This window comes from Macaca mulatta, chromosome 1 (genome assembly GCF_049350105.2).
Source record: "Macaca mulatta isolate MMU2019108-1 chromosome 1, T2T-MMU8v2.0, whole genome shotgun sequence".
NCBI lineage: Eukaryota > Metazoa > Chordata > Mammalia > Primates > Cercopithecidae > Macaca > Macaca mulatta.
The window spans coordinates 147916694-148141364 of NC_133406.1; the positions used below are offsets into that span (position 1 = coordinate 147916694).

The 224671-nt window shown below is 38.9% G+C and overlaps 3 protein-coding genes across 7 annotated transcripts; 1 reads left to right on the top strand and 2 right to left on the bottom strand.

Moving 5' to 3' along the window:
- Window positions 1-17124: 17124 nt before the first annotated feature.
- Window positions 17125-105251, bottom strand: RPAP2 (RNA polymerase II associated protein 2). Of its 2 annotated transcripts, NM_001257890.1 has the most exon segments (13): window positions 17125-17987; window positions 21974-22123; window positions 57862-57930; window positions 67682-67762; window positions 70652-70734; window positions 79734-80664; window positions 83454-83489; window positions 96744-96832; window positions 99709-99774; window positions 99959-100057; window positions 102411-102525; window positions 104049-104094; window positions 105143-105251. In NM_001257890.1, coding segments are annotated over 13 exon segments (1839 nt in total). In that variant the 5' UTR covers window positions 105216-105251; the 3' UTR covers window positions 17125-17986.
- A 70-nt stretch (window positions 105252-105321) lies between these two features.
- On the top strand, window positions 105322-165014 carry GLMN (glomulin, FKBP associated protein). Of its 4 annotated transcripts, XR_013400626.1 has the most exons (20): window positions 105322-105384; window positions 106269-106337; window positions 106769-106894; window positions 118667-118786; window positions 119899-120007; window positions 121044-121281; window positions 123608-123710; window positions 138463-138650; window positions 140334-140387; window positions 141968-141998; window positions 142101-142190; window positions 143374-143415; window positions 143625-143698; window positions 145478-145562; window positions 146377-146486; window positions 147194-147257; window positions 159607-159658; window positions 162800-162911; window positions 163633-163715; window positions 164121-165014. XR_013400626.1 is itself a non-coding variant. In XM_001099081.5 (19 exons), exons 2-19 carry the CDS (start codon window positions 106299-106301, stop codon window positions 164235-164237), a joined length of 1785 nt encoding a protein of 594 aa, XP_001099081.2. In that variant the 5' UTR covers window positions 105322-105384; window positions 106269-106298; the 3' UTR covers window positions 164238-165014. The 4 variants fall into 4 exon arrangements, 2 of the variants coding, with proteins under 2 accessions (XP_001099081.2, XP_077809180.1); XR_013400625.1 differs by lacking the exon at window positions 159607-159658 and having other exon boundaries at window positions 147194-147283; XM_001099081.5 differs by lacking the exon at window positions 159607-159658.
- Window positions 165015-165032: 18 nt separating this feature from the next.
- C1H1orf146 (chromosome 1 C1orf146 homolog) lies at window positions 165033-166701 on the bottom strand. Its single transcript, XM_015144865.3, has 3 exons — window positions 166408-166701; window positions 165937-166015; window positions 165033-165252 (listed from the first exon to the last, which is right to left on the bottom strand). Exons 1-3 carry the CDS (start codon window positions 166557-166559, stop codon window positions 165118-165120), a joined length of 366 nt encoding a protein of 121 aa, XP_015000351.3. The 5' UTR covers window positions 166560-166701; the 3' UTR covers window positions 165033-165117.
- Between the last annotated feature and the right edge of the window lie 57970 nt (window positions 166702-224671).

Genomic DNA, 224671 nt, shown 5'->3' on the forward strand with positions numbered 1-224671 from the left:
ACCAATTCTTGTGCCTCAGTCTCCTGAATAGCTGGGACCACAGACACATGCCACCAGGCCCAGCTAATTTTTGTATTTTTAGTAGAGTTGAGGTTTTGCCATGTTGGCCAGGCTGGTCTTGAATTCCTGACCTCAAGTGATCCACCCACCTCAGCCTGCCAAAGTAAATAAGTTTTTAAAAAGCATAAATGACTTTTGTCTTTAATCCATGATGAAGTATTAGGGACAATATTTATCCTGTCAATGTAAACAAGAAGAAACTGGGCAAGATGTATGAAACAGCTGTTTTCTGATATTGAATTAGAGGTAGCACAGGATTGTGATTCTTGAGAAAGGAGAAACAAATCAAGTGAGCTCTATTATCATCTAGGTTTTTACCTGGAGGCACATTTCAGACCATGGAGCAAGGAGAGAGATCCTAAGCAGAGCAAAATCCTCTCACTGAGTTGAAGAGAGAGACTGAGAGAGAGAGAGAGGCAGAGAGAGAGAGACAGAGATATTGGAATAGTTCAGGGAGGGTGAGGCAGCTGAAAGTTGGGAAGAAATTCAGCTAAGGGGGTGTTATGCAGAAGTGCTCCAGAAATCTGCACTGGGGTCTCATTAAAATTTTTTTTTTTTTTTTTTGAGATGGAGTCTCACTCTGTCACCCAGACTGATGTGCAGTGGTGTCATCTCAGCTCACTGCAATCTCTGCCCCCCTGGTTCAAGCAATTCTCCTGCCTCAGCCTCCCAAGTAGCTGGGATTACAGGTGCCCACCACCATGCCTAGACAACTTTTGTATTTTTAGCAGAGATGGCATTTCACTATGCTGGCCAGGCTGGTCTAGAACTCCTGACCTTGTGATCTGCCCACCTCAGCCCCACAAAGTGCTAGGATTAGAGTTGTGAGCCACCATGCTCAACCTTGTTAAGCATTTTCTGAATGTTAAGAAATAATACTGGCTGGGCATGGTGGCTCATGCCTGTAATCCCAGCACTTTGGGAGGCTGAGGTAGGTGACTCACTGGATCCCAGGAGTTCAAGACCAGCCTGGGCAACATAGCAAGACCCCATCTCTCCAAAAACTACAAAAAATAACTCAGAGATGGTGGCACACACCTGTAGTCCCAGCTACTTGGGAGGCTGAAGTGGGAGGATCACCTGAACCCAGGAGGCAGATGTTGCAGTAAGCCAAGATCATGCCACTGCACTCTACCCTGGGCAACAGGGTAAAACCCTGTCTCAAAAAAAGAAAAAGAAAAAAAATAATACTAAGACATGCTGGTGAAAAATTTTCTAAATTTGATGAGAATGCTAATGCAAAAATTCAAGAAACTCAATGAACCCCACGCAGGATAAACCTACACACATACAAACTCACACCAAAGCATATAATCAATTTGCTGAAAAACAACTGATAAAGAGAAAAATTTTAAAAGCAGCCAGAGGAAGAAAAGATACAATATATACAGAGAAACCAAGATAAGAATTACTGCACACTCATTGTCTAAAGCTATGCAAGCCAGAAGACAATGGAATGGTATCTTTGAAGTGCCAAAAGGATAAAAAAAAAAAAAAAAAAAAAAAAAAGGACAATTTGAAAACAAGTGAAAATATCCTTCAAAAATGAAGGCAAAATAAAGTCTTTTTTTTCTTTTTTTTTTTTTAGACGGAATCTGTTGCCCAGGCTGGAGTGCAATGGCATGATCTTGGCTCACTGCAACCTCTGCCTCCCAGGTTCAAGCAATTATCCTGCCTTAGCCTCCCGAGTAGCTGGGATCACAGGCACCCACCACCATGCCTGGCTAATTTTTGTATTTTTAGTAGAGATGGGATTTCACCACGGCCAGACTGGTCTTGAACTCAACCTCAAGTGATCCACCCATCTTGGCCCCCCAAAGTGCTGGGATTACAGGCATTAGCTACCACACCTGGCTCTTTTCTTTTGAGACTGATCAAGAGAAAAGAAGACGTGAATTACCAGTATCTGGGAAAAAAGATAACACTGCCAGATGCGGTGGTGCATGCCTATAGTCCCAGCTATCCAGGAGGCTGAGGTGGGAGCACTGCTTAGCCCAGGAGTTCTTGGCTGTAATATGCATGCCAGTCAGGTGTCTGCACTATGTTTGGCATCAGTATAGTGACCTCCTGGGAGCGTGGGACCACCAGGTTGCCTAAGGAGGGGTGAACTATCCCAGGCTGGAAATGAAGCAGGTAAAAACTCCTGTGCTAGCTAGCAGTGGGATTGTGCCTGTGAATAGTCACTGCACTCCAACCTGGGCAACACAGTGAGACCCCGTCTCTTAAAAAAAAAAAAAAAGAGAAAACACTACTAAGATTCTACATTAATTAAGGGGATAGCAAGAGGATATTATGAATGACTATGCAAATACATTTGAAAACATAGATGAAATGGAAGAATTCATTGGAAGAAACATGTTTCCAACAATGACTCAAGAAAAAAATATTCCTAAATATACATATTTTAATGAAAATATTTAAAGTCATAATTACAATTTGCTCATAAGGGGAATTCACAGGCCAAGATGATGTCACTGGTGAATTGTATCAAACATCTAAGGAAGAAATAATAGAATCCTTCATCCATGCAGAAGTTTCAGAAAATATAATTGGGCAGTACACTTTCCAACTCATTTTATTAGGCCAGTATTACTTTAATTTCAAAACCAGACAAAGACATTACAGGATAAATTACAAACCAATATCCTTCAAACATAGGCAAAATCCTGAACAGACTAAACATAAATAACAGCAATTTACAAAGAGGAAAATCCATCATGATCAGTGGGTCTTATCCCAGGAATGCAAGGTTAATTTAACATTTAAAATACCAATGAGTATAATTATACAACCTTAGCAGAAATAAGGAGGAAAAAACACTTGGATCATCTCTATAGATGCATTAGAAGCCTTTGGCAAAATTCAACACTCATTTATGATTTAAAATGACAAAAACCTTTTAGCAAACTATGAATACCAGGGAACATCTTCAACCTGAGAAAGGGTCTCTAGGAAAACTTAGAGCTGACATTGTACCTAATGGCGAAAGACTGAGTACTTTCCCTCTAAAATTAGGAACAAGGGGAGGATGTGTGCTTTCACCACTTATATCCAATATTGTTCTGAAGGTCCTAACCAGGGCAGTAAGGCAAGATATTTAGGTTGGCAAAGAACAAGTACAATAATCTTTATTTGCTGATGACATGATCGTGTATATAGAAAGTCCTAAGAATTCTACAAAAAAGGTACTAGAACTTTGTAGGGAAAGTATTGTCTTTCTAAAAATGGTCCTTATTCCATAGATATTTTTACCTTTATTGCCAACATGAGTAGCTGGCTTTCTTGGGGTGTTACTTTCCACAAAAAAGTTAAGGTGTTAATCACAAGGAGAGCAAAGTATGCGTGTTTGCTGGTTTTATTGAATTGATCTTTACAGAAGTGAGTTAGAAAGGTCTTCAGTAATAGCTTTCTCTCTGATATGGTCTGGTTCTGTGTCCCCACCCAAATCTCATCTTGAATTGTAATCCGAATTGTGATCCCCACGTGTTGGGGGAGGGACCTCGTGGGAGGTGACTGGATCATGGGGGTGGTTCTCCCATGCTGTTCTCGTGATAGTGAGTTCTCATGAGACCTGTTAGCTTTATAGGGACTTTGCCCCACTTTGCTCTGCACTTCTCCTTCCTGCCGCCCTGTGAAGAAGGTGCCTTTCTTTCCTTTGCCTCCTGCTATGATTGTAAGTTTCCTGAGGCTTTCCCAGCCATGTGGAACTGTGAGTCAATTAAAACTCTTTCCTTTATAAATTACCCAGTCTGGGGTATTTCCTTATAGCAATGTAAGAACAGACTAATACACTCTCCCATTTGGTAAATTTTCCTTCTCTGCCCTAGAGGATTTCCCAGAGAAACTCCTAAAGCAACAGAGTTCTTTTTCCAAACGCTGAGCTAAAGGGCTGCTTGGTGGGTTCATGGTCTCTCAAACTAAAACTAAGTGTGAAGGCTCCAAACAAAAAAAATTCTGGACCTTAAAACCAACTTGTGGCTGGCCACAGTGGTAAGCTCAGCACTTTGGGAGGCAAAGGTGAGAGGACTGCTTGAGGCAAGGAGTAACATAGTGCTTGAGACCTGGGTAACTGAGTGAGACCCTGTCTCTACAAAATATAAAATTAAAAAAAAAAATTAGCTGGGTATGGTGGTGCGTGCCTATAGTCCCAGATACTCTGGAGGTTGAGGTGGGAGGATTGCTTGAGGCCAAGAGTTTGAGGCTATAGTGAGCTATGACTGCCGCCATGCTCCAGCCTGGGTGACAGTGAGACCCTGTCTCAAAAAACGCCACAAAACAAAACCAAGGTGTACTCTGACGCCAACCAGGATCCCCTCCGCAAACTCAGCTCTCCCTCTGGCGGTGACCCTTGTTCTTCAAAGGAAGCCGGGGTGAAGGGGAGGGAATCTCAGTTTATCTCACTCACACAGGGTGGCCTCCCTAATCCCAAGTGGGTTTTGATTGAGTCCTGTTTTAGCTCCCTCTCTCCAGAGCTCACTGGGCTTTTTGTTGCTTAGATTAGCCATAGACAAGGAGTTTGAGACCTGGGTTTTAGCAACTGCTCTGCTAAAACTGGCTGATCTTGTGGAAGATAAGCCTTATTGAGTCTTAGTTTGTGCTTTTTTTAAAGTGAGAGATTTAGACAGACTAGTGATTTTCAAACTCTTTTTCCTAGTAGCAAGACTCTTTGTACGAAGAAAATCTTATCTGGATGCCCAACCCAGACAAGAGAGGTTACAGCCATTCTGGGTGACTTTGAAGGTGGACTGTCTTTTCTCCCATTGTGGCCATAGTGAAAGTGACTCTGTCTAAAATTTGGTGTCTTTATTTTTTTCCCCCAAAGATGGATAATGTGTTAATGGGACGATGTGAGAAGGATAAGAGGTAAGGATTTGGGAGTGAGCAAGGTGACAGATCATAGGCTATGAAAAAATGAAGATGGGTATTACAGAAGATATTACTAAATTGCTTCTCTGAAAAGTCTTATAAATTAATGACATGAAATTACATTAAATTATATGTGTGTCAACTTCCAAAACATTACAGTACCTGAAGTGGACACTGCCTTGGCTGTATGACCCCAGTAAGGTAGGGGTCAGGTGGGCATCCAGGGGACTGGCTTTTCCTGCTCATCTAAATGAGAAGTTTTCACTGTTGCTAAAACTTATTGCTATCTTATTTCTGTCACAAGTCCTTATGAGCTTGGTTGGGTGAAGGGTCACCCAGAAAATAACCAGCTTCCACTTTCTTTAATTATGCAAACTAGAGCTAGGTGACTGAGAACTTGCTTTTGGTCTGTAAGACATAGGGAGTTTTGCAGGCCCCAAGGGAGTTCAGAATTTCCTGAACATGTTGCAGGGCGGCTGGATGGCTTTCTTCTGAAGTCATGCAATATTGTCCTTCACTTTGGTTATGACTACAGAGGTGCTGGGAAGCAAAATGAAAACTATCACCTTGAAGCAGGCTTTTCTTCATAGGCCCCAGAGGTGAGGCCAGCTCATTTAAAGGGAATGGCTGTGCTGCTGCTTTCATCTAAAGGTATTTTGATCCAATTCCACCTCCCAGCTCCTTTACTGGTAATGTTTTCCAAAACATAGTATTTTTGCTGAGGGAAGGACAGGCAAAGGCCTGAAAATTTAGAGAGTAGAAAACTAGCTGGCTTTTTACAAAATGACATTTTACAAAAGTTCATATTTTGCTAGTTTAATTTGGAAAAGGACACATGGATTCTCACAGAAAATGAGCTTTATTGGGGAACAATAAATTTCATCAAGGCATTTCTTCATCAGGAATCACACAGGCAGCCCCACACAGTCACTGCCCCACACCTTATCCTCCAGCTTGTGCTGCACAGGAGAGGAGTGGCTGGGATTCCTGACTAGGGCTGTGATGAGAGTGCATGCACACTGGAGCATGCTTCTTGGCCTGGATGGCGAAGTCCCAGGAGCCAGTCTCAACTCAGACTCTGCCTCTCTAGGTACATTTCAGATGAAAGTCACCCCTGCTCCTTGCCCCACCCTCAGTCCAACAAAAATGCGCTTCTAGAAATGCTTACTTTTCTTTTTCTACGAAGGGCTTATAATGTGAGGCTACTAGAGATTTTCAAAGTTCAGAATAGTACCACTTACCTTGGGCTAGGTTAATTTTTTAGAGATTTGATCTTGTCCCCTAATGAGTAGGAAGATCAGCTGGTTTTTGGACATGACTATAAGCAGAAGATGCTAAATAATACCTTAAAAAGACTCCACTGGCCAGGTGCGGTGGTTCACTCCTGTAAACATTTTTTAATTTTTGTGGGTACATAGTAGATGTATATTATTTATGGGTTACATGAAATATTTTGGTACAGGCATGCAATGTATAATAATCACATCAGGGTAAATAGGGTTTCCATCACCTCAAGCACTTACCCTTTGTGTTACAAACAATCCACTTACACTCTTCAGTTATTTAGCAATTTTATTTATTTATTTTTTGAGACAGTCTCACTCCGTTGCCTACGCTGGAGTGCAGTGCCACAATCTTGGCTCACTGAAGCCGTGACTGCCCAGGCTCAAGTGATCGTCACCCTCCTGAGTAGCTGGGACTATAGGTGTGTGCCACCATGCCTGGCTAATTGTTTACTTTTTGGTAGAGAGGGGGTCTCCCTATGTTGTCCAGGCTGGTCTCAAACTCCTGGGCTCAAGTGATCCTCCCACCTCAGTCTCCCAAAGTGCTGGCATTACAGGCATGAGCCACCATGCCCGGCCAGGGAGCTCTTTCAGATTGGCTCCTGTGTCTGTCTGACATGCTTCTATCCTTTTGTTTTTGAGCACCTGCTTACTTTCTGGTACTACAAGATGCTCCAGGCTTATCTTGCATTTTCTTGGCTCTAGTCTTAGAACCTAGCCATTCTCCCAAGAAGCCTGGGTTCTTTTTTATTGGAAAATATTTAGAAACCAAAATCCAGCAAAGTACTTTGAACTGAATTCTGCTTCAGTCCTCCCAAAGTAACATAAACTTGGCAGGAGTGTGTGGGAGGCAGATGCAGCACCCACCCAAAGCAGCTGGCCCTGTGGTGACTTGGTGGCAGTTGTCCACTTGGATCCTTCGTTTCTATACTGAGCTACTGGCTCCTCACCTAAGGTCTCTAGACCTGTAGGGCATGGGAGATAACTGAAGAGGTATCTCTGGGCACAGAGAGGGAAGAAGTGGAGATACAGCAGCTTCCCTCATTTTTTAATTTTTAATTTTTGAGACAGTGTCTTGCTCTGTCACCCAGGCTGGAGTGCAGTGGTGTAATGTTGGCTCCCTACAACCTCTGCCTCCTGGGCTCAAGAGATCCTCCCCCCTCTGACTCCTGAGTAGCTGGGACTACAGGCATATGCCACCATGCCTGGCTAACTTTTTATTTTTGGTGGAGACAGGGTTTTGCTATGTTGCCCAGGTTGGTCTCAAACTCCTGGACTCAAGCAATCAGCCCATCTTGGCCTCCCAAAGTATTGGGATTACAGGTGTGAGTCCCTGTGCCTGGCCAGCTTCTCTTTCTCTTTACCCTGGTGGGTGTCACTAGGTCAGAGAGAGAGAGGCCCTGTCATCATCTTTGATTTTTAATAGCTTTATTAGGGTATAATTTATACACATAAACTTTACCTGTTTTAAGTGCACAAATCAATTATTTTTAAAGTTTATAAAGTTGTGCAAAAATGGCCGGGCGTAGTGGCTCATGCCTGTAATCCCAGCACTTTGGGAGGCCAAGGTACGCGGATCACCTGAGGTCGGGAGTTTGAGACCAGCCTGACCAACTTGGAGAAAACCTGTCTCTACTAAAAATACAAAGCCAGGCATAGTGGCGCATGCCTGTAATCCCAGCTACTCAGGAGGTTGAGGCAGGAGAAATGCTTGAACTCAGGAGGCGGAGGTTGTGGTGAGCCGAGATCGTGCCATTGCACTCCAGCCTGGGCAACAAGAGGGAAACTCCATCACAAACACACACACACACACACACACACACACACACACACACAAAGTTATGCAAAAATTACAGCTTAGTTTTGGAACATTTTGTCACCCCAAAAAGATCCCTTGTGCCCATCTGTAGGCAATCCATGTTTTCACATCAGACCCATGCAACTGCTAATTTAGTATATGCCTTTTCTGGACTGTAAATGGAAACGTACCATATGTGGGATATTGCATCAGAGTTCTTTCGCTAAGCATACCGTTTTTGAGATGCATCCATATTGTAGCATATATCACTACTCCATTGTATAGATATGTCATTTAAAGAAATCCACCAGTAAAAAAAAAAAGAAAAAGAAAAAGAAATAAGCTGGGTATGTTGGTGCCTGCCTGCAGTCCCAGTTACTGAGGAGGTTGAGGCAGCATTGTTTGAGCCCAGAAGTTTGACTTCACAGTAAGCAACATAGTGAGGCCTCATCTCTTAAAAAACAAAAACAAAAAAATTCCAGTAGTTGATGGTCATTTGGTTTCTACTTTTTGAATAATATGAATGACAATGCTATGAACATTTGCCTACAAGTGTTGATGTGAACACATTTCCACTTCTCTTCTCATGGAATAGCTGGATCATATGGTAAACTTATGTTTATCTTTTTAAGAAACTGCCAAACTGTTTTCCAAAGTGGCTGCACCATTTTACATTCCCGCCAGCAATGCATTAGGGCTCCAGTTTCTCCACATCATCACCAACAATTATCTTTGTCTGTCTTTTTTATTATAGTCATTTTAGTGGGTCCAAAATGGTATCTCATTTTGGTTTTAACTTGTATTTTCCTAGTGACTAGTGATAGTACACAGCTCTTCATATGCTAAGCAATTTGTATATCTTCTTTGCTGAAATATCTACTCAAACATTTTGTCCATTTTTAAGTTGTCTGCCTTATTTTTGAGTTTTAAGAATTCTTTACATAGTCTAGATGCAAGTCCTCTATCAGATACTTTTTATGATTTGAAAATATTTTCTCCCAGTCTGTGATTTTTCAATTATTTTTTTCTTTTCTTTTCTTTCTTTTTTTTTTTAAAAACAGGGTCTCACTCTGTCATCCAGGCTGGAGTGCAGTGGTGTGATCTCGGCTCACTGCATGCAACTTCTGCCTCCCAGGGTCAAGAGATCCTCCCACCTCAGCCTTCTGAGTAGCCAGGACTACAGGAGCACGCCATCATGCCTAGTTAATTTTTGTATTTTTTGTGGAGATGGCATTTTGCTCTGTTGTACAAGCTGGTCTCAAACTCCTGACTTCAAGTGGTCCACCCTCCTTGGCCTCCCAAAGTGCAGGAGTTTCAGATGTGAACCACCTCCCCAGGCCAATTAATTTTCTTAATAGTGTTCTTTGAAACAAAATTTTACATTTTAATGAAGTCCAATTTATTAATATTTTCTTTTATGAATTGTGCTTAGTGTCTTAAGAATTCTTCCTAAACCAAGGTCATCTAGGTTTTCTCCCATGTTTTCTTCTACATGTTTTATAGTTTTAGCTCTCACATGTAGGTCTGTGATCAATTCTGAGTTTATTTTTGCATCTGGTAGGAAGTAAGAATCTACATTAATTTATTTTGCATTTGATATCCAAATATCCTAGCACCATCTGTTGAAAAGACCATCTTTTCTACATAATTTCATTGGGATTTTTGTCAAAACTCAACTGATCATAAATGTGAAGGTTTATTCCTGGACTCTGTTCCACTGATCTGTACTTTATATCAGTACCACACTGTCTTGATTAATGTAGCTTTGTAGTAAGTTCTGGATCAGAATTATTTCTTCATTTTCAGAATTATTTTGGCTGTTCTGAATCCTTTATGTTTTCATACAAATTTTAAGATTGGCTTGTCAATTTTTCAAAAAAGCCTGCTGTGATTTTGATAGGGATTGCATTGTAGATTAATTTGGAGAGAACTGCTATCTTAACATTTGATCTTCCAATTCATGAACATGGATTGTATCTACATTTCTTGATACCTTCTTTAATCTCTCTGAAGTTTTCTTTTTTTGGGACAGGGTCTTGCTCTGTTGCTCAGGGTGGAGTACACTGGCATAGTCACAGCTCACTGCAGCCTCAACCTCCCAAGCTCAGGTAATCCTCCCAATTTAGCCTCTCAAGTAGCTGGGACTACAGGTGTGCAGCATCATGCCTGGTTAATGTTTTTAAAATTTATTATTTTTTATTATACTTTAAGTTCTGGGTTACATGTGCAGAACATGCAGTTTTGTTACATAGGTATACATGTACCATGGTGGTTTGCTGCACCCATCAACCTGTCATCTACATTAGGTATTTCTCCTAATGTTATCCCTCCCCTAGCCCCCCACCCCACACAGGCCCTGGTGTGTGATGTTCCCTTCCCTGTGTCCATGTGTTCTCATTGTTCAGCTCCCACTTATGAGCAAGAACATGTGTTGTTTGGTTTTCTAATCTTGTGATCGTTTGCTGAGAATGATGGTTTCCAGCTTCATCCATGTCCCTGCAAAGGACATGAACTCATCCTTTTTATGGTTGCATAGTATTCCATGGTGTATATGTACCACCTTTTCTTTTTTTTTTTTTTGAGACGGAGTCTCACGCTGTTTCCCAGGCTGGAGTGCAGTGGCGCGGTCTCGGCTCACTGCAAGCTCCGCCTCCCGGGTTCCCGCCATTCTCCTGCCTCAGCCTCCTGAGTAGCTGGGACTACAGGCGCCCACCACTGCGCCCAGCTAATTTTTTGTATTTTTAGTAGAGACGGGGTTTCACTGTGGTCTCGATCTCCTGACCTTGTGATCCGCCCGCCTCGGCCTCCCAAAGTGCTGGGATTACAGGCTTGAGCCACCGCGCCCGGCCCACCTTTTCTTAATCCAATCTATCACTGATGGGCATTTGGGTTGGTTCCAAGTCTTTGCTATTGTGAACAGTGCCACAATAAACATACGTGTGCATGAGTCTTTATTGTAGAATGATTTATAATCCTTTGGGTATATGCCCAGTAATGGGATTGCTGGATCAAATGGCATTTCCAGTTCTAGATCCTTGAGGAATCACCACACTGACTTCCACAATGGTTGAACTAATTTACACTCCCACCAACAGTGTAAAAGCATTCCCATTTTTCTACAACCTCTCCAGCATCTATTGTTTCCTGATTTTTAATGATGGCCATTATAACTGGTGTGAGATGGTATCTCATTGTGGTTTTGATTTTCATTTCTCTAATGACTAGTGATGATGAGCATTTTTTCATGTCTGTTGGCTGCATAAATGTCTTCTTTTGAGAAGTGTCTGTTCATATCCTTTGCCCATTTTTGGATGGGGTTGTTTGCTTTTTTCTTGTGAATTTGTTTAAATTCTATGTAGATTCTGGAGATTAGCCCTTTGTCAGATGGATAGATTGCACAAATTTTCTCCCATTCTGTAGGTTGCCTGTTCGCTCTGATGATAGTTTATTTCGCTGTGCAGAAGCTCTTTAGTTTAATTAGGACCCGTTTGTCAATTTCAGCTTTTGTTGCCATTGCTTTTGGTCTTTTAGACATGAAGTCTTTGCCCATGCCTATGTCTTGAATGGTATTGCCCAGGTTTTCTTCTAGGATTTTTATGGTCCTAGGTCTTAAGTTTAAGTCTTTGTTCCATCTTGAGTTGATTTCTGTATAAGGTGTAAGGAAAGGGTCAAGTTTGTTTTCTGCATATGGCTAGCCAGTTTTCCCAACATCATTTATTAAATAGGGAATCTTTTCCCCATTCCTTGTGTGTGTCAGGCTTGTCAAAGATCAGATGGTGGTAGATGTGTGGTTATTTCTGAGGCCTCCATTCTGTTCCATTCATCTATATATCTGTTTTTGTACCAGTGCCATGCTGTTTTGGTTACTGTAGGCTTGTAGTAAAGTTTGAAGTCAGGTAGCGTGATGCCTCCAGCTTTGTTCTTCTTGCCCAGGATTGTCTTGGCTATGCAGTCTCTTTTTTGGTCCCATATAAACTTTAGTTTTTTCCAATTCGTGAAGAAAGTTAGTGGTAGCTTGATGGGGATAGCATTTAATCTATAAATTAGTTTGGGCAGTAAGGCCATTGTCATGATATTGATTCTTCCTATCCATAAGCATGGAATGTTTTTCCATTTGTTTGTGTCCTCTCTTATTTCCTTGAGCAGTGGTTTGTAGCTCTCCTTGAAGAGGTCCTTCACATCCCTTGTAAGTTGGACTCCTAGGTATTTTATTCTCTTAGTAGCAATTGTGAATGGGAGTTCACTCATGATTTGGCTGTTTATCTATTATTGGTGTATAGGAATACTTGTGATTTTTGCACATTGATTTTTGTATCCTAAGACTTTGCTGAATGAAGTTGCTTATCAGCTTAAGGATATTTTGGGCTGAGACAATGGGGTTTTCTAAATATACAATCATGTAATCTGCAAACAGAGACAATTTGACTTCCTCTCTTCCTATCTGAATACCCTTTATTGCTTTCTCTTGCCTGACTGCCCTGGCCAGAACTTCCAAAACTATGTTGAATAGAAGTGGTGAGAGAGGGCATCCTTGTCTTGTGCTGGTTTTCAAAGGAAATGCTTCCAATTTTTGCCCATTCAGTATGCTATTGGCTGTGGGTTTGTCATAAGTAGCCCTTATTATGTTGAGATATGTTCCATCAATACCTAGTTTACTGAAGGTTTTTAGCATGAAAGGCTGTTGAATTTTCTTGAAGGCCTTTTTTGTTTCTATTGAGATAATCATGTGGTTTTTGTTGCTGGTTCTGTTTATGTGATGGACTATGTTTATTGATTTGCGTATGTTGAACCAGCCTTGCATCCCAGGGAAGAAGCCAACTTGATCATGGTGGATAAGCTTTTTGATGTGCTGTTGGACTTGGTTTGCCAGTATTTTATTGAGGATTTTCTCATTGATGTTCATCAGGGATATTGTCCTAAAATTCTTTTTGTTGTGTCTCTGCCAGCATCAGGATGATGCTGGCCTCATAAAATGAGTTAGGGAGGATTCCCTCTTTTTCTATTGACTGGAATAGTTTCAGAAGGAATGATACCAGCTTGTCTTTGTACCTCTGGTAGAATTCGGCTGTGAATTCGTCTGGTCCTGGACTTTTTTTGGTTGGTAGGCTATTAATTATTGGCTCAATTTCAGAATCTGTTATTGGTTAATTCAGAGATTCAACTTCTTCCTGGTTTAGTCTTGGGAGGGTGTATGTGTCCAGGAATTTATCCATTTCTTGTAGATTTTCTAGTTTATTTGTGTAGAGGTGTTTATAGTACTCTCCGATGGTAGTTTGTATTTCTGTGGGATTGGTGGTGATAATCCCTTTATCATTTTTTATTGCCTCTATTTGATTCTTCTCTCTCTTCTTCATTAGCCTTGCTAATGGTCTATCATTTTTGCTGATCTTTTCAAACAAACACCTCCTGGATTCACTGATTTTTTGAAGGGTGTTTTGAGTCTCCGTCTCCTTTAGTTCTGCTCTGATCTTAGTTATTTCTTGCCTTCTGCTAGCTTTTGAATGTGTTTGGTCTTGCTTCTCTAGTTCTTTTAATTGTGATGTTACGGTGTTGATTTTAGATCTCTCCAGCTTTCACTTGTGGGCATTTAGTGCTATAATTTTCCCTCTACATATTGCTTTAAATATGTCCCAGATATTCTGGTACATTGTATTTTTGTTTTCATTGGTTTCAAAAAACATCTTTATTTCTGCCTTCATTTCGTTATTTACCCAGCCGTCATTCAGGACCAGGTTGTTCAGTTTCATGTAGTTGTGCGGTTTTGAGTGAGATTCTTAATCCTGAGTTCTAATTTGATTGCACTGTGGTCTGAGAGACAGTTTTTTGTGATTTCTGTTCTTTTACATTTGCTGAGGAGTGCTTTACTTCCAGTTATGTGGTCAATTTTGGAATAAGTGTGATGTGGCACTGAGAAGAATGTATATTCTGTTGATTTGGGGTGGAGAGTTCTGTAGATGTCTATTAGGTCTGCTTGGTCCACAGCTGAGTTCAAGTCCTGGATATCTTTTTTAATTTTCTGTCTTGTTGATCTAATATTGACAATGGAGTGTTAAAGTCCCCCATTAATATCGTGTGGGAATCTAAGTCTCTTTGTGGGTGTCTAAGAACCTGCTTTATGAATCTGGGTGCTCCTGTATTGGGTGCATATATATTTAGGATAGTTAGCTCTTCTTGTTGAATTGATCCCTTTACCATTATGTAACGGCCTTTTTTGTCTCTTTTGATCTTTGTTGGTTTAAACTGTTTTATCAGAGACTAGGATTGCAACCCCTGCTTTTTTTTTGCTTTCCATTTGCTTGGTAGATCTTCCTACATCCTTTGAGCCTATGTGTGTCTTTGCACGTAAGATGAGTCTCCTGAATATAGCACACCGATGGGTCTTGACTCTTTATCCAATTTGCCAGTCTGTGTCTTTTAATTGGGGCGTTTATCCCATTTACATTTAAGGTTAATATTGTTATGTGTGAATTTGATCCTGTCATTATGATGCTAGCTGGTTATTTCATCCGTTAATTGATGCAGCTTCTTCCTAGCATTGATGATCTTTACAATTTGGCATGTTTTTACAGTGGCTGGTACTGGTTGCTCCTTTCCATGTTTAGTGCTTCCTTCAGGAGCTCTTGTAAGGCAGGCCTGGTGGTGACAAAATCTCTCAGCATTTGCTTGTCTGTAAAGGATTTTATTTCTCCCTCACTTATGAAGCTTAGTTTGGCTGGATATGAAATTCTGGGTTGAAAATTCTTTTCTTTAAGAATGTTGAATATTGGCCCCCATTCTCTTCTGACTTGTAGGGTTTCTGCCGAGAGGTCCTCTGTTAATCTGATAGGCTTCCCTTTGTGGGTAACCTGACCTTTCTCTCTGGCTGCCCTTAACATTTTTTCCTTCATTTCAACCTTGGTGAATCTGACAATTGTGCGTCTTGGGGTTGCTCTTCTCGAGGAGTATCTTTGTGGTGTTCTCTGTATTTTCTGAATTTGAATGTTGGCCTGCCTTGCTAGGTTGGGGAAGCTTTCCTGGATAATATCCTGAAGAGTGTTTTCTAACTTGGTTCCATTCTCCCCATCACTTTCGGGTACACCAATCAAACATAGATTTGGTCTTTTCATATAGTCCCATATTTCTTGGAGGCTTTGTTTGTTTCTTTTCACTCTTTTTTTCTCTAATCTTGTCCTCTCACTTTATTTCATTAATTTCATCTTCAATCACTGATATCCTTTCTTCTGCTTGATCGAATTGGCTACTGACGCTTGTGTATATTTCACGAAGTTCTCGTACTGTGGTTTTCAGTTCCATCAGGTCATTTAAGCTCTTCTCTACACTGGTTATTCTAGTTAGCCATTCGTCTAACCTTTTTTCAAGGTTTTTAGCTTCCTTGCAATGCATTAGAACACGCTCCTTTAGCTCAGAGAAGTTTGTTATTACCGACCTTCTGAAGCCTACTTCTGTCAACTCATCAAACTCATTCTCTGTCCACTTTTGTTCCCTTGCTAGCAAGGAGTTGTGTTCCTTTGGAGGAGAAGAGGCGTTCTGGTTTTTGGAATTTTCAGCCTTTCTGCTCTGGTTTCTCCCCATCTTTGTTGTTTTATCTACCTTTGGTCTTTGATGTTGGTGTCCTACGGATGGGGTTTTGGTGTGGATGTCATTTTTGTTGATGTTGATGCTATTCCTTTCTGTTAGTTTTCCTTCTAACAGAGAGGCCCCTTAGCTGCAGGTCTGTTGGAGTTTGCTGGAGGTCCACTCCAGACCATTTGCCTGGGTATCACCAGCGGAGGCTGCAGAACAGCAAATAATACTGCCTGATTCTTCCTGTGAAGCTTTGTCCCAGAGGGGCATCCACCTGTATGAGGTGACTGTTGGCCCCTACTGGGAGATGTCTCCCAGTCAGGCTATATGGGGGTCAGGGACCCACTTTAGGTCTGTTCATTATTGGAGCTCGAACACCATGCTGGGAGAACCACTGCTTTCTTCAGAGCTTTCAGGCAGGGATGTTTTAAGTCTGGAGAAGCTGTCTGCTGCCTTTTGTTCAGATATGCCCTGCCCCCAGAGGTGGAATCTAGAGAGGCTATAGGCCTTGCTGAGCTGTGGTGGCCTCCACACAGTTTGAGCTTCCCTGCCACTTTGTTTATACCGTGAGCATAGAACCGCCTACTCAAGTGTCAGCAATGGGGGACGCCCCACCCCGCCAAGCTCCCATGTCGCAGATCGATCTCAGAGTGCTGGCGCTAGTAGCGAGCAAGGCTCTGTGGGCATGGGACCCACTGAACCAGGCATGAGAGGGATCTCCTGGTCTGCCAGTTGCGAAGACCATGGGAAAAGAGCAGTATTTGGGCAGCAGTGTACCCCTCCTCCAGGTATAGTCACTTAGAGCTTCCCTTGGCTAGGAAAGGGAAATCCCCTGACCCCTTGGTGCTTCCCAGGTGAGGCGATGCCCCACCTTGCTTCAGCTCACCCTCTGTGGGCTGCACCCACTGTCCAACCAGTCCCAGTGAGATGAACTAGGTACTTCAGTTGGAAATGCAGAAATCACCCATCTTTTGTGTCCATCCTGCTGGGAGCTGTAGACTAGAGCTGTTCCTGTTCAGCCATCTTCAATTTTTTTTTTTAATTTTTATTTTTTGTGGAGACAGGGTCTCACTTTGTTGCCCAGTCTGGTCTTGAATTCCTGGGCTCAAGCAGTCCTCCTGCCACTGCCTCCAAAGTGCCAGAACTAAAGGCATGAGCCACCATGCCCAGCCCTCTCGAATGTTTTATAGTTTTCATTATACAAGTCTTGTACTTCTTTTGTTAAATTTATTCCTAAGTATTTAATTCTCTTCGGTGCTATTGTGAAGACAATTTTCTTTATTTCATTTTTGGAGTTTTCTGAATAGAAAACACAATTGATCTTCTGTATATTGATTATTGTAGCCTGTGACCTTGCTGAACTTGATTAATTCTATTATACTATGATTTTTTGTTGTGGTTAGACCCTTACACAATCAAATGAGCTTAAAAAAAATTGTCAAAGTGACCCCAGAGCAACAACAGGATGACAGTAGCCTTTGTCCACACAGAGATAAAGTTTAGTTTTTGCAGTCCTTCTCCATAAAGATTATATGCCAATTATATGGCCGACTGCCAGTTCTCTGGCCTACTGCCATACAACCTGAACTGAAGTCCAGAAGGTTTAGGTGACTGGGCCACAGAGCTAATTACTGGTGGAGCCAAGAAGAGAAATTATATCCCTACTTCCTTGCCCACTAAGCTCCCCATTCCAGTGGGCTGCTTTCTGGTCCTTTTCCATGATTGGGCTTCAGCAGCTGTCATTTCCTCCAGTGTCCAAGAGTATTTCCTTGGCCTTCCAGTAAAGCTCCCCAAGTTGTCTGCGGCCCCCCTCAACTATTAACTTGCCTACTTGATACACATTTTGAAAAGCAATCTAAATTCTAGAAATTGTCTCTCCTGCAAACAAACTACAGATTCCATTTAAAACATTTCCGTGAGTCCAGAAAGTTCTGGGATTTTCCTGTTTTGGACTAGACTTCCAAATGGCTTCATCTTAAATTGTATTTATTGACCTAATTGTTTACTGATCTTTAGAATTTAGAATTTAGATTGGGAGGTCAAAATCATAATTTTCTCAATTTTTTTGGCAAACTGATATGATGGCTGGAATCATCCAGAAAAAGTAGACATCATTATATTTTCTTGAATATTCATTCAAGTTTCAATTTAATACTTAAACATTCATTTTCAAATAAAAATACTATGCCTTGTAGCTAGGGATGAAAGACTTGGTTATCCTTGTTGGAGTAATGACTCTCCTCTATCTGGGGAGGCCATCCTCTGCAGTTGGAGACTGAGGGACTGAGAGATGGGAGGTTGAAACTTAAAGAGGTAAAGGTCTGTCTTGGAATAAAGCTCTAGTTATCAGTCACCACCAGACCATCATGGTGGCTAGAATTCCAGTTCATCTTCTATTTTGTCTTCATGGAATATATCTGTGAAGCAAAAAAAGGACACTTTGAATAAAACATGTATTGGGAGGCCAAGGCAAGCAGATCACGAGGTCAGGAGTTTGAGACCAACCTGGCCAGCATGGTGAAACCCCCATCTCTACTAAAAATTTAAAAAAAAAAAAAAAAAATTTAGCCAGGCACGGTGGCATGCACCTGTAGTCCCATCTACTTGGGGGGCTGAGGCAGGAGAATTGCTTGAACCCGGGAGGCAGAGATTGCAGTAAGCCGAGATTGCACCATTGCACTCCAGTCCAGGTGACAGAGCAAGACTCCATCTCAAAAAAAACCCAAAAAACAAAACGACAAAAAATATGTAAAGTATTTTACTAGCTGTTGTAGACACTGTATGTCTTGTCAATATTCATTCCATTTTTTCCCCATTATGTATATTCTACCCAACAACAGTTTGGGTGGAATAGACTGAGCTTCATATTCAACTTGAGGGCTAAGTTTTGACTGATCTAGGTCAACTGGAAAAGCCCTTCTCTTTCCTTCATCCTTGACCAGAATGATTTCATTAGCTCCTTCCCTCATCCTTTGCCAGAATGATTTCGTCACAGCATTCCCATGACCCCATGAATTGGTTCAGGGGTGTCCTCAATCAGCATGAAGTTCAAGATTCTCACCAAGACAGTGTGGTATGCTGTATATAAAACTGGAGCCTACTGAACATTTTTGCCCCTCTGGTAGACAGCTTCTAAGATATCCCCCAATGGCTGCTGTCTCCTGGTATTCATGCCCTTGTATAATCCTCTCACCTTGAGTATGGGCTAGACCTACTGACTAGTTTCTAACAGAACACAGCAAAAGTGATGGGATGTCACTTCTGAGATTAGTTATTAATACAAAAAGACTGTGGCTTCCATCATGGGTATCCTCTCTCACTGGCTCACTCCGAGGGAAGCCACATGCCATGCTGTGAGGTGCACTCTAGAGAGGCCTATGGGCAAGGGATTAGGGGAGGTTTCTAGACAACAGTGAGAAACTGAGACCCTGAGTTCAACAGTCTATAAGGAGCGCGATCCTGCCAACAATTCCTGCCAACAACCACCTGAATGAGCCTGAAAGGAGATCTTCCATTCTAGCCTTCAGGTGACATCATAGCGCTGGCTGATAGCTTAACTGTAACATCAGGAAAGACCCTGAACCAGAGGCTCCCAGTTCAACTGCACCTAGATTCCTGACTCATAGAAACTGTGACATAAAAAATGTTTGTTGCTTTAAGCCACAAACATCTTTTTTTTTTTTTTTTTTTTTTTTTTGGAAAAATTTGTTAGTAGCAAAAGTTAACTAATATACCACATTAACAAAAGGTAGTTGGAAATGGATTTTTTTTCCTGTTATTCACAGCTGAAAGCATATTAATATACTAGGTAGTAATCTTGAAAAGGTTACTAGATATTAAAATCTCTAGACTCAAATGAATTTACCATGGCATACCAAAATCATGCAAACAAAAAAACCTTCTATCCTTCCACTCACAACCATCTTCATTTCTCATATGGAAAATTATGTAATAAGGGTTATTCATTCATAATCCTTTATAATACTGACAAAGTAATCTGGGCCAAGATTTACCTTTGATTACTTAAGCAAATGAACAATGTAAATAAATAATGATCATAGGGGAACTATTAAGTCCACTTAAAACATCTACTGTTGAAAGTCCTTAAAACTACTTTAACACCATCTGTTTATGTACAAGTTTAAAATATGCTAGTTAAAATGATTTTTAATTGATATCTATTCATTACAGCAGGTTTAGAAGGACTTCTGGCTAGGCACTGTTTGCTCTCAGTCTGAAATAGAAACCTCTTTTTTTTTTTTTTTTGAGACAGGGTCTTGCTCTGGTGCCCAGGCTGGATTGCAGTGGTGTGATCATGGCTCACTGCAGCCTCAAACTCCTGGGCTCAAGAAATCCTCCTGCCTCAGCCTCTCGAGTAGCTGGCAGGTGCCACCTGTAGGCAACCATATCTGCTAATTTTTTTATTTTTTGTAGAGACAGGATCTCTACAAAACTGGGCAACTTTGTTGCTCAGACTGGTCTTGAACTTCTGGGCTCAAGTGATCCTCCCACCTTGGCCTCCCAAAGTGCTGGAATTTTAGGCATGAGCTACTGCACCCAGCCAAGAAACCTTTCAACCAATGTACAAAAGATGTCATGGACTGAGGAGTATGATTGGTTTAACCTCCAACCTCTCTGTATTCTTTAAGGGCCTTTGAATGCTATGCTTATACAAACCAACCCAAGTTCACGCCTTCAGTAAAAGCCTTTGCTATATAGTGTCCTCAGAGTAGCAGGATCACTTGAAAAGACCATTGGGTATAAGTTGAGGGGCAATTACAGTGCTAACTCCTTTTTTTTTTTTTTTTTGAGATGGAGTTTTGCACCGTCAGCCAGGCTGGAGTGCAGTGGCACAATCTTGGCTCACTGCGACCTCCACCTCCTGAGTTCAAGTGGTTCTCCTGCCTCAGCCTCCCAAGTAGCTGGGATTACAGGCACCTGCCACCACGCCCAGCTAATTTTTGTATTTTTAGCAGAGACAGGGTTTCACCATGTTGGCCAGGCTGGTCTTGAAATCCTGACCTCAGGTGATCCGCCTGCCTCAGCCTCCCAAAGTGCTGGGATTACAGGCATTAGCCACTGCGCACCCGGTCCGGTATTCTTTCTTAATCACCAAAATCACCTCTTTCAAATATCCTTCCTGTATATTTAGAGATTTGGTTAAAGATTGTTTTATAGGCTGGGTGCGGTGGCTCACACTTGTAATCCCAGCACTTTGGGAGGCCAGTGCAGGTAGATCATGAGGTCAAGAGATCAAGACCATCCTGGCCAACATGGTGAAACCCCATCTCTACTAAAAATACAAAAATTAGCTAGGCATGGTGGTGCACACCTGTAGTCCTAGTTACTAGGGAGGCTGAGGCAGGAGAATCGCTTGAACCGGGAGGCAGGTGTTGCAGTGAGCTGAGATGGCGCCACTGCACTCCAGCCTGGTGACAAAGTGAGACTCTGTCTCAAAAAAAAAAAGATTGTTTTATAAAAATTCAAAAAATAAAAAAATATTGAATGACAGACATCAAGTATGCTTCTGGGAAAGAGATGGGATTAGAGGCAGAGGTGGAGGGGGAATGTTCCTTTTAATGCAATCTGTATTGCTTAATTTTTATTTTACAACATTTTGTATTGCTTTTATAATTTAAAAAATGTTTAAAAAAAAAAAAGAAGAAGAAGAAAAAAGAAAATGCTCCCTGAGAGAATCTCATTGGTAGTTTAGGATGAATTCCCTCAATTATAACATTAAATCAGTACCTATCTGAGCATGCACTTTGGAATTGTGTGAAATGAGAAGGAAGGAAGGAATAGATGGAAAGTTATGATTAAGCCAGGACATGGAAGGGAATATTCCGATTGGCAGTTCTGAAAGAGGAAAGGGTTTGGGATAGTAGGAGAGGGCTGTGTATCTCAGAACAGAGTTAGGATTCAACAGAGTCAGACTTGTAAATTCACCTGCTTATCTGTACATGAAATGACTAAGGTATTGGCTGGGTAGGGGGTGATTTCACTGAAAGGGGCAGTAGGATGAGGATGTTCCCAATGGATCACTGCAGTAGCTGGGTTGAAGTAAACTGCTACTTCCTGGGAAGAAACTTATCAGATGGGACATGTGGGATAGCCTATGCTTGAGTATGAAACTGATAATGCGGCGTTTCCTGGACTGCAAAAAACAGAACTGTTGTAGCCTACAAGAGAGGAATGCAACAAATATGGGGCACAAAGTAAGTAGACAGGAAGTGACTGAGGCAGCTGAGAACTAAGGGATACCATGTCCTTCCTTAGCAAACTGAGGGCATCTTGAGGTCTGTACTTGGTTTTTACAATTTCCAATTTAAAAAAAAAAAAAAAGCCAATCCACGTAGGCAACAAATGAAGAATAAAAAACAGAATAAAACACAATCCAACTTACCACTCTGGTAAACAGCTGGTTCTAAATATGATGGTTAAACTTTCAAGGTCTTCATTCTTTAGATGTAATTCTTCAAGCAGGGTGTCTAGAAACCGTGTAAACACCATACCTTCCTGAGAATGTTTCTGAATGCCAAGAATTGGGGTCAGTCTGAAACAACAAAAAATACTAAATGCATATCCATGAAATGATAAGGGCAAAGGGACTCCTATCTTCAACATGGCAGATAAAATTTTATGAGAATAATAAGGTATCTTTGATTTAACAAAACTCCCAGAGAGAAGGCTTTACTAACAAAGGCAGAAGTGAAGTCTCAGGAAAAGACTGAAAGATCAAACATTAAGTATGAAAGAGGTATAAAAGCCTAAATCTATAATATGTTTGTTGTTCTTCATTCCAGCAAAAACTACTAAAATTCTGCTCAGAAAATGAACTCTTTCCATTTGGGAAAGGGAGGTTACAAAAGGAGTTTAGAGCTGAGAACTGCTTGAAAAACATACTTATATTAGATGTTTGGATTATATCACCTAAAAAGACAATAATAAACAAAACAAGATTATCTTTTGAATGAAATTTTATTTTATTTTATTTTTTTTTTTTTGAGGCAGAGTCTCGCTTCTGTCGTCCAGGCTGGAGTGCAGTGGCACAATCTCGGCTCACTGCAACCTCCACCTCCTGGGTTCAAGCGATTCTCCTGCTTCAGCCTCCCGAGTAGTTGGGATTACAGGTGCTCGACACCATGCCCGGCTAATTTTTGTTTCTTTGGTAGAGACATGGTTTCACCATGTTGGCCAGGCTGGTTTTGAACTCCTGGCCTCAGGCGATCCACCAGCCTCAGCCTCCCAAAGTGTTAGGATTACAGGCGTGAGCCACCGTGCCTGGTCGACATTTTTATATTTATTTATTATTATTATTATTTATTTTTTATTTTTTGAGAGAGAGTCTTGCTCTGTCACCCAGGCTGGAATGCAGTGGTGCAATCTCAGCTCACAGCAACCTCCCGGGTTCAAGCAATTCTCCTGCCTCAGCCTCCTGAGTAGCTGGGACTACAAGTGTGTGCCACCACGCCTGGCTAATTTTTGTATTTTTAGTAGAGATGGGGTTTCACCATGTTGGCCAGGCTGGTCTTGAACTCCTGACCTGAAGCAATATACCCGCCTTGGCCTCCCAAAGTGCTGGGATTACAAGTGTGAGCCACCGCACCTGGCTAACATTTTTCTTTTTAAAACACTAAATAAATGAATTACGTCTCGTAAGGCACTTCATACTAATTCTGTAAGAAACTATGCTTTTTTTCTCTAACCATTTGCAGTAAGTACTCCTAAAGATTGACTCTGCACAATGGAATTTTAAAAGTAATTTAAACTGAAATGTGATCAGTACATGATTTTTAAAAACTGAGAAATATCTATTCTAATTACAAAGATTAAAGACCTTGACTTCTCATAAATATATATATTTTTTTCTCTAGAGAGTATGCGTCTCAGAGTTCTTACAAGTTACATTCCTAGAAAGCTTTTTGGGAGAAAATTCTTTTCTCCCCAAATAGTTTTATACTTCTCACAAAGCTCTTTCAGATATTTATTTAACCTTGGTTATTTGCCTGGGCATATTTAATAAAAATAAAATAACTCTCAAATTTAAATCAATAAAGCTCAAGAAATCAGAGCAGATCAGTTCCACAGTAGTCAGTGTGGAATATAAGTGTTTTCTGAGAGGCAGATTTTCTTCCTTGCTTAGCCATCCTATACTGGAAGTAGAAGTAAAAGGGAAAATTTGTCAGAATTGTCTAAAGATGGCCAGGACTTCCAGAGGAGGTGGGAAATTCTCTATATCCCTGAAGTATTTTCGCAAGAACTGGAGATGAGATGACTGCAATGGTCCAATGAAATCCATAGAATTATAACTGGGAAAATTGCTATTGTGCATTCCTTTACCATCTCTCCTGTATTTCTTTGCAGCTAGGGGATGGAGTACCAAGTTCTCAGACTTCATGAGCTTTGTCTGCACATATTCCCCAAAGGTAGTTCATACTGAGAAATAGGACTACCCAAGTATTCCAATGCCAAGCCCGAGCTGGGTATAGAGATAAACGTAGAGTTGTGGCCAGCTTTTTTTCTGAGGCATTTTCCCGTAGAGAAGGTGGAACCCAGAAGCTAACTCTAGCTTTTCTAGTACTTAAGTGATGTCAACATTTAAAATATAAGTTGCTACTTCCCCATAATAAGACCAAGAATAAGGGATGGGATAACACTGGCTAAAATAAAACCAGGAAGTCCAAGTTGGGTGAATCAAATATGCCAACTCCATAGAAACCTAGTTTTTGTGTATATTTAAAGTGGTACTGGCCGGGTGTGATGGCTCATGCCTGTAATCCCAGCACTTTGGGAGGCCGAGGTGTGCAGGTCATTTGAGGTCAGGAGTTCAAAACCAGCCTGGCCAACATGGTGAAACCCCATCTCTACTAAAAAGTACAAAAAAAAAAAAAAAATAGCCCGGCGTGGTGGTGGGCACCTCTAATCCCAGCTACTTGGGAGGCTGAGGCAGGAGAATCGCTTGAACCCAGGAGGCAGAGGTTGCAGTGAGCAGAGATCACACTGCTGCATTCCAGCCTGGGCAACAGAGTGAGACTCCATCTCAAAAATAAATGAATGGATGGATGAATAAATAAATAATGTGATATTTATTTGACATATCCAAAACAACTTCTCTGACTTTCATGGAGATTAGTATTTGGCTCATATGTGAAAATAAGGTTTTCTCAATTCTTTCTCAAACTGCAATTAGTACTTAAAACAAGTGTCCAAACTTAATTTAGAAATAAATGGTGACTACTAGATTTCTCAATCTGTGTGCCTATATGAGAATAGCAAATGTGAAGAGTTATTACAGAGAAACAGCTTGTAAGAGCTGCCCCTCTATCAACTGCCTTAGTTACAAACTATTTTAGAAATAATAACAATTCTCTAGACAACCTGTAAGGCTAAAATGATTCTATAAATTACTAAAATCAAAAATTACTAAAATTTCTGTTTATAAAGAAATCCTTGAATTAACGAGAAATTTTAGCTAGGAGAAAACATACAAACACAAAAGGAAAGCAAGGACACAATCCCACTACATGTTTCTGAGCCCATGGCAAATACTGCTCATCCATCAGGCATTCTTTCCTTAATGAGCTAGGACCTGCTTTGAGAATTCTCAAAACAGGACTCCGAACAACCATTTCAACTGTTTAGGGCTGGCTTTTGAGATGAAAGCTATTCCCTCCCAGTCTAACTACAAGCCCTAGAGGAACTATGTACACAACCCAATTATTATTTTTTGAGACAAAGTCTCGCTCTGTCATCAGGCTGGAGTGCAGTGGCATGATCTTGGCTCACTGCAACCTTTGCCTCCCGGGTTCAAGAGATTCTCCTGCCTCAGTCTCCTGAGTAGCTGGACTACAGGCATGTGCCACCACGCCCAGCTAATGTTTGTATTTTTAGTACAGAAGGGGTTTCATCATATTGGCCAGGATGGAATCGATCTCTCGACCTCTTGATCCACCCGCCTCAGCCTCCCAAAGTGCTGAGATTACAGGCATGAGCCACCTCGCCTGGCCTACACAACCCAATTCTAATCCTAGCCCTGCCAGGAATGCTTGTATGACTTGGGGCAAGTTGCATCTCAAAGCCTTAGGGTCGATCTATAAAATGGGGCTGATAATACTAAAATACCTTAAAAGATGATTGAAAAATTCAAATGGGATACTGTAGAGGAATAGCTCTTTTTATCAAGTATAGTATTGGTTATATTATCAACTAACATTTACCATGTGCTACTTATGAGTACTTACCATGTACTATGTTCTAAACATGGATTATCTCCTTTAACTGTATAGAGATCCTAAGGGATGTAGTTATCACCTCCATTTAACAGACAAGGAAATAAAGGCCTAAAAAATAGAAGTATCTTCCCCAAGGTCACAAAGATAGTAAGTAGCAGGTTGGGGCTTTGAACCTAAACAATTTATCTCAAAAAGCCCAAACTCTTAGCTAATATGCTAGCTTTCATTCTTTGTAGACTATAAAGTGCTATAAATTGTTACTTGCCTGACTTATGTGTACTGAGCCCTCAATGAACATGCAGAAGGAACAGAATGATTTAAATTTGCTTTAGAGAACTACAGAACTACAGATATAAAAATGGCAAGTAGTTGGGAGGCAGAAGGAAGTGCTGATAGAGAAATCACACAAAGTCTGGTGTCTGGTGGAGACAAGAATATCAACTTGGGGCCTAGAGATTTCTACAGCAAGTCATCAAACAGATAGATAGCAATCCTCAGGCATCTGGAGACAGGATTTCCTGACTATTCTTAACACGTGAGCCCTAACTGTTGCTGCATAATTATACTCTTGGAAAGTTTAGCCAGTAAGGAAATAAGATTTCCTTTAATCTTATTTATTCCCTTGTATTTCCCTTTTAATCTTTAACTGAAAAGACTCCTCCTCCATCAGTCCCTAATGGAATATAAATGATTATAGATCTATATAATATAGTCATCTCTCAGTATCTGTTGGGGATTGGCTCCAGGACCTCCCATGGAAATCAAATTCTGAGGGTGTTCATTCAGGTCCTTGATATAAAATAGCATAGTATTTGCATATAACCTATGCACACCCTCCCATATACTTTAAATCATTTCTACATTACTTATAACATCTAATACTATGTAAGTGTTATGTAAATAGTTATACTGTATTTTTAAGGGGAAAATGACAAGAACAAATGTCCATATGTATTCAAAGCAGATGCAGTTTTTTCTTTCCCTGAATATTTTAATTTTTTTTTTTTTTGAGATAGAGTCTCACTCTGTCACCCACGGTGGAGTGCAATGGTGCTATCTTGGCTCACTGCAACCTCCGCCTCCTGGGTTCAAGTGATTTTCAGGCCTCTGCCTCCTGAGTAGCTGGGACTACAGGTGCACGCCACCACACCCATCCAATTATTTATTTATTTATTTATTTATTTATTTATTTATTTATTTGAGACAGAGTCTCACCCTGTTGCCAGGCTGGAGTGCAGTGGCTCTATCTTGGCTCACTGCAACCTCTGCCTCTTGGGTTCAAGTGATTCTCCTGCCTCAGCCTCCTGAGTAGCTGGGATTGTAGGTGTCCACCACCACACCCAGCTAATTTTTGTATTTTTACTAGAGACGGGATTTCACCATGTTGGCCAGACTGGTCTTCAACTCCTGACCTCAAATGATCCGCCCGCCTAGGCCTCCCAAAGTGCTGGGATTACGGGCTTGAGCCACCACGCCTGTCCAATTTTTTGTATTTTTAGTAGAGAAAGGCTTTCACCATGTTGCCCAGGCTGGTCTTAAACTCCTGAGCTCAGGCAATCCACCTGCCTCAGCCTCCCAAAGTGCTAAGATTACAGGCGTGAGCCACTGCACTGGCCCTTTCCCTGAATATTTCTGATCTGTGGTTCACCGAATCCACAGTTGCAGAACCCCTGTGTACAAAGAACCAACTGTATTAGCTTTCTAAGAGTTATAAGTTGACAAATTATTTTTGGAATTAGGTGATGTATAAGTGAATAAATACTATAATAGTTCCTGTGTATCTCTAAATATTAATCCAGTTGGAACAGTTCCTGTGTATCTCTAAATATTAATCCAGTTGGACTACTTCTGGAGTCATGTAAAACTTGTATTATTTTTAAGATGCTGAACCCTGAACATCTAATGTATAATTTTATGAATGATTCATTCAAGAGTATTATGATTTGCTTTTATTTCCAAAGTAATTTACATTCAAAATTGAATGCTTTATTACTTAATAGCACAGATTCCTTGCCCCATCTATTTTAATTTATTTATTAAATTTTATTTTATTTCAGTGGTTTTGGGGGAGCAGGTGGTTTTTGCTCACATAGATAAGATCTTTAGAGGTGATTTCTGAGATTCTGGTGCACCCGTCACCCGAGCAGTATACACTGTATCCAATGTGCAGATTTTTTAATCCCTCACCCCCTCTCACCCATCAACTTTAATGTTTTATCACTTAATAGCAATTAACTACCTGCAAGCTTTTCCAGTCTGGCTGCTTACTGGGCATTTTCTGAATTCCATGTTATCTCTGTAGCAAGAGGCTCCGTGTCTCCTTGCATAGATGAATCAGAAGCGAGATCATAACATTTTATCCGCCTACTGTGGTTTTGATCAACTATAAGAATTGGTTGTAGCTATTGCCAAAGATGCTACTAACTACTGGGATTCTTTTTAGGGCACATACTGCCCTAATGATAGGTATCATTGGACTAACTCGAGTTTGAGGACCTATCTGATGTAGAGGTCCAAGCACTGAGCTTGGAGACAAGGTTCTATTCGGAGTGTGCTTTTGTTAGTAGTGACCATGCAAGAGGACTTTGTAAACCACAAAGCACCGAGCAACGCAGTCCCTATATGTGCATAGAAACAGGCCCAGTGAAAAATGAACAGACCTAATACGGGAACTGTTCTTTTCATGGTCAGTAATGGTCTCCTAACTTCCACTTCTGAAAGCCTCTTCTGTGTTCTCTTCCTAGTTAACTGAAGTATTGGATGTTTCTGATCACTTCCTCCCTTCCTAGAATTCTCCTCCTCTTAGTCATGGTTCTTCTCCTACTCCTGATTCTTTATAATCTCTCTTGTTGGCTTCTCAATGTAATATAATAGGTCCATGGACAACCCATGGTCCACAGGCCAAATTGGGCTTCCCATTTATTTCAAATATGGCCATAACCATTTATTTACATATTCTATAGTTGCTTTCATGCTGCAACAGCAGAATCAAGTAGTTGCAACTGTAGTGCCAGCAAAGACAAACACATTTACGATCTAGACCTTTACCAAAGTTTGCCAACCCCTATACTAATTATATACAGCTTTAAGTATTATTTTTTGAGACCAAGTTTCGCTCTTGTCGCCCAGACTGGAGTGCAATGGCATGATCTCCGCTCACTGCAACCTCCGCCTCCTGGGTTCAAGCAATTCTTCAGCCCTCAGAGTCCCGAGTAGCTGGGATTACAGGTGCGCCACCAGCATGCCCAGCTACTTTTTTTTTTTTTTTTTTTTTTTTTGTATTTTTAGTAGAGATGAGGTTTCACCATGTTGGCCAGGCTGCTCTCGAACTCCTGACATCAGGTGATCTGCCCACCTTGGCTTCCCAAAGTGCTGGGATTACAGGTGTAAGCCACCGCACCCGGCCTTACAGTTTTAATTTAAAATGAATAACTCAGTCATTAATGTAATGCTTTATATACTATCACTCTGATGATTAGAGCAATTACAACAGGAGATGAGAAATCTAAAGGAACCATTTGGCTCTAGGATATTCAGGGGCTGGTCTATGAAAAATCTCTCGCATACTGGACCACTTGTGGATAGAGGATGCTTAGTAACCAAAACTATCTCATAAAGTTTCCAGCTGGAGAGAGTATTTTCCCTGGCTCATTCCATTCCAATCATACTGGCCAACCATATCTCAATTTGTGCTGAGGTTAAGTTCTCCCCACTTTAGACGCTTGCTTGGGGATATTCCCCCTCAGTTCTCTGCATGGTAGGATCCTTCATGTGATTCAGTTTTGTTTAATGTCACCTTTCCCTCTAAAATCCAACCTCAGTCTCACCTCTCTCCTTCCTTTCTTTGCTTTTTCTCCATCATCCTTAATAATTGTCTATTTGTTTGCTTGTCTATCTCCATCCAAAAATATGTGAATGTCATGAGGACAATGACTTCATCTATTGTGTTCACTGTATCCTTCGTGCCTGTTACACTGTAGATCATCAATAATTACTTGTTGAAGGAAGAACTAGTTTAAGAGGACAACTATTTATTGTGATTACTGAAATGTTTTTCTTCTTCACAAAATTTTCCTCCTCTCATTTGATTGAGAGGAGACAAGGCCTTGCAGTGTCGCTCAGGCTGTACTGCAGTGGTGCAATCATAGCTCACCGAAGCCTCGAACTCCTGGGCTCAAGTAATCCTCCTGCCTCAGCCTCCAAAGTATTAACAGCTGGGACTACAGGCATGTGCCACCATACCCAGCTACTTTAAAAAAAATTTTTTTTACTGTCTTGCTATATTGCCCAGGCTGGTCTTGAACTCCTGGCATCAAGCAATCCTCCTACCTCATCCTCCTGAGAGACTGGGATTATAGGTGTGAGCCACTGTGCTGGGCTCCCCTCCTTTCATTTTTAGAAGAATGGAGGAAACATTTTCTTCATTCCCCCTCCCCCAGGCCACACATTCTGCATCTTCCTGCCAGAATATTTCAGAACATCCATCAGTGAGGTGTGAGATGAGCTTCAAATTCATCAGGCATTAAATCATGACCTACCACTTGTTACTGAAATTCTCTTCCTCGCTTCCATTTGTCCTGGAATTCAGTGTTATCTGGGAAGCACTAAGACTGGCTAAGCGTGAATAGTGCAATGTGCCACTGAGCAGGCTTGGGCGTTAGCTTTAATTCACTTCCAGAACTACAGAGGAAACTGTGGAGCAAGGGGCTGGGCCTAGAGGGGTTGCTTGGTCCCTTTCTCAGGAACAAAAGTACTTAATTAAGCCTTACAGGTGAAATATGAAAGGAGAGGAAATTCTTTTCATTCTAAATGACATAGATTTACTTGGCCAAGGGAAGAAGCAATTTAGGATATCTACGTAAAGTTATTTTTAATTGGCAAATAAAAATTGCATATATTTATGGAGTACAATATGACATTTTGAAATACGTGTACATTGTGGAATGACTGCATCGAGCTAATTAACATATGCATTACCTCATATACTTATTTTTATGTGGTAAGAACACTTAAATCTGTTTTGATGATGATAATAATGACTAATATTTATTGCTTTCTAGGTGTCAGATACTTCTTTTTGTTTTGTTTTGTTTTTCTGTTTTTTTTTTTTTTTTTTTTTTTTTGAGACAGGGTCTCACTCTGTCACCCAGGGTGGAGTGCAGTGGTGCAATCAGAGCTCACTGCAGCCCCAATCTCCTGGCCTCAAGCAATCCTTCCAACTCAGCCTCCTAAAGTGCTGGGATTACAGGCATGAACCACTGCACCTGGCCCAAGTTTTTTTTAAGATTCCACATATAAGTGAGATTGTATGGTATTTGTATTTGTGCCTGGCTTATTTCACTTAACCTAATGTCCTCCAGATTCACCCATGTTGTCACAAATAACAGGATTTCCGTCTTTTTAAAGCTGAATATATGCCACTGTTTATATATATATATAAAATATATATACCATATTTTCTTTATTCATGTATCTGTTGATGGACACTTTGGCTGATTCCGTATCTTGGCTATTGTGAACAATGCTGCAATGAAAATGGGAGTGCAGATGTTTCTCTGACATACTGATTTCATTTCCTGTGGATCTATCTTATCTATCGTTCTGTCTTATTTATCTACCTACCTACCCACCCACCCACCCTTCAGTGGGATTGCTGGATTATACTGTAGGGCTATTTTGGTTTTTTTTTTTTGAGACAGAGACTCACTCTATTGCCCAGGCTGGAGTGCAGTGGCACGATCTCAGCTCACTGCAACCTCTGCCTTCCAGGTTCAAGCGATTCTCCTGCCTCAGCCTCCTGAGTAGCTGGGATTATAGGTACACACCACCATACCTGGCTAATTTTTCTATTTTTAATAGAGATGGGGTTTCACCACGTTGGCCAGGCTGGAACTCCTGACCTCGTGATCCACCCACCTCAGCCTCCCAAAGTGCTGGGATTACAGGTGTGAGCCACGGTGCCTGGCCTATTTTTAATGTCTTGAGGAACCTCCACATTGTTCTCCATAATGGCTGAACTAATTTACAGTCCCACTGACAATGTGCAAGAGTTCCCTATCCCAGGTATCTTCACCAATGCTTGTTATCTATAGGTCTTTATTTCTGTGTAATTCTGGCTATCACTCTTCTTGCATGGGGTATATTTTTATTTTTTTTAGGTAAATGAGAATAGCAGAAACTATAAGCAAAATGAAGACTCAACTGTTTTGGGGAATTTATACTCCCTTTCAGTCTCCTTCTATTAAGAATTAAATGAGGCCGGGCACGGTGGCTCAAGCCTGTAATCCCAGCACTTTGGGAGGCTGAGACGAGCGGATCACGAGGTCAGGAGATCGAGACCATCCTGGCTAACAAGGTGAAAGCCCGTCTCTATTAAAAAATACAAAAAACTAACTGGGTGAGGTGGTGGGCGCCTGTAGTCCCAGCTACACGGGAGGCTGAGGCAGGAGAATGGCGTGAACCTGGGAGGCGGAGCTTGCAGTGAGCTGAGATCCGGCCACTGCACTCCAGCCTGGGCGACAGAGCGAGACCCCGTTTCAAAAAAAAAAAAAAATTAAATGAGACCCAAAGGCCCCATCCCTGTGTTTTTTTGTAAAGTCTCACCAAAGTAAGCAGAATAGACCCTTTTCTTAATATAATGATTTGGTCTCTTTTCACAAAACTGCTAATAAACTACCTTCATGATTCTGAAGGATGGAGATTCTACACTTCTACATGTAGCATGCTGCAATGGTTAATAAACCTTAAATTCTAGACATTGTTTCTCATATATAATCTAAATGTCTCTTGCAGAATTTTATTTTCTTCTTCATTGAACTTTTGTGGGTGTTTTTGGTCGGGGGGTATGTAAGCTCTTAAAGTTATTCCTTCATATTCTTGAAAATGGTTCTCAGTTAATTCCAAGTCTTTTTAATCTTTCCTTATAGATGCCATCTGACTACTCCCTATTGGGATTGGTGTTTGCAGTGGTGTTCTTTCCTATACTCACTTCTAGCTTATCATTTTTCTAAAATGTAGTACCACATAATATAAATATTGTCCAAACTGTCCAAATTCAGTACTTCAAAATATAAAACAAAACATGTCAAACCCCACAGAAATATATCATAAAATAGACTGGGCACAGTGGCTCATGCCTGTAATCTCAGTACTTTGGGAGGAATGACCTGGGCGGATCACTTGTGGCCAGGAGTTCAAGACAAGCCTGGCCAACATGGTGAAACCCCATCTCTACTAAAAATACAAAAATTAGCTGGGCATAGTGGCACATGCCTGTAGTCCCAGCTACTTGGGAGGCTGAGGCACAAGAATCACTTGAACCCTGGAGGCAGGGGTTGCAGTAAGCCGAGATTGTGCCACTGCACTCCAGCCTGGGTGACAGAGCGAGACTCTTGTCTCACAAAAAGATAAACATATAAAATAAAAATGTTTACTTTCGGGTTATCTTTGAAGTACAATTGCAAGATCTTACCAGACACCTGCTTCCTCTCTTTTTTTTTTTGTTAAATTGACTCCCCAGGCTCCTCTTTTCTCCTTATTCTTTATTCCTTTTTCTGTGCAGTATAAATTATGATATGCTAATTACTTACCTGTTTAATTTTTTCATTAATGAACAACTCCTACCCCATTATACACTGAAAGGGACTCAAGCCTCTATTCCAATCTTGCAACTTCTAATAGTGAATATCAAATAAAACCAGCATGGGAGTGGTGACTTATACCTGCATTCCCAGTGCATTGGGAGGCTGAGGTGGGAAGATTGTTTGAGGCCTGGAACTTGAGACCAGTCTGGGCAACAGAGCAAGATCCCATCTCTACCAAAAATAAAAAAATTAGCTGAGTGTGGAGGTGCACGCCTGAAGTCCCAGCAAGAGGCTGAGGCGGGAGGATCGGTTCCCACAACTTGTAAACTCGACCCCAGGAGTTCAAGTTTACAGTGAGCTATGATCATGTCACTGTACTCCAACCTGGGTGAAACAGTAAGACAGACTTTGTCTCTAAAACAAAACAAAACAAAGAAACAAAACCCCATAATAACATGGTGGGCCCAAATAACTTCTACATAAATAAAAAACAGTAATGTATACTATAGCTGATATTTAATGTGGTTTATGCAGGAAATACTTTAAAAATAACCAGCAGAGAATGTGATTGGCTATAAGTAAAAACAAAAGATTTCTGCTGAAAGTTATTCAAGTGATTTAAGTATGAATAAAAACCTCAAAAGGTGACACTTAAGATGGCTTAACACAGGCTATCTGCTGGTGAATATAATTTGAAAACAACTTACATAATAAAAACTTGCAATGTATAAATCATAAACAAGAGGAAACTGCTCATGAAACCTCCACCGATTCAAACCTCACTTCTGAAAAGACAGATATCCTTCTGTAACAATTCTTTACCATATGGTAAGTGACGTAACAACAAAAGCAAAAAGCCAAGTGTCAAACTGCATCTTATTGATAAGACCTTTATTTAGCTGACTGCTCCACATATGCTACACATCAAAAGGAAAGAACGTAAATCAGGTTAGGACAAGTACCCTCCATTTGTTATTACTGAGCTATCAAACAACATCTGGTTAACAGGAATTATTATATACAGTAGTAAGAAGAGTTTCAAAGTTTGGGCAAGATAACTGAATCAAGAGAGGGATTTTTAATTAAAAGTTGGCATTTTTATTAAAACCTTCTATCCAAGGATTTAGAGCTGTACAAACTCTTGACTAAGCCTCAGAAGTTATTCATAATTTTGGAAGTCACCAGTTTGTATTCTGTCAACAGAAAAATACATATAAAGAGTTAAAGTTGTGGTTTATTGAGCAAGTGGAGCTAAACTGATGAATCTCTATGCTATTTATTTCGTGGAGTACAATAAAAGTCAGTAATGAACTTGGATTTTTTCTTTTTCTGAGACGGAGTCTTGCGCTGTCGCCCAGGCTAGAGCGCAGTGGCACGATCTCGGCTCACTGCAACCTCTACCTCCCAGGTTCAAGCGGTTCTCCTGCCTCAGCCTCCCAAGTAGCTGGCATTACAGGTGCCCACCACTGCGCCTGGCTAATTTTTGTATTTTTATTAGAGATGGGGTTTCAGCATGTTGGTCAGGCTGGTCTTGAACTCCTGACCTTGTGATCCACCCACCTCAGCCTCCCAAAGTGCTGGGATTACAGATGTGAGCCACTGTAGCCAGCCATGAACTTGGATTTTTAAGTGGCCTTCCCCATTCTGGTCCCTACTGTCTTGCTTACTACACTCATACTGAACCACTGGAAACTCCATACTGTAGCTCCACAATCTGAATTATCCTTTCCTGAATAATCCTAGGTGATATGTGTGAAGATCACATCAGGCACCTGCCTAATATGATATAGCACAGGTATCTCCAAACCTGACTTTCAAAACTGGGCAGAAGTAATAACTCTTTCATAGAAAGATTTTCCTAAGTGTTCATAATTTATTTCCAAATTTGCAAAATCAAACGAGTAGGCTGTTGTAAAATGACACGGGACAACACTCCTCATACTCAACATAATCTTACAGAATAAAGAGCTGTGAGAATGTCTATGTGAATAAAATGTCACCAGAAAGCATGCTTCTCTATGGTTTGGGGTTGGAGGAAGGGACAGGAAGTGAAAGGCCACACACTTTTCTGTACCTAACAGATTTGAGAAATTACTGGGTTCATGCAGAGTTCTGCTGCAGTAGGGAAGCCTGTTCTGCTGATTACCATGCATATAGGTGATGAAGATGTAAAGACTGCTAAAAGATAACACTGGGCTTAAAATAATTTTTTTTAAACACTCACTCTTTCACCCTTCAAGAAGTTAGGGCTGGGAAGGAGAAGGTAGGAAGACTATTTCTGTCAAACTGCCATACCTTCAATGTGTACATGCACAGGCACTATGTTTATCACTTTAACCAATTAAAACAAATGGGTATTATAATACCTGATACTTTGAAGGCTTACAATCAAACAAAAGCAAAAGCCTTCTGGGAAAGACGAGGCACTAATTAATAATGGGTTGGGTAAGTAAAGAATCTAAAAGATGAGGTTTAACAGCATAGTTTTATTTTAGGAGGCTATATGGTTATATTTGAGGAAATCACACTTAATTTTCACAAATGTGTTTTAGGTGCAACCTATCCAGTCAGTTTCCTTTTGAAAGCTGAAGTACCTGAGGCTTTGGAGAGGGTAAAGGAATTATCCAGGGTCATACTGGCTAAGAAGAGTGCGAAAAGTGGAGACCTTTATCACAAAGGTATTTTGTCTATTTGCTTATCTATCAGGCCCCAATACTTTCTTCCTGCATGGCAGTAACAACTGTCACTTTACCCATGTTTTATCTTCTTCTAACACTTGAGATTTTTCCCTTTTCTACGTGAACAAGTGGTAAATGATAAAGGATTAAACCAAAATACCTGTTTGCACACCCATACAATCAAAACTGAAATGAAGAGCTGTGACCGGCAACACAAAGGGTCAAAATGTCATCTATTTTCAGAAATTGCAGGGCTCCATACAAACCCCAGACATTTTGCAAAATGCCTCTCTCAGATATTGAAAAAAAATTCTGATATATACTTTCAAAAGGAATTTTATCTGTATGTTAGATAAAATATACAATATACACTGCATGCTTCTTAGCATGAAAGTAATTACAATTTCATGTTTAATATTAACTCTTTATCTACCTTGCTTGTTTCTTATTGAGGAAAAGGCAGAAGATTCAACTCCATTAGTGAGACTCTGAACACATCTGTCTCATCTGTGGCCCTTGGCTTCTTCCCCAAAGTAACACAATAGCTACTAGGGCACACAGAAAGAACCTGTCACCCTGTTGAAGAGTTCTTCTTTTTCCATAAAATAACATGGACTGGGCCACATGCATAGGTAACTACTTCGTGGTACTTTGCTAAACTGCTGTTATTGATATGTTTTGCAGTAAACATGGTTTTATAACTGACAAGGAAATAAATGCCAGGAGGTCAGGGCTAAATTTAAAATTCCCTTTTCTAAGGGACATGGCCTGGCTCTGTCACCCAGGCTGAGATGCAGTGGTGCGATCACAGCTCACTGCAGCCTTGAACTCCTAGGCTCAAACAATCCTCCTACCTCAGCCTCCCAAATAGCTGAGACTACAGGCAAGCACCACCACGTCCAGCTACAACATTCAGATACTTTAAAATGGATGGTGGGAAACTTTCTAAATTGGAGATAGAGTTTTTCCTGAATGCCAGTTCTTTCCTAGTTGTTCCCTTTGTGGCAGGAAAGATTTCAACAACTCAGTCAAACCTAAGAAGCTATCGTGATTTCCAAGTTTGTTAATTTTTTTTTTTTTTTATAAGATTGACTTGTTGGTCTTCAACCTTCCTGTGAAGTTGCAGGAAGTGTTGGGGCTCAAGTGACTTTCTTAAGGTCATGTAAGTCAGTAAAAGATGAACAAATAACCCCAGAAGTACTCCCACTAGTCTACACTTCTAACCGCTAGACCACACTAGTTCACATGTCTGATTCATTTTAAGAAATGAGTAGATCTTACAATTTTCAAAGACCCACTTGGATATACTCTTCAAATAATTTTTGAAATCTGTCATAACCAAATAAAGCATGCAAATGAAAACCAACAATTCTGCTGTTTCTAATCATCCTTCCTTTGTGATAGTCAAGAGGAACCTTTCAACACTATTAATGATTTTAGAAGAAAGCTAAGTACCTCTAACCAAGCAAACCCTGGTATACACAGCTAAGTCAACTGATTTAGCACTTCTCTACTTAGCACACCAATGTGCACTAGAATTAAGACAGTGGTTCTCAATTCTGCCTGCACAAATTAGCATCACTTGGGGAACTTAAAAAATTCTTATGCCCATGCCCCACCCAAGACCAATGAATCAAAATCTTTGAATCAATCATTAGTATTTTTTTAAAGCCTCCCCATGTAATTCTAATATATAGCCAGTGCTGAAAACCATGGATGTGAAGCTCTGTTAAATTTCCAAATTGAATAAGTTTGTGTAGTTCTGTTTATTTGTTACACTTATTCACTACACTTTTGGAAGAAATTGGATAGTAAAGAAAATGAGATTTTTATATAAGTGTGTAACAAAGCAGAAGGTCCCAATGAGAGGTCTTACTCAAGGAGGTTTATACAAGGGAGGTATTATTTCTGCCTGTGGGGTGTTAAGGAAGGCTTCTAAGGAATTGGTAACATTGGAACTGGATCTTGAAGGCTACAATAGGCAGATATGAAAAGAAAATAAATTTCAAGCATAGGTCAAGTCCTATTAAAGATGGTTGTGGGGGAAACAGTCAGTGGACATAATGTAAAGACATAAAAGAGAAATAAGATGAATAGGTAAGTTGGAGCCACTTGTGAAGGGCCTTGAAATCATGCAAAATTATGTGGCAGGAGCTGGGAAGTCACTAAGTTTCTGAACAAAGGCCTGCCTTGATCAGAGTTAAGCTTCAGTGATACGATTTTTTTTTTTTTTTTTGAGACAGAGTCTTGCTCTGTGGCCCAGGCTGGAGTGCAGTGGCAGGATCTCAGCTCACTGCAAGCTCTGCTTCCCGGGTTTACGCCATTCTCCTGCCTCAGTCTCCCGAGTAGCTGGGACTACAGGCACCTGCCACCGCGCCTGGTTAGTTTTTTGTATTTTTTAGTAGAGACGGGGTTTCACCGTGTTAGCCAGGATAGTCTCGATCTCCTGACCTCGTGATCCGCCCGTCTCGGCCTCCCAAAGTGCTGGGATTACAGGCTTAAGCCACCGCGCCCGGCCAGTGATATGATTTTTAAAGCTAGAGGGAAGGATGGACTAGTTGAATGAAGAGACACACGGCAAGGAGACCTGCTTGGGAGGGCTATAATTGCAGCAGTCTAGGCAAGTAATGAAGGCCTGATGTGGGTTAGTAGCAGTGGGAATGGAGAAAGACAACTGTATATGGAACTAAAAGGACTTAGCAATTGATTAGCTATGAGAAATAAAGAGAAGCACAGTTCTGGGTAATTAGGAGGATACCAATACCACCAAAAGAAACAGGGGCCATCTGAAAGGCAAAATGACTTCATCTCAAATTTGAGAGTTTGAAATGCTTGGGAGATATCTAAATGAAGGTGCCCAGCAAAAAAGAAAAAAATTTTGGTCTACAATTTAGGAGAGATGTCAGAGCTGAAGATACCATTTTGTGGGGAGAAACACAAGAATTATTTGATTAGGATGACCAATTTTCTTTCTGAGGTAACTCTACTTTTCTTCCTTATGATATTTGCCTTGATTTTTTGAACTAATATCTCATTAGTACTCTTCCAAACCTCTTGCATCCTTGCCTTAGCTTTTTTACCTAGCAAAACCTACACCCTGAGATAAATGTTGCAATCTGCTTTCTCCACACCTATAATAGATGGCTGGAAACTACTGGTGGCATGGGGATATGGGGAAGAAGGGAACCCTGAAGGTCGGTACCAGTACAAATCCATGATCTGTAGCCTCATCTGGATACTTAATGTCACTTGTCAATTTTCTCTCACCCTGAATTAGCTCCTTTTCTGAATCCTCTCAATGACTACTCCACTATCATTACAGTTGACCCCTGAGCAATGCAGGCATTAGGGACACTGACCCCCTCCCCCATGCAGTTGAAAATCTGTATATAACTTTTGACTCCTCAAAACTTAACTATAAATAGCTCACTGTTGACCAGAAGCCTTACAGACAACATAAAGTCGATTAACACATATTTTATGCTATATGCTTATAATAAATATTACATTAATGCATTATATAAGGATATGTATTAGATCCTTACAATAAAGTAAGCTAGAGGAAAGAAAATGTTAAGAAAATAATGTGGCACATATACACCATGGAATACTATGTGGCCATAAAAAAGGATGAGTTCATGTCCTTTGTAGGGACATGGATGCAGCTGGAAACCATCATTCTCCGCAAACTATCGCAAGAACAGAAAACCAAACACCATATGTTCTCACTCATAGGTGGGAACTGAACAATGAGATCACTTGGACACAGGAAGGGGAACATCACACACCGGGGCCTATTGTGGGGAGAGGGGAGGGGAGAGGGATAGCATTAGGAGATATACCTAATGTAAACGACGAGTTAATGGGTGCAGCAAACCAACATGGCACATGTATACATATGTAACAAACCTGCACGTTGTGCACATGTACCCTAGAACTTAAAGTATAACAATAAAAAAAGGAAGGAAAAAAAGAAAATCATAAAGAAGAGAAAATATATTTACTATTCATTAAGTGGAAGTAGATCATCATAAAGGTTTTTATCCTTGTATTCACACTGAGTAGGCTGAGGAGGAGGAGGAGGAAGGGAAGTGGGGTTGGTCTTGCTATCTTAAGTGTGGCAGAGGCAGAACAATATCCACATATAAGTGGACTTGCACAATTAAAACCCATAAACCCATGTTGTTCAAGGGTCAATTGTGTTTTCACTCTTTATACAACCGTAACTTCTTTACTCTTAGAAGAGAACCTCATACCCTACTTCATTGAAAAATGAAGTTGTTAGGCATGATATAAAAATCTCTCCCTTCTACCTATAAACGTATCTGCAGTCATGCTGCTCTTCACTTATTTTCTCCCTGTCTCAGAAGATGTAGTATTTCTCTCCCGTTCACACTATTCCATCTGCCTGTGCCATGATCACATTTCCTTTTGCCTCCTGAGACATGCCCTGTTCCATCATGTGTATCTACCTTGCCCGCAACTTCAAATTATTTTTCTTTATTGGCTCCTTCTCCATATTGTATGGTTAAGTCTGTTTCTATCCAAAACAAATGGTTACTGTTCAATCTCTTTCCTACCCTTATCATCAGGTTCCTCAAAAGAGAAGCCAACATTTATGGACTCCACTTTCTTATCTTAACTTGAGATGCAGGGGTTCATATACTTCTTCAAATTATAAAAAGGGCTTCTATTTTTTCAAATGTGCCTTTTTTTCCCCCTGAGGAAGGAGTATAGATTTTATTCCTACTTTCAATATATAACCTTCTGTCTCAATGTATAACCTTGGCTGCAAAGAATTGGCTAGTGGCACTTAATTTTATATGTTTGGGAACTTGATTTTGGAGCATATAAAAGTTGTGTAAGTCTTAGTGTTTTAGAGCAACATTTTTCTCTGCACTGATACCAGAATAATACTAGTTATAACCTGGCAGTTGCTTTATTCTCATGAAACATTTTTGCAGTGCAGCAGATTTGTCACTCCTTGCAATGAAAAATCTCTGAGTGACAAAAAACATTATAATGTGGGGCTTCAAAACTCACTGAAAAGAAAATCAGTAAATAAATAAAATGGAAATAGTCCTGGAGATTCAATTACTGTAATGTCTTTTCACCACCACAGAAACTGCAGGTGTTCACCAAGCAGTTTGGAACAGTTTCTGAAGTGCTTTTGCTGCACTCAGAATTTTCAATGTTAAGCCTTGTGTATTGTGATATGTTCCCGTCTTTTAAGGCAGATTATACTTGAGTTGTACTAAAATAACAAACAGCCAAATCCCAAACTCATTCAAAGTGAATGGTGGGACAACACAAACAGCCAATAGTGAGAACCAGAAAATTCCAGGCTCTTTTTCACCATTTTGGCTCATAAAATCTGCTTTACAACTTTGTAAAAATATTTAAACAAGGAATAAATAAAATGGAAGCATTTGAATTTTGCTTCCAGACACCACATGACTTTATTTGTTAACTGGAATTATCAGAATGAGAAAAGTCAGAGGCAGGAAGAATATTTAAAAGCTGTTGAGTCTCTATAATACATAATCTAAATGGAAGTGTTTAACAACAGAGAAGAAAATACAATCGGTGACCGGGATCTTGAATTTCACGAGCACTCTTAATACACTTGGGAATACTTTGTTTCTCCTTGTAACTTTCATTCAAGTTTGCAAGGCTATTTTTTAAAATACATTCAGTAAAACTAGTTAAAGGAAGAGTTTGCCTCTTGAGTAAAAAATTTCCATTAGGACCCATTAATATTTGATAAATGCTTCCAATTCAACGAACAAATACCAACCTGTAAAACATTTAAAGAATTCTTCAGAATTGTGTCTGTGATGCATCAGATAAATAACTACAAGACATAGTGCCACCTCTATTGACCTGGTAACTAACTGCTCTATAACCAATTCTTCTATTTTGTCAGTCCACAGAAGAGAAAACAGTTAAATCCATGGAAGATAAAAGCAATATTTGGAATAAAGTTTTGAATCAAAGAAACATTTTAAAAAAGTTAAAGTGTACTAATTTTATAACTAATGAATTACAAGATAATCTCACATTTATATCTAACTTTGTTTTTTGTTAATTTTATTAAAGATTTTATAAAAATTGTATTTGCAAAAAGGCAATGCTGGATTTGGTTAAAATTAGCAATTCTTTTAAGGCTAAATAGTCACATCTTTATCAGACTGTATTCATGTGGGAAAATATGAATCATTATAGAGATTATATCTCTATAATGAAAGTCTTTTCTTCAGTCACAATAGTAAGCAACTCTTTCTGTTTTTTCACGTGCAATGCAATTTTACCACTGTTACCAAATCTATGCCGTAAGTCCATAATATCAACAATAATTTATCCAACTTTTTCCCATCCCATTCATTCTTTTGATGTATCAACAAATATTCACTGAATGCTTACTAAGTGCTAGAGTAAGTGCTTGGCACTAGGAAGACAAAAGTAATCCCGACAATGTCTTTGACTGTATGGAGATTATGTTTTGGTAAGAAAACTGCTTCAAATTCACCTCACTTACTACAGATATCTTTCCTGGCTTAGCACTGTTTACATATTGTCCAAACACAATACTGGATAAATAAAAATTCTCTTATTCTCATGTAGAAACTTACATGTGTGCGCATATGTATATATGTACATATATATACATATATATATGCTTTTTTTTTTGGTAAATTATATGTTTATGTTCCCAAAACCAACTTGTGGGTCATGGAACGTGAGAAGGCAGGGGAAGGTAAAAGTCATGAATATGAGAAAATAAAGGTTAGTCACCATAATTAAACATAGTGGCTGTATAACTCAAGCTCAGAAATGCCTAAATTAATTCTCCTAGGGGTATCATTGACCTGTGGAGAAAGGAGGGTAACAATCAATCAGAGCCAGAATGAAACTAATAATACAGTAATGAATGTAACAGTAATGAAAATTAATAATATGGGTTTTTGGGAGCTGAAATATACAAGGTTTGGTTCCTGCGCTTTTGAAATTAAGAGCAGGAGGCAAAATGTTACCAAATAACACTGACATTTAAAGCAAGGAGAGAGAAATATGTGGCAGATAAGTAGGAAAGTGGGTGAAAGGAGTTAGGAAAGAAAAAGAGGCAAATACACCTTTGATGTCATTCCCAGTCTCTTCATGGGCCACATTCCAGCAGTTACCCTCTAGTTCTTCCAGCCTTGCCTGTCTAATGTCTCCTTCCCCTCTGCTACCAAAACGCTCAAACTTCCACTATCTTGAGAATCTTCTGATGATTTATCATATCATATTGGATGATAAACCCCTTCTCCTTTCTGCTTTTGCCAACCATATGAAAAGAGTAGCTGGCATTTGCTCCGTCTAGTGCCTCAACACCACATGTAATACTATAGCAGCCTTTACAATCTGGTCTCCACTCATCATTCTGTAGAAACTGCTTTCTTGAAGGTTACCCACACCACCTAATTGCCAGGACCACAGCCCTTAGTACTTATTCTCATTCTCATTCAGCACAGAGCAACTACTTCATCTCTAGAAAGGTAGTTACTACATTTTTCTTGAAACTTAAACTTAAGTAAGACTCTTTAACAGTGTTCTGGTTGATTACATACCTGTCTGAGGCACACTGCAGGGCAAAGTACATGTTTTGAAGTCAGATAGGGTCTGAGTCTGAATCTCAGCTCTGACCTTGGGCAAAGTGTATGTCTTTACAAAGCCTATTTCTTCCATTGGTGAGTGGAACACCACTGACCAGACTGAATTGTGAGAATCAAACGAAAATGTAGAGTCTAGCACGGTGTTTGCATTTAGTTGGTGCTCAAAGTGTCTGTTTCCCCTCTCTCCCCTTTTCTGCTTTCTCTGTATTCTTCAGGCATTCTTGGCCTCGATCCAGCTGTCCCACAAAGTTTTGTCCCATCTTGACTGTGCATTTAACATCCTCTACCTCTGCCATCTCATCCATCCCAATGCTGACACCAAAATCTAGGTCTCTGATTTTCATCACCATTCTTCAGCTCTAGTTCCACATTTTCAACTCCTGTCAGGGAGCCATCTAACTAATAATCTGCCTAAATCTTAAATTGAACAGGAAGTCTCAGCACTTGCAAAACAGGTATAAAACCAAGTGCATCGCTAGGCATGATGGCTCATGCCTGTAATCCCAGCACTTTGGGAGGCCAAGGCGGGTGAGTCATCTGAGGTCAGGAGTCAAGACCAGTGTGGCCAAAATGGTAAAATCCTATCTCTACTAAAAATACAAAAATTAGCTGGGCATGGTGGCGCACACCTGTAATCCCAGCTACTTGGGAGGCTGAGGCCGGAGAATTGCTTGAACCTGGGAGGTGGGGGTTGCGGTGAGCCGAGATTGTGCCATTGCACTCCAGCTTGGGCAACAAGAGCATAACTCCATCTCATAAATAAATAAATAAAAATATAAATAAAATAAAAATAAATGCATCACCTCTTTCAATTAGTTCTTCCTACCTACTTCTCAGAAGGCACCAGTATCTTCACAGCCACCTGTCTTAATATCTTAATATTATGTTTGACTTTCCCCAACTTTGCAAAATCCTATAGATTCCAGAGCTATAGTGTTTCTCATAATTTGTCTCTTCCTTTACATTTCATTGCCTCACTGCTCTTCGTTTAACTAGGCTGTTACTAGTAGAGGCTTTGAGAAAATCAATTCCATAAAAGGTGGGGGCAAGATCCAGAATGCAAAGGATTAATGAGAAGCACTGGAATCACTGAGAGCAGACAAGCTCTTCAAGACATTTGATAGCCTGAGGTCAAGAAAAAAGGATAGGTGTATTTGTCTTTCCTGTTTTCTTTTTTTAAAATTTAAAGATGAATAGGCTGGGCATAGTGGCTCACGCCTGTAATCCCAGCACTTTGGGAGACCGAGGTGGAGGATCACTTGAGTTTAGGAGTTCGAGACCAGCCTGGGCAACAAAGTGAGACCCATGTCTACAAAAAAAAAATTTTTTTTTAAAGCTGAGCATGGTGATGCATGCCTATGGTCCCAGCTACATGGGAGGCTGAGGCAGGAGATCACTTGAACTCAGGAGGTTAAGGCTTTAGTGAGCTGTGACTGTGCCACTGCACTTTAGCCTGGGTGACAGAGTGAGACCATGTCTCAAAGGAAAAAAAAGAAAGATGAGCCAGCCCCTAAAAATTTTAAGTACAGTGAGACAAGCATACATTAATCAAGTAATCATACAATTAAATGTAAAACTGAAAATAGGGTAAGTGCTAAGAAAGAAAAGTATATAGTGTTGTGAGGGCCTGTGTATAGACATATTTGATCTAGCCAGGGAGGTCAGGGAAAACTTCTTGAGGAGGAAACACTTCCTCAAGTTCTGAAAGAAGAAGAGGAATTAACCAAGGGAAGAGGGGAGAGAACATTTCGGACCTGTGTCCTACAGTGGTAAAGATTATGATGAGAAAGATATGAAAGGTCAGAGTGACAGGAATGGGAGAACAAGGCAGGATGGTGTGAGATGAGGCTGGAGAAGAAAGAAAGGCTAGATCACAGGGGTACGTAGGCCGCAATAAAAAGTTTTTCTTTAACAGCAATTGAAAGTCTTTGAAAGGCTGACGCAAGGTGGAAGATAGGATCAGATCTGACTCCAGATCTCTGCAAGACTAACCTTCCTAAAACACAGATTTTATGATATTATTCTACTCAAAACTTAAATGAAGGGAGGATCACTTGAACCCAGGAGTCTGAGGTTACAGTAGGCTATGATCACGCCATTGACTGCAGCCTGGGCAACAGGGCAAGATCCTGTGTCTAAAACAAACAAGCAAACAAACAAAACTCCACAAAAAACAAAAACAAAAAATTTAAATGACTTTCATTACCCACTGAATTAAGTTTGTCTGCCATTAAAGGATTTATCTCAGGGGCAGGGTATGGTGGCTTACGCCTGTAATCCCAACACTTTGGGAGGCCAAGGCAGGCAGATCACTTGAGGCCAAGAGTTTGAGACCAGCCTGGCCAACATGGCAAAACCCTGTCTCTATTAAAAATACAAAAATTTGTGGTGCACACCTGTAGTCCCAGCTACTCGTGAGGATGAGGCACAAGAATCACTTGAACCCGGGAGGCAGAGGTTGCAGTGAGCCAAGACCATGTCACTGCACTCCAGCCTGGGCAACAGAGACTCTATCTCAAAACAACAACAACAAAAATCTATCTCTACAATAGACCCAACCTTTCCTTCTAGTTATCAGCCTTATCTTGCTTTTTTCATGCTATACATAGGTACTTCCTAGAATCCTCTCATCTGTTCTATTTCTTGAAATCCTTTCTGTCTTTTGAACCCATCACCTTTGTATGCTCCCCCAAACAGATCTTTTACTTCTATTATAACCTCCCAATTGAAGTCTTTTACTTCTTTGAATCCCAACAATATTTTGTGCCTTTTTTTTTTCCTGGCATTTAACACATTCAATTTTTTATTGTAGCTACTTGTGCAGCACATTATTGATTTCTCCCTTTCCTCAACCTCCAGTAGGCTGTAAAGTGTTTGAGTGAAAGGGATTTGTTTAATCTTTGTATTCCCTACAGGGTCTAAGACATAGTCTTACTCATAGCGTTGCTCAATAAACATCTGTTGTGTGTGTGTGTGTGTGTTATATATGCAATTCTATTTTTTTTTTCTTTTTGAGATGGAGTCTTGCTCTGTCACCCAGGCTGGAGTGCAGTGGCGCAATCTCAGCTCACTGAAACCTCTGCTTCAAGGGTTCAAGCGATTCTCCTGTCTCAGCATCCCAAGTAGCTGAGATTACAGGAGGTTCCCACCATCACGCCAGGCTAATTTTTGTATTTTTAGGAGAGACGTAGTTTCACCATGTTGGCCAGGTTGGTCTTGAACTCCTGACCTCAGGTGATCCACCTGTCTTGGCCTCCCAAAGTGCTGGGATTATAGGTGTGAGCCACTGCGCCTGGCCCATTTTTTAATGAGAGAAAAAAAGTAGAGAATAAAAAAGGACAATGGGCCAGGTGTGGTGGCTCATGCCTGTAACCCCAGCACTTTGGGAGGCTGAGGTGGGCAGATCACTTGAGGCCAGGAGTTCGAGACCAGCCTGGCCAACATGGCAAAACCCCATCTCTACTAAAAATCCAAAAAAAAAAAAAAAAAATTAGCCCGGAGTGGTGACACACACCTGTAATCCTAGCTACTTGGGAGCCTGAGGGAGGAGGATTGCTTGAACCCAGGAGGCGAAGGTTGCAGTAAGCTGAGATCAGGTCACCTGTACTGCAGCCTGGGTGACAGAGAGAGATTCTGTCTCAAAAAATAAAAGTTAAAAAAAGGAAAATGTTATTCCAGAGCTATTTTTTAAAAAAGTCCTTAAATGTGATTTGAAAAATCAGAAACACTCACATAAAATAACTTTCTAAACTTTTCTATTCATTGATGATACTTATTCCCAGAATAAAATATAAAGAATAGGCTGGGCATGGTGGCTCACACCTGTAATCCCATCACTTTGGGAGGCTGAGGCAGGTGGATCACTTGAAACCAGGAGTTCGAGACCAGCCTGGCCAACATAGTGAAACCTCATCTCTACTAAAAAAATTTAAAAAATAAATAAATAAAACAAAATGTAAAGAATAAATTGGATGAGGAAAAAAAGGCCCACAGTTGGAGTGAGGATTCTGTAAGTAAAACAGTTTTAAAACATATTTTAACATTCACAAAATTAATTTACATGTTTCATTTTGCTCTTTACCACCCTTATCATAATGTGCAGGTGCTAAACCACTCCACGTTCTCCTTTTGCATTTGAGGAAAAGTTCCACATCTTTGATATGAAGAGCAATATAGTTTGAGTATCCCTTATCTAAAATGCTTGGGACCAGAACTGTTTTGGAGTTCGGATATTTTAGAATTTTGGAATACTTGCATTATACTTACTGGTTGAACATCCCTAATCCAAAAATCCGAAATCTGAAACACTCCAACGAGTATTTCCTTTGAGCATCATGTTGGTGCTGAAAAAGTTTCAGATTTTGGAGCATTTTGGATTTTGGATTTCTAATACTTAACCTGTATAATGTCAACTAAAGTCTGCACTAGAAAGAGAAGGCCTCTTCGGGGTGTTCCTCTCATTTACTTAAATGAGTACTCTGAAATCTTTCCATAGAAAGAGTGACTGACTAGTATTTCCCTGCCAAGCTTATGATGGAGATATGTAACAAAGTATAACACTTGGACAGTGTCACCACGGAACTCCACCTGCAAAATTAAATTGTTTCCTATGCTAAATATACTCATCTTTATCTCTTTCAGAAGCCTTTGATACACTGCATGAAAACAGTTTCTTACACTTTATACCTCATACTTGAATTAGCACTACCAAGTTGATTTAACCTGGGTTTAGTCCAATCCTTCATCCTGCCAACAATAATAGTCAATGAAGTTAAGTAACTTGTACAAGGCTACCCTGCTAGTTAGGAACAAAAATAGGATATAATCCAGAATGAGACTGAGTTTAGGGTTTTGAGAGACCCTTGTATAGTTAAAGGTAGTCTATGGGGTAGAATAATTATATTTAAAAAACATAATGTTAAATAAAATTAATGACATAAGGACAAGGTAGGAGGATTGCTTGAGCTCAAGACCAGCCTAGGCAATGTGGTCAAACCCTATCTCTACAAAAAAAAATTAGCTGGGCATGGTAGCATGCACCCATAGTCCCAGCTACTTGGGAGGTTGAGTTAGGAGGATTGCTTGAGCCTGGGAGGCAGAGATTGCAGTGAGCCGAGATCATGCCACTGCACTCCAGCCTGGGTTACAGAGAACCTGTCTCAAAATAATAATAATAAGAATTAATTATATAAATTAAAATTGCATTTAATCTTAGGCACAAAGCTAATGTCCCCAAATTTGAAAAACCAGGAGGCATGTGAGGTTAGTACCATTAAAGGACTTCTGAGAGAAACAAAAAAAGTAGGCAAGAAGAATATGCTATTAAGAAGTATGTCACTATGAACTTTCCATTTCAGAACTACTATCTAGAAAACAGAGATAAAAACTCTGATTATAAGAAGCTATGATAGCCAAATAAAATAAAATGTTTTTCTTATAACAGATGGTTTATGTCCTGTTAATGTTTGCATTTAATGCTTCAGGTTTACCCATTAATAAGGAAGCAGGGATGCTTTCCACTGATATTTCTAATTCAAAAGAAAAAAGTTCTTTGTAACTCACTTTGTGGTGATATATTACACATAGGTTTGTTTAAAGGGCTGGGTTACAGTGACTTTACAACTTTATATCTAATTCCTGTTTGTGACAGATCTACAGAACAACTTGGCAGATGAATACTGGAAAAGCTTTTCTTCATCATTGTCACCATGTAACAATTCTCTCAGAATAGTGTCTCCAACTTTTTTTCAATACTCTAAGATTGAAATGTAGTCAACTATGGCTTCCACACACAATGATTATCACACCCTTATAGTGGCAGACCCTGATGCTGGGGGTAACAATTCCCTCAAGCTTCATGCTTCCTAGCTCTCAGGGAGCTCAGTCAGGATGTGATGATGGCACTAGCAGATAGAGGGACTGGCTCCTAAAATCAAGGCTGTGATTTGCAAGGGCCAACTGCTGCTAACTGCTGTCATCACCACCACTGCTGCTGCTTGGGACAGGGCAGCTGGAGTGCACATCTTTTTGCTCAGGATCCTTGATGACTTTTAATGTGGAATATGGCCTGAAGTTGAAGATACTCAACTACTTATGAATAAAAAAAAAGAGTAGCATTATAAAACTGCCAAAGATATAGGGAATTCTGTGGGGGGAATTATTGTAGAAAGTCGGCTTTGATTAAAAATTTAAACAAGTATTATTTCTTTAGGAACTATCTAGATTCCCATATAGCTCTGTTGGCTGAGGGTAAAGTTATTTCAGTTTAAAAACATGTTTTTCTTACATAAACTCTCAGCAATAAGTATGGGAATGTATAGAAATAATTATTGTTCAATCCTCAGTAAACAGGTAAATATTTAAACTTCACAATGACAAAGGTGATAGGATAGTAAATATCATAAGATAAACAAATTCAAGATTTATATAAGGAAGAAACAAAAACTGAATTTTATGGATACTGAGGAATCCAAAAGAATACCAGTAGCTACTGTTCAGACATTTATATGGTTTCAAATTGAACACTATGAACAACGTAACCTTTGTTTTTAGCTTGAAAGTACTCATTTTGCGTTTATAGTAGAAATTCCTAAAACATAAGAAATTGATGTTACATGTCCATGAAAGCCTAAAATCAATTAGATTAGGCATATTTAAGTTTTGGGGAAACTGCATATATAAGCCTTTAAAATGACTACTGGGTGTGAAGCAAGATGAGATAATTTGTAAAGTTCAATCTTTGCAGCCCTCATACATTGCTAGTGGAAATGTAAAATGATACAACCACTGTAGAAAACACTTTGGCAGTTCTTTAAAAGGTTAAACAGAGTTATCATATGACCCAGCAATTCTACTCCTAGGTATATACCTAAGAGAACATAAAACATATGCTCACACAAAACATCTGTACATGAATGTTTATAGCACTGTTATCCATCAAATAGCAAAAAATGGAAATAACCCAAATGTTTGTCAACTGATGAATAAACAAATGTGGTATATCCATACAATAGAATATTATTTGGCCATAAAAAGGAATGAAGTACTGTTACATGCTACAAAATGGATGAATCTTGAAAACACATTAAGTGAAAGAAGCCAGACATAAAAGGTCATATATGATTCCATTTATATGAAAAGTTCAGAAATAGATAAATCCGTCAAATAGAGAATGGGTTTATGGTTGCCAGAGGACTGGAGGAAGGGAAATTGGGACTGAACTAATAGGAGGTTTCTTTTTTGGGTGACAGAAATGTTCCGGAATTAGATAGTGGTGACGGTTGTACAACATAGTGAATATACTAAAAACCAGTGAACTGTGTATTTTGTATATTTTAAAATATACAAATGGTGAATTGTATATGAATTTTATTTCAACTTTAAACAGCTCAGTTAAATATAAAAATTCCATAATTGTAAGGAAATATAAAAAAGTAATTTCAATGATCTTCAAATATGGTCTCAAATACCTAAAACTAAATTTGGACTGCTAAGGGAAAGAGCTGGGAATACTTGTTACCAATAGATTTCTAAGGAACCATCTCTTTGTTTTTCCTGGTATGTTCACAGATTTTTCTGAGGAAATTATTGATAGGCAGGCTTTAAAAAAACAGCCTGCTGAGGCAAAAGCCTTAGTCACATCTTTCCATTCAGGCCTGGTAGCCCTAGGGAAGTGACTCTCCAGAGTATCTATCTGTATGATGGTTACCTAAAGTGGCTGCCCATGTCCAGTGATGGCTTTTGTTTAGCGATCATGGTCAAGTTGAGCTGTTTAAATACCATTTCCCAGGACTTACATGCTACTCCCTGAACGACAGGAATACTCAAAGCTTTTAGAGAGAATAAACTATTGTATGGTCTTTGCCTAGGAAGCGGGCCACAGTTCACTGGAAACAGCCAGTTCAGATAAATAAAATGAAAGCAGACATTTTTGGAGATGGTCTTGAAAGCTTTCCATTAGAGAACATCAAGGGCATAGAACTAGGAAGAGCATGTATCCATGTTAGACTACTACACGTCACTTTATCCTCTATCCTTTCTGAGTAATACAAAATATTCATCTCCTTCATTGGATAACCAAATAATTCACACAGAACACAACACACACCTCTCTCCCTGGTCACCAAGAGACATTTGACTCCTATGATACAATTAACCATAGACCATCAGAAAACTAAGTAGTGGCTTATTTACAAAGTTTTTATATTAAACTTGGGTGGAAAAGTTACATTTTAAGTATAAGCACTCTTGAAGAAACCTAATTCCCATTTCTGCACATAGGCTGCACATAAAGGAACTCAGGCCAGTTAAGCTGCTTCTCGATAGCCTTCTATATGTCTTCTCTTTGGTGCCAGTTTTGGTCTGGACGTTTCCCTGTATTTCTCAGTTTTAGGTCACCATCAGCACAGTCTGCTCTTGTGTTACATGCTCAAGTATACTGACAGAGGTCACAGAAGACTGGGGAAGACCAAGAGCAAAGGGAAGAGGGAAGGAGTAAATGGGACAGAAGCTGAGCGATGTGTCCTATGGCTAGAAAATCTTCTCAAAATACCAGTTAAATCTTTTCAAAAAAGCTATTCTGAATACTGTGACCATGATTAAAAGCGATTCTTTACTTTCTGGTTTCTTGTATTGTGGGTAACATGGAATTATGAGGAATATAAAAACAAATATGATATACCTAAATCATATCAAAATACCACATCATAAAACATAATTTTATGCAATTCATTATGGTTCTTTTTTCTTTGAGACAGAGTCTCGCTCTATCACCAGGCTGGAGTACAGTGGCGCAATCTTGGTTTACTGCAACCTCTGACTCTCTGGTTCAAGTGGTTTTCCTGCCTCAGCCTCCCAAGTACCTAGGATTACAGGCATGCCACGCCCAGCTAATTTTTATATTTTTAGTAGAGATGGGGTTTCACCATGTTGGCCAGGATGGTCTCAATCTCCTGACTTTGTGATCTACCCGCCTTAGCTTCCCAAAGTGCTCACAGGCATGAGACACTGTACCCGGCCTACTGTCCTTTCTAACTTCAAAATATATAAATACATTAATAAGCTTTACACAGTAGAGTATATAGGTACTAAATATTTACGGAAGACTATCTTTTATTTTGAGACAGTCTCACTCTGTCGCCCAGGCTGGAGTGCAGTGGCGCCATCTCAGCTCACTGTAACCTTTGTCTCCTGGGTTCAAGTGATTCTCCTGCCTCAGCCTCCGGAGTAGCTGGAACTACAGGCATGCCCCACCATGCCCGGCTAATTTTTGTATATTTAGTAGAGATGAGGTTTCACCATGTTGGCCAGGCTGGTCACAAACTCCTGACCTCAACTGATCTGCCTGCCTTGGCCTCCCAAAGTGCTGGGATTACAGGCGTGAGCCACTGCACCTGGCCTATACAAGACTATCTATATATATTTACATACATTTTTATTAAAAGTCATGCATCAAAGATTGTGGAGAAAGCCTAACATCTCAATAGTGCATATTTAGTTAAGAAAATCAGGTTCAACTCTATATTATTTCACTATATAGTACCTTTTACAGGAACAAAATCAGATCTAAGAGTAAAGTCTGATAAACTTCAACTAAGATGCAAAATTACAACCAAGTACTTAAGCAATAAATCTGAGCAATTATCAGGTTATTTTATTGCATTTCTAATGAGTTCTTTAAAAAAAAAAAGTCAATTATCACTATTATATATGTTCTTCTTTGTATAAGGAGTGCTTCAGCGTCTTTATAACATTTATTAAATAAGAACGAGAGGACATTTTTAAAGGAATTAAAGAAACATTAATTCCTTCATAAATGAATAGTGCTTAAGCTCTGCTTTAAAAGGTCTTTCCATGTGCTCTTGGGTAACCACGTAGGGTCTGAATTCATAGTATAAATATCAATAAATGTTGCAATCACAATAGTAATTCAAGTTCCATGGAATCAGTGAGAAACCAAAATGAAGTAGGAATAGGTCATGATGTATTTTCATATGGGATGCATTTCATTGAGTGTGCAATGATCAACTGTACCAACTCTGTTTGATCAGATTTTTTTCTGAGATACGCAAATACAATTTCCATCAGTATACACTGATAAATTACATGTTATGGTCCAAATTATTATTCTTATTTGAGATAGGGTATTGCTCTGTTACCCATGCTTGAGTGCAGTGGTACGATTATGGCTCACTGCAGCCTTATCTCCTGGGCTGAAGCGATCCTCCCACCACAGCTTCTCTAGTCGCTAGGACTACAGACATATATGCTACCATGCCTGGCTAATGTTTTTATTTTTTGTAGAGACAGAGTCTCACTATGTTGCTCAGGCTGGTCTTCAACTCCTAGGCTCAAGCAATCCTTCTGCCTCAGCCTCCCAAAATGCCGGGATTATAGGCATGAACCACTGCACCTGGCACAGATTTTAAAAATGTTAATACATCTGTGAAAGAGCAATGAAAGTCACCAGGAGAAGATGGCTTGCTACCAAAACTCCTTATTTCCTTTAAGAATAAAGGTGTGAAAATTCAAGACTCAGTTTTATTTATGTTGTCCTGGACTATCACGTTTTGGTCAAAATGTTGATTTTTTCCCCCTTTAACAAGAGTTACACTTGTGGCATTATAGCAACATATTAATACAATTATATATAGGTGTATGTATGTATCCTCTTCTAAGAGTTCACATGAGGAATTCTGAAAACAGCTTTCATGGATTAAACAAATGCTATTATAGTAATAATAAAACTTAGCAATGTTCATATATAAAGAACAGTACTACTGAACATATTATCTTATATTCATCTTAAGTAACAATTGCCATTTAGAATCTTTTGCCTAGCTATAAAGACTTATAAGCAGTTTGCTTTAAAACATGAATTCCAGAAATGTCTACAAGTTGTGACTTAAAAATTCCATTGGAAATTTGAGAGTAGATGTGAAAATTTTCTGAATTATAGGATAATTATTTTTTAAAAAGATATACTCCCATGTATGCCTACAGTCAATGTTACTGGCAATAAGCTAAAAGGCTGAAAGGTAGGGTTACTTCTCCACAAATATGTGTGCGTGTGTTTCCTCCTTTCTCTTTATATGTGCATGTCTCTGGGTGTCTAAAGTCTCCATATTTTTCACTGTAAGGGCATTTATCCACTGCTGGCCCCCATGCCTGCTTTTGCTTTCCCCAATGACAAAATGCCTTCTCTAAAAAGTAATTGTGAAACTCTAAAGGGGAGAAAAGGGGTGGATATACACATTAAAGTATAATTATACTTTATAGAAGTCAATGGAGTTTTCACATGATGAATATGTATTTTATTTTATCCCTAACTTGTACAGTAGTAATTGCAATAAAAAGGTGACAAATGGACAGAGCCAGAGATAAAAAAAAGTCTATCAGTTGAGCCACAGATTTCCAGTGGGGGCAGAAATATGAAAAGCTAAAGGGGAATTTCTGAGAAAAGAGGAAATAAGAAAATAATACAGCGCAGGAGACAGAAGTCTTAGAAGCTGATAATCAAAAGAATAGGGAGATTCAGCTAGTGAAGATACAGAATGTGAAAATGTAGAATGAAAAGAATCTGCAAGGAAGGCCAAGAGCAAAAGTTAGAATTAACAGAAAACAAGATTTCAAAGGCAAAAACCTAGGAAACACCACCTGTCTTGGTGTCTATAGTGACCAAAGATTTTTAAAGAAGCCAAAAGGGTTTCCCCTAACTGGGGAAGATTTTAGTTGTCCAGTTGACCAATGACTAGGAGAAGGAAGGTTAGATCTAGCGGTAGGGAATAGGGCATAACGAAAGAGAGGAGGGATGCAAGGTGAATGACAAAAGCAAATAGTGTTTACTGCTACAATTTCAAGATTGATTGCACTAGGCCGGATGCAGTGGCTCATCATGCCTGTAATCACAGCACTTTGGGAGGCCAAGGCAGGTGGATCACAAGGTCAAGAGTTCGAGACCAGCCTGACCAACATGGTGAAACCCCAACTCTACTGGGCATGGTGGCAGGTGCCTGTAATCCCAGCTACTCAGGAGGCTGAGGCAGGAGAATCACTTGAACCCGGGAGGCAGAGGTTGCAGTGAGCCGAGATTGCGCCATTGCACTCCAGCCTGGGCAACAGAGCGAGACTCCATCTCAAAAAAAAAGATTGATTGTCCAATATGAAACACGCGATACACTACACTAAAATGTGTGCAATTTGTTCCGTGAATTCAATTAAGGCACTATTTTTATGGGTCACTGACTCTTGAAATAAGAGGTTCCCTACATTATATCCAAAGTTAAAGAAGTCAAACAGTGCATAAAAGGACTAGCAAAGCTTTCAGTGTTTTGTGCCACATGGATGCCTCTATTAAAATCAAACACTAGAGAGGTTTACTTTTGTATGGAATAATCATATGAAATTTTAATGGTAGCCTTTATTATTTCATTTTCCATACTTTTTGAGTTCTTTGCTATATATTTTAGATAAGATACGGCAAAAATTTAATCCAAAAACAGTAGGACTTAATGTGTCTTCAGTAAGCAGTGCTCATGATGATAATACCTTCAGTAAGTGGCTGAGAAAGCAAGATTCTGAGATTAGTGCTGAGCCTAGGCCTCTGACTTGTCAACCAAAAAAGTTACTTCTCCCTTTAGTATAATGAATTGCAGAAGTACAGTTAAACAGTTGTCTATAAGGGTTTATTAGCAGGCATATGATCTGGTGGGTGAACAGAGATACTGATATTTCCTTTGCCAGTGACCAAAATATTTACAAATTTCATAAAATGGAAAAAACTTTCTAAAAAATTCATAAGATCAGTTCACAAATTACCAATTCAGCTGGAACACTGAATAGTAGAAATGACAAAAGATTTGTTCTTATGGTTGATAAAAAATTTATATCAGGGCATTCAAGTAAAGTTATTTTCTATGTTCTGATTTAATGAATCATGTGAGTTGTATCTGGTTGGGTGACACAGATTCTGGCTCACTGAAGCCTACTCTAATGCTTCTCAGCACAGCCTTCCTAGGGACAGTAAAGCCAGAATAACATGTCAGACTGAAGTAATATCAAAGAAAAAGAAAGCAGGGCTGGAGAGGCTATGAGATTGATTCATAACACTTTTTGACCTGTGAGTGTCTGGTAAGTTTTCCATGTCCTATGGGCTTCAATGACCTCTAACAAGCACCAAGCAGCAACAGTAATGCAATAATGAATGATCCTCAAAAGAAGAATTTTACAATTCAAGCTGAAAAACACTACACTTATTAAATAGTTGTAACCCTACTGATAAATAGCCTTAGAAACCACTAGTGGTTTCTTAAAAGTTGAATGAGTATTAAATGTTTTATATATGCTTTTGTAGTAAGCATCTGGTTTAGTTCCTTTAAACCTGTCAGATTTTAAAATTGTACATTAATTTAAAAAACTTTTTTGATGCTAATAAAGTATGTTGAAAAACAAAATAATATTAGATACGTAAAAATACAGATGTAAAATAATGAAGCCCAGTCAATGTTAATACAATGGACTACTAAAAATGAAACTAAAAGACTATTCTGCATATGCTCCACATGAGGATGTTTGTCTCTTTCAAAGATGATAACAGGCTGGCTGTGGTAGCTCATGCCTATAATCCTAGCACTTTGGAAGGTAGAGGCAGGTGGATCTCTTGAGTACAGGAGTTCGAGACCAGTCTGGGCAATATAGCAAGACACTGTCTCTACAAAAAATATAAAAACTAGTCAGGCATGGTGGTGCGTGGCTGTACTCCCAGCCACTAGAGAGGCTGAGGTGGGAGAATTGCTTGAGCCTGGGAGGCAGAGGTGGCAGTAAGCCGAGATCACGCCAATGTATTCCAGCCTGGGCGACAGAGCAAGACCCTGTCTCAAAAAAAAAAAAAAAAAAAGAGATGATAACAAATAGTATTTGTAAAGAATAAGGTATACAGAAGAAAAGATGGTAAAAAAATATAGAGAATAATTACATATCACTTTATATAAAAGTTGTTTTATTACATAGGAAAGGAAAACAAGGCACAAAATAGAGGTATGGTATTTTCCAAGGCAGTTTACAAAATCAGTGGATCACTTTGTTTTCCCCTAATTAATATGCTTCACACTTAGTATTTAGAGTTAAAATCTGAGAGAGTACTTACAATGACAGCAACACCATAGCAATTAAAGTCCATTCCGCAGGTTTGTGTATAATATTTCTATTTGTTAACCTGAAAGACAGATAAAATTTATCCAAGGAGTGTTACCTTTAAGTAAACTTTCTATTTCTTTCTAGAGAACATCAGATTTATAATAATGTGCCACAGAAGCACTATTTTTTTTAAAAATACTTGTTATATTTGACAGGACAGAGTCAATAGTATAATAATGCGGCTCAATAGTCACTATCTGCTAATGGCCATCTCAAAAGGAAGTGTTCCAGCCCCACTTTTTAATGTTTTTAATAGTATTACTACTAGACAAGATAAACATATCGGAACAATGTGGGAAACTAAATCGCTTGATTAAAACACACACACCCCCAACACACATACTCATAATATTCTCTATGCTTTCCCCTAACCAAGCAATTCCTCTCCTCCCTTCCCCTCATCTCCCCTCCCCTCCTCTCTCTTCTCTTCCTCTTCCTCCTCCTCTTCTCTTCTCTCTTTCTTTCTTCTCTCTCCTTCTTCTTTTCTTTTCTTTTTTTTTTTTTAAAGAAATGGGATCTTGCTATGTTGCCTGGGCTGCGGTGCAGTGGCTCTTCACAGACATGATCATGGTACACTGTAGCCTTGAATTCCTGGGCTCAAGAGATCCTCCTGACTCAGCCTCTTGAGTAGCTGGGATGACAGGTACATGCTACTGTGTCTGGCTTAAGGTAAGCAATTTCTGATTGTAATTTTACTTCATCTTCTGTACTTTCCATCTGGTGCTAGGTTGGTAGCAGGCAATTAAGGGATGTTATAATCCATAATTTACAGAAATAAGAGTGGCTTAATAAATTATAAGAATAGGTCTTTATTAAAGAAAACTTAAGTTTTTAAAAAAATCAGAAGTAAATTTTATCACTAAGCCATTAATGGCAACAAAAAACTCTGTAGTCATCTTAGTTTCTCAGAAAACATTTAGAAAGATCATTCTAAATTTAAAAATGATATAAATCAATAAGAAAATATCAGCCAATAAATAAATGGTAAAGGATATGAACAGGGAATTTATAAAGGAATTTGAAATGGACAATAAAAATTTGAAAAGGAGCTCAATCTCACTAATAATTTGAGAAATTAATATAAAGACAATAATTCACTCCATCCACCTGGAAAAATGAAAGACTGGCAATACCAAGGTTGGTGAGGATGGGAAGAAATAGTGCAACACACTGTTGATGTGAGCAATTGAATGACAATCTGGCAATATCTAATAAAGTTGAAAATGCATATAAACAGCCCAGCTATTTACATACTTCTAGATATAAAGCCTAAAAATACTCTCACTTACACATAAAAAAATGTGTGTGAAGGTTGTTAATGTAACTCTGCTTGTAATAGAGAGAAAAATAAACTGTGGCATATTTATAAAATATTAAATAGCGGTTAAAATAAATAAACCAGATTTACATATTTTGCTCATCATAATTTTGAATGAAAGAAAGCAAACATGGCATGGCATTTTTTTTTTTTTTTTTTAGACAGAGTCTTGCTCTGTTACCCAGGCTGGAGTGCAGTGCCATGCTCTCGGCTCACTGCAACCTCCACCTCCCGAGTTTAAGCAATTCTTCTGTCTCAGCCTCCCAAGTAGCTGGGATTACAGGCATGTGCCACCACGCCTAATTTTTGTATTTTTGTAGAGGTGGGGTTTCACTATGTTGCCCAGGCTGGTCTCTAACTCCTGGCCTCAAGTGATCCACCTGCCTCAGCCTCCCAAAGTGCTGGGATTACAGGAATGAGCTACAGTGCCCGGCTGGTATAGCATTATTTATATAAATCAAGAACAGACTAAATACTAAATATTGTTTATGGCAGTAAACATAAAAACAAAGACTAGAAGGATATACATCTACTTCACGGTACCAGTTGCTTCTGGGGAGGAACAAAGAATGGATTGGGAAAGGGAACAAAGGGGACTGACTTCATGCCCTCCTCCTTTGCACCAGCTATTCCGTCCATCTGAAACTATCTTCTTCCAGGTAAGTTTCCTTATGTCATCTTTGCAATAAGGCCTATCCGGACCACAGTATTAAAAAGTACAACTTGCCCTCTACCTCCCAAACCCAATACTCCTGACCTCCTTATTCTGCTATGTTTTTCTTTTTTTTCCATACAACTTATTGCCTTCTAATATATAATTGTTGTTTATTTTCTGTTTTTTCTTCTCAGAGGGCAAGAGTCTTTGTGTACTTCACTATTTATTCTAAGTTTCCAGAACAAGTGGCTGGCAGTCAGTAGGCATTCAATTAATATTTTTTGAATAATTATAACATTTTATTTAAAATATATATCTGAATCAAATTTTAGAAAATATTAAAATCTATTAATTCTGAGTGGAGGATATATTTTGTTACATTAATCTGAATTTTCCCATCATTTTCCAAAATTTAAAAAAGCCTACATGATAGAAAAAGGAAGTACAGTATATAATGGTTAGAGTCTGAAAGATAAGGGTTTAATACCCAGATATGTCCTCAGTAGTGTTTTATTTTGGACACATTGTTTGATGGCTGTGAAACTTAATTTGGTAAAATAAGGACAATAATATCAACCACCTCATAGGGTTCTTGTGAGGATTAACTGTACAAGAGACAGCCATACTGCCAAATCCAACAGACATTTCACAACTCTCATCTTAATCTGTCCAGCACTTGACAATCACTCCCTTCTCCAGGAAACATTTTCTTCACCAAGTTTTCACTTGCCTGGTTCCCCTACCTCTCATGAGCACCCTCCTTGAACATTTTAATACTGGAGTGTCCCAGGGCCTCTGGCCTTAGGTCTCTTCTCTCCTGTATAAACAAACACTCTTTCCCTTGGTGATGTCATCCAATCTTATGACTTTAAATATTAGAAACTATATGCTGACAACTCCCAAATGTATTACCTCTAGCCTGGACCTCCTCCTTGAATTCCAGATTTCTATATCTAATGGTCCACTTGACACTTCTACTTGGATGTCTAACAGGCATCTCAAAATTTGGTAGCGCCAAAACTGGGCTCTTCATCCTGCCCCCAAAACTAAGGATGGTGTGACACTCCTATCTCAGTAAATGGCTTACCCTATCCTTCCAGAATCCAGTTGCTCAGGCCACAAATCTTATGGTTAAACTTGACTCTCTCACATCCCATGTCCAGCCAGTCACCAATTCTAATGATTCCACCTTCAAAATAGGATCTAATCACTTCTTATTACCTCCACCACTTTCTCTTCAGCCATACCATTTCTTACCTAGATTACCAAAATAGCCCTGGCTATTTCTAGCTGTATTGGTCTCTCTGCCTCTGCTCATCTGTTGTAATTATCAACTTGGGAGCCAAAATGATGCTGTTAAAAAACATATGTTAGATCATGTCATTCCTCTGTTCAGGACCTACCAATTACCCTCCATCTCACTCAGAGTGAAGGTCAAAGAATGATCATAGCTACAAAGCCTATACAATCTGTACTACACCCAACCCCAATCCCATACTTCTCTGACCACGTATCTCTCTACTCTTGCCTCTGCTCATTTCTCTAACCTCATCAGCAACCTAAATATTCTGTGAATACACCAGGCCTGTTCCTGCTTTAGAGTCTTTGCACCTGCTCTTCCCTGTCTGCTATAGTTTCACAGACAGCAACACAGCTTGCTCCCTTACCTCCTTTCGGGTCTTTACACAAACAGTGTCTTCTCAATGAGGTCTTCCCTAATCAGCCTATTAAAAAGTACAACTTTCTCCCTCCTAAGTACTATCTGATTTCCCTGCTTCTGGGGTGAGAAGGAGAAGAATGGACAAAGAAAAGGAAAAGGGCATATTTTTGTACTCCATCTATTAGAAGTAAGTTCCATGAGTGAAGGGATTTGTCTGTTTTGTTCACTGATGTACTTGTAGCAAATCAAACAATATCTAGCATATAGCCAAAGGAGCTAGCTCAAATAAGGATAAGCATATAGGAATAAAATGACAGAACAGAATTTCCTTTCCTGGCCAGGTGTGGTGGCTCATGTCTGTAATCCCAGCACTTTGGGAGGCCGAGGCAGGCAGATCATGAGGTCATGAGTTCAAGACCAGCTTGGCCAACATCATGAAACCCCGTCTCTACTAACAATACAAAAATTAGCTGGGTGTGTTGGTGCATGCCTGTAATCCCAGATACTTGGGAGCCTGAGGCGGGAGAATCGTTGGAACCTGGGAGGTGGAGGTTGCAGTGAGCCAAGATTGCGTCACTGTACTCCAGCCTGGGCGACAGAGCAAGACTACAACTCAAAAAAGTATTTCCTTTTCTATTATACTCAAATCTTGTAGAGTTAAGACAGATTTAAGATTTCATAATTCACTTATACATTCACCAAAAACGTATTTAGAGTGTCTGCTGTATTACCACTGTTCCAGGCACTGGAGAGAACACAAATAAGAGGTTTTGCTTTCATTTCAAAGTACTTCTAGTAGCAAACTAGCGAAATTTCACCTGTTTTCATATTTTTCCTATTGTTGAGCCAAAATAATTTCCAGCACAGATGCTAAACGAATGTATTTACTATTGTTTGAGTGACAATTTAAAAGGGAAACAGTAATATTTGACAGAAAACATTTAAAAAGCAGATTTTTCAGGCCAGGTATGGTGGCTCATGCCTGTAATACCAGCACTTTGGGAGGCAGGCAGATTGCTTGAGCTCAGGAGTTCGAGACCAGCCTGGGCAACATGGTGAAACCTCCTCTCTACAAAAAATACAAAAATTGGCAGGGCATGGTGGTGTGTGCCTGTAATCCCAGCTACTCAGGAGGTTAAGGTGGGAGGATTGCTTGAGCCTGGGAGGCAGAGGTTGCAGTGAGTTGAGATCACAGCACTGCAGTCCAGCCTGGGTGACAGAGTAAGACTCTGTCTCAAAAATAAAAATAAACAAAAAGCAGGCCAGGCGCGGTGGCTCAAGCCTGTAATCCCAGCACTTTGGGAGGCTGAGACGGGCGGATCACAAGGTCAGGAGATCGAGACCATCCTGGCTAACACGGTGAAACCCTGTCTCTACTAAAAAAATACAAAAAGCTAGCCAGGCGAGGTGGTGGGTGCCTGTAGTCCCAGCTACTCGGGAGGCTGAGGTAGGAGAATGGTGTAAACCCGGGAGGCGGAGCTTGCAGTGAGCTGAGATCCGGCCACTGCACTCCAGCCCGGGCAACAGAGCGAGACTCCGTCTCAAAAAAAAAAAAAAAAAAAAAAGCAGATTTTCAAAACATAATTTGAAATTCATACAGATTGAAATACCTTGATTCATCACTGATTAAATTTAAAATGGACTTTTGTGTCAAAATATAATTTTAATTCAAATCTAATTTAGAAAAATACCTAGATTCAACACTGATGACAGTGAATCATTATCAAGCAGATTCTGATGGAACCTGCTTTACGCTATGACAGGTAAACCAATGTAACATTCTAGATAGCAGATTTGTAATGCAATTCAGTGGAAAGGACAGTTCTATTCACTGGGGAAATTCTCATAGAGCCGAAAAAGCTGCTTTATGTTTAGGTCCCAAAATAGGCTCTCAACCCTGGCTACATATTAGAATTATCTAGGGGGGGCGCTTTTAGAAAATACTAATGACTGAGGCCAACCCTAGCCGAATGAAACTCAATCTCTAGGGTGGAAGCCGGACATCTATAGTTGTTAAAAGCTCCCCAGGTAATTCTGATGCACAACTGGCTTGAGAATCACTGTTCTACAAGTTCCTATTATTGATTGCCATTTCAGAGAGAAGGATGTGGTTATTTATGTCAACTCTTTCCCATTATCAGTATTGATTGAAAGGACTTCTCAACAATAGTTACTGTCATCAATATGGCATTTTTCCAGAAGCTTCGCCTGGCAGCCCTAGCCTACAAACTGTCACAGACCTGCCAACGTTGTCCAGAATCTGGAATCTGAAGACTTCAAATCAGCTATCTTATCAGAGGTCATTCTGTATTCTAAGCAACTGACACTTTTCTGAAGGACAGTGAAGCCAATTTAAGCAATTTTTATCAAAGCTACAGACTTTGACTTATAGTTATTAAAGAGTAAAGATTTTCAAAAATAATTAACACCAAGGTTTTTGGAACAGAATTTTATAACACCTCCTACCAAAATAAAGCGTATGTTTTTGGGCTTATTTTCCCAATGCTTTTTATTAAATTTCAACATATATAAAAGTAGAGATAATATAAAATAAATTCCTATATACACATCACAACTTTGACAATTACCAACTCCCAGCTAATCACGTTTCTTCTATAACAACCCCATATTCAACACTACTGCTAATCTAGATAATTTTGAAGCAAATCTCAGATGTCATATAATCAAATCTTTAAATAATGCAGAAAGTAACTAGAAGGGACTTAGAGCCAGAAAATAGGAATGACAGAAAAAAATGATAATAGTTTATAAGAGGAAAAGGGCATTTGAATGTCTCCTCATATCTGCAGTGCTGGGATTACAGACTTGAGCCACTGTGCCTGGCTATATTTTTCATTAATAATAATAATATTTTAAAAAACACAAATTAGTCACTACTTAACAATTCTATGGTGGAAAAATAAAGAGGTCCTTAGACGTAGGAGAAAAAAAACAACTGTGAAGAATCACTACAATAAAAATGTCACTATTACCAGTCTCCATTCAGTAAGTTCTAAAATTATTGACTGGCTGCCAGAAGGGAGCAGGCAGGAAAACCAAGGGACTGGGAAGGTCAGTGAGGTATTAGTCCCAAAATTATTATTATTATTTTTTGCATTATGCCCTAGAGCAGTAGGTTCTCAGCTTTGACTATCCATTAAAATCACCTGGAGAGCATTAAAATCCTGTCCCTTGAATGCCATATGCCAAACCAGTTAAATCAGAATCCTTGGGGGAGTGGGGGTTGGAGGGGGGAGTAGGACACAGGTGGTAATTTTTTAAGGCTCCCTAGGTGATTCCAATAAGCTTCCAAATTTGAGCAAATCTCACTGATTAGAAATATCTGGGGTAGCCTAACTTTTTTTTCCCTAAAGTTTCTAGTAACTTTTGAGAACCTCAGAATAGTTTTTTTAAAAAGAGACACCAAATTAGATCTATAGAAAAATATTGTTCTAAAAAATATAAACAAAGTAAATTAAATTGCTAGTTAATCTATTCTACATAAGCCAGATAAAAAATGTGTAGTTGGAGACCATAGGGTTTATTCTAATGTTTTCTGATATGTACAGCATAACTTTTATCAGTTTGCTCAGAATGGTGATTAAATATGTGTTGTCTGCAGGAAGGTGAATGGCAAGTCCTTTGAAAATCAATGAAATGATCAGGAACTGTGGCTCCTGCCTGTGCCTCTAATCCCAGCACTTTGAGAGAGAGCAGGATCTTTTAAGGGCAGGAGTTCAAGACCAGCCTCGGCAACATAGTGAGACTGCCCCCTATCTCTACAGAAAACTTAAAAAAAAATTAGCCAGGCTGATGCTTGAGCCCAGAAGTTAAGGCTGCAGTGAACCATGATCGCATCACTGAACTCCAGCCTGGGCAACTGAGCAAGACCCTGTCTTTAAAAAAAAAAAAAAAAAATCAGTGATCAGCCTCTGCCTGATTTGACCTTCATCTTCCCTCACTCGACTTTATGTTAGTATGATGATATTCATTCCCTGATAAATCCTGAACAAATCCTAAACTTCAGTGTTTCCATACTGTGTACATATATTTAAACTTTATCATCAGTGTAGACAGTTTTTAAATACTTTTTATCTCCTTTTGGATGCATGGTTCTGTGATAGGTATAAGACAGGATACCTAAAAAATGTCTCTCATCATTATTAACAGGGCACACAGCATGCAGACAAGTTCAGCTTTGGACTTGTTATTTTGCTCAAACCCTCTTTTGGCAAAGTCCAAGGTCAATCTGAGGATTGACATCCCTGAACTTGTGAGTAATCAATAATCTTCAAATTGCATAGTTTTCATGACACCTAGTGAGGGTAAAAATCTTAGTAATTAGAACAATCATATCATTCAGTTTATCATTACCTAAACATTCAGCTTCAAATATAAACATCCTAGATAAAATGAAGTGAAAGTCTTTATGTGCTTGTTTTATCAGCCAACTGAAGAGTAAAATACCACAATAATTAATGATGTCTGTGAAACTTAATTTTAAGTACAAAACAATCAGTAACAACTTTCAATTATTTAGGAAAATAAGATTGATAGTTAATACAAATATTGAATACACTAGATTACTTTCTCAAGAATGTATCTTGGGAATAGGTTAATAAAAATTTAAACAATCTAAAACAGAGTAATAGACATTAGATTTTACAATAACTCAAACTTTGCAGAAATGTATTACCTACTAGTAGTCACAACATTAAAGAAAATAACCTTGAAGACCTGTATTTAAATTTCTGTTGGGGAATTGATGATGAATGAAAATCAATGTCCCCTCAAACTATCATGAGTTGGAAAAATTCCTAAATTATATAAACAACAGATATATAATAATCCAAATATAATATCTAATCATGATATAACAAAGTGTTAAGATAAAACTTAGAGAAAACTGAGATATCCCAAGCACATTTTGTTTAGTCAAAGTTCACTATAGAAAACTCTAGAATAATGTTTTAAGACATCTATAGTTTTGAATCTATGAAGGTTTGATAGTTTAATGTAAATTATTACAAATTATCCTTTTCAGCAGCTGAAGACAAGTCTTTGAAGACAAATAATTTTTGAGGTTTGCCTTAAACTTTGAATTCTAGATACAAAACTCTTTCTAGTAAAATCCTTACCGAAAAACCTTTTCCTGAATTACTTTTGGCACACAAAAAGGTTAGTGATGTTTTTAAATGTGCCAGTTTAAAATGATTGTCTATTAGGTGTTACTGATGTACAGTATGTTACTGCAAGAGAAATCTAACAGCTGACAGTGCCAAGAAATTGTTCCTGTACTGTAATTTTACACTTCTAAAATCTGACTGCTATTGTTGACAATAATGAACTACAATAATAAATACATATGATAAATGTCTTGGATAAATTAATTCTTCTACCCTAGAAGTTTATTCTGTGTCAGTGCAACATTAGCCACAGGCAAATGTTAATTTTAACATTTGGTCACTGGCATTTGGCTGAAATGTGCATTTGGTACAATTCTATTAATAAGGCATTTAGAGGCTTATTGCTATGCTTCTTGGTAGAGAGAACCTAGTCTTAGCCTGATTGAATACTTTTATCTTGATAGTTTTAGGAAAAATCACAACAGTTTCACTCACAATTGATATCAATTCTCTATCCTCCCTTCCTTTAAAGTTCTTAGCACTTTAGTCTGTTCTGTGTAATTCAATATTAAATTACCCACTGTCTTGTACTGCTCACTGTACTCACATGATCTTCACACAGGAGAGTTCTTCCTTTAGGGTGGCATTATGTTTCTTTTACATTACCCATAGTGCCTGGCACAGTGTGGGTCATCCAATATATATTTACTATTTCACTTAAACCCATAGTATTACTGGCTTTGTGTCAGACATACAATTTTCCTTCTCAATTTTAGGCTATTCCATAAATAAACTATCCAAAGTGAACTATATAATGGCTTGAGCAAATAAAGGTTGCATTAAAAAGAAGAGAAAAATAACGTTGTTTAGTGGAGGAGAAAAATAGAATACCGTATTTAGATCTGTGGCATTGAAAGGTAAGTTACTTACTTTCTCTGTGCCTTTGGATTCTGCAAGGCAATAAATAAAGTCAAAATAATTGAGAAGGATAATTGTAATATAAATACTAACCTGAAAGTTCGAACAAGATTTTTAAGTTGTGTGTAAATATCTCCCAATGTAATCTGAAGAGGACAGAGAAGCCCAGGCAATCTGAAAATTAAAAAATTACATTTATTTTAAAACAACCTTAATTATATGGAAACTTTTTTTGGGTCATGCCTAGATCTGAATTTTCCATAGGTAATAATGGCATTTAGGTAGAAGCAGTCATGATTTAAAGGTTAACTTAGGTTATGACTGGTGAGAACTCATAAGGAAACATTACCCCACACTCCACTTTGTAGTCTGTTACTGAGTGTGAAGCACTGAAATGCAAAATCATTTTGGCAGCTATTTACATTCTTGTCCCTAGTTTTACTTACCTGTTTATTTTCAAATATTAGACCAAGATGGAAAGAACACAACTGCCCCCAAAATGGTCCAATCTGAGAGTGCGGTATATTTTTCCTTACTAAATCCTCATGGTGGGAGTAAAAATTAGTACCCTTTTATGAAGCAATCTGACAATATATATTAACAGTTTAAATGTGTTTGACCCAACAGTTTTACTATGAAAAAAATTTAATCTAAGGAAATAATCAGATAAACATAAAAAATATGCTTGTTGCGGAAATAGTTTTAGTAGTGAAAAATTGGAAACAAATGTGTATCAATAGGTGATTGGTTAGATAAATTATGATACACCAATTTCATAGAATAAGACATTTAAAATAATGTGAATCTATTTTTTAATATAAAAAGATATTCATGATAGATGTGAAGTGAAAAATGTACATAGTATCATCCTATTTTTATAAAAACATATTATATAATACCATTGTACTTCATATATATTACATATCAAGCATATTTCATCCCTTCTAGGTTTATCCATAGAGAGAACCAAATAGAATGAATATACATATGCCATATACATGTCGGGGATACACATCAAAATATTAATAGTAGTTAGTGTTGAGTGGTGGGATTACGGGTAATTTTTACTTCCTTCTTTAAACCATTCTGTATTGCCTCATTTGCTAAAGTATGTGTTACTTTATTTTTTTAAAGCTTCTTTTTAAGACCAGTGTGATAATACAAAAAGCTTCTTACTATGGAAGTTTCACACATATTCCAAAATAGAAAGAACAGTAATAATCCCATATATCTATTTCCAGATTCAATTTCTTAATTTTTGTTACATTTGCTTCATTTCTCATTCCCTTCAGCACCCAGGCTGGAGTGCAGTGGCATAATCCAAACGTCAGGCAATAACAAACGCTGGTGAGAAATGTGGAGACAAGGGAACCCTCATACAGTGTTGGTGGCAATGGAAATTAGTACACCCACTATGGAGAACAGTTTAATCACGAGCATAATCATAGCTCGCTGCAGACTCAAACTCTTGGGCTCAAGCAATCCTCCACTTCAGCCTCCTGAGTAGTAACCCCACAACACCCGATTAATTTTTATTTTTATTTATTTTATTTTTTTGAGATGAAGTCTCACTCTGTCCCCCAGGCTGGAGTGCAGTGATGGGATCTCGGCTCACTGCAAGCTCCGCCTCCCAGGTTCGGGCCATTCTCCTGCCTCAGCCTCCTGAGTAGCTGGGACTACAGGCGCCTGCCACCACGCCCGGCTAATTTTTTTTTTTGTATTTTTAGTAGAGACAGGGTTTCACCGTGTTAGACAAGATGATGTCGATCTCTTGACCTCGTGATCTGCCTGCCTCAGTCTCCCAAAGTGCTGGGATTACAGGCGTGAGCCACCGCACCCGGCCTAATTTTTATTTTTATTTTTGTAGAGATGGGGTCTTACATGTTGCCCAGGCTGGTCTTGAACTCCTGGCTTCAGGTGATCCCCCTGCCTCAGCCTCCCAAAGTTCTGGTATTGCAGGCATGAGCCACCACACCTGGCCATTTTTTTCTTATTTTGTAGTAATATTTTAAAGTAAATACCTGTCGTCATGTCATTTGACCTGTTTCCATTTTTATCTCTAAATACAAAGGCACTTTCTTATATAATCACAATAAAATGATCATAACCATCCAAATTAACAATTCCTGAGTGTCATCTAATATCCAACATATTTAATTTCCTCTGATACTCTGAAGTAAAAACTTTTTACAATTGGTTGGTTCAAATAAAAAACCAAAAAAGGTCTAACTTTGATAATGAGAAGAAAACTCTTTCATAAACAAACAACAAAAAATTCCTATAACATAATTAGTTTTGTCTTCACTCTTCTTTATGCCTTGGTTAATGTGAAATGTTTTCCGTATTTTCAAACTGCTACAAAATAAAACTTCATATTCACAACCTTTAAATAATGACTGACACACTTTTCCATGTTTTCTGCTAAAATAAGAAAATGCAGATTGAAAAGTTCAACACAGCCCTCACACCTCAGGAAAAAAAATCTTCAAGTTCTTTTTGAAAGAAAAACCAAGATAGCAATTTTTAAATGTCATTTATGACTGGGCTAATTACAAGAACAATACTTTCCACCACGGGAAGTTTAAAGCTAAAAGTGCAACGTTGAGCTGAACAAAAACTCAAGTTGCTGAATGTGAAATGGTTCTAAGGATATACATGCAGAGTGAGTTAACAGACCCTTAAAACTTTATAATAACATCTTATTCACATCTGAAACTGCTGTGACACATTTACCACAAATCAGTATTTAAATGGGTCTAGCTGTGAGATTTTTTTTCCCTGACTTCACTGATTAGGTGGGAGTAACGTAGTTTGGTCTTCTAAATCCACAATCTCAACCTTCCTCTTTATGATGTGCCTCTGTGTCCTCTACACAAAAATTTGTATTTCTTGGATAAAATATCTTAAAAATCCAAATTTCTCAACTGAAGAAATCCATGGAAACTTTTCACATTATTTTTCAAAATGTTCAAAATTTGAGGATAATACTTACACATTATGAGCTCATAAATGTCAAGCTAATTTAAAACTACTACAAAGCTGGAATGGCAATTATATACTTACACTTTACTCAACTTTTCAAGTACGATGCGTTTTCTAATCTGGTTCTGGGAACTTGAGTCTATCAGTGGAAAGGTGGAATCATGCTGAATCACATTTTTAAACAAAGCAAAACAGAATCATAAGTTTACATTCTTTCTTTGATAAGTAGAATAATAAACATTAAAACACAAAAGTTTATATCTGTGGCATAGTAGGAAAATAACTAGACTTGAGAATTAGATTTAAATTTGAGTATCAACTCAGTTGTTAGGCTGTTGTGAACTTGCTTGAGTCATTTGCCCTCTTTGGATAGTTAGTTTTCTCATCTTTGTAAGTGAGATATTAATACCTCCTTTATTAAATGATAAAATGTATACAAAAAGATTTTGTAAACTGCTAAGTGCTGTACAAATGTAGTGGATTAAAATATTAAAATTAGCAAATACTATAAATATATTATGAGGAGTTCTGTCATTATGTCATTTGACCCCTAATCATTCTAGAAATGGCACACAAGATAATTCAAACCAACTCTCTTTCTGAGAACTGAAAAAAGTTGGAGGAAAAAAATCCACATTTGTTTGAAACACATTTGTTAGCATCAGAGAGCTAACGAGGCTATAAAGAATTACAGTCTGAGATCCTGGAGAAGGTAATTACAGATAGAGCACTAATTTTCCATTTAGATATTGAGAAACGGAGCAGTTTTTCTAATAAAAACAGTTTAGGGTATCCTTCAAGAAGGGAGGGGTATGGGCAACCCTCCCCAAATATAAGACCAGGACTTGGAAAGACCGTACTCTAGGAATAAGAAAAAGAATAGGAAATAGACTAGTTCTTTCAGGAGGTGAATCCCACCTTGAAATCATCTTAATCTCTGATTACATTACAGTGATATGGAACAGCTACAAATCATGTCAGAAGCAAATATAAATCTATTCTAGAGGAAGATAACATCATCCTGAGTCTCCAGTTATCTCTCTAAATTTTAATATACAATGTTTGGCATGTAATAAAATAAGACAATATGATAACAATCTGAAACAGCCTACAGAGATCAATCCTGAGGGAATCTAAATAATGAAGTTATCAGCATTATTTAAATAAATGTTTAATGTATTCAAAGAAAAATGACAAGGTTGAAAATTTTTGACAGAGAACTGGAAACTACATAAGGTAACAAAATGAAGACCCTAGAACACAAAAATACAGTATTTAAAAGTAAGAACTAATGGGTAGACATAAGAGCATCGTAGAAATGACTGAAGAGAGAATGCTGAATAGGAAAATATCCAGAATGAAGCACAGTCACCACTCCCCAAACACATAATGTAAAGCACAAAGGAGATTAAGAGACCTACAAGATACAGTAAAAAAAAAAAGACTAAAGAGGCAGAATGGAATAGAAGCAATATCTAGGAGATAACTGGGAACATTCCAAAACTTACAAAAAAAGTCTTAAAAGAAGCTAGAGGAAGAAGACACAATACTTTCAAAGGAGTAGCAATAAGAGATACAAATGGAAGCCAAAAGACAAGGGAATGATATTTTCAATGGGCTGAAATAAAATAACTGCTCATCTAAAATTCAATACAGAAAAATATCTTTCAAAAGTAAAAGTAAAATAAAGAATTTTCTGACAAAGAAAAACTGAGAAAATTCATTATCAACTGATACTAAGAGAAGTATATTCTTCAGGCACAAGGCAAATAATCCCAGATGGGAGAATGGGGATAGAAGGAGGAATGAAAAACAATGAAAGAGTAATTAATTGGATAAATCCAGCTGAGTGTTGGCTATAAATAATCTTGCAATATATTTGAAATTTAGAGAAAATAAAAATATCCAATAATAGAACATAAGTCGAGAGGGATCAAGAGGGATACATGGAGTTAAATCATTCTAAGGTGCTAATTGTCCAGGAAGCAATGAAAATATTAACTTACATTAGACTTTAATAAGACAAAGATTCAGGTTTTAACACTTAGGGTAACCATTTAATGATCAATAAAACAGTATATAAAAACAATTTAACAGAGGCTAAAAAATGGAATAATGATTCAATGCAAAAGAAAGCAAGAGAGAAAAGGAAGACAGAATAAGTGGGACACACAGAAAGAGGAGTGAGATGGTAGATTTAAACCCAAATACTGTATACCAATTGTGACATGAAATGCAAATAAATTCTCCACATAAAGGACAAAGATGATCAATCTAGACAGATTGTCCTTGACCACATTAATACAAGAATGTTAATGTCAGCAAAGTAGACTGTAAAGAAAAAAAAACAGAAAGATTGCTCCATAGTGATAGGAGTTTCAATTTACCAGGAAGACGTAACAATTTTACATTTATATCCAATAACATGGTCTCAAAAAGTAAAATTTGCAGAACTAAAAGGAGAAATAATCAATCCACAATTAAGGTGAGAGATTTTAACTCATCTTTCTCAGTGACTGATGGAATGAGCAGACCAAAACCAAAACCCAAACCACCACACCCCAACAGTGCTTCTCAAATGTTAATGTGCATGCCCATCTTCTGGGGATCTTGTTAAAAAGTAATTCTCATTCAGTAGATATGGGGTGGGGATGACAGTCTGAATTTCTAACAAGCTTCTAGATGATGCTGATGCTGCTGGTTCCATGGACCACACATTGTATAGTAAGCACTGTATTTACTCTATCTTTGTGTTTCTGAAAATTTCCCTAACAAAAAGTTTTTAAAAATTGACTACCCACAGGCCAGGTGTGGTGGCTCACACCTATAATCCCAGCACTTTGGGAGGCTGAGGTGGGCAGATCACTTGAGGTCACAAGTTCGAGACCAACCTAGCCTGGCCAACATGGTGAAACCCCGTTTCTACTGAAAATACAAAAGTTAGCCAGGCATGGCAATGGATGCCTGTAATCCCAGCTACTTGGGAGGCTGAGGCAGGAAAATAGCTCAAACCCAGGAGGTGGAGGTTGCAGTGGGCCAAGATGGCACCATTGCACTGCAGACTGGGCGACAGAGGAGACTCCATCTCAAAAAAAAAAAAAAAAAAAATTGACAACCCACAAAGAAAATCAGAGGAAAAGATAGCTCAATGGGTGATATTCTAAGCATTTAAAGAACTAACATTAATTTTAGACAGATTCTTCCAGAAATGGAGGAAACATTTCCCAATTTGTTTTACCAAATGATTACAACCAAAACCTGATAAAGATATTACAAGAAAGGAAAATTATAGGCAGTGCCAGGTATCACCATTCTGAACAATTTTCACCCTTTTCCACTGTCTTTGTATTTCAGAAGGCTGATCTGTACAGGCTGCATCAATGGGCTTCCTCAGTTTCTGGCTTTTATCTCAGTTTTGCCAATGAAGAATAAGAAACTGGATGGTGCAGAAGAGTCATTCCTGCTTGGTCCACTACATGCTGCACTTCCTTGTATAAAACCTCATGGTCCACTCCTACCTTTTCCCTTGAGGTCTGGGGGTGGTGAGGGCTCTCAAACTACGATTAGTGTATTATTCCTTTAGTTTCCTTCACTCTGACCACATTTGCACACTTTGGAAAACAGTCCCATAATTAAACTTTCCTCAGATTACTCAATTTGTACCATGTGATTTATGATGAGACCATGAGCAATTCATACGCTAATGTCACTCATTCTGAAAATATGTGCAAAAATTCTAAGGCAAATATTAGGAGGACCAAATTCAGTATTATATAAAAAGGCTACTATAGCTCAATCAAATTGAGTTTATTATAAGAATGCAAAGTTGGTTTAATATTAAAAATAAATGTTAGGTCTGGGAAAAAATGGCAGATAGAAGGCAGGACTAACTTGCAGTTCCCACTTGGTTGGACAGAGCGGCATGTGGAGACTCACATCATGAACTTTTGCTCCAAGAACTACCGCAGAAGCATACCAGAAAAGGCGAGGAACTATGAGTCAGCTTGCTTTCTCAGCTGTGAGGCCTGTAGCCTGGGGCAAGTTCTCAGCCCTGCTCATCAGCTGCCTGGAAATAAACTTGGTGCTTTTGTGGGGGCACGGTGGGAGTGAGTCTGGCCTTTTAGGCTACAGGCTGTGTGGAAGCTGGGTGAGGCTTGTGGTTGCCAGCTTTCTCCCACTTCCCTAGTGACCTGTGTGACGCAGCAGTCAGCTATAATCTCCCTGGGAATTGGCCTGGGACTTACACAATGGTACCCTCACCTGATGGTCTTTCTCTACTGACCCTGGTAGCCGAAGACAAAGGACTTAATCTCTTGGGAGCTCTATGGCCCTGCCTACTGCCTGACCCCAGAGCAAGCTTGTATCCTCCCTATACTACTGCAGCTGATACACTCTTGAAAGCGCCACCTCCTGGCTGGAGGCCAACCAACACAAAACCAGTGCACTTAAAAAAATACAATTAAGGACCCTCACAGAGTCCACTTCACTCCCCTGTTACCTCCACCAGAGCAGGTGCTAGTATCCACAGCTGAAGATGGATCACATCACAGGACCCTTTGCAGACACTCCCTAGTACCAGCCAGAAGCCTGGTAGCTCTGCTGGGTGGCTAGACCCAGAAGAGCAATAACAATCACTGCAGTTTGGCTCTCAGGAAGCCCCATCCCTAGGGGAAGGAGGAGAGCACCAAATCAAGGGAGCACCCCGTGAGACAAAAGAATCTGAACAGCAGCCCTTGAGTCCCAGATCTTCCTTCTCACAGTCTACCCAAATGAGAAGGAACCAAAAAAACAATTCTAGTAATATGACAAAACAAGGTTCTTTAGCAACCCCAAAACATCACACTAGCTCACCAGCAATGGATCCAAACCAAGACAAAATCTCAGAATTGCCAGAAAAAGAATTCAGAAGGTTGATTATTAAGCTAACCAAGAAGGCACCAGAGAAAGGTGAGGCCCAACTTAAAGAAATAAAAAAAAAGATACAGGATATGAATGGAAAAATCTCCAGTGACATAGATAGCATAAATAAAAAACTATCACAACTTTGGGAAATGAAGGACACACTTAGAGAAATGCAAATGCACTGGAAAGTCTCAGCAATAGAATTGAGCAAGTAGAAGAAACAACTTCAGAGCTTCAAGACAAGGCTTTTGAATTAACCCAGTCCAACAAAGACAAAGAAAAAAAATTTTTTAAATGAACAAAGGCTCCAAGAAGTTTGGGATTATGTTAAACAAACAAATATAAGAATAATTGCTGTTCATGAGAAAGAAGAGAAATCTAAAAGTCTGGAAAACATATTTGAGGGAATAATCAAAGAAAACTTCTCTGGCCTTGCTAGAGACCTACACATCCAAATACAAGAAGCTCAAAGAACACCTGGGAAATTCATCATAAAAAGATCATTGCCCAGCACATAGTCATCAGGTTATCAAAAGTCAAGATGAAGGAAAGAATCTTAAGAGCAGTGAGGCAAAAGCATCAGATAACTTATAAAGGAAAGCCTATCAGATTAACAGCAGATTTCTCAGCAGAAACCCTATAAGCTAGAAGACATTGGAGTCCTATCTTTAGCCTCTTTAAACAAAACAACTATCAGCCAAGAATTTTGTATCCAGCAAAACTAAGGTTTATAAATAAAGGAAAGATAGCCTTTTTCAGACAAACAAATTCTGAGAGAATTCACCACTACCAAGTCAGCACTACAAGAACTGCTAAAGGAGTGATAAATCTTGAAATAAATTCTGGAAATAACACCAAAATAGAATCTCTTTAAAGCATAAATCTCACAGGACTTATAAAACAATACAACAATGAAAAAAAATAAAAAGCTGTCCAGGCAACAAACAGCACGATGAATAGAATAGTACCTCACATCTCAATACTAACATTGAATGTAAATGGCCTAAAGGCTCCACTTAAAAGATACAGAATGGCAAAATTAATAAGAATTCACCAACCAAGTATCTGCTGTCTTCAAGGGACTCACCTGACACATAAGGATTCACATAAACTTAAGGTAACGGGTGGAAAAACATATTCCATGCAAATGGACACCAAAAGTGAGCAGAAGTAGCTATTCTTATATCAGACAAAACAAACTTTAAAGCAACAGCAGTTTAAAAAGACAAAGAGGGACATTATACAATGATAAAAGGACTAGTCCAATAGGAAAATATCACAATTCTAAATATATATGCACCTAAACCTGGAGTTCCCAAATTTATAAAACAGTTACTATGAGACCTAAGAAATGAGATAGAAAGCAACACAATAATAGTGGTGGATTTCAGTACTCCACTGACAGCACTAGACAGGTCATCAAGACTTGTTCCTGAATGATCATTCGGTCAACAATGAAATCAAAGTAGAAATTAAAAAATTCCACGGTGGCGTGAGAGAATATTTGATATAATTTTGATTATACCCTAGAACAAATGGATTTAACAGGTATTTACAGAACATCCTACCCAACAATAGCAGAAAATACATTCTATTCATCAGCACATGGAACAGTCTCCAAGACAGACCATATGATAGGTCAGCTGAATTTTTTAACAATTCCAACTGAACAGGAAGTCTCCTGGCCAGAACTCAAGGGAGGGTGTGAATCTGGTGTGCAGACTCCACAGGCTGGGAGATGTGAAAGTCCTACTTGTTCTCACAGGTGGGAGGCTGGTAGCCTGGGGCAAGTTCTCAGCCATTCCCACCCCCTGCCAAGTAAACAAACTTGGTGCTGTTTGGAGGGGCATGGTGGGAGTGAGACTGGTCATCTGGGTTGCATGGGAGCTGGGTGAGGCCTGTAACTGCTGGCTTTCCCCCACTTCCCTGACAACCTGCATGACACAGTAGAGGCAGCCATAATCTTCCTGGAACAGCTCCACTGACCTGGGAACCACACTCCCATCCGCCACAGCAGCCACAGCAAGCCCTGCCCAAGGAGTCTTGAGCTCAGACACATATAGCCCTGTCCCCATGATGGTCCTTCCCTACCCACTCTGATAGCTGAAGACAAAGGGCATATACTCTTGGAAGTTCTAGTGCCCTACCCACAGCCTGATTCTCCCTATACTACCAAAACTGATGCTCTCTCAAAAGTGCCACCTTCTGGCAGGAGGCTAACCAGCACAAAAATAGTGCATTAAACAACCAAAACTAAGGATCCTCACAGAATCCATTTCACCCCCTGCCATCTCCACCAGAGCAGGTGCTGGTATCCACGGCTGAGAGATCTGCAGACCTGACCTAAGAGATTATCCAAGTGATCAATAAGCAAATAAAATAGTGCTGAATTTATTAATCATCACATAAATATAATCATAAAGCAATACTACCAGAATGGCTAAAACTAACAATATCAAGTACTAGGGAGGATGTGGAGTCAAGGAAACTCCCATATAGTAGTAGTGGAACTGTAAACTGGTACAACCACTTTGGAAAACTGTTTGGCATTATCTAGTATAGTTGCATACATGCATATATGATAACCCAGCATTCCCAGTCCTAGATACTTCAGAAATACATATGCATATTAGCACAGAGATAAATACAAGAAAATTCATAAGAATATTGTTCATAATAGCCCCAAATTGGAAATAGTTTAAATGTCCATTAGCATAAATAAATGGTATATTTATATAATGGAATATTATGCAGCAATAAGAACTACAGCTATATGCAACAACACAAATGATTCAAAAGTATAATACTGCATGAAATAAATTGGACACCAAGAATATATACTGTAAAAAAAAAATGACAGAACTAATCTGTGCTAATATAATATTAATTTTGGAAAGAGGTGCTGATTAGGAGGGTATACATATGGGGCTTCTAGTTTACTTATAATGATCTATTTCCTGGCTTGGGTAGTGATTACATCAGGACATTAACATGTGAATACTCAAGAAATCATATAATTACTATTTATGTTGTACTTCAATGGAAATGTTTTAATGTGTTATGTAACATTTTTGGAAAATGTTACAAATTTTAAATAATCAAATTTCAGGGATTATTAAGGCTAAAAAGCACAAAATGATAAAATAAGTGATGTTCTATGGTAGGTTTATGCAGCTTAGTGACACAAATCAATGTTTCTCCCAGCTTAATATAAGTTTTGGATGATGTCTAATAACATACTTGAAATGATTTGAAGTAGGGTGCTGGGCCAAGCAACACTCTATAGAAATATATTTCTAAATTTTTTACATTTCTGCTTCTACCCTCTTTCCAAATCTCCAATGTGCTTTTAAATTTAGAGCCACATTTACTTGGGAATATTCGAGAACAAAGTTTTGTGGTAAAAACAAGGTTATTACCCATTCCTCTTCATGTTAAATGACTTCATTTTCCAGGGAGTACACATGAATCAAAGATGGGTCATAGAAATATTAAAAGATGCTCTCTAAATCTCAGTGGCACATTTTCAATCTCTACTTATGGGTACTATTTACTGAGTACCAATTACATGTCATGTACTGTGATAAATGCTTTACACACATTATCTTTAAAACGAATAACAATTGAGCAAGAGAAGCTATTAATAGTCCCATTTACAGATGAGCAAACAGACCAGGAAACTAATTTTTCATACGGCTAGTAAATGACAAAACAGATGTTCAAATCTAGGTCTATCTGAATGTGCTTTCCATTCTCTTTGTCCATTATTTCCCAATAAGTCTCTTTTACAAATTATTTTCATCTATAATATTTTAAATTGACATGCTTGCTAAATATTTTTCAATGTAACTAGCAAGTCTATTCCATGGCATATACTTCCATTAAACACACACACACAGACCCCATGTATAAATCTGAAAGAATACATGCCGAAGAAGAAAAAGCAAGCCTCTTCAGAGGCTTCATTTATTATATGAAGAATTAGGGAAAATTTTGTCCCACCATTTTAGGCTATTTTTACATTAGAAAAAAATATTGCACACTGATGAAAATTTACTGGGGATAAATGTCAACTTATTTGTAAAATAGTAATGCCAACAGTGGAGATGGCACTGTAAACCAAAAGGCAGAATGACTAAAGAAACTATTTGAAAACTTAACAATTATCTATCTCTTCAATACCCTTCCTGCTCCAAGATTTGCTGTGGTGAGTTTTCCAAATGTTAACGACCTGGAAAAACTCAATGTCTGTAAGACATACCTCTTCTGAGTCTTGTGATTTGGTGGTTTCTTCATCCAAAACATATCGTCCTCTATAAAACTCCCTGATCCTCAGATTTAACTTTTCAGTTTCTTTTTTCAAATTCTCGTAACTCGGCAGTGGTTTAATGGCTGTATCTGAGCCCCTAAAAGGTAAAGACTCATCCAAGCTGTTCTGAGATTCCCTCCAGGCAGGGGAATGACTATCTGGATCTGAGATTATGTCATCTTCATCAAGTTCTTCTTTAACCAGACAGGCTTCAGGTTTCAGACACACAGAAGCATAATTCTGGCCATACAAAAACCTCAAAGTTTCTTCTGTCTTCCACTCAATCAAAGTCTCCTTCAAAACTTTAAGTAAGTTCCTCTTTCCAACTTCAGGACACACCTGCACTGAACTAGAGACTGACCTAGACACTTGGTTTGATTTGGCAAATTTTCTCTTAAAATGCTCTGCACTTTTCTTACTTATGCCTACCAAAGTTATTTCCGACCTACTGTATTCACTTTCAGAATTTTCTGAAGCTTTTAATCTTTGAGGCAAAGTGCTATTTGAAGAACTCTGAGTATTTACTTTCTGTAAAGGAAGTTCACATGTAGCATCTTTGTCCTGACTATCTAATTTGCAATTGCCTAACTGCTCAGTGACATCTACTACTGTCTGTTCTTTGTCTTTGTGTTTGGAGTCAGCTTTGTGACCAGCTTTCTTTTTCATTATGCTTTTTTGGTGCAGCTGTGGTCTAATACTTGTTGAATTTGGTCTGTTTCCTGGTAGAATAGAGGAAACAAAGTCTTGCTCATTGTCACTGCTACTACCACTGTGAGTGCTAGAAGAACAAGATTCATATTGCTTTTCAAAGTGGCTAGGATTGTCGATATCTGATGTTTTAATGGCTTTACTGCATAACTGTACTTCTTCTCCAGAATGGCCACTGTAGAATGAAAGAGAAATAAAATAACTAAATAACAAATAGCAATAAAACCCGAAACAATAGGAAAGTACCTCATAGTGTTTATACATTGTAACTTTCAAGGTAGAAATTTTTATTCCCTAGGCAAAACCTTATATCTAGGCTCTGATATATTAGTTTCAGAAGAAGCCTATAATTTCAGTACACCTATTAATAATATATTTTTTGATACAGTTCTTCTGTCTTCTTCCTTCATCTTTTTCCTCCAATTATTTTAAAATTGTTACAGGAGTACAGCAAAACTTTTTTAAAAACTTGATAATGCTGTCCCACTGCACTATTTGGATTTGCCTGTTGTTGCAAACATATGTATATATAAATATATATAAAGTACCTATATAAATATAAAGTGTATATAATATATAAATATATAAAATATAAAGTATATATTTATATTTACATATGTAACATACACTTATATATTACATAATGTATACTATATATAATATATAAAATAGATATGTAGTTTAAAAAATATATAATATGAAAAATAATATAAAAATAAATATATATTTTTAAGATAGAGTCTCACTGTGTTGCCCAGGCTGGATTGCAATGGTGTAAAGTAAGCTCACTGCAACCTCTGCCTCCTGGGTTCAAGCAATTCTCCCACCTCAGCCTCCCGAGTAGCTGGGATTACAGGTGGGCACCACCAAGCCTGGCTAATTTTTGTATTTTTTTAGTAGAGATGGCATTTTGCCATGTTGGCCAGGCTGGTCACAAACTCTTGGCCTCAAGTGATTTGCCCACCTTGGCCTCCCAAAGTGCTGGGATTACAGGCATGAGCCACCATGCCCGGCTGACCTTTTTATTTTTTATTTTTGTATTTTATTTTATTTTTATTTATTTGAGATGGAGTCTTGCTCTGTCAGCCAGGCTGGAGCACAGTGGCAAGATCTTGGTTCACTGCAACCTCCGCTTCCTGGGTTCAAGTGATTCTCCTGCCTCAGCCTCCCAAGTAGCTGGGATTACAGATGCACACCACCATGCCCCTCTGATTTTTGTATTTTAGTAGAGATGAGGTTTCATCATGTTGGCCAGGCTGGTCTCAAACTCCTGACCTCAAGTGATCCACCTGCCTTGGCCTCCCAAAGTGCTGAGATTACTGGCTGACCTTTTTTAAAAAAGTTTTTCTTTTGAAAATTTTGGCTAAGTGTGGTGACTCATATCTGTAATCCCAGCACTTTGGGAGGCCAAGGCAGGTGGGTCACCTGAGGTCAGGAGTTCGAGACCAGCCTGGCCAACATAGTGAAACCCTGTCTCTACTAAAAATACAAAAATTAGCCAGGAGCGGTGGTGCATGCCTGCAGTTCCAGTTACTCAGGAGGCTGAGGCAGGAGAATTGCTTGAACCCAGGTGGCGGAGGTTGCAGTGAGCCGAGATGGCGCCACTGTACTCCAGCCTGGGTGATTTAGAGTGAGACTCTGTCTCGAAAAAAAAAAAAGAAAGAAAATGTCATTATCGGTTTCTTAAATAAAAAAAAATTACAGGAATTGTGTTTAGGTTTGAAAAGATAAAATGATAAAAATAAATGGGTAAACATTTTCTAATTCTGGTTGACTGTTGTACAGAAAATTCTACAGAATGAAAATCACAGGAAAGGCATAGCAGAACAAGTTAGCAAATCAACATTTTTCAATAAAAGATATTTAAATTTTAAAATCCAGAGTTACAACAGCATGCTAACAATAAAAGACAAAAGTTGTCCCTGACAATGTTCTTCAATTTTCAGATTAGATTTGAATAAGATAAAGAATTATGAAAGAGAGAAGGCAAGAGTAGCTTTGCCAATACAAACTTGAAACAAAGAAGGACGCTCTCAAGCACAGACACATATCAAAACTTTAAAAGATCAGGATGAAAAAGACTCTGGGTCAAGAAGTAAGCTGTGGGAAAATGTAAAGGAAAAAATATATATATACATAAAAGTTGAAAGCAAGGTCATAGATGGGAATGAAGAAAAAAGACGAAAAGTTAGTTTAGTCTTAGATACCATCTTTTAGTTAGAATCTAGCCAATATAGCCATGGGGCTGTCTCTTGCATCAGAAGTAAAAATAGGTGTAAGCTCAAAAAATTAGAACAATTTAACTTTCAGGTATTTCATACTTTCTCTTGGAGTTTTAAGGCAATTATATGTTTTTATACTACTCTGAAGCTATAAAGAATATACATCAACAAATAAATATCTCTTATTTGTGCTCAATGCCCTGGTGACTAAGGTAGTGACTATTAACCAGGAACATTTATTCTGAGAGTTAAGGGATGTGTTTTGAGAGATGGCCATACCAGGCAAACAATACCATGAGGAAAGTTTAGAAAGAAAATCACAACTTGGAATTTATATTAATGCTTTAGATGTTCTTTCAAATAATTAAGTAACTGGTAAATTATTGGTTTTGAAATCCTATAGGACTATAAAAACCTTTCAACAAATGTAATAGGCACAATCTAGTTGACAAAGAAGCACGGTATCTGAGATGGAGGCTGTGTTTATGTCCTATTTCAACAGGTTAAATTAGATTTCCTCGGGAGGAACAGCTGTACAATAAATCATACAGATCAAACACATCATCTTACCATCACAAAAGAAAAAGCTGAACAGGTCAAATATTTCTTTGTGTGGGCTAGAATGGGACATTTACATAATGCATCAGCACAGGAAGTCCAAGAGCTCCTATCACCTGGTTCACTCCTAATGTTTCTATTAACATAAATATATAAATGGTAAATGATACTGATTCAACCATACCTCTGTTCTTCCTTTAGCAGTTGAAAATCGGGATGCCTGTAACAAGAACACAGAAATAAAAATTAGGCTGGGTGCGGTGGCTCATGCCTGTAACCCCAGTGCTTTGGGAGGCTGGGCAGGCAGATCACGAGGTCAGGAGATCGAGACCATCCTGGCCAACATGATGAAACCCCATCTCTACTAAAAATACAAAAATTAGCTGGACATGGTGGTGTGCGCCTGTAGTCCCAGCTGCTCAGGAGGCCGAGGCAGAAGAATCGCTTGAACCGGGGAGGCAGAGGTTGCAGTGAGCCAAGATTGTGCCACTGCACTCCAGCCTGGCAACAGAGCGAGACTCCCATCTTAAAAAAAAAAAAAAAAAAAAAAAATTAAAGGACAAAGTACTCTCAAACTCATCAACAAGAAATCTGGATTAGTCTCTCTCTTACTCAAACTTTACTCACTTTTCAGGGTTAAGTTCAAATTCCACTAGCCCAATAAAGTTTTCCTTGACTAACTTGGACTAAAGTAAATCCCTTCCCTAAATTCCAGAGTCATCATTGTCTGTACAATTAACACAATTAATCATGAACTCCTTTATGGCCTACTACTAGAACCATTACCTAAATGTTTAACTTTTCTTTTTCTTTTTCTTTTTTTTTGAGACGGAGTTTTGTTCTTGTTGCCCAGGCTAGAGTGCAATGGTGTGATCTCAGCTCACTGCAACCTCCACCTCCCAGGTTCAAGTGATTCTCCTGCCTCAGCCTCCCCAGTAGCTGGGATGACAGGCATGCACCACCAAGCCTGGCTAGTTTTGTATTTTTAGTAGAGATGGGGTTTCTCCATGTTGGTCAGGCTGGTCTCGAACTCCTGACCTCAGGTGATCCGCCCACCTTGGCCTCCCAAAGTGCTGTGAATACAGCCATGAGCCACTGTGCCTGGCCAATGTTTAACTTTTCGTATGTTTAAGTCTGGTTTCTTAACTAGACTTACAAGCTCCTTAAAGGCAGAGACTGTTTATAATTCTGTTGGATTTCCTTTACGTGGTCAGTAAGACTTTTTGCCTTAATTTCTTAGAAAGCAGTTACACTGGAGTAGTAGCAACCCCCCTGCCCTCACCTCAGCCTTCCACAGTGCTGGGATTACCAAGTGTGAGCCACCACATCCAGCCAGACCTTACAATTCAGTAGAAGAAAAATGCATGTTCTAAGAGCTTTACAGATATTGATCCTCATAACAATGGTGTAGCTACTAATATTATCCCCTTGTTATAGATAAGGAAACTGAGTACAGAGAGAATACGCAATTTGCCCAAAATCACACAGCTAGTAAGTGGTGAAGCCAGGAATCAAACCCAGACAGTAAAGCTCATAATAACTACACTGTTATTCAAGACAGTTATGTGTTAAATGCCATGAGAGATGTAGAAGCTGCTACAGGAAATCAGAGAAGAAACACTTCCTCCTGAGTCAATCAAAAGGAGTTTCAGAGAGGTGTCATTTCAGCAGGGCTTATAAAGATGGATACAGCCTATATATAAAGGCATTTGAGGCTAATCCCATGAATCTCACTCTGGGGTATTTACTCTACAAACCTCTCCCTTTTTCTCTTTTTTAAAAGCATGTAATCATGTTTAACTCTACCCAATCTCTTTTAAAAAAAAAAGTCCTTCGATCACACAGCCCCTCCTCATTTCGTCGTAAGCCTTTATTAAAGAAGTCTGCCCTTGTCATTTTCAACTTCCATATTTCCTACTCAGTTATCAACGTTCTGCCTTCTGGAATCTGTACTCATTACTCCCCTGAAATGGCTCTTGCTGGATCACCAATTACTGTAAGACGGCTAATAGATATTTTTCAGGTTTTTTTAAGGTAGAGGGAAAATAATCAATATGAAAGGATATCTCAAAGGAGGCAGAATACAAATAAATCATAAAGCAAGGCCCAGGATAGAAAGTGGAATCAGCAAGATAAAGGAGGGTACTTTATCAGCAATGAGGCAGAGAAATGAGAGCCCATACGAAGAAAATGATGTTGAAGGAGATTCTGCTGGATGCCCTCAATTGGTTCAGTAAAGTGGGTTAAACTATCTACTACGGTTGGCTCAAAGTTTGAGAGTAGAAAAGGTCTATTCTAAAGTCAGTAAGAAAGAAAAAAAAAGGTGGGAAAAATATAGTAGAGAGAACAGGGCCAAAGGAATACAAAGAATGTAGACTTGGCTATCAGACAGACCTGGGTTTAAATCCCAAATCTATATATAATTAAGTGTCCTTGGGTGCATCACCATACCACTCTGAGCCTCAGTTCCACCATTCATAAAGTGAGTAACATAATATTTCCCCAGGGATGCTAAGAGGACTGAATTAAATGAGATAGCTTATCTAAAGTGCTAATGGTCTTATTTGAGAACTTTCCCCAAAATGTTCAGCAGCTAAATAGGAAAAAAGTATGACTGGAGGTTGGGAAGGTGGACATGGCAGAAGGTTAAGGGAGAAAGAATCTACAATTGTTTAAGAGGACACTGTAATCGCTGACTGTAGAGTTCAAGAAAACAAAAGTAAGAGGGTCTGCTAACTCAGAAGAATAGAGCTAGGCTAGAGATAGGAGGTCAAAATGAGGTCACAAAGCAGACTTGGGAGTGATAGCTGCAGATTGAGATAGAGGTTGTGGTCAGAGACGGGAAGCTCTTATTTCAAGATCTTGAAGGCAGAATAGTTCCAAACAAGAATGAGGTCCAAGTGTAGCTGAATCAAATGGTAATCAAAATGTATAAACATTACTGTAAATTATGAATGCAATTTAAGACAGCTTTATGCAACATCTCCTGCTATATACAACCTGTTATTTTTTGAGAATTAAAAGAAAATTACATCTTTAAAGAAGGCAAAGGAAAAAATCAGCATTACTTACCATATGCGAGGTGTATTTTTTAAATTGTGGTAAAATTTACTGTTTAATACATTTTTAGGTACACAGTTCAGTAGCATGAAGAACATTTACGCTGTTGTGCAACTGTCACCACCATGCATCTCCAGCACTTTTTCATCTTCCCAAACTGCTAGGTGGTTTTATACATTATTTCATTTAATCCTCACACAATTTACAACTCTATTTTTATTTTTATTTTTATTTTGAGACAGAGTCTCACTCTGTTGCCTGGGCTGGAGTGCAGTGGCGCAATCTTGGCTCACTACAACCTCCGCCTCCCAGGTTCAAGCAATTCTCCTGCCTCAGCCTCTGAGTAGCTGGGATTACAGGTGCCCGCCACTATGCCCAGCTAATTTTTTGTATTTTTAGTAGAGACAGGGTTTCGCCATGTTGGCAGGCTGGTCTCAAACTCCTGACCTCATGATTCGCCCGCCTCGGCCTCCCAAAATGCTGGGATTACAGGTGTGAGCCACCGTACCCAGCCTTCAACTCTATTTTTACAGATGAGGAAACAAGTTTTGAGGGGTTAAATGACTTCCTGAGATCGCATAGCTAACAAGTAGTAAATCTAGGATTCAAATTAGGCCAAGCTCTTTCTATATCCTGTTGCCTCTATTTAGTGTTAGAAAAAGACCCAAAAAAAAGTTGTAAGGATACCACCTTTGCTTAATCCCTTTCACAGGAACTCAATATACTTTACAAACTATTTTCTTCTCCTTTGTGTAATTCTTCTGAGAACTAAACTCAACATTGTTTCTAGATGTTAACTATCTTAAAGGAACCTTAAATACCTTCCCTGATCCCCAGTTTATAAAGAATGGTACCTGACACTGAAATAAACTAAACAGTCAATATAAAATTCCAGTTTGTTTTTGTTATGTGTTGTTTTAGAAAGAATGAAGCACCAAGTTACATTGCTCTTTCTTTTCTATCCTTTCTTAGATGAAATCCAAATTCCTTTTGTTTGAAGAGAAAGTGCCATTTCTCTTCCAGCTAAGTATTTTCTATTCTCTTTCCACAATTTTTGTTGTCCTGAAGACAGTTATGAAAGCTCAGTTTAAAAAACAAAAATATGTAACCATTCTAGTTAAAGAACGCTTGTAAGCTGTTTCTTCATAAACATTTTCATCTTACTTTCACTAAGGTATAAATTAGATGACTGGTTTTCATTTTAGCAAAGTAAATCTAAAACTAGAAATAACTTATGCCAAAGAACTTAGTGGATATACATACATATTTATATATATGTGCATATATATCACTTAGAGTATGTATGTTATATATAAACCAGCAGAAGCAGCAGGTATGGTGAGAACTTGTCAAATCTATTTTGAGACATGTTAAACCCTGTTTCAGAAAGCTTTTATTCTGCATATCAAGCAACAGAGGTGGCTGTTCAGGAAGAGGTTGTAGTTGTTCTGCAGAGGTTTTTGGCTTCCGCACCTCTGAGATTCTACTGTTTACTGCCAAGAAGCAATGTGTGAAATCCCCTACTCTGGACCAGATGATGGCGCTTTTAGCTCTGTCAGCATTAACCATTCACCCCAATTTGATCTTTAAAATCATAATTTGATTTTCAATATTTGTCCTCCTTTCCTTAAAGATTTTAGGTTACAATTCAGGAGACTTCTCACCTTCAAAGGCTTATCAGAGCCTACATTTAGCCAAACAGGATTTATAACTGCAACTATATAATTACCTATATGAGCACACTGTCTCAGAGGATCAAAACTCAGTGTGGTCTGTTTCTGGCCACCAAGTGGGTAAAAAATTTCTAACTCACAAGATGAGAAGGATCATAGTGCGTCACGACCCAGACCATTCTAGGTCAATGTTTTGTCTCTAACAGGGTATCAAGAGACATTTTGTGAGTACCACTGTTAGTCTCCATGACATTACGGATATACTCCAGATATTTTACATACCTTAAAGATGAGGAGCTAGAAAACCTCCAAGGCCCTTTCTGACTCCAAAACCTTGATAAAAGTATGGAGGTGGAATTTGTGAATTTGTCTAAATCTTAAATTTATTTAAATATCTGTACCAATGAGGTAGTGAGCTTACTGTGATATAAAGATACTATTCTTATAAATGTTAAGGGATATTGTTTGGTTTTGGTATTATAAAATCTGGTAAATAAATTTATACAAGCATACCTTGTTTAACTGTGCTTTCCTTTATTGCGCTTTGCAGATATTGCATTTTTTTACAAATTGAATGTTTGTGGTAACTGTGTCTGCCAGGCTATCAGCACCATTTTTTCAACAAAATGTGTTCTCTGTGTCACATTTTGGTAATCATCATATTTCAAACTTCATTATTATCTGTTATAGCAATATATGGTAATTTTTGATGTTACTGTTGTAATTGCTTTGGGGTACCATGAATCAAGCCCACATAAAATGTCAAACTTAATTGATAAATATGTGTGTTCTGACTGATCCACCAACCAGCTGTTCACCCATCTCTCTTCCTCTTCTCAGGCCTCCCTATTCCTTGAGACACAACAATATTGAAATCAGGCCAATTAGTAACTTTACAATGGAAGACTCACTGACATTGAATACTGCTTTTCCTTAAATTTTTTTTTTTTGAGATTGCAACAAGATAAGACCTCTGTCTCTCTGAAAAGCTAATTTTTATTTATTTATCTATGTATTATTTTGAGATGGAGTTTCGCTCTTCACCCAGGCTGGAGTGCAGTGGCACCGATCTCGGTTCACTGCAACCTCCACATTCCGAGTTCAAGAGATTCTCGCACCTCAGCCTCCCGAGTAGCTGGGATTACAGGCGTGAGCCACCATGCCCAGCTAATTTTTGTATTTTTAGTAGAGACGGGGTTTTGCCATGTTGGCCAGGCTGGTCTCAAACTCCTGACCTCGGGTGATCCACCTGCCTTGGCCTCCCAAATGGCTGGGATTACAGGTGTGAGCCACCACACCCAGCCCCCCCCCCCACTTTTTTTTTTTTTTAATTTATTGAGATGGAATCTCACTCTGTTGCTCAGGCTATAGTGCAGTGGTACCATCTCGGCTCACTGCAACCTCTACCTCCTGGACTCAAGCGATTCTCCTGCCTTAGCCTCCCAAGTAGCTGGGATTACAGGTGCATGCCACCACCTAATTTTTGTATTTTTAGTAGAGACGGGGTTTCACCATGTTGGCCAGGCTGGTCTTGAACTCCTGACCTCAAGTGGTCCACCGGCCTTGGCTTCCCAAAGTGCTGGATTACTGGTGTGAGCCTCTGCGTCCAGCTGTAATCTAAGATTCTAACAGTTGTGAGATCCATTTCAATAGCACAGGTGTTAAAAATGTAAAAATATATGCAACCTAGAATAAATAAAACGCATTACTAAATGCAAAAAAAAAAAAAAACCTCAAAAAACAGCAGCAGCAACAACAACAAAACCCTTACAATGGCCTCTGAGTGTTCAAGTAAAAGGAAGAGTCACACATCTCTCACTTTAAATCAAAAGCTAGAAATGATTAAGCTTAGTGAGGAAGGCATGTCAAAAGCTGAGACTGGCCAAAAGCTAGGCCTATTTTGCCAGTACACAAGTTGTGAATGCGAAAGAAAAGTTCTTAAAGGAAATTTAAAATGCTAGTCCAGTGAACACAAAAAAGCATAACAGCCTTATTGCTGGTATAGAGAAAGTTTTAGTGGTCTGGATAAGTTAAACCAGCTACAACATTCCCTTAAGCAAAAGCCTAATCCAGAGCAAGGTTCTAACTCTCCTCAATTCTGTGAAGGCTGAGAGAGGTGAGGAAGCTGCAGAAGAAAAGGTAGAATATAGCAAAGTTTGGTTCATGAGATTCAAGGAAAGAAGCCATCTCCATAACATAAAAGTGCAAGGTGAAGCCACAAGTGCTGATGTAGAAGGTACAGCAAGTTATCCAGCAGATCTAGCTAGGAGCACTGATGAAGATAGCTACACTAAGCAAATTTTCATTGTAGACAAATCAGCCTTATATTGGAGGAAGATGCCATCTAGGGATTTCATAACTATAGAGAAGTAAATATGTGGCATCAATGCTTCAAAGGACAGGATGACTCTCTTGTTAGGGGCTAATGTACCTGGTAACTTTGAGTTGAAGCCAAGGCTTATTTATTATTCTGAAAATCCTAGGGCCCCTAAGACTTATGCTAAATCTACTCTGCTTGTGCTCCATAAATGGAAAAGCAAAGCCTAAATGACAGTACATCTGTTTACAGCATGGCTTACTGAATATTTTAAGCCAACTGTTGAAACCTACTGCTCAAAAAAAAAAAAAAATTCCTTTCCAAATATTACTGATTATTAACAATGTACCTAGTCACCCAAGAACTCTGATGCAAACGTACAAGATTAGTGTTTTCATGCCTGCTAACATAATATTCATTCTGTAGCCCACCGGTCAAAGAGTAATTTCAAGTCTTAAGACATACGTTTCCTAAGGCTATAGTTGCCATAGTGATTCCTCTGATGGATTCGGGCAAAGTAAATAGAAATCCTTCGGGGAAAGGATTCACCATTCTAGATGTCATTAAGAACATTTGGGGCTGGGCGCAGTGGCTCATGCCCGTAATCCCAACACTTTGGGAAGCCGAGGTGGGTGGATTACTTGAGGCCAGGAGTTTGAGACCAGCTTGGCCAACATGGTGAAACCCCATCTCTACTAAAAATGCAAAAATAAGTCGGGTGTGGTGGCGCATGCCTGTGGTCTCAGCTACTTGGGAGGCTGAGGCACGAGAATCGTTTGAGCCTGGGAGGTAGAGGTTGCAGTGAGCTGAGATTTCGCCACTGAACCGGGGAGGCAGAGGTTGTAGTTAGCCAAGATTGCGCCACTGCACTCCAGCCTGGGTGACAGAGTGAGACTCTGTCTGAAAAAAAAGAAAAAGAAAAAAAAAAGAACATTTGGGATTCATGGGAGGAGGCCAAAATATCAACATTAACAGGTGTTTGGAAGAAGCTGATACTAACCCTAATGGATGACTTTGAGTGGTTCAAGACTTCAGTAGAGGTAGTCACTATGGATATGGTGGAAATAGCAAGATAAGAATTAGAAGTGGAGCCTGAAGATGTGACTGAATTGCATCAATATCATAATCCAACTTGAATGGATATGCTTCTTATGGATGGGCAAAGAAAGTGGTTTCTTGAGATGGAATCTACTCCTGATGAAGGTGATGTCAACATCGTTGAAATGGTAACACAAGATTTAGAATATTCCATAAACTTAGTTGATAAGCAGCAATAAAGTTTGAGAGGACTGACTTCAACTTTTTTTCTTGTTTTTTGTTTTTGAGACAGCGTCTTGCTCTGTTGCCAAGGCTGGAGTGCAGTGGTTTGATCTAACTCACTGCAACCATGAATTCCTATGCTCAAGTGATCTTCTAGTCTCAGCATCCCAAGTAGCTACAAGGACTACAGTTGTGTGCCACCACACCCAGCTAATTTTTTATTTTTTAAACATTTTGTAGAGATGGGTCCCGCTGTGTTGCCCAGGCTGGTCTCAAATGTCTTGCTTCAAGTGGATCCTCCTGCCTTGCCCCCAAACCATGTTGGGATTACAGGCATGAGTCACCGCTCTTGGCCTGACTCCAATTTTGAAAGATGTTCTACTGTGGGCAAAATGCTATCAGACAGCATCTAATGCTACAGAGAAATCTTTAGTGAAAGGAAGTCGATCAATGCAGCAAACTTCATTGGTGTCTTATTTCAACAAATTGCCACAGCTACCCCAACCTATAGGCACCACCACCCTGATCAGTCAGTGGCCATCCACATCAAAACAGGACCCTCATCAGCAAAAAGACTAATACTCGCTGAAGGCTCGGATGATCAGTAGCATCTTTAAGCAATAAAATATTTTAAAATTAAGGTATGTACATTATTTTTTAAACATATAATGCTACTGCACATTTAAAAGACTACAGTATAGTGGAAACATAACTTTTGCAGACACTGGGAAACAAAATTCACAATTGCTTTATTGCTTTAGTATAGTGGTGGTCTGGAACCAAACCTGCAATATCTCCAAGATATGCCTGTACTTACTGGCTTTCACAATAATGTAAGAAAGACCAAATTAGGTCAAATTCAATATTCTGTTTCCAAACGGTGTGTAAGGTCATGGCATCCTCAGTGATGCCAAGTTCAAATTGTTCAGGACATGCTCTAAAACATCCCTGGTTTTTCTTCATAATTTAAAAGCTTTGATCTGTATTTTATCAGCCTTCACTTTTACAGACTAAAGAGATCAAATTATTAAAGTCAGTAACTTTATTCAAAATTCTTAAGACAGACCTTTCTACAAGGTAGTATGTTTCTCTAGTCTTAAGCAGATAATTTTAATTTTCATCATTTTAATAAATATTTCCTTATGTAGAAAACTTTCTTTACAGTAGCAGTGACTAATGACACAATTGGCTTAGAACTGTAAATCATTAGAACCAAAGGGAACTTGGAAGTTAAATGCAACCTTTCCCTTTTACAAATGAGGAAACTGAGACTCAGTGTTGAGAAGCGGGTTTCCTACGGTAAAACAACCAAAAACCTGAGCTACATCCAACAAAACAGTGCTCTTCAAACTGCAGATCAGGACCAATCAATTAAGTAGGTTGCTGCTAATGTTTTAAAAAAGCAACAGAGTAGAAAATATCAGAGGCATTTCATGTAGTAAGGATAATATTGTTTCACAGAAGTTTTGTTTTAGTTTTAGTTATATGCATATATGAGATCATAATGTAAAATGCATTTATTATAGTGGTCGAAAGTTTGGAAGTCATTGCAGTAAGATATCTAATCTTTTGGGTGAATTTAACAATTTATTCTTAGTCTCATTCTGTCGCCCAGGCTAGAGTGCAATGGTGTGATCTTGGCTCAATGCAACCTCTGCCTCCTGGGTTCAAGCGATTCTCCTTACTCAGCCTCCCAAGTAGCTGGGGCTACAGGCGTGTTCCAGCACTCCTGTCTAATTTTTGTATTTTTAGTAGAGATGGGGTTTTGTCATGTTGGCCAGGCTGATCTTGAACTCCTGACCTCAGGTGATCCACCAGTCTCGGCCTCCCAAAGTGCTAGAATTACGGGCTTGAGTCACCACACCTGGCCATAAAAATTTATTATTATTTTAAAATTATGATTATTAAAATTACTATTATGATGCAATTTATTATTTATCATGACTCACTGTAAGCTAATAAAAATATCTCTGCATTAAATATTATATGCCACCATTTACAAGAAGCAATTTTTTCCTCCCTAAAGGAAGACTGGCTCAGGATGTTGTATCCCATACCACATGTGAACAGACTTTCTTTAAAATATCACATTTCTGTAGAGCTTAAATGTGCAATAGCCAGACAAGCTTTTAAAAATATCAAATTCTAGAATTCTGATCCTTAGCACGGGTAAAAAGATGTCTCTGAAAAAACAGTGACCTCTAGTGGATTAATTAAATAGCATGGACATAATCCCTGCCCCTAAGAATTTGGAAATTAAGGTAACACAAATGCACCCATATATAAAAGATACTGATACGGTTATACACTGACAAGTGTTATATGTAATTAAGAGCTATAGTTATGCTATACAATGAGGCAGATGCATATATATAGATTATTCATTGTTTCCTTCTAATCAAGTGGAATATAACAAATAGAATCCTGGTCTCATACAGATCACTAGTTTAAGAAATACACTTAATGAACGGGTTGGATTAAATCTCTCTAAGAACCCTTTTAGCTCTTTAATTATGATTCCTTCTTCTTTAATTCATTTTGTACACCAATATCAGATTAAATTCTGCTCAAAAACATTTGATGGCTCCCCAGTACTTGAGGGTTTACCACACTCAGTCTGGCCCTTTGTTATTTATCTATTGTTATCTTCTCGTTTCACGAATTTCAAGTCAGCCAATGTTCAATATCCCAACCCATTCCCACAAGTTTATTTTCTCACTTTTGCTCACAGTTTCTCATTATGCAACGTCCTAACCCTGCTCATTTATAGGCCAGGTCCCCATTAAAGTCAACACAAATGTGTTTAATTCATGTTCTGCCATCCAGTGATTGTTAAATTCACAGGCTGGGTTTTATACTTGTATATGTGTATGTGTATGTGTGTAGCTTGCCAGGTACTAAGCACTTACTGCACAATTTGAATGTAAATTAAGTTGATTCATTTAGATTAGGGAAACAAAGGCTTTTTTGTTTGTTTGTTTTTGTTTTTTGAGACAGAGTCTGGCTCTGTCACCAGGCTGGAGTGCAGTGGCAGGATCTCGGCTCACTGCAACCTCTGCCTCCCAGGTTCAAGCAATTCTCCTACCTCAACCTCCTGAGTAGCTGGGACTACCGGCACGTGTCACCAAGCCCAGCTAATTTTTGTATTTTTAGTAGAGACAGGTTTCACCATGTTGGCCAGGATGGTTTCAATCTCTTGACCTCGTGATCTGCTCGCCTCAGCCTCCCAAAGTGCTGGGATTACAGGCATGAGCCACCGTGCCTGGCACAAAGGACATTTTCATCTTTCTTTTTTAGTGAGGTAGTGAAGGGTATATAGCTAAGGTAGAATTTCAAGAACTGCAAATATAAAGTGAAAGGGCTTCAAGTTTTGGGGAAAAGTGAGCATTCTGAATATAGGACGGTAAGATTTTAGGAAAAGGTTAGAGGAAGACCTGTTTTACTTCATTTTATTTATTTATTTAATTTTTGAGAGTCTCACTCTGTGGCCCAGGCTAGAGTTCAGCAATATGATCTTGGCTTACTGCAACCTCCGCCTCCCAGGTTCAAGTGATTCTCCTGCCTCAGCCTCCCGAGTAGCTGGGATTACAAATGCCCGCCACCACACCCAATTAAATTTTGTATTTTTAGTAGAGACAGGGTATCACCATATTGGCCAGGCTGGTCTCAAACTCCTAAGCTCAAGTGATCCGCCCACCTTGGCCTCCCAAAGTGTTGAGATTACAGGCATGAACCACTACACCAGGCTAGAAGACTTGTTTTAAATTAGCTAAAGGAAGTACCAATACCTATGCTTGAAGAAAACAGAGATGGCAGGAAAGGTAGTTTGGTAAATGGTTTTGAAACAGTTGAGGTAGATAATGAGGATGGCACAAAGGGTTAAATTTAAGATGTAGAGAAAATCTCTTTGGAAGCAAAGTTAAGGATAACTTGAGGAAACACTGGTTTCAGTGGGGAATAAAATATGTTGCTCTCAGAGGACTGGGGAAGTAATGGGCAGCTCTAGTGACAGAAATATTAAGAAAGGAGAAAAAGAGTAAGTAAAAAATACTCTTAGCTTCCCAGTCATGTTGAACAATGCCAATCTTTTATTTTCCCAACAAGAAGGCTGACAGGCTGGTGGTGAAATGATGAACAATTTAGTCTTCATTACGTTTAACCCAATTATCAAGGGCGCCACAGTGTCACATTTTCCATATCCTAAACCACACAGGATTGGATTGGCAGGCAGAGGTGTCTGCCATCACACGTGCTGTCATCAGCATAAATGATGTTATTTGAATTGAGAGTGGTGTTATCTCGCCTTACGCATCAGAAAAGACTTCAAGGTTTTCGGCTTTTTTTTTTTTTTGAGTCAGAGCTTTTTAGTTAACCTGCATCTCATTATGTTTAGGCCATTAGTTTATTTAGCATAGTTCCTATCTTACGACAAGTAACACTGCCTTGTGTTGTTATGATACACTCTTTCAAACATGAATTTATTTTGGGCATTATCTCATTAAGCCTTTGATTGGAATTTCTAGGCAATGCAGTCGTAACAATAACTTGTTACCTTTATATTATCATGCCATTTCACCCTCAATAATAAAATTTTCTTGACTTTAGCACCTGGTAAAACATTGCAAGTATTTAAATCATTTCCCAAGAGGCTAAACTCCAGCATTGCTCATAAACTTTTTGTACAAAAAAAAAAAAAAAAAAAATTACTTTTTAATTGTCTGTCTTTAAATTGATAAAATAGTGTATTGATTTTTATAAAGAGTAAATGAACCTGAACTTTTTAACCTTCCTCACAGCAGCGTTCACTTGGATCCTAAGACCCAGTAACTTCTGAAAAAATGTAACATTCTTCCTCCAGGATTATCATATTAACAGGATTCACAGACATAACTAGCATCACAGGGCACCGGAGTTAAAGTTCTGATTTAGCAATTAAAGCTAAAACAACAAACAAATAATATTTGTATGTATGCATTTTCTGATTTTAAGTGTAAAATCCTTAATAGCTATGCTTAAAATATAACCATTTCCCCATAATTAAAGTGTATAAAATGGTCACTTTTTACAGAAAACTAGACCTACTCTCAGCTAATCTCAAAAAGCAGAAACAAATTATTAGAATAGAATATATGAACAAATGTGTATACACAATGACTTAAATTACCTCTCTTCTTCTCGAACCCATACTGGAGTTTTGGGAATTTGTGCTTCAAAAAACTTAGATGCTTGATAACAAAAATTGCTGCAAAAAGACTGAAAAGAACATTATAAATCCAGTTTTTTTCTTATTGTGAAACATTACCTACATACAGTTGAGAGTATAAAACATAAATGTATAGTTCAAAGAATAAAATGGAAACCTATAGATCTACCACCCAAAGTAAGACATAACATACTGAACCTTTGAAGGCCTCTATGTGCCTTCCCAACTGCATTGCCCTCCACGTTCCCCAGAAGTAAGCACTATCATATATTTGATGTTAATCATTTCCTCATTTCCCTTCAGTTTTAGCACTGTGTACATAACCCTATTAAAAATATTCAGTTTTTCCTATTTTTAAACATTTTTTTGAATGGAATAATACTGTTATACATTCTTATCTTACTTCATTCACTTATTAAATTTTTTTTTTTTTTTAGGGACAGGGTCTGATTCACTGTAGCCTCAAACTCGTGGGCTCAAACAATCCTCCAGTCTCAGCCTCTTGAGTAGCTTGGACTACAGGCATGCCACCACACTCGGCTGTTTTATTTTTTTGTGGAGATGGGGTCTCGATTTGTTGCCCAGGCTGGTCTCAATCTTCTCTCCCTGGCCTCCCAAAGTGCTAGAATTATAGGTGTGAGCCACCGTACCTTGCTACTTCTTTTGTTTAAAATTATGTTTTTAAGATTCATTCAAGTAGTTGTAGCTTATAAATTTTCACTGTGTACTACATTCCATTGTATTAGTGTATTACACTTTACCATTTATAGACAATTGAGTTGTTTTCAATTTTTTTGCTATCACTACAATGTTACTATAAACCTTTTTTGCAATTAAAAAATGTTTAAAATTGTGGTAAAATATACATCATATAAAATTTATCATCATAACCATTTTTAAGTCAGCACAGTGGCATTAAGTGCCTTCACACTGTTGTGTAACTATTACCACCATTCATCTTTAGAACTCTTTTTATCTTACAAAACTGAAACCCTATACACTAACTTCCCATTCCCACCTCTCTTAATGATCATTCTACTTTCTGTCTCTAGTAATTTGACTTCTCTAGGTACCTCATGTAAGTGAAAGCATATAGTATTTGTCCTTTTGTGCTGGCTTATTTCACTTAGCATATTATTTTCAAGGTTCATCCACCTTGTAGCATGTGTCAGAATTTCTTTCCTTTTTTTAAGGCTAATATTCCATTGTGTGTATATACCACATTGTTTATCCAGCTATAAACATTTTTATATATACATGCTGGTGCACATGTGTAATAATTTTATTAGGGTTTATACCAAGGAATAGAAAGGCTTAATTACAAAGAATGTGCAAAGACTTCACCAGACAAGTGCCAAACCATTTCTCAAAAAGGTTGCACCAATTTTGATTCCCACTAGTTGCAAAAAGATTTCCTAATATTGGCCATTTTGTGGGCTGTGAAAACATAACTCAATGTGCTTTTATTTGCTATTTCTCTGATTACTGATAATATTGAGCATCTTTTCATATGTTTATTAGCCATTCAAGTTCCTTGTGTAAATTTTTCTATTAGTTTGTGTGTCTTTTTCTTATAGATCATATATTCTAGATATGATTCTATGGTCAGTTACATGAAATAACAACATTCTGCTTTGTGGCTTCTCTTTTCATTCTTTTTTTTGAAACTTCTGATGAACAAAAATTTAACATTTTAATATAGAAATGTTTATCAGTTTCTCCTCTTTGGCCTAAAATTTTCCATCTTATTTTATAAAGTCTCTCTACCCCAAGTTTATATCTTCCCATATTTTTTTTCTTTCTTCTTTTTTTTTTTGAGATGAAGTCTCGCTCTGTCGCCCAGGCCGGAGTGCAGTGGTGCGATCTCGGCTCACTGCAAGCTCTGCCTCCCAGGCTCATGCCATTCTCCTGCCTCAGCCTCCGGAGTAGCTGGGACTACAGGAGCCCACCACCACGCCTGGCTAATTTTTTGTATTTTTTAGTACAGATGGGGTTTCACCATGTTACCCAGGATGGTCTCGATCTCCTGACCTCATGATCCGCCCGCCTCAGCCTCCCAAAGTGCTGGGATTACAGGCTTGAGCCACGGCACCGGCCTATTGTCTTTTTTTTTTTTGAAGACAGTGCCTCGCTCTGTTGCCCAGGCTGGAGCGCAGTGGCATGATCTTGGCTCACTGTAACCTCTGCCTCCCAGGTTCAAGCGATTCATGTGTCTCAGCTTCCTAAGTAGCTGGGACTACAGATGCGTACCACCACATTTGGCTGATTTTTGTACTTTACTTTGTAGAGACAGGGTTTCGCCATTGCCCAGGCTGGCCTCCAACTCCTTGAGCTCAGGTAATCTGCCCACCTTGGCCTCCCAAAGTGCTAGGATTACAGGTGTGAGCCACCATGCCCGGCCTCTCCCATAGTGTCTTCAAAAAGAATCTACCTTTTACATTTATGTCTTTAATCTACCTAAAATTGATCTGTGTGTACAGACTGAGATAGGCATCAATTTTCATTTTTTTTCTATTTGCATAACTAATTGTGCCAGTATAATTTATTGAAAAATCCATCCTTTCTCTACTGATCTACAATACTCCTGCTGTCATATATCAAGTGTCTACATATGTGTTTAGTCTGTTACTGACTCTCTATTCTGTTCCATGATTTATTTGCCTAGATTTGTGCCACTATGCACTTTTAACTTTTAAATGTTAAAGTCTTAATTGAAGCTTAAGCAAAACAATTTTTAATACCTTGACTGAAATATTTACAAATAAAACCAAACTTTTAACACCACTATTTTCTAACCAGTAAGATTTTAAACAGTTTCTTTTAGAATCCTATTTAATATCATCAAAAATTAATTGCCATTCCTTGTTAGGATAGTGGTTAGTAAAGAAAAACAATTAATTGCGACGATGAAAGCCTTTAAACTCACCTTTCTTTCAGTAATATCATAGACTTTATTGGTCTTGGTAGAAATTTTATATTTCTGTTTTGGTACCTAAAGAAAAGAAAGTACAGCTTACAAAAGAATCCAAATAATAAACATGAAACTTATGTTACAAATCTACATATCATATCATTGGCCAATCCATGCCTTTAGTTCATGACCTTAGGTTTCATTTCTTATTCTTACAACAAAGTATTTTGCTAACTGAAAATAAGAAAAAAAATGAGTTACTTACAATTCCCAGCTTCTTCTGACATAAAGGATAACCACAGAGTTTGACAATAGAACGTTCATCCACGACATCGCTGTAGTGAGCAGGTGTAATGAACTTCCCCTAAAATGAAATGAGAGGGTTATTTCCTCCTAGTTTAATAGAAAAGTTCATTTATCAGCTCTGTAAGCCTCATCGATCTTACCTGAAAACACAGGGATAGCAATAGTACCTCCCTCATAAGTTAGATAAGTTAGAGGTTAGAATTAGAGGAGAAAATAAAGCAAAATCACTTAGAGAAGTGCTCAACATATAGTAAGCATTCGAAAAAAAGTTATTAAAAAAAAGTCTGCCACAGTAGTCTCTGCATCTTTGTAGATTATATAGTTAAGTGAAATAATTCTGAGGCATGAGGAAGAAGTGATGCTATAGCTATACACAAGCTAAATGACAACAGTATCTTTTATTTTTAAAAAAACATTTAAAAAATTAAATAACAAAGTAATAAAATATAATTTTACCTATTTTTTAAAGCATAATCTTTAACAACAATGTATTTCAAAAGTGTCATTGTGACTCCTGAACAGTCTGTGCAAAATTTTCCCACTTCTGAAAAATCTGTACAGTGGTGAGGTGATGGTTATAAGCTAACATCAAATAGTTTCCTTTGACATCTTCATGTTCAAATAATCTTGATTCTTGTTCTTAACTTTGAGATCTTTTAACAAATTTTTCTGTTTTCACAGGGACTGAAATACTTTTTATTGAGAGTGATATAAGTTTTATGTTTCAAATGAAGCATATTTGCTTTTGTCTTTTCTGGTGTCATCATATATGCAGATACTGATGCAGTTACCTGTGTCAATAAAAATATGACTTGTCATGTTCATATTCCTGTTGTAGAAAAAGATCTATGGACTATACTAAGAAGTGTTTTTGTAATAGAAGCTTTGAGTTTTCATTTGCTCTCTTAAGGATTACGAGAATATAAAAGAAATTTCCATTCAAAATTTTAATGTAGTGAAGCTGTTTAAAAATTTTTTTATTCTCAAATTTTTATTTAGACAGGGTCTCACTGTGTTTTCCAGACTGGTCTCAAACTCCTGGGCTCAAGCAATCCTACTGCCTTGGCTTCCCAAAGTGCTGGGATTACAGGTATGAGCCATCCTGCTTGGCCTAAAAAAATTTAATGTGCGCCGGGTGTGGTGGCTCACGCCTGTAAGCCCAGCACTCTGGGAGGCCGAGGCGGACGGATCACGAGATCAGGAGATCGAGACCATCCTGGCTAACACGGTGAAACTCCATCTCTACCAAAAATACAAAAAAATTAGCCGGGCCTGATGGTGGGTTCCTGTAGGTCCAGCTACTCGGGAGGCTGAAGTAGGAGAACGGCATGAACCTGGGAGGCAGAGCTTGCAGAGCCGAGACTGCACCACTGCACTCCAGACTGGGCAACAGATTCCATCTCAAAAAAAAAAAAAAAATTAATGTGGAACTTAATTCTCCTGTTTTATAGTCATAAATGATCTGTATTTCAGGTTTTTGAAATATGAAAATTGATGAAATTACATTGACAAAAATAATATTCTTCTGTTACTTAAAATAATACAACACAGAATATAGAAAACTGGAATTGCAATCATAGAACAAACTGAAGAAAATCAAGTGATATTAGCAGACTGGTTAAAAGAACTACGACTAAGGGCAAAATATACTTGCTTTTTCTTTTTTTTTTTCTCCCTCATCCTCATTTTTCTTTTTTTCCATTTATTATTTATTTGTTTTGAGACAGGTTCTAGCTCTTGTTGCCCAGGCTGGAGTGCAGTGGCGTGATCTCAGCTCACTGCAACCTCTGCCTCCTGAGTTCAGGTGATTCTCATGCCTCAGCCTCCCGAGCAGCTGGGATTACAGGCATGAGCCACACCTGCCTAATTTTGTATTTTTAGTAGAAACAGGGTTCCACCATGTTGGCTAGGCTGGTCCCAAACTCCTGACCTCAAGTGATCCAACCACCTTGGCCTCCCAAAGTGCTGGGATTACAGGCATGAACCATTGTGCCTGGCCTCTTTTTGCTTTTTAATTGACAATAATAATTGTATATATTTGTGGGGTAGTATGTGATGTTTTAACACATGTATATGTTGACCAAATCAGGCTAATTAACATATCCATCACCTCACATATTTATCCTTTATGGTGAGAATATTTGAAATCCACTCTTATTAATTTTGAAATATACATTACCTGTCATCACCTTGTTATGTACTTGTTATTTTTCATTAGTGCATTTTAAAGTCATTATACAAGGAATGCATGATAGTTGTTTATTTTAAAATGCATGAATTATATAGATTGTTATCTGCATCTAATGACTGAGAACAAATTCAAAGATTTTAATAATGCAAAGAAGTTTCATGTTGCACAGATTTAAAGATGTTATACTACAAAACTAATAATTTGTCAACTTAACACATACACACTCCATTAGGAACTCTTCTGTAATATTCTCTTCTAAAAGCTGTTCAACAATATGTAGAGCTTTTCTTTCAAATTCAATCTTCTTTCTCACAGCTGCTTCTAGTTCTGCTTTCCTAAAATTTGAAAGAGAAAGTTAATCTACTTATAAGCTTCATGTCCAATATTCCATTTTTTAAAATACAACACTAACCTAACTCACTATTTTGCCACTTAAATTTAAACATATTTAAAAATTTTTTTGAATAAAAATATTTATTTATTTTTAGTTGTAAAGACAAGGTCTCACTATGCTGCTTAGACGGGTCTCAAGCTCCTGGCTTCAAGTAATACTCCCACCTCAGCCTCCCAAAGTGCTGGGATCACCAGCATAAGCCACCATATCCGGCCAAATTTCTATTTTCTAATGCTGTTACTTTTGATCCAATACTTTTCAAAAAGGAAACAAGCTACTTTTTGCACTGCACATACAGAAATCTTTATATACTCTTTGTCTGGTTAATGTCTACTTAGCATGCAGGTCTCAGCATAAGGCTTTCCCTGAAAACTCACAACTAACCTCCTTGCCACCCACTTCCAACTAAATTAGACTTGATTATTCTTTCTCGTAACATCACAGCCTTTTCCTTCATAGTGCTTATCACAATTTGTAATTATGTGTTTATGTTAATTAACTATTATTTATTCCTCTGTTCCACTAGACAAGAATTGTGTCTATTCTGTTCACCATATCTTCAGAGCCTAACACAGGTCTGGTATATCTTATACTCAGTAAATAATTTTTGAAAGAATGAGTAAATTAAGACCAAAGTCAATATAAGATTAATAAGTCTTCACAAAATGAAAATCATAGCTACATATACTTTTAATACCCTTCACATTCTATTCCTCTTCTAAAACTTTGTGTGATATGTGGTAATATCTTGCCTTTTGAGAACCAGAACTAGTACAAGACAGCTTTTTTCTTTTTTTGAGACAGAGTCTCACTCTGTTGCCCAGGCTGGAGTGCAGTGGCGCGATCTCAGCTCACCGCAAGCTCCACCTCCCGGGTTCACGCCATTCTCCTGCCTCAGCCTACCGAGTAGCTGGGACCACAGACGCCCGCCACCATGCCCGGCTAATTTTTTGTATTTTTAGTAGAGATGGGGTTTCATCGTGTTAGCCAGGATGGTCTCGATCTCCTGACCTCGTAATCCACCCGCCTCGGCCTCCCAAAGTGCTGGGATTACAGATGTGAGCCACCATGCCCGGCCAGGACAGCTTTTTGATGAAAATCTGGACTTGATGTAACAAAGAACAGAAAAGGTTTCTTGGAGTGACAGAGAAACTTGGAGAGTGAGTCTCTGGCATATAAAGCAATAAAAGGGGAGTGTACCTGAAGTGGTGAAAAACAAACACCTTCTACAGACACTCACGCCTTCACTAGCAGTCTGAGTGCTTAGTTTGGTTTTCTTAAAGCCTGGAGTAGAGGAATGTTAACAGTCTATGTGAGAATTTATAGGCCTTCCCAGATCTTTCCCTTCCCTCTCATGATAATTTTCTCTAAAAATAAAAAAAGGTAACTATTAGTTTTAAAATTGGTACAAGTAATATGAGATAAGTAGATATGCCATTGTAGTTGTCCATGTAGCTGTCATACCTTTTAGAAGCATCTTCTTGTTTCAAAGTAGTTGTCTGTTTAGTACCTACAACAAAAATACAGTCATGTGCCACATAATGACATTTCGTAAACGACGGACAGCATACAGACAGCGGTCTCATAAGACTAAAATACTGTATTTTTACCGTACCTTTTCTATGTTTAGATATACAATTGCCTACAGTACTTAGTACAGTAACATGCTGTGCAGGTTTGCAGCCTGGGAACAATAGGCTGTACCATATAGCCTAGTGTGTAAGTAGGCTATACCATCTAAGTTTGTGTAAGTGCACTCTATGATGGTCACATAAGGATGAAATCGCTTAACAACGCATTTCTCAAAATGCATCCCCGCAGTTAAGCTACACATGGTGGCAGTAGGTCAGGCCTACACAAACACATTAGGTACAAGATAGATTCCTACACAAATAACAAACTAGACGAATTTTTCTTCTTTTCCACCTATTTTATGTCCAATCGTGTGTAAATCAAAATGAAATAGGTAAAGGGCAAGCAATTTGTTTTTGCAAATTGATTACTGTCTAATTTTTCTTGGTTAAAATGTATCTCTTTGGGGATTGAATTTTCTTCTGTATCATAGTTGCTTAATTAATCATTCCTGAAAATCTGAGATCTGGGTACTTTTTAGGGAAACCTCTCTCTCCGTCTGCCAAACGTCCTCTTTGGGAGAAGAGGGGAGTCCGGCACCTCAAAGAACCAGGCACCCAAGCAATCTGGAAAGGAGGACCGGTCCTAGGTTCAAGACCAGCTGCCAACGCTGCCCTAGTCACTTGCCCCGAACCCCGGGGACCCTAGGCCTGGGTTCCCGGCGCCTCCACTGTACTTTCTCTCAGAGGCTGGGGCCATGGCCCGCGTGAGGGAAATCTTGCAACACTGGCGTAAAGGGGTGAGGGCCGGCCAGGAGATCTTTCCCAGGGGGAGCGGACGGCGGTGGGAAGCTTTCGGCCTTCTCTACCTGGGAGAACCCCTCCCCTGAAGCAGCCTTTCAGGATCGCCCGTGCGCTTCGGTTTAGAACTCGAGATCGGGGTCCAGCTTTCAGGGTCCCAAAGTGAGAAGACATCCTTGCTCCTACCTGTGGCTTTTCGAGAGCGGCGAGGAGCCCCGGCCTTGCGGCCGGCAGAACCCGGCCCAGTACAGTCCGCCATCGGGGAGAGTAGTCTGCGGAACCCGGACTAGCTCCGGCGTCTCGCCCCGAAGCCCCGCCTTCCTACGCGTAGCGCGAGGCGGACCCCGCTGGCGTGGGGCGGGGCCAGAAGAGCGGGCTAAGTGGCCGGAGGAGGTGGCGGCGGCTGGGAGAGGCGAGAGATCTGGCTGGTAAGTGGAGTAGTGGAGAGGTTCGGGGTGGCCAGGGCTCGCGGTTGGCCGTGAGCCGCGGCGGACTTGGTGCCGCGGGCCGACTAGGCCACGCGAGGTGGTGGAGCCTGCACACCTAGGCGAGCAGGAATCGGAAGACATGGCTTCCTCTGATGCCGCCAGCACGCGCGCTGGGGTGTTATTCGGCTTATAGCGCGCTGCGCTGAGAACCGGGCTGACCCGCGTCACTACTGAGGGTTTGGGGCTGAGCCTTGCCTCCGGGAGAAGCGATGGTCTCCTCCTGAAGGCCGCCGTTGCCTTGCCTCCGTGTGATACAGTGATTTCACTAGCTGGATTGATCACTTTGGGTACTGCAACTCCTAGAGAGAAATGGGATGGAGGGCATCTGAATCTTCACCCCCTATAGATAAACTTGTGTTGCACCCCAATTTTTGTGAGGTGAGACATTAAAAAATCCCCTAATGATTAGAATTTTGATTTCAGGTCCACCTTTTGGAATTTTTTTTTCATAAAAGAAGTACTTTGCTTTTTAAAAAGCCCTTTAGTTCGTATTTGCCTCGCCTCTTGGGAGTACTCGGGAGTTTTTTCTTTTTTTCCTTCAAAATAGCTTTCAAAACTATGCTCCTAGAAAACTTAAAAGATGCAATAAGGGCTTCTTAAAAAACACTTTATTTTCTTAGACAAACATACTAAGATTCAGTAATAACATTTCAACCTTAGAACTTTACATTTTCTCCTAGCATGCTATTGGACCAAAAAACACAACAACAAAAACTTTCCATTTTCTTTATTGTATTTACTAGTAATTTATCACACTGAAACATAACTTTTGAATACTTAAATGTAATATCACGGATATTTAACAGTGTGTTTTGTATTTGTAGATTTTAGCGTCGAAACTGGGAGAAATAGGAATGGCTGTAGAGGAACTTCAGTCTATAATAAAGAGATGTGTAAGTATTTTTTTAATTTTTGTAAAATTAAATACCTTTCAAAATATGGGAAGGGCACAGATGGTTTTTAATTATATTTGTGGTCACTCAAATTGTTTATCTTCTTTAATCCTTGCTTTTTTTGACCTGTAAAGAACGTGAGTGGGGGAGGCAGATTGGATTATTTCTCCAGGTGACATACTTATCTAAATAACCTTTTACATTTTAATCCTGATCCTTTTCATAGGTTTCACTGGTACAGTAGATTTCAAGGTCATTTATTAAAGTATTTATTAGGGTAATCCTAATTTTGATACATGTGTTATTTACGTTACATTTACCTAGAATTTAAACAGATTTCCTTTTTTCATAGATAAGTCAAGAAGTTACTGTATTTAATTTTTATTTACATATACATTTGTTCTTTTGTTTTTGGGGGGCTTTTTTGCCAGCAAATCCTAGAAGAGCAAGACTTTAAAGAAGAGGATTTTGGCCTATTTCAGTTAGCTGGGCAAAGATGCATAGAAGAAGGGCACATAGACCAGCTATTAGAAATTATTCAAAATGAAAAGAATAAGGTACGTACAATCTTGGTGTTTACTTTTCAGTCTTGGGAAGAGAATAATCACATGATGCTATTCATCCAGTCATTTATCCATCAAACATTTAAGAATCTACTTAAATTTTCACAGTAGGGAACTGAAGACAAAAAAAGAATTAGAAATATTCAGGTGGGGCGTAGTGGCTCACGCTTGTAATCCCAGCACTGTGGGAGGCCGAGGCAGGCAGATCACTTGAGCCCAGGAGTTTGAGACTAGCCCGGGCAACAGAGTAAGGCCCTGTCTCAGAAAAAAAGAAAAGAAAAGAAACAGTCATATACTTGAAGGTACTTACAATCTGGTCAAACAGATAAACATGTAAACAACTAACAATAATGAGGCAAAATAAATAAAATAAGTGCTATAGTTGAAGTAAAGAGTTTTTAGAAGAAACAGAATTACTTCTGGTTTAGGGAGTCCAAAAATAGTGTTTGGGTTATTAATTTACATTGAAAAATATACATATCAAGCAGGCTAAATATTCATTTTGGGTGATCAGCCCATTCTCCAGCCAAATGTGTATGGAAAACCAAATTTTAATTAAAACAGTATTTTATGTGCTTAGAATCAGAACAGGAGGAAAGCTATATGTCATTATGCTAGCCAGTATCATCCAGTTACAATAGTTTGAGAAGTCCTCTACAATAGAAAAGGATCTTATTTGTGAATCAGGAATAACTTTTTCCTGGGACACTGTCTTGGCAACACCCTGCCAAATTTTGTGTCTTTGGATACTCCTTATAAGGAAGACTGCTATGGTTTGGTTCTGTGTCCCCACCCAGATCTCACCTTGAATTGTAATAATCCCTGTGTGTCAAGGGTGGGACCAGGTGGAGGTGATTGAATCAAGGGGGTGGTTTCCCACATGCTTCTCATCATAGTGAGTGAGTTCTCACGAGGTCTGATGGTTTTATAACCATCTGGCATTTCCCCTGTTGGCACTCAGCCCCTCTCCTGCTGCCCTGTGAAGAGGTGCCTTCCGCCATGGTTGTAAGTTTCCTGAGGCCTCCCTAGCCATGTGGAACTGCATGTCAATTAAACCTCTTTTCTTTCTAAATTACCCAGGCTTAGGTATTTTTTCATAGAAGCAGCGTGAGAACAGACTAATACAAAGACCATCTTCTTTCTAGGTACACAGTCTTTCTTCATTTGCAGTGCTACTTATTTATTAGAAGTTTCTTTCTCGATATCACAGTGTAGTCGTGTTGACCTGTGTTTCTCTCCAGGGCATCTTGATTGGATTTGGGGGATTCCTAAAACTTTTTAATCATACATTATTATAGCATCTCTTAGTTCAAATGGCTTATACCCTTCTTATTTTTTATTAAAATAATTAGGAGATTTTATTGTTTTTAATATATATTTATGATAACTGTGTAACCCTCAATATAATAAATTTTATGTTTTTTAAACTCTTCTTGATTTTTTTCTAATTGCGTTCTCAGAGGATAACCTTCGAAAGTACTTAGCTTTTAGCTAATAATAAAAAAATTAATAACAACTAATATTTATTGAGTATTTACATGTACCAGATGCTGTCTTTAGTCCTTTACATTTATTAACTTAGTCTCTCCAAAATCTCAGAAAGTAGGTATTCATTTTGACTGAAAGGTTAAATGACTTGCCCAAAAGTAAGTCAGCTTTTATGTAACATCCAAGATTCAGACCTGTGTAGCATGGTTTTGGAGCTCCTAACTACTCTGCTCTACCGCTGGTTAGTGCTATATGGCATATGGTTTTAGGGTAGAATACAGGGGATTGATTGAGAGGGTGAGGCATCAAAAATGACGGGGTTTCTAGCCTCTAAAAGGATAATATATGGTATCAAACAGAAAAAGGCAGCCTAAGTAGAGGGAAAAGTTTACTGAAGGAACAAGTGATTTGACTTTTAGAAATTTTGAATTTAAGTACAGCAGTCAATTGGAAAATAGGGTTTTGAGCTCAGTAGATACAGGAATTAAGATGTAGATCTCTGAGACACATATCTGTGAGACTTTAATTATGTAAAGATTGGGTAATTGAAGCATTGAGGGGTGAAAAAAAAACAAGAATTTACCTGAGTTCACAGAAAAGAGGCTGAAGAGAAGAGGCCCAAGATCCCATCTTGAGGAATTTAAGAAACAGATAGAGAGAAGAGGCCTGCCAAGGAGATGAGGATCAGCACCACATCTATGAGGCAGAAGGAAAAGGGAAGTATAAACAAAGTATTTTTCAGGCATTGCATGCCTCAGTGTTTTATTTTTAGCATGCTTCTGAATAGCTAATGGGATAGATTTAAACATTGTGAGGCTTAGTCTTAATAGTTTGAGAATCACCTTTGCAATATGTGATCAGCTAAATGCAAAGGTTTAGATACTGATAAGACAATGTTCAAAACTGACTACAGGCCAGGCATAGTGGTTCACGCCTATAATTCCAGCACTTTGGGAGGCCGAGGTGGGTGGATCACCTGAGGTCAGGAGTTTGAGACCAGCGAGGTCAGGAGTTTGAGACCAGCCTGGCCAACATGGTGAAACCCTGTCTCCACTAAAAATGCAAGAATTAGTCGGGTGTGATGGCGTGCCCCTGTAATCCCAGCCACTCAGGAGACTGAGATAGGAGAATTGCTTGAACCTGGGAGGCGGAGGCTGCAGTAAGCCAAGATTGTACCACTGCACTCCGGCCCGGGAAACAGAGTGAGACCCATCTCAACAACAACAACAACAAAAACCGACTACAATTTAATTTTCTTGCTAGGTGAGACTATCAAAATTGACCAAGATTTACTATTATTTTCAACTGTAAGAGTGAATTGGGTGCAGCACACCAACATGGCACATATATGTAACAAACCTGCACGTTGTGCACATGTACCCTAGAACTTAAAGTATAATAAGTCCACTAAATATTTTTTTAAAAAGTGAATTAAAGAAAAAATAAAAATAGTTGCTATTTACTGCTTTGTAAGAGACTATTCACATACTATTTATTACAGTATATTGTAATTGTTATTGTTAATCTCAATTTATAAATTAAACTTTGTTACAGATATGCATGTATAGTATATATATATAGCGTTTGGTACTATTCATGGTTTCAGGCATCCACTGGGGGTCTTGGAATGTACTCTCTGCAGATAAGTGGGGAGACTACTGTATCCTAAGCTCTATTTTTATTATCTTACAAGACTGGGGTCAATATGAGGTATTACAGGTGTCATTTTGTCTTCCTAGATCAGCTTTTTTAAAAAAAATTCTAATTTTTGTGGGTACATAGAAGGCATATATATTGATGGGTACATGAGATGTTTTGATACAGACATATAATGTGTAATAAGCACATCATGGAGAATGGGGTATCCATCCCCTCAAGCATTTATCCTTTGTGTTACAAATAATTCAATTATACTCATTTAGTTACTTTAAACTGTACAGTTAGTTATTAACTATAGTCACCCTGTTGTGCTCTCAAATAGTAGGTCTTATTCATTACTTATAACTATTTTTTTTTTTTGGTACTCATTAGCCATCTTCCCTGCCTCCCACTACTCTTTTCAGCCTCTAGTAACCATCCTTCTACTCTCTGTGTCCGTGTGTTCAGTTGTATGGTTTTTTCACATCCCACAAAAAGGTGAGAACATTCATTGTTTTTCTGTGCCTGACTTCTTTCACTTAACATAATGGTCTACAGTCCCATCCATGTTATTGCAAATGACAAGTTGTCATTCTTTTTTATGGCCGAATAGTACTCCGTTGTGTATACGTACCACATTTTCTTTATCCATTCATTTGTTGATGGACACTTCGGTTGCTTCCAAATCTGAGATAAACAGTGCTGCAATGAACATGGGAGTGCAAATGTCTCTTCAATATAGTGATTTCCTTTCTTTTGGGTATATACCCAGCAGTGGGATTGCTGGATCATATGGTAGCTCTATTTTTGTATTTTTTGAGGAACTGCCAAACTGTTCTCATTAATGGTTGTACTAATTCACATTCCCACCAACAATATATGAAGGTTTCCTTTTCTCCACATCCTTGCCAGCATTTGTTATTGACTGTCTTTTGGATATAAGCCATTTTAACTGGGGTGAGATGATATCCCGTTGTAGTTTTGATTTGCATTTCTCTGATGATCATGATGCACAACTTTTCATATGCTTGTTTGCAATTTGTATGCCTTCTTTTGGGAAATGTCCATTCAAATCTTTTGCCAATTTTTTTATTGGATTATTAGATTTTTTCCCTTAGTGGTGTTTGAGCTCCTTTTCTATTCTGGTTATTCATCCGTTGTCAGATGGGTTAAATCTGCTTTTTCTTTATTTATATATTGTTTTGAGATAGGGTCTGTCTCTTGTCACCCAGGCAGGTTTGCAGAGGTGTGATCACAGCTCACTGCTACCTCTGCCTCCCAGGCTCAGGCCATCCTACCACTCATCCTCCCAAGTAGTTGGGACTTCAAACGTGTGCCACCAGGCCCAGCTAATTTTTGTATTTTGTAGACACAGGGTTTGGCCATGTTGCCCAGGCTGCTCAAGTGATCCGCCCACCTCAGCCTCCCAAAATGTTGGGATTACAGGCATGAGCCACCATGCTTTAAAAAAAAAAACCAAAAAACAAAGACTGGGCGCAGTGGCTCACGCCTGTAATCCCAGCACTTTGGGAGGCCGAGGGAGGTGGACACGCAGTCAGGAGATCCAGACCATCCTGGCTAGCACGGTGAAACCCCATCTCTACTGAAAAAAAAAAAATACAAAAAATTAGCTGGGCCTGGTGGTGGGCACCTGTAGTCCCAGCTACTCAGGAGGCTGAGGCAGGAGAATGATGTGAACCCAGGAGGCAGAGCTTGCAGTGAGCTGAGATAGTGCCACTGCACTCCAGCCTGGGCAATAGAGCAAGACTCAGTCTCAAAATAATTAACTTTAAAAAATAGAGACAGGGTCTCACTAGGTTGCCCAGGCTGGTCTCAAACTCCTGGGCTCAAGTGATCCTCCTGCCTCAGCCTCCCAAGGTGCTGGGATTAGCAGCATGAGCCACTGCACCCAGCCAGCCACCGTTTTTTTAAAGGACTCCAGAATGTAAACTCTAGGAGTGATCTTATCCAGTGTGTTCCTCACTTTATTTCTAATCCCTAGAATATTATAGTGTAGGCTTGGTAAATACTGATGAGTTAAAGTACAAAGCAGGCCAGAGAAGTGGAATACATTGTTGATGTCACTCACGTCCGTGTGAAGAGACCACCAAACAGGCTTTGTGTGAGCAATAAAGCTTTTTAATCACCTGGGTGCAGGCGGGCTGAGTCCGAAAAGAGAGTCAGCGAAGGGAGATAAAGGTGGGGCCGTTTTATAGGATTTGAGTAGGTAAAGGAAAATTACAGTCAAAGGGGGTTGTTCTCTGGCAGGCAGGGGTGGGGGTCACAAGGTGCTCAGTGGGGGAGCTTTTGAGGCAGGATGTGCCAGGAAAAGGAATTTCACAAGGTAATGTCATCAGTTAAGGCAGGAACAGGCCATTTTCACTTCGTTTGTGGTGGAATGTCTTCAGTTAATGCAGGAACCAGCTATCTGGATGTGTACGTGGTGGCTTAGCTTTGGCTCAGAGGCCTGACATTCCTGTCTTCTTATATTAATAAGAAAAATAAAATAGTGTTGAAGTGTTGGAGCGGTGAAAATTTTTGTGGGGTGGTATGGAGAGATAATGGGTGATGTTTCTCAGGGCTGCTTCAAGTGGGATTGGGGCGGCATGGGAACCTAGAGTGGCAGAGATTAAGCTGAAGGAAGATTTTGTGGTAAGAGGCAATATTGTGGGGTTGTTAGAAGGAGGATTTGTTGTATGGAATGATTGGTGATGGCCTGGATGCGGTTTTGTATGAATTGAAAAACTAAACAAGACAAAAGGTCCGAATAAGAGAAGGAGAAAAACAGGTATTAAAGGACTAAGAATTGGGAGGACCCAGGACATCCAATTAGAGAGTGCCCAAGGAGGTTCAGCATAGCCCTGCCAGCAAAGATTATTTATTTACTTTAAGAGGCAGTTAAGAGTGGGGGATAGCAGCAGGAGATACCAGCTGTGATGGCTTGGAGAAACAGTGTAAATGGGCAATGTAAACAAGAGCCGGGCATTTAGGAGTAGTTGAGAACGGTGGATAGGAGTATGACTAGACAGAAGATAGTAGGGATGACAAGTTTTTTGGGGCACAGTGCAAGTTGGTCTGGTGTCTGGAATGAGACTGGAGCCTAATAAAAAGGAGCATCTATACAGGAGCTTCAATGGGCTGTACCCGGTAGCATTCCAAGGACAGGCCTGAATTCTGAGAAGGCAAGTGGTAAAAGTATTGTCCAGTCCTTTTTAAGTTGGTGGCTGAGCTTGGTGAGGTGTGTTTTTACCGTTAGTCCGTTCTACCTTTCTTGAAGATTGAAGACTGTGAGGGGTATGAAGATCTCACTGAATACCAAGAGCCTGAGAAACTGCTTGGGTGATTTGACTAGTAAAGGCCGGTCCATTATCAGACTGTATAGAGGTTTGAAGGCTAAACCGAGGAATTATGTCTGACAGAAGGGAAGAAATGACCACGGTGGCCTTTTCAGACCCTGTGGGAAAGGCCTCTACCTATCCAGTGAAAGTGTCTACTCAGACCAAGAGCTATTTTAATTTCCTGACTCCAGGCATGTGAGTAAAGTCAATTTGCCAGTCCTGGGTGGGGGCAAATCCCTAAGCTTGATGTGTAGGAAAGGGAGGGGGCATGAACAATCCCTGAAGGGTAGTAGAATAGCAGATGGATCACTGAGAAGTGATGTCCTTGAGGATAGATTTCCATGATGGAAAGGAAATGAGAGGTTCTAAGAGGCAGGCTAGCGGCTTGTAACCTACATGGAAGAGGTTAGGAAATGATGACAGAATAGAATGGGCCTGTCAGGCTGGAAGGAGATATTTTCCTTGGTCTAAGAACCATTTGCCTTGTGTGGGAAGAGATTGATAGGTGGAAGTTTCAGCGGGGGAGTAGGTGGGAGTGACCAATGTGAAGGAGAAAAACTGACCGTGAGGGACAGAAGTTGGAACACTAACTGCTTTTTTAGCTAACTTATCAACATAAGCATTGTCTTGAGCAATGGGATCTGATGCCTTTTGATGGCCCTTGCAGTGAATGACTCCAGCTTCCTTTGGAAGTAAAGTGGCTTTGAGAAGCGTTTTCATTAAAGAGGCATTAATGATGGAGGACCCTTACTCAGTGAGGAAACCTCTTTCAGCCCGTATAACAGCATGGTGGTGCAGGATATGGAAGGCGTATTTAGAGTCAGTATAAATATTGACACGTAGTCCTTTTGCAAGAGTGAGGGCCTGAGTTAAGGCAACTAGTTCGGCTTGCTGAGAGGTAGTGGAGGGAGGCAGAGTGGTAGCCTCAATGATAGATGTGGAAGATACTATAGCATAGCCTGCCTTTGCTGGTGAGTGGCGATTAGGCCTGGTGGAACTGCCATCAATAAACCAAGTATGTTAAGGGTGAGGAACAGGAAAGAATATGGGGAAATGGGGTAAATGTCAGATGGATCAGAGAGATACAGTCATGGGGGTCAGGTGTGGTATCAGGAATAATGTGGGAGGCCGGATTGAAGTCCAGGCCAGAAACAATCGTAATTGTGGGAGACTCAACAAAGAGTGAGTATAGCTGAAGGAGCCAGGGAGCAGAAAGTATGTGTGTCAAGTGGGAGGAAGAAAATAGATTTTGGAAGTTATGAGAACTGTAGAGAGTGAGTTGAGCACAGTTTGTGATTTTTAGGGCCTCTAAAAGTATTAAAGCAGTGGCAGCCACTGCACGCAGACATGAGACCTAGGCTAAAACAGTAAGGTCAAGTTGTTTGGACAGAAAGGCTACAGGACACAGTCCTGGCTCTTGTGTAAGAATTCTGAGCACACTAACCATGCCTGGGAAGGAAAGGAGTTGTTTTGTAGAAGGGATTGGGGTTTGGGAGATTAGCCAGACATGATCAGCGGAGAGAGCACGTGTGTTTTTATGAGAATTATGCCGAGATAGGTAACAGATGAGGAAGAAATTTAGGCTTGACTGAAGTAATGGGGGCTGTCTGTGAAGCCTTGCAGCAGTACAGCCCAGGTAATTTGCTGAGCCTGATGGGTGTCAGGGTCAGTCCAGGTGAAAGTGAAGAGAGGCTGGGATGAAGGGTACAAAGGAATATAAAGAAAGCATGTTTGAGATCCAGAACAGAATACTGGGTTGTGGAGGGAGGTATTGAGGATAGGAGAGTATATGGGTTTTGCACTATGGGGTGGACAGGCAAGACAATTTGGTTGATAAGGTGCAGATCCTGAACTAACCTGTAAGTCTTATCTGGGTCTAGGACAGGTAAAATGGGGGAATTGTAAGAAGAGTTTATAGGCTTTAAAAGGCCATGCTCTAACAGTTCAGTGATAACAGGCTTTAATTCTTTTAAAGCGTACTGTGGGATGGGATATTGGCATTGAGCGGGGTAAGGGTGATTAGGTTTTAATGAGATGATGAGGGGTGCATGATCAGTCGCCAAGGAGGGAGTAGAGGCATCCTATACTTGTGGGTTAAGGTGGGGGGATACGAGAGGAGGATGCAAAGGAGGCTTTGGACTGGGGAAAACAGCGTCGCTGAGGTGTGGCTGTAGTCCAGGAACAGTCAGGGAAGCAGATAATTTAGTTAAAATGTCTCGACCTAATAAGGGAGCTGGGCAGGTGGGGATAACTAAAAAGGAGTGCATAAAAGAATGTTGTCTAAGTTGGCACCAGAGTTGGGGAGTTTTAAGAGGTTTAGAAACCTGGCCGTCAATACCCACAACAGTTATGGAGGCAAAGGAAACAGGCCTTTGAAAAGAAGGTAATGTGGAGTGGGTAGCCTTCATATTGATTAAGAAGGGGACGGACTTACCCTCCACTGTGAGAGTTACCTAAAGCGTCTGTGATGGTCCAGGAGGCTTCCGAGGTGATTGGGCAGCGTCAGTCTTTAGCCGCTAAGCCAAGAAGATCTGGGAAGGAGTCAGAGAGCCTTGGGCCAGAGTTCTAGGGGCTCTGGCAGTGGCTCCCAGGCGAGTCGAACACTCCAATTTTCTGTGGGTTCCCATAGATGGGACACGGCTTAGGAATCCTGGGCTGCGGACATTGCTTGGCCCAGTGGCCAGATTTCCAGCACTTGTAGCAAGCTTCTGGGGGAGGCGGTCCTGGAGGAATGACTGGCTGCTGCAATTCAGGCATTTGGAAGTTCTTGTGTGCTGGAGATGTGGCTGGGGTTTGTCTCACAGTGGAGGCAAGGAATTGCAACTCAGAAATACGTTGCTACTTGGCTGCCTTTATTATTATACACCTTGAAGGCGAATTAAGTCCTGTTTTGGGGTTTGAGGGCCAGAATCTAATTTTTGGAGTTTTATTTAATGTCGGGAGCGGATTGGATAATAAAATGTATATTGAGAATAAGACAGCCTTTTGACATTTTAGGGTCTAGGGCTGTAAAGCATCTCAGGGTTGCTGCCAAACAAGCCATGAACTGGGCTGGGTTTTTCATATTTGATGAAAAAGAGCCTAAACGCTAACTGATTTGGGAGAGGTTGGATAAAGAAAAAGGAACATTAACCTTGACTATGTCTTTAGCTCCAGTCACCTTTTTAAGAGGAAATAGCTGGGCAGGTGAGGAGGGCTAGTCGTGGAACAAAACTAAGCCAGACCGGGTGTGAGGAGGGGAGGTGATAAAAGGATTATAAGGTGGGGAGTGGAGGCTGAGGAAAATTTGGGACCTAGCTCGGCCTGGTGAGGAGGGGAGAAGTCAGATGGGTCTGTAGAAAAGGAAGATTAAAAAGACTCAGCGATGCTTGGGGTTGGGACTGAGGGAAGAGGCGGGAGGGAAAGATGGAAGATTTGGGACGAGTTGCATTGGGAACAGAGACTAGGGAGGGACCGATGTGTAAAAGAATGCCTGGACGTCAGGCACCTCAGACTGTTTGCCCATTTTACGACAAGAATTATATAGATCTTGTAGGATGGAAAAATCGAAAGTGCCATTTTCTGGCTATTGGGAACCACTGTCGAGTTTGTATTGGGGTCGGGTGGCATTGTAGAAGAAAATAAGGTGTTTAGGTTTAGGTCAGGTGTGAGTTGAAGAGGTTTTAAGTTCTTGAGAACACAGGCTAAGGGAGAAGGAGGAATGGAGGGTGGAAGGTTGCCCATAGTGAAAGAGGCAAGCCCAGAGAAAAGAGAGTAGAGACATGGAGAGAAGGAGTGGGGGGCGCTTGCCCCCCAGAAAAGTGGAGGAGTAGAGACACGGAGAGAAGGGGTCGGGGGGTTCTTGCCCCCCAGAAAAGCAGTAGTTGCTGCTAAGGGTGAAGGACCAAGGCAGGCGTCCCGTGTGGTCAGACATCTCTGAAATGTGGGTGAATAATCAGGCAGCCATCCCCGGGTGAGTAAACACCAAGGGAAGACTGTCTTCCCGAGTCCGTGACCAGTGCCGGAGTTTTGGATCCACAGATAAAACGCGTCTCCTCTGTCTCTACCAGAAATGGAAAGGAACTGAAATTAAGAGAAGGGAGAGATTGAAGTGTGGCGCCAAGATTGAAAGGAGAAAGAGGTTGAGGGATAGTGAGAGAGATTGGAGAAGAGAGTAAAAAGAGGCCACTTACCAGATTTAAAATTGGTGAGCTGTTCCTTGGGCTGGTCTGTCTGAGGACCTGAGGTTGTAGGTGGATCTTTCTCACAGAGCAAAGAGCAAGAGGACAGGGGATTGATCTCCCGAAGGAGGTCCCCCAATCCGAGTCATGGCACCAAAATGTCACTGGCATCCGTGTGAAGAGACCACCAAACAGGCTTTGTGTGAGCAATAAAGCTTTTTAATCACCTGGGTGCAGGCGGGCTGAGTCCGAAAAGAGTCAGCGAAGGGAGATAGGGGTGGGGCCGTTTTATAGGATTTGGGTAGGTAGAAGAAAAAATTACAGTCAAAGGGGGTTGTTCTCTGGCAGGCAGGGGTGGGGGTCACAAGGTGCTCAGTGGGGGAGCTTTTGAGGCAGGATGTGCCAGGAAAAGGAATTTCACAAGATAATATCATCGCCTAAGGCAAGGACTGGCCATTTTCACTTCTTTTGTGGTGGAATGTCATCGGTTAAGGCAGGAACCGGCCATCTGGATGTGTACGTGCAGGTCACAGGGGATATGATGGCTTAGCTTTGGCTCAGAGGCCTGACAGTTGATACTTTTGAAAATCAGTGGTTTTGATAATGAATGTGAATTAGTAATTATAAAGATAAACTTTCACTTGTGTGGTAAGCATTCTGAAATATCTTTGAACATAGAAGCCACTTGTATGTAGGAGAGATAGTTAATGAAGTCGTATTCCTTCTTTTTATATAAATTACAATGATTAGAGACTCCAAGGAACTTTAAAAGGTACAGGAGCATTGGCTGGATTTCTTTATGAATAAGGGGAGAAAAATTCTCTGTGGAAGTACCTGTATTCAGCAAATTAACTCTTTTTGGAAATAGAGGCACTATTTAAATCTTGGGAAACATCAGCTTGCCTGATAAAAAGTAAAGACCCTTTTGCCTTTCCTCAGTGAACATATTAAAAACTATCTATTTAAAAATGTTGATATCTGTCAGCAGCCCACGCTGGAAAGTCTGTGGTGAAATGTCATAGGCCTCACTTCTCCCATCTTCCTGTTTCAGAGACAATTCTGAGCTCTTCCAAGATAGGAAAGCACACTGCGAGAGTCCTATAGGTGGCAGTGTTTGCTTTACTCTGAAAATGTCTTTACAGGTCATCATCAAGAATATGGGCTGGAATCTCATTGGTCCTGTTGTTCGATGCCTTTTGTGTAAAGATAAAGAGGATGCTAAAAGAAAAGTTTGCTTTTTGATCTTTGATTTATTAGTAAAGGTAAGTTAACAAGGTTCTCTTTGTCATAATACACAGCAGTATTTTATAATTCCCTTTAATGTTTATTGTTTGGTAAGAAAGCTTTCAGTTCATGAAAGTACATGCAGAAAGGAACTTGTTGGAGAAAAGACCCAGTCTTATTGATTGGATAGGCAGTTCCATTTCAGGATTTCCCAAATTCTCTGGATAAAAGAATTTTCTAACCTCATTAACTTCATATCAGACCCATTGATTCAGCATCTCCAGGGGGAGACCTAGGAAGCTATATTTTAACAAGTAACTTTTTGTATAGATGTGGAATACAAGGTTTAGAGAGGTAGTTCAAGGTCACATTTATCTTTTGGCAACATTAGAACTAGAATTAAAATCTCAGTCCTCTTTCTTTGTGGTACGTTCCTTAAAAGAGAATCGAAAGCCTACAATACAAGTGATTAAAATGAAAGTAGGAATGGGGTAGAACACAGATCAGTTGTGACTAACAACCTTAGAAAGAGACCATTGGTAAAAGGCTAGTAGAGTTTAAAGGCAATATTTGATGGCTAAGAAAGAAAAATTCTGAGAAGAAGGATGTTATAAGAAACTGCTTAGTGATCAGTGTAAATATACCCAAATATATATTTGGAAGGAGAGCTCCGTCTGTATGAGTTATTGACTAAGGGAGCTGGGAGCTTTTAAAAAAAAAACAGTCAAGTGAGATGATAAAATATTGCCAGTCAGAAAGCAATGCAAAGTTTCACCTGTTTAAAAAATACAGAAGCGATTCCGGACTAGCCTAAATAGGCTTGCAGCGTGGGATTGAAAGGTCCCACCTGCTGGAGCCCCTGGGAATTTATTAAGGCAATTTCAGAGTAGACAGGTGAAGCACAAAGGAAACCTGAGCTTAAAGATCCATTGACTTCTTGCTGCTTTTTAGTTTTATAGTTACTTGACCATCACAGATTCTGTGTTTTGCTAGTGCATATTTTTTTAACAATTGTATAAATAATTTTAATGTTAAGCAAAAACATAATTGTATAATATTTTTTGTCAATATATGTCTTCTTAAAAATAGTAATAATGTGGCTTTAAATACAACTTGTATTAAACAGGTTCAATTGTGAATATTTTTATAGTTATGCAATCCAAAGGAATTATTGTTGGGTTTGCTTGAACTGATTGAAGAGCCCTCTGGAAAACAGATATCCCAAAGTATTCTTCTTTTGCTTCAGCCATTACAAACAGGTAATGAGAATTTTGATATCAGAGTACTTCTTGTATCTTTAAGTGCCTTGATGGTTACCCCAAAATGTCAATACTACACCAAAGTTTACAGCTAATTAGTGAGTACTCTGCTTAAACGAATAATAGCAATGCCAATGTGAATTCTGCTGCTCATGGAAAGATTATAGTATCTGGCCAGAGTGGGTACCCAGTAAATATTCTGTTGAATGTCATACTATTTTTCATGTGCTGTATTGAAACCTATACCTTTTTGCCTAACCTTCCTATCTGCTGCTTAAATCTAGAATTTTCTCCCGAAACATATTTCAAGGATTACCTCTGTGGTGTCTGCAGTACTAAATCTGATAGCATTATAGTAGTCCAGAAGAGTATCAGGCAGGGCGTTGCTCAGCCTCTGCTTTGGGAGGTGGATTGGGCATAGCAAAGGTACTACTGAAGAATGAAACGAGGAGATATGGCATGATAAGGCTCCATGGCTGAGTGCAGTAACAATATTGGTAGGTAATGGGTCTTGGCAACCGAGGCAGACAGTATCCATGGGAAGAGGTTATTTTTCATTTTAGGAAATTCATTTATCTCACAGTCTGATAGAGGGACCTGGAATCAGAAATTATATTTGTTTTAAATATGAATGCCTACCAGCTTCATACCACCTATAATATTCTGTCTTCTAGGGGAAAAAAATCTAATAATACCACCTCCTATTTGTATAGTGCTTTGCAGTTTACAATACACTCTCATATTTTGTGCTTATAACACAAAAAACATGGAAAGAACATGTTTGTCTTAAGTACATAGCCTGTTACACATAGTTGGTTATAAACATAACCTAAACAGCATTTCATGGCAAGATGCTGTGTTATTTTATGCACAACTAAGAAGAAAAAAACACTGCCAGTTAGACTGTGATGTGTCATCTTGATTTCAAGAGCTGTTAAAATATGGAAGGAGGAGGTATCTTGTAATTCCACATTTGCCGAATTTCTTGTCCCATGTTTAGCATACTTGATGAGCGACAACTTGATCTTTGTTCTAGTGATTCAGAAACTTCATAACAAGGCATATTCAATTGGATTAGCATTGTCTACCCTTTGGAATCAGCTATCTCTTCTTCCTGTTCCATACTCAAAAGAACAAATACAAATGGATGACTATGGCCTTTGTCAGTGTTGCAAGGCCTTAATAGAGTTCACTAAGCCTTTTGTGGAAGAAGTCATTGATAACAAAGAAAACTCACTGGAAAATGAAAAGTTAAAGGATGAATTACTGAAATTGTAAGTATAATTTTAAGAACATCTCACAATGGACTTAAGTAATTGATAGTTCAGTTATTTTATGTTTCTTCACCTTGTTTGACATGTAAATAGAAATCTAGTTTCACGTTTTGAATTTCAGAAGAATGTAGGGTTCAACTCATACAGCATGGGGACTTGAGACATTTATATTTAAAAAAATTATAGGCCGGGTGTAGTGGCTCACACATGTAATCCCATCACTTTGGGAGACTGACATGAGAGGATTGTTTGGGGCCAGGAGTTTGAGACCAGCCTTGGCAACATAGCGAGACCCCCATCTCTACAAAAAAAAATTTAAAAATTAGCTGGATATAGTGGCATATACCTTAGTGCTACTACTTGGGAGGCTAAGGCTAGAGGATGGGTTGAATCCAGGAGTGTGAGGCTACAGTGAATGATGATCGGCCACTGTACTCCAGCCTGGGCAACAGAGCAAGACCCTGTCTTTAAAAAACTAATTAATAAAATAATTATAAAACCAAAATCCATTCATTTACTTTATATTCTTCTTTGTATTGCCTTTATTCATCATAGTAAGTGAATAATGAAAGTGGGGGAAATAGATACATGTAGCTCAGGGTGAGTATGGGAAATAGATATATGTAGCTCTGTGGAGAAATTGTGTTTTACTCTTTCAAAGAAAGCAGCAGAAGGACCACCAGACAGAACATCCAACTTGACTACAAAAATAGTAGTAGAGTATCCACCCAACAGCATTCCCTCCATGGGTGCTATAGACTAAACATGTACTGTTCAATATGGCTGTAGCATGTGACATATGGCTGGTCAAAATTCAGATGTACTTTAAGTATAAAATATTCCCTGGATTTTGAAGACTTGTTATTAAAAAAAAAAAAAAAACAAAAAAAAAACAGTAAAATACCTCAATAATTTTTATATTGATAACATGTTGAAATGACAATATTTCAGATATATTGGGTTAAGATAAATTATTAAAATCATCTCTCCCATTCTTACTACTTTTTTCATATGTCTACTAAAAGATCTTAAATGTAGGGCTATGTTATATTTCTATTGGACAGTGATAGACTAGATTATTTAATTACATGGACCAGTAATTTTTAAATTTTGGCTACTTGGAGGCTGAGGCAGGAGGATCACTTGAGGCCAGGAGTTCAAGACCAACTTAGGCAACACAGCAAGACCTCATCTCTAAAAAATAGAATATAAAATAATATTTTAATTTTGTAGACATACTATTTTTAGCTTCCTACTTGTCAGGACATTTAAAAAAAATTAACAGCCAGATGTGGTGGCTCACACCTGTAATCCTAACACTTTGGGAGGCCAAGGTGGGAGATTGCTTGAGGTCAGGAGTTTGAGACCAGCCTGGGCAACATAGTGAGACCCTGTCTCTACAAAAAATAAAAAAGTTAGCTGGGCACAGTGTTGTGTGCCTGTAGTCCAAGCTACTTGGCAGGCTGCAGCAGGAGGATCCTTTGGGCCCAGGAGTTTGAGGTTACAGTGTGCTATTATTGTGCCACTGCATTCCAGCCTGGGTGACAGAGACCCTGTCTCAAAAAAAAGTTTTTTACCATTTATAAAATCCATTATCTCATAAAAGAAAAGGTATTTTAACTAAAGAAATAGGAAAGGCTTAATCACAGAATAAAGTTTCATTTTCTAAATAAAACAAATAGAGCTGTGTGAAAAAATGACTATTTCCTGAGTTTTTCTTTGAACTAATGAAAACAACATCGTAGACTAGCACTGGCCCTCAAACATTCAGAATTCAATGGAATAGTTCAGATGTAGAAGTCAGTCTTAGCATGTTGAGTCTCCCAAGGTGTTCTCATGTTCTCCCTATTACTAGTACGAACGACGTTACATCAACAGTTTTATAGAACATTAAGTTATTGATGCTTGTCTTAATCCACTTGTGCTGATATAACAGACTACCTAAGACTGGGTGATTTATAATGAACGAAATTCATTGGTTCACAGTTCTGGAGGCTGGGAAGTCTACAGTTAAGGCGCTGGCATCTGGCAAGGGCCTTCTAGCTGTGTCATAATGTGGCTGAAGGTAAAAGGGCAAACGGCAAAAGTGGGCTGAACTTGCCCTTTTACAAGAGCATTAATCTCATGCATGAGAGTGGAGCCCCCTTGGCCTAATTCCCACCTCTTTATGGCAGTTAAATTTCAACATGAGTTTTGGAGAGGAGAGTCATTCAAACCATAGCAGTGCTTATGTTATTTTTCAAGTAAAATTAACTTAGATTTGAAGAACTAGGGATTTTATACTTGGAAGTGTTGATTTCATAGTTACCTATTTCTTATGCCTTAGTTGTTTCAAAAGCTTGAAATGCCCTTTGCTGACAGCACAATTCCTTGAACAGTCTGAAGAAGGTGGAAATGATCCTTTCAGGTATTTTGCATCAGAAATAATAGTAAGTACAGCTAATTTAATCTGCTATAATCTCAAATGTTATCCCACTATATTCTCAGTACTGCACATGTAAATTGATACATTCATTAATAAAGAAATATGTATTTTTTGTAGAACACATAAAAGATGGAAAATAAAACAGCAATAATTTTATTATCCAAAGATAAATATTGATATCCTCCAGGCTTTTTTCTTATATACTTATTTATAATAATACATATATATAAAATTTTCAAAGATTATATATGTATTCTTATAATCTAAGTTTTTCCTCTTCAACAGTATATTATGAATATTTTTCCATTGGCTTAATAGCGTCCTATGGTATGGACTTAGCATAATGTATTTCACCTATGCCATATAGTTCAACATTTGGATTGTTACTAATTTTTCATTATTGTAGGACAACTCCAACTTTTTTTTTAACTGTTAAGTCTATTATAAGTAACCTAGTAACTAAATTTTTGTATACTTCTAAAATTATTTCCTTAAAATTCCTAGAGTGGAAGTTCCATGCCCCATGATAAATATTTTCAAAAAGCTCCATATATAAGTAAATTTTATTTTAAAAGCAATTTGGCTGTATGCATCAATAGTATTTTAAAATGTACTCAGATTCTGTATTAGAGAAATAATCTGAAATATTAAAAAATGTATTTTAAGTTGATGTTTATGAATTTCAAAAGAGCAGTCCATGTGGCCGTGTAGTTTTCTTCAGCCATGTTCAGCTACATGAGTGCAGGTACAGCATAGGAGTAACATTTGGTTTAATTAGGGTGAGGTTTTGAGAACCTCACCCCTCTTATAGAGAGCAAGAGGGGGGCAAGGGATTGAGCATGTATGTAAGGTGATTTTTTTTTTCAATTATATAAGTTCTAAGTTACATGTGCACAACGTGCAGGTTTGTTACATAGGTATACATGTGCCATGTTTGTTTGCTGTACCCATGAACTCATCGTTTACGTTAGGTATTTCTCCTAATACTATCCCTCCCCCAGGCCCCCATGTCCCGACTGGCCCTGGTGTGTGATGTTCCCCACCCTGTGTCCATGTGTTCTGTCCTACCTATGAGTAAGAACATGCGGTGTTTGGTTTTCTGTTCTTGTGATAGTTTGCTTAGAATGATGGTTTCCAGCTTCATCCATGTCCCTGCAAAGGACATGAACTCATCCTTTTTTATGGCTGCATAGTATTTCATTGTGTGTATGTGCCACATTTTCTTAATCCAGTCTATCATTGATGGACATTTGGGTTGGTTCCAAGTCTTTGCTATTGTGAATAGTGCCACAAGAAACACATGTGCATGTGTCTTTATCGTAGAATGATTTATAATCCTTTGGGTATATGCCCAGTATTGGGATCGCTGGGTCAAATGGTATTTCTAGTTCTGGATCCTTGAGGAATCGCCACACTGTCTTCCACAATGGTTGAACTAATTTACACTCCCACCAACAGTGTAAAAGCATTCCTATTTCTCCACATCCTCTCCAGCACCTGTTGTTTCGTGACTTTTTAATGATTGCCATTCTAACTGGCATGAGATGGTATCTCATTATGGTTTTCATTTGTGTTTCTTCAATGACCAGTGATGATGAGCATTTTTTTATGTCTGTTGGCTGCATAAATGTCTTCTTTTGAGAAGTGTCTATTCATATCCTTTGCCCACTTTTTGATGGGGGCTGTTTGTTTTTTTCTTATAAATTTAAGTTCCTTGTAGATTCTGGATATTAGCCCTTTGTCAGATGGATAGATTGCACAAATTTTCTCCCATTTTGTACGTTGCCTGTTCACTCTGATGATAGTTTCTTTTGCTGTGCAGAAGCTCTTTAGTTTAATTAGATACCATTTGTCTATTTTGGCTTTTGTTGCCATTGCTTTTGGTGTTTTAGTCATGAAGTCTTTGCCCATGCCTATGTTCTGAATGGTATTACCTAGGTTTTCTTTTAGGGTTTTTATGGTGTTAGGTCTTACATTTAAGTCTTTAATCCATCTCGAGTTAATTTTTGTATAAGGTGTAAGGAAGGCATCCAGTTTCAGCTTTCTACATATGGCTAGCCAGTTTTCCCAGCACCGTTTATTAAATAGGGAATCCTTTCCCCATTGCTTGTTTTTGTCAGGTTTGTCAAAGATCAGATGGTTGTAGATGTGTAGTGTTATTTCAGAGGCCTCTGTTCTGTTCCATTGGTCTGTGTATCTGTTTTGGTACCAGTACCATACTGTTTTGGTTACTGTAGCCTTGTAGTGTAGTTTGAAGTCAGGTAGCATGATGCCTCCAGCTTTGTTCTTTTTGCTTAGGATTGTCTTGGCTGTACGGGCTCTTTTTTGGTTCCATATGAACTTTAGTTTTTTCTAACTCTGTGAAGAAAGTCAGTGGTAGCTTGATGGGGATAGCATTGAATCTGTAAATTACTTTGGGCAGTATGGCCATTTTCACGATACTGATTCTTCCTATCCATGAGCATGGAATGTTCTTCCATTTGTTTGTGTCTTCTTTTATTTCGTTGAGCAGTGGTTTGTAGTTCTCCTTGAAGAGGTCCTTCACATCTCTGGTATATTGGATTCCTAGCTATTTTATTCTCTTTGTAGTAGTTGTGAATGGGAGTTCACTCATGATTTGGCTCTCTGTTTGTCTATTATTGGTGTATAGGAACACTTGTGATTTTTGCACATTGATTTTGTATTCTGAGACTTTGCTGAAGTTGCTTATCAGCTTAAAGAGATTTTGGTCTGAGACAATGGGGTTTTCTAAATATACAATCATGTCATCTGCAAACAGAGACAATTTGACTTCCTCTTTTCTTAATCAAATACCTTTATTGCTTTCTCTTGCCTGATTGCCCTAGCCAGAACTCCAACACTTTGTTGAACAGGAGTGGTGAGAGAGGGCATCCTTGTCTTGTGCTGGCTTTCAAAGGGAATGCTTCCAATTTTTTGCCCATTCAGGCTGTGGGTTTGTCAAAAAAGCGCTTTATTATTTTGAGATACGTTCCATCAGTACCTAGTTTATTGAGAGTTTTTAGCATGAAGGACTGTTGAATTTTGTCAAAGGCCTTTTCTGCATCTATTGAGATAATCATGTGGTTTTTTGTCATTGGTTCTGTTTATGTGGTGGATTACATTTATTGATTGGCATATGTTGAACCAGCCTTGCATCCCAGGGATGAAGCCGACTTGATTGTGGCAGAAGAGATTTTTGATGTGCTGCTGGATTCAGTATTTTATTGAGGACTTTCACATCGATGTTTATCAGGGATATTGCCCTAAAATTCTCTTTTTTTGTTGTGTCTCTACCAGGCTTTGGTATCAGGATGATCCTGGCCTCATAAAATGAGTTAGGGAGGATTCCCTCTTTTTCTATTGATTGGAATAGTTTCAGAAGGAATGGTACCATCTCCTTTTTGTACCTGTGGTAGAATTCAGCTGTGAATCTGTCTGGTTCTGAACTTTTTTTGGTTGGTAGGCTATTATTGCCTCAATTTCAGAACCTGTTATTGGTCTATTCAGAGATTCAACTTCTTTTTGATTTAGTCTTGGGAGGGTGTATGTGTCCAGGAATTTATCCATTTCTTCTAGATTTTCTAGTTTATTTGCATAGAGGTGTTTATACTATTCTCTGATGGTAGTTTGTATTTCTGTGAGATCAGTGGTGATATCACCTTTATCATTTTTTATTGTGTCTATTTGATTCTTCTCTCTTTTCTTCTTTATTAATCTTGCTAGAGGTCTATGTATTTTGCTGATCTTTTCAAAAAACCAGCTCCTGGATTCACTGATTTTTTTTTTGAAGGGTTTTTTGTGTCTCTATCTTCTTCAGTTCTACTCTCATCTTAGTTATTTCTTGCCTTCTGCTGGCTTTTGAATTTGTTTGCTCTTGCTTCTCTAGTTCTTTTCATTGTGATGTTAGGATGTCATTTTAGCTCCTTCCTGCTTTCTTTTGTGGTCATTTAGTGCTACAAATTTCCCTCTACTTACTGCTTTAAAAGTGTCCCAGAGATTCTGAAACGTGTCTTTGTTCTCATTGTTTTCAAAGAACATCTTTATTTCTGCCTTCATTTCGTTATTTACCCAGTAGTCATTCAGGAGCAGGTTGTTCAGTTTCCATGTAGTTGTGCTGTTTTGAGTGAGTTTATTAATCCTGAGTTCTAATTTGATTGCACTGTGGTCTGAGAGACAGTTTGTTGTGATTTCTGTTCTTTTACATTTGCTGAGTAGTATTTTACTACCAATTATGTGGTCAGTTTTAGAATAAGTATGATATGGTGCTGAGAAGAATGTATATTCTGTTGATTTGGGGTGGAGGGTTCTGTAGATGTCTATTAGGTCTGCTTGGTCCAGAGCTGAGTTCAAGTTCTGGATATCCTTGTTAACCTTCTGTCTCATTGATCTGTGTAATATTGACAGTGGGGTGTTAAAATCTCCCATCATTATTGTGTGGGAGTCTAAGTCTCTTTGTAGGTCTCTGAGGACTTGCTTTATGAATCTGGGTGCTCCTGTATTGGATGCATATATATTTAGGATAGTTAGCTCTTGTTAAAGTTATCCCTTTACCATTATGTAATGGCCTTCTTTGTCTCTTTTGGTCTTTGTTGGTTTAAAGTCTGTTTTATCAGAGACTAGGATTGCAACCCTTGCTTTTTTGTTTTGTTTTGTTTTCCATTCGCTTGGTAGATCTTCCTCCATCCCTTTATTTTGAGTCTATGTGCATCTTTGCACGTGAGATGGGTCTCCTGAATACAGCAAACTGATGGGTCTTGACTCTATCCAATTTGCCAGTCTATATTTTTTATTTGGGGCATTTAGCCCATTTACATTTAAGGTTAGTATTGTTATGATTGAATTTGATCCTGTCATTATGATGTTAGTTGGTTATTTTTCCCATTAATTGATGTGGTTTCTTCATAGCGTTACTGGTTTTTACCATTTTGCATGTTTTTGCAGCGGCTGGTACCGGTCGATCCTATTCATGTTTAGTGCTTCCTTCAGAAGCTCTTGTAGGGCAGGCCTGGTAGTGACAGAATCTCTCAGCATTTGCTTGTCTGTAAAGGATTTTATTTCTCCTTCACTTACGCACCTTAGTTTGGCTGGATATGAAATTCTGGGTTGAAAATTCTTTTCTTTAAGAATGTTGAATACTGGCCCCCACTCTCTTCTGACTTGTAGGGTTTCTGCCGAGAGATTCACTTAGTGTGATGGGCTTCCCTTTGTGGGTAACCCAACCTTTCTCTCTGGCTGCCCTTAAAAGTTTTCCGTTCACTTCCACCTTGGTGAATCTGACAATTATGTGTCTTGGAGTTGCTCTTCTCGAGGAGTATCTTTGTGGTGGTCTCTGTATTTTCTGAATTTGAATGTTGGCCTGCCTTGCTAGGTTATGGAAGTTTTCCTGGATAATATCCTGAAGAGAGTTTTCTAACTTTGTTCCATTCTCCGTGTCACTTTCCGGTACACCAGTCAAATGTAGATTTGTTCTTTTCACATAGTCCCATATTTCTTGGAGGCTTTATTCGTTTCTTTTCACTCTTTTTTCTCTAATCTTGTCCTCTCACTTTATTTCATTAATTTGATCTTCAGTCACTGATACCCTTTCTTCCACTTGATCGAATCAGCTACTGAAGCTTGTGCATGCATCACGTAGTTCTCGTGCCATGGTTTTCAGCTCCATCAGGTCACTTAAGGTCTTCTCTACATTGTTTATTCTAGTTAGCCATTCGTCTAATCTTTTTTCAAGGTTTTTAGCTTCCTTGTGACAGGTTAGAACATGCTCCTTTAGCTCGGAGAAGTTTGTTATTACTGACCTTCTGAAGCCTACTTCTATCAACTACTTGTGAAACTCATTCTCTGTCCAGTTTTGTTCCCTTGTTGGCCAAGAGCTGTGATCCTTTGGAGGAGCAGAGGCGCTCTATTTTTTGGAAATTTCAGGTTTTTTGCTCTGGTTTCTCCCCATCTTTGTGGTTTTATCTACCTTTGATCTTTGATGATGGTGACTTACAGATGGGGTTTTGGTGTAGATGTCCTTTTTATTGATGATGATGCTATTCCTTTCTGTTTGTTAGTTTTCCTTCTAACAGTCAGACCCCTCAGCTGCAGGTCTGTTGGAGTTTGCTAGAGGTCCACTCCAGACTCTGTTTGCCTGGGTATCACCAGTGGAGACTGCAGAACAGCAAATATTCCTGCCTGAACCCTCCTCTGGAAGCTTTGTCCCAGAGGGGCACCCGCCTGTTTGAGGTGTCTGTCGGCCCCCTACTGGAAGGTGTCTCCCAGTCAGGCTACATGGGGGTCAGGGACCTACTTGAGGAGGCAGTCTGTCCATTATCGGAGCTCAACTGCCATACTGAGAGAACCACTGCTCTCTTCAGAGCTGTCAGACAGGGACGTTTAAGTCTGCAGAAGCTGTCTGCCACCTTTTGCCCTGTCCCCAGAGGTGGAATCTATAGAGGCAGTAGGCCTTGCTGAGTTGTGATGGGCTCCGCCCAGTTCGTGCTTCCAGGCCTCTGTTTACACTGTGAGCTACTCAAACCTCAGCAGTGGCGGACGCCCCTTCCCTTCTCCAGCTGCAGCCTCACAGGTCAATCTCAGACTGCTGTGTTAGCAGTGAGCAAGGCTCCGTGGGTGTGGGATCCACCAAGCCAGGCACGGGAGGGTATCTCCTGGTCTGCCAGTTACTAAGACTGTGGGAATAGCACAATATTTGGTCAGGTGTATACTGTTGCTCCAGATACAGTCTGTCATGGCTTCCCTTGGCTAGGAAAGGGAAATGCGCTGACCCCTCGTGCTTCCCGGGTGAGGCGATGCCCCACCCTGCTTCAACTTGCCCTCCGTGGGCTGCACCCACTGTCCAGCGAGTCCCAATGAGATGAACCAGGTACCTCAGTTGGAAATGCAGAAATCAGCCATCTTCTGCGTCAATCTCGCTGGGAGCTGCAGACCGGAGCTGTTCTATTCAGCCATCTTGGAAGTGACTCCTTTTTTTTTTTTTTTTGAGACAGAGTCTTGCTCTGTCACCCAGGCTGTGGTTCAATGGCACAATCTCAGTTCTCTGCAATCTCCACCTCCTAGGTTCAAGCAATTCTCCTGCCTTAGCCTCCCAAGTAGCTGGGATTACAGGCACCCGCCACCACGCCTGGCTAATTTTTTGTATTTTTAGTAGAGATGGAGTTTCGCCATGTTGGCCAAGCTGGTCTCAAACTCCTGACCTCAGGTGATCCACCCGCCTCAGCCTCCCAAAGTCAGGAATTACAGGTGTGAGCCACTGCACCCTGCCACAAGGTGATTTTAATGTACAAAGTGACTTTAATGATGGACATAGAATTTAAGCTGGGTAAGGAGTGAAGTTAGGACATACTAAATGCAAGAGACAGTGAAAAGGTGATTGGATCATTAGGTTGTAGAACCTGATGTGGGTGACAAATGTTTGGAGTTAGGTTACTAAAAGGGGTGAACTGAAAAAATAGGTGTAAAGAATAGGATGCTTGAAAATAGTATTATGGAAAGATTATAGTTACTAGCATCAATGTCTGGGGTGTGAACATGAGAGGGTGTTCTAAAGGAGAGGGTAGAGGCCAAGGTCATTGTACTAGAGAAAATAGATTTCTGAGATTTCTTTGGTTGTATGTTTTAAATCCCACAGAATTATAATGTTGGAAAGCCACGTGATGGGGTGACCTTGGGGTCTACTAACTGCAACAAGGAGGGGTAGAAATGGTAAAGTCATAAAAAATGAGTTTCAGAGTTGAGGGAGTTTTAGAGAGGATGGGGAGAGAATGGTGTAGAAGCAGCAAGGAGAACAGATGTATTCCCAGGCTCAGTGGTACAATGGGTATAGATGAAAAATATAGCAGTCTTTTGAAGGGTTGCAGAGAAAGCAGTTGTTTTCAGATGAGAGCCAATTTTCATTTAGGAGAGATGGAAAAAGGGGTAATATGAAGGGATGCTAGAAGTTTATGGGAATAAATTCTGAAGATGAGAGATGACTTGGTGACTGATATAATTAGGAATACATAATTTAATAAGGTTCATGCTGATGGTCACGATAATAGTGAAGAGGCTGTGAGGGATGAAGAAGGAGAGGTGAAGGGTTTTCTCTGGAGCACACAAAAGTCTGGGGGCTCTTCATTGTTGCCAGTGCTAGAGTACAGTGTCATCTCCTGGAGGTGGTATAAGCACCATCACCTGTGATGCGTATTTTGAGAAGACAACTATGAAAGTTGGAAACTATTAGAGGAAATCTGGTGATGCAGAAAAACCAAACTCAGTTTCTCCTACTATAGTCATAACAAGTTTCTGACACCAGATGTATGGAGTTCCCCTGCCCTGCCCCCTGCACTTCACAGCAAGCAAGCAAGCAGTTCTACCGTGGACACCAGTTGGGTGTCCTCTAATTCAATTCCAACATTACCTACCTGGAGACAGTGTCAGATTTCACAGGTTGAGGACTGAATCCCTCAAGACTGCCCCCACTTCCAATGCCAGTCTCAAGCCGCAGGATGTTTTACCTGTGCTCTGACTGACTGGCTATAAATCAAGATTCCCAGGACCCCTTCTTGGGTTTGATTAATTTGCTAGATAGGCTTACAGAACTCAGGGAACTGCTTACTTACATTTAGTGGTTTACTGTAAAGAATATTACCAAGGATACAGATGAAGAGATGCATAGGGCTTAGGTATAGGGGAGGAGGTACCAAGTTTCCATACCCTTCCTGGATGCACCACCCTACTGGAAACTTCGTGTGTTCAGCTTCCAGAAGCTTTCTGAATCCGATCATTTTGGGTTTTTATGGAGGCTTCATTATGTAGGAATGATTAATTACATCATTGACCATTGGTAATCAACTGAATCTTCAGCCCCTCTCCTTTACTGAGGTGGGATGGAGGTGGGGCTGTGGGACTGAAAGGTCCAACCTTCTAATCACAGGGTTGGTTCCCTTGGCAACCAGCTCCCATCCTGAGGCTATCCAGGAGACCCAGCCATCAGTCAACTCAACAGCATAAAGACACTTATCACTTTGGAGATTCCAAGGATTTTAGGAGTTATATCCCAGGAAGTGGGAACAAAGAGCAAATATATATTTCACAGTATCACAGATGTTAAATCTGGGAGTGATGTAATCAAACTGTGTTTAGGATTCATCACTTTAAAGGAAGATGACTAACGGGGATAAAATTGGAAGTAGGGAAGCCTTAGGAGTTAAGTAAGAAATGATGGGACAAGAGTATAGATGTATGGATATAGTTTTTGTTTGTTTCCTTTTTTTAATTGACTAAATTTAGGGTGCATTCTGTTATTAAGTTAAAGATGAAGAAAGGGCAGATTTGAGAACTTCATAGTAGGTAAAACTGGCAAAATTTGGTCATTGATTGGATTTTGAATAGAACATGGATGAGGGTTTTTGCTTGCATAACTGGGCAGATGAAGGTGCCAATACTTGAGATAGAGAATACAGAGCAAGAATCTGGGGGTCTTGAGCTTTTAAATAAAATGTATTATAAAAATTTAAAAACATTCAGAAAAGTACTAAAAATAATATAGCACATGCCCATGTACCCATCACCCAGCTTCAATAATTATGAACATTTTGCCAGTTTTGTTTTATCTATCCTCCTCCTTTTCTTGCTGTGGTATAACAAGTCCTAAACATAATTCATCTGTAAGTCTTTAAGGATGCTTCCCTAATGATAAGGGCTTTTTTTAAAAAACAAATAACCACCATGTTATCATGACACCTAACAAGATTTTATACCTTTTGTTAAAATTTTTTGAGACAGGGTTTCACTCCCATTGCCTAAGCTGAAGGAAGTGGCATGATCTCGGCTCACTGAAACCTCTGCCTCCCGGGCTCAAGCAATTCTCCTGCCTCAGCCTCACTGCAGGCACACATAGTCCCACCTGGCCAATTTTTGTATTTTTGGTAGAGACGGGGTTTTACCGTGTTACCCAGGCTGGTCTCGAACTCCTGGGCTCAAGCGATCTGGCTGCCTTTGGCTTCCCAAAGTGCTGGGATTACAGGCGAGAGCCACTATTCCCGGCCTAATACCTAACAAGATTAGCAATAATTTTTTAATGTGTATCTAATAACCAGAGAGAGAGTAGGTTTTTAAGGAATTTAAAATATAATATTTTAATATGTAAAATATATGTATATTTAATATAGAATTATATGTAACTGTGTGTATATATACTTTTTGAGTTAGGGTCTCGCTCTGTGGCCTAGGCTGGAGTGCAATGGCACAACCATAGCTCACTGCAGCCTCAACCTCCCAGGCTCAATTGATCCTTCCACCTCAGTCTCCTGAGTAGCTGGGACTTACAGGCATGCACTAGCATGCCTGGCTAATTTAAAATTTTGTTTTGTAGAGGTGAAGTCTTACTATGCTGTACAGACTGGTCTTGAACTCCTGGGCTCAAGTGATCCTCCCACCTTGGCTTCCCAAAGTGCTGGAATTACAGGTCTGAGCCACCTGTACCTGGCCAGGAGATACTTTGAATAAGATGGGTTGAGATTACCTAAAGAGGTGGCAAGAGAAAAGGGCTCAGGAGTGAACTCTAGAGAGTACCGGCACTTAAAATGAGCCCAAGAAAGAAGTCAGAAGTGGTAGAAATACACAGAAACTGGTGTAGTAGAGTTTCAGAAGGATAGAGGTGATCAGTATTGTTACATGCAACATAGAGGTACGCTGAAAAGCATCCATTGGATTTAGGAAGTAAGATGGCATTGTTATTCTTAGCAAGAAAAGTTTAAGTATAGTGCTGGAGACAAATCAGAATGGAGTTGATAGAAGAATGAATGACAGATGAGAAAAAGGTGATGACTAGTGTAAGCTATTCTTTGAAAGAGTTAGGTGAATAAGGAAGGAGGTAATAGCTAGAAGACATGAGCTAAGGGTAGGAAGGTAATGGAGATCGGAAGACTTGAGCATGTTTATAGCTGTTGGGGTGCAAACTGTTGAGAGAAAAATACAAGTGTTTATGAGATAACTGAAATAATGTGGCTTATGAGCAGATGGCTGGACATAGTATCAAGGAAGTAAGGAAGGTCCTAGAGAGGAAGAACTAATGAGTATCAAGGTAAGAAAACATGTTGAGAAATATGTAGCAGGAATGGGAACTTACAATTGAGAGGAATCAAACCCACTGGCCTTGAATTTCTAGGTGAAGGAGAGATGATGTCTTAATGAGGAGGTAGAAATGGGCATTGAGTAAAAGGGCTTAAGGAAACTGGTAAAGGTTTGGAATACTGAGGGGAAAGGAAAGAGATGGTGGAAGGCCATGGAAGCATGAGTCAGCAGTACTGAGCACTCAGTGGTGCTTGGAGACCACAACTGTAGTGGTAACAGTCTGTATTTTTTTATCCAGCAATACTCAGCTCCCTGTGTGTAGAAGTAGAGAAGGTAGACTGTAGTTATTTTTCCAAGGCTGGCATTTTACTGGGTAGATACTGCTGAAGGAAATACAGGGTGCAGATAGTTCAACTGGTCAATAATCCATGATCCAGGTTGGATAGGTAAAGAAGGGGTTAGGAGGGGATGCCTAGGTAGGTCAAAATGAAGGAATCACAGGACTGGAGAAGTCAGAAGTAGAAAAGCAGATTGCTAGGAGAGAGAGGGTGAGAGATTTTGGTCAGAAAATGGGGTATTGGAGTTTAAAGTATCAAATGCAGAATAGTTCCAGATGTTCAGAGATCTGGCATGGGATTAGGTACTAAAATGGATTAGAACTAAAGGTCACTAGAATTTAGAAATTGAGAACCATGAGAGTAGATGCAGTGACTTGCTGCTTGATTGAAAAATAATAATAATAAAGGACCATGAGACTAGCCTGTTACAGGGTTTATCTGCATGAACATTCAATTTTCCCAGGATCATAGCAGGAGTTGGGTAGAGAAAAAGATTATGAGAGGGTGCCAGAGTCTTCGGTGAATGTCAGGAAATTACCAGGAAGTCAGCATATGACAGAGAAAAGGACAGTATGTTATCTGCATCAAAGGAAAATGTGCTTTTGTTGAAAAGTACAGAAAAAGCCAATACTACAAAACTATGCTAAGCCCCTACCTGTACTCCCCAGCCAACAGCTGCCTTCCGGACCCTGTGGTATAAAAGGTGTGAGAATGAGCATCTCCCACCAGAAATCAGACAGGTTTAGTTAAGGCAGTGAGGCAGAACAAGCATCCTATGAAGAGACTGAGGATGTAGGTGAGTGGTTCTAAAATCTCAGTAGAAGGAACATTGCAAGTACAAAGAGCCAGCAGTGAGGATGCACAGAGCAGTCTAGAAGTAGAGGTGAGACCAGCTAGGAGATGAAATGAGGAGATGTCTTCTGTTCTGTGCTGGAGAAGTACTGGTAAGCGTGGTGTGGTTGGGATTCACTGGCCTCAGCCATCCTTACTTTGGTACAAGTTATTTTGGTACAGAACCACTAGAATGTCCCAAAGGCTGTAGTACAGGAACATTCCTGAAAGGACAAAAGCTTCCATGAATTTTGAGAAATTGTATGGTGGCAGGTACAGCCTGGGTCTGAGCAAGACTGCTGGATGGTGTGTGGGTAGATAGTGAAGGCCCAGATTTGGGAACAGATTGGACCTCAGATATCCAGAGCAGCTCTGTAGAATCTAGTTGCATATAATGATGTTTTTAAAAGGGTATCCTAGGCTGGGCACGGTAGCTCACGCCTGTAGGCCCAGGCCTTTGGGAGGCCAAGGCGGCAGATCACTTAAGCCCAGGAGTTCAAGACCAGCGTGGGCTACATGGCGAAACCCCATCTCTATAAAAAAATTAAAAATAAAAGTAAAATAAAATAGTGGGCGTGGTGGCATGTACCTGTAGTCCCAGCTACTCAGGAGACTGAGGAAGGTGGATTGCTTGAGCCTGGGGAAGTCAAGGCTGCAGTGAGCCATGATCATGCCACTACACTCCAGCCTGAGTGACAGAGTGAGACCTTGTCGCCAAAAAAACAAACAAACAAACAAAAAAACAGGGCTACCTTACTCTGGAAGAAACACATGTAGCATTGGCTGAATAAAGAAATGAAGCTTCATGATGAAGGACATTTGGAATCAGAGTGCAATAAACTTTTTGTCTTGTAGCTATAACAAGAATGCATGGCTTTGAAAATCACTGCAGCAGTATATATTTAGCATCTGGTTGCTGAATAGCAGTCTCTTGTGACTGAGGATGATTTTCCATGGTTCCTTTTTGTATTCTGAAATGACTAATGGAACCATCTGGGATCAGCAGATTTTAACTCCCTGAAGGCTGGAAAAGACTTACTTGGCTTTATGATTCCCCATAAAGTCAGGCCCGGCGCTTTGCACTTAAGTGTTTATTGAATAAAAGAGTGACTTGTGTGGAAGTTATTCATTCTGCTTTAGCTGTTTTTGTCATTCATTCCCTTTTAACTCCTATGTGGTAGTTTGTTGTGACTTTAACTTTCTTACGCTTTTTTTGTGGAGCTGCTCAATAAATATTTGACATAGGTATTATGCCGTTTTATGGCTCATCCAGTGTCACACAGCTAGTGAGTGGCAGAGCCAAAGCTCAAAATCAGTTTCAGTGGATTCTGAAGGTCAGGCGCTTTGCGGTACACTAGAATTAGTGCCAGTGTAAGAGGCATAGGGGTGATCCTGTTTCCTGAGCATAAAGCTTTATTTAGCCCTGTGGTCCTACCCACTCATGCAAGGATGCTTCTTTCTCATCTGACATGAGAACCCAGATGACTTGAGAGATCAACAGTGTCTCCTCAACGCTGCCCTGCCCAGCGTTCCTGCAGCCCGCTCTCTACAGACAGACAGTGTCAGTGGAACGTTGTTCCTGGAGTATTCTTCGTTTTAGTTGCTTTACCCTTGCTTCATATATTTGTGTCTCACATTTTAGATTGCGTTGAAATATCCCTGAAGCACTTTTTAAAAAAAAAAAAATGTGGTAAAATATACATAAAATTCATCATTTTAAACTTTTTTTAAACTATGATTCTGAATTTAGAATACTTCTGATGTATAAAATGCTATGTAAAATATGATTTTGCTGTTGGCTTCTGTATTAGTTTTTCACTGCTATATAACAAATTCCTATAAACTTAGCAGTTTAAAACAGCGTACCTTTGTTATCTCACAGTTTCTATGGATCAGGAGTCCAGCCACAGCTTAATTGGGTCCTCTGCTCAGGGTCTTATTGGGCTACAGGCCAGTTGTTGACTGGGCCTGTGGTCTTTATCAGAAGCTTAACTGGGAAAGATCCACTTCCAGGTTTCCGCTGTTGGCAGAATTCATTTCCTCCAAGCTGTAGGACTGAGGTGCCCATTTTCTTGCTGGCTGTCAGCCAGGGACCACATTTAGCTTCTAGGATCTGCCTGTAGTTGGTCCCTTGCCATGTAGTTCTGTCCGTGAGCCTCCTCATAACATGGCAGCTTAGTTCTTTAAAGCCAGCAAGGGAGAGTTTCTGAGTCTCAGGGAAGGCCTGGACCCCCTTTAAAAATCTACCTGATTAAGTTAGGGCCACCCAGGATGGTTTCCTTTCTGAATAACTCAAAATCAACTGATTTGGGACCTTAATTACTTCTGTAGAAACCCCTTCACTTTTGTCTTATAATCTAATCATGGGAGTGACATCTTGGCATATTCTGTTGGTTGAAAGCAAGTCTCGTAGGTCCCACTTATGCTCAAAGGGAGTGATTACACTCCCCTTGGTGAGAATATGGAGTCTGAAAACGGGGCAGGGGGCGTCTTAGAGCCTGTGTGCTACGGTTTCCTTTTTTATCCATTTCATAGGGTTTTTTATCAGCAATTGGACACCCTTTCCCCAAAATGATTTTTAATCATGGAAGGAAAAAGAGAACTTGGAATTACCTTGAATTTGAAGAAGAAGAAGATAAACAGTTAGCAGACTCAATGGCTTCTCTGGCATATCTAGTATTTGTACAGGGCATCCGTATTGATCAGCTTCCAATGGTCTTAAGGTAAGAGTTAGTGTTTGGTTTATTCATGTATTCCAAAAGGAGTTTCATAAAATTCTCATCTATCTAATGTCCAATATATGCATATTAACACACTAATACATTTTAAATAAATAATAAAGGCTATTTTTAATAAGAATGGTCCCAGCTATAATCTGTTAAAGATAGCAGTAGACAAGTAATGAAAGTGGGGGGTGTTGAAATAGGTGTAAGGGAATGGTGGGGACAAGAATCAGAAGATGGTAAACTGGGCTTGGTTTTGAAGCTTTTGAGGCCACCCTGGAACTAGCCAGGTACCCAGGGTATCATCATCTTTTCACTGGATTACGGCTGTAATCCTAAGTGGATACTAATATATCCACTTCGACTGCCTTTTAATTTAACACATTCTCAACATACCAGAAAGTGAAGCCTTAAAAGAAGTCCCTTACTGAAAACCCTCCAGTGGCTTCGTATTGCTTTAAGAATAGTGTCTTAATGCCTTTGCATAACTTCTGAGACAAACTTATGCTTGGTCTGTTCCCTGCTCGATTGGCCTGATTCATCTCCTACCACCTTTCCTCTTGTTTGCTATGCGCCAGTGACACAGACCTTCTTTTGTTTCTTGTTTAAATGTTATGCGTTTTCCAGCTATTTGGCCTTTGTATATGCTTAAAATTATCTTTATCCTTAAATGTCACTTTCTGAGCAAAGCCTTCACTTACCACCCAATTTAGGTTGAATCCTTCCATTATAATTACCTTGACCTTGTCTTCTTTTCCCACAATGTTCGTTAAAATTATTTTTAAAAGATATAATTTTATAATGTAATATCTTCTGGACTTTGAGTTCTGTGATAATAAGGATTGTGTTTTTGTCTCTAAGCATTGGGTGTTTGTGTGAGTTTGTATATTTATGAATATACCTAGGAGTATATTTGTATGTAAATGTTGCGATAATGGCTATCATTTGCATGTGCACCATGTATGAAACATTATGCTAATAACTTTATATGCATTATCTCATCCTTATAATAAGCCTGTGAAATAGAGCATTCTTTCATTTTACAGATGAAAATAACAGGCTTAGACAGGTTAATATACCACCGAAGATCTAACTACTTTGTGGCATAGGTGGGATTCAGACAGCTCTGTCTGACCCCAGATCCTGTACTCGTAAGCATCACAGTCTATCACCAAAATAACTTATACAGCATATGTGTATTGATTTGCTAGGGCTCCTGTAAAAAAGTGCTACCAACTGGATGGTTAAAATAACAAATAGTTTGTCTCATAGTTCTGGAGGCTCCTTCTAAGGGTTGTGAAGGAGAATCTTCTCCATGCCTCTCCCCTGGCTTCTGGTGATTTGCTCGCAATCTTTGATGGTCTTTGGCTTGTAGATGCATTATCCTGTTCTCTGCCTTCATGTTCATATGCTGTTCTCCCTGTGTGCTTGTGTCTGTCTCCAAACTTTCCTTTTTTATAAGGACAACAGTCATATTGGATTAGGGCCCACCCTAATAATCTCACTTTAAATTGATTACCTCCATAAAAACCCCTATCTCCAAATAAGGTCAGATTCTGAGGTACTGGAGGTATGGACTCTAACATATGTTTTTTGGGGGAGATACAATCCAACCCATAACAGTATGTATGTGCGTACATCTCTGTGTGTGTATTATATATATTTGTTTTGTTTCTATTTTAGCCCATTGTACCTTTTGCAGTTTAATATGGGGCATATTGAAGTCTTTTTGCAAAGGTAAGATTATTTAGATGGTATCTCAAAATGAAATAGTGTTAAAATAGTCCTTGTTAAGATCAGCAGAGACTGCCTTCTCTTTGCTAGGCTCTAATTAATTAATTGGTTATTTTACAGAACAGCTTGGCAAATAATTCACGAGAGAGACAGAAATGAGTCAAAGAGGTTTTACACCAAAGTCTCTTTTATTTTAAACCTAAGACAGTATTAAGATTTTTGTCTTAAGGGCTTTTCCAGTCATCTCTTTCTAAGGTTTCTTCCCTTATTCCAAAAGTTGGTAATTAAAACACCCCTACCCTACTGCATCCTCCTCCATCCTAAGGAAGGGCAGTCAATAAAAGATATTCATCCGTATTTTTCCTTCATGGACACAGTCTGTGAATTGCATCAAAAGGAAGGAGGTGTCTTGACTTCCACTTTTTATAATTGAGATTATTGACAGTGATATCATTTAATTACAACTTTTCTCGTTTGAGGTGCTAAGCAGCAGGACTTTCTATTTAAAAAAAAAAAAAAAAAAAAGGCCAGGCATGGTGGCTCACGCCTGTAATCCCAGCACCTTGGGAGACCAAGGCAAGAGGATTGCTTTACCCCAGGAGTTCGAGGCCAGTCTCTCTCTACAAAAAATCTGAAAAGTTAGCCAGGTGTGGTGGCGCATGCCCGTTGTCCCAGCTACTTGGGAGGCTGAGGTGAAAGAATTGCCTGTACCGGGGAGGTCTAGGCTGCAGTGAGCAGAGATCACACCACTGCAGTCCAGCCTGGGCAACAGAATAAGACCCTGTCTCAAAAGAGAAAAAAAAGGAAATTACAGAGTAACAAGTATACATAATTTCTAGACAGAAATTAAAGAATTTCGCAAAACTGTATGCTTTGTTTTCTTTCACTATAACATGTAACATGTTTAAATTATCCCCTGAGATCAGTTAGGGCTTTGCAATTATCCTCCTGGAACACTAGTGACAGTTTATCAATCCCATCTCTTACCAGGTGAAGGAAGATTTGTAACATGGCAATGTGCAAATCTTCAGCATACAAGGCAGGAATTTCCAAGGATCTCCTGGCACAAGTAGTTACTAACTCTGTAAATTTGCTGTATTTTGTATGTGTTAATGATTTTATATTCATTACATTTAGTTTCTGTTATTCATACAGTGATAGTATGTATTGTTTTGAATCTAAGTCCTATATTCTTGAGATTTCCAAACTGCATAGTCATTGAATCTTTTTTTGAATAAAAAGAATTGGAAAGATTTTACAGAACAATCAACTGGAATATATAGCATTGGTTATATCAGGTATAGTTAGTTTCTTAGCGCTTGCTGTTGGAGATCTATTGTTTTGAAGTTAGGAAATAATCCCTGAATAGATTTATTTTGGTCAGATTTAGCGGTCTTAGCCAAACCAAAAGACAGATCAAAGATGGATTAAAACTTTTGATCAAGTTCTTCAACAGAATTTCTCCTTAATGATACACATTTTAAAAGTGTTAAAATTTCAATTTTTGCTGTATTTTTCATCAGATGAAGTATCCTTCTAAAATAGTTTACAAATTCATGATAAATTGTAATATTATTTTTCAGAACAGAAGAGTCTGTTATCTCCAAAGGATTGGTAAGATGTTTGTTCCCATTATAACTTAAATACATAGTCTTGTCAACAAATAACAGCTGTTGACTTCACTATATATGTATCTGCATATATTTTAATCTGTAGGAGCTGCTGGAGAATAGTTTATTGAGAATAGAAGACAGTAGTCTACTTTACCAGTACTTAGAAATCAAGAGTTTTCTTACTGTACCTCAGGTAAATAAAATATGTATTCTAATATTGAAAATAGCCCTTTGCCTGTTCTGAACTTAAAATAAGGTCTTTTCTGATTCCTTTCCCACTCTCTTCTCTGCAACCTTTGAAAACTCTGGTGTAATGCTGTCCAGTAGAACTTTGACAATATGAAAGCCACTAACCAAACTGAACACTTGGAATGTGACTAAGGAACTAAGTTGTTTTGTGTGTGTGTGTATTTTTTTTTTTTTTGAGACGGAGTCTTGCTCTGTCACCCAGGCTGGAGTGCGGTGGCACTATCTCGGCTCACTGCAACCTCCACCTCCCGGGTTCACACCATTCTCCTGCCTCAGCCTCCCGAGTAGCTGGGACTGCAGGTGCCCGCCACCACGCCCAGCTAATATTTTTGTATTTATAGTAGAGATTGAGTTTCACCGTGTTAGCCAGGATGGTCTTGATCTCCTGACCTTGTGATCCGCCCGCCTCCCAAAGTGCTGGGATTACAGGCGTGAGCCACTGCGCCCAGCTGGAACTGAGTTTTAAATTTAAATTTTAATTTGTTTAAACATGGATAGCTATTAGAGGCCACCATTATAGATAGCACAGCGTCCAGTAGAAAAGCATAACTTTCTTCTTTCAGTACTTTATTTCTGTAGGGATCTTGGAAAATGAAGCTCCTTTATGTTTCTCATAACTCAAGTTCTCAGGACTCCATCCAAGGCATCCACAGACTCATTACCATAAAGACTAATATACATTTTGTTTTTCCCTCCTATGGTTTATTTTGCCCAGTACTCTTTGTTATGATATCCAAGGACATCCTTAGATTTCAGTGTGGGAACTGGTTTTCCTGATATTTAAATAGAAAAACATGGTTTTTGTTAACATATTGTTTGATTGTTTTTAATTAATAAATTATATTTCCGTGGGTTTGATTTCATTTTCTTGCCACTGTAGACATAATTGAAAATTATCATTTGCTTTTAAAAGTACGCTTTGTGACACTCTACTCAATATCACTTAAAAAACCAATTGTAGTTAGCTTTCTGGAATGGAAGGCTTAGGGAAAAATTAATTTACTTCACTTTTAAATCTGCTACCCTCACTTCTCTGAATTTTTAGTAACCTATTGATGTATTGTAGTTGTTTGTTTGCAGTCAGTATAATCTGTTTACATCTGAATTTTACATTTTTTTATTTCCAGGGCTTAGTGAAAGTAATGACACTTTGTCCCATTGAGACACTGGTATGTAAATGTTTGGAGACTAAAGAATAATGAGTTACAATGAGAAAATTTGACAAATAATTTAATCTTCTTTTTAAAATTTTTAATTTGTAAAATTTTTATATATTTAGGAGGTACAAGTGTGGATTTATTACATGCATGAAATGGATAGTGATGAAGTCTGGGCAATCTATTCATTTGATATAATAATATTGTTTGTTCCATTTTAGAGGAAAAAGAGTTTAGCTATGCTTCAGCTGTATATTAACAAGTTGGATTTACAAGGCAAATATACATTATTTAGGTATGTATCAAGCATGGCTAATTGCTAAGTGTGTGGCTGATTAAAAATGATGTTAATGCCATGTAATTGTTTTAGGGCGTAGTGTGTCGGTATGTTTTACATGTAATTCAACTCTGGTTAGAAGCCATATTATACATTCTCAGTGATGGCTAGAGAAAGGGTTAATCAAATATTTCAGATACATACTATATATGTCTATATTTTGTATGACTAATAGTATATATTGCAGTTCAATCAATTGGAATACTCTAAATTTGAAATAGACCTAAAAATAATTAAACTGGGATGATGCTCCTGCTAGAACTTTGTGTATGTCACTAATCTCCATTACTCACAGTTGAAATTGATGGCTTTGGAATTACAACTTTGATAGGCTATGCACTATGTTAATAGTAAGAGCTTACTAATAGTGCTCTTTGAGGTGGATAAGATTCTAGCAACTCTCTAAAGATTGGTAAACTTGCTAATTTTCTGTGAAGAGCCAAATGGTAAATATAGGTTTTATGGGCTATACAGTCTCTGTTGCAACTGCTCAATGTTGACTTTGTATTGGGGATGGGTGTGTTCCAGTAAAACTTTATTGATAAAATTGGGCAGCAGGCTGGATTTGCTAAAATGTCTTACTTGGGATTGGCCAGTATTAGCACTGTTGTTTTTGTGGGGGTGCAGCAGTGTGATCATGGCTCACTGCAGCCTTGACCCTTGACCTCCCAGCTTCAGGTGATCCTCCCACCTCAGCCTCCCAGGTAGCTGGGACTACAGGTGCATGCCATCATGCCCAACTAATTTTTTTGTGGAGACAAGATTTTTCCATGTTACCCAGGCTGGTCTCAAACTCCTGGGCTCAAGCGATTCACACCTAACTCAGCCTCTCAAAGTGTTGAGATGACATGCGTGAGCCACCATGCCCAGCCAACACTCTTGATCCTATCTTTTCTTGTTGTTCTATTGGCAGTAAGAGCAAGTTTATGAAATCTCAATTCTTAGGTATTATACTAGCTTTCCTATTCTATTCTATCTGTAGCTCTACCAATAAATCCCCTTTTTTTCTTAAGCTAGTCATACCTAGTTTTTGTGGGGTTTTTTTTGTTTTTTTGTTTTTTTTTTGCAATTAAGCTACTCTAGCACTAGACTACTTTCACAGGAAAGAATTTGGGGATTTTTTAGACTATTATGTTAGTGTCCTTTCTTGCCATGTTAAATTATTGTAACTATGGGCATAAAAATACTCAAATTTGGTTTGATAGAAATGGCTTGTTGGAAGATGCAGTTATAAATAATTTATGGGCCAGGTGCGGTGGCTCATACCTGTAATCCCGGGACTTTGGGAGGCTGAGGCGGGCAGATCACGAGGTCAGGAGTTTGAGACAAGCCTGGCCAACGTGGTGAAACCCCGTTCTACTAAAAATATAAAAAATTAGCCAGACATGGTGACTGGCACCTGTAATCCCAGCTACTTGGGAGGCTGAGGCAGGAGAATCACTTGAACCGGGAGGCAGGGGTTATAGTGAGCCGAAATCGTGCCATTGCGCTCCAGCCTGGGCAACAGGGTGAGACTCTGTCTAAAAAAAATAAAAAAATAAGTTACCATTTAGTGAGAACAATAACTATTACAGGTGGCTTTGTAATTGGTTGATCACCTTGCTAATTGCCATTACTGTGGGGTTTTTATTCCTAGAAGTAACACATGGCCTCTTTGCATTTGTAAGACTTTTATCACCATTTAATTCTAATGCCATCCAGGATAATTTCACATGTATTGTAATTTTTGCTTTCAAGGTGCTTATTGAATACAAGTAATCACTCAGGTGTGGAGGCTTTTATTATTCAAAATATCAAAAATCAAATTGACATGTCATTAAAGGTAAGAACATAGCCAAAGTGTCAATTGCCAATTTATTTTGTAGGGTATATTTATTCATATGTAGAATACATTTAATGTGAGTTATTGCTCTATCTCTAGTATTAATTACTATTACTTAAATATTAAGGCATATTTTTTTCCCCTATTTCTACTATGTTTTAAAAACTCTGAATTTGGAAATTTTGTTAACTGTAAGTTTAAATTGTATTCTTTGAGCTTTTTTTTTTTTTTTGGATACAGGGTTTCACTCCTGTCACCCAGGTTGGGTGCAGTGGCACGATCTCGGCTCACTGCAACCTCCACCTCCTGAGCTCAAGCAGTCCTCCCAAATCAGCCTCCCGAGTAATTGGGACTGCAGGTGCCCACCACTGCACCTGGCTGAATTTTGACTTTGTAGAGATGGAGTTTCACCGTGTTGCCCAGGCTTGTCTTGAACTCCTGAGCTCAAGTGATTCACCTGCCTTGGCCTCCCAAAATGCTGGGATTACAGGTGTGAGTCATCACTCTGGGCCTCTTTTAGCTGATATTGTGGCTTCTTTTTGTTTTGTTATATGCTTCTGAAAAATGAATGGAAACTTAAGTCTCTTCTGTTTGTGAGTACTCAGTAATTCTAAATGGAAAACAGAGTGACCAGTGTTCTCAAACTGGCAGGGTTTGTTCCTGGTGTCTGGGAAGTGAATGAAAGTATGGAAATTAAAGTTAAAAAATATATTTTAAATGTGCAATTCTTTATTTTCGTAGTGTCAAGGTATTAGAAAAACACATGAATTATCAAGCTATTTAAAGCCTTTCTCAATTTTTCGTTGTTTTTCAGAGAACACATAACAACAAGTGGTTTACAGGACCACAGTTGGTTTCCCTTCTTGATTTGGTACTTTTTCTTCCAGAGGGTGCAGAAACAGATTTACTGCAAAACTCAGATAGGTGAGGTGACCATTACTGAAGTTCACATAGTGAATTCAGAATAAAATGGGAAACATCTGCTTAGGGAACCTAAAGTCATAAAATGTCTTTTCCTGTGATTTTATGATTTATGGCTAATTCATTAAGTTACATAAAGATTTTTCATATATAAGTGATTTGATAATGTGTAGAAACAAAATAAAAAGCTCCTCTTTCTAGGTGAATGACCAAAAACCAGGATTTGATAGCTTTTATGTACCCAGCGTTCCACAGAAATTTGCAATGACAGCATTTGTGACTTAAAACTAAAAATCTGTGTATGTATGTAATTTATGTGTTTAGATTTTGTTGTTTTATTGTTTTCCAGGTCATTTTTTTTTCCATATAGAACATATAATTTCAGTTTCAGTATACTGGAATGGATATTGAGAAATAGTTAAAAGCATTTAAAAAGGAATCTTAAAATTCAGAAAGCAAGAGATGATGCTCTCAAATACTAAAGATAACACTTTTTTAAAACAAGGATAATAATTTTCACAATTGTATTATTTGAACTTCAATGGAAAACAAGAGTGATAAGTTATTACTACTCAAAAAGATATTAATGGAAATAGTTTCTATTGGCAAACCTAATTATAAAAATATGCCCAAAGTTTTAGCTTATTAATTGAGATTTCTGTTGACTATATAAAACCATACTGTAAGTAACATGTATTTTCAATTAACAGGATTATGGCTTCATTAAATTTATTGAGGTATTTGGTTATCAAAGATAATGAAAATGACAATCAAGTAAGTGGAGTATTTGAAAAGAAACTGTGAGTATATTCAAAAGGCATAAAGAATGTTTCAGATATTCAGTACCTAAAGCCAATATTTAATGTCTTACCCAGCTATAAAGGCCAGGAAGAGTTCCAACAATTATTCTGAAACCTGAAGTTAATTCCCAGGAGCATTTACCACCCCACATCCAGCTTTCCTTTCCCTTTCCATTTCCTATTGTATGTCTGTTTTCTTGCTGAAAGCACTTCGTTCTGTTGGGTAGATAAGTTGCAGGTCCTAAGTCAACTAACCTTGTGGAGCTCAATGTACATATGGGTGTCTTGTTCAGTTTCCTCCACCTCTAGCTCATGAGCTATATAAAATCATCTGATATTTTAATATTGCCTCATCAGACATGACAAATTGAGGCATTTTCAGCACTAAAACAGAATTTAATAGCACTTTTTAAATAATGTTTAGGAAGTTGGATTTTTTAAAAATAGCAGATCATTAGAAGTATTCAATAAATAGAAAACTATTTGAGGGAGATTTGTCATACAGTAAAATTATATTTGCTTTTTATCTTCTCTTTCTACCCTGTTCTGATAATTGCTTTCCCTATATGTGTCACCTCTATTAGCTAGAACTGCCTGAATCATGTGTTGTTAATTGGTTTTTTTTTTTTTTTAGTAATTGATTTTTATATAAAGATGCCAGAGAAAAAAATTTTTTTAAATTAGGTAAATTGTGATTTGGGATGAAAGTTTATGGGAAAAGTAGCAGTCTCTTTCCTTCCTGACAGATCTACAGTAGATTCAGTGATTTGACCCCCTGTTCATCCCTCTGCAGCTGAAAATAGCTATTTGCCATCACTGACTAGTGCTTACTCTGTGTCAGGTGCTATTTTTTTTTTTTAACATTTTGTTGTGAAAACTTTCAAATGTACAGCAAAGTTGAAAGAATTTTATAGTGGTCATTGGTTTACCCACCACCTAGAGTCTATGATTCTACTGTACTGACTTCATCATGTATCTATCACTCCACCCTCTATCACTCCATCCGTCTATCTTATCTTTTGATGTATTTCACAGTAAACTGCAGACATCAGCATACTTTCTCCTAAATATTTCAGCTGCATTTCATTAAATTAAGTATTTGTCTGTAGTTTTTCTTTGAGGTAAAATTTACATAATGAAATGTTCAAATTTTAAGTGTATATTCACTGAATTTCAACTAATGCATAGATCTATATTACTAAAACCCATATCAATATAGAACATTTCCAACATCACAAGAGGTTCCTCATGCCCCTTCCCAGTTAATTCTGACTTCATTGCACCACTCACCCCTGTCAGGGACAACCACTATTCTGCCCAAGTGCTACATATCATTTATTCTTCAGAGAGGGTCTCGTTCTCTTGCCCAGGCTGGATTACAGTAGTATAATCATGGCTCACTGCAGCTTTGACCTCCTGGGATCAAGAGATCCTCCCACCTCGGTCTCCCAAAGTGCTGGGGTAACTTCCAGGCATGAGCCACCATGGACAGCCAAGAAAAGGACTCTTTATTTTTTACTTTTCATAGATAACGTAGGTGAAAAAAGATCATTAACTTGCACAAGGGCAAACATCTGGAAAGTGGTAGAAATAGCTATGACCCCAGGCAGTGGCCAGAACTTTCTAAATCACAAACTAAATCCTGATTCCTGAAGGAGCTTGTGATAAAAATTGAAAAGCTACAATATAAAATTCAGCAGCAGTAGAGGCCCTGAGACTTCAGGAAGGTGGCCTTAGGGTAGGGTATAAGTTTTTATTTTTTTAGTAATCAAGAAAGGCTATACATACTTGAGAGATTATCTGACTTGCCTGACAAAAACAAAAGGAATCTTGTTGATTAGGATTGATAGATGTGTTAGATATGGAACACAGAGTCATACAAAGGCCGCAGATTGGTCTCTGCCTAGAGAGGGAAGACTTGAGAGCAGTTTAGCATTGTGCAGTGTCTGCTGTACTATCCATAGATGATTCCTCACTTTTGTTGGGCATGTACATTTTCTGGTAAGGAAAAGGATACAGCCAGCCTGTAGGACTGCTTTTTTTTTTTTCTCAAAGAGACAGTGTGTCAATGTAATGCCCAGGCTGGAGTACAGTGGCACAGTCACGGCTCACTGCAGCCTCAAACTCCCCAGCTTAAACAATCCTCCCACGTCAGCCTCCCAAAGTGCTGGGATTACAGGCACTTCTTTTTTTTCTTTTTTGAGACGGCGTCTCACTCCGTCGCCCAGGCTGGAGTGCAGTGGCACGATCTCTGCTCACTGCAATGTCCACCTCCTGGGTTCAAACGATTCTCCTGCCTCAGCCTCCTGAGTAGGTAGGACTACAGCCAGGCACCACCACACCAGCTGATTTTTGTATTTTTACTAGAGATTGGGTTTCATCATGTTGCCCAGGCTGGTCTCAAACTTTTGACCTCAAGTGATTCTCCCTCCTCAGCCTCCCAAAGTGCTGGCATTACAGGTGTGCGCCACCACGCCCAGCCAACAGGCATCTCTTATTTAATGGCTTTTAACAATTTTTCTAAGGGATCAAATATTCCAAATTATTGCTTTATAAGTTACCATAAGAATTATACCAGGGAAATTAGCAAAAATCCAGTCTAAGCTGGCAACCTGACATCTTTTAGGCTCTTAAGAGCCTGTCTATCTTGGAAACATTTCTCCTGAGTGTAATGACAATAGGTCATGTGTATAATTGAGAGGCAAATATGTCTACTGTGGTTAATAAAAAATGAATGACAGTTTCTGAGTTTTTGGAAGATTTGGTTAAAGAAAAAACAAAATGGGCAGGGCGTAGTGGCTCACGCCTGTAATCCCAGCACTTTGAGAAGCCGAGATGGGCAGATCACGAGGTCAGGAGATCGAGACCATCCTGGCTGACACGGTGAAACCCCTTCTCAACTAAAAATACAAAAAAAACTCAGCCGGGAGGCTAAAGCAGGAGAATGGCATGAACCGGGAGGTGGAGCTTGCAGTGAACCGAGATCACGCCACCCCACTCCCCCCAGGCGACAGAGCAAGATTCCGTCTCAAAAAAAAAAAAGAAAGAAAAAACAAAATGATGGTCTGGTGATGCTGAAATATGGGGCATTTTATTCAAAAGGACTCCTACCAGTACCTATTTTTGAGCACTTAAGTGTGCTAAGAGGGTAATTAGATGAAAAGCAGACACACAGAAATATGAACAGGAAGATTTGAGAGAATCACATTCAAATACAAAGACAACAAAGTGATTCATAATTGAATAATAATCCATTTCTTTTCTTGCTATTTTGGGTTACTGTCAACTGACTTACTCTCTTCAGAAGCCATCCCTTCTCACCCTACTATTTCATGCCTCTTGTATCTCCTTGCTCAAGTTTCAGGCACCTTCTCTTACTCTTGAATTTCACATAACTTTTCTTGAATATTGTAGTACAAACATGCTCCCATCTTTACTAGTAAAACCAACTTAGTTTTTATACCAAATATTATCTATTTGGTGAGTATCTTTAAATAATTATTAGTTGTTTTGAATTACAATAATTTATTCTAATACATATCTCATAATCATGTTATCCCTTACCTTCTGTCCTATGTACTCATATCCTTTCCCATCCATCTGTTCACTCATCTTTTTTTCTAAAAAGTTTGTAATTATAGTATGTAGAATGAAAGCTGGGACAAGGGAAACAATGAGATGGCAAAGTCCACAGGTAAGTATCAGGAATTTTAAAATTGAACTGTTTAATGTGTGTGTGTGTGCTTTTCATTTAGGAAAAAAAACTATATCTTGTATAATAAATACACATACATAAAATTCTGTATAATCCATATTTTGGGTGGTCATTTAAGTTTGTTTTTTTTTTAAATACTTTAAGTTCTGGGATACATGTGCAGAACGTGCAGGTTTGTTACATAGGTATACACGTGCCATGGTGGTTTGCTGCACCCATCAACTCGTCATCTATGTTAGGTGTTTCTCCTAATGCTATCCCTCCCCTATCCCCCGAGCCCCAACAGGCCCCAGTGTGTGATGTTCCCCACCCTGTGTTCTCATTGTTCAACTCCCACTTATGAGTGAGAACATGTGGTGGTTGATTTTCTGTTCCTGTGTTAGTTTGCTGAGAATGATGGTTTCTAGCTTCATCTGTGTCCCTGCAAAGGACATGAACTCATCCTTTTTTATGGCTGCATAGTATTCCATGATGTATATGTGCCACATTTTCTTTATCCAGTCTATCACTGATGGGCATTTGGGTTGGTTCCAAGTCTTTGCTATTGTGAATAGTGCTACAGTAAACATACATGTGCATGTGTCTTTATAGTAGAATGATTTATAATTCTTTGGGTATATACCCAGTAATGGGATTGCTGGGTCAAATGGTACTTCTGGTTCTAGATCCTTGAGGAATCGCCACACTGACTTCCACAATGGTTGAACTAGTTTACAGTCCCACCAACAGTGTAAAAGCGCTCCTGTTTCTCCATATCCTCTCCAGCAGCTGTTGTTTCCTGACTTTTTAATGATCGCCATTCTAACTAGTGTGAGATGGTATCTCATTGTGCTTTTGATTTGCATTTCTCTAATGAGCAGTGATAATGAGCTTTTTTTCATGTTTGTTGGCCACATAAATATCTTCTTTTGAGAAGTGTCTGTTCATATCCTTTGCCCACTTTTTGATGGTTTTTTTTTTTTCTTATAAATTTGTTTACGTTCCTTGTAGATTCTGGATATTAGCCCTTTGTCTGATGGATAGATTGCAAAAATTTTCTCCCATTCTGTAGTTTGCCTGTTCACTCTGATGATAGTTTCTTTTGCTGTGCAGAAGCTGTTTAGTTTAATTAGATCCCATTTGTCTGTTTTGGCTTTTGTTGCCATTTCTTTTGGTGTTTTAGTCATGAAGTCTTTGCCCATGTCTATGTCCTGAATGGTAGTACCTGGGTTTTCTTCTAGGGTTTTTATGGTTTTAGGTTTTACATTTAAGTCTTTAATCCATCTCAAGTTAAATTTTGTATAGGGTGTAAGGAAGGGGTCCAGTTTCAGTTTTCTGCATATGGCTAGCCAGTTTTCCCAACACCATTTATTAAATAGGGAATCCTTTCCCCATTGCTTGTTTTTGTCAGATTTGTCTAAGTCTCTGTAGGTCTCTAAGAACTTGCTTTATGAATCTGGGTGTTCCTGTATTGGGTGCATATATATTTAGGATAGTTAGCTCTTCTTGTTGCATTGATCCCTTTAACATTATGTAATGCCCTTCTTTGTCTTTTTTGATCTTTGATGAATCTAGATCTTTAAATGTTAAAACTTTAGCTGTTTTCAATGGCAACAGCCCATAATCATAAAACTTCGGGTAATAAAAACACATGCCAAAAGTAGACTAAAGAAATTTTTTACATATTCTGTTTGGCATAATTCCACAAATTTTTCAGATGATAAACTGTAATATTTTTAGAAGCATGTAGGAGTGAAGAAGCTGTGAGAATATTTTTTCTCTTTCTCATGTTAAGGTTACCAGATCTTTTTTAAAGAAATAATAAATACTACAAAGAAATCACATTTTAAGATTTCTTAAAATCTTTCAGTGTCTAGAAAAAGTAAATTAAGAGTTTTTAAATAGTTGTAATAATTAAGCATTTATAATGTTCACAAATACCTGCTTTTAATTTCATACTCAAGGAGGCTCACTGATGTAACAGTTCTGAAATATTTCCAGTTCTAAGGCTTAAAACTATACATTTCAAAATTCACTGTAGCATATCTCACAAAAGGAAGACTAGGCAGTTCTACGCTAAAGTGAAATTTACTGCCAGAACAGTTAGGAACCCTGCAAAGAATACAGTCAATGATGGTAATGAAGAAATAAAAAGACACGAACAAGACCCAGGTTTCTTCTTTCTTCTAATTCGTATAGAAGTCATCCGGCTCTGCAAATATTTCATGGATATGTTTTATCTTAGAGAAACGAACAACTTATGCAATATGCCCCTGTAACAAACCTGCATCCCTGAATCTTAAATAGAAATGGAAATTGAAAAAAAACTTAAGCTCTAGATTCCTTACCAATGAATGATTATAAAACTTTACCATTGTAATCCCAGCACTTTGGGAGGCCGAGGCAGGCAGATCACCTGAGGTTAGGAGTTTGAGACCAGCCAGTCCAACATGGTGAAACCCCATCTCTACTAAAAATAGAAAAAAATTAGCTGGGCAGGGTGACAAGTGCTTGTAATCCCAGCTACTCTGGAGGCTGAGGCAGGAGAATTGCTTGAACCCGGGAGGTGGAGGTTGCAATGAGCTCAGATCGTGCCTCTACACTCCAGCCTGGGCAACAGAGCAAGACACCTTCTTCAAAAAAAAAAAAAAAAAAAAAAACCATCATTTTGGGAATCAGATTTAAAAGAATTTCCATTACTAAGTAAAACTGAAAGGATGAAAGAAAATAATTTTCAACTTAGAACAACTTTTATAAAAGGAAAGTTTTTCATGAATACAAATTCATTGGTTATATTTTTGCAAATATTCCAGTCTGTGGCTTGTGTTTTAATAGTATTTTTCAAAGAACAGAAATTTTAATATTTACAGAGTCCAGCTTATCAATTTTATTCTTTTATGATTCATTATTTATGGGTTCTAAGAAATCTTTAACCTGGATCACAAAGATAATTTCTTTTTTTTTTATTTTTTTATTTTTTTTAATTATACTTTAAGTTCTAGGGTATATGTGTACAACGTGCAGGTTCGTTACATATGTATACATGAGCCATGTTGGTGTGCTGCACCCATTAACTCATCATTTACATTAGGTATATCTCCTAATGCTATCCCTCCCCCCGCTACAATAGGACCCAGTGTATGATATTCCCCTTCCTGTGTCCAAGTGATCTCATTGTTCAATTCCCACCTATGAGTGAGAACATGCGGTATTTGGTTTTCTGTTCTTGTGATAGTTTGCTGAGAATGATGGTTTCCAGCTGCATCCATGTCCCTACAAAGGACACAAACTCATCCTTTTTTATGGCTGTATAGTATTCCCTGGTGTATATGTGCCACATTTTCTTAATCCAGTCTGTCACTGATGGACATTTGGGTTGATTCCAAGTCTTTGCTATTGTGAATAGTGCCGCAATAAACATATGTGTGCATGTGTCTTTATAGCAGTATGACTTACAATCCTTTGGGTATATACCCAGTAATGGGATGGCTGGGTCGAATGGTATTTCTAGTTCTAGATCCTTGAGGAATCGCCACACTGACTTCCACAATGGTTGAACTAGTTTACAGTCCCACCAACAGTGTAAAAGTGTTCCTATTTCTCCACATCCTCTCCAGCACCTGTTGTTTCCTAATTTTTTAATTATTGCCATTCTAACTGGTGTGAGATGGTATCTCATTGTGGTTTTGATTTGCATTTCTCTGATGGCAAGTAATGATGAGCATTTTTTCATGTGTCTGTTGGCCGTATGAATGTCTTCTTTTGAGAAGTGTCTGTTCATATCCTTTGCCCACTTTTTGATGGGGTTGTTTTTTTCTTGTAAATTTGATTGAGTTCTTTATAGGTTCTGGATATTAGCCCTTTGTCAGATGAGTAGATTGCAAAAATTTTCTCCCATTCTGTAGGTTGCCTGTTCACTCTGATGGTAGTTTCTTTGCTGTGCAGAAGCTATTTAGTTTAATTAGATCTCATTTGTCAATTTTGGCTTTTGTGGCCATTGCTTTTGGTGTTTTAGACATGAAGTCCTTGCCCATGCCTATGTCCTGAATGGTATTACCTAGATTTTCTTCTAGGTTTTTATGGTTTTAGGTCTGACATTTAAGTCTCTAACCCATCTTAAATTAATTTTCGTATAAGGAGTAAGGAAAGGATCCAGTTTCGGCTTTCTACTTATGGCTAGCCAGTTTTCCCAGCACCATTTATTAAATAGGAAATCCTTTACCCATTTCTTGTTTTTGTCAGGTTTGTCAAAGATCAGATGGCTGTAGATGTGTGGTATTATTTCTGAGGGCTCTGTTCTGTTCCATTGGTCTATATCTCTGTTTTGGTACCAGTACCATGCTGTTTTGGTTACTGTAGCCTTGTAGTATAGTTTGAAGTCAGGTAGTGTGATGCCTCCAGCTTTGTTCTTTTGGCTGTCTTTGTTCTTTGTTCTTTATCTTGGCAATGTGGGGTCTTTTTTGGTTCCATATGAACTTTAAAGCAGTTTTTTCCAATTCTGTGAAGAAAGTCATTGGTAGCTTGATGGGGATGGCATTGAATCTATAAATTACCTTGGGCAGTATGGCCATTTTCACAATATTGATTCTTCCTATCCATGAGCATGATATGTTCTTCCATTTGTTTGTGTCTTCTTTTATTTCACTGAGCAGTGGTTTGTAGTTCTCCTTGAAGAGGTCCTTTACATCCCTTGTAAGTTGGATTCCTAGGTATTTTATTCTCTTTGAAGCTATTGTGAATGGGAGTTCATTCATGATTTGGCTCTCTGTTTGTCTGTTACTGGTGTATAAGAATGCTTGTGATTTTTGCCCATTGATTTTGTATCTTGAGACTTTGCTGAAGTTGCTTATCAGCTTAAGGAGATTTTGGGCTAAGACAGTGGGGTTTTCTAAATATATAATCATGTCATCTGCAAACAGGGACAATTTGACTTCTTCTTTTCCTAACTGAATACCCTTGATTTCTTTCTCTTGCCCGATTGCCTGGCCAGAACTTCCAACACTGTGTTGAATAGGAGTGGTGAGAGAGGGCATCCCTGTCTTGTGCCAGTTTTCAAAGGGAATGCTTCCAGTTTTTTCCCATTCAGTATGATACTGGCTGTGGATTTGTCATAAATAGCTCTTATGATTTTGAGATACGTTCCATCAATACCGAATTTATTGAGAGTTTTTAGCATGAAGGGCTGTTGAATTTTGTCAAAGGCCTTTTCTGCATCTACTGAGATAATCATGTGGTTTTTGTCTTTGGTTCTGTTTATATGCTGGATTAGATTTATTGATTTGTGTATGTTGAACCAGCCTTGCATCCCAGGGATGAAGCCCACTTGATCATGGTGGATAAGCTTTTTGATGTGCTGCTGGATTCGGTTTGCCAGTATTTTATTGAGGATTTTTGCATCGATGTTCATTAGGGATATTGGTCTAAAATTCTCTTTTTTTGTTGTATCTGTGTCAGGCTTTGGTATCAGGATGATGTTGGCCTCGTAAAATGAGTTAGGGAGGATTCCCTCTTTTTCTATTGATCGGAATAGTTTCAGAAGGAATGGTACCAACTCCTCCTTGTACCTCGGGTAGAATTCGGCTGTGAATCTGTCTGGTCCTGGACTTTTTTTGGTTGGTAGGCTATTAATTTATTGCCTCAATTTTAGAGCCTGCTATTGGTCTATTCAGGGATTCAGCTTCTTCCTGGTTTAGTCTTGGGAGAGTGTAAGCGTCCAGGAAATTATCCATTTCTTCTAGGTTTTCTAGTTTATTTGCGTAGAGGTGTTTATAGTATTCTCTGATGGTAGTTTGTATTTCTGTGGGGTCGGTGGTGATATCCCCTTTATCATTTTTTATTGCATGTATTTGATTCGTCTCTCTTTTCTTCTTCTTTAGTCTTGCTAGCGGTCTATCAATTTTGTTGATCTTTTCAAAAAACCAGCTCCTGGATTCATTGATTTTTTTGGAGGGTTTTTTGTGTGTCTATCTCCTTCAGTTCTGCTCTGATCTTAGTTATTTCTTGCCTTGTGCTAGCTTTTGAATGTGTTTGCTCTTGCTCCTCTAGTTCTTTTAATTGTGATGCTAGGGTGTCAATTTTAGATCTTTCCTGCTTTCTCTTGTGGGCATTTAGTGCTATAAATTTCCCTCTACACACTGCTTTAAATGTGTCCCAGAGATTCTGGTATGTTGTATCTTTGTTCTCATTGGTTTCAAATAACATCTTTATTTCTGCCTTCATTTCATTATGTACCCAGTAGTCATTCAGGAGCAGGTTGTTCAGTTTCCACGTAGTTGAGCGGTTTTGATTGAGTTTCTTAGTCCTGAGTTCTAGTTTGATGGCACTGTGGTCTGAGAGACAGTTTGTTATAATTTCTGTTCTTTTACATTTGGTGAGGAGAGCTTTACTTCCAACTATGTGGTCAATTTTGGAATAAGTGCAGTGTGGTGCTGAGAAGAATGTATATTCTGTTGATTTGGGGTGGAGAGTTCTGTAGATATCTATTAGGTCCGCTTGGTGCAGAGTTGAGTTCAATTCTTGGATATCCTTGTTGACTTTCTGTCTCGTTGATCTGTCTAATGTTGACAGTGGGGTGTTAAAGTCACCCATTATTATTGTATGGGAGTCTAAGTCTCTTTGTAAGTCTCTTAAAGACTTACTTTATGAATCTGCGTGCTCCTGTATTGGGTGCATATATATTTAGGATAGTTAGCTCTTCCTGATGAATTGATACCTTTACTATTATGTAATGCCTTCTTTGTCTCTTTTGATCTTTGATGGTTTAAAGTCTGTTTTATGAGAGACTAGGATTGCAACCCCTGCTTTTTTTTGTTTTCCATTTGCTTGGTAGATCTTCCTCCATCCTTTTATTTTGAGCCTATGTGTATCTGCATGTGAGATGGGTCTTGACTCTTTATCCAATTTGCCAGTGTGTGTCTTTTAGTTGGACCACTTAGTCCATTTACATTTAAGATTAATATTGTTATGTGTGAACTTGATCCTGTCATTGTGCTATTAGCTGGTTATTTTGCTTGCTAGTTGATGCAGTTTCTTCCTAGCATCGATAGACTTTACATTTTGACATGTTTTTGCAATGGCTGGTACCTGTTGTTCCTTTCCATGTTTAGTGCTTCCTTCAGGATCTCTTGTAGGGCAGGCCTGGTGGTGACAAAATCTCTAAGCATTTGCTTGTCTGTAAAGGATTTTATTTCTCCTTCACTTACGAAACTTAGTTTGCCTGGATATGAAATTCTGGGTTGAAAATTCTTTTCTTTAAGAATGTTGAATATTGGCCCCCACTCTCTTCTGGCTTGGAGAGTTTCTGCCGAGAGAGCTGCTGTTAGTCTGATGGGCTTCCCTTTGTGTGTAACCTGACCTTTCTCTCTGGCTGCCCTTAACATTTTTTCCTTCATTTCAGCTTTGGTGAATCTGACAATTATGTGTCTTGGAGTTGTTCTTCTCGAGGAGTATCTTTGTGGCGTTCTCTGTATTTCCTAAATTTGAATGTTGGCCTGCCTTCCTAGATTGGGGAAGTTCTCCTGGGTGATATCCTGCAGAGTGTTTTACAACTTGGTTCCATTTTCCCCATCACTTTCAGGCACACTAATCAGACGTAGATTTGGTCTTTTCACGTAATCCCATATTTCTTGGAGGCTTTGTTCATTTCTTTTTACTCTTATTTCTCTACACTTCTCTTCTCGCTTCATTTCATTCATTTGATCTTCTATCGCTGATACTCTTTCTTCCAGATGATCGAGTTGGTTACTGAAGCTTGTGCATTTGTCATGTAGTTCTCGTGTTATGGTTTTCATCTCTATCAGTTCTTTTAAGAACTTCTCTACATTGGTTATTCTAGTTAGCCATTCGTCAAATCTTTTTTCAATGTTTTTAGTTTATTTGTGCTGGTTATGTAGTTCCTCCTTTAGCTCTGAGAAGTTTGATCGACTGAAGCCTTCTTCTCTCAACTCGTCAAAGTCATTCTCGGTCTAGCTTTGTTCCGTTGGCTGGCGATGAGCTGCGTTCCTTTGCAGGGGGAGATGTGCTCTGATGTTTCGAATTTCCAGCTTTTCTGCACTGCTTTTTCCCCATCTTTGTGGTTTTATCTGCCTTTGGTCTTTGATGATGGTGACGTACTGATGGGGTTTTGGTGTGGGTGTCCTTTCTGTTAGTTTTCCTTCTAACAGTCAGGACCCTCAACTGTAGGTCTGTTGGAGTTTGCTTGAGGTCCACTCCAGACCCTGTTTGGCTGGGTATCAGCAGTGGAGGCTCAGTTGAAAATGTGGAAATCACCCATCTTCTGTGTTGCTCACACTGGGAGCTGGAGGCTGGAGCTGTTCCTATTCAGGCATCTTGGGCACGCCCCCCACAAAGATAATTTCTTGTAGCAATTGTATAGTTTTAGGTTTTACACTTAGGTCAATGACCCATTTCAAGTAAACTTTTTATGTGATGTGAGATATGGGTTGAGAGATTTTTCTTCTTTTATTTTGACCTCAACACTATTTGTAGAAAAGGTTATCCTTAATTTACTGAATTATCTTGGCAACTTTGTCAAAAATCATTTTATAAGTATGGGTCTATTTTTGGACTCTATTCCATTTACCTATATATATTCTTTTACCAATACCACATTGTTTTGATTCCTTTATAGGAAGAAATTATTCTGTTTTATTCCTTTTTAGGAAGTCTTGAACTCAAGTAATGTGAGTCTGCCAACTTTGTTCTTCTTTTTCAAAATTGTATTGGCTATTTTTAAATCCTTTACCTTTTCTGTATAAATTTTAGAATTTTGTCAATTTCTGCCACGAAGGGTTTTAATTCCACTTATGGCATTCTGGAAAAGGCAAAAATTGCATTAACAAAAATCATTGCTGGTTGCTGGAGGTGGGAGGAGACTGACTACAAAGGGGCACAAAAATTTCTGGGTCATGGGAATGTCTTTACAGCAGCAGTGGTTACTTGACTTTATATTACTATATATCTTTGTCAAAGCTCAGAACTGTATAGCTAGAAGGTTATATTTTACTGTATATAATCAATACCACAACAGACCTGACTTTGAAAAATAAACAAAAAGAACCAGGCTCAATAGTGAATTAGACTGAAATTACATCATGAGCAATCAAGCACACTCATTTATTATATAAAAATCTTTCTGATGTTTATTTTTGAATCGCTTATTCTCCATTTTTCTACGTTAAAGTATTAAGATTAAATGTGTTATGTGGAAAGGATTTGAGGGAAAACTTTTATTTCAACTATATAAATAAATGTGTGTTGAGTTGTGATGTAAAACCTATTTTTTACTGAGAGTCATGGTAAAAATAATTTGAAAAACAGTATCCTAGAAACACTTTTACCCTGTGTGAATAGGAAAACATACAGCAGTGTAAATGCTGCATTATTTTGAAATACTAAAAACTTAGTAACAGGATAAATTCCATATAATGGAATGTGTATGCAGCAATTAAAATGAAATTAGAGCTACAACATAAATAACTCTCAAAAACTTAAGATTGACAAAGAAAAAGGAAGCTGAAGCAGGTTATATACAGTATGATATCATTTATATGCTTTTAAACATGAAAAATTAAGTGATACATTAGGAATGCAAAACATTCAAGTTTTAGCTAATGGCTGCCTCTTGAACAAAGGGGATTCCAGCCATATCTAGTATTTTATTTATTTTTTAAAAGTGAATATAATAAAATGTTTCCTTTTGTCAAAGCTAGGTGTTTTCTCTATACCCTTTATGTTCAAATGTGCTTTAGTGGGTAAGAGAATCATCAGTAACCTAGTCTTGAAAGCCATTGGTTGCAGTGAGTTCTGCCTATGAACCCAGAGGTAAATGCAAAGTAAAAAGTAAAAAAAAAAGTTGGGGGGCAGGGAATACAAAATGGTGAAGAAAAGGCTGGACGTAAAAAGGAATAAAAGCTTATTTGCAGCAACGTGGATGGACCTACATGTCATTATGTTGAAATATGCCAGGCCCAGAAAGACAGTATCACATATTCTCACATGTGTGAGCGGACAAACGTGATGTCGTGGATACAGAATATAGAATGATGCCAGAGTGTCAGCATGGGAGGGGAAAATGTAGAGAAGCTGGTGAATGGGCACAAACAGGGTTAGATAAAAGACAAGCTGTATTGCTTGATAGCACATTAGAGTGACTATAATTAGCAACAATATATTGTATATTTAAGTGTAGCTAGAAGAGAGGATATGAAATGTTACCAACCCATAGAAATGATGAATACTCAAGAGGATGGATACCCCAAATACTGACTTTATTATTATGTATATTATGCATGTAACAAATACATGTACCCATAAATATGTAAAATATCATGTATCAGTAAAAGAAAAAGGATAGAGGTAAAAATAGGAGAAATGAAAGCAGTCGGTGCACATAAGAGTAATATGCTTGTTATACTGTGTGACTACACTGGTTAAGGAAATTTCTACTGCATATCACCCAAATTTGCCATGAGAGGTTAAGAAAACTTTCCACTTAACAATTTTAAAAATATACAACTAAAACATCCATTATTTAAAACTCAAGATAAAAAAAGAATAGTAATCAAAATTACACCATTGTTGATATACTGTATTCCCTTCTAGGTTTTGTGTTAATACATCTGTACATTTTTTCTTTTTGAAAATGAGATCATACTAAAAGAATCACACTGTTTTATAACCTTTTTTCCCATTCACCAGTATGTACTGAAAAACAATATTTTAATGGCTATATAGTTTTTCCATTATGTTAATGTGTCAATTTACTATGAATCTCCTGTCGTGAGTTATTTTAATTCTAATGTTTCACTAAACATTTTTTAAAACATCTGCAGTAGAATTACAACATCCATCTTTATTTCCCCAAGATAAGTTTGTAGATGCTGAGTGAAAAGGTATGCATATTTTTGAGGGTTTTAGATCCTCTCTAGAATTCTACTTTTCCTGTTAGTATAGGAGAAATAAGAAAAGATGACTGAAATGAAAAGTATATATGTGAGACATTATCAGTTATTCATAGACATGTGTAGATTTTATTTGGAATGCTACAAGTAACATGTTATATACTACTTGGGTCAAAATAAGCTCATTACAAAATAGGTTCTCAAGTAGTTCATTATTCTAGTTAAGCATAAATTTGGGTCCTTAAGTTTCCCTTTTTTATCTAAGATATTTTCCTTTGTAAAGAGTACCTGGAAACTCAGAAGTACCAATGGATTTTCTTTTCTCTATTTTTTAAAATAAAATTAAGACTTCATGACTCCTTTAAGTACTGTAAGAGAAAATGCTCTTGGAATAAAAACCTCTAAGATGCATGACAAAATAAGCTGTCCTCGACAGATAAAATCTTCACCTACTTTGGTCACCAAGGAGGTTCAAATTAGCTGGGTATTAGAAAAGTTTCCATCAGTAGGAAAGGGAAAGCATCCTCTAGAAATAGATGAGTTCTAGTGGTGAGGATATCAATTGAAAGGACATACATGGGATGAAGGCATAAATAAGGTAGAGTCATTGTCGGGATGGCTTATAGAGGAAGAGGTGTCTGTTAATTTATCTTCAAATAATTTTCTCATAAATCTTAATAGATCTCAAAACCAGGAGCTATCCAAGTGGTGCAGTGATAAGCGTAGTGCCCCAAGTACATTTTTCTTTTCATTGGTATTCACATAACTAGATACAGTAATAAATGTAATTAGTAAATAGTGAAGTCCATTGTGAAAAGGGCCATGTTTCATTTATTTTTATTTTGCGAGCTTTTAACATGTTTAATAGTAGTAGGCAGTCAATCATTGTTGAACTAAATAACTCATTTTTATTCTTAACAGACTGGATTATGGACAGAACTTGGAAATATTGAGAATAATTTCTTAAAGCCACTTCATATAGGACTTAATATGTCAAAAGCACATTATGAAGCAGAAATTAAAAATAGCCAAGGTTGGTAATGTGCAATTTTGTTTTCAGTTAGGTATAAAAAGTAGTCCAATTTTGCAACTGTCATACTCAAATTTAAGAACTTTTTAAAAATCTTATACTTGTTTAGAGACCATAACAGCTAAGCCATTTTATTTATAGTTAAAATTCTTAGCAGATCTATAAGCTAATTTACCTGAAATCAGGTTAATGAAGACTTAAACCAAATTAAAGCATATATTTTAAAGCCTCAAGCTCTAAGAATCTGTATTACAGCTTTTCCATTTGGGTAGCATTCCTTTGGTATTGCATTTCACCCTCAAGTAAATCCATACAAATTATGAAAAAAATCTTAGATCCAGAATTTTTTAAGTCAACAATTCTATAACAATCATGTGATCTCTTCCATATATCTGTGGTGGTGCTTTTATAGGCATTTCTAGAAATTTTGTCTTTTTTAGTATAATGGCTATAATTGATTATATACTAAAGAAAATAGTTTCATGAATCCTATACATGCCAAAATAATGCTATTTATCTAAAGAAGTATTAATTCACGTTGCAGAATTTTGATAGTTCATTCTGTTTGCTTATAGCTTAAGTATACCCTGAGCTGTTAAACAGTGGACTTAATTTTTACAAATAACTGACACGTTTTAAGTTAATGAATGATGAAAGTAGCTTATACATTTGTTATTGATATGAGAGTTTAAGTGTCACGCATGATTTTTTTCTTTTCTTACAGAGGCCCAGAAATCTAAAGATCTTTGTTCTATAACTGTAGGTGGAGAAGAGATCCCTAATATGCCTCCTGAAATGCAGCTTAAGGTGATCTGAAATTTTCTTTCCTTTTTCTTTAGAAACAGGATCTTGCTGTCTTGCCCAAGCTGGAGTGCAGTGGCATGATTGTGGCTCACTGCAGCTTCAACTCCCTGGGCTCAAGTGATCCTCCCACCTCAGACTCCCGATTAGCCAGGACTGCAGGTGCACACCACCATGCCTGGCTAATTTTTAGTAGAGATAGGGTCTCACTATGTTGCTCAGGCTGGTCTCCCACTCCTGGCCTCTAGTAATCCTCTCCTCAGCCTCCCAAAGCACAGAAATTACAGGTGTGAACCACTGTACCTGGTCTTAAATATTCCTGAGCTACCTCCAGCTGAAATTTTTTCTATGTTTTGCTTTGTTTGGATTTAAAGGCAGCATTAATAACATTACTTTTTCTTGGCATTGCAGGTCCTACATTCAGCTCTTTTCACATTTGATTTGATTGAAAGTGTTCTAGCTCGAGTGGAAGAACTCATTGAAATAAAAACAAAGTCTACCTCTGAAGAAAATATTGGGATAAAGTAAAGTTCTACTTCCTAAATAAAAACTAATAAAATAGAGTAAAAACTAATAAAATAGAGTATTTTCCATTATGATTTATTTAATACCATTATAAAATTTTTCTGCAAAAATTTACTGCTTGAAAAATAAATGTAGCTTCTCTCATTTATCAATTTCTATAATGATATACTATAGAACAGTTTTTTTGTTGTTTTAAAGTTATCTAATGGTAAATAATGCCCACATATGTCCTAAATACTATTTTTGAAAATCCAGTACAAACTAATAATTTTGTAACTTCATAAAATGTAATTGAATTGTCTATATTCATTCCTACAGTTTTAGTGAGCTTATAAAAATAGTGATACATTTTCTGCTGAAGTTAGATGCTATGTAACATTTCGGAACTCCTAGTGTCAAGTTGGCTATCACACCAGTGTAAATGAGTAGAAAGTTTTGAATTCAGGCCAGTTGACTTTTTTCTTAGCTTCTCTTTTCCTGGCTTAGGTGGAGTCTTTGGGAGCAGAGTCCCATCACCACCTCTCCAGCAGAAGTTATAATAGGAAAACATCTGCAAAGATTAGTTTTAGAAATACTTGCTACCTTTATGGAAAAAAAACTAAAAAATACATATGACTTTAAGAAACTGATTAGAAAATTCTGTATTTTTATTTCCTACTAAATACTTGTCCATCTAAGAAGCTACACCTGAGTTTTATGATATATGTATGTACCAATCCTTTGCTAAACAGCGTTAAATCTCACAGCGAAACTCCTAAAATAAAATCACTTTTAATTGTATACATGCTATTTCAAATTAATATGTCTTTAAATAGATATTTGATTATAATTTAACAGTTCTAATTATTTTCACATTCTTTGAGAAGAGCATTAAGTTGGTACTCTAATTTGGGTTAACTGAATCACTATTCAGTTGTATCTTCTGAAGTGTTTTCCAAACAGGACTTTGATCAATGATGTAAGCTTTAGCTGTTATCATTCTGTAGCAAATGCTATCTATGTATGGTTTGGAGGTAGTCTGGAAGAAGATACAAAGATGCAGCATTATTTACAGAAATAAGATACTTTTACAGGGTCACATTTAAAAATAAATAACTTTCATTCTTTCAGCAAATCTCCTGATCATCTTTGTGCTAAACACTATGTGTAAGTTACTAGAGTAGTCAACAGGAAAATAGTTTCTATCCAAGGAATTTCAAACATGCAAGCCAAAAAGTAGAATACTATAAAAATTGCTTTAATGGGGATATGTTCCAAGTATAAAAGTAAGGAAGACTTAAGTCTGCCTAGGGGGTTTCAGGTGTCTGGGCACACTTTGCAGAGGACAAAAAGCATAAAAAGAAAGTGGACAATTGGTAGATAACATTCCATAAGATAGTATGCTTGCACTCTGACAGTTCATGACTGCAAACTGACCAACTCTTATAACTTTAGAATTTGAATGAAGACATAAGTAACCAATAGGACCAACCAAATGCTCTTTTGGCCCCAAATGAGTCTTAATGGTAGTGGCTACTGGAAGTAAATTGAGAAGACTTGAGAGACTTAGTTCAGGCTTGGGAAAAAGTTGCATGCTGAAACAGCAACTCCCTAAGGGGAACAGAAGCAAGATATTTGCCAGTCTTGCTCAAAAGGGTGACAACTGGAAGTTAAAAACCTTAAAATGTATATGTGTATGCATCATATTCCCCAGGTGACTCACCTTTGCTATAGTGCACATAAGATTAATAGCATTTACTGTGTTGTGTACTGGAAGTATTCGTAAGTTACGACCCAGGAATCTGAAAAACAATTCATGATATACAGATCATGTAACTTACTGACATGTTCTCTCAAGAAAGTGGGAAGAAGAGACAAATCTCTCTTGTTTGTTATTTGTCTATGCAATTCATGCCCTGCCTTACTCCACAGAGGATCTGAGATGGCTTTATAGCCAGAACATCACTGACTAAAAGCCTGTTCACTTTTGGCTTGGTCTTGGAGAAGCCCGGGAAGCATCATGAAGCCAGTCAACTCGATTCATAGAATACCTTTTTGGCCCATGTTTCATTAAATTTGATAGGTTAACATCACAGTGTTCATCATCTAGCAAAACAAAACTCACCTAAAAGAATTAAGAACTGAAATAAATACAATATAAGAAAAATACATCTATAATGCTATTCTTCCATACCTCTGCTGAATTCTGAACATCAGTTTCCATTCTTCAGGCCCATGGAGGGCAGCAGACAAAACCAAAAAACTATTTTGGTGAATGTTAATAAATTTCTCAATTTTGGCTAGCAATGTTTCTTCGTTTGACAGAATACATTCCTTAGTATCCATTAATAAAAATGCAACTCCTAGGAAAGGTAAATGGAATAAAAAACGTCACTTTGTCACAGAGATCAAATTTTGTTATAAACTCAGAATCAACCAAAATAGCTGTAAGTATACCATGTGTCCAAGCCCTAAACTCATAAGGAGTAGAAATTACTATAATGAAATTCCTATACAACAGAATTTAGGTAGTTCTTTGAAGTGCTCTGTATAAAAGAATGACTTGTGCTAAATAAGAGAAAAACATTTTTGGATCAGTAACTACTTATTTTTTCCTAGATGAAGGCATTGTCCACATGAAGATACTGGGTAGTTTAAGATGAATTACATTTAAAAAGTTAATTTTTCGCCGGGCGCGGTGGCTCAAGCCTGTAATCCCAGCACTTTGGGAGGCCGAGACGGGCGGATCACGAGGTCAGGAGATCGAGACCATCCTGGCTAACCCAGTGAAACCTCGTCTCTACTAAAAAAAATACAAAAAACTAGCCGGGCGAGATGGCGGGCGCCTGTAGTCCCAGTTACTTGGGAGGCTGAGGCAGGAGAATGGCGTAAACCCGGGAGGCGGAGCTTGCAGTGAGCTGAGATCCGGCCACTGCACTCCAGCCTGGGCCACAGAGCCAGACTCCGTCTCAAAAAAAAAAAAGTTAATTTTTCATGTTATACTTTTAAAATAGGTACTAGTGTATTATAAAGGATACAGATGAAGATATGCATAGGGCTAGGTATGTGGGAACGGACATGGAGCTTCAATGCCTTCTCTGGGCCTGCCACCCTCCAGACACCTGCATGTGTTCAGCAACCAAGAATCTCCTATAATTATTTTTAAAAGCTGGAAATCAGCTAAATAAAGAGTCTTAAGCAAGCCTTCGGCTGGGTGCGGTGGCTCACGCCTGTAATCCCAGCACTTTGGGAGGCCAAGGCAGGCAGATCACAAGGTCAGGAGTTCGAGACCAGCCTGACCAACGTGGTGAAACCCTGTCTCTACTAAAAATACAAAAATTAGCCAGGTGTGGTGGCGTGTGCCTGTAATCACAGCTACTCAGGAGGCTGAGGCAGGAGAATCGCTTGAACTCAGGAGGCAGAGGTTGCAGTGAGCTGAGATCATGCCGTTGCACTCCAGCCTGGGCGACAGAGCACGACTCCATCTCAAAAAAAAAAAAAAAAAAAAAAAGCCTTCAGTGATTTCTTGTTGGGGGAACCTTTCTACCAGAACATAAAGAACTATATAAAAACTAGCCGGGTGTGGTGGCGGGCACCTGTAGTCCCAGCTGCACGGGAGGCTGAGGCAGGAGAATGGCGTGAACCCGGGAAGCGGAGCTTGCAGTGAGCAGAGATCGCGCCACTGCACTCCAGCCTGGGCGACAAAGTGAGACTCCATCTCAAAAAATAAAAAATTTTAAAAAAGGATTATATAAATTAATACACTCAGCAGATATCTGCAATCTCTGAAAGAGTGTCTGTGCCATTAAGAATGGTCCTAAAGGGAAACTTGATTATAGCTCTTCAAACGATGTGGGAGACAGTCTGAGGAAAGTGACTGTGATTATATACTAATTGAGTAAACTTGGGCAACTTACATAACCTGTCTGAACATGAGTTTCCTCTTCTGTAACATGGGAGTAAATTTCTCATTAGATTTGTCAGAAGAATTAAATTAGATCATGTATATAAAGTAGCCAAGGCAAATATTCACCAAGTATTTTATTTCTCCCTGGAGGGTTCTGTATTTAACCAGAAGAATGAGTTTGAGGCTATACCACTTTCAGCCTGGAGATCTATTCTAGGAGCTTTTTTGAAAGTGCTTGTCTTCAAAACTGCTAGAAGAGAAGTCTATTTGCAACCCTCCAGATAAAATCCTTTACCTCTACCTTTTTAAAGATCACTTCTGTCATTTCTCAAGCAAAGGTGGAGCTTCCCCCTTCCCATCTCCCCAGTCTTCTCTTATCCTAATCTAATTACTTACTGGACTTTTGTCCATGACTAACAGTTGTACCAGTTGTCATTTCATGAACATTTATTTGTCCCCATGATTCTTTTAGTTAATATTTATATTATATCCAGCAAACAAATCAATACAAATTGATGAAAAACATTTTTTTTTTGTATATCAGTTTTGACAAATGTTGTGGCCTCTGTTAATATAAGTAATAAACTTTCATGTAAGTATAGATTGTTGGGTAAGTGGCTTTTTCTATTTTCACTCAGTTCCAAAGCAAGTAGTTTTTTCCCATCTTCTACCAGACTCCACTAGTTCAGCTTTATTTTAACAATTGTAATCTAAAAGGTAATATATTTTGGAATTGGCCATATGCACTGAGTTTGTAGTAACTAAGTTTTACACAGTTACCCCTCCCAAAAGATAACACCTTAAGCTTATTATATGGCTATGGAACTATAAAGGCATTAGAATTTATACCAACATATTTCATAAGAAACTTAAGGCAGTGAGCAAATATACTGTACCAGAAAGAGAAAATATAATTGATCCATTTTCCACTGAATCTGAATATCGAACTTTGTGGCTTCGATTTTCTAGGGCAGTTGCAACTTCATAACTCTTTTTTAAAAAAATTCAGAAATACAAATTTAAAGCATGCTTACAATTTTATTAAAGCTAAAGAAAACATTAAAAGTTTAATAGGTTATTTTATAACTACCACTTAAAGATATGATCATCAAAAGAGAAATAAATATGCTTTCCATGGAGAAAAAGCTTTAAAAAATGCAAAAACATTTAGTTCTACTAAAACATTTACTTCAAGTTAGGGAGTGAGTTATGTACTACAGTTATGTTACTTAGGAACAGAAAAGACAGCATTAAAAAACTGTATAAACCAGAGCAAATGTAAACTTTTTCTTTTTTAGAGACAGATGAAGTCTCACTTTGTTGCCCAGGCTGACTTCAGATTCCTGAGCTCATGCAATCCTCCCAAAGTAGCTGGGACTATAGGTGTAAGCCACCACACCCAGCTACAAACTTCATTTTAAAAAACAACCTGGGCAGTGGCTCACGCCTGAAATCCCAGCACTTTGGGAGGCCAAGGTGGGCAGGTCATTTGAAGTCAGGAATTTGAGACCAGCCTGACCAACATGGTAAAAGCCCAAAATTTGCTGGGCGTGGTGAGGCATACATGTAGTCCCAGTTACTTGGGAGGCTGAGGTAGGAGAATCACTTGAACTTGGGAGGTGGAGGTTGTAGTGAGCCGAGATTGTGCCGCTGCACTCCAGCCCAGGTGACAGAGCAAGACTCTACCTCAAAAAACAAACAAACAAACAACTTGGAGGCTAGGCATGGTGACCACGGAGACCTTGGAGGCCAAGGCTGGTGGATCATTTGAGTCCAGAAGTTCAAGACCAGCCTGGGGAACATGGCAAAACTTTCTCTACAAAAAATACAAAAAATTAGCTGGGTGTGGTGGCACATGCCTGTAGTCCCAGCTACTCACAAGCTGAGGTGAAAGAATCACTTGAGCCTGGGAGGTTAAGGCTGCAGTGAGCTGTGACTGCACCACTGCACTCCAGCCTGGGTGACAGAGACCCTGTCTCAATAATAATAATAATAATAAAAACAACTTGGAGATAGATTCTGACATGCATTAATGTATAACTATGGAAAATAGGTGGTTGTCTATTTCTTAAATAATTGACAGAACCACATAGTGCCAGACATATACAATACCATCACAGAAGACAACCAATTTTACAATTCATCAATTTACATTACAGTTACTTTAGTATACTTTTAAAATGTTTTAAGCCTTAGGTGAGTCAGAAAACATGTAAGAAAACAGCTATAGGACTCTTGGTTTTAATACTAACCATTTCAAATATCACCTCATTTCCTATTCCACCCAGGCAATTAAATCATATTTCCCACAATACTAAAATCTAGGATTAATAGTTTTTCCTGATAAGATAAAACTTAAACTTGGCCAGGCACAATGGCTCACACCTGTAATCCTAGCACTTTGGGAGGCTGAGGTGAATCACTTGAGCCCAGGAGTTTGAGACCAGCCTGGGCAATGTAGCATGACCTTGTTTCTACCAAAAATTAAAAAATAAATAAAAATAATAAATAAAACTCAAACTTGATAGCTTCCAGACAGATAAAAATCTCTTAGGTAGATTAATTTTATTTTCTATTTTGCCTCAGAACATGTATATTTTAAGCACACAGGCTGAAATTATGTGTAAAATACATGCTTCCTTTCTTTTCTAAAGAGTATTTTGTGTCACTCAGACAGATCCTGACCTACAGTTTAACTGTGGCTCTTTTCTTCTGCTGTTTTAAAATTATATAATGCTTCCAGCAACGGCAGATTAAGTAATTTAGGCCAACCCGCCTACTGAAGGCAACTAGAAAAGCTGGACAATCTTCTAAAATCTGCTTGAATACACCAGAGAGCTAACAGGATAGTAAAAAATTATAAGGTCAACATCTATACAGAAATTCAAATATATGAGCAAGCATTTAGGCCACTTTTTTCCCTGAGGGCATCTGCCAGCTCAGAAAGAGGCAGAAGAGAGGCTGAACAGATCTTTTGACGAAAATAGAACAGTTCTCACAGGGACTATAGCCCAGCTTCAAACCATTTCAATCCCTGAAATTGTATTAAGGTGATAACTGAATTACCAGTGCTTCCCAGCACCTTGTAGAAACATTCTCTAGAGCAACCTTTCTCAATCAGGTCTCCTCATCTGAATTACGGAACAAAGAAAATGATCTGAGTGACTATTGTGTCAATTCTCCCATAGCTAGATGTACAGGAGACAATTTAATTCAACACTCTAGATGTACAGGATACAACTTAATTCATCATATAAAAGAGATGCCTTAGGAGTTGGGTTGTCAGATTTAGCAAATAAAAACAACACAACACTCAGTTAAATGTGAATGCGTGACAAACAATGCAATTTTCAGTATAAGTATGTCCCACGTAATATTTGGGACATAATTATAGTAAATTCACTGTTTATCTGAAATTCAAACTTTTTATTTTTTATTTTTTTTGAGGCAGGGTCTTACACTGTCACCCAGGCTGGAGTGCAATGGCATAATCTTGGACCACTGCAACCTCTGCCTCCTGGGTTCAAATGATTCTCCTACCTCAGCCTCCCAAGTAGCTGGAATTACAGGCACACACCACCATGCCTGGCTAATTTTTGTATTTTTAGTAGAGACAGAGTTTCACCATGTTGGCCAGGCTGGTCTCAAAACTCCTGACCTCAAGTGATCCACCCACCTTGGCCTTCCAGAGTGCTGGGATTATAGGCATGAGCCACCGCACCTGGCTGGAAATTCAAACTTGAGTGTCCTGTATTTTTATCTGGCAACCCTACTTAGGGCATCAGGAATTTAATTTTCTTACAGAATTAAAACCTCTCAAGGGGAAGACAGCATTATTCTAGGCTTCAAATTATTTCTACAATTTTTCAAATACAAATTCCAACATACAATAAAAAATAATCAGACATACAAAGGGACACAATTCCATGAAAAAAAACTATCAGAAAAATAGAGAACAGAAACAGGCCCACAGGGGATACATGTAGTGAAGCTATCAAATACACACCTTAAAACAGCCTGTTTATTATGATCAAGGAGATAAAACATAGCTTAAGAATTTTGGCAAAGAACTGGAAGATATGTTTTAAAATGTAAAAAACATGAGTTAAGAAAGCTCCCTAAAATTTGATTCAAACAGAGCCAGGCACAGTGGCTCAGGCCTGTAATCCCAGCACTTTGGGAAGCCAAGGCAATGTACTGCTTGAGCTCAGGAGTTCAAGACTGGCCTGGGCAATGTAGTGAGACCCTATCTAATTAAAAAACAAATACATAATATAATAAAAAATCTGAGTCAAATCTTTAAAATAAAAAGCAGTGTATTAGGCAGACAAGTGAAGGAAGAAGACAAATATGAGAAGAGTATGAACAGAAAGAGTAACAAAGGTAAAGGCATTCAGACCTAAAGGTATGGTTCTTATACAGTGAGTGGGTAAGGTATATACAAGTCAGATAATTTGGGTACAATGTTAGGAATAATTGCTGGCAGATCATGAGCACCCATATATATCATGCCAATGAATTTCAATAATATCCTATTATCAGGAGGAACCAACTAAAAGAATAAAATAATGGAATGCTAAAAAAAAAAATGAAGGTAAAATTAGAACGTATTGAATTGAGAAAACAATAGGTAAGTCCAAGAGCTGATTCATCAAAATGACCAGGAAGCTAAGTATAGATTTTTCAAAATACATTTCATAGAATATTAGTCCTATTAGATATTAAAAGATGCTCCTGCCTGAAATAAGACTGGGAAATGCTGAATATTATTTCATCTCTTTTGGGGGTTTTATAATGCATTTGAACATATTAAAGTCTCTGAATAATAGTGCAGTAAAAAGAAAACCTAACCAAAACAAAACAAAACAAAAAACACTTGTTTAACTTTGTTTATAGCAGCATCCAAAATAAAATCCATACAATACTCCTTCCTGCATATGTAACATCTATTAATAATCTTTAAAACTAGTATTATGTCAGCCAGGTGCAGTGGCTCACGCCTGTAATCCCAGCACTTTGGGAAGCCATCGTGCAGGTTGGGGTGGGGGCGGGGATCGGAGTTCGAGACCAGCCTGGCCAACGTGGTGAAACCCCATCGCTATTAAAAATACAAAAATTAGCCAGCGTGGTGGCAGGCACCTGTGATCCCAGCTACTTGGGAGGCTGAGGCAGGAGAATCACTTGAGCCTGAGAGGCGGAGGTTGCAGTGAGCCAAGATTGTGCCACTACTCCAGCCTGGGCGACAGAGCAAAGCTCCATCTCAAAAAAACAAAAAACAAAAACTAATATGTCTAGCACATCACTCATAAGAAAGAAAATGTAAGTAAAAACAGGAATGAAAAGGGGCACTTAATGGCAGTTTATTAGAAAATTTAAAGAATGACAATATGAAACTTTTCACCACAGAAATGTAAATTTCATAAAGTTCAACTTAATACATTTAAAAGCCTCTATAAAATGGGTAAATGTTTGTAAAAATATAATTTATGAAAACAGACTCACAATAAAGTATAAAACAAAATACAACAAAAACCATAAAACCACACCTTACTATGGAACAATCATTTCTTGCCCCTTCACTCCAGACATCAGCTGGTGTCCATAAGATAAATATTAGGGCAATGGAGAAGTCTTGTGAGCTGAGGGTTGTGAGCTGACCACCTACTCTCAGGCATTCAACTTTCCATCTCTCCCTCTCCAAACTGTAAGGAGACAGTCTCATTCCAATGCTGCCAAGGCTAGAATATCAGTTTCTGGTTCTTTAGCTCTCAAAAAGCCTTAACTAATACATATCTGCATATCTTTACTGTTTCTGGAATTCCTTAACATCTCCATCAGAGTGCTTACAGAAAGAAAAAAAAAAGAACTTTAGAAAATCTCCAACCTTCAAAGAATTAAGGAAGTAGGATGTTGAAAATGAACGCAAAAAGTCTATTTATTTATCTTTAAAATACATGTAGCTTATGCACTTCCTGCTCCCCACAACTAATTGTGGACAATCAAGCTAAGAAACTTTTAAAATATTGTTCCATATGAAAGCTGCTTTTAATTTTTTTAAATTAAAGATCAGTGGCCCAAATGCCCCTTTACCTTAAGAGATGAGCTAATAATAATGGTGGTTGTCCATTTTATTTTTTCTTTTCCACTTTCAGCCATCTGTCTGTCTGTAGAGCACCCTAGCTTCTAATGGTGCAACAATCTGAGAAAATTAAGAACAAAAAGAATACAAAGAACTATCTGATGAATAAGTAAATTAAAGATGGAACTAAAACTAGGGTACTGGAGACATTTTAAAGAATATTTGGGCCGGGCGCGGTGGCTCAAGCCTGTAATCCCAGCACTTTGGGAGGCCGAGATGGGCGGATCACGAGGTCAGGAGATCGAGAGACGATCCCGGCTAACACGGTGAAACCCCGTCTCTACTAAAAAATACAAAAAAATAGCCGGGCGAGGTGGCGGGCGCCTGTAGTCCCAGCTACTCGGGAGGCTGAGGCAGGAGAATGGCGTAAACCCGGGAGGCGGAGCTTGCAGTGAGCTGAGATCCGGCCACTGCACTCCAGCCTGGGTGACAGAGCAAGACTCCGTCTCAAAAAAAAAAAAAAAAAAAAAAAAAAAAAGAATATTTGAACATCAAAATTTGACAACAGAAAAAGTATCTGTCTTGTTATACATTTAGCTTATTCAATACTATGCTTCCCATTAACAAGTATCAAATCAATGATTCCCATTTCAGCACACTAAAGAAAGAGGACTTGCATCAAGAACATGTCTGAGGTTTTTATCCTACCTGCAAGCTAAAAAGTTAGCCTGCCAGAGTTTCACTTATACAGACAAAAGACAGACTCAGAGACAAAGGACAGTTTTTTACTCAGAGCAACAGCAGTATAGCCACAGTATCATTTTCTTGCACTAGTTCCTCAAGCCCAATTCCTACAGGGTGATGGGACAAAGGCCAGGTGACATCTGCACACACAGTGGGTTGCATTATAGGAAAGAAACCCAGAGCTTAGGAAACCTCAATCTCTTGTAAGCAAACCTGCCTTCTACTATGGCGAGAAATACTATATCTCAAATAGGGAATATGTGAGGTGGGACCTAAATATTTGCATCTTTTTTTTTTTTTTTTTTTTAAAAGAGGGTCTCACTCTTTGACCCACAGGCTGGAGTACAGTGGTGCAATCCTAGCCTCAAACTCCTAGGCTCAAGCAATCCTCCTGCCTCAGCTTCCGAAGTAGCTAGGACTACAGGTATGCACCACCATGCCTGGCTAATTTTTTTTTTTAACTTGTTGTGGAGATGGCGGGTGGGGGGGGGGGGTCTCCCTATGTTGGCCAAGCCGGTCTTGAACTCCTGGCTTCAAGCGACCCGCAACCTCCTGAAGTGTTAGGATTACAAGCATGAGCCACTGCATCTGGCCAATATGTGCAGTTCTAAGAGGTACACAGGTGATGATGATGATTCTGGTCTGGGGACCACACTTTAAGAACCACTGCACTAAGAGAAGGAAAAGTATTCTGCAGAACAGCAACAACAATGCATCATACAGTGGCAACCAGGTATACAATAAAATAAAATTGCATTTAAGTTCAGCATGCTAAAGTTTATAGTATACGTATCTGAGGTGAGAAGAAAGAAAATCACCATAAACTTAGTAGCATAAAATGGAATCTCACTGTGCTCTAAATTTGCTACTTTTCTAATTTCATTGAGACTGAAAACCCTGAAGTCATGTTTCCACTTGTCTTCTGCCCATTTTCCTTTAGTTTTTTCTTTTTCTTATACATTTGTAGGATTTCTTTATATATTATAGATATCAGTCCTTTGTCAGCTATGTATTTTCTACCTGTTTGTGACTTGTCTCCCCTCCTTCTTTAGGGTAATTCTTGATACACACAAATTATTATTTCCAATGTAGTCAAATTTATCAATTTTTTCATTTATGGTTAGTGGGTTTTGTTTCTTATTTAAGAAATCTTCCTGGGCAGCCATCTTGCTCTTGCTGCACACTGAAATTGGAGGACCTTCTCTGCTTCAGATTAACCAACAGCATAAATCAAGAAAAGTTAGCCAAACTTCTGGATCAGGTCCAGACTGGCGGCAAGGGTACGGCTCACAGAAAGAAGACGGTACAAAGAACAGCTACAGCTGATGACAAAAAGCTGGAGAACAGCTCCAAGCTGCCCGACGGCCAGGTCATCACCATCGGCAACTAGCGGTTCCGGTGTCCGGAGGTGCTGTTCCAGCCTTCCTTCCTGGGCATGGAATCCTGCGGAATCCACAAGACCACGTTCAACTGCGTCATGAAGTGTGATGTGGACATCTTCAAAGACCTGTACGCCAACACAGTGCTGTCCAGCGGCACCACCATGTACCCGCACATCGCCAACAGGATGCAGAAGGCAATCACTGCCCTGGCACCTGGCACCATGAAGATCAAGATCATTGCGCCCTGAGAGCGAAAGTACTGAAAGTACTCAGTGTGGATCGGCGGCTCCATCCTGGCCTCACTGTCCACCTTCCAGCAGATGTGGATTAGCAAGCAGGAATATGACAAATTGGGCCCCTCCATTGTTCACCACAAATGCTTCTAAATAGACTGTGAGCAGATGCAAAGCTTTTGCTGCATTGGTTAATTCAGAAGTATAAATTTGTCCCTGGCAAATGCATATATCACAAATCTGGAATAAGCCTTTGAAAAGAAACTGTCCTTGAAGCTAGTATCTTATATCAGCACTGGATCGTAGAACTTGTGGCTGATTTTGACCTTGTATTCAAGTCAACTGTTCCCCTTGGTATTTGTTTAATACCCTGTACATATCTTTGATTTCAACCCTTAGTACATGTGGCTTGGTCACTTTGTGGCTGACGTAAGAACATGCTTGTGGAAGACAAGTCTGTGGCTTGGTGAGTCTGCGTGGCCAGCAGTCTCCGATCTGTGCAGGGTATTAATGTGTCAGGACTGAGTGTTCTGGGATTTCTCTAGAGGCTGGCAAGGGCTCCTGAACCAGTTGTTTCTGTCCTTTCAATCAGACAATCTGGAGAGTCACAACTGTATCTAGAAAAACTGCCAGAAGCAAAAGTAAATTCCGTATGGAGGAAGATACCATCCAGAGCCTCAGGTTACAAATTAGTGTTATAATTTTGCAATCATAACATCCAGCACACAGTAAAAAAGTCCTCAGGCATACAAAGAGTTAAGAACAGACTGAAAACCAAGGGGGAAAAGCTGACTGTAAAGAAGAGACCAAGGGGAGACTGAAGTACTGGCATTGTCATATCCAGACTATAACTGATTAATTTGTTCAAAGCAATATATGACAATTGGAGCATTTTGGCAGAAAATTTGAAACTGCAAAAGTAAATAAAATGGAAATTCTGGAAATGAAAAAATATCAAAATTGGAAACAATTCAATGGATAGGCTAAAAAGCATATTACACACAAGTGTGGAATGTAGGTCAGAGGAAAATATCCAGACTGAGGTAGGTTAAGCAAAAGGATAAAGAACGCAGAGAAAAGCATAATACACATACAAGGCATTATTAGGCTTGTGAAATGGTCTAACACAGAGATAACTGAAGTTTGAGAAAGAGAAAAGAGAATGGAGCAGGACCAATACATAAAAATAGAGTGGCCAAGTCAATTTTCCAAAATTGACTAAAGACATCAAGTTGTAGGTTCAAGAGCAATAATAAATCTGAACAGATTAAACTAAGCAACAGATTAACAAGGTAAAACTGAAAACCAAAAAAAAAAAAAAAAAAAACTTCAAAGGAGCCAGTGAAGAAAAGGTGTATTACTTTTAAAGGGAAACAGTAAACTGAAAACTGACTTCTCAAAAGAAACATGGTAGCTAGGAGGCAACTGAATAATAACTTTTAAGTACTGAAAGAAAATAATTGTCAACATAGGATTTCATAGCTGAGATTAATATGTTTTTAAAATGAAGGAGAAATAAAGAAAAATTTTATGACAAAAAAATTTTTTTGTCAGAGGCTTCATCATCAGTTGACCCACACTTAAAGGAGATACCAGGAGAAGTTCTTCAGGCACAAGGCAAATGATCCCACATGGAAGCACAAAGATGCCAGAGTAAATGAAGACTAATGGAAAGGAGAAATGTAAATACGTGGGTAACTCTAAATCAAGAATGACTACAAATAAGAACAATAATATATAATGAAGTATAAAATAGATGTTCAATTAAAATATACAACAATAGCAAAAAAAAAAAAAAAAAAAAAAGAGACATGATGGTAACTGTACCTAAGGTGCTTTAGGTCCTTGAAGTGGTAGAAGTACTCACTTATACTGGATCTTGATAAGTCAATCATGCATTTTGTAATTTCTGAGTTAATCAGCAAATTATGGTTAAAAAAAACTCAACAAGGTAAGAGAAAAACAGATTTAAAGCAAGCAAACAAACAAAAACACTTCAGAAGTCCAAAAGCAAGAAAGAGAGAGAAGAAAGAACATATAACTTGAGGGACAAATAGAAAACAAATAGTGACATGGCATATTAAACCCAAATACATTAGTATCTACAAGTAAGACTAAATTCTACAACTAAAAGAAAAGATTGCCCCAAATGACAGGGAAAAACCATATGCTGCTTACAATAAAAACACTTTAACTACTAGGATATAAAAAGGGTGAAAGTAAAAGGATGGGAAAACATATACCACACAACCATTAACCAAAAGAAAGTTGCTACCATATGTTAACTTGCATCCACGTTAAGAATGAAGAGAACTGTATAAGTGGTAAATAGATGCATAAATGTAAGACTAAATAAGTATGTATTTTCCTCAGTTCTCCTCTTAATTTCTCTAAAAGATGAATATATAAAGCAGTAATTATATTATTGGGTCAAGTGTGTGTGTGTGTATGTGTGTATGTATGTATGTGTGTATGTGTGTGCATGCATGCACGTATGTGTGCATATGAGTATATTGGGAGGAAATGGAGCTATATTGGTGCAAAGTTTCTCTATTTTTCCATAATTAAATTAGTGTTAATCTGAAATAATAAATTAAAATGCTTATTATAGTATCCAGAGAAGGCACTAAGAAAAATAACAGAAAAAATTTAAAAGTCAGAGGAATCAAAGTGGTTTACTACAAAATATTCATATAACACAAAAAAGGTAGTAAAGAAGGAACAGAGGAACAAACAAGACATCTAGAAACTAAATAGCAAAATGACAGACTTAATAGTGGTGATGGCTGTACCTCATTAGTGGATATACTAAAAATCACTGACTTGTACATTTTTAAATGTATTTAATGTCACATGACTTATATCTCAATTTAAAAAATTTTTAAATAGCAGTCAGCCATACTGAGTAATTACATTAAAATGTGAATGGATAAAATGTTACAGTCAAACCAAAATCCAACTATATGTTGTCTTCAGATTCAAGGATACAAATAGGTTGAAAGTAAAAGAACGGAAAAAGATACATCATGCAAACAGTAACCATAAGAGAGCTGGAGTGGCTATATTGATAAAAAAACAAAATAGACTTTAAGATAAATATAAATTGAGACAAAGAAAGATGTATTATAATGATAAAAAGGTCAATATATACATTCCTTATATATTGTATATTCATCTAACAGAGCTCCAAAATACATGAAACTAAAGTCATACAAACCACAATAGAATTAAAAATTAATATCAATTAAAAACTGGGGGAAAAGCCACAAATACCTGGAAATCAAACACACACTTCTAAGTAACCCATAGATCAAAGAATAAATCATAATGGATGTTAGGCAATGTTTTGAAATGAGTGAAAACAAAACATATAAAAATTTATGAAATGTAGCTAAAGGAATACTTAGAGGGAAACATATAGCTTTAAAAGACTAAATTAGGCTGGGTGCAGTGGCTCATGCCTGTAATCCTAACACTTTGGGGACCCAAGGCCAGTGGATTGCTGGAGCCCAGGAGTTTGTGCCCAGCCTGGGCAACATGGCAAAACTTCGTCTCTACAAAAAATACAAAAATCAGCTGGGTATGGTGGCACACGACTCTAGTTGCAACTACTCGGGAGGCTGAGGAGGGAGGATCACCTGAGCCTGGGGAGGTTGAGATGACTGCTCCACTGCACACTAGCCAGCCTGGGTGACAGAGTGAGACCCTGTCTCAAGAGAAAAAAAAAAAAAAAGAGGCTAAACTGGAAAAGAAGAATTATGTCAAATTAATACCTTATTCCATATTATATTAAAAGAGGAAGAGGCTGGGCACAGTGGCTCATGCCTGTAATACCAGCACTTTGGGAGGCCGAGGTGGGCAGATCATGAGGTCAAGAGACCTGCTTTCTATCAGACAATCTGGAGAGTCACAGCTAGAGAGTATCTAGAAAAACTGTCTGCCAGAAGACCATCCTGGCCAACATGGTGAAACCCCATCTCCACCAAAAATACCAAAATCAGCTGGGTGTGGTGGCACGCGCCTGTAGTCCCAGGTACTCGAGAGGCTGAGGTAGGAGAATCGCCTGAATTCAGGAGGCAGAGGTTGCAGTGAGCCTAGATCGTGCCACTGCATGCCAGCCTGGCGGCAGAGCAAGACTCAGTCTCAAAAAAAAAAAAAGAATAAATTAAACCCAAAGCAATGGGAAAAAAAGGAAGTAATAAAGATTAAAGCAGAAATCAATAGAATAAAAATAGAATAAAGAAAATAAACAGTTCTTTGAAAAGATCAACAACATTGACAAACATTGAGCTAGACTGTCTTTACAACAAACAGTGCTGGAACAATTCAATATCAGTATGTTTTAGAAAATGAACTCGGATCCATTCCATATACCATACCCAGAATTTAACTCAGAATGAATCACAGGCCTACATGTAAAACATAAAACTATAAATCTTCTAGATGAAAATAGGACACAATAATTGTGACCTTGAGTTAGGTAAATAATTTTTAGTATGACACCAAAAACACAATCCATAAAAGAAAACAAATTGATAAACTGGACTTCATCTAAGTTAAAAACTTATGTCTGGCTGGGCACAGTGGCTCATGCCTCTAATCCAGCACTTTGGGAGGCTGAGGCAAGCAGATCATGAGGTCAGAAGATCAAGACCATCCTGGCTAACAGTGAAACCCCATCTCCACTAAAAATATAAAAAATTAGCCAGGCATGGTGGTGGGTGCCTGTAGTCCCAGCTACTTGGGAGGCTGAGGCAGGAGAATGGCGTGAACCCAGGAGGCAGAGCTTGCAGTGAGCCGAGATCGTGCCACTGCACTCCAGCCTGGGCAACACAGTGAGACTCCGTCTCAAAAAAAAAAAAAAAAAAAAAAAAAAAAAAAAAAAAAACAACTTCCTCTTTCCAAAGATGCTTTTGTATCAAAACTGCACTTGTACCACCTAAATTTATAAAAATGTTTAAAAAGACACTCTTAAGGGGAATAAAAAGACAAGCTAGAGACTGGAAGAAAATAACTGCAAAGCAAATATCTGGTAAATGACTTGTATCCCGAATATATTTTTAAAGACTCTCAAGGCTTGGGCTGGGCAAGGTGGCTCACGCCTGTAATCCCAGCACTTTGGGAGGCTGAGGCAGGCAGATCACTTAAGGCTAGGAGTTTGAGACCATCCAGGACAACATGGTGAAAAACCATCTCTACTAAAAATACAAAAAATTAGCCGGGTGTGGTGGTGCGCACCTATAGTCACAGCTACTCAGGAGGCTGAGGCAGGAGAATCACTGGAGCCCAGAAGGCAGAGGTTGCAGTGACCTGAGATCGTGCCACTGCACTCCAGCCTGGGCAACAGAGCAAGACTGTCTCAAAAAACAAAACAAAACAAAAAAACAAAAACAAAACAAAAAAAAGACACTCAAGGCTCAATAGTAAAAAAACCAAACAACCCAATTAAAAAATAGGCAAAAGATTTAAGCAGGTTATTCACCAAAGAAGACATGTAAGTGGCAAATAAGGACATAAAAAGATACTCAACATAATTAGGGAAATGCAAATTAAAGCTACAAGATACTACTACATACCTATTATAATGGCTAAAATTTAACAAACTAACAGTATCAAGTGTTGGTGAGGATGTGAGGAACTAGAACTCTCATACACTACTAATTGGCAAGTATATGGTACAACCAATTGGAAAACAGTTTGACATTTTCTTAAAAAGTTAATCATATACCTACCATGACATCCAGTCATTTTACTTCTAGGAAATTTATCAAAGAAAATAGAAAGCATACATCTATACAAGGATTTACACGAATGATTTATTTGTAGTAGCCAAAAATTAGAAACAACCCAAATGCCCCTCAACAGGTGGACACTGTAATACATTCATACAATAGCATATTACTCAGCCACAAAAAGGAATCAACTATTGATACACACAACAACCAGAGTCACTCTAAAAATTTATGAAGGAAAGATGCCAACCCAAAAGCATAGCACATATTGTATAGTTTCTTTTATATAAGAAATACAAACTATAGTGACAAAAAATTAAACAGAACAAGGGATAATGGGGAAAAAAGTGGGATTACAGAAAAGGCAGGAGGAAACCTTTGGGATGAGTATATTCACTATATTGATTGTAGTAATTGTTTCACAGCTGTATACATGTGTCAAAACATCACAGCATACAGTGTAATTTATTGCATATAAATTATACAATATAGACACACACACATGCCTGACTCGTACAGGTTTTATTTTTATTTATTTTTTGAGGCAGACTCTCACTCTGTCACTATGGCTGGAGTACAGTGGCGTGATCTTGGCTCACTGAAGCCTCCTCCACCCAGGTGCAAGCAATTCTCGTGCCTCAGCCTCCTGAGTAGCTGGGACCACAGGTGTGCACCACCACGCCTGGCTGATTTTTTTGTATTTTTAGTAAAGATGGGATTTCACCATGTTGGCTAGGATGGTCACTCCTGACCTTAGGTGATCTGCCTGACTTAGACTCCCAAAGTGCTGGGATTACAGGTGTGAGTCGCCATGCGCAGCCATCTTACAGGTTTTTAAGTATCTCTGAAAATGTTTAATAATGTTAAGTGTGTCATTTTAAAATTAGCAAATTCTGTTGTGTCAGAAGAGAAGTACAGGAGTCCAACACCAGGGCTACTTAAAATATTTCTTATGGTGAGATTCTGATATCTGCAGCAAATCTGGCTACTCCGATGCCAATTGCTTACTATTGCTGCTATGGAAACTAAAATTAATGCCAGGCAGTTGAAATCAAGCAAAGAAAGCAAAACAAATTGTTATGCATAGTGAAAAATAACCTCTTTGAAACACTTTGATATTCACTGAAAAACGTCCCAGAAGTTACATCCCAATTATTTTCCAAAAGGAAAAATATCTTCAACTTTTAGATAAAATAATCTTCACTGCTTACAAAGCTAGAAAAATACCATCTTTGCTCTTACAGCATGTTGTTTCAGTGGTAAAATTTATTTTTTAATTTCAACTTTTATTTTAGATTCAGGGGGTACATGTGCAGGTTTCATGGGTATATTGTGCAATGTTGAGGTTTGGGGTACAAATGATCCCATCACCCAGGTCGTGAGCACAGTACCCAAAATGCAGTTTTTCAGCCCGTATCCTCCTTCCTCCCTCTTCTCTCTAGTAGTCCCCATTGTCTATTATCCGTATCTTTATTTCCATATGTACTCAATGGTCAGCTCCCACTTATAAGTGAGAGCATGTGATATTTGGTTTTCTGTTTATGCACTAATTCACTTAGGATAATGCCCTCCAGCTGCATCCGTGTTGCTGTAAAGGACATTATTTCCTTCTTTTTATGGCTGCATAGTATTCCATGATGTATATGTACTACATTTTCTTTATCCAAGCCATGATTTAATTTAATTCCTGCTTTTGCCATGAATTAAAAATATCCTTTGTCTCTGAGGCATCTTATATATTCTGCAAGCGTCTATAAAACAGTAACAGGCTAGCTTGTTAACTTGCAAGTAGGATAAAATCTCAGACTTTTCACAGTTCTTGGCAGGCATTATCTACTAAGGTTGCAGATACTCGTAACCTGTAACTCAGCAACTCCACTTCTAAATGTATACTCAACAGAAATGTGTGTGATCTGTACTAAGAGACTTATATAAGAATGCTCATAACAGCATTTTTTAAAACTTCATTCTTCATACTTTTAAGGTTTCTTTTTAATCCTACCTGTCAAGGCTAGAATGGTCCATAGTTAGAATTGGAGGTCACAGTATGAACTCATTGTTAACTTAATATAGATACAGATGAATATACACAGAAATATTTTCTAGATACAGTCATGTTCTGCATATTGACTGTTCAGTCAACAATGGACTTCATATATGACTAGTGGTGCCACAAGATGACAATACTGTATTTTACTTTTTTTACAGATATGTTTAGATATGCAGGTTGCCTACAGTATTCAGTACATTAACATGTTATACACATTTGTAGCCCAGGAGCAACAGGCTATACCATATAGTCTAGATGTCTAGTAGGCTACCCCATCTAAGTTTGTGTAATTACCCTCTATGATGTTCTCACAACGACAAAATCACCTAATGATGCATTTCTCAGAACACATCCCCATCATTAAGCAATGCATGCCTGTATGTGTATATACCCAGATTAGTATACACACATATTTCTTTACTCTGTTGGCTGAAAGGGCCTAAAACAAACGACACCCTAGCACCTGGGTGCTGGCAACAAGTATACCTAGCACCCAGATTTTGGTTTCTAAATTGCATTCTCCAAAAAAGGAAGCAGGGCTCCTTGGAGAAATGGCTGATTCTAGGACTGGGACAGGAAACATACAAGATGAGTCCAGAGAATTTTACAGTGCCAAAAAGTAAGAAAGTACTTAAAAACAAAAACAGGCTGGGCACGGTGGCTCATGCCTGTAATCCCAGCACTTTGGGAAGCTGAAGTGGGCAGATCATGAGGTCAGGAGATGGAGACCATCCTGGCTAACACGATGAAAGCCCGTCTCTACTAAAAAATCAAAAAAATTAGCCAGGCGTGGTGGCAGGCGCCTGTAGTCCCAGCTACTCGGGAGGCTGAGGCAGGAGAATGATGTGAACGCAGGAGGTGGAGCGTGCAGTGAGCCGAGATCGCGCCACTGCACTCCAGCCTGGGCAACAGAGGGAGACTCCATCTCAAGAAAAAACAAACAAACAAAAACACACAAACAAAAAACCTCCACACAGAAGGCATTGATGGGGTATGTCATAAGAGCAGAGGAACCAACTGAAAGAGCTCCCAATGGCTAAAGCTGTAACAATTTGAGCAAAATAGCATTATAATCCAAAGTATAAAATGAATATCCATGAGTCTACACTGGTATAAATGTTTGAACAAACCAATAAAAGGAGAAGAGACAAATCTGTGCAGAATAATTCCAAATAATCTATGTATATATACTCCAACATCAAAAACAGGAACACAGAGCTGGGCACAGTGGCACACACCTATAATCCAAGCTACTCAGGAGACTGAAGCAGGAAGACTGCTTAAGGCCAAGAGTTTGAGGCTGCAGTGCATTATGTTTGCACCTGTGAATAACCACTGTATTCCAGCCTGGGCAACACAGCAAGACCCTGTCTCTAAAAATATTAAACAGTGCGGTGGGGGGAGAATATAACTCCCTATTCCTTAGGTGTGGCTGCACATATGACTTCCTTCCAAAGAGTACATACAGTACACAAAGTGGGTGAGTGGGAAGTAGCTTCGCATTAGAGAAGCCTGACAAACACTACTTCAGCCAAGTGGTCAAAGTCTACATCAACAGTAATAAATCATGTTGATAGCATGTACTTTTGATATGATGTAGTCTTCCTTTCAATAACCCATAACCCGGTCCTATCATGAGAAAAACCTCAAACAAATTCCATTAGTAGGGCATCTACAAATTATCAGACCAGTAATTCTCAAAGCCTTCAAGGTCACCAAGATCAAGTAAGTCTGAAGAACTGTCACAGCCAAGAGGAGCCTAAGGAAACATTACAACTAAACGTAATGTGTTATCTTCATTGGGATCCTGGAACACAAGAAAAGCCTAAGGCAAAAACCAAGGTTAAAAACTAAGGGAATCTGAATAAACTACGGACTTCAGCTAACAGTAACATAGCAATACTGGTTAATTAATTGTAACAAATGTACCATACTAATATTTTAATAACACAGGGCAATGGGTGTAAGATGTTAACAATGGGGGAAATTGGATATAGGGTATGTGGGAATACTCTGCAGTATTTTCTCATTTTTTTCTGTAAATCTAAAATGGTTGTAAAAAATGAAGTCTATTTTAAAGGTCCTACTTCAAGGCCCATTAGAATTCTGCCTCCTCCAGAAACCATCCCTGATCTCCTCAAACTGAGACTTCTCCTTATTTAGAATGTGCCTTACACCTTTATTGATCACATAAGCCACATTTTGCCCAATATAGTTGTTTATAAACATATTTCATTGTCCTTACTAAATCATAAATTTCTTAACGTCAACCAAGTTTATATTATCCATGTTACTACTAATGCAAAAGCAGTTCAAAGCAAAACTGAGAAACCAACTAATCCAAATGAAAGTCAGGTGCGGTGGCTCACACCTATAATCATACCTTTACTGATCACTTAAACCGTATTTTGCCCAATACAGTTGTTTATAAATGTATTTCATTGTCCTTACTAAATCATAAATGTCTTAATGTCGACCAAGTTTATATTATCCATGTTACTAATAATGCAAAAGCAGTTCAAAGCAAAATTGAGAAACCAACTAATCCAAATGAAAGTCAGGTGCGGTGGCTCACACCTGTAATCATACCTTTACTGATCACTTAAACCATATTTTGCCCAATACAGTTGTTTATAAATGTATTTCATTGTCCTTACTAAATCACAAATGTCTTAATGTCGACCAAGTTTATATTATCCATGTTACTAATAATGCAAAAGCAGTTCAAAGCAAAATTGAGAAACCAACTAACCCAAATGAAAGTCACTTTCAGGATGGGTGTGGTGGCTCACACCCTTATCCCAACACTTTGGGAGGCCGAGGCAGGTGGATCTCTTGAAGCCAGGAATTCGAGACCAGCCTGGCTAACATGGTGAAACCCCATCTCCACTAAAAATACAAAAGTCAGCCAGGTGTGGTGGTGTGCACCTGTAATCCCAGCAACTCGGGAGGCTGAGGCAGGAGAATCACTTGAACCCAGGAGGTGGAGGTTGCAGTGACCTGAGATCCCATCACTGCACTCCAGCCTGGGTGATAGAGCGAGACTCTGTCTAAAACAAAAAGAAAAAAAAGAAAAAAAAAAAAGAAAAGAAAGCGAGAAAGTCACTTTCAGTGATTGGTAAGTTAATATCTCCCAAGGTGATTTCATTATACTTTTCAACAACTTTAATAATTAGAAAGTTCTTCCTGGTGAGTTGAAACCAGCTGCTCTCTAATTTCCTCATTTATTGCATGAATGAATGAATGACAAATTAACTAGCTCCATGAGAGCAGGGACACATTCTGATTCTATTTTACCTTACTCAGCACCTGGCACTCAGTAGACACTCAAAGATTTGTGAATAAGTAAATGGTAAGTTGGCTGGGGGAAGGGCTTCAACTTCTATAACTGCCCCCTACACACAATTACTAATACACCCACATAGCTATTAATACATGTATGCAAAGGTTACAAGAACTTTTTGAAGTAGTTACTGGTATATATGTAGATATGTATGTGTCTATCAGTTAGTAATCTATAAATATTCATTTAAATCTAGTAATATGTAAATATTCATTTAAATCTTCACACCCTTATACATAGGTTTTAAAAACAATTTAAACAACTAAAGCTAAGAGAAGTAATCACGTGCACAAATAAGTGAGAAAGGAGTTGGGGTCAGTCGTGGCCCAAGTCCCTGTTAAAGGCGAGCAATGAATCAGAAACTTGGGACTGGGGCAGCGCCTCCTCAGTATTTCTGGGGAAAAGCTCCTCGACCAGCAGCCAAGCAGGGACTGTGTGGCTTTGGGCAAATCACGTCACCTCTGGTTGGGCGGTGTCCTCACCTGAAAACAAAAAGCTTCTAAACTGGAGCTGAAGGCTGAGCTCGCAGGGACAGAGGGGAGGTCTGGGAGGCCCGAGGGTGGAGGAGGGACGATCACTAATGGGCACCTGGGGGACGACAGAATCTGGACAACAAGCCCCCGTGACACGAGTTTACCTATGTAACACACCTGCACACGGACTCCTAAACCTAAAATAAAAGTTAAACTAAAAATAAAAACAAAAAGCTTGGACCCAATGGCCTCTTAAACCTTTGCCAGTTCCAAGGCCCTGGTATTCTGGGCTTTTGTTGTTACTGTTTTGTTTTTTCCAAGCTCTAGAGTGTTTGTAAATTTAAGTTTCACACTGCCCTACCATCTCCAGCAAGTCACTTTCCCTGCTCAGTCTCCTCACGGGTCCAGTGAGGGGCTGTCCGAAAAGGATCTTCAAGGTCTCTACCATTGTTTACTTTTCGGAGTGACCAACAAAGCCTAAAGCAAATAAAATTTACTCGCAGGTGGGTGACAGGGCTTCTGACAGGGAAAACCCCGAGGGAGCCCTTTCCACACCGGATTTTCCAGGAGAAAATAGGGTGGACTGGATGTCCGCCCCTCGCCCGCCAAAGCCCTGAGGTAAAGCTCTGAGCTCGGCAAGTCAGAGCGCACTATGCCGGAGAAGAACAAAGAAAAACGTGAAGAGACAGGTCTGCTGAGGCCTCATCCCCCAGCGCTGCAAACCAACCTGCTCACCAGGCCCTCAGAGACTGCTCAGGGTTTACCAAACTTCCAGAACGTTCTGCGAGCAGAAAGACGCACCGCCGGCGGGGCGGGGCGGGGCACCCAGGGTGCCTGGGGCAGGGTTCAGCAGCCGCTGGGCTTCTGCGCAACCGCAGACCCCGCAAAACTTTCCCGCGCTTCTTGCTCCCGCTTCTGGTTTGCAGGAAGCCGGAAGTGGTTAAGTAAAAACAAGATTTGTAGGCCGGGTGCGGTGGCTCACGCCTGTAATCCCGGCACTTTGGGAGGCCGAGGCGGGTGGATCACGAGGTCAGAAGTTTGAGACCAGCCTGACCAACATGGTGAAACCCCATCTCTACTGAAAATGCAAAAATCAGCTGGGCATGGAGGCGCGTGCCTGTAATCCCAGCTACGCGGGAGACTGGGGCAGGAGAATCGGTTGAACCCGGGAGGCGGAGGTTGCAGTGAGCCGAGATGCACCACTGCACTCCAGCCTAGGCAACAGGGCAAGACTCCTTCTCAAAAAAAAAAAAAAAAAAAAAAAAGGAGAAAGAAAATACAAGATTTGTTTGCGTGTTAGACTCAATTGTCCGGAATTGATTTTCACAGTTTTCTAAAATTCAGGCTCAATTCTTGGATTACTATCATTTGCAATATAAAATGAAAGTGGCCTTCAGTTTATCCAAATTATGAGAAAAGTAGATTTTCATGAGCGGCTATCAAAAGGACATACAGGGGACCCGTGTGTTTGCTTTTTAGGAACCCATTATGTTCAGACCTAATTGAAGCTCAGCAATTTATTAAGTGTCACAATCATAAAAATGTAAAAAGGCAAAGAAAGACCACTACTTGCCTTGAGCCTAATGGTTAGGATACAAAACGATGTGCCTTACTTTGTAAAACAGGTATTCCTGGAAAAAGGTGCTCCAGGAAAAATCCTTTGGAGTACACTTGTGATATGCTGTTAATTTTTCCCTGCGATAACAATTTCGTATGTCTGGCATTTTGTATAAGTGATATGAAAATTAGGTGCACTCTTGCTGCCTCTGTTGGACAGTTTGTTAAGGCAGGACAGGACACATCAGAAGAGGCAAGACTCAGCTGCGGCCACCATCTGGGTTTGGGAACCCCAGGAGTTGACTCAGCGCCGATGTGGGCAGGGGAGGTTTGGTGTTGCCATAGGACCCTCTCTGGAAGGTCCTCATATCTAAGGGAAGTCTAACAGCAAAGGGGTATGGGAGACAGAAAAGATTAAGTAGCACAGGGTTTCAAAGGGTAGAGTACAAGAGAGGGTTCCCTCTCCACCTTTGATAGAACCAGGAGACTGAACTGGGTTGACAGCAGATATGCCAGTCCTGGCAGTAAAACCAGCAAGTGCAAAGGAGGGTCTGTTCTGAGTTGGGTACTGAAGTCCTGGGCAACTCACTGGAGGAAGAGAAAAACTAACTTTCTTGAGATCTTACTTTGTACCAGGCAGTTTACATGCTTACATATATGATTTTTGTTTTTGCTTTTTTACACAAGGTCTCACTCTGTTGCCCAAGCTTGAGTACAGTGGTGCAATCACAGCTTACTGCAGCCTCGAACTCCTGAGCTCAAGCAATCCTTCTGCCTCAGCCTCCCAGAGTGCTGGGATTACAGATAGATATGAGCCACTGTGCCTGGCTCATGATTTTATTAATTTTCTTTACAAATGCTATAAGGCATATGTTTTTCTCATTTTACAGATAAGGAAACTGAGACTCAGAAATATTAAGTTACTTGGCTAGGGTAACATAGCTTGTGAGAAAAGAGCTGGGATTCAAGCCTGAATTACCAGATATTTAGGCCACATTGTACCTCTATAGCTCCTCCTCCACACATGGTCCCCTTTATAAGATCTGGGGCAACCATTTAGGATATATGAGTGGCAGAAATGACTTAACAAAAAGCCACAGATTATGGAGAGAGCATTGATTGTTTGTTCTTCCTTAATTTATCCTTCCTTCCTTCAGTCATTCACAAATATTTGGTAGTGTAGCAGAAAGAGCCTACACTCTGTAGTCAAGCAGCCTGGCTTCATCTCCTGCCTCCACCACTTACCTATGTGGATGCAAACAAGTGACAATGTCTGTTTTCTTATCCTAAGGGTAATTGCCAGCTCATAAGTTGATATATGTAAGCCTTTTAGAACAATGCTTAGGATATAATAAGAACCCAATATGTTTACCTGCTATTATTATTGAAATGAGCTCTTAATGTTGCCTGGCAATTGAACTGTATCTGCTCAGTCCATTCATTCCTCCATACTGCTAAACCACTGTTTAATACCTTCTGCTGTGATTTATTTGTGTCCCTCCAAAATCTGTATGTTGAAACTTAACCCTTAGTGTGACAGTATTCAGAAGTGGAGCCTTTGGGGGGTGATTAAGTCTTGAGGGCTCCATCCTCATGAATGGGATTAGTGCCCTTAATAAAAGAACACTAAGGAAGCTTGTTCCTTCATTCTGCCATGTGAGGACACAACTAGAAGGCACCATTTTTGAGGAATGGGCCCTCACTAGATGCTCCTTGATCTTGAACTTCCCTGTCTCCAAAGCTGTGAACAACACATTTCTATTGTTTTTGTTTGTTTGTTTGTTTGAGATGGAGTCTTGCTGTGTCACCCAGGCTGGAGTGCAATAGCAGGATCTCAGCTCACTGCAACCTCTGCCTCCCGGGTTTGAGTGATTCTTCTGCCTCAGCCTCCCTCAACCTCCTGAGTAGCTGGGACTACAGGTGTGTGCCACCACACCCGGCTAATTTTTGTATTTTTAGTAGAGACGGGGTTTCACCATGTTGGCCAGGCTGGTCTCAAACTCCTGACCTCGTGATCCGCACATCTCAGCCTCCCAAAATGCTGGGATTATAGGCATGAGCCACTGTACCTGGCCTCTATTGTTTATAAATTACCTGGTCTAAGGTATTTTATCGTGGCCATAATGGACTAAGACAATTCCTCCTTTCTTCAAATCTGTAGAACTATTCCTCATCTTCACTTTCAGCCGAAGTGAAATACTTACTGCTAATATTTCATAAATATTTATGATTTAATTTTAATAGTATTTAATATTAAACACTATTTAAATGAGATAAATAAAAGCTTCCAGAAGTGAAGTTCTACAGATGTCCACCTACCAATCTACCAACATCTATATGCACAGATTCTTCTTTCCTTCCAACTATAGTAGGTGAATTGTTTATAATCCTATGTAAGACCAACCCTCAAATGGATAACAGAGCCCATCTCTTCTTGCTTACCCAAGAACATAGCTCCACTGGCCAGGCGCGGTGGCTCACACCTGTAATCCCAGCACTTTGGGAGGCTGAGGCAGGCGAATCACAAGATCAGGAGATCAAGATCAGCCTGGCCAACATGGCGAAACCTCGTCTCTACTAAAAATACAAAAAATTAGCTAGGCGTGGTGGTGCACACCTGTAGTCCCAGCTACTCAGGAGGCTGAGGCAGGAGAATTGCTTGAACCTGGGAGGCAGAGGTTGCAGTGAGCCAAGATCATGCCACTACACTCCAGCCTAGGTGACAGAGCAAAACTGTCTCAAAAAAAAAAAAAAATGTGTGTGTGTGTATATATATATATGTGTGTGTGTGTGTGTGTGTGTGTGTGTGTATCCACCAATTCTTTCCTGACTCTTACAATCTTCAGGTTTCTCCTCTCTATTGTATATTCTATCTTGATCTCCTCTCCCACTCCAGCTAACAACCCATTTCTCTGCTCTCTTTACAGAAAAACTCAAAAGGATTGTCTATAATTTCTGTTGCTAATGCCCTTTTTTCCCATTCTTTATCAAATGTATTCCGATCAAACTTTTCATTTCCACCGTACCACAGAAATTGCCCATGTCAAAGTCATTGGTAAATCCAGCAAACAGTTGTCAATACTAATTTTACTTGGCCAATCAGCAGTACTTGTTACAGTTGATCATTTCCTCCTCCTGGAAAAACTTTCTCTCCTTGGCTTCCCCGTACCACGCTCTCATGGTTTCCCTCCAACCTCACTGGTCATTTATCAGCATCCTTATTGGTTCTTTCTCAAAACCCAACCTTTTAATCTTGCTTGGAGTGCCACAAGTTCAGTCCTTGGGCCTCTTTTCTTCTCTGGATGTATTTGTTACTTTGGTGTCCTCCTTAACTCATAGTGTTAGATATCATCCATGTGCTGACAGATTCCAAATATCTATCTACAGCCCTGGCCTTTCCCCTGAACTCCAAACTGGTATAACCAATTGCCGTTTAATATTTCCAGTAACAGACATCTCAAATTTCACATGTCCAAAACTGAACTTCTGATTTCCCCTCCCAATGCTGCACCATCCATAGTCTTCCCTATCTCAATTAAAGATTACACACATTTTATGTAAATAGTTTGACTCTCTTACATACCCTTCTCATCCATCAGGAAGTCTTGTTGCCTCTACTTTCAAAATATATCCAGAGTCTGACCACCTTTCTGGCTTGAGCCACCATCAACTTTCACCTGGATTATTGCAATAGACTCCTAACATGTTTCCCTGTTTTCACCTTGCCCCTAAAGTCTTTTTTCAGCATAGCAACCAAGGTAATCCTTTGAAACAGAAGTCAGATTGTGTCTTTCCTTTGCTTAAAACTATATAATTGCTCTCAAAGAGATAATAAAAAAACAGGCTGGGCGCAGTGGCTCACACTTATAATCCCAGCACTTTGGGAGCCCAAGGTGGGGGGATCACCTGAGGTCGGGAGTTCAAGACCAGTCTGACCAACATGGAGAAACCCCATCTCTACTAACAATACAAAATTAGCCGGGCATGGTGGTGGATGCCTGTAATCCCAGCTACTCAGGAGGCTGAGGCAGGAGAATTGCTTGAACCCAGGAGGCGGAGGTTGCGGTGAGCCAAGATCACACCATTGCACTCCAGCCTGGGCAATAAGAGTGACACTACGTCTCAAAACAAAACAAACAAACATACACCATCTAATGGCTCTCAAACCTCTCAGAATTAAAGTTAAAATCCTTATGATAGCCAGCATGGTCCAATTCTCCCATGTATTGGTCCATTCTCACATTTCTGTGAAGCAATACCTGAGACAGGAGAACTTATAAAGGAAAAAGGTTTAATTGACTCACAGTTCCACATGGCTTGGGAGGACTCAGGAAACTTAAAATCATGGCAGAAGGCAAAAGAGAAGCAGACACCTCCCCCAACGTGGGGGCAGGAAGGAGTGAGTGCCGAGTGAAGGGCAAAAACCCCTTATAAAACCATCAGATCTCGTGAGCATTCACTCACCATCACGAGAACAGCATGGCAGAAACCACCCCCATGATTCAACTATCTCCACCTGTTCTGTCCTCGACATGTGGGAATTATGGGAATTACAATTCAAGATGAGATTTGCGTGGGGACACAGCCAAACCATATCATCCCATTACCCATCTGGCCTCATCTACTACTATCTCTCCCACTTGCATCCTCTGTTTCAGGCCCATTAGCCCCCTCCTTGCTTCTTTTACCTGTCAGGCATGCACCTGCCTCAGGGTGCATGCTTTTATGTCTGACATACTGACTTTTTGCACCAGCTTTTATGTCTGACATACTCTCTCTCCCCAATATCTTCATAGCTATCTCTCCTCCTTCAAATCTTAGCTCAACTATCATCTTTCAAAATAAAGTCTAACCTGACTTTCTAATTTAAAATTGGAACCACTCCTAATGCCAGGCACAGTGGCTCATGCCTGTAATCCCAGCACTTTAGGAGGCTGAGGTGAGTGGATCACTTGAGGCCAGGAGTTCAAGACCAGCCTGGCCAACATGGTGAAACCCCATTTCTACTAAAATACAAAAATTAGTTGGCCGTGGTGGTGCACACCTGTAATCCCAGCTACTCAGCAGGCTGAGGCAGGAGAATCGATTGAACCTGGGAGGCAAAGTTTGCAGTGAGCGGAGATCACACCACTGCATTCCAGCATGGGCAACAGAGTGAGACTCTGTCTCAAAAATAAATAAGTAAATGAAATTAAATAATAAATAAAATTTAAAAACAAAATTGGAATCACTCCTGATCCCTCTTAGTCTCCTCTATGCTTTTTGTTTTTGAGACAGGGTCTTACTCTGTCGCCCAGGCTGGAGTGCAGTGGTGTCCTTGAGCTACCCATCCTCAGATGATCCTCCTACCTTAGTCTTCTGAGTAGCTGAGACTACAGGTGCACGCCACCATGCCCAACTGATTTTTGTATCTTTTGTAGAGACAAGGTTTCGCAATGTAGCCCAGGCTCTTCCATCCTTTTTTCATAGCACTTCTCACCTTCTAATGTACTATCTAATTTACATATTTATTATTTCTATTGTTCATGGCCTTTCTCTTCTCACTACCAATGTGAAGTCCGCAAGAGCAGAGATTTTTGTCTGTTTGGTTCACTGATGAATCTTTAGCACCTATTACAGAACGGTGTCTAGTACCTATTAAGCACTAATAAATACAGACAAACATTGAAGTGTCGTTCATCCTCATCTATAAAGCCCCCTCTGGCTTATGTCTTAGTGATAACATAATCAGACTTCATTGAATGTTATCAGCCATAAGATACATTGTACCAATGGGGGCTTCTATTTTGATTAAAATTCTTAGCCTTATTACTTTTAGGCTTGAACTAATTTATTTCAAGCTTTGGTTTTCTGGGTCCAAGCTAATTAGTTTGTCTGAGAAGTATTTGCTAGAAATAGAAGTTTAGCAGCTAAGTTTGCTAACAAGTTTTCATTCAGGAGCTCATGTATTACTACTAATCATTTGTTACTAGAACAAATAAGGCTGTTTGAGTTGTACTTTCAAAGGTGCCTACGCGATTCAAGTCCAAATATACTGAAATTGAATACACAAATATAGTTGGCAACTCTACAACAGCGCAACTCCCTGATTCACTACTCCCTAGAATTTCTGCACAGGAATATGTTCAATTTACATTCCTGCTTAGAGTCAGAACATTCCTAATTCAACAGCTGCAAGAAAGTTATAATGAAAAATTAACTCCATAAATTATTGATTCTTGGATTGAAAATGTATACCTCAACTTGAAAGCGTAGAATCAATAAAAAATATATATTTCATAAACCTTGCAATGCCATATTTCCACATTAGTTGCAAAATGACAAGCTGTTAGGAGACCGTGCAAAGAATAGCTTAGTTTTCTGTGTGAGATGCCTCAGTTTCACAAGCAGCAGCAAGCTCTCTAATCTTCCTAGTCTGAATGCATGTATCTATGATAATGAATGAACTTCAGTATTTTTCCCTTTTAGTCAATAGCAAACATTAACAAGAATTTTCTTTTGAGACTCCACTACCTCTTTTTTCGTTTTCTGTTTCATCTTTGATGTTTTTGACCTTGACGTTGTAACCTGTCAAAAACACACACACACACACACACACACACACACACAGAGAGAGAGAGAGAGAGAGAGAGAGAGAGAGAGAGAGAGAGAGAGAATAAGGGAATTTTAGAGGAAATCTGATTAAAGAGAAGTAGCTGTTTTCAAGGCTAGCCCTTCACCAGTTTTCTTTGATATGGGAAATGGACACAATACTATATCCTTAGATCCTATGTATATAAATTCTTATTTTTAAATGGTTGGATTTAAACAATTTATTATTTTGAAAATAACAGGCTTAGTTCAATTAAACCATAAGTTATTTTTAAAATAGCTGGTTTGGCCAAGCGCAGTGCCTCGTGCCTATAATCCCAGCATTTTGGGAGGCCGAGGTGAGCAGATCACTTGAGGTCAGGAGTTCAAGACCAGCCTGGACAACATGGTGAAACCCTGTCTCTACTAAAAATACAAAAATTAGCCAGGTGTGGTGGTGCACACCTGTAATCCCAGATATTTGGGTGGCTGAGGCAGGAGAATTGCTTGAACCCAGGAGGCAGAAGTTGCAGTCAGTCAAGATTGTGCCGCTGCACTCCGGCCTTGATGACAGAGCAAGACTCTGTCATAATAATAATAATAATAATAATAATAATAATAATGATAATGATAATAAAATAGGCTGGGTGTGGTGGTTCATGCATGTAATCCCAGCACTTGGGGAGGCGGAAGCAGGTGGATTACCTGAGGTCAGGAGTTCGTGACCAGACTGGCCAACATAGTGAAACTCTGTCTCTACTAAAAATATAAAAAATTAGCTGGGTGTAGGCTGGGCATGGTGGCTCACGCCTGTAATCCCAGCACTTTGGGAGGCCGAGACGGGCGGATCACAAGGTCAGGAAATCGAGACCATCCTGGCTAACACAGTGAAACCCTGTCTCTACTAAAAACACAAAAAATTAGCCAGGCGTGGTGGCGGGCGCCTGTAGTCCCAGCTACTCAGGAGGCTGAGGCAGGAGAATGGTGTGAACCCGGGAAGCGGAGCTTGCAGTGAGCCGAGATCGCGCCACTGCACTACAGCCTGGGCGACAGAGCGAGACTCTGTCTCAAAAAAAAAAAAAAAAAAAAAAAAAAAATTAGCTGGGTGTGGTGGCGCACGCCTGTAGTCCTAGCTACTCAAGAGGCTGACCACAAGAATCACTTGAACCCGGGAGATGGAGGTTGCAGTGAGCCAAGATCACCTCACTGCACTCCAGCCTGGGTAACAGCGAGACTCCGTCTCCAAAAAAAAAAAAATAGCTGGTTTTTTGGCTTCAAAATCTTTTACTATTTTCAAATAGGTTCAAATATGTATGTATATGGCTCAGATAATCAAAGCAAAACATACTTAGTTTTCTAGATTGCACTTTCCCACGTCACTGGTTCCATTCACCCTCTTTGACTAAATCCGCCCCCCCCCCATGATAATGCTTTGTGCTTTGTGCTTCAGCTGCTGTTGGTGTAATGTGACTACTGGGCATAGCTATGATTCAGTGGTGAATTCCTGAAAGTTTAGACATTTTGACAGATTCTTGGTTTTAGCAAGAGGAACTGCCAACAGTCCTTTGTCATACTGTAAAAACAACTAAGATGAAAACTCAATGCACCAAAAAACAACTAAATCTAAGAATAAAAATTCCTAAATTTAAAGCTTATTGAGCTACATAAAGAAAGGCCTACCTAGGCTTCTCTTCAAAGCTAGTCAGGTTTTATCATATGAATCAGACACTGTCTGAAAAAGGATAGAGGTACATAATTACCTATTTGCCACCTGCCTCAGATCGGGGGTCTACACCAGCTAGGAACTTCGTCGTTACCACTTTACCTGGTAGGCACTGCGGTTTTGAGACAGCCAGAGATGGATGAATCACCTCTTCTTCTCTTCCTCCCTCTACCTCCATGAAACCTCTCCTGTTGTTCTACATCCATAGAGAGAAGAGCTCAGAGGAAACAGCTGAGCAGGAAGTAAGGAGCAGATGACATGTTGAGAAATGTAGTGCCCCAATATACAGCACCACAGTTAGGGGCAGAGAGAGGATGAACCTAACAACAGTGCAAGATGGGAACTGTAGTTTTTTGTGTGTTCTATCATTTTAGAGTTACAAATGATCAGACAATGGGGTGGGAAAAGCCAGTAGAGGGAAACCACAATAGGTGAATGCCTAGTAGACGTGGAAATTGAAATGAGAACTGGCATAGATACAAGTGGATAAGTAGCAGGACCAAGAGAGATATACACATTTTATCTGTTGATAAACACTAAGTTTGAAGACTCTTATTTATGTAAAGATAAGTAAAAGAACAACAATGACAAAAAAGCCAACATGGAGCCTGTGAAAAAAATACCTCAGAACAAGGGAAAGGAAATAACCACATAAAGAACCAAAGGAAAAGCATAAAAATGATCTACTGCAAGACAAAAAAAAAAAAAATCCTCAAGAGACAACTTGTATCTGCAATAGAGCTCAAAAAGCTATGCATGTTCTACAAACATGCATCTGTAAAGTGGAAGAAGAAAGAGGTTGAAATGGAAAGCCAATACAATGTTATGAACGAAATAAGGAAGGACTGAAATAATACAAGAATACAACTATAGAATTAAAATCTATATTGGCAATAAAGACTTGATTCTAGGAGAATATTGAATCAGTAATGAGGACTATTTGAGCACTCCAGAATGGTGAGAGAAAGATCAGAGGTAGGTGGTCGAGATAAAGGTAAAAAAAGAGAAAAAAGGTAATTGGTGTTCACGAAGAAGAGACCAAAACAAATGGAAGAAAATCAAATATGTGATGGGAAGAACAGTTTCTTGATGAGGAAAAAAAAAAAAATTGGTCCATAGATGGAAGTAGAAAGGAATAACCATTTTTCCTGCAAAATAAATGATGAAGACCTACATCTAGATGTGGCCTGACAATGTTTTTAAATTACAAGGCTATGGAAGATGACTTACAAACATCCAAGAAGGAAATAAAATATGTTACCTAGAAAGAACAAAAACATCATGTCAGTCTTGGGCTTCTTTGCTGCCACATTAAATTACAGGAGATAATTATTCAAAGCTATTTTTTCAGTAACTAAGAGAAAGAAAGAACTGGCAGTGAGCACTAAAACGAGTTAATCAAAGACATAAATCTAAAGTATAAATATGGCTACAAAGCCAAGTTCAAGTATACTGCATTTATTTATGCATCTCTTCATATCCTGTTGATCCCTCATCCCCCTGGTCTAAGCACTTGCTCTGCTTCCCAGCCTAAGTAGCCCTATCAAAGGCTCATGCCATTCCTGCAATAATAATTCCTGCCTCAATTGCTATTTTACCTCCTGACACCACCAGCAGGCTCAGCCTTTCCAGGTGGATGTTAAAGCATGAGCCTTTGGCATGGCCTCCATCATACATGCTACAGTGGGAAATACCATGGTCCAGTGGGATCCATGGAGGCCCTAGATTCTCTAGCAGCTGCCATAAAGTGGCCCATGCCACACTCTGGAAATGTGGGAAAGTTAACTTCTGTGGGACAAAATTTTGAATAATGAGAAAATGGACATAAGGAAGAGTGAACAGATAAATTTTTTACCGTTCCCCTTTCTGAGAGACTGTTCAGAGATTCAAAGGTTCCATTGGCATCTCCAGAGATATCCTGTGTGGCCAAGCAACCAGCTATTTATAGTGGAGCTGAGGGCAACGAACCTTGTATTTGCTTCCCTCCTTCTCCATTTTATGTTACTTTCCCCTCATTGTTGCTTCCCTGGGTGTGAACCCTCCAATAAAGCATTACTTCCACAAACTTGGCAGTGGGCTCTGTTTTCTGGGGAACCAGGCTAAAACAAAAGTCAAAATGACTCACAAAAGAGAACACACATACAAACAAAAATGGAAACACAACATACCAAAATTTATAGGACATCAGCAAAAGCAGTTGTACAACAGAAGTTTATAGCAATAAACACATAAAAAACAGTAAGATCTCAAATAAACAACCTAACATTAACATCTCAAGGAAGAGCAAACTAAACCCAAAGTTAGTAGAAGGAAGGAAATAATAAAGATCAGAGCAGAAATAAATGTAATACAAACCAGTAAAACAACTGGAAACAGCAATGAGGCCAAGTTCGGTAGCTCATGCCTGTAATCCCAGCATTTTGGGAGGCCGAGGCAGCTGGATCACTTGCGGTCAGGAGCTCGAGACCAGCCTGGCCAATATGGTGAAATCCCGTCTCTACTAAAAATACAAAAATTAGCCAGGTATGGTGGTGGGTGCCTGTAATCCTAGTTACTTGGGAGGCTGAGGCACAAGAATTACTTGAACCCAGGCAGAGGCAGAGGTTGCAGTGAGCCCAGATTGCACTACTGCACTCCACCCTGGGTGACTGAGACTCTGCCCCCAAAAAAAGAAAGAAAGAAAAGAAAATAGCAATGAAATTAAGAGTTGGTTTTTTGAAAATATAAACAAAATTGACAAGCCTTTAGCTAGACTTAAAAAAAAAGGAGAGAAGACTCAAATTAATAAAGTCAGAAGTGGGCCAGGTGTAGTGGCTCACTCATGTAATTCCAGAATTTTGGGAGTCCAAGGCAGGAGAATTACTTCATACTAGGAGTTTGAGACTAGCCTGGACAATATAGTAAGATCCTGTCTCTACAAAAAATAAATAAATGAATAAAATTAACCCAGCATAGTGGCATGCATCTGTATTCCCAGATACTGGGGAGGCTGAGGCAGGAGGATCACTTGAACCCAAGGGTTCAAGGCTGCAGTGAGCTATGATCATGTCACTGCACTCCAACCTAAGTGACAGGGTGAGATCCTATCTCAGAAAAGAAAGGAATCAGAAGTGAAAGAGAAAGCATTACAATTGATACTACAGAAATATAAAACATCATAAAAGACTACTATGAACAACTATACACCAATACATTGGATAACCTTGAAGAAATGGATGAATTTCTAGACACATACAACCTACCAAAGCTAAATCATGAAGAAATAGAAAATTTGAACATACCAATGATGAACAGGAAGATTAGATTGGTAATAAAAAGTCTCTCATCAAAGGAACTGATGGCTTCACTACTGAATTATAGCAAACAAAGAATTAATACCAATCCTCAAATTCATCCAAAAAACTGAAGAGGAGGGAATACCTCTAAACTCATTTTATGAGGCCAGCATTACTTTGACACCAAAGCCAGACAAGGACACTACAAAGAAAGACAATTATAGGCCAATGTCCCTGATGAATATAGATGCAAAAGTCCTCAACAAAATATTAGTAAACTGAATTCAACAGTATCATTTACCATGACCAAGTGAGATTTATCTCTGGGATGCAAGGATAATTCAACATACGCAAATCAGGAAATGTAATACACCACATTAAAAGAATGAAGAACAAAAGCCTTATGATCATCTTCAAAGATCCAGTAAAAGCATTTGACAAAATTCAACATCCTTTCCCAATTAAAAAAAAAAAAAAAACTCAACAAACTTAAAATAGAAGTAAATTACTTCAACATAATAAAGGCTGTATATCAGAAACCCACAGCTAGCATTATACTCAACGGTGGAAAACTGAAAGCTTTTCCTTTAATTTAAGATCAGGAACAAGACAAGAATCCCCACTCTCACGACTTCTATTCAAGATAGGACTGAAAGCTCTAGCCAGAGCAATTAGCCAAGAAAAAGAAATAAAAGCTATCCAAATGTCTTTTTGTCTCTATTTATAGATGACCTGACCTTATTATATAGAAAACCCGAAAAATGCTACCAAAAAACTGTTAGAACTAATAAATGAATTCAGTAAAGTTATAGTAACAAAAATAACATAAAAAATCAGTAGCACTTCTATACACTAACAACAGAATGTCCAAAAAGAAGTCAGGAACATAATCTCATTTACAATAGTATCAACAATACTTAAGAATAAATTTAACCAATGAGGTAAAAGATATGTACACTGACAACTATAAAATATTGGTGAAATAAATTAAAGACATATGTAAACAGAAAGACATTCTGTGTTTATAAACTGGAATAATTAATATTGTTAAAATGTCCATACCACTCAAAGCAATCAACAGATTCAATATAATCCCTATCAAAATTCCAATGATATTTTTCACAGAAATAGAAACAAAATTCTAAAATTTGTGTGGAACCTCAAAAGACCCTGAATAGCCAACGCAATCTTGAGCAAAAGGAACAGGCTAGAAGCATCATGCTACCTGATCTCAAAAATATACTACAAAGCTATGGTAACCAAAACAGCATGGTATCAACACAAAAATGACATAAAGACCAGTGGAACGAAATGGCACAGAATAAATACATTTATGGTCAACTGATCTTTGACAAAGGTGCCAAGAACACACAATGGAGAAAAGGCAGTCTCTTCAATAAATGGTACCAGGAAAATGATATCCACATGCAGAGGAATGAAATTAGACCCTTATCTCAAGTACAAAAATCAAGTCAAAATGGATTAAGGACTATAACATGAGACTGAAACTGTAAAACTCCTAGAAGAAAATATAGGTAAAAAGCTTCTTGACATTGATCTGGGTGATGATTTTATGGCCTTAGTCCCACAAACACAGGCAACAAAAGCATAAATAGACAAATGGGATTTTATCAAAGTAAAAAGCTTCTGCACAGCAAGAGAAACAGTCAACACAGCAATGAGACACATATGGAATTGGGGAAAATATTTGTAAACCATACGTCAGATAAGGGGTTAATAGTCAAGATCTATAAGGAGCATAACTCAATAGCAAGAAAACAAATAATTTGATTGAAAAATGGCAAAGATCCTGAAGAGACATTTCTGAAAAGAAGACATACAAATGGTTAACAGGTATATGAAAAGGTGCTCAACATCACTAATTACCAGTGGAATGCAAATCAAAACCACAATGAGCTGTCACCTTATACCTGTTAGAATGTCTTTTAAAAATTTGTTTAATCATATATATGTATTATCTAAAAAACATTTCCACAGATCAACTTTCATTGAACTAGTGTTAAGATATCTTAGACATTTTCTGTAAACAGTATTTCACAAACATATTCACAATCATATTGTGCAATGGGACCTTTGTGTGCAGCAGGGAAAGGAATGCAGTAAGCGATTGTCATAAAGAAAATTGGAGTCTTTCCCAACCCAAAAGTAAGGAGTTTCAAAAGCAGTAATTCAGGGTGTACTAAAGAGTCTGACTCCATTTTTTGATGTTTGACTGCTAACACCTTACATACCTCATCACTCCCTCTTCCTATTCTGCCCATCTGGGAAAGCTGATAATAAAGCCTGAGTGTTTTCTTCCTTGGTACCAGCTGGAAGTTTAAACCTTGTCTAAGTACCCTCACTCCAGCCCCACCCAGTAACCACCATAATATCCTAAGCCAGTTACCTTTCCCTACTCTACAATAAGCATTCTCAAAACACTCCAGTGTATGACATCGTCATTCTTAACATCCAAACCGAACTTTAAGTGGAGTTCAACTCCAGTTCCAGTGGAGTGGTTGTAAGTACAAATTAACAAAAATGCTATGGGTGAATATATAAAGTTTCTAGTTACCTACCACAACAAACAAACAAAATATTGTGTGTGTTCATTCTTAAGAGGAAATTCATCAACATTGATGTTTTCAAATTATTTCACAGAGCTCTACAAGCATAAAGAAGAGACAGTTATTTTTTTATTTGCAAATTTTCTTTCATTTCATAGTCTTTTTCATATTCCTAATATATTTGTATTTTAACTTTTTGTAAATCAAGGTGCATGCCATGGGTCTCATATAGCGCAAAAGAAAAAGGCATGTGGAAATACAATATGGTGCCTATTCATCAACTGTGATACATGTTTTAGGGTGTCAGTCTGAAAATCCACTTCTATGGGATTTTCATTATACCTACATAAGTATCTTAGGGCAGAGTGCAGAGAGAATAACTCCAGTGCAAAGCACGATTATGTGTTCCCAAAATTGTATGTTGTTTGATTCTACAATAAAAAAATTGTTATAGTAAATAGATCCTTCAATCTTAAGAGCCTAATAGTGCTTTGTTAGTGTCTATTATGAAGTATCCTACTGGGGTGAGATAAAACCTTGTTGGTAAAAGGAATGGAATTCATTCATAGTTATCGAAAAATATTCAATTTTATTAATTAAAACATGAGAACTGTGATACATTCTGAATAAAACAGAAGCAAAATTTAACACCAGCAGTTAAATTTGATTCCTATTCAAGACATGCTGTTCTGGTTCTTTTGATTAAAACCTCCTTTTTGATACCTGTTCTGTCCTCAATTTCAAGAATTTTTTTTTTTTTTTCAATCTTTGCTATACAACAGCTATCACCATTGAATGGAGAGGGTAGCCACCATTTCCCCCACATTATTTCTACCATAATCAGTCCATAGTAATGTATTACTCTCCTCCCATAAAAATCCCAGTCTCCTAAGGTCCTGATCTGCTCTATTTCACAGTTAGTTGGTAAAGCATTCCTTTCCTGTATCCCACAGTGGCCCTCTGTCTGCAGAAGGGTCCCCAGAATGCAATCAGCATGATGACTAACACAGTTTTACATTACTCTCTGCCCCTCACAAATGCGAATTCAGACAATATTTAATTTCAAAAGGCAGTTTCTTTGTTCTTCCCAGAACATGGATTGAAATAAACATTACCTAATGACATCACCTTTTATCCTATTGATTATTTCCCAGAGATACCGTAAAAGGCCTCTAAGAAAGGCATATCAACAGACTTCAAAGTTCAGATGGAAAGTTATAGATAGTAAAGTAGCCTTTTCAAGAAACCTCAAATAATTGAATAAAACATTTTATCACTTGAAGGTAACTGGCCGTTTTTAGACATCCTTCTGCCTTTGATATATATCATGTCACATGTTTTAACTTATTTTTCACTTGTAAGTATTCTGCAGTGTATAAAATCTAAGGTTAAGCTTGGAGAACTGGAGACCTAGTTCTGTAGAGTATATTGTGAGAATTGCTTAAAACATTTATCATATCATTTGTAAGTGTTCTTTCCAATGTGATTTTTTTGTAAATCCTGAGAAGATATCTTTGATTAAAGATTTTCTGCCTATACTGTATTTGTCTGATTTCCCTCCAATATAAACCCTCTCATGACACCAAAATCATGAATGTTTGACCCAAAACCTTATACATTCATTACATTTGTGAGGTTTCTCTCCAGTATAAATCCTCTCATGATCCATAGTTTTGATCCATGGGTCAAAACTTTAGCATGTACATTACATTTGTGTGGTTTCACCAAAGACATATATTTTGATGGCTGGTGAGTGAGTTCTGAGACCTGGAAAAAGCCTCTCCCACATATGTTACAGTTATATGATTTTCCTTTAGAATGGTCTTTCTGATGTCAACTAAGGCTTGAACTCTTGGTGAAGGGTTTGCCACACTCATTGCATTTGTAAGGTTTCTCTTAAGTATGAATTCTGTGGTGACTAGAAGGCTCGAACACAAACTAAAGGCTTTGCTACACCCATTACATTTGTAAGGTTTTACTTCAATGTGATTTCTCTGAATTGAAAGATGTGAATATATGAAACAATCTCATTATATTTGTAAAGTTTCATTTTGCCCTAATGTGTGCTTTCTGCTCTGGTGTGAGTAATAGAGAATAGATACAATCAGTCCATAGTTTCAGAAATGTGAGTTTTGACACTAGAAGGGATTCTTCAGTGAGGTGAAACTGAGGAGCCATGGTTGATAGACTTCTCAGCTTGATTACAGTCATAGATTTTTCCCTGCAGTTTGAAATAGCTGCAGTTCAAGCAGATGTGACTGAGAGCTTAATCCAAGCTGAATTTTAATAGACTGAGTCCCTCAAATATGAGCAAACAGCCAAGGAATGCCTGTAATTTAAAACAGACTGAAACAAACATATAGAAAAAAGCAAATTGGAGGAAATACAGTGTGCAGAAAGTTTAAAACTTAAAAAAAAAACCCTCTATCTTCAGATAGATAAGGAAAACATTGCATCCAAGGAACAAGAACAAGATACTCTTAAAAAGGAAAATTTCAAAGAACAAAATCAACAGCTCTTAAAATTTAAAAATACAATAGTAGTAATGAAAATGAGAACTTGAATGGAAGGGCTGAGAGATAAATTTGAGGAAATGTCTCAAGGAGTAAAGTACAAAGACAAAGAGACTAATAGGAGAGAAAAGGTATTAGCAGTCCTATACCTAAATAGCAGGAGTTTCAAAAAGACAGATCAGAGAAAATAGAGGGGGAAGAAATTCTCAAAGGAATATTTAAGAGAATTTTCTAGAACTGAAGGACATGAGTTTCTAGATTAACAAGATCCAGCAAGTGCTTAGCACAATGGATGAAAATATACCTACATTAAGGCACATGATTATACTGCCTTACAACATTAAGGCCAAAGAGAAAATCCTAACATTCTCCAGACAACTTACAAAGAATCAAGTTGTTTCTGATTAAGAATTTTATATATGGTTAAGCTCTTCTGTATATGTATGGGTTAAATAGGTTTTCTGATTTTCTTTTTTTTTTAATTTTTTTTTTTTTTTTTTAGAGAGAGAGGTCTTACTATATTGCCCAGGCTGGTGTCAAACTCCTGAGCTCAAGCCATCCTCCCGCCTTGGACTCCCAAAGTGCCAGGATTATAGGCATGAGCCAGTGTACTCAGCCTTTTCTGAGTTTCAAGTTCTCAAGAATTGTACCACCCATGCACTCCTCAGAATGCTGTTGCAGGAAGCACTTCAACAAAACAAGATATAAAGCAAAGAGGAAGATGTGAGACAGGACACAGGGAGCTTAATAAGGAGAGAGGTGAAGTAATCTTCATGTTGAAAGTGAAGGGAGATCCAGGAAGACAGCACTGCAGTACTCCTGAAGAATAAACTATTCCGATTGAAAGAGGTTCGGAGGCTCCAGGAGAGAGAGTTCCAGTAAGAGAAATTGAAATGCATACCTGGTATGTTTGAACATACTGGATCATATTTAGATAACTGAGGAAGAGTTTAGGTGTGAATAAATGATGTTTACATAGAAAGCTAAGAAAGCAGGCAAAAAGAACAGTTACTAACTCCAAAGAGAAGAAAGGAAGAAAAAGCAATCATTGTTACTTACTGGCTTAGCAGTTTTCATAACTATAAAAATGTAAATTCTAAATTCCGGAGTAACTAAAATTATGATACAAGTATGCTGGGTCATGGAGGTGAGGAAATGAAAACCAAATTCTCCTCCTCCAAAGTGAGATGACAATATGTAATGCCTAAAACTGAAAAGCATGTTGTGACAGATTCTGTCACAGGGAGTTCATGTTATTTAGAGAAATGGCAACAAAGAAGAAATAGTTGGGAGGCTTGAAAGTGGTTGTTGTAGAAAGTGGGATTTGGGGATGGATGGAGCCAGACAGGGGACTGATTTTTGTCTGCTTTTTCAGTAAGACTTGCAGAGTGATTTGATATTTTTTAAAATTAAATTAAATTAATTTATTTACTTATTTTTTGAGATAGAGTCTCTCTCTGTCACCCAGGCTGGAGTGCAGTGGCGCAATCTCGGTACACCGCAACCTCCGCCTCCCAGGTTCAAGTGATTCTCGTGTATCAGCCTCCTGAGTAGCTTGGATTACAGGCATGTGCTACCACACCGGCTAATTTTTGTATTTTTGTAAAGACAGGGTTTCACCACATTGTCTAGGCTTGTCTCGAACTCCTGACCTCAAGTGACCCCCTGGCTCGGCCTCCAAAAGTGCTGGGATTATAGGCATGAGCCACTGCACATGGCCTGATTCTTTAAACTATATTTACATATAACTTTGATGAAAATAAAAACTAAAACTAATGGGTCTTTTTTCTAGCTAATTCTTTAGTTTAAACCCATTTTTAGCCAGATGCTGAGACACATGCCTGTAGTCTCAGCTAATTGTGAGGCTGAGGCAGGGTGATGGCTTAAGCCCAGAAGGTGGAGGCTGCAGTGAGCTATGATAGCACCACTACATTCCAGCCTGGGCAACAGAGAGAGACCCTGTCTATAAATAATAACAATAATAAACCCACTTAACTTGCTTGGTGTGCTACAAAATTTAATGTTAATTGTAAAAGTTATCATGTGTCTTTTGAAGACACAATGAGATCCACCCTTTATGTTCCAATTACAATATTTACAATTATAATAAAAGTTGTCAGGAGAAATAACCCCATTGTTTTAAGTAATTTTTATTAAGTTTTTATTATGAGTAATGACTACATGTTTATTGTTAAAAGAAAAACTCTTAGAAAGAATAGTATAACAAGATTGGCTCCCAAAACCCAGAACTAACTCTTGATAGTAATATATTTGTATATACTTTATCAATTAGGACTAGGTTTGGCTATATGTAAGAGAAAATCCAAATCGATAGTCATTTAAACACACAAAGTTCTGTTCCCTCATGTAATAGCAGTCCAGACATGGGTATCTAGAGTTGCTATAGTAGTAGTTTCATGAGGTATTCAGGGACCTAGCCTCCTCTCAGCTTTCTACTCCACCATCCCTGGGGTCTGGCTGTCACCCTCATGAACACTGACAGAGCTCCAGCTATCATCATGTCTGTGCTCCAGGGAACTCGATAGAGGAAAGATGAGATGTCTTTAAGGAAATTTTAGGAAGTACCACTCTACTTTTCTTTATACATATTAAGAAATTTAAGCCAGGGCCAGGCCACAGTGCCTCACGCACTTTGGGAGGCTGAAGCAGGTGCATCACTTGAGGCCAGGAGTTCGAGACCAGCCTGGCCCACATGGTGAAACCCCATGACATAAAGAAGTACAAAATAAAACATGTTCATCTATTTCATTGATAAGAAACAAAATTATAAAACCTAATGTTGGATGGAGTGCAGTAAGATTGGCATTGAACTCATATATTATTAATGTAATAAATACATTATAAATTGGTATAAAAATATAACATTTTTTTGTCCCTACTAAAAATACATAAATTAGCCAGGCGGTGTGGTATATACCTGTAATCCCAGCTACTTGGGAGGCTGAGGCAGGAGATCGCTTGAACCCAGGAGGTGGAGATTGCAGTGAGCCAAGATTGCAACACTGTACTCCATCTAGCCAGGGCAACAGAGCAAGACCCTGTCTCAAAAAAAAAAAAAAAAAAAAAAAGTAAGAAAGAAAGAAAGTGACTTAGGCCAGGCTCAGTGGCTCATGCCTGTAATCCCTGCACTTTGGGAGGTTGAGGTGGGAAGATCACTTGAGCCCAAGAATTTGAGACCAGCCTGGGCAACGTGGTGAAATCTGATCTCTACAAAAAAATACAAAAATTAGCCGCATGTGGTGGTACAGGCCTGTAGTCTCAGCTACTCAGGAGGCTGAGGTGGGAGATCACTTGAGCCCAGGGAGGTCAAGGCTGCAGTGAGCCATGATCATGCCATTGCACTCCAGCCTGGGCAACAGAGCTAGTCTCAAAAAAAAAAAAGTTTAAGGAATTGGCTAATACGATTGTGAGTGCTGGCAAGTCTAAAGTTTGTAGAGCAGGCCAGCAGGCTGGAAAGTCAGGCAGGAGTTGATGCTTTGGTCTTGAAGTAGGTTTTCTTCATATCCAGGAAACCTCAGTTTTTGCTCTTAAGGCCTTCAACTGATTGGACGAGGCCCACCTATATTCTTGAGGAGAATCTCTTTTACTGAAAGTCAAATGATTGTCTAGGTTTAACACATCTACAAAATACCTTCACAGTAACACCTAGATTAGTGTTTGATTAAATCCTTGGGTACTTTAGCTTAGCCAAGTTGACACGTAAGACTACAACAGCAGTCTTTTTCATAGATTATGTGACACATATACATTGGCATCAGACTTCTTCACTTGATTGTGGGCAGTCCCAATACCATCACATATTCTCATTAAACATATTTATCAAAGTAGCTTAATATCCCAACATATCAAAATAAAGTAATATTTAATAATTTCCACATTCCATAACTTTTACAATGTTATATATACATATATGTATACATCTTAGCAATTTCAGATTATTCATTAAATTTCTAAAAATGAGATTATCAAGTTAACAATCATAATTTATTTTTAAGTCCCTTATTCCTATTGTTAACGTGCTTTCCTGAAAGTTTGTACCAACTGACAATGTATTTATTACATTAATAATATATGAATTCAATGCCAATCTTGCTGTACTCCATCCAACATTAGGTTTTATAATTTTGTTTCTTATCAATTAAATAGACAAACATGTTTTGTTTTGTACTTCTTTATCAACTAGTATATAAACAATTTTATCATTCACTGTGTTTTTATTGACCATTTCTATTTCTTCTCTTGTTATTTTTTGCCTAGTTTTTCTGTTAGGCTGTTAGCATTCTTCTGATTGATATATGAGATATTTACATATTAAGAATATAAATCTTTCTCTCCTTTTTTTGCAAATAATATTCTTAATTTGCTTTCCTACTTTTTCTCTTTTATTTTATTATTTTTTATTTTTTTGAGATGTAGTGTCGCTCTATTGCCCTGGCTGGAATGCAGTGGTACGATCTTGGCTCACTGCAACCTCTGCATTCCAGGTTCAAATGATTCTCCCACCTCAGACTCCAAAGTAGCTGGGACTACAGGAGTGTGCCACCATGTCTGGATAATTTTTGTATTTTTAGTTTCACTATGTTTCACCATGTTGCCCAGGCTGGTCTTGAACTCCTGACCTCAAGTGATCTGCCCGCCTTGGCCTCACAAAGTGCTGGAATTACAGGCATGAGCCACCGGTGCCTGGCCTTTTTTCTTATTACAAAGTTTTTAGTATGTAAATCATTCAAAGAAACTATACACTGTTCAACTTTTCATTACGGCAATGAAAATTAATGAAGATATATTACTGGTAACAAAAATAAAGGGAACTGAAACACGAAAATGAGACTATTTTCATAGATAAACATCATTCCAATGGATGACTCAGGTAACCAGTTATATCTTTCCAAAAAAAGTACTTGGGAAAACTCAATGTTTTTTTCTAAAAATTCTTACATATGTAATGTTTTCTTCCCTTAGTAGTATTACCAACTTAAAAATCTATTGATTGAATTGTCATTTCCAAGAAGATTTCATTTCCTCTTTCTTGGTTTGTTTTTTATTTTATTTTTTGAGACAGTCTCACTCTGTTGCCCAGGCTGGAGTGCAATGGCACAATCTTGGCTCACTACAACCTCTGCCTCCCACGGGATTCTTGCACCTCAGTTTACCGAGTAGCTGGGATTACAGGCGCATTCAGCCACAGCCGACTAACTTTTGTATTTTTAGTAGAGATTGGGTTTCACCATGTTGTCCAGGCTGGTCTTGAACTCCTGTCCTTAAGAGATCCTCCTGCTTTGGCCTCCCAAAGTGCTGGGAATACAGGCATGAGCCACCTCGTCCAGCCTAGAAGATGTTAATACTGTGTTTGAATTTTAAGACGATCAATAATTTTTTTTTTTTTTTTTTTTTTTTGAGACAGAGTCTTGCTCTGTCGCCCAGGCTGAAGTGCAGTGGTGCGATCTTGGCTCACTGCAAACTCCGCCTCCCGGGTTCACGCCGTTCTCCTGCCTCAGCCTCCCGAGTAGCTGGGACTACAGGCGCCCGCCACCACGCCCAGCTAATTTTTTGCATTTTTAGTAGTAACGGGGTTTCACCATGTCAGCCAGGATGGTCTCGATCTCCTAACCTCGAGATCTGCCCTCCTCGGCCTCCCAAAGTGCTGGGATTACAGGCGTGAGCCACCACGCCCAGTTGCTGATCAACAATTTTTTAAGAAAAAATTTATGGGAGAATCAACTAAACAATGATCTTATGAATTCTTTCCTACTTCTAAGGAAATAAAAAAATTAAAAAGCAGCAGATAAGGGTGTTAAATCTGTGATGGCAGTAATAGCTGCATGATGCTGATGTGCTGTAAATAAATCCTTGTGGTAATTTAAATGGACTCAGCCATTTGTGCCACGTATGACACCCCAGCGAGTTTTCCTTTCCTCCTTGGTAATTTTTAGATGTTATCTCATTTACTATGAAAAGCACAATCATCCCACACACAGTTCTTGCATTGAGTTTTAATGTAATCTGCACAGAATTTTAGCTTGATATTGAAAATTAGAAGTGAAACTGAATTCTAAGCAAGTTATCTGACTTGACCAATAATTTAAACTTGTACAGTGTAACAGTACTTGGAACTGTTTTTCTACTTCATTCAAATTGGTGGTGAGTCTGTGATTATCTCCAATAATTTTTTATATTGTCAGCAAAGCAACCAACTTGTTTTCATTTGTAATTCCTAAGTGAAAAAATGGGCTAGTTGCCAGGCGCGGTGGCTCACGCCTGTAATCCCAGCAGTTTGGGAGGCCGAGGCAGAAAGATCACGAGGTCAGGAGACTGAGACTATCCTGGCTAACATGGTGAAACCCCATCTCTACTAAAAATACGAAAAAATTAGCCGGGAGTGGTGGCGGGCGCCTGTAGTCCCAGCTACTTGAGAGACTGAGGCAGGAGAATGGCATGAACCTGGGAGGCGGAGCTTGCAGCGAGTTGAGATGGTGCCACTGCACTCCAGCTGGGCAATGTAGGGAGACTCCATCTCAAAAAAAAAAGGGCTAGTACATATTCACTTATTTACCTATAATATCCCCACGTATCAAATTTATTATTGTTTATTGAATCTATTTTTATTTTAAAAAATGGGTTTTTCTTTTTCCTTTAATAAAGGCAGGGTTTTGCCATGCTGCCCAGGCTGGTCTTGAACTCCTGGGATCAAGCACTCCACCTGCCTTGGCCTCTCAAAGTGCTGGGATTACAGGCGTGAGCCACTGCACCATGCCTAAAAGTTTTTCTTGTATGGGTCTTTTTCTAATGCTTTTTAAATTATGAGTCTGATTTAAAATCTTTTATTTGTTTCCAACTACATGCATTTTAATTTTTGTTAAAAAGCAAAAATTTCTCAATTTATCTTTTGTCTTTTCATTCTGTTTATGATATTTTAGTCATATCTTAGTTCTAAATTTTAAACAGCCAAATTCCAATCTTTATTTTATGATTTGAGTTTCATGTGTTTTTCTGGGTTTCATGTGCATTCTCACTGAAAGATTATATTAAAATACCACTGCTGTTTTCTTATAGTACTCTGTTAATTTTGTTGTTTCAAGTTCAATTTTGTCATATATTGAGATATTTTTCTTATTTGACCTATTAATATGGGTGTACTATATGAGTAGTTTTCCCATAAAATTACCTTGCATTTCTTAAATAAATTGCCATGTATTATTATTTTAATATGCCGCTTTATCTTTTAGGAATTTTGCATTTGTTGACATAAGTGATATTATTCTATACATTTCTCTTTTATGCGATCTTTAGTTAGATTGTGCTGATCATATTATGATAGCTTCTTAAATCGCATCTGTTGGCTTTTCTTCTTTCTCCATATTCTAAAATGACTTAAATAGTGACACTAGTTAGCACTATTTTGAGGGTTAGGTCTTGAACACTTTCTCAGTTTCTTCCAAGGTTAATAATCTGTGTTAAGTTTTCTCTTTACTCCATTTTGGTAATTTGTATTTCCCTAGAAGTCATCCATTTCAATCAGGTTTTCAACTATATTTGTATGTAGCTGTGCCAAATACTTATTTCCTTAATTTCCATACGTACTCTCTAATATTGTATACTTAGGCTTTTCTCTCCATTAAGCTAGTGTGTGGATTGTTTTAAGAATCAGCTCTTGGCCAGGCATGGTGGCTCATGCCTGTAATCCCAGCACTTTGGGAGGCCAAGGCAGGCAGATCACCAGGTCAGGAGACTAGCCTGGCCAACATGGCAAAACTCCATCTCTACTAAATATACAAAAAACATACCCGGGTATGGTGGCGGGTGCCTGTAATCCCAGCTACTGGGGAGGCTGAGGCAGGAGAATCACTTGAACCTGGGAGGCAGAGGTTGCAGTGAGCTGAGATCGTGCCACTGCATTCCAGCCTGGGTGACAGAGCAAGACTCTTTCTCAAAAAAAAAATAAAATAAAATAAAAAAATAACACTTAGGCGGGGTGCAATGGCTCATACCTGTAATCCCAGTACTCTGAGAGGCCAAGGCAGGAGGATCCCTTAAGGTCAGGAATTTGAGAGCTGCCTGGTTACCTCTGTCTCTACCAAAAAACAAAACAAAACAAAACAAAACAAAACAGCTTTTAGATTTATCAGTTCTACTTTTTCTGATTTCTAATTAAGTTCCACTAAGTTCTATAATAATTCCTTTCTTCTATTTGATTCCATTTGATGTTATTTTCTGATTTCTTGAATTTAGAATTTTCTAAATTTCTTGAATTTTCTCTATAATTTACTCTAAATCAGAAAACTGTAGAAAGATATTTACTTTCTTAAAAGTTGTCAAAGGAACAATTTTGGACAATTTAAATTTAGCACAGTTTATTTGAGCAAAAAATGATTCATGAATTGGGCAGTACTCAGAAGCAGAAATGGCTCAGAGAGCTCCAATCTGCAACTTGGGCAGTGAATATTTATAGACAGAAATGGGAAGTACAGTTGGCCCTCTATGTTTGTGACTTCTGTATCCAGAGATTTAACTAACCATGAAATATATATATATATATATTTTGTTGTTGTTGTTGTTGTCGGTTTTGTTTTGTCTTGTTTTTTTTTGAGATGTTGTCTCACTCTGTCACCCAGGCTGGAGGGCAGTAGCACAGTCTCGGCTCACTGCAACCTCCGTCTCCCAGGTTCAAGCGATTCTCCTGCCTCAGCCTCACCCTCAGCTAGGATTACAGGCATGCGCCACCACGCCTGGCTAAGTTTTGTATTTTTAGTAGAGACAGGGTTTTACCATGTTCACCAGGCTGGTCTTGAGCTCCTGACCTCAAGTGATCCTCCCACCTCGGCCTCCCAAAGTGCTGGGATTACAGGCATGAGCCACTAGGTCCAACCAAAAAAAAATTTTTTTAAACCCAATATCAATAAAGAATATTATTATACAAGTAAAAAATACAGTCTAACAACTATTTATATAGCACTTAGATTGTATTAGGTATTATAAGTAATCTAGAGATTATTTAAAGTAGGAGGATTGAGCATAGGTGTTATGCAAATACTACATCATTTCATTTATTTTTTTTAGTTTTTAAAATCAAAATTTTATTTTTATTAAAAAATAAAACTGGCTGGGTGTGGTGGCTCACTCCTGTAATCCCAGTACTTTGGGAGGCCAAGGCGGGTGGATTGCCTGAGCTCAGGAGTTCAAAACCAGCCTGGGCAACATGGCAAAAACTTGTCTCTACTAAAAACACAAAAAATTAGCCAGGTATGGTGGTGGCTGCCTGTAGTCCCAGTTACTCGGGAGGCTGAGGCAGGAGAATTACTTGAACCCAGGGTGGTGGAGGTTGCAGTGAGCCGAGATCACACCACTGCACTCCAGCCTGGGTGGCAGAGGGAGACTCTATCTCAAAATATATATATATATAATTAAAAATTTTTAGAATTTTTTTTCTGTATCTGTGAAAAATATCATTGGAATTTTCATAGGGATTACATTGAATCTGTTGATTGCCTTGGATAGAATGGACATTTTAACAGTATTAATTTTTCGAATCCATAAACACAGAATATCTTTCTATTTACTTGTCTTCAATTTATTTCACCAATGTTTTATAGTCTCCAGTGTACATATCTTTTACCTCCTTGGTTAAATTTATTCTTTTTTTGTTGGGGGGTGGCTACGGAGGCTCACTCTGCTGCCCAAGCTAGAGTGCAGTGGTATGATCTCGGCTCACTGCAACCTCTGCCTCCCGTGCTCAAGCGATTCTCCTGCGTCAGCCTCCCAAGTAGCTAGGATTACAGGCACGTGCCACCATGCCTGGCTAATTTTTGGATTTTTCATAGAGATGGGGTTTCATTGTGTTGGCCAGCCTGGTTTCAAACTCCTGACCTCAGGTGATCCACCTGCCTCAGCCTCCCAAAGTGCTGGGATTACAGCTGTGAGCTGCCATGCCTGGCCTTTTTTTTTTTTTTTTTTTTTTTTTTTGAGACGGAGTCTCACTTTGTTGCCCAGGCTGGAGTTCAGGGGCAGAATCTCGGCTCACTGCAACCTCTACCTCCCAGGTTCAAGTGATTCTCCTGCCTCAGCCTCTTGAGTAGCTGGGACTACAGGTGCCTGCCACCACACCCAGCTAAATTTTTTGTATTTTTAATAGAGATGGGGTTTTGCCATGTTAGCCAGGCTGTTGATATGAACAGGAGACAGGGAAATACTGGGTAGAAGAGGGTGGTTCCCCGGCAAAATCCCCACCTTTAAGCCCAGATACCTGCACAGCCCTAAATAAGAACAGGCATTTCTGTTTTTGCACCCTGTTTCGCCTTTTGGCCCACCACGCCCCTATCCTGTCCCCATATAATCCCCTGAACCTCAAACTCCAGAGCAGATTAGCAAGTGAGGAGACGAGGAGGCAAGCAGACGGACAGTGGAACAACGTGGAGAAGAAAGAGAGAAGAGGAAGTCTGGATGTCAAAAGGAATTCAGATGGGGGTGGTCCAAGAAAAATCTGGCGGCTGGGCAGCCTGGCTCCAGGGGAAGATCACCTTCTCACTCCATCTCTCTTTCTGGTTCCCCATCCATCTTGCTGAGAGCCGCCTCCACCACTCAACAAAACCTTGCATCCATCCTTCAAACACGAGTGTGATCCGATTCTTCCAGGACACTGGGCATGATCTCGGGATACAGAAAGCTGTCACGCTGGCCCTCTGCCCTTGTGATAAGGCAGAGGGTCCACTGAGCTATTAACACTCAAGCCATCTGCAGATGCAAAGCTGAAAGAACTTCGTAACACTAGGGTTGCAGGCACCCACCCCTAGACACTACCGTGGAGCTGGAGCCCAAAGTACTGGCCCCATCTCTGCACCTGCCCATCTGCATGCTCCCCCTTTCTCAAGGAAGCCACACCCCTCTCGCACATCCTGCCTCCTACAAGGGGAATCAAGCAACTCTCCCCTTTGGTCTCAACTCCTGACCTCAAGTGATCTGCTCGCCTCAGTCTCCCAAAGTGCTAGGATTACAGGCATGAGCTACCATGCCCAGCCATACACCATTTTATAAAATGACCTTGAAGATTTTGGTATCTGTAGGGGTTCTGGAATCAATCCCGGGGAAATACCAAGGTACCATTGTACAGAAATAGCTTGACTGGTTACAGCTGTGAGTTTGCCTTATTTGGACATGGTCTGATCAGTTGGTAGCCTGTGATAGCAGAAGCTCAGTTGTTTAGGATTGGCTGAGACTCAGTTGTATATTATACTCTTAAATTAGTTTTCAGTGTGTTATGTACTAAGTTAAGTTGCAGTTCCTTAAGTAGAAACTCAAATTATGGAGACAACCTCAGGCCAATGGTCTCCTGATTATTTAACAAAGTAGATTGTGCATGTATATATACACACATATGTATGTATGTATATATTTCATCTCTCCAGTTGACTAGGTTATATTTTTCAGAGCTGCATGGATGTAAAAGAACAATTTTGTGGAGTATTAGACATTTTCTTTCCTAAGCATGTAATTGTTTAAAAGCAGGTGTATTTCAGTTGCATTTTTTAAATTAAGCTCATTTGCCAGGCTAAAATTAAGCATGGAATTGAAAGAAAAGAGGTAAACTTCAGTACACTTTATATTCATGACAGCCCTCATCTGGAAAAATGTTATGTCTCTGAATAAAAAGATTGTTTTTCCTACTGTATTTCTGATTTGGAAATTCAATGTTTAATGGATTGGGATGGTGTTATGAAAATACAGCATCAGGGGCTGGGCAAGGCTGGGCCACACCTGTGAGTGCTGGCCACACCAGCACTCTGGGAAGCCGAGGTATGAGGACGAGACCCCATCTCTAAAAAAAAAAAAAAAAAAAAAAAAAGCCAGGCATGGTGGTGCATGCCTGCTGTCCTAGCTACAAGGAGGCTAAGGTGGGAGGATTTCTTGAGCCCAGGAGATAAAGGCTGCAGTGAGCTGTGATTGTGCCACTGCACTCCAGCCTGGGCAACAGGGCAAGTCCGTGTCTCAAAAATAAAAATAAAAATAAAAAACTAAAAATACAGCATCAGAGTAGAATTGAAATTCTCAAAATTAGAAAATTCTTATACTAATATTGGTTAAGTTTGGAAATAATTAAGAAACCACTGTATGAGAGGTGAATCACAAACACTAAACACTAAAATCTGTACAATATTAACATGATAGAAATGTACACTTCTCATATCTAGCTAAGCCAGATTCAAAATAGTCTTGATATTTGAATTTACAAAATAAAAAGTATATAAATACAACTGGAGAAGAATATATAATCAGAACTCCAAAATGGCGCCTTGCAATAGCTCAAAACTGAGCCAAATAAAGTACCCCACCCCCCGCCAAAACTAGCAGTAGGTGGAGTGGGGGATATTAAGATCATGGTTTATTAGGTTTCTGAATTTTGAAAGACAATATATTATGTATCTTGGGTGTGTCAACTGCATCTCAAATGTGACATGTCCAAATTCAAAATTATATTTTTTCCCACCAGGAACCATCAGCTTTCCATTCACCATAACCTGTTAGAATGCAAGTGATCTTAATGAAACAGTCCTGTGTGTTTGCGTTTGATTTTTAAATTCTTCAGATGTTTGCCTAAATGGCTTGCTCATAGTCTTTGTCCACCGTCTACAGGGCTCATTATGTGTTGGTCTGCCGGCGCATTTCCAGTTTTATCTTCACTGCCGTCCACACGCATTTGGTGCTTTAGTTATATTCAACACCTGAAGTTCCTTGAAATGCCACATATCAGTTGATACTCTTTGTGCTTAATCTTACCTCTTCTTGCCTCTTTCTTGATGATCCTTGATTCATTGATCATTTCCAACTTATTTTCAAAGTGCTGAAATCATTTTTATCTTAAAAACAGCAGTATCTTCAAACTACCACTGTCTCCTTTTCAGTCAAGCTCCTTGAAAGAATAAGTATTACTTATTTCCTGTTCACCCTTCAACCCACTAGTTTCTGCCCCTACTACTGATCTTTTAAAAGCCAGTAATTAACAAAAAGCACAAATAAAATCCTAATTTTCAAATCAAATGGACTAGTCTAAGTGTATGCCTTAATTAACATCTCAAACAGCATTTGAAACTGTTTACTACTATTTACTTAAAAATGAACACAACTACTTATTTTTCTGTGCCTTGTAGAAGACATTAAAAATATGAGTTAAAAGATAAAGCTAAGGCCGGGCGCGGTGGCTCAAGCCTGTAATCCCAGCACTTTGGGAGGCCGAGACGGGCGGATCACGAGGTCAGGAGATCGAGACCATCCTGGCTGACACGGTGAAACCCCATCTCTACTAAAAAATACAAAAAACTAGCCGGGCGAGGTGGCGGGCGCCTGTAGTCCCAGCTACTCAGGAGGCTGAGGCAGGAGAATGGCGTGAACCCGGGAGGCAGAGCTTGCAGTGAGCCGAGATCTGGCCACTGCACTCCAGCCTGGGCGGCAGAGCGAGACTCCGTCTCAAAAAAAAAAAAAAAAAAAGAAAAAAAAAAAAGATAAAGCTAAGTGCAGCAGTAGGCGCCTTGTAGTCCCAGCTACTTGGGAGGCTGGGATTATAGGTATGAGCCACCATGTCTGGCCTTATTTCTTTCAAGATCACAAGAGATCGGATGTGTTCAGGGTCGTATGGCGGTAAACAGGCCTTGTTCCTTAATGGTAGATCCCAAGAGGAGAAAGGGCTTAAAGGTACAAAGCTACAGGCCTGGCATGGTGGCTCACGCCCATAATCCCAGCACTTTGGGTGGCCAAGGCAGGAGGATCGCTTGAGCCCAGGAGTTCAGAGACTGGCCTGGGCAACACAGGGAGACCCTGTCTCTACAAAAATAAAAAATAAAAAATTAGCCAAGCCGAGTGGTGCGTGCCTGTTGTCCCAGCTACCTGGGAGGCTGAGGTGGGAGGATTGCTTGAGCCAGGGAGGTTGAGGCTGTAGTGAGCCATGATCATGCCACTGCACTCAAAGCCTGAGCAACAACGCAAGACCATCTCAAAAAAAAAAGAAAAGAAAAAGAAAAAAGAAAACACTACATTCCTGATATAGCTTGCCTAGTTGCTTATCAGAAAGGCAATTTACACTTCTAAAGCATCATATGAGGCTCCCAAACTTATCATTCTCTTGCTAACATTGAATTTTTAAAAAAAGCAAAAAAAAAAAAAAAAAAAAAAAAACCGAAAAAAAAAAACCTTCTGTAATCCCACCACTTTGAGAGGCTGAGGTGGGAGGATCACTTGAGCCCACAAATTTGAGACCAGCCTGGGCAACATGGCGAAACCCTGTCTCTACAAAAAATACAAAAATTAGCCTGTCATGTCTGTAGGCCCAGCTACTCAGGAGGCTGAGGTGGGGGGATCACCTGAGCCTGAGAGGTTGAGGCTGCAGTGATGATTGTGCCACTGCACTCCAGCCTGGGGGACAGAGTGAGACCCTGTTTCGACAAAACAAAACAAACAAAACATTAATCTCTCCTCACCTTGGTCTCCTACTTCTACTTCTGAATGCACCAGTTCAGTGTCTGTCTCATGCTTTTCTGACTATTCCACAGCATTTTGTCCTCAGCCTCTTTAATGTCCCCCCAGGCATCTCAAACTCAGTGTGTCCCAAATTAAACTGATCTTCACTCCTACACTTGCTCCTGTTTTTGGTTAATGACATCATCAACCACCCAGGCACCCTAGTCAGAAAACTGAGTCTTTTAAGATGATTCCCATCTCTCATTTCCCACATCCAAAGACTCACTAAAGGTTTCAATTCCACCTCTTAAATCCCTCAAACATGTCCACTCCTCTGTCTCCACTGCCACTGCCCTATTCAAGCTTTTATTATTGCAACCAACTCATTAGTCTCCTGGCCTTGTCACCCTGCTCCATTCCATTCGACATCCTGCTACCAGAGTCATCTAAAATGCAAACCTGATCCTGTTAATCTCTGGATTCTACTTTCCTGTCCAACTTCATCCCCTGCCCTTCCCATCCATTTCCTTCTCTCTCTAGCCATACGGAACAACAGAATTCCCCACTGCCTTTGAACTTTTTCTGCCAAGAGTGTGACTTTTTGCCTTATGAATTCCTACTAATCCTTAGAGAGCAAAGCAGCCCATCCAAGCACTCCAAATTACACTTATACTCAGCTTTATTATAACACTTAACATTGCAATTTTGCAATTTTTATTTAACAATCTCCCTTATTAGATGGAGATGCTCAAGGCTATGTCATTCATCTTTTCATTCCCAGCACTAGCAAAGTTTTGGGAACATAGTAGGCCCTCGGTATGTGGAATGAATGTTATTTCTGATAGCAATTTATTTTTTTGAGATGGGGTCTCACTCTATTGTTCAGGTTGGAGTGCAGTGGTGCAATCACAGCTCACTGCAGTCTCTAACTCCTGGGCTCAAGTGATCCTCCTGCCTTAGCAGGAGTAGCTAGGACTATAGGTGCGTGTTACCATGCCCAGCTAGTTTAAAAAAAAAAATTGTTTTAAAGATGGGGTTTTGTCATGTTGCCCAGGATGGTCTTGAACTCCTGGGCTCAAAGCAATCAGTCTGCCTTAGCCTCCCAAAGTGCTGGGATTACAGGTGTGAGCCACCGTGTCCAGCCTCTGACAACAATTTAAAAATTTCTTTCCATCTTCTGACACTATGTAATCATTCACCAAGTTCTATAAGTCTCAACTCACCTAATGTCTCTATTACCAAATCCTTCTCAATTCCCTATTTCTAAGGTCAACAAAACTATCATAATTGCATCCTGACAGGTTGGGCACTTCTCCATACTTGGCCATCTTCATTACTGCTGGTTATCTTTCTAAAACACACCTGGTTATGTTACCTAACTACTTAAAAAACAACTTTGGTCATTACTCATTGTGAATTGTAGGTGGTTATTTCCCAAGAACACGGAAATACATTGTGTTAAACTAAATAAATGAATGCATAATAAAGGAGACATAATACCCACCAAATCCAAGGCTTAAACACTTTGAAGACTGCATTTATAACAACAACTTTGGGAACCCAGCACTAGCTCAACTGTTTTTATTATTATTTTCCTTTTTTGTTTTTTTGAGATAGAGTCTTGCTCTGTCGCCAGGCTGGAGTGCAGTGGCGAAATCTCGGCTCACAGCAACCTCTGCCTCCCAGGTTCAAGCGATTCTCCTACCTCAGCCTTCCAAGTAGCTGGGACTACAGGCGCATGCCACCATGCCCAGCTAATCTTTTATATTTTTAGTAGAGACGGGGTTTCACCGTCTTAGCCACGATGGTCTCGATTTCCTGACCTTGTGATCCGCCCACCTCGGCCTCCCAAAGTGCTGGGATTACAGGCGTGAGCCACCGCGCCCGGCCCACCAGCTCAACTCTTTAGCCCTATCTCCTACTATTCTTCCTCCCTACACTCAATACCCACCCTGGTCACTATTCCTTAATGTAGTGCCCTATCTAGACTTCCCTGCCACCAAATTCCTACTCATCCTTGGGCCAGCATCAGATGTTACCTGGTTTCACCAACAAATGGTATAATGGGGGCTTTAAACCCTTTCCATATACCTCATCATTCCTCCCTAAGCAACCCAAATCAAAATTAAAAAAAATTTCATATGGATGATTAGAGTTTTGCAATCTCATGTACACTATGTACAAAAAGCATCTTTAAAAAGATTTATATTTTTATTATCTGCATACAATCTAAGTAAAAGCAAAGTACTCGCTATACAAGTGCTTCTTCAAGCCAAGTCCCTTGGCTTAACTTCCAACTAGACTGCAGCTAGTAAAACTCCGCCGTAGAAATTCTGAAGCAGTCACAGACTATTACTTGCCCTAAAAAGTTTTCTCTAACCTCTTCCTGACAAGCTGTCCTTCTGGACTCCCATACAAACAATAGTATAGTATGTCATTTTCTCCTTTGGTTTCTTCCACAATGGTAGTTCATCCAGGGTAAGTATTCTACACTAGTTTCCTCATGTGTAAAATAAAGATAAGAAGACATATCTCATAGAATTAGATGTGTTAATGCATATTTAAAGCACTTAGCATAGAATCTAACATGTTGTGTGGTTCACAAAGAGCATGCTATGAAAACACAGTATGTCCTGAAATTCTCTGGGTGGTTACTACATAAGCAAAATGCCTTCCTAGTCAGTTATCTACTTGTAGAAGCGATGCGAAACTCAGTAGATTTTAATGTTTAGCAGTTTAAGAAGATTTTAAGACCTTAAAACTGGGAAAAGAAATTTTCAATTATAAATTTGTGAACTTCTGAGGAAGTTTACTGAAAATAACCCTTAAAAGTTTCACATTTGAAGAAAAAGAAAACAGTGTCTTGGGAATTTGTGCTGTCTTTAGACTCTATCATATAATACTTCTTTACACTGCAAACTATTTGTACTGCAAACTACCTGTAAGTGTATTTGATCTCAGGTTTGTGAGAAAAATAAAGTGTGTTGTGTGGTAGAAACAATAACAAAGTGGTATTATTGTGGGCTACAGATATTGAATCCTAGCCCACAAATTAGCTGTGGGATCTTGGGCAAGCTCTTCATTCCTCTGGGCATCAGAGCCCTTCTTTGGAATTTGAAGAGATAAGACGAAATAATCTCTAAATTCCCATCCAGCTCTAAGTTACAAAGTTTTTGTAATACCATATTTTGAGCTTTCTCTTATTCCTCCCATGTCCCCTTATTAGAAACTATTTATTTATTTATTATTTATTTTTAGGGCAGGAATCAAGTCTTACTTTCTTTACACCCAAGTGCCTAAATCCAGAGCCTGTTTCTTGACTTTGAATGAATGAGTTAGTAACTGTTTCTTGAACAAGTGCTCCTCTTCACAGGGCTAGTTTTAAAAAAGGCATAGTAAATTTATGGTATAATAGATGAGCAGCTAACCCTAACATAACTATGTTATTAGAACAAATAATTGTGCATTAATGACTTGGTATTCAATACAGTTATAGATCATATTATTTTTTGAAGACTTCACTAATTTAGAAAAGGGATTCTAAACTATTTCCTTACTTCTGACATATTTCAGAGAATTATGAGTCACAAAGCTTTGAGAGAGGCTTATTTATGAAATCCCATAATCCTACAGGCAATATCAAAATTCCAATATCAGGAATACCCAAGTACTTGCTAACAGGAAGCATTTTGTAGCAAAGGTTTTTATCTTTGACTTACTACCAGAATTACAGACTGAAAGACAATCTGACTGAGGAAATAAGGAACTGGCGTATACTGACACACCAAGAAAGCAAACATGAGTGTGTGTGTGCACATACATACACATACACACAATTTAAACTCCA

Excerpts from the sequence above, each read along its gene's own strand:
- RPAP2 (XM_015143646.3), bottom strand. The coding sequence starts at position 100,026 with ATGTCGTGGATGAACGTTCTATTGTCAAACTCTGTGGTTATCCTTTAT. Across the intron at positions 99,775-99,958 it reads GTCAGAAGAAGCTGGGAATT|GTACCAAAACAGAAATATAA; the intron begins GTAAGTAACTCA and ends TCTTTTCTTTAG. Across the intron at positions 67,763-70,651 it reads CTTGAAAAGTTGAGTAAAGT|ATTGCCTGGGCTTCTCTGTC; the intron begins GTAAGTATATAA and ends TTTAATTTTCAG.
- GLMN (XM_001099081.5), top strand. The coding sequence starts at position 106,299 with ATGGCTGTAGAGGAACTTCAGTCTATAATAAAGAGATGT. Across the intron at positions 142,191-143,373 it reads GTTTTCTTACTGTACCTCAG|GGCTTAGTGAAAGTAATGAC; the intron begins GTAAATAAAATA and ends TTTTATTTCCAG. Across the intron at positions 163,716-164,120 it reads CTCCTGAAATGCAGCTTAAG|GTCCTACATTCAGCTCTTTT; the intron begins GTGATCTGAAAT and ends TTGGCATTGCAG.
- C1H1orf146 (XM_015144865.3), bottom strand. The coding sequence starts at position 166,559 with ATGGATACTAAGGAATGTATTCTGTCAAACGAAGAAACATTGCTAGCC. Across the intron at positions 166,016-166,407 it reads ATGTTCAGAATTCAGCAGAG|ATTCCTGGGTCGTAACTTAC; the intron begins GTATGGAAGAAT and ends ATTGTTTTTCAG. Across the intron at positions 165,253-165,936 it reads TTATGTGCACTATAGCAAAG|ACTACCTCCAAACCATACAT; the intron begins GTGAGTCACCTG and ends ATCTTCTTCCAG.